General features: G+C 36.0%; 10 protein-coding genes and 2 long non-coding RNA genes across 20 annotated transcripts; 10 read left to right on the top strand and 2 right to left on the bottom strand.

Moving 5' to 3' along the window:
* Positions 1-65,984: 65,984 nt before the first annotated feature.
* LOC108319695 (uncharacterized) lies at positions 65,985-72,732 on the top strand. The gene is made up of 2 exons (XM_017550918.1): positions 65,985-66,165; positions 72,326-72,732. The coding sequence occupies exons 1-2, from the start codon at positions 65,985-65,987 to the stop codon at positions 72,730-72,732; spliced, it is 588 nt and encodes a 195-aa protein (XP_017406407.1).
* Positions 72,733-79,114: 6,382 nt separating this feature from the next.
* Positions 79,115-80,395, bottom strand: LOC108319694 (uncharacterized). The gene has a single exon (XM_017550917.1). It carries the CDS (start codon positions 80,393-80,395, stop codon positions 79,115-79,117), a length of 1,281 nt encoding a protein of 426 aa, XP_017406406.1.
* A 6,398-nt stretch (positions 80,396-86,793) lies between these two features.
* On the top strand, positions 86,794-88,708 carry LOC108319703 (protein BASIC PENTACYSTEINE2). 3 transcript variants are annotated; one of them, XM_017550928.2, is made up of 3 exons: positions 86,816-86,953; positions 87,135-87,316; positions 87,583-88,708. In XM_017550928.2, exon 3 carries the CDS (start codon positions 87,588-87,590, stop codon positions 88,425-88,427), a length of 840 nt encoding a protein of 279 aa, XP_017406417.1. In that variant the 5' UTR covers positions 86,816-86,953; positions 87,135-87,316; positions 87,583-87,587; the 3' UTR covers positions 88,428-88,708. The 3 variants fall into 3 exon arrangements, with proteins under 3 accessions (XP_017406415.1, XP_017406417.1, XP_017406416.1); XM_017550926.2 differs by lacking the exon at positions 87,135-87,316 and having other exon boundaries at positions 86,794-86,953; XM_017550927.2 differs by lacking the exon at positions 86,816-86,953 and having other exon boundaries at positions 86,960-87,316.
* An 18,629-nt stretch (positions 88,709-107,337) lies between these two features.
* Positions 107,338-142,222, top strand: LOC108319714 (protein SRG1). Its single transcript, XM_017550940.2, has 4 exons — positions 107,338-107,706; positions 107,886-108,136; positions 141,300-141,624; positions 141,801-142,222. The coding sequence occupies exons 1-4, from the start codon at positions 107,476-107,478 to the stop codon at positions 142,107-142,109; spliced, it is 1,116 nt and encodes a 371-aa protein (XP_017406429.1). The 5' UTR covers positions 107,338-107,475; the 3' UTR covers positions 142,110-142,222.
* Positions 142,223-158,974: 16,752 nt separating this feature from the next.
* LOC108319727 (IAA-alanine resistance protein 1) lies at positions 158,975-183,698 on the top strand. The gene is made up of 11 exons (XM_017550963.2): positions 158,975-159,593; positions 160,419-160,502; positions 160,618-160,667; positions 162,346-162,397; positions 170,005-170,118; positions 179,371-179,618; positions 179,891-180,025; positions 180,110-180,217; positions 181,908-182,009; positions 183,003-183,047; positions 183,128-183,698. Exons 1-11 carry the CDS (start codon positions 159,254-159,256, stop codon positions 183,281-183,283), a joined length of 1,434 nt encoding a protein of 477 aa, XP_017406452.1. The 5' UTR covers positions 158,975-159,253; the 3' UTR covers positions 183,284-183,698.
* A 351-nt stretch (positions 183,699-184,049) lies between these two features.
* Positions 184,050-186,293, bottom strand: LOC108319712 (uncharacterized). The gene is made up of 3 exons (XM_017550937.2): positions 186,104-186,293; positions 185,742-185,936; positions 184,050-184,538 (listed from the first exon to the last, which is right to left on the bottom strand). Exons 1-3 carry the CDS (start codon positions 186,134-186,136, stop codon positions 184,275-184,277), a joined length of 492 nt encoding a protein of 163 aa, XP_017406426.1. The 5' UTR covers positions 186,137-186,293; the 3' UTR covers positions 184,050-184,274.
* Positions 186,294-215,220: 28,927 nt separating this feature from the next.
* Positions 215,221-215,793, top strand: LOC108319692 (NDR1/HIN1-like protein 10). Its single transcript, XM_017550915.1, has one exon. The coding sequence runs from the start codon at positions 215,221-215,223 to the stop codon at positions 215,791-215,793; it is 573 nt and encodes a 190-aa protein (XP_017406404.1).
* A 15,013-nt stretch (positions 215,794-230,806) lies between these two features.
* On the top strand, positions 230,807-231,191 carry LOC128195553 (uncharacterized). Its single transcript, XR_008247203.1, has 3 exons — positions 230,807-230,856; positions 230,940-231,035; positions 231,123-231,191. It is a non-coding gene; the product is annotated as an uncharacterized LOC128195553 (long non-coding RNA).
* An 8,131-nt stretch (positions 231,192-239,322) lies between these two features.
* LOC108342587 (uncharacterized) lies at positions 239,323-241,779 on the top strand. 6 transcript variants are annotated; one of them, XR_008246461.1, is made up of 5 exons: positions 239,323-239,510; positions 239,770-239,809; positions 239,925-240,083; positions 240,356-240,479; positions 240,790-241,120. It is a non-coding gene; the product is annotated as an uncharacterized LOC108342587 (long non-coding RNA). The 6 variants fall into 6 exon arrangements; XR_008246464.1 differs by adding an exon at positions 241,338-241,779 and having other exon boundaries at positions 239,324-239,809; positions 240,790-240,969; XR_008246462.1 differs by adding an exon at positions 241,244-241,779 and having other exon boundaries at positions 239,324-239,809; positions 240,790-240,969.
* A 9,350-nt stretch (positions 241,780-251,129) lies between these two features.
* Positions 251,130-254,079, top strand: LOC108319691 (uncharacterized). 2 transcript variants are annotated; one of them, XM_052868597.1, is made up of 10 exons: positions 251,130-251,713; positions 251,798-251,923; positions 252,006-252,706; positions 252,780-252,861; positions 252,936-253,025; positions 253,115-253,237; positions 253,316-253,444; positions 253,536-253,639; positions 253,724-253,814; positions 253,887-254,079. In XM_052868597.1, exons 1-10 carry the CDS (start codon positions 251,168-251,170, stop codon positions 253,986-253,988), a joined length of 2,094 nt encoding a protein of 697 aa, XP_052724557.1. In that variant the 5' UTR covers positions 251,130-251,167; the 3' UTR covers positions 253,989-254,079. The 2 variants fall into 2 exon arrangements, with proteins under 2 accessions (XP_052724557.1, XP_052724561.1); XM_052868601.1 differs by lacking the exons at positions 253,536-253,639; positions 253,724-253,814; positions 253,887-254,079 and having other exon boundaries at positions 253,131-253,237; positions 253,316-253,447.
* Positions 254,080-258,367: 4,288 nt separating this feature from the next.
* On the top strand, positions 258,368-260,777 carry LOC128195037 (protein FAR-RED IMPAIRED RESPONSE 1-like). Its single transcript, XM_052871974.1, has 2 exons — positions 258,368-260,539; positions 260,625-260,777. The coding sequence occupies exons 1-2, from the start codon at positions 258,368-258,370 to the stop codon at positions 260,775-260,777; spliced, it is 2,325 nt and encodes a 774-aa protein (XP_052727934.1).
* Positions 260,778-266,924: 6,147 nt separating this feature from the next.
* Positions 266,925-267,986, top strand: LOC108318815 (putative clathrin assembly protein At1g25240). Its single transcript, XM_017556188.2, has one exon. It carries the CDS (start codon positions 267,021-267,023, stop codon positions 267,984-267,986), a length of 966 nt encoding a protein of 321 aa, XP_017411677.2. The 5' UTR covers positions 266,925-267,020.
* Positions 267,987-288,358: the final 20,372 nt, after the last annotated feature.

Genomic DNA, 288,358 nt, shown 5'->3' with positions numbered 1-288,358 from the left:
GACTTCTGTTAATCCAAGTAGAAAAAATGGGAAGAGGAGAAAGAAGCCTTACAAGTTTTTGGAAGGTGAAGAAGAAGGTGGTGTCAGTGGTGTTGATGATGTCGCCGACATCGAAAATGTAATGCGATGGCTTCTACCCAGAGAAGGATGCTCGAAGGTTGGTGTTGTTCCATGGCTGCCTCGCGTGGAAAGAGAAGCTGAAGAAGGGTGAAGGCGATCTTGCCATAGGTCCATGGCTGTCTTGGCAGGGAGGAATTTTTGGGTCTTTTGGATTGAGAATTATTTTATTAAAAAAAGGGGTTAGAAGTATATTTGTGCTGTGAATAAAAGTAGAAATCTGTTTAGGTGCGGAGGATAATTTATTAAGTTAATATATATATATATATATATATATATATATATATACATATATATACATATATACATATATATACATATATACATATATATACATATATACATATATATATATATATATATATATATATATAAGAAGGCGGGATTACGAGTTTATATATTATATAATATAGTTTTATATAATATATAAATTAAGAGAAAATATTAAATAAATGAATTAAGAGCAACGTTGTTTTTACAATATTTTGAATTGAATACTAATCATTTTATGCTGCAAACATTGACAAAAGCTTATGTGTAAAGAAAAGTAAAGGAGAGAATAAAAAGTTAACATTGTTTGTCAGTATTTAATGGAAAAGACTTGATGGAGTCAAATTTTACCAAGTGGGAATGCAATTGACACTTTTTTAAAAGGAGGGATCTAATTGACACAACGCACTAGAGTTGAGGACAAAATAAGCTATTAAGCCATTTTACCAATTCACCCTCTCTCTTGGTGTGAGAAATTGAGTTATTCTATTTTAACACTATTGCATGAAGCGTGGTCATATTTCTAACAAATGCAACATCAAACATTTTGGAATACCAAATGGAAAGTATGCATGGGTACAAATGGTTAAATGATGATTGTTTACATGTACTAACCCCAAGGACCCATATTGAGATTGGGGACCTAAAATTCTTACTTAACTTGTTTTGTACGAACCTACTAAGTCAAAGAAGTCATTGTGGTATCTTGACAGTGGTTGTTCAAGACACATGACCGGACAAGAAGAGGTTCATATCTTTTGAGAAGAAGAAGCAAAGATTTTTGACATATGGGGATAACAACAAAGGAAGAATTATTGGAACTGGATATATTGGAGGAGGAAACACCTTGACCATAAAAGATGTATTGTATGTCGAAGGGCTCAAACACAACCTCCTAAGCATAAGTCAATTATGTGACAAATGTCTCAAGGTAACATTTGAAAGTGATAAATGCACTATTTATTTTAAGAATTCTTCTCATATTGCTTTGCAAGGTGTTAGGCACAATAATATTTATTTGATTGACATTGAAAGTGCATCTAGTCATAGCATAACATGTTTAGTTGCAAAAGAGGAAAATCCTTGGCTATGGCATAAAAGAGCTGCACACATTCATATGCAAAATCTAAATAAATTTATTTTTAAGGATCTTGTGATTGGTTTGCCTAAGCTAAAATTTGAGAAAGACAAATTATGTTCTGCTTGTCAAAAAGGAAAACAAACAAAATCCTCTTTTTCATCCAAAAGCATGATTTCTACATCAAAACCTTTAGAACTTTTGCATATGGACTTGTTTGGTCCATCTAGAATTAAGAGTTTTGGTGGAAACTATTATGCACTTGTAATTGTTGACGATTACACTAGATTTACTTGGACATTCTTCTTGACTTTGAAAAGTGAAGCTTTTAAAGCATTCAAAACCTTTGCTAAACGTGTTCAAAATGAAAAGGATTTGAAAATCAAAACTTTGAGAAGTGATCATGGTGGTGAATTTAAAAATGAATCTTTTGAAAAGTTTTGTGATGAGTATGGAATAACTCATAATTTTTCTGGTCCTAGAACTCCCCAACAAAATGGGGTTGTTGAAACGAAAAATAGGTCTTTGGAAGAACTAGCTAGAACTCTTTTGAATGAGTCTAATGTACCTAAATACTTTTGGGCTGATGCAGTTAGTACTGTTTGTTATGTGGTGAATAGGATGCTTATTAGGCTTATTCTTAAGCTAACTCTTTATGAACTGTTTAAAGGAAGAAAACCAAATGTGTCACATTTAAGAATATTTGGATGTAAATGCTTTGTGTTGAATAATGGAAAAGATAACCTAGGAAAATTTGATGCTAAATCTGATGAAGCAATTTTCTTAGGATATTCATTAACTAGAAAAGTATATAGGGTATTCAATAGAAGGACTTTGATAATTGAGGAGTCAATGCATGTTGCTTTTGATGAAATTGTGGACCTTGAGGTAAACCCTTGTCGCAACCGGAATCGCGACGGGACGACGATCCAATAAAAAGATTATGTATTGAAAAGAGATTTTGGAGTCGCCACCATAGTTTATTCTGGAAAACTACGGAAAAACCATAAAATGATAAAGCATGGTCTGCGAAAATGAGATTCTATGTTCGGGAGTCGGTTACGTGTAGGGAAGGTATTAGCACCCTACAACGCCTGCCATAAGGCAGTACCTTTAATTAAATACACGAATATGATGTGGTTTTCAAAATGTTTAATTATCCCCTAAAATAAAACTCTAAAGAAACAAACAATATTTTTTTAGTTTTTTGGGCCCGACAAGGATTGACCTTGCTCCTACGTATTCTCATTTTGAATGAGAAATCAGGGTTCCGTAGTTCGTTTAGAAACTATTTGAGGAAATTGTTTGGAAATTGCTTGGAAACTTGTTATGGATAATTTGGATTTTTGGGAAAATGAGCCTGACAAGGACTGGCCTTGCTCCTACGTATCTCCACTTTTGGCGGAGAATCAAGGATCACGTAGTTCTGGCAAGGCGATATTGTTTGAAGTTTGAAAAATAGATGTTTTTTAGTTTTTGAAGATTTTATATTTTTTTTGGTATTTTTTATTTAGGAGAATGAAAAGGGTTTTAGCACAAGGATGATGCGTGCGATCACACATGTGCCTAAACCTTTAAAACATATTTTTGTAATTTTATTTAAAAGAGAGAAAAGGTTTTTAGCACAAGGACGATGCGTGCGATCACACATGTGCTTAAACCTTTGAAACGTATTTTTGACATTTTTTTTTTGAAGAAAGAGAAAAGGTTTTTGGCACAAGGACGATGCGTGCGATCACACATGTGCCTAAACCTTTAAAACATATTTTTGGGATTTTGAAGAAAGAGAAAAGGTTTTTGGCACAAGGACGATGCGTGCGATCACACATGTGCCTAAACCTTTAAAACATATTTTTGGGATTTTTAATTTTTTTATTTTGTATTTTTCTTTTTATCTTTAATTTTTATATATTTTTTTTATTTTTTTTAAGAAGAGAAATGAATTGAAATATCTATGACGTAAAATTGTGAAAAAAGCATAGGATAAAATTGTGGTGGAAAATAGGATAAATTTATAAAAAAAAATCAAAATGCATATAAATAGAATGAAAAGAAAATATGTACCTTGTTGAAGATTTGAATGATGAAAACCTTGCTTGTAATAAGTTGTGAGAAGAGATAGATTGATGGTGAAGAAGATGAATTTATAGTAGAAATGTGGTATGGGATTTTATATGTATAGAGAGATAGTAGAATGTGAGAGAAAAATAAAGTAGAGTTTTGGGATGGAGAGGTTTGGTGTGTGAGAGAAAGAAGATGGATATTATGTAAAAAAAATGTGTGTGTGAAGTGAAGAGAATGTAGGTATTTATAGAGTTAAGGATGAAGAAAGTTGATGAATAAAAATAATATAATAAGTTGGTGGAAAATTTAGATGAAATAAAATATAATAAAAAAAAGATGAATAGAAAAAGTTAATGTGGAAAATAAGTGAAAGAAATAATATAAAAAGTTTGTGGAAAAATTAGGTGAAATAAAATATAGTGAATAGTAAAAGTTAATGTGGAAAATAAGTAAAAGAAATAATATAAAAAGTTGGTGGAGAAATTAGGTGTGGAAATTAAGTGGAAGAAATAATATAAAAAGTTGGTGGAGAAATTAGGTGAAATAAAATATAGTAAATAGTAAAATTTAATGTGGAAAATAAGTGAAAGAAATAATATAAAAAGTGGGTGGAAAAATAAGGTGGAGAAAAATGAATAATAAAAAATGTTGATGGAGAAGATATAATTAAAAAATGTAAGTGGAATAATTAGAAAAGTTGATATATAAAATTAATATGGAAATGATGTGGAAAAAGTAAATGGAAAAGGTAGATGATGTTGAATGAGATGTGGAGGGTGATGTGGATGGTGATGTGGAGAGTGGGGTGTAATAAGAGAAAAGAGGTGATGAGGAAGTAAAAAAGTAAGAGATTATTTTGGGCCATTGGATTAAGTGTTTAAAAGAAAATTTGGGGGTGCAAAAAGTAAAATAAATAGTATTTTTCATTTTGGTTTTTTTATGTTTTTTTTTATTTATTTTTGTGATGAATTATATTTACCCGGACGAAATTGGGTATTGACAGCTGCCCCTCTTTACTTAGATTTTACTAGATAATATGAAAACATATTATCAGAGTAAAAGATAAGTAAAGATAGAAATATTAATTTCGTCCGTATTTCAAAATGAACGAGAAACAATAGGGAAATTTAAACAAAATGAACAAGATTGAGAGAATTGAGGTGCGTACACATTGCGGAGGGTGTAACAACCCTATGGATGAAGTGAAATGAGGTGTAACAACCTCGTGGAAGGGTGTACCAACCCTATGGAAGTGAATGATTTGTAATAACCTCGTGGAGGGTGTACCAACCCTATGGATGAAGTTGGTGAGGTGTAGAAACCTCGTGGAGGGTGTACCAACCCTATGGAAGTGAATGAGGTGTACCAACCTCGTGGAGGGTGTACCAACCCTATGGATGAAGTTGATGAGGTGTAGAAACCTCGTGGAGGGTGTACCAACCCTATGGAAGTGAATGAGGTGTACCAACCTCGTGGAGGGTGTACCAACCCTATGGATGAAGTGAATGAGGTGTACAAACCTCATGGAGGGTGTACCAACCCTATGGATAGTGAATGAGGTGTACAAACCTCGCGGAGGGTGTACCAACCCTATGGATGAAGTTGATGAGGTGTATAAACCTCGTGGAGGGTGTACCAACCCTATGGAAGTGAATGAGGTGCACAAACCTCGTGGAGGGTGTACCAACCCTATGGATGAAGTTGATGAGGTGTAGAAACCTCGTGGAGGGTGTACCAACCCTATGGAAGTAAATGAGGTGCACAAACCTCGTGGAGGGTGTACCAACCCTATGGATGAAGTTGATGAGCTGTAGAAACCTCGTGGAGGGTGTACCAACCCTATGGAAGTGAATGAGGTGTACAAACCTCGTGGAGGGTGTACCAACCCTATGGATGAAGTTGATGAGGTGTAGAAACCTCGTGGAGGGTGTACCAACCCTATGGAAGTGAATGAGGTGTACCAACCTCGTGGAGGGTGTACCAACCCTATGGATGAAGTTGATGAGGTGTAGAAACCTCGTGGAGGGTGTACCAACCCTATGGAAGTGAATGAGGTGTAATAACCTCGTGGAGGGTGTACCAACCCTATGGATGAAGTTGATGAGGTGTAGAAACCTCGTGGAGGGTGTACCAACCCTATGGAAGTGAATGAGGTGTACAAACCTCATGGAGGGTGTACAAACCCTATAGAAAGTGAATGAGGTGTACAAACCTCATGGAGGGTGTACCAACCCTATGGATAGTGAATGAGGTGTACAAACCTCGCGGAGGGTGTACCAACCCTATGGATGAAGTTGATGAGGTGTATAAACCTCGTGGAGGGTGTACCAACCCTATGGAAGTGAATGAGGTGCACAAACCTCGTGGAGGGTGTACCAACCCTATGGATGAAGTTGATGAGGTGTAGAAACCTCGTGGAGGGTGTACCAACCCTATGGAAGTGAATGAGGTGCACAAACCTCGTGGAGGGTGTACCAACCCTATGGATGAAGTTGATGAGGTGTAGAAACCTCGTGGAGGGTGTACCAACCCTATGGAAGTGAATGAGGTGTACCAACCTCGTGGAGGGTGTACCAACCCTATGGATGAAGTTGATGAGGTGTTGAAACCTCGTGGAGGGTGTACCAACCCTATGGAAGTGAATGAGGTGTAATAACCTCGTGGAGGGTGTACCAACCCTATGGATGAAGTTGATGAGGTGTAGAAACCTCGTGGAGGGTGTACCAACCCTATGGAAGTGAATGAGGTGTACAAACCTCATGGAGGGTGTACAAACCCTATAGAAAGTGAATGAGGTGTACAAACCTCATGGAGGGTGTACCAACCCTATGAATGAAGTTGATGAGGTGTATAAACCTCGTGGAGGGTGTACCAACCCTATGGATAAGTGAATGAGGTGTACAAACCTCATGGAGGGTGATCGTAACCCTGTAGAAGTGAATGATGAGCTTGATTGCTGGGCTCGACCATTGCCTTGCAAAGGGCCGAGACACCAATGACAGAAAGTAAAAATTTTTTTGATTGTTTTGAATTTGAAATTTGGATTTTGTTGAAATTTTGAGATGTTGAAATTTTTTTTTTTTGATTTTATTTCCTTGAGATAGAAATGAATGTCTATTTTTATTTTTAAAAACCCTTTTTTGTTTTTTTTTTTTAAATAATAACATGGTTGATGTAAATTTGGAAATTGCAGGAGAAAGCTTTGATGCATGTTGATTTTTTTTGTCTTTTTGAAAGAAGGAGAATTGATGAATATACATGGAAACAAATTCAAAGTTTTTTTTTTTTGAAAATATGTACATGATGTTGACTTTGATGATTTTTTTTTTGAAAGTTTTGAAATCAATAAACAAAGTGTTGCATTTTTGTACAAGTATTTGGATTTTGAAACCTCGATATGCAAAAGAAACATGGTTGATGTAAATTTTGAAATTTGGAGAAGAAAACTTTGATGCATGTTGAATTTTTTTGTCTTTTTGAAGAAAGAAGATTTGATGTAATTTTGAAATTGGAGGAGAAAACGTTGATGCAATTTGATGTTTTTTTTTTTTGAAGATTTGATGAACATTCATGAAAATGTGTACATGATGTTGACTCTTGATCCGTGATGGCAGATTATGAAACTATGACACTTTTTACTGAGTCAAGTTGTTTTTCTTTGAAATCATCCGGTCTATGAAGATTTAGACTTTCATCATTTTTTTTTTGGATGTCAAATTCTAAAGTTAAATGTTCAAAATGAAGCTTTTGTGCTGGATATTTCTTGGTGAAATACTAGCGTGTACATGCTTGATGTCAAGGGTTGGAAATATGTGGAAGGATTTGGAAGGTACCGGGTTGGCTACTTGGGCCTCTTACTCCTTAAAACAGTTACACATGCCAATGTAAGGTAGTAGATACTCAGAAGCTACTCCAGTTTGGGGCATGGTAAAAAGATAGGTATGGACAAATGTATCTGTGAATTGCGAGGGAATAAGTCATGAATCAGGGAGTGAGAATATCATGTGAGATTTACAAATTGCCCCAATTTTGGTGGTGATGGATTTATGAAGTTCGGGGCGAACCAAAATCATGGGAGGCCCAACAAGGGATGCCCTAGTCTTTGTATGAACTTTGAATATTCAGATGAAAGATTAACAAAGACGCCCAATATTTTGAATGGGTCAAAACACATGAAACTCACAAAGTTGTCCCTAGTTTTGGGTATGAGTCAATTAAGCGAGATTCAAAAAGAGGTTGCCCCCCACTTTGGGTTTACGAATGATACGATGGACTCAAAATCATACAAAGCCCCAAAGTGTCTGCCCCTGTTTTGAGGGTGGATCCATGAATTTCAGTATGGACAAATCTAAAAGGCTCAACAAGGGATGCCCCGGTCTTGGTACGAACTTTGAATATACAGATGAAACAAATGTGAGATTAACAAAGTCGTCCAATATAAAGTTGCCCAAAATTGCCCCCCTAGTTTGGGAATCGAGGGAAGAGTTTGAATGGGATTTTAATGTGTTCAGAAATTTGTGATGGGTATGGAAATGATTGGCTTGAAAAGATCAAACGGCTTGATTTTCCTTTGTATAATCTTGATTAATAGGGAGTTCCCTTCTTCCGAGGACATTTGTTTTTTTCATATATTTTTTTTTAACAACTCCATTGTTAGCCATTTTGTCTTGTCTCAAAATTAAGCTTTATGAAAGTTTAAGCAACCATTATTCAATCTGTGTGGACTTTTATTGGGCTTGTAATGTGGCTTGGGCTGAAGGGTATTGAAAGAAATGATATAAAGGCTCAAATAAATTTTTGTGGGTTATTTGAAACAAGAGTTACCATCTGCACCTTGTATCAGTCATTCGTCAACACTGTTGACTTTCTTTGCTAATTTGCAAATTTCACTCTTTGTTTGTCATCACTTTGTGATTCTTTCCGTTTTTACTTCAATTTTGAGGAATTCTCTTCATTTGATCACTAAGTGCGTTCCTTTGCAATTTGAGTTGACTTCTACTATGATGGTAACCCTTGTTTGGGTAAAATTTGAAAAGAAATTTCTTATTGGCTCAAATTTGGTATCAAAGGATATATTTTTGATTTTTTTTTTTTTGAAGAAAGATGGCCACACATCATTTCAAATTTTGATTGCTTTATTTTCAAAAGATTAATTAGGAGACAAAGCTAAATGATCCCAATAGGAGTCATTTTTTACTGCCCTTTTTTTTTTTTAACGGATTTCAGGATCTCCCAAATGAAAGCCAGTGGAGGTAATGGAAAATCTGCCCCAGTGTAAAACTTGGTGTTTATTATTTGGGCTCAAGAACATGATTGGGCCAATCTCTTGGTATAGCAAGGGCTGAAGGATGATGTTTCCAAGCAATGCACACACAGATATCTCTTAAGAATATGTGACTTAAACATTTGACTCCAGGAGATTATGACATCCATTACATTTTTTGAAATCTCATAAATTGGATAATTTGCATCGAAAACAAATGACTCAACTTTTGCGTATTTTTTGGTTTTATGCATGAAGAAAAGTAATATGAAATGAAAATGATGACTAGTTGAAAAACATATTTTCTTTTGTTTTTTTTTGTTTGTTTTTTTTTTAAAAAAATTGGGTTTTGCGGACCAGCCTAGAAATGGGACCTTGCGGGTCAGCATGGGAAATAGGCTTTGTGAGCCATTGGGGAAATTGGGATTTCTCGGCCAATGTGGAATCTGGGCCTTGCGGGTCATCATGGAAGCTGGGCTTTGCAAGCCAGTATGGGAAATGGGCTTTGAGAGTTATTGCGGAAATTGGGATTTCTCGGCAAATGTGGAATCTGGGCCTTGCGGGTCAGCATGTAAGCTGGGCTTTGCAAACCAGTATGGGAAATGGGCTTTGAGAGCTATTGCGGAAATTGGGATTTCTCAGCCAAAATTTGGAATCTGGGCCTTGCGGGTCAGCATGGAAGCTGGGCTTTGCAAACCAGTATGGGAAATGGGCTTTCTGGGCCAGTGTGGAATTTGGGATTTTTGGCCTTCGTGGAATCTGGGCCTTGCGGGTCAGTATGGAAACTGAGCTTTGCACACCAGTATGGGAAATGGGCTTTCTGGGCCAATGTGGAAATTGGGATTTTTGGCCTTTGTGGAATCTGGGCCTTGCGGGTCAGCATGGAAGCTGGGCTTTGCAAGCCAGTATGGGAAACGAGATTTGAGTGCTAAAATGACAACAAGGGCTTGGGAACCATTGCAGAAACTAGGCTTGGTGAGCGATGCAAAAATTGACACGAGTAAACTTGATTTAGAAAAACGTTTGAAAAATGTTTTTTTGTTTTATTCACTTTCGACACGGGAAAATCCAGATCGGATCGGACCCGAGGAGAAGTATCATAGAAGGAAGTTGGACTTACCAGGTACATTGACCCAATGGATCAGATGACCTGAGCCGTGCGAACTTGTCACAAGAAGATGACAAAGAAAACATTTTTTTTTTTTTGCATTCTCAAAATTTATGGAACAAGCTAAAAGAAATTCATTTTTTTTCATTTTTTTTTTGCTATGAGAGGATTTCACAAGATTTAAAGAAAAATTTGCAACACCACTAGACTCAATGGGCCCAACACTATTCTTCTTACAACCATGACAAAATCATCAGCCAAGAGTCTGAATTCCTTCATTTTTATTTTTTTGCACAAATACTTGTTCACATGAAAAGGAAAATTTGAATTCAAAACACAAAATCTACATAAACATGCATTTTTTACTTTTCAGAAATTCAGATGCACTGGTTCAGGAGAAACCACATATGACAAAGGGCCTAATGGGCTCAAAAACTGTTCATCTTTCATTCTGAGATTTTTTTGTTACAAATTCAAAGAAAATCACACAAGACAATTTGAACAAATGCACAAAACATCATTCAACAGCAAAAATGTGAAAACAAAATACCTTTGACATATTTTCAAAAGAAGTATACTCGAGAGAAAACCACGAAGGCCATTGGGCCTATTGGGCTCGAGCACTGTTCCTTTTTTTTCAATATTTTTGTTCTTAGATTTATTCAAAATGTAGAAGAATAAGGAATCAAATAAAATGGTGTGATGTAAAATTACAAACATGCCAAAATAATTCTTCACTCAAATTTATATTTCAGAAAGAATTGGGTTCAAAGAAGGCTAACATGGTAATGAGGCCCAATGAACCTGAAAAATGTCCTTTATCAAGCAAATGAAAAACAATTTCGAACACTTCAAATTTTACAACACTCCAATTATTATTTTTTTGGAAAAATTTCTATTTATCAAATTTTTTTGATTTTTTTTTTATTATTTTGTTTTAAAAAAACGGATCATCCAAGAAGTCTGGTATTGGGCCGGATCGACCCAACAAAACCCTACCCGTTTTCACATTTTCAAAATTTTATATATTTTTTTATTTTTGAATTTGAAATCAGGAAAACCGGGACTGTGACAACAGTTTCGGTACTGAGACCGGAACTGTTGTAACAGTGGAAACAACTTAGCTTTAAAAGCTCACTCCCTGTCATCTGAGGGCATTTCCTGACCGCTCGCTCTCTCTCTAAAACATTCCTCCGCTCTCCCTTCTCTCTAACTCTCCCTCTCTTGAGCTTCCGGATCCTACGAAGAGAATCTGCCTCTGTGCCTTCGAGAGTGTCGTAGCTCTGCGAGAAGCCTTTCTGCGTGCCTTCGCTTCCGGGTAAGTCCTCGAACCTCTAGATCTTCCTTTATTTCCCTTTTTTTTCTTTTCCTGTCTTTCTTTCCTCCTTCCCTTTCCTGCTTTTACTCTTTCCGTTCATCTTTTGTGCTTATTTCTTTCCGTTATGCTGTCCGATTATTCTTACTTTTCGACTTTCCTTTCCCTTATGCTCTTCTATTCTTTTTTATGCTTTCCGACCTTGCTATTTACTTTCATAGCACTTTATTTTTACTCCCTCTTTACTTTCCGCTTGTTATTTACTTCTGCTTCTTTATTCGCTTTCTTTATTTGCTTTCTTCTTCCTCTTTTATTTTTCTTTAAAAAAAAACCTAAGAACACACTGTCTTAACAAAGATAAGGGGTATATAGGCTGGAAACCAGACGCTAATCTCCCTTCGTTTGAAGGTATGACAGAGACAATCGGGTAGAACAACGCCACGTACCCCATAAAAACAGAAAACTTAAAAAGAGAATTATTTGAATGAACCGGACATGGACAAATGGACAAGGACAAAAGGACATAGATCCGTTTAGGACCCTTTTGCAAGGACCGTGAAACAGATCCAAGACCAGACACTGAAATAACAAAGACTGACCGGACAAAATAAACTAAAAGGAAACAAAAACGAATAAAGAAAACACTGAAAATACTTTTTTTTTTGTTTTATGCTTCTGTTATGCTTTTGTTCTTTTTACTTTTTATTATTTTTTTGTGTTTTTTTTTAGAAAACTTAGAGAAGAAGGATGAACGAGATGGAGATGGAGAGGTACACCAGTCAGCGGTGGAGACCTACTGACGATCAGGTCAAAATGATGACCAATATCTACAACCACGGGGTCACACATCCCAGCAGAGCCCAAGTCGTCGAGATTGCGTCTCGACTAAGGGTTTTCGCAGAAGCCACTGAATACAATGTGCACTGCTGGTTCAACAACCACGGCAATCGGATCAGGCGCTGGCAAGCGGAGATGGACCCTACTGGCACCCTCTTCTCGCAACTGCCGCTATACATGTATGGTAAGCATCCTAATTACCTCCATCTCTTTTTTTTTGAAAATTTCTCTCCTTCCTCTTATTATTGACAAAAATTTCTGTTTGTTTTTTTTTTTGGAAGAATACGACTGGGTGATCATGAGGGCGCCGAGGCTGCTGGACCTGTTCCCCGTTCCGATCATCATTGACGACGACAGGGACGGACGACAAATCGCTCCACCCATGCTTCTCACATTCCGCACCAGAGCTCCCTCGACGGAGCTCTCCCTTAGACCACCGCAACCAGCTCGGGAATTTTTTCGCTGATTTTTTTTTATTATTTTTTTTTGGTCTGTAATATTAACGATCAACATTGATCGAACCCTGAACATCTTTTATTTGCTTTTATTTTTGTTTTTTCTTTCTTTGTGTTTTTACTGTCAATGGTCGAATTTGGACGAATTCCATAATATGTACTTTTAATGTTTCCCTTATTATTATGTGTTTTTGTTATATTTTTGTTGTTTGAGATCTAACCCCTTTTTGTGCAGATTGTCATTCTACCGAACTCGAGAGGGTTGGCAAAAGACAATGACCTGAGAGATCTCCAAACGCTTTGTAAATTTTTTACTTTTTTGTAATTTTTGTTTTTCTGTTTCGGCCACATGAAGGCCTTTATTTGTAATAATCAGGACACTACAAAATTGAATATACTTATTATTTTTTCATGTACATGTTCATCAATTCACATATTCTGCAATTTCGAGTCATGGAACTCTTCTTAAAAGTTTCCCTTTTTTACTTGGTCCGAAAGAAAACCATTAAGTTATCGTTGAATTTGAAACAACATCTGAATAATCGTGTATAAAATCGTTCAAGATTTTAAGAATGATCCAACACTTTTGAGGTAAACAGACATGAACATGAATTTGCCCAATCTGGAAAAGTTTTATGCGTCGAGAGACTTAATCAAAATGAATCCTCATTAAGGCAAAGACACAACCGGAATGGGTGTAAATGGAAAATCAGATTTACACTTGACGACCATGAAAATGAAAAACACATGTTAAGCCAAAATAGGCTTAGACAGACAGAGGTTTAAAAACGAAAATCAGGCTAGACATGGCTGGATTAGAACACGGACACGATAACAAAAACTATTTGGACAATGTTTAGGCTTAGGCACAGATGATGGGCCGAACATGACAAAGTTTAGGTTAAGACAAGGAGATTAAGACTGACAGTGGATTACGATTTGGGCTTCAAGAGGATAAACAAAGTTTAAGACAAAAAAAAAATAGACAGAACAAAAACAAAACAAAAAAAAAGAGTTTCTGAACCAGTATGACAAATACATCGGATGACAAAGGAATATGGGGTACAAACAAAAAAATGCATCTGACACGATGAACAATCCACAAATTTGATGGACTCTCGAAAAGTGATGATCATTGAGAAAACAATCAAAAAATGGCCCGCAAGCAAATCTATTAACACCAATTTATTGAGAACACATTTTTTTCATCTCATCAGGGCAACTTATTACACATTTAAACATTTTCCTCTGAATTAAAACTTTAGAGAACAAACAACCAATCTATAATGTGCGCGAACTTTATTGAATTTGTGAGAAAAAAAATTGTTGACAAAACTTCATCTAAAATATGCTTCATTTTGAAAACATTTTCTTTCTTTATTCTTTTTTTTTTTGCAAATTTTATTTTTATTACATAAATTAGATGCAAAAATCATACTAATTTGAAATATTTTCTATTTTTATTATATTTTTTTTTTAAATTTGTTTTTTTATTTTTGACCCTAAACTGGATTACAAAAGATGATATAATTTCTAGTAGCAAAGGAATATATTTTCAATCATTTCAAAATATCATTATTTGTTTTCCAGATGGTTTAAAAAAAACAATATTCAGACGCGACTAATTTTCACAAATTATTTTAACAAAACTGGAACATTTTTTTAAAAAAAAAAAAAAAAAAAAAAAATCAGTACCAAAAGATGATACATTTTCACGAAACAAGTTCGCGCATAAACATAAATCATGGTTGTTTTATTTCTAAACGTCTTAAATTACAAGAAAAATTTACAAAACATTGCCCTTATTTTTATATTTTTTATTTACTTTTGTGAGAATTGCTTGCGATCATTTACGAATAAAACCCCTTATACGATGATTCTTCTTTTACGAACGAAAATGGGCGATGGATTAGTGGTCAAACGATGATCTTGAACATTTTTTATATCATGAAAGCCGGATGAACATTTCAAATCATTGATAAAATTGAATTGAACGATTGGACCAAAAATCTTTATTTTGCTTCAAAAGCATTTTTATTCGAATATATTTTTTTGTTTTCTTGAGAATTATTCCATGAACTCGATAACAAGATAAATGCGAAACAAAATACATATGAATCAGAACATGTACATTTTTATTGCTCTAAATTTTTTTACGTTTTTTTTTTTTTACACTTATTTGCTGTATACAAAGAAAAGATGAAAAAGAAATGACAAAACGATCTCCCTTTCGTGTCTTAATCGAAGGATGGTACTTAAGGTTCTAAGACTACATACATGCACTCACCAGGATGGTTTCCTAGTTCTTAAATCAAGGTCACCAGGGCTATGGCTCTTTTCAGTGTCTCTCCACAACAGTCAGAGTAATCAACTAGATGTGGAGACACAAATGAAGAGAACAGACTCTAGCTGGAGTTCTCACGATAGCCAGACAGGAAGTACATCCCAGAGTGACACCGCTACACAACTCCTCTATTTCTAAGTTACGCTCAGACCCGGGTATAGGGCCCCACTCATGATATGCATAATGTGTGTGGAGGGAGATTATAATGCAAAACAGTTACAAAAATAGACACAAATAAGCAGACATATCAAACATAGATAAGGAACAATTATTTCAAACATAAAGAAAAAGTAAAAATAACTCACATGCAATTATTCCAAATATTAAACATAGATAAAGACAAAGGGAATAAAAACACAAAGAAAAAACCACATCGAATTCGCTTATCTAATTAAATGGCCTGACTCTCATAAGTCCCCAGTGGAGTCGCCATCTGTCGCAACCGGAATCGCGACGGGACGACGATCCAATAAAAAGATTATGTATTGAAAAGAGATTTTGGAGTCGCCACCATAGTTTATTCTGGAAAACTACGGAAAAACCATAAAATGATAAAGCATGGTCTGCGAAAATGAGATTCTATGTTCGGGAGTCGGTTACGTGTAGGGAAGGTATTAGCACCCTACAACGCCTGCCATAAGGCAGTACCTTTAATTAAATACACGAATATGATGTGGTTTTCAAAATGTTTAATTATCCCCTAAAATAAAACTCTAAAGAAACAAACAATATTTTTTTAGTTTTTTGGGCCCGACAAGGATTGACCTTGCTCCTACGTATTCTCATTTTGAATGAGAAATCAGGGTTCCGTAGTTCGTTTAGAAACTATTTGAGGAAATTGTTTGGAAATTGCTTGGAAACTTGTTATGGATAATTTGGATTTTTGGGAAAATGAGCCTGACAAGGACTGGCCTTGCTCCTACGTATCTCCACTTTTGGCGGAGAATCAAGGATCACGTAGTTCTGGCAAGGCGATATTGTTTGAAGTTTGAAAAATAGATGTTTTTTAGTTTTTGAAGATTTTATATTTTTTTTGGTATTTTTTATTTAGGAGAATGAAAAGGGTTTTAGCACAAGGATGATGCGTGCGATCACACATGTGCCTAAACCTTTAAAACATATTTTTGTAATTTTATTTAAAAGAGAGAAAAGGTTTTTAGCACAAGGACGATGCGTGCGATCACACATGTGCTTAAACCTTTGAAACGTATTTTTGACATTTTTTTTTTGAAGAAAGAGAAAAGGTTTTTGGCACAAGGACGATGCGTGCGATCACACATGTGCCTAAACCTTTAAAACATATTTTTGGGATTTTGAAGAAAGAGAAAAGGTTTTTGGCACAAGGACGATGCGTGCGATCACACATGTGCCTAAACCTTTAAAACATATTTTTGGGATTTTTAATTTTTTTATTTTGTATTTTTCTTTTTATCTTTAATTTTTATATATTTTTTTTATTTTTTTTAAGAAGAGAGATGAATTGAAATATCTATGACGTAAAATTGTGAAAAAAGCATAGGATAAAATTGTGGTGGAAAATAGGATAAATTTATAAAAAAAAATCAAAATGCATATAAATAGAATGAAAAGAAAATATGTACCTTGTTGAAGATTTGAATGATGAAAACCTTGCTTGTAATAAGTTGTGAGAAGAGATAGATTGATGGTGAAGAAGATGAATTTATAGTAGAAATGTGGTATGGGATTTTATATGTATAGAGAGATAGTAGAATGTGAGAGAAAAATAAAGTAGAGTTTTGGGATGGAGAGGTTTGGTGTGTGAGAGAAAGAAGATGGATATTATGTAAAAAAAATGTGTGTGTGAAGTGAAGAGAATGTAGGTATTTATAGAGTTAAGGATGAAGAAAGTTGATGAATAAAAATAATATAATAAGTTGGTGGAAAATTTAGATGAAATAAAATATAATAAAAAAAAGATGAATAGAAAAAGTTAATGTGGAAAATAAGTGAAAGAAATAATATAAAAAGTTTGTGGAAAAATTAGGTGAAATAAAATATAGTGAATAGTAAAAGTTAATGTGGAAAATAAGTAAAAGAAATAATATAAAAAGTTGGTGGAGAAATTAGGTGTGGAAATTAAGTGGAAGAAATAATATAAAAAGTTGGTGGAGAAATTAGGTGAAATAAAATATAGTAAATAGTAAAATTTAATGTGGAAAATAAGTGAAAGAAATAATATAAAAAGTGGGTGGAAAAATAAGGTGGAGAAAAATGAATAATAAAAAATGTTGATGGAGAAGATATAATTAAAAAATGTAAGTGGAATAATTAGAAAAGTTGATATATAAAATTAATATGGAAATGATGTGGAAAAAGTAAATGGAAAAGGTAGATGATGTTGAATGAGATGTGGAGGGTGATGTGGATGGTGATGTGGAGAGTGGGGTGTAATAAGAGAAAAGAGGTGATGAGGAAGTAAAAAAGTAAGAGATTATTTTGGGCCATTGGATTAAGTGTTTAAAAGAAAATTTGGGGGTGCAAAAAGTAAAATAAATAGTATTTTTCATTTTGGTTTTTTTATGTTTTTTTTTTATTTATTTTTGTGATGAATTATATTTACCCGGACGAAATTGGGTATTGACAACCCTCTTGAGTCAAACAAACCTATTGCAGGTGATGAGGATTATTTAAGGGAAGCTCTTGAAGATATGTATTTAAATGAAAACAATCATAGGGAAACTCACAATCAAGAAGTTAATCCTAGAAGCTACCAAGAATCACGTGGCCTCTCCTTGGGCAACATCATTGGAGATATATCAAAAGGGGTAACTACTATGCAAAACCTCTATATTTTTTATCTAACTGTTGCTTTTGTGTCTCATAAATGGTGCATTGCAATGCAAGAACAACTATAAACCAATTTGAAAAGAATGATGTTTGGGAACTCATTCCTAGAAAAGAGTATTACCAAGTCATTGACACAAAGTGGGTATTCAGAAACAAGCTAGATGCAGATGGAAACATCACAAATAAAAAAGCAAGGTTGGTTGCAAAGGGTTATTGTCAAGAGGAAGGTATAGACTATGATGAAACATATGCCCTAGTAGCCAGGTTAGAAGCAATTAGATTATTACTTGCTTATGCATCTTTGGTAAAACTTAAATTGTATCAAATGGATGTAAAAAGTGCATTTTTGAATGGTTTTATAAAGAAGGAGGTGTATGTTAGTCAACCTCCTGGATTTGAAGATTTTAGATTTCCTGATCATGTGTATAAACTGAAAAAGGCATTGTATGGCCTTAAAGAGGCACCTAGGTCTTGGTATGAAAGACTTAGTACCTTCTTGATTGAAAATGATTTTTCTAGAGGAAAGGTTGATTCAACCTTATTCATTAAGAAAGTAGGAAACATATTTTTCTTGTACAAGTATACGTTGATGATATTATCTTTGGATCTATTGATGATTCTTTATGTAAGGGATTTGCAAACATAATGCAAGGTGAGTTTGAGATGTCTATGATGGGTGAACTAAATTTTATCTTAGGACTTCAAATAAAATAAATGGAAGGGGAAAGCATTGTCTCCCAAACCAAATATTGTAGAGAAGTACTTAAGAAATTTGGAATGGATACCTGTAAAGAAGCCAACACTCCTATGGCAACTTCTTGCTATTTAGATAAGGATGAATCTGGCAAGAGGTAAATCAAACAATGTTTAGAGGTATGATAGGATCTTTGTTATATCTTACTGCTAGTAGACCAGACATTATGCAGAATGTTTGTGTGTGTGCTAGGTACCAAGCAAATCCTAAAGTATCCCATTTGACTGCTGTTAAAAGAGTGTTAAAATATCTTAAAGGAACTACCTCTTTTGGACTTTGGTATCCTTCTGATGCAATGCCTATTTTAATAGGTTATTCTGATGCTGATTACAGGGGATGAAAAATATATAGGAAAAGTACTAGTGGTACATGCCATTTTCTATGCTTCTCTTTGGTGTCTTGGCACTCAAAGAAACAAGCGTGTGTAACTTTGTCTACAACAGAAGAAAGATATATTGTTGCAGGCAACTGTTGTGGATGAAACAACAATTGGAAGATTTTGATCTCTTCCTTGATCACATTCCTCTTAAATGTGACAACACTAGTGCTATAAACCTAACCAAGAATCCTAAAATGCATTCTAGAACTAAACATATAGAGATAAGACACCACTTCTTAAGGGACCATATCCAAAAGGGTGATTGCACAATAGAGTATATTGATAAATTACATCAATTAACATACATTTTCACCAAGGCATTACCTAAGGATAGGTTCTATGATCTTAGAAGAGAGTTAGGAGTAATAGATATGTCTTAGAATTAAGATTCATGACTTTTTCATGTTTTTTGTACTTCCAGAGTATTTAATCGATTATCATAGGGAAATAATTGATTATTCTGAGCTTTTAGAAAAGGGTTTGTTTCGCAAATAATTGATTATTACGAGGAATAATCGATTATCCTAACTCGCTTTTCAAATCTGAGTATTCATGAACAGATAATCGATTAACTTCATCAATAATCGATTATCATTGATTTTCTAGAAATTTATTTTTTGCCAGATAATCGATTATTATTAGTGATAATCAATTATCACACGACGAAGATTCAAAAATAGAGTTGTTGAAACGTTAAAAAATGGCTATAAACAGCCATAAACGGCTAGTTTCTCGAATCTCTCTATAAATACCCTTTCATAATCGATTAACAGCCTCTACATTGTCCCTAAAACCTTGCCAAACTCAAATTTTCACCAGATTTCCCTCTTGCTCTCATTACTATTCAGATATCCTCTTCTCTCATTTCTCTTGATTGTTATGGCTTATTCAAAAGACCTCGCAGAAGGACTGCTGGTGCTTCTTCATCCCAACCTCGAGCTCCTCGCCCTGCATCTATTGAAGGTTGAATCTCCAATCCAAAAAAGCAAGCAGAATTTTCACACTTTTGGCAAGAACGTCGTATACTGAAAGTCAAATTTATACGGTTGGACTTCTATAGATATTATGGTTTTCGATTCCCTAAGTTGTTTTGCACTCAAAATATCAGTCATTTAGTTGAACAAAAGGGATGCATCTATCCCGATCTGATTAGAATTTTCTATCACAATCTCAAGTATCATAATGGCATTGTGACAGCAACGACGAAAGGTGTCTGCATCATTCTTGATGATGATATATGGACCAGTTTCGTCGAGCTCTTAATATGGGCTGATGCTGTGAAGGTTCATTTCGGTGTTCCGAACTTCAACCGTCTTCTAGCACATCAATCATTTATGTGAAACCCTCAACAACAAATCAACCGTCGTCAGCTATTGGTTGAAGGATTCAAGGTAAAAGAGAGAATGATTCACTACTTGATTGTATGGATCTTGTGTCCTCATGCTACTAATCATGCTCAATGCTCTAAGCAAGATCTTCTGCTCTTGTATGGGATTTTAAATCACATTCATATCGATTGGCCTGCACTTATCACAGATACACTGCTAAAGGCTCAAAAATATGCTTCATACCATCTTCCATACGCTTTCTTCATCTCTAGGATTCTTGAATACAAAGGCGTGAGCGTAGATGGTGAACATACTCAAGCCATTCAATTAATCGACACTCAAATTGGAGAGACAACCTTTAAGCAAATGGGCTTTATTGCTCGTGGTCGCGTGCTTGTTCATAAGGATGATGAAGATGATGATATGGATGACCATATGGCAGAATTAGTAGGAGTTGCTGCTCCATCTCAAGCTGGACTTTCTACCATGCCTTCATGCTCCTCTCTCTCAATGGAAGAATACTTTGCAAATTTATACAAACAAATGAAGGACATGAGTTTTGCTCATCAAACCCGATTTGAGTAGATTATTGAAATGCAACAAAATCATCAAGAATATGTCTATGAAAGGCTTGAAGATTTTGATACTCTCTTAGGAAACATTGAGGAACGCCTCAATCTTCAACCTCCAGAACGTCCCCCTAGTCTTACCTTTTAGAGCTTTAATAATTGTCTTAAAATTTTATTATGTGTTGTTTTTTATCTTTTGAAGTGCATTCCAGTTTCCTTTGCATCAATGACACTATAGAATAAAATGTTAAGAGTTGGAAGGAGAGATTGAAGAAGAGGTCAGTCCGAACGATAGAAAGCTGTGAGGAATCAGGCAGAACGATGGAAAGCTCCAAGGAGTCGAACCAAACGATGGAAAGCAGTAAAGGCTTAAGCCGAACGGTGAAAAGTAGTAAGGAATCGAGCCGAACGACAAAAGGTAGTAAAGGCCAAGGCGTACGACAGAAGGCGGTGAGGGCTCGAGCCGAACAGTGGAAGGAGGTGAAGAACTAGAGCCAACTGGTTGAAGAGTTAAATATCCTAACAGTTCCAAAGTCTCGCAGATAATCGATTATTACTTAATAATCGATTATCACTGGTAGTTATAATATGTCGTTTCAGTTGCAGACCAGTAGGCTATATACATTCTCTTCCAAACCCTTCGAAATTATCTTTTGAGAATACAGTTTGTCTTAGGAAGTTCTCAAGTGATAATGTGCTCTTGTCAAGTCTTATGTATCGGAGAAGCTCGAGCTTAATGTGTCTAAGGTCGGAGCGGTTTTCTTCAAGTTGGCTGAGCAGTTTTACTTCCGGTTCGTTTGTCGAAGGAAGGATAGTTTTGTTTTTATCTGTATTTCATCTTATTGTAATCTGTGAACAATATTTTAGTGAAAAGGTTAATACTTATTTATAGTTATTAACGACTGGACGTAGAATTTTTTGATTCGAACCAGGATAAAAATCATTTGTGTGATTTTTCTACTCCATACACTCTTTATATTTTCTGCACATCAATTGTTCGATGATATTTTTGTAAGAAAATTAAAGGAACCAGTTTAATTGTCCGAACATGCTTTACGCTCTTTAACAATCGAATACGTTTTAACTCCGCTGCACAAAATCGGAACCGATTGTTCCAACAAAGATCTCAACAAAAAAATCAGATATTAAAGATATTGTTAAAATAGAATGGCTTAATTTTCAACACCAAGAGGGGGGTGAATTTGTGAAATACAAAAATAATGTTTTCTTTAAATCTTTTTCGCAAAGTGGATGCCTTTAAAAGCTTTCTTGAAACGTAAGGAAAAAGACTTTGTAGTGCAGCGGAATATAATCGAATGAGTAAAATACAAAGTCGACTGAATGTAACAGAGTAGGGATAGAAAGATCAAACACTGAGTTTTTATACTTGTTCGGCCAAGCCTACATCTAGTGTCCTTCCATCACAGGAAGCAAATGCACTATAATGATCAAGGTTTTTACAACAAGGCTTTTTTAAAGACCTCCACGTCAAAAAATAAAAACACCTCTTAACCCTCTAATGAAAATATAGGCATATATACAAACAAAAAGACCAGCAACAAGAATCCCCTCTTCTACTGTCTACACCCTTTGAGCAATCCTCAAAGTCCAGAACGTCGCACGTTCTCTTCCTATAGTCACAACAGGGAAACACCAATCCTCACAAGATTGAAAGAAAATGATCAGGAAATAAACGCCTCAAGTGTAGGTTGATCAAACAGTAAGATCACACAGATTCTTGCTCGTCAAGAAATCACTAAAGAATGAACACCACGGTCTTCTTGATGAATTCTTGGAGCTTTCACACGTTCTGCAAGAGATCGATAATCTAAAAGAAATCAATCAAATCGTTAGAATCACAAAAGTCTCCACAGAATTCAAATTCATGTCTATTTATAGATTTTCACAATTCTGACGTGCGTAAGTCGACTTAGCTGCTAATGTAATCGAATATCACAATTCAGTTAAAGCAGTTAACAGCAATCAATGCAATTAATTGAATGTACAATTAATGCAGTCGAATCACAATTAATGTTTGGTCAACATATTTAAAAATATAGTCATTGTAACATTTAATACAAGCATTAACAGGATTTCAAAACTGTAACAGACTTAGTCGAATGCAGGTTGCATGTAATCGACTATATAACATTTAAACAAAGTTTTGAAAAACTTTCACTTTGAAAATCTCACAGCACACTTTGAAAATGGTTTGTGCAAAGACACGAGTTTTAATCGACTTACTTCATAATTAAGTCGACTTAAAACTGTTGTTTTTCCACACAATTAAAAGATGAACATAATTGCTTGTGGTTTTCCTTTTACAAAACATCATACATGCATTCACCAATAAAATCAATTATATAGCATAGTGAAATGCAATGTATCAACTCAATCATGTTCTCAATGCTTTAAACACATTTACACAATGATTAAAACACATAACATGTAAGCAATAGAACATGTAACACATAAACACATAACAAAACATGTGTTATTAATTATGTTGTCATCATAAAAAACCAAAAGCTCTGGGATTGTAGGTTCAGCTAAACCAGTGCTCCCCTTATCAACAATCTCCCCATTTTTTTTATGATGCACAACCATGATTAATAAACAACCATGTTTGTACAAATCAGATCAGATTATCAATCAAAATGTATATCAGAGCAAATGATAATCAAATGTATTAGAGAAAATGTTGAAATATTCATATCAATTCAAATTAGAACATATCAAAAGCTCAAAATGAATATCAGAACATTCTCCCAACATTCTATGTCAGACCTCGGAAACGCACCCAAAAACCCCTCATGTCAGTCATTTAAAACGCACCCAAAACCCTCTGCGCGGACGCCAGGTGTCAGGCAACGAGGATTCTAAAATCAGATAGTGGAAGGAAGGTGTCGGCAGAAGAGCGGACGCTCGTTTGGACGTGGGAAGAAAATGATTGTTTCTAAAACTTCCGTCCCACTCTCCTCTGCATGCACCCTCCTTCCCAAACTTTGAACTTTTCATTTTCTCCCCCTTCTCACTAGAAACCCTATCTTCTCTCTAAGAAAACTCACCCTTCCTCTTCTCCGATCATCATTCAGGCACCGTAGGAGCATTTCCGGCGTCCCAAGCTTCTACTTAAACCGAACAGTTCTGGATTCTGAAAGTGGTAAGTTTCTCGTCTTTAGATGTTCGTTCGTATGAACATGCAAGCCAAGCTCTGGTTGCATGCGGTCACCTTATCTGAACCAATCTTGGTTTTCTGTAACTTGTTTTAGTTTGAAGAGTTTGGTTGAGCGTTGAGGGTAGAAGAAATCTTATTTTCGCGACCTGAGTTTTAGTCTGAAGGACGTACGTTCACACTAGAGGTAAGGGAAGCTTATTTAATTTAATTTTTATGCTGTTGAAATGTTTGAACGTTCGTTTAGTTGACTAAATGATTTTGATGCATGATGGTTGATATGATTGGATTGAAGGAACGTTCGTTGATTTTATGAGATGAAATGAAATATGGCTGAGTTGTGTTATAATGTATGAAATATATGAAACTTATATGATATGAATTGTATGAAGTATGAAAGTTGATTATGATAAGAATTTTATAAAGTTATGAAGTTATGAAGTTATAAGTTAAGAAAAATGAGTTGGAATGTAAATGGATTCTGTATATGAGATTTCACTATGATAAAGTACGTTCGTTACTGAACGGTCATTGACCGTTCGATTTTCCTAGTAAACCTAGTTGAAACGGGATTCTTTCATTTGGAGAGAATCCTAGTGTAGGACGAGCGCCTTCGTGTGGTAATACTATGCTTGAGCGTTCGGCCAAGCATAGTGGGGCCTGAGTCTAATGTGATAAACCTAATATATATATATATATATATATATATATATATATATATATATATATATATATATATATATATATATATATGTACTTGTATATTATTGTTGTTCGTAAACACCACTTCAATAGTAACTTAATATATTTACCAACCCTTTTATTATAAGTTTATTAGTGCTCGGTCTCACACCTAGCGCTCGTAAGGACTAATGCTCGGTCTTATACCAAGCGCTTGTACTCGTTCCTGGTATAATCAATCTTGATGAAATAACGTTCGTCCAAATTTCAGTAGCATATTCTTACCATGTTCGGTCATTAACTGGCATTCGGTTTCTGTATATGAATGATTCCAAATATGGTTATTTAACATTCTGACGTGTCTACATTCATTGGATCCGGTCTAGAGCCCCTATATTTGAATTATTGTTTGAGTATGAGTTTGAATTCACGAGAGTCAGTTCATTTAACTGATTCACAATGTAAATAACATTCGTCATATATGGTATATTATTGTACTCGAGATATTCTTAAATCTAAAAGTAATTCTCTTGGTCTTATTCCATTCTGGAACGAGAGATTTTATCGGTCTCATTTCTATCGTTTGTCCTCGTTATGAAGAGGGCGGAACGTTCGGTATTTTATGTATTTAAGAAGGATGATGAAAATGACACCTAAGTGAAAGGTTATAAAGGATGAAGAGTATATGAGATGAATGTAAGATTGTGGATTTGAACGAGCGTTCTGGGGAGGAACGACTCTTGGATGAATATTGGAATTGGTAAAGTATGAATGTGGAAATGCTTAGCTCGCGGTTCATCCTGATGTTCCGTGAGTACTCGTCCTCACGTAGAGGAGGGTAGATCATGTGTGGGAACGACAGGAGGTCCTAGTCCTTAGGGGTACTTTGGACGGAACAGATTAACCTCGGGTGGCAGCTGATGAGAATTCCAGTTACTACATCACCCGAGTGCACGAACGTCGTAGCTACACAGAATTCATACAGTCCGGACAGTCAGTCTAGTAGTAGGCCTTGTTTGTATTGTATATTGTAATGTACTTGATGTGTTTGAATTTGATAAACGTATGTTATTATTTGAATTAAATTACATAAGCTTACCCTGTGTTTCCTTGTGTTGTCTTGTCGTACGTCTGTCTTGTTATTGCAATGATCATTCATGTAGATGTGAGCAGATGGAAGCGCGCTACTGGAAGAGGCGCTGGAAGAAGAAAATTTGGAAGATGCGAACCTCGTAGAAGTTGAAGTGAAGGCCGAACAGTAGGACGTTCGGTTTGTAGATTAGTAGTTTAGTATGAAGTGACCATTCGGTCGCTTCCTTTCCTTTCTTGTTATCTGACCGATCGGTACTTTGACTTTTGTAAGCCGTTCGGTCATGTTTTCCCTTAATCTTGTACTGTTTGCTTTTGTAAACTCTATGTAAGGCCGTTCGGCCAAAACCGTACGCTTGATTAGTATAAGACTGAACTGGGTTATTATTAAATGTAATTAATTCTATTATATAGTTTTATTAGTGTATTTTTGGGATGTTACATTCTACCCCTTTGTGCATTAGCAAAAAAAGTATGCCTTATGATAACGATATGCTGAAAAACAGTTATTCAGAGATGCATCAGTAAATCATATTAATCAGATTCAATTTTAAAGTCAATACTGATCAAATTAAAACTAAAAATTTGATTTCATTAATTGTCCAAAAGATATTACAATCAAATAACCAAAAGATAATGGCTTATAAAGCCTACTACAACATAAACACTCAAACTTCAACATATAATCGACTACTCACTTAATCCAATCGATTAAAAGTCGTAAAAATTGATTTTCACAGAAAACAATCTCAATCAATCAATCAACAAACAATCAATCATCAAACAATCAATCATCAAAGAATCATTCAACCAAATATTATACATGATGCAATGTGAAAATGATTTTACCGCTTGTAGATACTCAAGAAATTTGATGTAATCATGTTAGCTCTTCCTTGAGTTGTGCGCTGCTACAACAACTACTACTCCTTTCCTCCACAACAGTTCAAAAGTTTTAACGCTGGTACCCATTTGAATTTGGGTCCTATCTTGTTAGTAGTAGGAAGTTGTTCCTTGGGAACCCATTTGTATTTTCCCTTTGGAACACCAACATTTCTAAAATAGTAGTTTCTTACTGTGTGACCGAGTGTGTTGCAGTAAAAGCATGCATTAGTAGTAGGTTTACTCAGATCAATAAATTTCTTTGAGTTTATCCTATTACTTTTAGCGTTATAACCAATACCTTGTCTGTAGATAACTCTTCCAGATTATCTCAGCGCAACATAAAGATTTTCTTTGCCTTGAGTGAATTTTTCCAATGTGTTGGTTAAGTACTCAATTTTCTCAACATGTAGAGGACAATTATCACACTCTTTCTGAACAGCTTGTACTTCGATCTTTACTATCTTTGCAGATTTCAGAGCTTCTTCAAGATCTTTTTCAAGCTTTTTATTATCCTGCACAAAATTATCAATTTTGTATTCATAATCTCTTCTATCAGATGATAATCGATTCACTTTGTACTGAAGTTGCATGGCCTCTACATGAATTTCCTAAAATGCATCCAGTAGCCTGTAGTACTTGACTTCTATTGGTTCATTTTCGAATTCACAATCACTATCATCGTCTGATTGTGCAGAGCCTGCCATGAAGCATAGATATGACTCCTCTTCAGCACTATTGTTATAATCACTTAAAGATTCTTCATCACTGTTTTCCCAAGCAATATAAGCTTTCCTCTGCTTTTTGTTCTTGTCCTAAGGATACTTGGAGAATTCTTTCTGCTTGTTCTTCAAGTCTGGACAGTCAGGCTTGATATGACCATCCTTTCCACATTCATAGCATTGACCAGCGTTGCTTCTTGAACTCTTCTTTCCTCCGCTTGAACAACCTGCATTGTTAGTTGCAAAATTTTTATTTTTCATGAATTTGCCAAATTTTTTTACCATCATATTCATCATTTCTTTTTCTGGTATATCTACATCTGATTCAGTTTCAGGTTCATGAATTTTTTTTGCTTTCTTGGTTATGGCTTTTAGAGCAATCAATTTCTTCTTCCTCCTTTAGCCTTCCAAGCTCCAATTCATGTTCTCCGAGTTTTCCAAACAATGTGGCCATGTTCATGCTGAATAAGTCTCTTGATTCAGAAATTGCAATAACTTTGGGTTGCTAGCTTCTATTCAGACTTTTCAATATCTTGATATTGATCTCTTCTTTGTCAAACACTTTTCCTAGAGCCATGAGGTGGTTGACTATATGGGTAAATCTTTTCTGCACCTCGTAGATAGTCTCACCAGCCTTCATTCTGAATAATTCATACTCTTGTATCAGCAAGTTCTTTCTAGCTCGTTTGACTTCTTCAATGCCTTCATGCGTGACCTTTAAAACGTCCAACATTTCCTTTGCTATCTTGCACTGTGAAATCCTGAAAAATTCATCCATAGTTAGTGCAGAAGCAATTACATTACGTGCTTTGACATCATGTTGTGCTCTACGGTTTTCATCTTGAGTCCACTTAGAAAAAAATTTCAAAACAATTTTTCCATTAACAACATGAGTTGGCTCAAATGCACCATTTAGTGTTCCATCCCAAACACCTTTATCCACGGATTCAAAAAAGATTTGCATCTGAATTTTCCAAAAAGAATATTTTTCACCAGCAAATAGAGGTGGTCTATAAGTTGATGCACCTTCTCCAAAGGTTTGAAAATGAAACAAACAACAGTATATGATCAATAAACAGAATAACCAAATTCCAAATCATGGAATTTATAACCCCTACTAAAATGGTAATCGATTGATCCACTGTTGTAATCGACTTCATTGCTTTCCATTTGAGTTTTATCTCCAATAGTTAATCTAGAAGCAATGTTCCTGCAAAACCTTTCAAGATCTTTCCAGATCAAGCATTTTAGAATTATTGTAATGCAACAAATATTCCAAATATAATTTGTGTGTGTAAATGTATGAGTGCAATGATAAATATTAAATTAATCAACTTCAAGCATCACACAATCGATTTTAATCAGATATAAACAGTTACTCAACTTAAAACCAACTCTGATTTCATTGATATGAAATATGATTACAATCAGATGATATCAAAACAAAATGGCATACAAAGCCATTTACAAAACAAGTACTAAAAACAAACAAAACATTAAACAAGCAAATTTAGATTTTCTTCTTCTTCTTTTTCAGATATGTCTCAAGGAGCATATCACTGTTACTTTCTTCAACAATATCCTCCTCTTCACTCTCATCAAGATTCATTTGGTTAGAATCATCAGGTTTACTTCCCTCTTCACCTAACTCATCTTCATTGTCATCCTCATCAGGAGTATTCAACTTGAGATACTCTTTTATTTCCAAGACATCATCTCTTGTAGCTTGGCACATAATTTTGATAGCTTTAATTTCCCTCAGAACTGTCCTCTCAAATTCAGAACGAGCTCTATACGGAATGGAAGACTGTTTTGTATCATCTTCATCTTCAGGAACTTCACTTTTAAAATGCCATCCCTCATATGTTTGCTGTAGACCCATCATGTGTAAAGCAACTTTGTTTATCAGACTAGTATGGTTATAAGATACACTTGATTCATCAATACAATTTATGCCAAAGTGGACAAGAATCTTTGATATAAACACACAATACGGTAGCTTTGTAGATTCAAGTCTTGTTACTTTCAACATGTTTTCAGAGATGGCAACAGATCAGTCAACTTGAATGTTATCTTTCAAAGCTTTCGGCAAAAGTAAGTCTTCAGTGGTAGCTTGAACGTGATTCCCTCCTCTAGGCAATAATATCCATGAAATAATGAACACCGCTAATCTATCATCCTTTTTCATACCCCTGGTCTTGTAATGAGAATAATCCTGAATATCATTAGGATTCCTTAGACAGTCTTGATAAACAAAGAATTTATGGAAGCCATCTATGCCTAAATGACATTTTTCTCCTTACATTTTTAGACTAGCAATATCAGTCTAGACCTCTTCAGTGAGCTTAATATCTATCCCTTTTACTCTGGAACAGAGTGTTCCGTAACTGATCTTCAGGTTATTGTAAAATACCTTCACAAGCTTCGGATACCAGGGATCCGCCATCTTGATAACAGTTGAAAAACTGTTATTTTCATGCTTAAAATTGATACTAAAAGCAACCTTTAGACTTAGAAACTAGCTTGAAATCATACTTTTATCCATATTTTCAGAAATAAGAGAGCTGGACATGTTTATGCTTGATTTCAGTGTTTTTGTGCAGGTTTTAAGGTGAATTTAGTGAAAGAAGTGAAGAATGAGAGAGAGAGAATCAGAAAAGGAATCAAAGAGTGAAAAAGGAGAAGCCGAAGGCACCGCTCAGCGGCATTTTACCGCTGAGCGGCACTCAAGAGGTTGCGGGAGGTCCGCTGAGGGGCAAAATGGCCGCTGAGGGGAGAAAACGAGACGCGCAATCACCGCTGAGCGGTATTTTACCGCTGAGCGGCACTTTAATGGGCTTGGGCTTGACTTTTTGTAATTTACGAATGGTATTTAAGCTTTAGGGTTTCCTAGGGTTAGGTATCTTTGGCAGAACGAAGGAAAACACTCTCTCTTCCACCCCTTTGAAGGAGGATCTTGGATGCTCAGGCTACCTCTTCACCTTTTCAGGGTTTATTCTTTCATACTTTCATTGTAATTCATCTAGGTTCACCATGAATATGGTGAACTAAACCTTGTATGTTTGTTGGGGAATCAATGTAATCTCTTGAAACTCTCATATATGGAATTTATGCTTGCATCTTTAAATTAAGACTTATGCTTTCTTTCATCATTAGTTAGGGTTTTTCCTCTTTGCTTAATGCTTGCATTGTTTAACTCATTCTAATGCATGATTATTGGTTTTGTCGATACGAACACGTACGGGGAAGTCTAGATCCGGGGAATTTCTCCCAATATTATATTGGTTGTCGTTAAGCTCCTGCACTTATGAACTAATCATTAGGAATGCTAGGAATTGTATGAACTCATGATTAGGGAGAAGCCATCTAGAATGGTACTTTAGAGAGTGGCATTAACAATGATGATTTGAATGTTGAATTCCTAAAATGTATGAGAGTGGATGAGATGAAATTGACCCCCAACAACATATTCATTCATATATTCCATTGAAAGTGTTTATCTTTTGTCTTTGCCATTGATCAAACTTCATGCATACATATTTAATTTTCGTCTTTTGCATATAAGATCTCAAATATTTCGTCTTTAAGTCTTAGTTAATCAAGAAACCACACAACTAAACTAGGCCGTGAGTCCTTTGGGAAGAACGATACTTGGTCTTACCAAGTTTATTACTTGAACGATTCGGTCATACTTGCCGATTGAAAAACAAGTTTGTGACATCATATTTTGGTGCTTACAAATTTGTCCATCAAGTTTTTGGCGCCGTTGCCGGGGACTCGTGGTTTAACTGGTTAATTTGTGTGATTATTGATTATCTTTGACTTTAATTTTGAATTTCTGTTTTTATTTTTCTGTTTTTATTTTATTTTATTTTATTTGATTAGGTTAGATTTGATTTTATTTTATTTGTTTAGATTTTATTTTATTTTATCTTTTAGATTAGGTTAGATTTTATTTTTTAGATTAGGTTTTATTTTATTCTATCTTATTTGATTCTATCTTCTAAATCTTTTTATCTTCTGAATATATATCTTCTTCTATATCTTTTTGTGCTAACAAATCTTTTCTAGGGTTTTGTTTTCTTGTGTATGCAGGAAGCAATTCGAACTAGGAGTAAGAAAACAACAGAACCACTTCTTGAAGGTCTAGAAGAGAGTAGAAGGAGGAGAAGAATCAGAACGTCTAGAGAACTTTTCCCTTCTCCAGAAACTCTCCTACAATCATCACCACAAGGTTCTGTCCATAGCACAAGAAGTATGGAGAATAACAATGCTAGAAGAACTCTTGCAGATTACACTAATATTGCTGGACCTCAGCACTTTAACAGCATAGCTAGACCTAGAGTCAATGGAGCCAATATGGAGGTCAAACCAGCACTAATTCAACTGGTGAAGAGTAATCAATTTAATGGGTTATCTCATGAAAGCCCATATGAGCACCTTACTACCTTTAACGAGATTTGCAACACAGTTAAGATTAATGGGGTGCCAGACGAAGCTATCAAACTTAGCTTGTTTCCTTTCTCATTGGGAGGCAATGCTAAGCTTTGGTTGAATTCTTTTCCAGAAGAAAGTTTCACAGAGTGGGAAGCAGTGGTCACAAAATTTTTAAACAAGTACTTCCCACAATCTAAGGTGACCAAAGGCAAGCAAGAGATTTCTTCATTCAAGCAAGGCATGGAAGAATCACTGGGGCATGCATGGGACAGGTATAAAAGCTTGTTACGTAAAACTCCCACCCATGGTTTTGAAGATCAAGAAGTAGTCCTAACTTTCCTTGGAGGGCTTGGTTCACAAACCAAGATGATGCTGGACGCCTCAGCAGGAGGCAATATTAAATGGAAGACTCTAGAGGAAGCAACTGAAATTATAGAAAACATGGCTACTAGTGACAATGAGCTGCACAGTGAGAGAGGAGCTCCTATGCAACAAAAAGGAGTTCTTCAATTACAAACACATGATGCCTTGCTAGCTCAGAATAAAATTCTAACTCAACAGCTGGAGACTCTGACTAAAACTTTGGCTCAATTACCTAAAGAGTTGAAATCTGCTGCACAGGTACAAACCCAGTTATGCGAATTATGTGGAGGTGATCATGTCAATGGTCAGTGTGCCTTTCCAGTGGAAGCCGTGGAGGATGTTAATTTCATGGCTAATCAATTTCCGTACCGTCAAGGGAATTATAATCAAGGGTGGAAATCACATCCGAGCATTGGCCAAGGACAAACTGGGCAAGCTAATCAATATAATAAGCAGCAGCAGCAACCAACCTTGTGGCAACAGTTATCTATGCTTAATGAAAGACAAACAAGGTTGGAAGAAACTCTTCAGCAATTCATACAGAAAACAGAATCTTCTCAAAAGAGCACTGAAGCTGCTATAAAGAATTGGGAGATTCAAATGGGTCAGATTACCAAGCAATTGGAAGAGAGGCCAAATAGAAATTTTGGGGCTAATACTGAGGTTAACCCCAGAGAAGAGTGCAAAGTGGTAAAGAGTGTGAATGAAGAGATAATTGAGTTAGAAGAAGGAGAAGCAGAAGAAAGAAAGAACATTTTTCCTTTTCCAACAAATCAAGAGAAACAAATGGACTTCACAGAGTTATTCAGAATGGTGGATAATGACGCACCTTGGGAACAAATTCTACAGAAAATTGCAGTTTACACAAAATCAGATGAAGGAACCTCTACAAAGAAGAGACGTAGAGATGTTGAGGAAGAAAAGTGTATAACTGTTAAGAAAGAGTCATTCCCTCCTAAAGCACCAGATCCAGGTAGTTTTTCTATCCCTTGTACTATAGGGAAGAAAAAGGTAAAGAAAGCTCTCCTTGATTTAGGTTCAAGTGTCAACTTGATACCTTATTCTTTACTGGAACAAATTGGCAATGTTAAAGTGAAACCTGTAAAGGTTAATCTAGTAATGGCTGATGGATCTTCAAAGGAGCCATGTGGGATTGCAGAAGACATTGTAGTTTGTGTTGGCAAACTTCAGTTCTTGGCAGACTTTGTGGTGATGAAAATGGAGACCGAGAGAATACCTATCATACTTGGAAGACCGTTTATGAAAACGGCCAGGGCCATCATAGATGTACATGAAGGTATAGTAGTGCTCCAGGACAGAGAGGAGAGAGTGGTGGTGGATGTCTTCAAAGATGAGACGCAAGCAAAGGAGGAAGAGGCTAGTTATAAAGCTGCATTTCGAGATGCACCCATGACTAGACATAAAGATGAAGATCTTGAGGTTTCAGGTAACCATTGTTTGTTGTTTCAGGTACCCAAGGAAGAGGAGATTGGAAGAGGAGATTGGAAGAGGAGAAGAAATTCCTAGAGACTGGAAGAAAAGAAGACTCCAACTTGGCACACCAGTAAGAATCAAGAACAAGTTGTGGGTTGTGAAGGGCTTTAAAGAGAAGGAGATGATAGAGATAGAGTCTCCATTTTCTAGAAGAATCAAGACAGTCCAAAGGAAGCATTTGAGAAGTTGGTGGAATGATTACATCAACTATAAAGAAGATGGAACTTGAACTTTATTGGGTCAAGCTAATGACGTTAAAAGAGCGCTTGCTGGGAGGCAACCCAGTGATTTGCAAACTTTTGATTTGGATTTTGGTTTTGTATTTTTTTTACTTTGTGGTCATTATCTTGTATATATTTTTTTGGATCCAGCATCTACTGAAGGATGCTAGGTGGTTAAGTATCTACTGAAGGATACTAGGTTTGAAACACCTACTGACGGGTGTTGGTGGATTTTGGGCCAGGCTCGTGACGTTAAACAAGCGCTACCTGAGAGGCAACCCAGTTGATTGATTGTTTTTGTTTGTTTATTTTAGTTAGGATTTGCATAAGCATTTTTAAACATTGAATTGCAGGGAACCCATGAGGGGCATGTAGGGAAGTCACGTAGGTTAAGAAAAGAAGGAGAGGAACACATCACGAAAGTGCCGCTGAGCGGTAACTTACCGCTGAGCGGTACTCTCGCAGATGGGCTTTAGTTCCCCTTAGCGGGACCTGAGCCCATTAGGGTATTCTTAAACCCTAAGCTGCGCATTTGCTCATACTTTCAGGCTCTTCTCTGCACACACACTCCTACATACCTTTTTCAAGGTTTTCCACATCTTTTCACTCTTCCCTCTTAAGAAAAATTTCTCTTCCACTCACTTTTTCACTAGTGTGCCATCAAAGTTTGGGGTTGGAAGAGAGCATTCTAGCTTGAAAGCATTCTCATTGCATCTAGCATCTCCACCCAAGTAAGTAAAATGCATTTTGTTCATTCTTGGGTTCTTGAATTTGAATGTAATTGTCAAAGCATGAATATTTAGGGGTTTTGATTTCTATGCATGATTTGATGATATATTTGATGTTTGAACCGATTAAACTGCATGATAATGAACTGGAAAACTGAAAATTGCATTTGGGTGGAGTTAGGACAGCTTTAAAATAGGTTTTTCAAAAATCTGCAGAGTTACCGCTGAGGGGTAATCTGCCGTTGAGCGGCACTCTGCCAGATTGGGTTTTTCTGAAATTTTGCGTGTTGGAATGTGGCACTGGTGGTGCTGAGGGGAAATTCTGGCCCTCAGCGGTGGTTTAGCTTCGAAAGGAGTTGTGTTCTGTGTTTTACTAATGATTAACATCATGTTCTGTGGTTTTGTTTGTGTTTTGAATGTAGGAATGGCATCTTCATCAGGAAAAAGATTGAAAACCATGGCAACCAAGAGAAAGGAAAAGGAACCAGAGCAACCCCATTCTGGCAGGTTCCTCTCTAGGAAACATGAGAAGCACTTTAGGGTGGTTCAGGACAGGAGACTTCTGATGGAGAGAAAGGTTGGAATGATACCAAACTTTGCTCCTCAATTTGGAGAGCAAGTGTTAGGGAATGATTGGGGAAAGCTAGCCACTTATCCTGCACTTGCCAACATAGCTGTGGTGAAGGAATTTTACGCCAATGCAAAGAAGATTGGTGATTATCCAGCTGAGAATTATTTGGGCTATGTCAGAGGCCATGCTATCAGGTATGATCCTGATTCTATCAACAACTTCCTGGATACTGTGTGGGCTGGTGAGCAATGTCAGTTTGCTCTTTGCATGGAGGAAGGTGCTGATTTTGAGGATGTGGAGAGAGTGTTGTGTATACCTGGAGGACACTTTCAAAGGAATAGATCTGGCTCAGTGGTTAACATTAGGAGGACAGATTTGAATCCTCTTGCAAAATATTGGATGGCATTTTCTCATGCCAACATTCAGCCATGTTCACATGTGTCAGATATTACTCTCAGCAGGGCACTATTCATCTACTACGCTATCAGAAATTTGAATGTTAATATTGGGCAGGTGATAGCTGATGAAATTAGTGTATGTGCTAACACCTCGAACAACAAAGCACCGCTAGGACATCCTTCTTTGATCACTCACCTTTGCAAGCTAGCTGGGGTGGACACTTCTGTTCCACCATTTGAGAGGCCAAGAAAATCTATTGATGAGGCTTATTATAGACAGTACTGTGGAGGTGAGGATGTAGCTCAGCCAGTTCCACCACGCCGGGGGCGTAGAGAGAGAGGGCCAGCACAGAGCCAGACATCTGCTGATACACATGAAGCAGAACCATTCCAGATGAGGGACATGTATATGTCTCTTATAGGTGCTCAGTTGCAGTCTATTCACAGAGGGCAGGTGGCCACTGCTGAGATGATAGTGGGGATGTATGATACACCTCCAGCCCACAGGTGGACTATGGATGAATTCCACAATGTAGTAGCTTGGCCAGAAGAACCAGTACATGGAGGAGGAGCTGGAGCAGCTGAAGCTTCAGCTAGAGATATGGAAGAAGATGAAGCTGAGGAGGAGGATGCATTTGATGATGATGAAAATGAGGAGGAAGAGGAAGATACAAAGGACAGCTCAGACTGATGAGGAGCTGAGATAGCATTTACTGATGAATGCTATCATATGATTATGCTTTTGCGGTTTAAGTTTTCTGAACTTATTTGTTTTTGTTTTTAGATTAGGTTTGATGTACTCTATTGAAAACCTGGTTTGTTATGATGGATTGCTATTAACTGTGATTGTGTGATAAGTACTGCTTGATGATGCTTATTGATTGATTGATGTTGAGATAGATGTGCACATTAAAATGCTTATACAGGTGATTCACAAGCTTTGTGAACAAATGCATGATATCATGATTGTGATTGTGAGATTAAGCAGGATGTGTATGTCAAATGTGAATGAGCTTATATGTGAGGTTTTGAGCTCCAGAGTTTTTGGTATGATTGAATGCTATTACTTTGAAAGCATGAATGATTTTGCCCAGGTTTTCTATGATTGAATCAATTGCTTGTTTTGCATCATGTGATCAAGGCCATTTGTCGGAACCCTTTTTATTGGCCAAATTCATAAAGTTAACATACTAAAAGAGAACACGTTGTGTTCTATCCTTTGAACCCTTAGCCTTGAACATACACTGAAAACCTTTGATTGAAAATCTTTACCTTGAGTTAAGTAGAAGATCTTGTATGGTATTGTTAAATGTTCAAGTTTGGGGTTGTTGGGAAAACATGAAAAGAAAAGCATTGAGCTAAGAGCTAAAAAGTAAGAATATGCAAAGAGAAAAGAAAAAGAAGTAAAGCTCAATGCAAATGCAAAGGTAAAAGAAAGTTGGGAATGAATAAGATGATTGTGTTGTTATGATTCTCTTAACTCAAGGATTTTGTGATCCAGAAAAACCAATTTTCTTGTTAGCCCAGCCACATTATAAGCCATTGAAAAGTCCTTGTGATGATGCATGCTTGTGAATGTTTTTGATTGTGGTAAAATGAAAGGCAAAGTTGATTCATGTGACATTGTGATATTAGAGTGAAGGAGTGAAACACTTTACCTCTTATACACTTGTGTGTTGAGTGAAACACTTTACCTAGTGAGGAAATATTCCATAAGCACATGAACATCCATGCTTAATTGATTGATCATTCATGAAAAATAACATTTGTTGGAATTTAAATGACTTTGTGAACACTAAAGCATGTGCACATCTTGAATGAAATCTTGGTCATAGGTTTGAGTGAAGTTGTTACTTATCTTGAAAAAGAGGATTTTTGAAGGAGTGAATCATCATATGAATTGGTTGAAGATGGAGTTACATCTTGTTTTGCTTGAGGACAAGCAAAGTTCTAAGTTTGGGGTTGTGATAACAGTTGAAAAACTGTTATTTTCATGCTTAAAATTGATACTAAAAGCAACCTTTAGACTTAGAAACTAGCTTGAAATCATACTTTTATCCATATTTTCAGAAATAAGAGAGCTGGACATGTTTATGCTTGATTTCAGTGTTTTTGTGCAGGTTTTAAGGTGAATTTAGTGAAAGAAGTGAAGAATGAGAGAGAGGGAATCAGAAAAGGAATCAAAGAGTGAAAAAGGAGAAGCCGAAGGCACCGCTCAGCGGCATTTTACCGCTGAGCGGCACTCAAGAGGTTGCGGGAGGTCCGCTGAGGGGCAAAATGGCCGCTGAGGGGAGAAAACGAGACGCACAATCACCGCTGAGCGGCACTTTAATGGGCTTGGGCTTGACTTTTTGTAATTTACGAATGGTATTTAAGCTTTAGGGTTTCCTAGGGTTAGGTATCTTTGGCAGAACGAAGGAAAACACTCTCTCTTCCACCCCTTTGAAGGAGGATCTTGGATGCTCAGGCTACCTCTTCACCTTTTCAGGGTTTATTCTTTCATACTTTCATTGTAATTCATCTAGGTTCACCATGAATATGGTGAACTAAACCTTGTATGTTTGTTGGGGAATCAATGTAATCTCTTGAAACTCTCATATATGGAATTTATGCTTGCATCTTTAAATTAAGACTTATGCTTTCTTTCATCATTAGTTAGGGTTTTTCCTCTTTGCTTAATGCTTGCATTGTTTAACTCATTCTAATGCATGATTATTGGTTTTGTCGATACGGACACGTACGGGGAAGTCTAGATCCGGGGAATTTCTCCCAATATTATATTGGTTGTCATTAAGCTCCTGCACTTATGAACTAATCATTAGGAATGCTAGGAATTGTATGAACTCGTGATTAGGGAGAAGCCATCTAGAATGGTACTTTAGAGAGTGGCATTAACAATGATGATTTGAATGTTGAATTCCTAAAATGTATGAGAGTGGATGAGATGAAATTGACCCCCAACAACATATTCATTCATATATTCCATTGAAAGTGTTTATCTTTTGTCTTTGCCATTGATCAAACTTCATGCATACATATTTAATTTTCGTCTTTTGCATATAAGATCTCAAATATTTCGTCTTTAAGTCTTAGTTAATCAAGAAACCACACAACTAAACTAGGCCGTGAGTCCTTTGGGAAGAACGATACTTGGTCTTACCAAGTTTATTACTTGAACGATTCGGTCATACTTGCCGATTGAAAAACAAGTTTGTGACATCATATTTTGGTGCTTACAAATTTGTCCATCACATCTCCACAAATTTCTTTAGTCCCTGACGTTTGATCTAGTTCTGGAATTCAAAGCCTTCATTCCTGAAAAAGCTTAGTTTTAAAAACTTATCCGTTACCAGACTATGCATTTTCCAACAGTCGAGAAACTTTAATTGCACTTCACCATCACTAATCCATCCATCAAGTTCTGAAGGAAGCTTCTTATTCTTCAGACCAATTGTCTTTACTCTTTTGCGTTGAGTAGAACTAGAAGCCATTTGCAAGAATGAATAATAGTGTTGATCACCGAGTGAAAGAGAGTGATGATTCAGATGTCGCTGAGAAAACTTAGTGAATGAACTACGGTGTGTTAGGTTTTTAATCAAGTCAAAATTTGATTTTGGAGGGAATAGTTTATGTTTAATTTCGCACCAAAAAGTTTCCTAATCGATTCAAATAAATTTTGAAGTTCAATTATTACAAACACAACTAAATCGATTTTATTATTTTCGAAGTAGACTACTGTATAACAAAGGTTTTCACAAAACAGAAACAATCATACAGTAACATAATCGACTATACATATAATTCAATCGATTAACATTCGTAAAATTGATTTTCACAGCAAACAATCTCAAACAATCAACCAGCAAACAATCAACCATCAAACAATCATTCAAGAATATAACATGCATGATGCAATGTAAAAATGATTGTTACCGCTTGTAGATACTCAAGAAATTTTATATCATCAAGTCAGCTCATTCTTGACTTCAGTACTGCCACAACAGCTACTACTCCTTTCCTGTACAACAGTTAAACGTTTTTTACGCTGATACCCATTTGAATTTGGGTCCTGTCTTGTTAGTAGCAGGATGATGTTCCTTGGGAATCCATTTGTATTTTCCCCTTGGAACACCAACATTTCTAATATAGAAGTTTCTAACTGTATGACCAAGTGTATTGCAATAAAAAAATGCATTAGTAGTAGGTTTACTATCAATGAATTTCTTTGAGTTTATCCTATTACTTTTGGCTTTGTAACCAATACCTTGTCCGTAGATAGCTCTTCCAGATGATCTCAGCACAACATCAAGATTTTCTTTACCTTTGGTGAATTTTTCCAATATGCTGGTTAAGTACTGAATTTTCTCAACGTGTAGAGAACAACTATCACACTCTTTCTCAATAATTTGTACATCAGTCTCTATTGTCTTTGTAGATTTGAGAGCTTCTTCAAGATCTTTCTCAAGCTTTTCATTGTCCTTCACAAGATTGTTAATCCTGTATTCATAATCTCTTATCTCGGATAATAATCGATTGACCTTGTACTGAAGTCGCATGGCCTCTTCATGAACTTCTTGAAATGCATCCAGTAGCATATGATACTTTACTTCTATTGGTTCATTTTCAAAGTCACCATCATTGTCATCATCAAATTGTGTCGAGCTAGCCATGAAGCATAGATTTGACTCTTCTTCGCGATCACAATCTTCATCATTGGAAGAATCTTTACCACTGTCTTCCCATGCAATATAGGCTTTCCTCTTTTTCCTGTTCTTACCCTGAGGATACTTGGAGGATTCTTTCTTCTTGTTCTTCAAGTCTGGACAGTCAGGCTTGATATGACCATCCTTTCCAAATTCATATCATTGAACAGCGTTGCTTCTTGAACTCTTTTTTCCTCCTCTTGAATAACCTACATTGTTAGTTGTAGAATTTGTATTCTTCATGAATCTGTTAAATTTTCTCACCATCATATTCATCATTTCCTTTTCTGGTACATTTGCATCTAATTCAGTTTCAGGTTCAAGGTTCTTTGTAGCTTTCTTACTTGTGGCCTTTAGAGCAATTGATTTTTTCTCTTCAATTTCTTCTTCCTCCTTTAGCCTTCGAAGCTCCAATTCATGTTCTCTGAGTTCTCCAAATAGCGTAGCCATGTTCATGCAGGTCAAGTCTCTTGATACGGATATTGCAGTGACATTCGGTTCCCAGCTTTTATTGAGGCTTTTCAGGATCTTTATGTTGATTTCTTCTTTATCAAACACTTTCCCGAGAGCCATGATGTGATTGATTATGTGTGTGAATCTCTTCTGTACTTCATAGATAGTCTCACTAGCTTTCATTCTGAACAGCTCTTACTCTTGTATAAGAGAGTTCTTTCATGCTTTTTCACTTCATCTGTTCCTTCATGCGTGACCTCAAGAACCTCCCACCTTTCCTTGGCAGTCTTGCATTGTGATATCCTAAAAAATTTATCCATTGTTAGCGCAGAAGAAATTACATTCCTAGCTTTAACATCATATTGTGCTCTACGGTTTTCATCCTGAGTCCACTCAGAAAAAATTTTCCAAACAGTTTTTCCATTCACAATTTGAGTGGGTACATATGGACCATTTAGAGTTGCATCCCAAACTCCTTTATCCACGGATTGAAGAAAGATTTGCATCCTTATTTTCCAAAAAGCATAGTTTTCTCCAACAAATAGTGGTGGTCTATTTTTGAATGCACCTTCACCAATTGTTTGAGAATTGAAAGCCATTTTCCAAGATCAGTCTATTGAATGAAAATCGTAATCGACTAGTTTTTCAAATATTTAATGAAAACCAACTCTGGTACCAATTTTTAAAAAAGAATGGCTCAATTTCTCACACCAAGAGGGGAGGTGAATTGGTGAAGTATAAAATTTAAAACTTTCAAAATCTTTTTCACCAAAACAGATGCCTTTATACTTTTCTTGAAACCCAAGTTAAAGGATTTTCAATGCAGCGGAAATTTAATCGAATGCGTAAAAAGTATAATCGATTAAATGTAACAGAGTAGGGATAAGAAAGATTAAACACTGAGTTTTGATACTGGTTCGGCCAAGCCTACATCTAGTGTCCTTCCAACCACAGGAAGTCAATGCACTATAATGATCAAGGTTTTTACAACAAGGTTTTTATAGAGACCTCACATTAAAAATATAAAACACCTCTCTAACCCTCTAATCAAAATATAGGCAGTATACAAACAGACTAGCAGCAAGAATCCCCTCTTTTGTAGTCCAACCGCTTGGAGGCACCCTCAAAGTCAGGAACGCAGCACGTCCTTCTTCCTGTAATCACAACAGGGAACTCAACCCAACTTTCAGCAGATTGTAGAACCTGATCTTGTAGTAGACACCTAAATGTGAAAATAGATCAGACTTTGAAAACTCAGCAATCTTGCTCTTCAAGAAATCACACATAGTTGATCACCACAGTCAAACTAGTTTCTTGGAGTTTTTTCTCTTTTTGTAAGTTTTGCACTTTTCTGCAAAAGAATATGAAAATGTTAGAATCACAAAGTCTCTTACAGAAATCAAATTTGTGTCAATATATAGATGAACTCGTATCAGACGCAACATAATCGACTTTGCTACTGATGTAGTCGAATACACTAATTAAGTTATAACAGATAGTAGCAGAAAGAGCACTTAATTGAATTCAAAATTAATGCAGTCGAATAGAATTTAATGCTTAGTCAACATATTTAAAAATATAGCCGTTGTAACAGTTATATCAAGCATTAACAGATTTCAAAACAGTAACAAACTTAATCGAATACATATCGCATGCAATCGATTATGCAACCGTGTTATGCAAAGTTTTGAAAACTTTTCTCTTTGAAAAACTCCCATAGCACACTTGAAAAAGTTTGTTCAAATACATGAGTTTTAATCGATTCACCCCATAATGTAATTGATTTCAAACTGTTGTTTTGCCACACATTTTCAAGTTCAACATTAGTGCTTGTGGTTTTTCATCCAAAAACATGTGTCATGCATTCATGCATAAAATCACATATATAACACAGTGAAATGCAATCACCAACACAACAATCAACACAATCATGTTCTCATATAATCATATAACATATAAGCATAGAACATATAACAAAAAATACACATGTGTTATTAATTATGTGTTGTCATCATCAAAAACTCAGATATTGCTAAGATTGTGGGTTCAACTAAACCAATGATCCCCCTATCAACAATCTCAACAAAGTGTTTGTAGAACATCCCCCTGGCTTTCAGGACTTTGAGTTCCCTAACCATGTATTCAAACTAAGGAAAGCTCTATATGGACTCAAACAGGCTCCAAGATCTTGGTATGATAGGTTGAGTGATTTTCTAATCAAGAAAGATTTCCAAATGGGTAAAGTTGACTCAACTCTTTTCATCAAAAATTCTGGGAAAGATCTATTACTTGTACAAATATATGTTGATGACAAAATATTTGGTTCTACTAATCCTCTTCTATGCAAGGAATTTTCAAAAACTATGCAGGAGGAGTTTGAAATGTCCATGATGGGAGAGTTGAATTATTTCCTTGTACTACAAGTCAAATAAGAAGAAGCTGGTATCTTCATAGATCAATCAAAATACTGCACTGATCATCTAAAGAAGTTCAAGATGATTGAATGGAAAGAAGCAACCACACCTATGGAAACCAACTGCTATCTTGACAAGGATGAGAAAGGTAAATATGTTGATAAAAATATGTACAAAGGTATGATTGGTTCTTTACTCTATCTTACTGTCGGACGTTTATAGGCCCTGAAATGTTTTCTTCACTATAAATCATTGGACGTCGGAGTGTGCATTGACAGACGTCTATAGACGTCGGGCAGTACATTAACCGACATCTACTGGGTGTTTTTTTTAAAAAAATTGATTTATTTTTGCAATAAAATCACACTTGAAAAACAAAAAATTATCCCAGAACAATATACTATAAGATATATATATATCTGTGTGTGTGTGTTTCATATAAAGAAAGTTCTACTTAATGTAAAAAACAATCCAATACCAAAACTATAAAAATATAAACTTAAACTAAACTAATGTTCAACAAGAAATATAAGTGATCCTAGCTCAATTTTTGTAGAAGATAAGTTGTCCACTCCTGCCTTATATGCCTAATTGTGTCCTCTGGTATAGGAGATGTACTCTTGAAGCGTTGCAAAATGAAGAAAGATTCATTATGGTTTCATATATGTTTAAAGATGAATTTTATTTGTAATGTATTCAAGGTATGCATCATTACCTCATTCCAGTCATCTGTAATGATAGCTCGAATGATGGTCTTAATCCAACACATGACATAGAAGCCACATTCCCATGAATCTAGCTGCTGGTTACTCTAAAATGACAAACTAAATAGTCAAGAATTTAGATCATTCAATAACATAGAAAATGAATTAGAACTATAAATGACTTACAACCTTTGGATACAAAATTTGAACTAGTTGACCTCGAGATTTACCAATAACTCTATTTAGATTAAAAACACAAAGTAAAATTAATATAATTATATTTATCATAAAATTTTAAGGTGAACATCAAATTCAAAGTCAGTAAGGGTGTAGAAACACTTACCCTTGAAGCATGGTTCTCAAGTCAGTTTTCATCTTCCTGTGCAGCGAACAAAACCATATAATTTTACATTGTTTGGGAATGATGACCATCAACTGCCAGTGCGACCTATCACGAATCACAAATATTTAGTTAACTAATTAAGTAAACTTTAATGAACTTTTACATATAACAACACCTACCCATCAATGTATGGCACAAGGTATACGTCTCTTTTTGACTCATCCATCCATATTTGCAAATAATGTTGTTTGCATTGAAGTGTGTTACCAGAAAGTTGAATGGTCTGAGGTTCAACAAATCCGTACATGGAAGACCGTCCTTGGTCCACAACGATTGTGTCCATGTACCTAAAACAACAAAGTTAAGTTGTTAGAAACTACGAATCTAAATAAAACTAATATGGAAGACAAAATTAACTATCGTACATGCACCACAGTTGAATGATAGAAATATTCAACATCCTGTCTCCCCCAATTACCTCCAATGCATCAATCAATGTGATATATAACTGACACATGGGGGGCAGACCAAATACTTTCAAATCCCAGTATAGTTCTAATGGTGCTCTCTTCAACCTGGGTAATCTTATCATTAGCTTTGATAGAGGATCACCCTCCGCTTCAGCCATGTCACCATCTTCATGTATGACTGTATCATGAATCGGCTGCTTCTGAGGACGTGTGAACTGAAGATAAGAACTTCAAAGTTATCAACAAATATTTTTAAATTTAACATAGAAATACCAATAACAAAGACATTATACCTATGGAGTAGCGATGTGTGACATGATCCACGCTATAGGCCAGACTATAATTGATCCTATGGCCTCCCTCACAAAATGAATTTTTGGAGTGGGTACAGACACCTGAGCCTGGAGATCCCGAACCTCGTCAATCGTCACACGCACGTGGTGGGGTAATATGGGAACACCATGAATAGTTTGCACTTCCTCAAGCACTCGTCCGACCACAATGCGTGGGGGATCCCCATCAACCAACAGCTCATATTGACCGCTATACTGACTAGGTTCTACAATAGAGCATGATCCTCTAGTGCTGACACGAGGTGGTGTGGGAGCTTCAGCGGGCCCCATGGTGCCCTGCGTCATGGAATGCAGCTTCTCTTCAAGTGGTCTTTGTATTTATTTTTGTTCTTGTAGTTGCTCCATGAATCGTTGCTCCATTGATCTCATGCTTTGGTTGAGTCTTTCCTCCCACTGAAGATCCATATGCCTCAGTGCCTCCTGACTCATTGATTGAGTTTTTTTTCTATGTAGGGCCAAAGTAGTCACGAAGACCAATCGCCCCAGGAATTCCACGTACACGTCCAAGGTGCTCGGGCTTTCCAATGGTCATTGTTAGAATGTTGTCCCTACCTTGGACAACAAATGTTGAGTCTACTGCTCAACCAACTCATCCTGCACATAAAAAAAAAAGTTACTTAGAAGAACATGCTATGATAAATACACAATCAAACAATGTTTAGAATTTCAACTTACAATACTTTGTGAGATAAAGGATGCTGAGGAAGATGTCATGTTCCCGTCACATTTAGTCCGAGCAGCCTTCCACATCTCCTACCTAGCAAGTGCAGGTGCTAGGTCCGGGGACTCAAGCCCCAAGGCATCCGCTCGAGACTTTCTAATTTTCTTTTCAAGTTTTGCATAACCACCTCGTGATAACAAGTGTGCTACATCGTTTAGCCTTTTCCTTTCTTGGGCGGTAACCTTTTACCCTGTGAAACCATGTATATTCATAAGTGAAAAATCATAAGAACTCAAGGAAAGACTTTGTAGATGTTAAGAAACATACCTTCCATTCCTCAAACTCTCTAGATGCACGAAATTGTATCCACTCGTCCTCTGTGAAGGTATAATGCTGACATGGATTTTCATGTTGTCTGTCTCCAAAGACATATAGTCGTGTTAGCCTTGTCTTGAAATCCCTCCACCTTATCGCTATATGCGATAACACTTTCTTTCAAATCTGTATTGTGTTTGGAATATCATGATGTTGTTGTTTCACTAGTACAAAAATAGCGTACAACGTCGAATATTTTGGGCCTTTCACGTCGAATTCAAGAACGACGTCATATCGGAAGACGTTAAATTGACGTTGAATTTAAAAAATTCGATATTAAATTTAACGTCGAATTTTATCAATAAACGACGTTAATCAATTTTTTTATTTTTTTAAATTAATTGTGATCCTTTTTTACAACTCTACGAGATTTAAAAAGCAGAAAAACAACAAATTTTAGTTTTTGGTATTTTGTAAAGCATGAACTATGAACGTGTATTATAGTATCAACAACAAACAACAATGACAAATAACAAACAAGTCTAATCAAACAACAAACAAGTTCAATCAAACAACAACAACAAACAAGTTCACCCAAACAATAACAACAAACAAGTTCAACAAAAAATAACAAGAAACAAGTTCAACAAATAAGTTCTTCAAAACGAAAACGAAAACAAAAACTAACCTTAGTTCATCAGAATAAAGTGTGGTCTCACGTGAGAGAGAAAGCAGAATGCGCTATGAAGGACAACAACACGAAAAAATCATACCTAAAGTAGTAAATTAACATGCATTTGTATCAAATGAAAGAAATATTACATGTGATGGTCGTCAAACTTCGTTCGAGAAAAGTTTGAGCAGAGAAGAGGGTCTCGCGCGCTAAGATAAAGTGAATGAATTTTCAATCTCCCGCTCAAATTTTTATTGAATTCACTAATTTTGATGTCTAACGTTGGGGCATTTGATGTTTTACATCATTTTACGTCGAATTACAATTTTAAACGATGTTTAATAATTGTATTTATTTACAAAAATGCCACCGGTCATTTTTAACGTTCACTATTGAGTGCTTCGACATTGAACGCGTGACGTTATACGTTGTTTTTTCACAAGTGTTTAAAACAAAAAACATGTTAATGACATAATAAGATAAAAGAAATAAGTATATCAAAATTCTTTTAAGTAAACATACCTGAATATCTTGCCATAAGAGGTTCTTTCCATGAAGGATAGAGACATGGCTTTTTGCTAACTTACCTAGATAACTCCTAAACCTATCAGCATTTGGCCCTGATGCCTAACCTGATATGGGGTCAATGTCAACATGTCTCCTCTGCCCATCAACGCGTCTGGATGTCACATCTGGCAATCGTGTGACGCCTCGACCATGTTTGGTCTGTCCTGATCCTGAGTCTGAGGCCGACATACCTGAAAAATATATACAAGGTTAGTAATAGTTCAAATATAATGAAACTACATATAAAGTCAGCACAAAAAATATCACAACCTATTAAGATATATTTTTCTCCCAGATCCCTTCATTGTGATCACTACAAATTGCCTGAATGTCATCAACAACGTCATCAACTGAGTCTTCAATGGGTCTTGATGCAAAAGATGTTGTCTCAAGTATATCAAGAGAATCTTCATCATCATATCCTTGCATGTTTTTTCCTTCTAAAACCACTGACCATTTTTTATTCGCTAGATCATTTACATAGAATATTTGTCTTGCTTGACTAGCCATGATAAATGGTTCATCAGTGTAATTCATCTTGTTCAAGTCTACCAATGTGAAACCAAAGTCATCTGTCATGACACCGGAATTTATATCAACCTATTTACACTTGAAAACTGGGACTCTAAAACTGACATAATCAACTTCCCATATTTCTTGTATTATTCCAAAATAACTCAGGATGCTGTGACTGGATTTTTGTCTTTAGAACTAGCAAAGTGCACAGCTTCAGCTTGTAATGTAATGACACTATTTTGAACTCTACTTTTGTCATCTTCTACCTTTGTCTGAAAAGAATTATTGTTTATATAGTACCCACTATATGTAATGACATCTGTTTTCGGCCCACAAGATAACCTCAATAAACTTTCAAAAACATGTGGAGTCGCATAAATCTTTTTCTTAAACCATTGTAAGAAGGTTTTGACATTTTCATTAAGATGCCATTTTTCACTCATTCTTTGGTGTGATGCCTTTATTTCATTAACGTGTTCAAAAATGTAAGGAATCACATCAACAGTGTTGTTTAAGATGTACAAATGAGCTTGGTCAACTTCTTTTCTACTAAAACTTTGAATTCTCATACCTCGAACACCCTTACCTTCACATTTTCCTTCATGTCTGCTCTTGGGAAGACCCACTGGTTCACAAGATGGCATATAACTTGAAAGAAATTCAATGACTTCTTCTGTAACGTATCGCTCTATGATTGAAGCTTCTGGTCGATACTGATTCTTGACATATCCCTTTAAGATCTTCATGTATCTTTCAACTGGGTACATCCACCTTAAGAAGACCGGCCCACATATTCGAATTTCTCTGACTAGATGAACAATCAAATGAACCATGATATCAAAAAAAGAAGATGGAAAATACATCTCCAATTCACATTGTAGTCTTATTCCTTCATTTTCCAATTGATCTAAACCTCGCGGGTCCACAATTTTCTTGCAAATGGCATTAAAGAACAAATTCAAACGTGTCAGAATACCCCTAACAGAAGGAGGTAATATGCCTCAAATAACAACTGGTAACAATTGTTGCATCAATACATGACAATCATGGGACTTTAAACCAACTCTTGCATAGAAACAAGGTTACTAATATTTGAAGAATAACCTTGTGGAACCTTCACACTTCTTAAACAGTTACAAAAACTATTTTTCTTTTATAGAAAGAGTGTGATAGGCTGAGGGCAGATAGGTGCGTCTTCCTATTATCTGTGTATGTAACTTAGATCGGATTCCCATGTCAGCCAAAACTTGTCGTGCTTTTATTCCGTCTTTGCTCTTCCCTTTCACGTTTAATAAAGTTCCGATGACACTGTCACAAACATTTTTTTCAACGTGCATCACATCAATACAATGTCTAACATCAAGTTTACACCAGTATGGAAGATTAAAAAATATTGATCGTTTCTTCCAAATGTTTTTTGCAAAGGAACTTTTATGATGTTTTCCAAACACAATGTCAATGTTTTTGACTTCGTTGTACACCTCTTCACCATTCCGGGGTCTGGACACAAGCTCATCCTCAGCACTTTCATTAAATGCTTTTTCCAATCTACGATAAGGGTGATTACGAGGAAGGGATTTTTTATGTCTTGTATATACCGTGTTCTGACCATGCTTCAATTGAAGGTAACTAGTGTTTTCTTCACATATGGGACATGCAAAATGACCTTTAACACTATAACCGCTCAAGTTTCCATACGCTGGGAAATTATTTATAGTGCAAAACAACATTGCACGCAAAAAGAACTGTTCCTCAACATGTGAATCAAACACTCCGACCACTTCTTCCCACAACAATTTCAAATCATCAATTAAAGGTTTTAAGTAAACATCAATGTCATTTCCAGGTTGTCTAGGACCTGATATCATCATGGACAACATCACATATTTTCTCTTCATGCACAACGAAGGAGAAAGATTGTATATCATCAACATAACTGGCCATGAACTGTGTTTGCTACTTAAGTTCCCATAAGGATTCATACCATCAGTTGCAAGTGCAAGTCTTAAGTTTCTTGGATCTGCACCAAATTCTGGAAATTTTTCGTCAATCTTCTTCCATTGTGGTGAATCAGCTGGGTGTCGAAGAAGATTATCGCACTTTCTTCCGAGAAAGTGTCATTTAAGGTTCTTTGCATCTTCTTTAACAAAGGACATGCATTTGAACCTAGGTATTATAGGAAAATACCACATCACCTTAGCAGGTGCACCATCATTACCTTCATCAGTAGTGTTTCTGTCAGATTTCTTTTTAAAATGGGATAAACCACATGTTGAACAATACTTTAGCAAAGGAAACTCCTTTATGTACAAAACACAATCATTAGGACAAGCATGTATCTTTTGATATTCAAGATCCACTAGACATAAGAAAAATTTTGCCTCGTAATTACGAATAAGTAGAGTATTATTTTCTGGAAGCATCTCCTTCAACAACTCCAACAACTCTGTGAAAATTTTATCGGTCCATCCATTCCTTGCTTTTAAACTAAACAACTTCAAAGTTGCAGACAGACGTGTAAAGTTCGAGCATCCTAGGAACAACGGTTGCTCTGAATCATTTATAAGATAATCATACAAATTAGCTCTTCCAAAATTATCTTCACCGACATCACGTATCATGTCCTCTAAATGATCACTCATCCATTCTTCCACATAATTCGTTCCTCGTGACGTGGTAGGCTGGTCAAGTACTTCTCCGTGCCAAGTCCAAACGGTATAAGTTCTCATTATGCCGAACATGAATAGATGGTCACGCACATTGCCTAAGTCTTGCCGTATTTGATTAAGACAACGAACACAAGGACAAAAATATGTCCCATTCACAGACCTAGCATTTTGTTCAACATATTGCAAGAACTCCGAAACACCCTTCTCATATTCTTCACTGATGCGACGTTCATTCATCCACCTTCGATCCATACTATGTTCGTAAAATCATTCATCAGTTTCAGTTTTTTAACTCTCACAAGGTTAGGCCCTACCCATTCAGAAAAATTATTTTTCAAAAATTGCTAAGATACATGCAAAGAAGTCTACATTATAAATTTGATAAGACTTCGGCAACATTTTGCATTGGTCTCCGAAATACACGAAATGAGAGTAGTCAAGGATGACCACAATCAAATATGCATCTGAAGAACAACACAAATACTGAACCGAAATTTTATCAATCTTATCCATAAACTCCAACGTACATGTTATAGAAAATTAAGAAAAATAATTTTCCCAAACTGCCTAATCGGACAATTCAAAATTTAATACAAATGATTAAAAGATTAATCGTTTGTGTTAAATTTCAAACAGGAACTCAGTTTCACTCAATGATTTGATACTTATAATCTAACATCCCAATTATAATAACACAACTATCACATGCATATTCAAACCAATAACACATGCATACTTAATCGTCAAAAACATGCATACGCAAAAGCCAATAACATGCATACACAAAAGCCAATAACATGCATACAAAAAAGTTATCAACAAACAAGCTAACCTTTTTGGCAGATTAAAAAAGCAATGCAGGGAAATGGAGTAACGCAGGCCCAAAAGCGTAGGCAAAAAAGAGTCAAAAGTGCCGCCCAAGCACAAGCCAGAAACTGCACCAAAACGTAACGAGAACGAATTTTAATCGATTCAAATGGAAGATATTTCACCAAAGAGTAATTTAATCAGAGTAAAAGTAAATTTAAACGGTCCAAAAGAGAGGAAACACACTTGCAAATGCAATGTCTCAGAGAGAAAACGCGGGGAAAATGATGAACAGTAAGCGTTACTCCTCGTGGGTTCGCGTTTGGCAAAATAAATGGCTCTAGACGTCGGTTGCTGGCGGGGTCCGCCGTCTATAATAGTATAGACGTCGGAGCCCTAACTAATATGACATCTTTCTGATTTAAAAATTCATATTCGCGGGGATTATAGGCGTTGGTTTAGAGGGGCCCCGACGTCTAGGTGAACGTTTCACCTACCCTGTCAGCCTTTTAGAAGTTGGTTAGGAGGGGCCTCGATGTCTATAATATTATAGACGTCGGTGCCCCTCCTAACGGACGTCTAGATGGCTAAAAAAATAACTTCTCACCTACCATGTCAGCCATATAGACGTCCGTCAAGAGGGGCACCGACGTCTATAATATTATAGACATCGGGGCCCCTCCTAACCAACGTCTATAAGTATTTTTTTTCAGCCATCTAGACGTCCTTTAGGAGGGGCCCTGACGTCTATAATATTATAGACGTCAGTGCCCCTCCTAACAGACGTCTATATGCCCACTTATTTACGAAAATGCCACCGGTCAAAAATTTACGTTGGTTGTTTGGGGGACCGACGTCTACGGAGTGACGTTAAAGGCTAATTTTGTACTAGTGATCACATTCTACAAATAGTCTGTAAGAAATTCTTATGATGTATCTCTTTAGGCACTTCTTTTACTGTTACTTGAAATCTTTTTTGCTAATGCCAAAATGGGAGAAGTAACTGGAAAAACAATTTCTGGTTGTGCATCATTAAAAAAGGGAGAGATTGTTGATAAAGGGAGCTATATGAAAGCTAAACCCATACGTGTTTTTGATGATGACAACAATACAAATGTTTTTATAGTTTCTCACACACATTTAGCAAAGCTGATGATTATATATTTGATTGTGCTTGAATTATTTGTTATGCATATTCATTGTGGTTGTACATGAATTTATATCTGTGGTATGCATATTCATTATTTTAAAATGATAAAACTCTATGCACATTGCATATCTGTATGAATTAATCGATTACAGTGTTTATGTAATATGTTTGATTCATTAGATATCAATATTTGCTTAATAGTGGTAAAACTGCAAGTTTTAACCGATTACATTATATGTATAATCGATTAAAACTCATGTCTTTGCCTATACTTGTTTACTAAGTGCATTAATGAGTTTTGGATTGAAAAAGTTTTCAAATTTTCTTAAGTGTTTTACTTAACCGATTACACTCTTTTCCTAATCGGTTAAAATGTGCATTAATTGAAAACTTGTTTTCTTGATAAGTCTTAACTACCTTAACGGTAATATTTTTAAATGTTTTGACTTACATTAATTACTTAATCGATTACATGCAATGCTTAATCTGTTAAATGTTTTAAATGTAATCCTGTTACAACAATATTAATTGCTTAACCGATTACATTAATAATGTAATCGATTAATTTACATTAGTATTGTCATTTCTATAAATAGGCACATAACTCTTTGCATGAAACAACTTTTTGAATCATAACTTTTATATCTAACAAAGTTTGTTGAGTTCTTAATTACAAGAGCTTTTGTTCTCCAAGAATCAAGAAGAAATTCATTTGGAAGAAATCAAATCAAGGATTCTTTAAGAAATTGTTGTGTTTATAGAAGATTGATCAAATCTGCACTTTTAGGTGTTCTACTGAAAGATCAGACCACTTTGCAATCTTGTGAGATATTGGTTTCCCTGTTACTGCTGGCCAGGAAGAGAACTTTGGAGTTCAAGTGATTTTGAGTGCGGTATCTAAACGGCTTTGCAGAAATATCACTATTCTTTTCTTGTGTTTACTATAGTAGATTTGGAGTTATAGAGGAGAGTACATTGAGAAGGTGGCTCTGTATTTCTTGTTGTAAAACGTGATCTATATAGTGGAAGCCTTTCAATCTCAGGTTGATTGAAAGAGGAACGAATATAGGCATTGAGGTTGAACCAGTATAAATTGTGGTGTTGTTTTCTCTATCCTTTATCTGTTTCATGTCATTACATTCTTTATTTGCTTGCATTCCAAGGAAAGATAAAAGATTTGGGAAAGGTTTTTTAAAGAACAATTTTTAATAATCAAAACCAATTCACCCATCCTCTTAGTTGAGAAACTAGGCCTATCTTTTTCTACACTTGTGAAGAACACCACATGAACACTAACTTTGTAAGCAAGGGAGGCATTTACAGTGGCCAACCCATTATAAACAACCTTATGAAGGAAGAATGACGAAAACATTACAAGAGTAGAGTTTGTAGAACTCCTTACACTCAATATCGTCCGAAACATGATTGATTTTTGTACTTGATGTATATTGGCAGTAGGAGAACAATGTAGGTAGATGTAAATGTAAATTTAAATGTATTGTAACAAATATTTTGAATGTTAATAAAGATGCATGTTCTTCCCTTTGTAATTGTTATTTTCATTTGAATTGTTGTTGGTCATCATTGTTGATCATTCATCAATTTTGATTTTATGAACAACTTTTATTCCATTTCAATGTCCTTGATAACCGAAATTTGCAAGGTCCATTATGGAGGAAAGACCCAATCTAGGTGTTTTAAGCAAGGTAGGTCAAGTCATGCAACACTTCTAACCAAAACATGCCCAGGTAATCGATTACAGAGTCCATCTAATCGATTATCAGGGGCTCAAAGCTTGTTTGTACAAAAAGTAACTAGTCACCTCCTAGTTGGGAGAACGACACTCCCTAGGGTCTTTTTGTGACATTAAGGGTGCCTTTTTGAATATTTTGCAATGGGTAACACATATTGGAAATGGTTGGTGGTGGGAAATGCTTCAAAATTGTAGCTTGTCAACTCCATTGTGGAGGAAAGACCCAAGGTGGGTTTTTTGAGCGAGGTAGGTCAAGTCCTCCAGCATTTCCAGTCAACACATGCCCTGGTAATCGATTACAGAGTCCTTGTAATCGATTACCAGGGGCTGAAAGCCTATTTGTATAGAAAGTTGTTAGTCACTCCCCAATTGGGAGAACATCACTCCCAGGGTCTATTTTTTTACATTAATAGTGTCTTTTTGAATATTTTGCAATGGATAACACGTCCTTGTGAGGGTTGACGGTTGGAAGTGTTGCAAAACAATAGTTTGCCAACTCCATTGTGGAAGAAAGACCTAATGTGAAAACATGCCCTAGTAATCGATTACAGAGTCCTTGTAATCGATTACTAGGGCCTCAAAGCCTGTTTGTACAGAAAGTTGTTGGTCACTCCCTAATTGGGAGAACATCACTCCTAGGGTCTTTTTTTTTACATTAATGGTGCCTTTTTGAATATTTTGCAATGGATAACACCTCCTTGTGAGGGTTGACGGTTGGAAGTGTTGCAAAACAATAGTTTGCCAACTCCATTGTGGAGGAATGACCCAATGTGGGTATTTTCAGCGTGCTAGGTCAAGTCCTACGGCATTTCCAGTCAACACATGTCCTGGTAATCGATTACAGAGTCCTTGTAATTGATAACCAAGGGCTCAAAGCCTATTAGTACAGAAAGTTGTTGGTCATTCCCCAACTAGGAGAACGTCACTCCCCAGGGTCATTTTTTTTACTGTATGGGTGTTATTTGGGGTCGTTTTACGTTATGTAGTCTATTTTGTTATATGGTTGAGTAATTTTATTCATACAATTTTGTATTTGCAACACTCAGTAAGACAGCAGCAAAATTAGTAGTTTTAATTTCATCGATAATCACGTTGCTTGTTGTCCGAGCTTTGTGATAATTCCTGCACCAACACGTTTCCAAAAAAAAATTCACTAAAGCAGCAAACTTAGTGTATCACAATTAAACCACTTGCAGCACCCTATGCAGCTCAGTTTGATAGTTACACGTTTCCATTTTCACCAATTCAAACATCACCTCAGCTTGAAGTTTCTACTTTCTTTGCCCACCACGGGCCTTGTGAATGGACCAACTTTGGGATTAATGGACCAGTCTCGGAATCAGGAACAAGTAAAAAATTCTGCAGCATCCAAATCTCACTACTCATGCAACTCTCACTGGAAACACACACAGCCATGTTGCCCTATAGGAATGGCAATTGTAGGTTCCACCAAAATTTGTTTGATGAACGCAAAAATTGGCCGTTGTGGTAGCTGGTCAACGATTTCTGTATTAAACACGGACTCCAACTTCCATCGCTTGAAACAACACACCTCATCAAGTTCAAGTTTATCTTGCACACTGCTTAGCCAATTGAGTATGCCAGCTTCTTGAAATCACTCACCATTCCAGCATGAAGGAACCAATTTTATCACCACTCAACACTTCTCAATCAACCAACAGATTTTAGTCATTCTATACGCTCATGTGCAGAAATTAAGTTTGTGTGCACCAGACCAAGCGAGACAAAACTGCACCAATTAGCTGCACAGAACTTCGGTTGCTTTAGAAAACTCCAGCAATATCACGTTCTATGCAGTTGTAGTCTTCTTATTATGTTATTTTCTTGCTTTTGTGTGTTAGTTTTTCTTTACACTCATTGTGGAGCACTTTTACACTTATTAACTCTCGTCGGGTTAAATTAATGTCCAGTGGCAATCTTAATTAAGGGAATGAAATGTGGTCTCCGAAGCGATTACTCATGAATAATAGCAAATCAAGTTATTACTATATGAGCTTGAACATAAATGCTATTATCAAAACAACTCAACATCATCAGAGCAATGTATGAAGTTACCTCAAGTTTGAGTGTCATACCAAATTATATTTAAAAAGATTTTCAAAGTTCTTTCATTCTCGCCAAAAAATCGTAATTCAAAGATATCATCCACCTACATCAAGTACTCTTTACTCGAATTTTGAACTTGGGATAGTTTGTGGAACTATTCATATGTATAGTGAATGTAACTTAGAGATCTTGTAAATAAATAATTATTAACAAGAAAATAAATAACCACTTAAAAATCAAGTCTAACAAGTGGACTATTATTTATTATATCTGGGTATGTCTAACATAATAAAATTTAATATGATCATATCATTGATCAAAAGATAAGACTACCAAAATCTATAGAAGAACACATTCATAAAAATACTTGGATGCATCTAAGAACCCCAAATTCTCTCACGTGAATGCATAAGGGACAAATTTGAAGTTCAATATATTTGTAACCAGGACGGACACATGGTATTACATAAATCATTCCCTGTTTAGTAACAATAATTCTTTAGTAGTTGTACTACTTAATATTCATCCACCATATATAGCCACAAACCCAATATATTGAGGAAGCTTCATGAATCTTGAATAGTCATATTCGATTATAATAATGATATGAAAACTTGTTTTTTTTTTCGTCATATTCTTTTAATTTTTCTTTTTTACATCTCTTTCTTGGTGGTTGTTTATGTAGGTGTCTACCAAACATTATGCATTTCAGTCACACACGTCTTCCGATAATTCCTTGAGCCATCATTGCTACCATCCCATTTGTTATTTACAAATCCATATAGGTCAACTTAGGCTTGAACACAATGTTCCCTCTCACGCACTTTAACAGCTAAATATTCAGTTTTACTCTGCAAAAAGAGAACACATAAGACTACGTATATAAAATAAATTAGTTTGAATATTCCAATGCTTATATTTGTTTAACTACTCGTGCAATGAAATGATTATAGACTGCAAAAAAATACTGTCCAAAATTGAAAAGGAAAGAAAACCAAGACCTGGGACCCAAACTTTGAGCAAAGGAATCTCACCATGGCTATTATTTTGCCTAGAAACGTTAGGGAATCTCAATAAGATTACCCTTTTACTCAGCATTTCGACAGTAGGACCCAACCACAACACATTTTCACGATGGCATGCTGCAGTAGCTTCATCCTTCAAAACCAAGATTACCATCGATTTTAAAATTGACATGTTTTCATCTTCTATCATTATCTCTCTTGGGAATCTAAATCATTAAAAATAAAAAGTTGAATAATATATAAAAAGAAAAGATTATGATTTTATTGTTTCAAGGTTTTGGATCACATTTGAATTTATTTTTATTGGCGTTGTCTTCCTAATTATCCCCGTTGAAAAAACCTATTACTCTTCATTTTACCTTTTCAATGCATTCCCGTGTTTCATATTCTGTGTTACATAGCTTTGAATCCTAGCAGCATAATATTACTTTTAGTTTGTAATAATTCTATCACCTAAACTTGTCCTACATAATTCAGTAGCCACTGTGGTTGGTTTGTTTGTGTTTTTATATCAAATGCGCATAGGATCCATCTCAGGCTCTGTCTGCACTTTCCATCATTCATGTTGACAACTAGTCTTTAGGAAAACATTATCTTTTCAAAAATTTGTGTAGGTTAATGAGCAGTATCATTGCAAACAACTTACATTTATATATTTAACTCTAGGGGTTTGATTAAGAGGCACATTTCCTAACTAATTTTTTTTTGGTTTCAAACCTTAGGCTGATACTTGTGTAATGAGTTATATTTAAGTTTGTCTATGTTCACTTTAACTAATCACCAATTTGCAATTGACTCATTGGGCAACCTTAGAATATTTAGGTGAGTGGCTAACTAGATTATGAGAAAGAGACTCTAAAAAGTAGAAAAGATTGTTCACCTATTCAAAGACTGGTCATTTGACCTTATTTGTGGATTTTAACGTGTACTAGCACATTGAGCCACATACCAAATATATGCATGAAAAAGTAAATCATTCATTAAGATGAGACACAAAACTAAACACTCAAATAATCCTGAAAAACAAATGGAAACAAATCTATGGGCTTGGCCCAATGTATAGAAGCAGAAGCCATTACATGCCCCTTTCTTTCTTACTCCACCCGTGGTTTTTTTATGCATCTTCACAGATTTTGGATTGGAAATATATAAATTGACTCGGTCAAATGTTTGATTTGCACAATTTACAAACAAATTTCACAAAACTGATTCTATAATCTATAAATGTATTTTAGATTATACAATCTACAATATATTTAGGATTAAATTTTTTTTTTTGTCATAAACTATTATAAAAAGTTATGATTTGTCAGTAAATTAAATTATAAAATATTTTATTCTTACAGAAAGTAATATAAATCATTTTTCAACCAATAATATGTTCAGGTTAAGTTATAGTCTACTATTATCTCTTTATCACATGGGAAAGATCCCACTTTTTGGGAGCGTAACTTTCATAAAATACAAACACTAAATACTTTATAATTTAATTTAAAAATAACTTTTTATAATTATCTGAGAACAAAAAATATATTTAATTCATATATATATATATATTCTGAATTATATTATTCATTTTTAAATTATATAATTTAAAATACAATCTTCAATATATTTTCAAATCAAAAAATATATATTCCATATTGTATAGTGCACATTATATTTTCAAATCTCAAAACATATTCTACATTGTAATGTTACACTTTCGTATTATGCAATTAAAAATATATTTTAAAATTATGAATTATATACTAAATAATACATTTCTAAACTATAGATAATTTAAAATATACATTTCTAAACATAGTATCTAATTTCTTTTATAAGGCATTAGGAAATATTTATATTCTTTCGTATTCTACAGGTTGTTCACATTATTATTTTTAGAAAATTTATATTCCTTATAATTAGTGGAGACAAACATATAAAAAAAATGTTTAAACTCTAAATCAATGTTTTCTACTATTTATTTAGTATCTTGTATTAGATTTAATTAGGGAATGATGCTTAATTGTTCAATATTTTCCCAGTTTTTGTATTTGGGTTTGATTTGACCACTAATTAAATTCTTATTTTAATAATTTGAATTATCTGAACTTAATTATTCTTGTTATTATTTTTATGACAATTTTTTGGAATCATAATTGGGACTTCAAGAGGGTTGTCACGTCATTTGTTTTTGTCCACATTAGCATTTAGTTTTATTTTGGTTGTGGTTTTGTTTTTTGGACCAGATTTGTATTTATGGGAAGACCTTTGCACATTGGGCCTAGTTTTGGTCATTTTTGGAAGAGACCCAAGTTGTGACTGACTTACTAACTTAGGGTTTTGTGCCCAAAGGGGGTAGACTCCTTCATTAAGCGCATACTCACGTTTCGGGGACTGGAACAAGGGAGGGGCCTCTCATTAGGCTTCATTTTGTATTTTCGCTTTCTACAACTTGAGTAAAAGTTCATTTTGGATTTGAATTTTGTTTTGCTCATCTTATTTCTACATTGTGGTTTGAATTTTGTTTGCAATCTCATCTTAGCATTTCGTTTCTAGTTTAAATTGTAATTTTCCACTTTCGTTTTGGTATTCATTCATGTTTTTTGTGGTGCTGTTTCGTTTTTGTGTTGTTGTTTGGTTTTGCACTTGCTTTTTATTATTGGTGTTGTGCTGATGTTTCGTTTGCCCTTTTTCTAGTTTTGTTTCTATTCATTTTTCACCTTTCTGCATCCATTTTTAGTTTCATATTTCCTCTCTGCATCTATTTTGAGTTGTTGAATTTAGTTTGGTTTTGTTTCTAGATTAATCTCACTATTCCAGTTCATATTGTGAATTTCGTATTGGTTATAAGATGATGATTTCGAATTGGTTTTGCTGTGTTAAACTAATTTTACTGGTAGCTTAATTTGTTTAGGTTGGTCATTAGTGTTGTTGCAATGTTTCCATGAGGTTTCTGAGTTGTTATTGTAATTGTTGTGCTGCCTAGTCTTGCATCATGTTTAATCAGTTTTGCACTTGCAATTAGGACACACTTAGTAGTCTAATTAGGTTTAATTCTTGCTTAGTCAATTAATTATGCATAATCAATTAATCATGTGTAATTCGTTTGCTTAATTCATTTTAAGGAAAACCCAATTGTTCTTCGCTTAGTTGGTTGATTGGTGTTGGATTAGGGTGAGAGCGGCATATAATTCATTGCTAATCAAGGATTGGAAGCATTATAACTGAACTAATGACCAGTATGTCCTTAATCAGTGTTTTAATTCGAGTCTTTGTTAGTAAAACTGTCCAAAATTACCCATCAACTACGTGTTTGACCTGTTGTCAAAACCACATTTGGTCCTTGAGATATGATCTAGGAGTCACTTCCTAGCATATACTGCACTTTAATTACATATTAATTTGATTCGGGTACGACCTCAATCAGTATGTCTTTGTTTTTTTCACAAATTTCAATTAGATTATCAAATTTTGCTCAATTGAGTCCTTTTTCTTAAATATGTAACAAATAGACCCAAATCCTTAATGTTATATAAATCATCAGCAGCAGTGCACAATAGACATTCTTATGTGAATTTTTTATGACATGGAATTCAATTTTCATTTGTGAAGGTATACCATATTGAAGGTGCAAGGAAGGAATTGAAGTAGAATTAGGGATTTGAATCATTTGTGAACGTTGATCGAAGGAGTAGGGAAGAAGATTTTAGTAGAAATTGTGTGTTCGTCGGTGATTGAAGGTTGTCAACAGTTAAGGTGAGTTTCATTCCGTGTGTGGTCATCGATTATTTTACTTTATTGAATATTTTGTTGTTGTTTTGGGATGAGAATGTTTTGTTGTTGAGGTAGAAATTGTTATTTCTTATGCATAGTCTTGTTTAATGAGATCAAGTTATTATCCTCTATTTCATTTTGAAATTTGTATAAGTTTTGAACCTCCATTTGGGTTTTTCGATGGTAGGGACCCTAATTTGCCCCTTATTTGGTTGTTTTGGTGGTAGGGACCATAATTTGTTTATTTTATTTTATTTTTTTGCATAATTTACAGGTGCAAAAATATATAGGATAAAATGTTTGAGAGTGTTTTGAAGTGGTTGTTCACCATAATGTACACTTTGTAAGTGATGTTGATGGGAAATTGCAATTTGCTGGGAAAACAACACATTGGTTGTGTGACCCGGATATGTGGAGATATTTTGATATTGTAAGTGGACTAAAAGACTTACGACATGTTGAAAGGAAGGAGTTGTGGTACTTTTTAGGAGGTGGGTCAGTGTTGGAAGATAGGTGATGGAAACCTAATTAGGCAAACCATTCAAAGGAGTACTAACTCATGCTAAGTCTAGGAAAGGGAAGTTGAAGAAGAACTTTTAAAGGCTCTTTCTTAATTTTCTTTCTCTATGTCTTAGAAGGATTCCTCTTTTAAAACTATATGTTTGTTTTGTTTTGTAGGATACAATAAAAGCACGAGTCATGGTCAACTAATCAGATTTGGGAAAAGCACTTCAAGGGATCAGCACCAGGGCCGCTCCAGCGCCCTCAAGTAGGGGGGGCTCCAGCTCAGATGCACCAAATGGACTTCCTGGCTCACATGCACTCCAGCGCCCTTAGACAGGGGGGGCTCCAGCGCCAGCGAAGCAGCCTGAAGCACGTTTTGGCAGCATTGTACATGTGACCCAACATGCTTCACGTAACCCAACTGACATGGCCTCCAAGCTCGTCTTTTACTTTGAATTTTGGAAGGAATTTAGCTCAAAATTGAGGCCCTTCTTCACCTATAAATAAGAGGGCCTCCCCTTTGTATTTTCTCACTTTTAAGCTTAGTGAAATGCTGCAGAAATTGTTTTCCAGCCCTATTGCTCTTGAGTCACTCCTTCTCTTCACTTTCTCTACCCTTTCCTCTAGCTTCCTTCCATAGTAGGAAGGCCTTCCGAGCTGAGAGGTCTCTACACACACTCCTTCCATTAAAAACACACCAAAACACTATTCATCTACTTCCATTTCGCTGCACTTTCATGGCTTGCTGTTTGGAGTTGCAACCTGCAAGTGCCAGGCCTGACAAGCTTCCATCAAGTAGTATCATGAGTTGTGGTCGTCCACGCATCCATAGCTAAGTTGTTCCTTTCATTTTCTACTCCATTCTCATTCCACATGTGTTGTTCTGCTGTCATCCTTTACCAGTTCACTGTTTCAGTCTTTTTATTTCTATTTTGTGTTTAATTTGTATTTCCACTCTCTGATTTCTTGTTTCCATTATGTGTTGATGTTTATCCTTCATTTTAAACGGTGAATGTTGTTTGTTTGAGTCATTTCCAGCTTAATTTCTTCAAATTTGTGTTGTCTTGGTCATGTGCAAGTGAATATTACACTTTTAATTTCTGTCACTGTTTTGGTATTCTTTTCTGCTGGTTTAATTTGTTTTTTCTTGAGTTCAAGTGCTAGACAAGCTATATATCTACCAATAAAGGCAATGAGAACTTTTTCTAGCCTTGGTGATACAAGTTGAAGCACTAGAAATCAATTCTGATTTCAATACTGTGTGAACTCTACTACAGGAAAATTTATTTCTGTTTCAATTCATGGATCTGTTTTCCGTTCGGTTTCTTTGATTCTCAAGCTTTTTACAACTTTTTTTGATATTATTGAAGGATGGTAAAGATGTGGCAGACCATAATAAGCAATGAAATGTAATATGCATAGCTTGGTTGCTCAAATTCCTTAGCATCTCATTGTTTCAGTTTTCATTTTTAGCTTTCACCGTGCTAAAATTCTTTGTTTGGTCTAATTCTAGTTTGGTCATGCTAAGCTTTTCAATTCTAGCTTAGATCACTGCATTCATACTTCTTTGAGTCAATTGTATTGTTGCTTTAGCCTTTTGTTTCTTTTAAAACTGACTTTGGTGGAAATTTGGTGCATTTTACTGCATAATTTGGTACAACAGAGGTGATGTTTTGAAATCTTCTGTTTATGTGTTGTTTAAGAGTTTGAGCAAGTTTAAATTGATGATTTAAAGTTTCTAGCACTGTTCATTTGGTCAAAACTAGGCCTATATCCAGATTTGCACTTTAAACCATCACTTTTTGGGTTAATTTGGAAGTGAACCAGTGAATTCACATTGCAATTTGTTTTCCAGTTGTTTTAATATTTAAACATCTTTAAAATGATGATACAAAGTTGTTTGATGCATCAATTGAACTATTGAATCACTTCCAATCAAAATTGGGTTTAAAACCACTATTTCAATCCACTTTTTCTGGTGCAGAATACACTTTCCAACCACTGTTTTGGTATTTCTTGTTCAAATTCATTTCTGGATTGTGGAAAAAGTTGGTTCAGTTTTTGAAAATGAAAATAAATGATCAAAAGAAGTAATATCAAGTGTTAAAAAGCTTAAAGAACCATGCAATCCAGTTTACAAGCCCTGAGAGTCAAAATCACAAAAATCTAGAGTTCATTGGGGCATTTCATCAAACACTTTTGAATTTATCAAATAATTTGCACCTATAATGAATTTTGTATTGTGATTTCAATTTTTCTTGCTTTCTTCATCTATTCTAGTGCCTTTGTTAGGTTCCTTTTGTGTGCTTGCTTTTATTTGTGTGTTGTTTCAATTGGTTTCCCTATTTTTTGCCTCAAAACTGTCCATTCCAGCCATTTTGTTTGCCAAAAATCTGGTGCAGTGTTCTAAAAACTGGTGCAGAATTTTAAAAATGTTTGGTGTGTTTTCTGGTGAATTTTGGAGCAGTTGTGACTTCTGATTGAGGGATCCAGAGGCAAAAACCTACACCTACTATGGTAGCCTTTTAGGAAGTGGTTAGGGGATTGAAATTGGATCAAGAAGGAGGACTTTACAGCAGCAAATTATCCTCTGTCCAGCAGCTGCAATTTTATGTTCCAGCAGCATTTCTAACCAGAAAAAGCTCCACTCACACACTTCTTTTTGAGTGGCACATTGGAACAGCCAAAGATTGAAGCATACACTTGTTTTAGGCATTATTTTGAGCTTGTTTGAACCTTCATATCGCGGAACCTTTGTAGTTTAAATTTCTTTTCGATTTTTGGCTAAGTGACTTGGGAAAATGCTCTTGAAGCAATTCCAAGATCACATTTGAACATTGTAATAGTGTAATTTCGTTTTCTTATTGTGAAAGTGTGTCAAGGGGCTCCAAGTGTCACTTGCACTTTCACTTAGGGTTGTCTAGCATTTACATTTTGCATCTTTATTGCTTTCTTTAAATTACTTGTTTGATTTTTTTTGTTTTTTGTTTTAAGTCTCCGTGGTATATAGGATTGCATAGCATCTAGATAAACCTTCTTTTGGTTTTTAGGAGCATTTCATTAACATTTGATAATATTTTGAAGAATTTCTACTAAGAAACTAAGGTAAAAGATAACTCTAAGGAAACTCTGGCTAGGAAGAACTTGGTTTCTAAGCTTGTCCAATTGTGACTCACCTCTTCTTCCTGGGAGCTACTTGGAAACATTTTTTACCTCTAGAATCTCTTTAGAAATCCTTCACCAAAAACAAAGAAAGATTGTGAAAACCTTTTCACTCATTAGTTTTGCAAGTTTTTGAAAACCTTGTGAAAACCATTTTTACATACTTGACAAGGATGAGTCAATCTAGTGTCCAAGGAAGTGTGAGACCTAAAAGTGGGAGCTTACAACTAAGAGAGGAATTTGAGCAAAAGTTTCAACAAAGGGACAAAGAGATCAGTGAGCTCAAGGATATGATTGGTCAACTTTTGATCAATAAGGACAAGGGTAAAAGGAAAGAAGGGTCTATACAAAGAAAAAGAGAATACCTTGAAGATACATCCTCTCCACTTAGTGAACCTGAGCATTATAGTAGTCATCACCATGATGACCACTATAAAATACCTCCTAGGAGAAATCATAGAGTGAGAGAACATCAGCCGAGGGAGCCCAAGATTGATCTTCCTCTTTTCCATGGAAAGGATGATGTGAAAGAATACTTAGAATGGGAGATGAAAGTTGAGCAATTGTTTGAGTGCCACCAAATAGATGATGAGAGGAGGATAACTATGGCCTCTTTAAGCTTTCAAGGCTATGCCTTATATTGTTGGACAGCCTTGGTCAAAGATTTGAGATTGAGAAACCTACCTTCCATTAGGTATTGGAATGAGTTGAGGTCTGCCTTAAGAAGAAGGCATGTGCCAGCATACTATGATAGGGAGTTAATGGACAAGCTTCATAAACTCCAACAAAGAAACATGAGTGTTGAGGAATAGAGGCAAAAGATGGAGTTACTCATGTTAAGATCTGGGATAAGAGAGGAACCAAGGATAACAATTGTTAGGTTCCAAAGTGGACTCAACTATGACATAAGAGATAAGGTAGAACTTTTACCTTATAATGATCTCAATGAGTTAGTCCAACTTTGTGTTAGAGTAGAGCAACAATTGAAGAGGAAAACTTCCTCTAAAAGAGACTACTTTGATTCTTCCTACCCTAGGAAAGAGTCCAAGAGGGAGGGTGAACCCTCCAAATCAAAAGAAGAGGGACCTAGGGAAAAGGTAAAGGAAAAATATTCCTCTAAAGAATCTTCTAAAAATGATAGGGTAAAAGAGACCAAGTGTTTTAGATGTGGTTACAAAGGGCACTATGCTTCTGAGTGTCCTAATAAAAGGTCTACTTATATCCTAGAACATCAAGATGAAGATGAAGATTCTTCTAGTGATTCAAATACTTCCATATCTGAGGAAGAAGCCTTACCTTGTGAAGGAGAGTTGTTATTGGTGAGAAGACTTATTGGAAGTCAACATATAGAACTAGAATAATCACAAAGGGAGAATATATTCCGCACAAGGTGCAAAGTTTTTGAAAACACTTGTTCATTAATTGTGGATAGTGGATCCTCTTGTAATTGTTGTAGTTCTAGGATGGTGGAAAAGTTGGCCTTAACTACTATTCCTCATCCCAAGCCTTACAAGCTTCAGTGGATAAAAGAGGATGAAGAAATAGTAGTCAAAACACAAGTAAACATACCTATCTCCATTGGAAACTATGAAGAAACAATTTTATGTAATGTTGTGCCAATGGATGCTGGGCATGTTCTACTAGGTAGGCCATGTCAATATGATCATAACTCCACTCATGATGGCTACACCAATAAGATAACTTTTCTCCACAAAGGAAGTAAAATAACTTTGATTCCTCTTACACCTCATCAAGTAAAAGAGGATGAAATAAAAATAAAAATGAAAATTGAAAAAGAAAGAAAAGAAAAAGAAAGGTTGGATAAAGAACCTTCTAAAGAAGAAAAGAGAAAGGAGAAGAAGGTATGCATGATTTTAAATTCTACATACAAAGGTAAATACCTTAAAACTTCTTCTCAAAAACATCACTTTGTTTCATTATATAATGAAGGGCAATGTTCAAAACAAAGTGAAAGGAAAAATAAAATAAAGGCCAAGGATAGTGCTAAGAAAAAAAATTTCAAAGATAAAAGGCCTTCACTCTGTATTCTTTTCTTTAGATGCATCTTTTTAATATTCATCTTTGCTATTTGTTGTAGATATATCTTTGATCCAAGAGGGAAGTACTAAACCAAAGTTGTGCTTCTTTACCTTTTCGATTTGAGGACAAGTCGTTCTTCAAGAGGAAGGGTATGATGGAAACCTAATTAGGCAAACCATCCAAAGGAGTACTAACTCATGCTAAGTCTAGGAAGGCTCCAGCTCAAATGCACCAGATGGACTTCCTGGCTCACGTTCGCTCCAGCACCCTTAGACAGGGGGGGCTCCAACGCCAGCGAAGCAGCCTGAAGCACGTTTTGGCAGCATTGTACATGTGACCCAACATGCTTCACATGGCCCAGCTGACTTAGCCTCCAAGCCCGTCTTTTATTTTGAATTTTGGAGGGAATTTAGCTCAGAAATGAGCCCCTTCTTCACCTATAAATAAGAGGGCCTCCCCTTTGTATTTTCTCACTTTTGAGCTTAGTGAAATGTTGCAGAAATTGTTTTCCAGCCCTATTGTTATTGAGTCACTTCTTCTCTTCACTTTCTCCAACCTTTCCTCTAGCTTCCTTCCATAGTAGGAAGGCCTTCTGAGTTGAGAGGTCTCTACACACACTCCTTCCATTAAAAACACTCCTTCCATTAAAAACACACCAAAACACCATTAAAAACACACCAAAACACCATTCTCTACAAGTTCCAGGCCTGACAAGCTTCCATCAATAGGTTGGGACTTTTGATTGATGAAAATGATGTTATGCATATTGTTAACATAACCATGCTAAACAGTGTAGTGCATCTATATGTCATACATAATGATGGAAACCCATTTAGGGCATTCCATTCAAAGGAGTACCAACTTAAGCTAAGGCTAAGAAAGGGAAGTTGGAGAAGGACTTTTATAAGCTCTTTCTTGATTTTCTTTCTCTAAGTCTTAGAAGGATTCTCTTTAATATGTTTATATGTGTTTCGTAGGGTCTAATAAAGCTAGGAGATCATGGATCAACTAGCCAAGAAGCTTGATAAATCAAGAAGCAAGGAAACATTAAGAATGGAGAAGCAAGCCAAATCTTCACTTGAAGAAATCTGGCGCCCAACGGATGAGGGTTTGAGCCTAGTGGTTGAAACTACAACAAACTTGTTGTCCACGTGTTGCTGCTAGCTTTTTGCCCACGTAGCCACTCGTATTTCTCCACCAAGTTGTTTGCTTATTGTCCACGTGGAGCTTCACGTTTATTCACCCTTGTACAGCTGGTATTACTAGAACGTTAGCTGACTGAAGGCGTGAACCAAGAGCTTTGTATTTTTCCTTTTAAATAGCTTGCTAGCCATTGTAAAAGAGACCTTTGATTTGAATGAAGAATTGGTTTCTGTTGATTCTTTCCAGAACATTCTTCTTGTTGAAGGTCACTGAGGGAGAGCTTGAGAGTTTCCTCTAGCCTCTCTCCCTAGCTAGGATTCCATTCTTAGCATTCCTCTACATCATCCGCATCATATTTCAGCACCAATACCTCTGCCTTCATTCCATTTTCTCCATCATCGTTTCATCAATTTCTTATCACCGAACCACTGTTCGATTCAACCTTCCTTTGTCTTAACCCTATCTTCATCACCGAATCATCCATTCTCCTTCAATCCAGCCACCGAAAACCGTTTGAAGAGTGGCTTCCATAGTTTATGCTTCCTCCAATCATCATCATCATTCTTCAATCCATTCAGCTGGATCCTTCTTCCATCAAGTGGTATCAAAGCTGTGGTCGTCCACGCATCCATAGTTAAGTTTTTTCCCTTCCATTTTCTACTGCATTTCTATTCCACATGTGTTGTTTTGTTGTTATTTTGTTCTAGTCCACTGTTTCATTTCCTATCATTAGAACAAAACAACTATAAGAAAGTATGGACCAAAATGTCAAACCTTGAGAGTCAACAATGCAAGCTTTTTACTATTAGAGTTGATCTCCCGGACAACATCATTTCTATATCGTTTAGTGCCTCTTTTTAGTCATCATACATGATTTACTTTGTTAGACACTTGGTGATACAAGTTGCTTGAATGTAAATGCATAAGTGTTTAACCTATATATTTCTTTATTGCATTAGACACTATCTATTTGGTTATAATTACTCTAATATTCATTATGTATATTTTTTTCCTAAAGATTCAGATAGACGATTTTAATCGTCAAGCATTTGTCTTTTGGCATATCCAATTGTTTAGACGCTTCTTTTATAAACAATATTGTTTGATAAACTTTAAAACATGGGTTTTTAGACAGTCTAGCTCCTTTTAGACGATTTTGTCTCAAGATAAAGTTGATCCAATGTCATAGGGAGAAAAAGGTTGAAAAGCTTCATCATTTATTGTTAGGTGTACTAAATATCATATAGTTAGGTTATGTACTTCTAGGATTGTAAGCGAAGCATGTGAGTTGTGGAATCAAAGATGGTATGGTGTTGAGAATGGTAAAAAATCACCAACTAGAGATTGACATGTTTAAGAGCATGCATGAGAAGAAAACTTTTTCCACCTTCATTTAAGAGAAATCAAGAGCTTAAACATGAGAATACACTCATATAAAAATCGCATACAACATCGAATATTTGGAGCTTTTAACGGCGAATTCGCAAACGGTGTCATATTAGGAGACGCTAAATTGACATCAAATTTAAAAAATTCGACGTTAACTTAACGTCGAATTTTGTTAATATACGACGTTAACTTAACGTCGAATTTTGTCAATATTCGACTTGTATCAATTTTTTTTTAATTAATTGTTATCCTTTTTCACAACTCCACGACACCTGAAAATAGAAAAACAACAAATTTCAGTTTTTGGTATTTTATAAAACAAGAACTATGAACGTGTAGTATGAAAAACAAACAACAATAACCAACAACAAACAAGTTCAATCAAACAATAACAACAAACAAGTTAAACAAATAAGTTCTTCAAAACGAAAACGAAAACTAACCTTCAAAAGGTGGGACCGTTGGAATAAATTTTCGTCACTAGTGACAAAGAAAGCAAAATGCGCCTATGAAGGACAAGAACACGAAAATAATCGATTAAGACAAACGAAAATCATACATAAAGTAATTAATTAACATGCACATGTATCAAATGAAAGAAAGTTTGTAAAGCGAATAAACCATACATGTGATAGTCGACAAACTTCATTCGAAAAAAGTTTGAGAAGAGAAGATGGTATCGCGCGCTAAGATAAAGTGAATGACTTTTCAATCTCAAGCTCAAATTTTTATTGAATAACCTTTTGATGTCTAACCCTTGAACATTCGACGTTTTATATCATTTTACGTCGAATTACAATTCTAAACGACGTTTAATAATTGCATTTATTTACAAAAATGTCACCGGTCATTTTTAACGTTGGATATTTAGTGGTTGGACGTTGAACGCGTGACGTTATACGTTGCTTTTGTACTAGTGATAGAGAACTCATGGAGAGAGGTAGAGAATTACTTATAAGTGAAAAGGAGTTCTTTCATGGAGAGAAGGAGTTTAAAGAGAAAGTTAGAAGCTCTTGAGGGATAAGGAGAGAAGAGAGATTGAAATAAGAAAAGAAGAGCAAATACAACTAGCTAGGCGAGCAAAAGAGAAGAAAGCGAAAGAGAAGGAAGCTCTAAGAGCTAGAGAAGAGGAAACTCTAAGAGTTAAAGTTGAAGAAGCTAGAAGACTTAGAGAGGATGAAACTATAATAGAAAGGGAGGAGAGAGAAAAGAAAGAGAAAGAAGAAAAAGAGAAAAGAGAAAGGGAGGAGAGTGAAAAGAAAGAGAAAGAAGAAATTAAGAGAAGAAAAAAATACAGGGAAGAAATCATATTTAAGGAGGAAGTGCTACTAAAAGCACCCCCCACTTCCACAATTATAACGAGTCAAAAATTTTAAAAGGAGTTTTTGAATCTTTTAATTCTTCTCATGTCATTAATGATTCTCATTTGTTGATTTCAACCTTTACTTTTGAAATTCTTTTAACTCCATTCTCACTTCTCATTGTTTTAAACTCCTTAATAGATTTTGAAAAATATCACTTTGTGTTGTTATTGCCTGACAAGTTACAAATAACTCAAAGTGGACAAAAACATTTTTATGAACTATGTCTTATTACTCTTAAAGGAAATCATTTAAAAAAAGTATTATTCTTTAATTCTTTACTTTAGATATGCCCTTACTTTGGTACAAAAATTTATTCAAATATTGTTGGATGGTTATTGTAAGTAGATCTTTGATCCAAGAAGAGATATAAAGCTAAATTTGTGGTTCCTTAGATATGTTTTTGATCAGAGGACAAATCGTCTTCAAGAGAGAAAGTATAATGGAAAGTCATCCAAGGATCTACAACATGGACCAATGGCAAGACCCAATCCTTTTTCTTGATTATAATTATATGATTAAGAGTAATATATTTTGTATAGGATTAGCCTTTTCTTTGTGTAAAAAGTCTTTTCTTAGCATATATTGATTTTGGAGTTGTAATTTGCGTTCTGTAAGAGTACAGTTTTGGTTTTACAAGATGACTTTTGAGTGACTAGGAAAACTAAGTAGTTTTTTGGGCTACCTTGGACCTTAAGTAATCTTAAAAAAATGCTTATGGGTCAAGACATCCTCTAAAGGAGCATCCATTTGAAACTAACTAAGAAGATTATTGAATTATTTAGTTTCAAAGGTACATGCACTACTCACTCTTGAGGAAGGTTCTTGAAACTTTTTAGTCGAAGGTTCTTTGTACCTTTTTTTTTGTATCTTTGAGACTTGGGTTAACTCCTTCATTTTATAAATAGGAGTGACACGAGCTTTGCAAAACAAACATGAAAATATATAGAGATATTCTATCAATTTTGCAGCTCTTTTATTCCAATTTCACTAAGATATATTATCTTTTTAACTTCTCCTCAACCTTCTCCTTGAGGGTTGATTCAACCTCCTTCAAGTCACACATCCAATCTTACTCTTGAAACATGTTCTCATTCATCATTTAAAGTTTCTCCTTCATCCAATCTCACTTTTTGCATCCCGATACATCATCTCCGTGGAAGCAAATTCAAGTTTTATGAAATGGATTTCCATTATTTGGTACCAAAGCTTGTTCCTTAAAATGCATCATGTTCCATCATTAGTGTCAACTTTATAGATCAGTTAAGAGTCTTTTGGTCATTTACCATCATTTAGTTTTCGAGCAAGCCACTTTTCAATAATGTATAAGAGTAGCTAGAGCAACTAGTGTCGTAGGCTTGTTCTTAGGTTAAACTTAAATTTTAGGGTTTTATTAATAATTTTGTTTAAATATTATTTTGTTAGTTTTTGAGTCTAGTAATATTTAGTTCGATTTTGATAGAGATAAAATAAGGATACGTAGTTATGATTTTCGGTTTATCTAGGTACAATATTATTTTATGATCGATTAAGCAGATTTTATTTTTAAGATAGTTGATATTTTATTTTCAGATTTTATTTTTATTCCCGTAATATTGTAAGTGTCACGACTTATTAAAGCCCTTCAATTATCAATGAATAACAAACTCAATTTTTGGAAAATATTTGAGTGTGTGTATCGTGAGATTTTCTTAACAGTGGTATCACAGCTTTATGCTCTGAGTACCGAGAGAGGATAGAGTCAAACACCGTGAGAGAAAAAGTGAGTGCTTATTTTTTTTGTGAGAGAGATGGAAAAAGTAGTCAATGGGATGAGTGTGCCACAATTGTCGAAAAATATCAATTACGACAATTGGTCTTTGCAAATGAAGGTTCTTCTTGGATCCCAAGATGTAGGGACATAGTGAAGGACAGGTACAATGAACCCGTGGATGATGAGCATCACATAGTGAACCAAATTACTACACTGAAAAAGACACGAGTGAAAGATATATCGGTTTTGTACTTTCTGTATAATGTAGTGGATGAATCTGGATTCGAGAAAATAGCTAATGCAAAGTCAACAAAAGAAGCATGGGAAATTTTGAAGGTGGCATACAAAGGAGATACCCGCATGAAGCAGGTCCGAGTACAAGCTATCAGAAGAGAGTTTGAACATATGGAGATGGATGAAAATGAGGGAGTTGCCGAGTTCATAGCTCGAGTGCAGAAGATGGCCAACCAACTCGGAATGAACGGAGAGAGGTTCCTCCTAACCGGGTTGCGGAAAAGATCTTGAGAAATTTGACAGATGATTTTGAAAGTATCGTGGTCACTATTGAAGAGACAAAGGATTTGTCAACTCTCACTGTGGAGGAGTTAGTTGGGTCATTAAAAGCTCACGAATTGAGGAAGAAAAAGAAAAAAAGAGAACTCAATGATCAAGAACTAAAGTTACAATTTGACTCGAATAAAACTCGGATTACTAAGAGTCGAGGTCCTCGCGGTAGATGACGAGGAAGTCGAGGACGAGGTGGACGTGGCCAAGATAATTTTGAGAATGATAATGAAGACCACACCGGTCAGCAAATTTGGTGTGATCGAGGACAAGGAAAAGGCCGAGGAGATCGGTCAGGAGTTGAGTGTTTTAAGTGTGACAAGTATGACCACTATGCAAACGAGTGTAGATCAAGCAAGTGCTACAATTAGGCAAGCCATATTGCAAGGCAGAGACAAAGGGGGAGACAAATCTCCTTACTGAAGATGCAGGACTACCTTTTAGATAACGAAGGATGCGATTGGCAGCTTGTTGGTGTAGGGTGCTAGGAACGGAGACAAATTGACTGAGATTGTTGACAAAAAAAAAATTATGTTGGGTCTGGTGCTAGTGAGATATATAAGGCGTCCGATGATTCTACGATAGGATGAGGCGTCTTCATCATTGAGGAGGTCTTCTTGACTAGTTAACCAAGAGGAATGTGTCATAGGGGTGGGCATAGGGGCACAATTAAGCATTCCAGCTTCTGTAAGGAGATCAAGGGTGTATTTTCATTGACTAAGGTCAATGCCAAAACTATTCCGACCGACTTCCAAACCAAGAAAGTAAGTAAGATTACCCAAATTTTTTATATGGAAGAGATTGTCAAGAAAAGTGGTGATGTGTTGTATCTCGATAGCGTTGTTTCCCGAAAGAACAATGTTTCAAAAAAAAAGAGTGATCAACATTGGAACGTATGTACTTATTTGATAAAAGAAAAGTAGAAAGTTTGTCATACCATTGTTGGCTAGCTTGTGTCAACCCGTATAGAGATCTTTGAAGTTCGTACACTTGATTTGGATTGTGAATAGGGAGGCCAGGAGGAGGTTGCATGTAAACTTCTTCATGTAAGTCACCATGCAATAAGGCATTGTTGACATCAAGTTGCTTTAAGATTCATTGGTTAGAGGCAGCAATGGCAAGGAGAAGGCGTAAAGTAGTTAATTTAGCAAGAGGGACAAAGGTTTCAAGGTAGTCAAGGCCTTCAAGCTGTGTAGCCCTTAGAAACAAGGTGGCCTTTGAATCTGTCAATTGACCCATCAAACTTGTGTTTTATTCTATATATCCAATGACATCCAATAACAGTTTTTCCTGGAGGAAGATCAACAATGATCCAAGTTTTATTGACTTCTAAAGCTTTGAGTTCATCATGCATGGCTTGGGTCCACTAAGGTATTTTAGACCCTTCCTTGTAAGTGTGAGGTTCAGTTATGGAGGAAATAAATAGAATGGTGTGCCTGAAATCAGAAGAAAGCTTGTTGTAAGAAATAAAATCAGTAATAGGATATCTAGTGATATTGTGAGTTTGAAAATCTGTGAGGTAAGCAAGAGGACATTTGGACCGGGTTGAACGTCTGATAATATCATTGTGTTCATGAACATTAGTGACATCATCACTAAAGGCAGTAGGAGGATCAGGATCAGCAGTTTGTTGGACGTCCATGTTGTCCTCATTAGTGTTGGTGACCGGATCATTAGGAGTTGGCACAAGAATAAGATTATTAGGAAAGTTAACATTATCATAATCATGATGATAATTGTGAGGAATAGGTAGAGAAAGAGAGTTAGAGTCATGAATATTATTGTGAGAGGAAGTATATGGAAAGAAATCTTCATGAAACAACGAGAAATATCTATCTTATGATTTTGTAAATTAAGAAACTGATAACCTTTTGTATGTTGTTTGAAGCCAAAAGAAACACCAGGAACAGCCCTTGCATCAAGTTTCTTCCTATTAGCAGCTAAGGTGGAGACATAACAGAGACAACTAAACACACGTAAAGCAGATATATCATAAAGTTTGCCATTTAAATTTTCATAAGGAGTAGCATTGTTAAGTAAAGGAGTAGGCATGCAATTTATTAGTAAGGTAGCATATTCAGCAGCAAAACACCAGAAAATAGTAGGTAAATTAGCTTGAAATAGGAGATAACGAGTGACATTCAACAAATGCTGGTGTTTTCGCTCAACAATACCATTTTGTTGTGGGGTTTCATTGCAAGTGGTTTATTGGTTAATACCTTTAAGAGAAAAGAAACTATGCATGGAAAACTCAATTCCATTATCAGTATGGATAGTTTTTATGGTGGTTGAGAACTGGTTTTCTATATTTGTAATAAAATCAGTGATGGTTTTTCTAACAACAGATTTATTAGGCATGGGTATCAACCAAGTATATCGGGAGAATTCATCCTCAATAGTCAAAAAATACCTAAAACCATGCATGGAAAGAATATTACAAGGGCCCCATATATCCACATGAATAATATCAAAAATATTCATTGTATTAGAGTTGTTATCATGAAAAAGGTAACTTTTTTTTGTTTAGCACGATGACAAGTATTACACATGTATGTAAGATGATGAACAATGAAAGGGTATTTAAGTTTAAGACTATGCAATCTGATATCAGAAGGATGTCCTAATCTTATATGCCATAGGCTAAGATCATTTACAGTATTGTTAGCAGAACAGACAGTAGGCATATTTGAAGAAAAATCTGAAACATATAGGCCACTAGTGAGTTTAACTATAGAAATCTTCTCTTTGGTCTGAATGTCTTGTATAGTACAGCCATGTAAAGAAAATGTCAGTTCACAATTATTAGAATAGATTAATTTAGATATTGAGATAAGGTTAAAAGAGAATTGTGAGACATAAAGAACATCAAAGAGTTAGATCTTATGGTTGAGGTTAATAGTTCAAGAGTACTCAGAATAGACAATAGTATCATTGGGTAAAGCAATTTGAATACGTTTAATTCTTTTATAAGAAGAAAAACTTTTTAAAGAAACACTTATATGGTCTGTAGCTCCTGAATCAAAAATCTATTTATTTTTAAAAGACTTAGAGGTAAGAGTAGGACTGATATTACCTAAAAAGTATTGGTTTGCTGAAACGGAACCGATGTGGTGAACTTGGGCCGAAGTAGAGGAGTCATTCAAATTGTGGCTTTTGAAGAGATTAGCCAGTATTTGAAATTGTTGTGGTGTAAGACAAATGGATTCAATATTGTCAGAATTATTGTCTTTGATATTTCCATTGTCTTCTTGAACAGAAGTATGGTGAATCTGAGCGCTCTTGTTGTAGAGTTTATGTCCTGGAGGAAACCCATGTGTTTTATAGTAGACTTCCATGGTATGACCACTTTGTTGCAATGAGTGCAGTGTCTTCTACTAGTCTGAATGTTTCTAGAACTTGTCTTGATTAGGAAAACCATTTTTTCGGTAACAGACTGCTTCATTATGCCTATAAATGCCACAATAACTGCAAGCGGTGGCATTATTAGAATTATTGTTATCTTGAATCTTGGCCACGCCAACCAGATTTCCAGAAGATAATTATCTTTCTTGTTGAGCCACTAAGGAGAAGACCTTGGTGATGTCCATAATAGGATCCAAAAGAAGAACTTGTGAAGTAAGATTGGCGAACTAATCATTAAGCTCACGTAAGAACTGCATAACTTGATCTTTCTGCTTTCTTTGTTTCAAAATTTTTAAGACTTGAGAATCACAATCAGGGTTACAGGTACAGACGGGTTCTGGCCGGAAATTTTCAATCTCATCGCAAAGAATGCGAAGTTTGGTAAAACATTCGGAAGTGGTGAGCTCACCTTGATGAAGGGTAGCGATATCATGTTGAAGGCTTGAAATGCGAGATAAGCTTCCTTGAGAGCACATGTTCTTTAGATCAATCCAGATTTATGAAGCCTTGTTCATCCATATGATACTTTGACAAATGTTCGTGGAAACAGAATGGACAAGCCACGACACAACCATGTTATTCCCTCGAATCCAGGCAGCGTGTTCGAGTTTATCGGTGTCAGGTGAACGAAGATTGCCAAGAACGAACTCAATCTTGTTTTTGGTGCTGAGAGCAATCAGCATTGAGCGACTCCAAGAATGATAGTTGGTATCGTCAAGAACAGGCGAGAAGCAGTGGCATGATTTTCACTAGGATGAATGTAGAGGTAACTATTGTCTTCTGCCATAGCAAAGAGAACAAGAGCAAGAGAAGGAGAAAGAAAGAAAAAGAAGTGGAAAAAGAAGAGGGTAAAGAAGCGCGCAACAGAGCGCTTCAAAGGAAGAGCTCTTAGACCATATTAGAATGGTATATGCAGTTGTTAAAGTGATCCACAATCAAGGTAAATACAATGTGATTCATGATGAAGAAGATGCAAAATATTGATGAAGAAGAAGAAAGGAAGAAGAGGATTAGAAATTTACTCGCAGAAAAAGAATGAACAGTGTATTGATGGAGGGAAAAACGCCTTTGTGTGTTTCGAGAATTACAAAGAAGAAGCAACAAAGAATGAAAAAGTTGATGTTCTCATAAAATAAACTAGAGATAATAAAAAAACTAAAGAAAGTGGGCCAACAAGCCCAATAAGACAACTTTCACCAGGATTATCACTCAAATCCCAGGAATTGACAACTCTGTTTTTAGCTGTTAACAATATTGCAGTTTTTCATGGAATTTGATATACACACCCTGCTAGACTGGGCTACTTTTGCTACAGCAGTGTGGGTTATATACATGATTCGTTTTAAATTGAGATCTAGTTACATGCACAAAAAATACAATTTTGCCTTTCACTTCAAAATTATAAGCCTCGCTTTTGTTTTACTCAACTTAAAAAGTTATATACTTGTGCATTACCTATTCTATTTTTGAAATTGAATGCAGACAATACCCTATGTTGTGTTACCCTTGTGTAATCATTCATCAACTTGACATAATTTATTAAACAGGAATTTCTGGGCATTTTGTGTATACCTTGAAGTTATGTCGGTATTGCCCCAGCTGTGGGTTATGCAGAACACAAAAAAGAATCAAATCGAGGAAGAGGACAAATTAAACATGTATATATATTTCTTTTTTAATATTTAAGTGTAAAGAGAACTATCAATATTTTGTATTTTTCTTTATACATGTATTGTAATTACCAATAAATGTATAGGTCAATCTTAAATTATCAATAAAAATATAAGTTGATTAATTTTGTTTCTAGTGATATAAGTTTTTATGTTTTTATATTTATCATTAAAAAAATGAAAATTTTATTAAATTATAAAATTAATTAAGAAATTATGAATGTAGGTAATTATAAATTATAAATGTAGATTATTAATTATATAAAAAATTATAAATTATGAAATTATAAATATACGTGGATACTACTATTTTATAAAATATTTCAATTACGACATTTATAATAAATGTAATTATAAACGTCATAAATATAATATGAATGGTGAGATTTCGAGTGTCACTATTTTTTATATATTTAATTTTTATTTAAAAGTTTACAATAATTTTAACTGTCAGCAATTTATTCTAGAAACTGTCACTACTTTATATAATGTAAACGATTGTTGTGATAATTCGCTTGAAACCGTCATATTATACTTTGTGGCATTATATAAAAATACTATGTAAACGATATATAGTTGTTTAAATCGCTATAAATATAAATTATTTGTCACATTATATAAAAATAATTGTTGGAATTTACATTATTATTTTTAGTGAAGTGTCTGTTGGGAAAATCTTACGATATACACACTTAAATAATTTTTTGAAATTGAGTCTTGTTATTCATTATAATTGAAGGGCTTTAAATACCCATAATACTTACAATATTACGAGGAATAAAAATAAAATATCAACTATCTTAAAAATAAAATCTTCTTAATCTATCATAAAATAATATTGTACCTAAATAAACCGAAAATCATAATTATGTGTCCCTGTTTTATCTCTATCAAATCAAACTAAATATTACTATACCCAAAAATTAATAAAATAAGATTTAAACAAAATTATTAATAAAACCCTAAAATTTAAGTTTATCTCAACAAACTCCCCCATAAACTTAAATTCTTCCTTCCTTCGTTCGACTTTCCATGTGCATCATCCTACTCCGGGTTTGCATCTTCTCTCCAAGATTTTCAGCTCCAATTCATACAACCGGTTCTTCTTTGCTTTTACCTGGGTTGTTAGACGACCATGCTTATCCTTTAAATATAGTACCTAATTTTTCATAAAAATTGAATTACCTTTTTCAATTATCTGACCCATGCTTAAAATATTGCTCTTCAACTCCGGAACATAATAAACATCCCTAATCTCTCCAACTCGTCCATTAATCTGTATGCCGAATTGTTCCACGCCCTTTCACGGCCACCTTGGAGTCATCTCCAAAAGACACAAATTTGGCCTCCACCTTGGTGAGTTCATAAAAAAAGTTCTCGTTCCCACACATATGATTGCTTGCTCCAGTATCTAGATACCATACCGAGTTGGTAGAAATCTCATCATCCTTCATCTCTTCTTCATCTTCTTCCCTATTTTTATCTAGTTCAATAACGCTAGATGCTTTCTCTTCCTTTTCAGGAGTCGTCTTCTTCAACTCCTCAAGCTCAACCCTCTGTTTATTCATAATTTCATTAGCTTCATCCAGAAGCCTCTCCATCCGCTGAATCTCTTCATCTTTTTGTTTGAGTTCTTTTTCCACATTTGTCGCACCTTTTACCGAGATCACTTCATCCAATATTGAGACGGAATTTTCCATGTCCACTATATCCGAGCTCTTTGCCAGCAATAGTTCTTCTACATCTTCTTCTACATCTTTAGTAACGAGATTCATCTCCCCCTTTGTCTCGGTCTTGCAATACTTTGCAATATGACCAAACTTGCCACAGTTGTAGCACTTTGTTGACCTACACTCGTTTGCAAAGTGGCCGTACTTGCCACACTTAAAACACTCCACTCTTGACTGATCTCCTCGACCTTGTCCTTGTCCTTGGTCATGCCAATTCTGTTGACCGGTTTGATCTTCATTATCATTACCTCGGCCACGTCCACCTCGTCCTCTGCCACCAGGACCTCGGCTCTGAGTAATCCGAGTTTTATTCGAGTCAAACTGTACCTGTAGTGCTTGGTCGTCGGGTTCAACTTGATCATCCCAACTCCTTCTCCTTTGTTCGTGGGCTTCTAATGACCCAGCAAGTTCATCCACTGTGAGAACCGACAAGTCCTTCGATTCTTCGATGGCGCACACGATACTTTCGAAATCTTTTGTAAGAGATCTCAAAATTTTTCCCACAACCCGGCTAGATGGCATTTGTTCTCCATTCCTACCGAGTTGGTTGGCCACCTTCTCCACCCGAGTTATGTACTTGGTTATATGCTCTTTGGGTTCCATCTTCAACTGTTCAGACTCTCCTATGAGAGCTTGTATTCGGACTTGTCTGACGCGGTTGTTACCTTTATATGCAACCTCCAATATCTCCCAGGCTTCCTTTGCTGATTTGGCATTCGCTATCTTTTCAAATCCCGACTCATCTACTGGATTGTAGATGAAATATAATGCCGACCCATCTCTTGCACGAGTTTTCTTCAATGTTGTCATCTGTGCCACCATCTAATGTTCATCCGCATCAGATTCAACGTACCTGTCTTCCACCATATCCCAAATGTCTTGGGATCTCAATAACGCCTTCATCTGTAGGCACCAATTATCATAATTGGTTTTTCTCGTCAATTTTGGCACACTCATACCATTGACAACCTTTGCCATCTCTCAAAAAATCAAGCACTCACTTTTTCTCTCAAGATGTTTAACTCTTTCCTCTCTCTCTCTTTTTTTCTCTCTCGGTACTCAGAGCATAAAGCTCTGATACCACTGTTGGGAAAATCTCACGATACACACACTCAAATAATTTCCTGAAATTGAGTCTTGTTATTCATTATAATTGAAGGGCTTTAAATAGCCATAACACTTACAATATTACGAGGAATAAAAATAAAATATCAACTATCTTAAAAATAAAATCTTCTTAATCTATCATAAAATAATATTGTACCTAGATAAACCGAAAATCATAATTACGTGTCCCTGTTTCATCTCTATCAAATCAAACTAAATATTACTATACCCAAAAATTAATAAAATAAGATTTAAACAAAATTATTAATAAAACCCTAAAATTTAAGTTTATCTCAACAGTGTCATTACATGTTTCACCATTATGATGTGGTTGTAATTTAAAATAGAGATTCAAATTAAATTAAAAATCTATTATACAACTTTTCTATCATATTTTTTTTGTTTCCTATATATTGCTAGCAAACTTAGTTTCACATTAATATCTTGAAGAAAGATTTCCAAAAGAATTTGTCTACAACCAAAAAGATTTTAAAGAACCAATTTAAAATTTCGTATTCATCAGTGATCTATCAATTATTTCTTATGGGGCAATTGTTAAGAAAAAAATGGTTATATGTGACATCAATTGTCCTACGGTGTAGGCTAAGTCTCAATTAAATTAAATTGTAACGCTTAGACTATTATGCTTTTAAGAACAAATAGTTGATCTCGACTAGCAACTATAACTTTGGGCAAAATAATAAGCACTTAATTGAATGATCATTACATGTGGTGGAGGTCATTCTTTTATAGACATCTTGAATGTGACTATCATAAACTTTAAAGTTGTTTCATATGTTATGAGCATTAGGTGAGAGTTAGAGCTTTTTTATTTAGGGTTTTCTAATTATGACAATGAAGCAATTAGGGTTTTCTAATTATGACATATGTTATGACAGTGAAACAATTACGGTTTTCTAATTTCACATGACAATGAAGCAATTAGGGTTTTCTGTTTTGGGTTTTTGATTTGTATGTTGTTGATGTTTCATGATGGTTCATGGTGGTTCTACGTTATATGTGCATGGAGGAGATGCAATTTTGTGGTGGTCTTCTTTGGTGACACTACGAAGCGTTGAACTCGTGATTTGAGATTTTCTACTTTGGAGAAGATGACAGATGGCATTGTGCGTGGTGAATGTAGTTAAGTTTCGTCACATTGGAAAGGGAGATTTGTGGTGGTGCGAACTGGCAATGCGATTTGGGATTGCATGTTCTAGATATGATTCACGATTTTTGGTGCTCACGATTTTGGGTGCTTGCGATTTTAGGTGCTTGCGATTTTGGGGTTTTGGTTTATTTTCCGATTTGGGGCTTTTTGCTGCAGGTTGCAATTTCGAACAATGGTGGCTTGTGGTGGCTCTGTGTTGCTATGTGGTGGTTGACGAAGATGGAAGGTGCAAGGATGACAAATTACTAGTGACGATGAAAGGAAATCATGGTGATCTAGTGGGAAGAGGTTGAAGATGATGAGGTGGAAAGAGACCATAGGTTGCCATGTCAGAAAAAACAGGCCTTGTCATTCACTGAGGCTCACGTGAACACTATGTCGTTATCGATTTAGACGTGTCAGAAAAAAATGACTAAATTTAACAAAATTACAAAAATTAAGACCATTTTGAACGTCGAAAAAAGTCAGTGACCAATTTAAAAAAAATTACAAAAATAGGAACCAAAATAATTATTAAGTCTTTATTTATTTTCCTTAAAGATAATTATTTAACATAAAGATTAATAATTAATATATGTGCTTTTGTGAAATTGTGTTTAGAAGATTCTTTCACATATAACATGTTCCTTTTAATGCATCAGGACTTTTATTCTCAGGAGCTAATATATAAGTAGACAAACATTAAATTTAAAAAATTGATATTTGAAAACAAATTTAAAAAATAAATTCTTCTTATTGTACTATTATTTGTACATTCCTTACAATTATTTTTCTTTGTATTATAAAAATTGGTATTTTTTTATTTCCAAATATATATACATTTAATAAAATACTAAAGATTGACATATGGGTACATTACATCAAACTTTAATTAATACATTAGAGATGTGAAAATTGTTTTCAATTCTTGTTTTTTTAAATGTATGTGAAATTTAACCTAGTTGATAAGAGTCCTTTAGTTACCATTTATTCTTAAGTTTTTTTATCATAATTTTATTAATTCTAATTATGTAAGTTAACAATTTGATCTTTCTAAATACTAAAATTTTATTCAACAATGTTTGAATTGTTTGGATGTTTGATTTATTTGTTGTCAAATTATATAGGTTGATACTTTAATTTTCATTTATTATTTTTAAAATAATAATGTTTGGCGAAATAGGTGATTAGATTCTTAATAATGCTTGTAATATTCCTTTATCACAACTACCTTTTTCTTGTATAAAGGGAGATATGGTCTCGATACAGATTGTTGAATAAGTTTATCTAGTTGGTCTAGAAGAGTGTAAAAATCATTTGCATAGACGTATTGTGTTAACAAAAGGGATAAATTTCTTATGCATTTAGATCTTTGTAAAAATATTTATATGCCCTAGAAACATTTGAATCAATGGAAAACAATTCCTCTTGACAAAGGGTTCTATGAATTTTCTTTTTTCTACACTTGAGGATATGAGAATAGTTTTAGTGATTGGTGTTTGAAATTTGTCCCCTAGAATCCTTCATGTTTTTGCTTGGACTAAAGATTTTGTTTTGACTTCTATGAATCTCATGAAAACCTAATGTTCAGTGCATATAAGTCTTAAAGTTTCTTTGCATGTATCTTGGTTGATGTTGATTTGTTATCTAATTTTCCTAATCAACTTTTGGTGGAAAGACCAAGATTTGCATTTATTATTGATGCGGAGTATGAGAAATTGTCTCTTTTTTGTTTAAATTGTAAAATGATTGGTCATGATCTATCTAATTATAATTTATGGTGGGGAGAAAAGAGTTGGAACAAGAATACAACAACTTGTTCATCCTAAGGTGGTTGGTGCCTAAGATGGGAATAAGGGCTCCTCTAAGTTTGGTTTTAGGGATTATGGAGGCTATTGTGTAACTTGTTTGTGGATCTTGCTTTGCCTATTGTGGAGCCTGTTTTAGGGTTCGTGGTGGAGTTTATGGTGGAACCTATGGTGCATGTTGTTCTTATGATGAACCCTATAATGGATCTTGTGGGGGAGCCTATGTTGGATATTATTGCCAAGTCACAACCTAAGACAAACTATGATAATGTTTGTGTTGTGTATGTATCTTCTATTGTTAAGAATCAAGATGTTTCTAATGGTGGTAGTGTACCAATAGATTCTGTTTTCTTGGCTGATATGCCTTCTTTGAAGGATGTTACTTCCATTGTTGTTGGAAGTCCCACATCGACTAGATATAAGGTCAATTTATAATATATAAGTGGGGTGCAAACCTCACCTTACAAGTCGGTTTTGTGGGATTGAGTTAGCTTAAAGTCCACTTCTTAATATGGTATTAGAGCCATGGTTAGAGCCTATCCTAGCGAGATCTATGTGGGCATTTTGTTCCACCCGTTGTCGGGCCACTATCGGACCACCCATTTATTCTACTCTCACGCTCGAGATGTCTATACCTCGGCGTGAATGGGGTGTGTTGGAAGTCTCACATTGACTAGAGATAAGGTCAATTTATAATATATAAGTGGGGTGCAAACCTCACCTTACAAGCCGGTTTTGTGGAGTTGAATTAGGCTTAAACTCACTTTCTAATATGGTATCAGAGGCATGGTTAGAGCCTATCCTAGTGAGTTCTATGTGGGCATTTTTGTTTTCACCCATTGTCGGGCTGCTATCGGACCACCCAATTTCTACTCTCACACTCGAGATGTTTATACCTCAACGTGAAGGAGGTGTGTTGGAAGTCCCACATCGACTAGAGATAAGGCCAAAATATAATATATAAGTGGGGTGCAAACCTCACCATACAAGCCGATTTTGTAGGGTTGAGTTAGGCTTAAACCCACTTTCTAATAATTGTCAATAGTTTGTGGAGTTTACAACATTTAGATTCATCTCATTGTAATTATGAATTAGTTCTTAACTTTTTTTGGTCTAAGGAAGCTCAGATTGTAGAAGAATTAAAAATAGCCTCTAAATGGGCTAATATGCTTGATGAGAAAGAATATTTTAATTTTGAGGAGGATGATGAGTCAATTTAAACTACAAGGAAGCTGGGTCGAGCTAGGTTAGAGAAAATTAATACTAAATCTTCCAAAACAAGGATTTCTAAAAAGTTATAATAAGTTTTAAAGTCCTTTTGTGGATTGTTAGCGAGTTTAATATGCTGAGGGATTTTATTGAGCTTTAGTTCTCTACTTGTGTTGCATTGATTTACCTTTTTCTATCTACATATTTCTTAATTTTTTCATCATAAGTATTGTTTTCCTATGTGTGGGATGTCTTTTTATCTTGAGCTTGGTGTGATCCTCTATGTTTTTCCGTTATGTTTTTCTTTACTTATTTTTTTATAAAATCTTTGTGTTATGCGATAATGATGCCTAACATGAGTTTCTTGACAAATAGGTTAACAGTTTAATTGTAAAGTCATAAAAAAAATCAAGTTATATACAAATATAAAATAAATTGAAAGAATAAAATATATTTAAGTGAATCAATTCACTAATTCAACCATTCATGAATCGAGTCGGATTATAAAATTTATGACTCATCAAAAAATTAATAAAGTTAAACTAACTTATTTTTAACCCAACTTATATAAAATATAAAAGTAAAAAATAATTATATTTTTATTCTTTGATCCTTGTGACATTTAAAACTAAATTTTTTTTGTATGATATGTGTTAATCCCTTTTCGCGTGTAAAAATGTATATGCAAGTTTTATCTCTCACATAGATAGTATGATTCATAACAAAATTGACAAAAATATCATAAAATAAAATTTGTGTAGCTATCTTATTTAAATAGTATTTCGTCAACAACAAAAACTATATTTAACAAAAATAGTATGTAATTTACTTCTCAAATAGGGAGATAAGAGGATCATTGAAAAAAAAAAGTGTTATATTTAAAAAAATGTGTTAAGAAATATACTGTTTTCTAAATACACATTTGCTATTTGTTCTTTTAGATTGTGACTATGTTCTTTCCTCGCAACCCTTACATTTCCCTTATTTTGCCATTGTTATTTCACACCTCTTATCTTTCTTGTGCATTTCTTTTTCCCTCTCAATTGTTCATGTAATTTTTTGTTTAGGGTTCTCCCCCATTTGTGTCCTACTAATTTTATTTGCCAGTTACTTTTCTTCTTAATTTGCTAAAAGTGTGTTTCAATTTTCAATATTATAATTTTTTTTATATTGATCTTTTGGCTAAGGTTTAAGATGACTAGTACGATCTATCTCGTTCATATTTTGTTATTGCTTGATTCCTATTTAGTTTATTTAATTTGATATTGATTAGAGTTATAGTTTACTTTTGGGCGTACTTTTCCGGAGACTTTTTTCTCTTGATTTTCTATAGTTGATTGCTGTTTTTCTTTTGTATTTGATTTCCCTTAGATATGTTTGTGGAAATGCCTCAACTAAATTCTATTAAATATAACAAAAACACTACTTTATTTTTTCTTTTACCTTTTTAGTTTGTTTTTCTCGTACGTGTGATTAAAAATGACTAAAAGAAACTGAGAATTTAGTGAAATATAAGTTAAAACGAAACATGTTTTGGTTTGTTTCTTTTTATGCTATAGTATGCTTTTTGATGAGTTGTAGAAAAATGGATTATCTTGTAATAAAACGATGATGATTCATCCATAAAAGGCATTGAGATTGACATGAGATAGAGAGTTAGACGTTGAATGGATTGAGACAATGTGGCACGAAGAAGGCAACTTCTAAACAAAGCCCAACATTGTTTTTCTCCAATTTATGTTGTCCACATCGCCTTTCTCCGAAATTTTAAAACCCTCTTTCTGTATGCGTGCTTACCGCACCTCCCAAAACTCAAAAGTAAGTTATATTCATAGGTATAAATGAATTTTGGACTTTCAAATTTCTATTAATATTAATATATTATTTATTTTATATTTCTTATTTAGAAGGGGGCGTGGCAAAGTATATTATATATGCCCATACATACCCTATTTTTTAGCACTCTTTCTCTCTCTCCATTCCTATTGCGACTCTCTTCTCTCTCCTCTCTCTTCGCCTTTCTCTTTCTCTCTCTTTCAGATTTCTGTCTCTCTCATCTTTCTCTCTCCGGAAGGGCAAACCCTAAAGACCGTTTGCACCCACCAAGTAAGTTTTCTCTCTCCTATCTCCTCTTTCTCTCTCTTTCTCTCTTTCTTTCCGCTTTCTCTCTCTCCCTCTCTTTCCTTAAAAATTTGAATATGGGTCCTCCTTCTACCGTTCAGTCTCTGCCTCAATATAAATCATTTGTTGTGTGAATTTGTTTTTCTTCGTCATTATTACAAGCCAGATCTGTTCCCAAATTTTGGAACCCTAAAATGGGAATTGGGGATCTTCAAGCCGCGCTCCTCTTTTTTGTGTGTTCTCTGTGGTTTATGGAAAAATGTAGAAATGATGATGGCGTTCGGATCGTGGGGTTTTCGTTTTGCGGCGATTAGATCGAGCAAGTTCCGATTTTTTAAAGCGGAAGCGGTAAATCTGGATTTGTTTGGGCCTGATTTGATTTTGGTGTTGGTAATCTAAGACGTTTTTGTTTTTGTTGAGTTTGGGATTTTGGGTTGCTGGTATTTTATTTTCTCGTTTTTGTATTAATTTGCATGCGTTGGAGTTTTATTCTTTTGTTATGCTTTTGGTTCATGGTATGTTGCCTTGTTTGAGATTGTAATGATGGGCATTGATAGAAGAAGCATGAGGCATGTTTTGAAACTTTATGATCCTTTGTTTCCTGTTGTGTGTAGTTGCCATGGATGATGATGTGTTGAACATGCCCAATTGGGGTTATTATGAACCCTTCAGAGGGGGACATCTTGGTCTGCAGCTCATGCCTGGTATGACTGATCGAGACACCAAGCCATATCTGCCTGCTCGTGATCCAGCTGTGTTAATGGGTGCTAATGGAACTTTTCACCCCAGAGATTGCGTTGTTTCCGAAGCACCAATGCCGTTGAACTATGTCAGAGATAATTGGACAAGCCAAAGGGAAAGGTATTTCAGTATGCAGCAGCCCACAAATCCTAATTATGCTGTTCTTCCTGAAACATCAGTAGCTCCCAACTTGCAAATTATACAACCACCCGATACATCCAGAGATGAGAAAGTGGATAGAATTGAAGAGTTAGTTGTCAAAAAGGAAGGTGGTCAGTCGAAGAAAAGGCAGACTAAGGGTGCTCTGACGACCCCAAAAGCTAAGAAACCTAGGAAGCCGAAGGATAATGGCAATGTTCCAGTTCAACGTGTGAAGCCCCCGAAGAAGACTATGGAGCTTGTAATTAATGGAATTGATATGGACATTTCTGGTCTGCCCATTCCAGTTTGTTCGTGTACCGGGAGTCCTCAGCAGTGTTATCGTTGGGGTTGTGGAGGTTGGCAATCGGCCTGTTGCACCACAAATGTGTCGATATATCCTTTGCCAATGAGCATGAAAAGGCGTGGTGCTAGGATAGCTGGGAGGAAAATGAGCCAAGGTGCCTTTAAAAAGGTTTTAGAGAAACTTGCGGCTGAAGGATATAATTTTGCTAACCCTATTGATCTGAAGACTCATTGGGCGAGACATGGCACCAACAAGTTTGTTACTATCAGGTAGGTAGGTGCTGCTCAGGGCCTGAGACACATGACAGTTGGTCTGTTTCACCTGTATATACACCTGTGTGGTCTTTCACACAGATGTTGAGTTATTTGTTATCCAAGAATTTTCTGTTGTGGTACTTCTACCTAAAATTTGGATATTCCAGTTCTTTTGTTCTTTTTCCCTCTTCAGCTTTTATGTGATAAGGGGCAACCATCTTATATGGCATCAACATTTATGTAGATGAGTTATAACTAGATAGACTAGTTTGGGATAATTCTCATTCACCTTTATTTAAATTTGTCAAGATTTTACAATGCTTTGAATTAACTTTTCCTATTCCTTTGGTTTATTGGTTTGTCAATTGCACATTGCCCTTGTTTGTTTGATTTAGCGCTTCAGTTTTTTTAGTTGTGTATGGTTCATTAACAATCCTATCTGTGGATGATATATGAAATGTGCTGCATTAGGTGCATAATCTTTCAATTGAGTTCTAGTAGGCCATGGTTTAACCTGACAATTCCTCGCAAGAGTCCTTCAGGGTTTTAGAGGTTGCACAATTGGGGGTAAGACCTACTTCTCTCCTATAATCACACCCTATATGATACGAATGTGACCTGGACTCATAGGATAGATATCAGTGGTATTGTTCATTGAATTAGAGGCATGGTGGGACTTAATTGAATGAAAAGGAGTTCCCCTGAATCTTTTTGAACTCTGTCTTTGTACAGAAGCCAACAAAATTTCGTCAGTTATTTTGACACCTCCAATGCCTTTAACAACATTTGGAAGGAAATACTCTTGTCTGTGTTATCTTGGGATGCTCGAGTCAAGCACTTGTTTTCCCTATGCCTGAAATTGTAGAATACTGCAACAATGAATTGGAATAAATGAATACAAGAATCATGATTAGATACTAGAGATGATCATTTTACTCTGAATAGAAGGCCAATCGCCTTATTTTAGTTAGCTCCTGTGAAACAGTAGTGGCATTTAGTCAGTTGTTACAGAATCAAAGTTATGAAGTTGTTCTACGTAGGTTGCCTTGTTAATACGAATAGGTTACTGTCACGTAGAAATAGTCAGAACCTGATGCCAATAGTTAGCGATGTTAATAGAAGTTTATTTTTCAAAATTATATTGCAAGTTTTTTTTTTTCCAAACTTCTGATGAATCATCATCTTCAACATTCTTTTATTTCACTGCTTAATGTCTTGAAACATTTCAATCCCTTCAAAGTGTTTGTTTTTACACGAGTTCGTTGGTTCGGTGTTACCTCGACAGGGAGTCCGTTATCAGGAAAACAAATTTGTGCCGCGAATTTAAAATAAGCAAACCTGTGTGGGTTTGTTTTATTGATAAATTCTTTTATGATTTTGTATTCTTTTGTCTTATGTATTACATCAATCAAAAAAAGGTTTCTTTAAAGAGATAAAGATGTAATATAGGGTTACTTTTACTTAAGGTCCATTTGCACGAAAAGTCACATGAAACATGGGATAAATACCAAAGGCAGTGGAAATTATAGTGCTAGAGAGGGGACTTCTTCAGAAACAAAAAGTAGAAAAAAGATGCATAGCATTTGTCTCATTAGAAAAAAGGTGAACCTATTTAAATTTCATGATTATGATTAAAATAAGAAATAAAGCATATATCTAATTGACTGTTTATGCAAAATTTCATAACTAACTTTGAAACTTGCGTTTAATTACTAAGCACGGATTTTATTTTGTTTAGTTCTTCCACCCATCAACATGATGGTTTACGGAGAAATAGTTTATACCCTTTAAGTATATATTATTTTGGGTCTATTTTAAATATGTTTATATGAAAAACCTTCGAGGAAATTTTCTTATTTAAGAACACATCTGAGAGTTAGAATTTGAACAAAATGAGGGGAGGATAAAAATTAAGTAAATGTTCACAAATTTGATTTACTAATCTTTTGTTGTTTTTTATAATTATAAATATTTTAATTTAGAAATAAAATATTTCTCATCGTTTTTCTTTCCCTGTTAAATCCACATCTTATGCGTAGAAAAGTTAATAATTTTTCTTTCCCTGTTAAATCCACATCTTATGCGTAGAAAAGTTAATAATATGCTTTCGGCGATAATTAAAACACACTAGTATTATGGTCTTGAAAGATTGCAAGAGAAATAAATTAAAAAAATGGTTAAATATGTTTTTCGTCCTTTAAGTATCACACGATTTTGTTTTTAGTCTTTACTCAAAACTTTGATAGTTTTTAGTCTTTATAGTTTTGAAACTCTGACTATTAGTCTTTCAAATTGGACGGTGTTAAATTTTAGTAGATGTGACAAACGACAATGCCACGTGAAATACCAGCTGCCCTCTTCACTCTCTGCCACGTTGGATGTTTAACTTTTGAAATGAGATTAAGTGATTGACACGTTCTTGATTGAAATCAGATTAACAATTAGGGTTCTTAATTGGGCAAAATAAATTTTTTCAATTGGGGAAAAGTAGTTTTACTCGAAGCATTGTACTCCAAGCATTGTACTCGAAACCTTTCACTTGAAGCATTCTATCCAGGTGGTCGTTGCGGTGGTCGTTCCGGTGCTCGTGAAAGAAACGGTGGGTGTGAAAGACAAGCGTAAAGGTAAGCTAAGCTATTATTTTTCTCTTTTGGTTATGGTTGTTCCAATTTGTGCGTAAAGCGTTGATGTCTGAATGTAGGTTTAGAAATGGTTTTCAACATTTGTTTGTATCACATGGGAAAGTTTGTTAGTAATAAGGGGCTACAGTATGTTGGAGGAAAGATACACGTGATCAAGGGACTTGATCCGGATCATTGGTCGTATTTTGAAACAGTTGGAATAGTTAAAGAATTTAAGTATGATGCAGACTTCAAACTATGGTGGAAGGGGTCCAAACAAAGTCTGATGAATAATGTGAGATTATTGAGTGATGACAGTGAAGCACTGTACTTGGCTAACTATGCAGAGGAAAATAAGGAAGAGGTAGAAATCTATGTTCAACATGTTCCTAGTGAGGCAGTGGAAGTTCACTTTCTTAGTTGTGGTACGGAGGAAGTGGTTTCCAAAGTGGGTGATGAAGAGGTTAATTTACATGAGGAAGAAGTGGCTGAGATTGTACAAGAGGGTGAAATGGGTCTGGAAGAGGGTGATGTTGTTGTAGAAGAGGGTGAGGAAGAGTGTGATGGTGGTGAGGAACATGAAGAGGTTGAAATGGGTGAGCAAGAAGAAGAGTTTGATGGTGGTCATGAACAACAAGAGGTTGAGATGGGTGAGGAAGAAGAAGATTGTGATGGTGTTGACGAACAGGAAGAGGTTGTAATGGGTGAGGAAGAAGAAGAGTTTGATGGTGGTCATGAACAGGAAGAGGTTGAAATGGGTGAGGAAGAAGAAGAGTGTGATGGTGGTGACGAACAAGAAGAGGTTGTAATGGGTAAGGAAGAAGAAGAGTGTGATGGTGATGATGAACATGAAGAGGTTCAAATGGGTGAGGAAGAAGAAGAGTTTGTCGGTGGTGATGAACATGATTATCTTCGTGAAGAAGAGGAAGGGGGGAATGTTGTTGAGGGAGAAGTAGAAGCTTCAGTTGAAGAATGTATGGATGACAGTGAAGAAGACAAAATGGCTAATGAAGATGATGGGTTTGGTGTTCAGAATGATACGGTGGACCAAGTTCGGAGAAACATTAATCCAGTTTTGGATAGATGGAATAAAATGAAAAAGAAGAAGAAATGTGTGACTAGAAGAGGCAATGTTGGGGAAGGTTCATTTATAATGAATGAAGAAGTTGAAGATCATGACATGAATGAAGAATACAACAGTGATGAATTAGATTCAAATGGTGATAGTGATGAGGATGTGAGGTTGAAAAGGGGGAACTTTAAAAAGTATAGAAAAGATGATATGAACAAGAACTTCATATTTGAATTGGGGATGGAGTTCTGTTCATTAAAGGAATTTAAAAATGCACTATTGGAGCATAGTGTATTAAATGGAAAAGAGGTTAAGTTTATGAAGAATGACCTTAACAGAGTAAGGGCAGTTTGTAAAAACAAATGTGGTTTTTTGATTATGGCTAGCAAGGTAGGAGGCAAGCAAACATTTAGGGTCAAAACCTTGGTTGGACGACACAGTTGTGGAAGGGTTTTTAGAAACAAAAGTGCAAATGTAAACTGGATTGCACAAGTATTAGTAGATATGTTTGTAAATGTGGCTAACATGACAGTCAACCAAATAATTGATGACATTAAGAAGTCATTCAGTGTTGGAATAACTGCTTGGAAAGTTGGAAAGGCCAAGCAAATTGCTTTGGATTCTTTGGTTGGTGATGGAGAACGACAATACGGTCATCTATATGATTATGTGGGTGAATTACTAAGAGTGAAGTCTGGAACCTTTAAAATTAAAGTCAATCAACCCCAACCAAGTTTGCCTCCAAGATTTAGGTCATTTTATATGTGTTTAAAGGGCATTAAGCAATGCTTCTTAGGAAGTTGCAGGCCCTTCATAGGGGTAGATGGTTGTCATCTGAAGACAACATATGGTGGTCAATTGTTGGTGGTAATGGGCAGAGACCCGAATGACCAATATTTCCCACTAGCTTTTGTTGTGGTTGAAAATGAATGCAAAGAAAGTTGGAGATGGTTTTTTACACTACTTCTGGATGATATTGGAGGCATTGATTGTCAATGTTGGGTTTTCATTTCTGATCAACAAAAGGTATTTTCATTTTAATGTTTTCCTATTTTTATTTCGTAGCAATGAAAGTATTTACTATTGACCAAGACCTTTTGTGATTTGCAGGGACTAATGACAGTTTTTGATGAGATCTTGGAAGGAGTGGAACATAGATTGTGCTTAAGGCACTTGTATAACAATTACAAGAAGAAGTTTGGTAGAGGAGTGCTTATTAGAGATCTTATGATGGGGGCTGCGAAGGCCACATTTAAACAGAATTGTCCAATGTTAACATTGATGCTTACAATTGGTTGCTAGCTATTCCAACTAAGTGTTGGTGTAAACATGCATTTAGTAGTTATCCTAGATGCGATGTCTTGTTAAATAATTTGTCTGAGTCATTTAATAGTGCAATTTTACTAGCTAGAGACAAACCTATCATAACTATGATGGAATGGATTAGAACTTACATTATGAGTAGGTTTGCAACACTTAGAGAAAAAGCAAAGACATATACAAGAGTTGTGATGCCTAAACCACGAAATAGGCTTGATAGGGAAGTTGAGAAGAGTGGAAATTAGATTCCAACTTGGGCAGGGGTTGCAAAATTTGAAGTCACTCACGGGTTTACAATGGATAAGTTAGTAGTTGACCTAAGTAACCATTCATGTAGTTGTTACTTTTGGGATTTGGTAGGAATACCTTGCAGGCACGCTGTGGCTGCCATAAATTACAAACTAGAAAACCCTGAAGACTATGTACATCCTTATTACAAGAGAGAGGCTTATGAGACTTGTTATGGCCCTGAAATTGTTCCAATCAATGGACAACAATTGTGGTCTACTTCTGAATCTGGTGCACTACTGCCTCCAATTTATAAAACACCCCCTGGGAGGCCTAAAAAACTAAGAAGAAGGGAGGCTGATGAATATGTGACTCATACAAAATTGTCAAAGAAGAATCTTGTTATGAAGTGTAGTAGCTGCAATGAATTTGGTCATAATGTAAGAACATGTAAAAGGGGAAGGAAAAAGGTACAAAATCACACTTTTACAACTTCACTTATTTACACATTCAAACTTATTTACACTATGGTAATTGCAATGTTGCTTACTTCCATTTACAGAACACAAGGGTCACTTCAAGTGTAGGAGGATCTGGCAGCACAAGGGCGACTTGTACAACTATCTTTGATTCTGCAAGGAATAATGTCTGCTTTTACTTTCTTATGCTGCCAACTGTTTTCTTTATTAACATACAACAAAAGACCAGTAACAATGAAATGTTAAAGGGAAAACAAATAAGTTATTTGGAGAATTTAGTCAAGTAGAATTTCGAGACAAACTCAACTACCTCATTTTATTCAACCATAATTCTTAATTACAATTCATCTTCAACAAAAACATAATACAAAAGAAAATTGTTAACGCCCATGACAAGACAAATAACAACAACATCATTTTCCCAACTTTCTTCTCTTGTTCTAATTTCCTTTTCAACTTGTCGTTCTTCTTCCTTAGATCCAATTCAAGTTTTTCATTTTCCAAACACATTTCAAGTTCTTCACGTTTTCTTTCAAAGCTTCCTTTAATTTCAGAAACTCCTTCATCATGCCATTCAAAGTAATTACAACTTGAATTACTCTGCAATCAAAACAACACAAGATTAATTCAAAATTCAGCACATGAAATGAAAGATTTAATCACTTACTGCCCAATTTCTACATCTATAAAACAATATTCCTTTGTTCTTCACAGTAGTTGCCTTCAAAAACAACAATGTTTCACCACAACCACACAATTTAGAAGGTAACCGTGAAGATGATCCACAACTTTGCGACTTTCCCGAACCAATTGAACTTCGCGTCCAACCATTTCCTCCACTCTCACCTTTCGTTTCACTACAACAAAGAAATTCCTTCATCAGCTTTCCTGCCCACCCAAACCATATATCCCCAATCCTTATGTTCACGCGAAGAAGTGCAAAACAAAACGTATCAACTTACCTCCTCAAGAACACAAACTCCAACCTTCAGATGTACCTCCTTAGCTTTCTTTGCCCCCAACTACAGTGACGAAGAAGAACCCAACTTCTTCAAATCTCATTTATAACAGATGACGAAGTGCTCTTGAACGAAATGCACACTTAACATACTTAATCTCATTTCAAAAGTTAACATCCAACGTGGCAGAGAATGAAGAGGGCAGCTGGTATTTCATGTGGCATCGCTGTTTACCACATCTACTAAAACTTAACACCGTCCAATTTGAAGGACTAATAGTCAAAGTTTCAAAACTATAAGGACTAAAACCATCAAAGTTGAATAGGGATTAAAAACAAAATCGTGTGATACTTAAGGGACGAAAAACATATTTAATAAAAAAAAAAGATACTTTCATCTATATTTATTAAATAAACTATCCTTTTGGTTGTGTTGTTGAGCTAAGAAATAGAAGAAAAAAAAATACTATTTATGAGACATGTAATTTTTATCAAATTTTAGTGGGTTTATAACGTTGGAGTCGAATTAGATAAATAAAACAAAGAACCCACTTTATAATCTAAATTTATGATCCATTAAGGAAATCGTTTGAAAATTAACCCCAAAGCTTTAGTAATTAAAATATTTCTAAAAGCATTTTACTAGTTTATGTGTTTTTCAATTATTGCTTTTCAAAAATCAAATCCACAAATTTTTAGTGGTTATTAGTATTGCCTTCATGCATTAGTAATTGTTACTCAATTCGGAATATGCTTAGTTATTCCCAATTTTAGTTAGTAAATAAGATGATAATGCTTAGTTGCACTATGATCAGATTGTTTCATGTAATAATAAAGAAACAACAGTAAATATTATAATTTGAATTTTTTTTTGTGCTGTATATTATATTCTATTACTTAATAGTATATATTAACCTTATTATTTATTTTATTGTAATATACAAAAAGAATTATACTATAATATTATAATTTTGTGATACATATCAAATACGATAAGTAACAAATACATAAAGAAAAGTAAAAAAAATTATATAGACACCTCTATATTACAAAGTATCAATTTGAGATATTTAATTTTTAGTTTTTTTTCTCATTATTTGTTTGAAATATTTCTCAAATTTCCATTTGTTTCAATTACGTATTTGTAAAATTGATTAAATTAGATCATTTCCGTTAGATTGATGTTAAAGTCTTGTCCCCGTATCAGTTTATAGCACTTTTAATTTTTATTTTGATTTCTTTTTTGTCATGTGTCATGTTATTGTTGTGTTTTTATTTTAATCCAACTTAATTACAACTTAGATATACATATTAAAATAATTTTTTAAAATATTCAACTTAATTTCAAATTTCCATTTGTTTCAATTACGTATTTTTATTTTAATCCAACTTAATTACAACTTAGATATACATATTAAAATAATTTTTTATAATTTATACTTCAAATAACTTTTCCTATGTACTGAAGTTAAATTAAAAAAAACACTTGTGTTAAACTTATAATTTTTTTTAAAATATTAAAAATATAAATGCAAAATAACACTTATAGTTTTTAAATTTTAAAACTTTAAAAAAATTTAAAAATATATTTTTCTTTATTAACTTATTTATAAATTTAATGGAACAAATACATTTACATGTGACAAATATGAAAATTTAAAAATTACAAGTGCCACTCTAACTTTTTAATATTATTAGAAAATTAAAAGTTTAAAATAGATATTTTTTTATTAAAATAAAAAATGTAACAAAAAATAATTTGAATATTTAAGTAATGTATTCGATGTGTAAATTCTAAAATATTATTTTAATATATATATATATATATATATATATATATATATATATATATATATATATATACTAATTTTGTTTCATTTTGAAATTAAACAAAATTATTTTATTTTAAAAATATTTAGGACTCAATCGAGTCAAAATTTCAAATACGTGGACAAAATTGAATAAAAGGCACTGTCATGAGACACTAACACTAACATATGACACTAAACTATTATTGAATTGTCATGTAGCATTTAACTGACACTAACACTAACATATGACACTAAACTATTATTAAATTGTCATGTGGCACTGAACTGCCATGTAGCACTAAGATTACCACATGGTATGTCATTGTTATGTGACATGAAATTATCTGACACGTTGAAAAAAGAATAAAAAATAAAAGAAAGTAAAAATTAAAAAGCTTTAATACCTAATTTTGTCCCTAGTTTGGTTGACAAATTTCAATTTAATCCCTCATTAGAAAAGTGTTTGAAATAGGTCCTTACTTGTAAATTTGTGAGTCAAATTAGTCCCTTCCGTTAAATATAATCAAACGGAGTTAATGGGATGATGATGTGGCAGTAGTTAGTGGTGACGTGTAAAAATACAATTGTATGCATGCTTATGTGTTGGTTAATTAGAGTTAATTAGAGAAGAAAGAGTTTTGGTTTATAGGCCCAAAGCTCCTTCAGATTAGAAACTAGGGTTTCTTCTTTTGTTCTCTCTTGGGACAAAGTTTAGAGTCTCTTCTTTACTTCCAACCATGGCAGCCCTGCCTTCCATCAGCCCAACACCACCGCGCATCCCACTAGCCGGCCAAAATTGTCGCCGGCGACACCGATCGTTGCTAGAGTCACCGCTGACCACCGCGCCAACCTCTCCTCTCCTGCCTCTCTTCGTGCACGAGAGAAGTACTCTCGCCTCTCCGCGCTGCGCCCTCACCACCGTGCCTCCCACCATTCTCCGCTGCCAGTGTCGTCACCGACAGCGCTTGTTGCGGCCTGGGGAACCATCAGAGTTCCCCTTTCTTTTCTTCCAAACGTTAGGGTTTCTCTCCTCCTTTTCAACTCTGCAACGCTCACCAGGAGCGATGGAGGTGCCACTGTGGTCCGCTCCTGTCGGGTTCATCACCAGTCCTTTTCACTCTCTACGGCGCACTGCCATTTGAGACTAAGCCCCTAGTCGTTGCCCATATCTCCATCGAGCTTGGTTGGGGTTTCTCTTGTTCTCAAATTCCAAGGCATCATGGCATGGTTGGCTATGCCACTAGCTTCTTCTCCGAGTCCTCCCAAGAAAACGGTGTCACCGTCATTCATTTTGCGCTTGTTGGGGACTCGAACGACGCCATTTTGGAGCGCCATTTTGGAGCGCGTCAAATCTCGAGGATCGGTGATCAAGGTCGGGGTTGACGCAGAGAAGTAACCGTTGGGTGCCCCATTTCATACAGGGCAACGAGAAGTTGTGCAGTGGCTTCGATCTTTCGGGTCCCGTGGCCATCGACGAAACGATGATCACACTAAAGAAAAAACTGAACTTTTTTATTCCTCTGTGTGTCTGTGAAGTTTTATGGGGTTCTTTTTTGTGTGTGGTGTGTTTCAAGCTGTTTTTTGGGAGGCTTGAGGAAGGATTGAATGGTGGGGTTGAATTTTAATTGAATTTGCAGAAAGAATGAAGGTTTGAATGATTTGAGAATTGAGGATTGAAGATGGAGAATGAGTTGGTTGGGATTGTTAATCTGTTTTTGGTGTGTTATGTTTTTGGTTCAAAGTAGGGGAAATAGGAGAAAAGTATGATAAGAAGGATGGGAATGAACATTAGTGAAAAGGTGTTGGTAGTAGCTGTGAGTGGCAAGATGGTTATGGCGATGGTTGAATATGAGTTGTTGTCTTGACTAAGAATGGAGAAATTGATTTTAAAAAACCCAATTTCTTAATAAAACTCTTTCTTCTCTAATTAACCAATACGTAACCACGCACACAATTATACTTTCACACGTAACCACTAACTATTGTCGTATCATCATCTCATTAATTCCGTTTGGTTATATTTAATGGAAGGGACTAATTTGACTCACAAATTTACAAGTAAGGACCCATTTCAAACACTTTTTTAACAAGGGACAAAATTGAGATTTGCCAACCAAACTAGGACAAAATTGAGTATTAAACCAATTAAAAACTACGAATTAATATGTGGCATGCACAAACACATTGTTAACAGTAATATTATGAATAATACCTAATTAGATCATCTTTATAAATATAAAGACTTAATTGAACCAAATAAAAATTAAGGATTTAATCGGATATTCCAAACGAATAAGAGAACTAAACGTGATTTTATCCTTTATTTTTTCTATTTTTCTTTTTCATATAATTATCATATTGTTCTTATAGGGTTAAATATATCTTGTGAAGACTCTAAAAGAAATTTCAACACTTCAATCCTTCGACTCCAAAGGTACTCATCTTCTTTCGAGGTACTCGTTTTTCTTAAGCCAAGTAAAGGTTGTGCCAATAGAAGACACTCTTGAGCTCAAGTCAGCCAAGTGCGTCAACAAGTAATAATTGCGATAATTAATGAACATAATTAACATACCTCGTAGATTGTTCTATTTATACTACTATTAATGGCCCATGACTTGAATGGGCCTAGGCCACATGACGCAATTACCTGTTAGTCTCAAATTATTATAGCTGATTGTAGATAATATAATTAGTGTAATGTCATCCTGGTCGAATAGGTAGGGACCAAATATAAGTCAACTTAGTAGGCTGACATGTACTTAGCTAGGGGAAACTCTTGCTAAGTCTGAGGGTAACCTTGTAATATATAGTACACCATCCCCTAGGCTTTAATATGGTACATGTTAAAGATTTGCAAAGAGCTTCGTGGTGTTACATATCAATAGTCAGTCTTCAGTCCTTGGCTTGTCGATCACAATGTCGATACTCGATTCTCATCTTATTTCTTTGGCTATGTAGCCCTATAGGTGTAATAGTCCCTAGCCTCTAGAAACACACTAGTGCAAAATTAGGCTTTAATGTCACCCCGTAGACGTCAGACCACAAAATAACCAATGTAAATTATTGACCGGTGGAATTTTCATAAATAAGTGGGCATATAGACGTCTGTTAGGAGGGTCCCAACGTCTATAATATTATTTAATGTCACCCCTCCTAACAGATGTCTATATGTCTGACAGGTAGGTGAAAAGTAACTTTTTTCCGCCTTAGAGACGTCCGATCCCGCCACCCTGACATCTATATTCGATTATAGACGTCGGTGCTCCACCTAACGGACGTGTGTATGTCTGAGAGGTGGATGAAAAGTTATTTTCTTCCGCCGTACAAACGTCGGATCCCGCCATCCGACGTCTAAATGGCCTGACAAGGTAGCTGAAAAGTTGTTTTGGACATCATATTAGTGAGGGCCCCGACGTCTAGGCTAGAATAGACGTCGGTTCACTTGGGGAGCCGACGTCTAGTTTGCTGCTAATCAGACATCAAACCTATAGTTACGAGCACTTCCTCGTCTTCCTTCTCGCCTTTTCTCTCCGTGGCATTGATTTTTCAGGTGCGTTTTTGTCTCTTTTGAACTGTTTAAACGTTCTTTTATTTCGATTATATTAGTCTTTGGTCGATTATCTTTCATTTGAACCGATTAAAATGAGTTTTTCTTGTGTTTTGGTGTAGTTTTTCTCGTGTCTTTGGGTAGTGTAGTACCGTATTCTCCCGTTGCTAGTTTCCTCGTAAGAAAAGCTTGCGTCTTTTGGATGTCTTATAGCGTTTCAACCCAAAATCGAACTTCGGTCCTTGCCTAGTTCTTGTCACCGTTCGTTTTCATTGGCGATTTTAATGGAACTAAGCAAGGACCCAGATTCGATTTTCGGTTGAAATGCCATAAGAGATCCAAAAGACGCAACCTTTTCTATGACGAAACTAGCAAAGGAAGAAGGTGCTATTACGCTACCCAAAGACACGAGCTGCAATAGACGTCGGTTAATGCAATGTCCGACATCTATAGAGCCCTTTAGACGTCGGATCATGCAGTAACTGACGTCTATAAAGACGTCGAACCTTTTAACGTCACCCACAAAGACGTTGATTCTAGAGCTGACGTTAAAAGGCCAAAATAACAGACGTTAAATGCCCTTTCTGCACTAGTGACATAACGACAAAAAAGTTGTAATGATGAAGTTTCAGATCTAACGTGATAAGGGAGATGAAGAGGTGTTAGATTGATGTGTTGTATAGGAAATAAAGTGATGCTGAGAATGTAACGCCCCGGCAACTCACAGGGACCGTTGACTGCCCCCACAGATCACCACCAGGCTTTCCAGTGTGCTTTGTCCTCACTCGCACACTTTCCGGGAAAACTTCCCAGAAGGTCACCCATCCCAGAATTACTCCAAGCTAAGCACGCTTAACTACGGAGTTCTTATGAGTCAGGCTACCGAAAAGCAAATGCATTTTGGTGATATGAGTAGTCAAATCAATTCCTTTAAGCTATTCTTCAACTGTATAGTCCCATACCTATACAGTCTCCAGATCCCTCTCATTCCGGTGTATGTTCGATTCATCCATGTACCCCTTCCACCCGAAGCTGCCAGGAGCCGCTCCTTGTCTGTGCCCCCTGCACCATGCTTCTTGCACCGGCGTCACTCCCCGCCCTCGTCTCCGTGCCCGGGTGTCACATGCCCACCAGCTTCCGCTCTGGTTCGTCCTCGAACCACACCGTACTGGGAGAGGCTAGGCTCTGATACCATCAGTAACGCCCCGGCAACTCACAGGGACCGTTGACTGCCCCCACAGATCACCACCAGGCTTTCCAGTGTGCTTTGTCCTCACTCGTACACTTTCCGGGAAAACTTCCCAGAAGGTCACCCATCCCAGAATTACTCCAAGCTAAGCACGCTTAACTACGGAGTTCTTATGAGTCAGGCTACCGAAAAGCAAATGCATTTTGGTGATATGAGTAGTCAAATCAATTCCTTTAAGCTATCCTTCAACTGTATAGTCCCATACCTATACAGTCTCCAGATCCCTCTCATTCCGGTGTATGTTCGATTCATCCATGTACCCCTTCCACCCGAAGCTGCCAGGAGCCGCTCCTTGTCTGTGCCCCCTGCACCATGCTTCTTGCACCGGCGTCACTCCCCGCCCTCGTCTCCGTGCCCGGGTGTCACAGAGAAGATGTAGAGTTAACACCCTTGGCCTTCAGATCTAGGGAGATCCAATGGTTGAGGATAAGGGTGTAAAGGTGAAAGGTCACGAATATATGCTATAAATAGGAGGTCCATTTGCCTCAATTAGGCACCAAATTCTTGAGAAATTTACTCTATTGTCGATATCATTGTGAGAGAAGTTCGTCTTGTAACTGTTAACTATTAAAAGGTATGTGGCATAGTAGGTCAAATATGGATTTCAGGGAGGAGTTAGATAATAGTAGTAGTCGAACCTTAATGACCTTTGATGTGTCGTCATTAATGGCTAAGGGGGTGGTGATGGAGACAACTATTGATAAAAGGAAGACCCTACCGAGAATGGGCTATAATATAATTGAGAGGGTGAATGTTATAGATAACGTTTTCCATGACCGAGAGGGGTATGTGAAGGAGTTTTTCTATGTGTATATGTGTTTATTCCTATAACTCCACGTCTAACTACCATTTGACGAGTTAACAATAGGTGTCCTCTGTCTTTTAACTATTGCGCCAACACAATTCCATCCAAACAGATGATGTATTCTTAAAGTGTTTAGATTAGTATGCCAGACCATTTTCTTATTGTCATCATGTGAATGCTTCCTTCATTTTTATCTTACTCGAGCAAGAGATTTGATTACTTAGTTGTCTTTGGTGAGTAGGTTGGGCATTTATGTTCTTGATGCATACTCCAACTCATTTAAGAAGCTTAAGAATGACTTCTTTAGGGTGGTAGAAAACTCGGCTGGGTGATTATACTTTTGTGATGTAAACGGCAAGCCGAATTTTCCATTTTATTGGGCAAACAACCATTTGGGGTATAAGTAGTGGTCGAAGGAAATTTTGTCCAAAGAGGATTATTGGAATCCTAGGGAAGCTTCCTTGCAAAATACCTACGAATAAAATTATTCAGGTTTATTTGTCCTTTCAGCCAATTACTAAACTATACGATAAATGTAAAATAGCATGCAACTTGAATATTTTTAAGCAAATCTGAAATTTTTTTGGGCGTTTATAGATTACATTGCCCAACACATTTCCAAGATGGGGACAGATGAGGATATGTTCCACAAACTAAGCAATCAAATGGTTGAGGAAGCAAAAAAGGACAGGGATACATAAGTTCCCAACCTAAGGAGACTAGTGGTGGAGACACATCAACCTTAGAGCGAAATAAAGAGGACTACACCTCCAAAGTTGTGGGAAACTAGTAGGATAGAAAAAAAGTGAGGGTCAAGTTCTTTGTACAAGGTGGAACTTTGAGTTATGGGGTAAGGCTTTTGAGTTGGGTGGTTTAGAGAGCCTTTTCTTTAATATGCGCAAGGACGTGACAATCAGTTTGAGGGAAGATGAATTAAAGGTGATTGAGATGGCACTCTTCTATGTGCTCTTTTGGAATTCCAAAGTCTACCACTAGTACTCAGTCATAGGGTAACTAATTTTCTACTCAAAGAAATGGTTAAAGAGAAGACCAAGATGGTCGAGGACCTAGTCAATCTGTAACAAATATATGAGATTGACAAGCTTGTGTGGGCTGAAGATAAGAAGTCTCTTGTCCTTCATAGGCACATTCTACTTTCTCTGTCACTAGTAACCCACCTTTTGAAGGTTAGTTTTCGTTTTCGTTTTGAAGAACTTATGTGTTGAACTTGTTTGTTGTTGTTTGATTGAACTTGTTTGTTGTTGTTGTTTGATTGAAATTGTTTGTTGTTGTTTATTGTTGCTTGTTGTTGATACTACGTTCATAGTTCTTGCTTTATAAAATACCAAAAACTGAAATTTGTTGTTTTTCTATTTTTTAGGTCTCGTAAAGTTATAAAAAAGGATCACAATTAATTAAAAAAAACAAAACAAAAAATGATTAACGTCATATATTGACAAAATTTGACGTTAGTTTAACGTCATATATTGACAAAAATCAACGTTAGTTTAACCTCGAATTTTTTGAATTCGACGTGAATTTAATGTTTCCAAATATAACATTGTTCGTGAATTCGCCGTCAAAAGCCCAAAATATTCGACGTTGTACGTGATTTTTGTACTAGTGAATCTTTCCATGAATTATTCAAATTGATTAGTATTTGGTGAAATCTTGAGTAATTATATTATTGATTTGTATGTGTAGTTGTACCTGGTTAGTTATGGATTGGAAGATTAGTTATATGACCTAGTCTATACTAGAGATTAAATTATAGTTGAGCATGACTGAGTTTGAAATCATTAGTTGAGTTAATTCATGAACTGTAAATCAGTTTATGTAAGTTTGGATGTGTATATGATATGTATTCTTGCCATAACTATAAATCCAAGTTTCATTTACTTTCTTCTCCTATGGCTTTGGTAAGTCGGGTCGGAGCTGGACACTACTCTGGTAAGTAGGACTACTTTGATAAGTAGGGATGAGTCTAATCGGACACTGCTTTGGCAAGCAGAACACTGCTTTGGTAAGCAAGACACTACTTTGGTAAGAAAGACTGCTTTGATAAGTAGGGATAATGACTCAATTTGAACTTTGCTTTGGTAAGCAGGACTGCTTTGCTAAGCAGGAATAATGACTCGAACAAAATTGCTTTGGTAAGTAGAATTTGTATGACGGTAGGTTACGAAAGAATGATACAACTGGTACGAGATTGAAATTCATAAATGATGTTGTTTAATCGAGTTATGTGACTGAGTATGATTATGATGTATGCTTTACTGTGTTTTGATTAGCACATCCTTGCTTGTTTGTGCATGTGACTGTGATGATAGCATAATTTGTGGTGTTATACGGGAGCAGACAATATTATAGATGAATTGGCATATGGTTCTGGACTTGCATAGAAGATGAGAAACATGCGGGGAAAAGAGCCTTGGTAAATTTTCTAAAGAATTTTATGTTTGAATTTCTGAATTTGTGTGAAATTTTATTTTCAAAGGACTTGTGTTGTAATAAAGAATCTAGTATTTTGTTGGAGTTGAAATTTATCTTTAAAAAAAATTAGATGAATGTTTTATGGAACATAAATCGTAATGCCCAATTCGGGGTGTTACACTAGTGGAGGCTGCTTCCTTGGTTGGTACGCCTTCTTTGGAGAATGTCATTATCATAAATAGTTTACACTAGTAAAAAATTGGGTTTTTACAACGCACATTATGCCACGGCTCACTAGAAACCGCAGCATAATGGTGCGCGGTGGTAGTTTTGTAAATAAATCGAAGAAATATGCCGCGGTTCAGAGGGGAACCGCGACATATACGCCAGTCAACCATCCCCTTTGACGCCACGTCTGAAAAAAAAATTAAATAACAGCCTATATGTCGCGGTTCTCTGGAAAACCGCGGCATATACCCCTGTCAATTTATTGCAGGGGCTGACTGAGTTAGAGAATTTCAGAAGTTACAAGGGTATATGCCGCGGTTCTCAGTGTAACCGCAACCTATTCTCCTACCTGAAATAAATTTAAAATGAATTTGAAATATTTAGAGGAATATACCGCGGTTGCCCTCTGAACCGCGGCATATAGTTTAAAAATAATTTAAAAAATGCCATCTTATACCGCGGTTGCCGCCGAACCGCGGCATATAGTTTAAAAATAATTTCAAAAATGCCATCTTATACCGCGGTTAAGTAGTGAACCGCGGTAGATTCCCCAGTCAGAGTTAAAAAATAAAACTTTGGAACAGTATCGTCTTGTTCGCGCAGACGCTCGCTGGACTTCGAGTTTTCTTCTCCCGCCGACCACCCATCTCAGTTCCCTCGTTTCTTCACCGTTTAAACTCAAAATTGTTCGGTCATTTCCCATTTTTGACGATAAGAAACAGTTTTAGCCGATCAAAATCGTTTGAAACGCCTGTCATTCCTCTCCGTTGCCATTCCCCTTTGTTGCACCAAGCTTTTTCGCCGCCCCTGTTCCAGGTATTTATGCCCTTTTGCATTCTTAACATGATTTCTTCATTGGTGGTAACTTTAACAAATTTTGATAACTTTAACAAATTTTGATTTTTTCCCAAATGTTGAATTCATATACACTAATTAATATGAATTGTCTTTTGCAGAGATTCAAGACACTACTATATGCAGGTCTGTTTTTGTGGTAGTGGATATCACAAAAACAGACCTGCAATTTTAAAAAACTGCAGGGGAATATGCCGCGGTTGTAACCCCAACCGCGGCATATAGTGGACAATTTTTTTTTTTTTAAAAAGGATTTAGGCAGCGGTTCTTTGGACAACCACGGCATATTCCGCAACCTATATACCGCGGTCATAACCGCGGCCTAAAGTCTCTGACTTACTACCGCGGCTGAATATGCCGCGGTTCGTAAACCGCGACGTATAGTGAAAAATAACCGCGGTAAAAGCCCCTCGCTGCACTAGTGTTGTAAGCATTACAACATCTAGATTCACCTCCTAATAGTCCTGAGGCAATTCCTAATGTTTTAACATGTAAGAAAGATCATTTTGCAAAGGAATTGAAATTAGTTTCTAAATTGACTACTTTGCTTGATGAGAGGGAATATTCTATTACTAAAAAGGATGATGAGCTAGTTTAAACTTAAAAAAATCTAGTAAAGGTAGGCCAAAGAAAGTTAATACTAAATCTTCCAAAGTAAGAATTTCTAAAAAGTTGTAAAGGCCGTTTTTTAAAAAGTGAAAAGGTTACCCAGTGATAAATCTCTTAATATGCTCAAGAATTTCCATTCATGTATTTACTTAGCTCTTTCTTTATAATAGGTTTTTCTTGTTTATGTGTAATATGTAATTTTATCATGGAGTTTGTATGATCCTTCATGGTTTTATGTTTGTTAAATAAATGTTATGACAACTATGTGTAACATAAGTTTTATTTGGATAAAAATATAGAAATTAAAAAAGTTTCAGATAAAAAAAAAATTCTAAAATCGTTTTATAGTTGATAAATTTAAAACTATTTAATCCTTAAAATAATAGTTATTCAACAATGTTCAAATATTATATATAAGGAGTAGTTGATATAAAGTTAATTAAAAGTGCGGAAAATATAATTTAAACAATGAAATATATTTGTCAAACATATTTTCGTTTTCACAACAAGTTATTCAATTGAAGTTTCCTTAAGACACATCCATGGCTCGCAGCATATTAAGGATATGCATATGAACAACAAGATACATACAAAGAAACTTGTCGGCACCCTTGTTTAGATTATTTTCGAAATTTCAGAACATGCTAGTATTTGGCCTGCTTAAAATTTAGTTTAAAATTCCTAGGGTTGCCGTCACACAAACTTAGACAAGGAGATAAAAAAAAATTAAGATATATATTTTGTAAACTTGAGCAATTCTGATTTCAAATGGTGTTCTAAAGGCCTTCCTTCCTGTGTCAAGCAACCTAAGAAAACAACCCAAACATCCATCTTGAACTGTGTGCTCTGCTGATGGATTCAACTTCTCTTACAGTGCCCTTTGTCCAAGAAATTGCAAAGGAGGCGTTGACGAGTGTTCCAGAGCGTTATGTTCGTCCACTTCATGAACGTCCAACATTATCTACCACCACACCTTTACCCCAAGTTCCCGTCATTGACCTAAGCAAATTGTTCTCGCAAGATCTCAAGGAACCTGAGCTGGAAAACCTGCACTGTGCCGCCAAAGAGTGGGGTTTCTTTCAGGTCAAATTGGTGCAATGAATTATCCAGATTAAAGAGTTTTGATTAATTATCTGTTCATAGTCCTAGCTCGTATTCATACAGTAGAATCGATTACTACATGTCCTGATTGTTCCACAAATAAACGTACACTTTTTATTAACATGTTGATTATGAAGTGATGAATTACTATTAACGTGCAGTTAATTAATCACGGAGTGAGCAGTTCGTTGGTGGAGAAAGTGAAGAGAGGTGCTCTTGAATTCTTTAATCTTCCAATGGAAGAGAAAAAAATGTTTGCACAGAGAGAAGGAGAAGGTGTGGAGGGATATGGTCAGGCCTTTGTTGTTTCTGAGGAGCAGAAATTAGAATGGGCAGATATGTTTTTCATGCTCACCTTGCCACCACAATTGAGGAAACCCTACTTATTCCCCAACATACCCTTACCATTCAGGTTCCATTCTCTCTCTCTGTTCATTATTATGCTCTCTTCTTTTATATCTTTGGAAATATGATTTAAAATCAGTAACTTAGTGCAGAAACAGTTATTAAGGATCTGAATTTATAATGTGTTTACATTAATGTTCTTACATCTCTAATCAAAGAATAAACGAAGTTCAACTTCAAATCCGAAAATTTGTATTCTGTCTACGCCAAGTTCTAGTTTTCATCAGATAAACGTAAGGTTTAAGAGGCGAAACCTTGACGTTGAAGGAAACATTATAAATGTTAACATTAGTTTGAACAAACGAGTTTGTTTCATATTATTTAGTTTTTACTGAGTCTGATCACCTGTCATAGACGGTCGAATGCAGAGACATCTATTGTATTATAAACCATATCTGTATTTTAAACTAACGGAATTAATGTAAAATAAAGTGTCACACGTCATACTTGTTTAGATTGACTTTTAACCTGATTTATGTAATTATTGCTTACTATATATAACAACACGACTGGTTGCCGATCATGACTGGTTGCTTGAGGTTCAATCATGATGAGAGAAAATAATTTGTTTTTTTCTCTCTAACATAAAGGAATTTGAATTTAAATTCATTGTAAGTTTGTTAATAATATAATGGAATCACATTAATTTTTTTTAGGGAAAATGAAATAATTTAAAAATGGTAGAGATGAAGATAAAAAAAAATCTTATAATTACTAGTGCACGACTTTGGCACTAGTTTTTGTTAGTCATCATACTTTGATTTTACAACCGTAGTTTAGACTGTGATTCCTAAGACTATATTTTAAGAATAGGCTTCGGTTGGTAAGACAATCGAAGCATAAAACGATTAAAAAAAACAAAGTTTTCAAAAACAAGAACAAGAGTAAAAGTAAGAATGAGTGATGTCAAGACCAATTACACAAACACGAATCAACAATCAGAACAACAACAATGTTGTAGCATCCCAAATGCAACAAATCAAGATCAACATGAACTTGCAATGATGCAACGTCCCAATACAAAAAGATGACAATGACTACCAAAGCGTAGCATGGACACCAAAATGAGAAGAAAAATCGCATTATGAGCAAGAAGAGAAAAATAAAAACAAATGAAAGAGATAAACGATAAACGAAAAGGAAGATAAACGATAATGAAGACAAAAATGAACATCAATGAATACTATAATGGAGGAAAACACGAAATTCAGTGACGGAGGAGAAAAATGAAGTAATGCTATGCAACATGACCTTTAGCGAGTTGTAAAAATTCACAAATTTATCCTACATAGATAAGTCTAGACTTCAATTTAACTTATAACTGAAAGCCTCTAATTTGACATCTATTAAAGGCTTTTAAAAATGTGGTGACATTTTGGAAAATATTTGCATAACTATGGCTTCAATTCTTTAAAGAACTAAAGCCTATACTTGTGAAAATATTTTAAAATAATGTCACTGCATCATTATAAACTATGACTCTTTAAATAACTGAAGCCTATACTCATGCAATAAGGGTATAGGTTTCGGTTATCCAAAAACTATTGTTTATAGTTATGTGAATATTTTCAAATATACCATCACATTATTATATAGGCTTTGTTTTTCTTAGAAGCATAGCATATTAGGTGACATCAAATAGTATGTTTGCACTAGTATGATAAAATAGATAGTATGGGTTGAGTAAGGAAAGTGTTATCTTTAAAAGAAAAAATGTCTCTATTACGTGAGTGATTAAGTGACTATGTACTCCTCTCCCAACAAAAACTCATTAGATGAATCTAGTAAAATTTTCAAATCTTACAAACACCAAAGTCTTAAATAAGAAAAATAAGGAAAGGACTAAAATGTTTTTTTTATGTTTCTTTATATTTTTTTTAAATTGTGAACATTTAGATGATCGAACTTTATGTGCCAAATCCAATTTGATTTGTTCAAGATAGTGGTTGCATAACATTGTCTTTCAACTTGATGCTCTTTCATATGAAAAGTTTTGTTCTTTGACAAGAGAGACTTTAATATCAATTTGTGTCTTGAGTCATAAACTTTCAACAATTCATCCTTCATGGTAACCGAGAAGTTTCTCAAGTAGTTATCTTATATTTAGCAATTACACTTCATGAAAATAATGTATAGGACACTCTTAATAATTGCTACCTTTTTTCCATCTTTTTTCATCACAATATTTCCTCCACTTGCTGCTATTATGGTGTTATCATTAGCCAACCTCACTTTGCTTTATTTGCTGGTATCAAGATTGGTAAGCCAGTTCTTGTGTCCAGTCATGTGATTAGAGCAACAAGTGTTGAAGAACTAGTTTTTAGAGACAATATCATCCTGTGTTGTTACCATGAGCAACACAAGTTTAGGTTTAAACCCTTTAGTTGTCCCTATTTATGTGGGTTTTTCCCAGTTTGATCCATGTTCTTTTAAAATTCCCAATTGAGTCCTAAAAAGTGTTAATTTGAATCGATTGAGCCCCTGCCGTTAAATTTACTTGACGGAGTTAAATTTTTGCTGAGATCGGAGTTGACGTGTCCAATATTTTTAAACTAGCATTCTTTATGCTGCATACGTGGAATATATAATTAAAAAGATATTCTAAAAATTAAAACCCAAATTAGGGTTCCAAGCCACACTCTCGACCCGCGCTTGTTCGAGTCGGATCTTAGCGGCGAACTTTCCCGAGGCCACTGGCAGACTCCTCTATAGTGCTTCTTTTCCAGCTGGTTCTCCGATTTCCCAAATTGGATCCACTCGGCCTTTTTGCAGAGAACGTTTCCGATTTAATTGAAGCCTCTCCCTCCCAACATCGTACCATCTCTGTTGCGCTGCATAAACATTTGATAACAACACAAAATCCCCACAATGGATTTGCTCACTTTCTTTCAAAACGCTCTTCACAATCCTACTCTTCTTCAACCGATCACTCGCAAAATTGAGTCCATGGATTTGCTGGTTTATAACAAGAAAAGGCGATTACCTCCTCGGCTTGATGACCGTGACCACGTTGCTGGAAACACCTTTGTTGAATGTTTTGGAACAGAATTTGGAAATGTTTCTCATCATGAATTCTTCGAAGCAGCTAAAACCTTCTACGCATTATTCGAAAGAAGCAAGAAAGAAGCAAGCGCATCTGAATCAAAACCGCTAAAACCTTCTACGCATTATTCGAATCTTTCTAGGCACAATCTTCGAAGTTCAAACTACGGTAACAGAAACGTTTCGGGTGGGATCGAAACATACGCAAAGCAGTACCTGGAAATTGTCTCTTCGTTCTTCTTCTGACCATCCTTCTGAACCTTGTCTCTGATTAGGTGCAACGCGGACACGATTCCTTTGATGTCACTACAGATTTGCACAATAGGTTAAACTTTTAGATTCCGAAAATTAAATAAATGAAAGACAAAAGCAAAGAAGACGAACTCTGAGAGATCAAAATCCAAATCGAGATCGAAATTATCATTTGTTGATCGGTTGCTCTTATCGGTTTTTGTGGGTTCGGATTTGGATGCCCGCTTCCTTGACCTGGATTTAGTTGCAAACATTGCAAACGCACGTTGTTTTGACACCAAAGGCTCAATGTCCGCCCACAAAGTAAATGCTTATGTTGCTGATGAAGATGAAGGGCACGGTACCATGACAAGGCCTGCATCGGTTCTAGGCTTTGGGCCAGGACTCAGAGAACGGCGTTCCAGTCGTTGGTGGAAGGGGTCTGGATTCGCCGGAAAATTTGGCCTGCGAAGGAGAGGTCGCCGGGGGAGATGGAGTAGAGCTCGAGGAGCTTTTTGACTGGGAAGGGTGGAATTGGAATTTTCCGGTTGTTATGAGATGCACTTGGAGATGCTTCATGCTAAACATGCCACGTTTCAACTCTCAGTATGACACGTGTTCAATAATTGACACATCAACCTCCCACCTGTGCAAAGACTTAACTCTATTAAGTAAATTTAACGGCAGAGGCTCAATTGATTCAAATTAACACTTTTTAGGACTCAATTGGGAATTTTAAAAGAACGGGGATCAAACTGGGAAAAACCCACATAAATAGGGACAACTAAAGGGTTTAAACCCATAAGTTTATCATCAGTTTCATCCACATAAGCATCATTATTTGACTCTTTTGTTTTCTTCCCTTTGCCATGCCAACAATCAGCTCCATAATGCCCTAGTTTCTCACAGTTAAAGCATTGAATCTTCTTCCTCTCTTGATTCCTCTTTCCACTTCTTCCACCTTCCACGTGATGAAGCAGTCTTCTTAGAGACTTTTGCTTGCAAAACTTGTTCTTCAACTATTCTGTCATAATGTCTTGATAACAACTTCAACTCGTGTGCCTGCAACGGTCCTTGGAGCTCTTCTATCTTCATCTTTTCAATATCCTGGGACTCTTTTATTGCAACAACGATGTGGTCAAACTAGAGAATAATGTCCGCATTTCTCTATCCTATTTTATTCTGCCAGAATTATTGATCAAGCATGGACAACAACTCATACCGGCTTATGAAAGACTATGACTTCACTTTCTTGGTCTTCTCAGCATCTTCATATGCTCTTTGTATAATATCCCAAGCCTCCTTTGTTGTTTGGGCTTTGAAAATCTTCTCAAAGTTGATAAGATCCACATATTGATGAAGTAAACAACGTTCCATGAAGTCTCTTTTCTTTGGTTGTCGAATTCTCCTTTTCCTTTTCACCAATACATTTTTTCATTGTTTCAAGAACTTCTTGATAAACAAGAATGACATCCATTCTAATCACCCAATGGTCATAACTTTTTCAATCCAAAATTAGGAAAGTGGACAAGAAATTTCCTCTTCCATTCAAAGCGATGACTACCATATAAGGTCTCAAATCTTGATACCATTTGTTGGAAGAAAGTAGATAAGTAGAAGAAATAGAGAAATGTAAAAATTAAATCCTTATCTTATTTCATATTGTATTCAAAAATCTATTTATATTTGACAGACTTTATTCACTAATGTAGAAAAACCTTTTTATACTTGTTAAAAATGGGCTTTTATACCAATTTTGGAACTGGTATAGAAGTACGATGTATAGAAAGTATTGATCTTTTATACCGGTTATAGAACTGATATAGAAAATGTCACTTTTTATACTAGTTAAATGTACAACTGGTATAGAAAATTTCTCACAAGCAAAAATTATCGAACCTCTTTCTTGTTTCGTCGGAGAAGGAAATTTTGAAGGTCTGCTACCACGAAACACCACTACTTAACTTGCATTGCCAAAACACATAAGCATCCCTTCTGCAGATTGCACAAACCATGACAACCCCAGATCGCATCTCCATCGCAACGCATATCAGACTTCCAAGATGCAAAGCCATACGTAGTTACAAATCATGTCTCTCTCCATTACAAATCTAAAACTGCGAGTAACCATGAATACCACTACGTGCATCACTTAAGAAAGAAAAACTAGAACATAAAAGTTTCATATTTAAATAGTTTTGACGATGACGAGGACGAACGATGGTCAAGCATGGCAGAAAGAAGGGGAAAAACAATCGTCGATAATGATGTCGTTAGGTCAACATTGGTGAAAGTGAAGCTAAAGCGACAATAGGGATGGGGTTGATCTGGTATGCAACCAAACCGATGTCTCTTATGGAGCTAGGGTTCCATTTCATGGCTAGAAGTGAAAGGGAGAAGAGAGAACATTTTGGACTAAAAGTAAAAAATCTCTGTAAGTGATGATTTGAAAACCCCTTTTTATACTAGTTATAATTAAAACCAATATACATAGTTTTTTTATTTATTATAAAAATTAATATAAATTTTTTTATTACAAAAATGTTATTACCTCTACTTTTTTATATATGTTATACCTATAATCGGTATAAAAAATATTATTTTATTTACCGTTATTACATCACTTTTTATATATGATGAATTATAATATAGAAAGTTGGTATAAAAAGTATTTTTATTATTGAGAAGAAAACAAACATAACATAACAAATTACATGATACTTAGATTAATTCTAACAAGTATTACGTTAAAGTGACCTCATTCACAAAGTTAGTTATACAAAATACATTAACAGCTAGCATTGTGATTTTTATTGTAGAATTTAAACAATCCGTGAGAGAGTAAAGGCTTAGATTGTAATATAAAATTCATTTTATGTACTCTTATTTTTTTTCTTCTTTCTTATTATTGGTTATATATGAAATTCATTGTTTGAAATGTTTTTTTATTCATACTTTATAGCACTAGTACAAAAATCGCATACAACGTCGAATATTTTGGGCTTTTAACGACGAATTCGTGAACGATGTCATATCAGGATACGTTAAATTGAGGTCGATTTTTAAATTCGACGTTAAATTAATGTCGAATTTTGTCAATATATGACGTTAACTTAAAGTCGAATTTTTTCAATATTCGATGTTAATGAATTTTTTTTTATTTTTTTTAATTGATTGTGATCCTTTTTAACAACTCTACGAGATCTGAAAAGCAGGAAAACAACAAATTTCAAGTTTTTGGTATTTTATAAAGCATGAACTTTGATCAACAACAAACAACAATAAACAACAACAAACAAGTTCAATCAAACAACAACAAACAAGTTCAATCAAACAACAACAAACAAGTTCAACCAAACAACAACGACAAACAAGTTCAACCAAACAACAAGCATAAACAAGTTAAAAAAAACAATAAAGAAGTTCAACAAATAAGTTCTTCAAAACGAAAACGAAAACTAACCTTCTAAAGGTGGGTTCATCGGAATAAAGTGTCGTCACCCGTGAGAGAGAAAGCAGAATGCGTCTATGAAGGACAAGAACACGAAAATAATCGGTTAAAACAAACGAAAATCATACATAAAGTAGTTAATTAACATGCATTTGTATCAAATGAAAGAAAGATTACCTATGATGGTCGTCAAACTTCGTTCGAGAAAAGTTTGAGAAGAGAAGATGATCTCGCGCGCTAAGATAAAGTGAATGAATTTTCAATCTCCCGCTCAAATTTTTATTGAATTCACTAACCTTTTAACGTCTAACGCTAGGATATTCGACGTTTTATATTCTTTTACGTCGAATTACAATTATAAACGACGTTTAATAATTACATTTATTTACAAAAATGTCACCGGTCATTTTTAACGTTGGTTATTTAGTGGTTCGACGTTAAACGCATGACGTTATATGTTGTTTTTGGTAGGTCAATTTATCCATAAATTCACAACAAACATAATTATTAACTTAAGAATATTTTTAATGTGAAAATAGAGTTCTATACTAATGAATTTCTCCGTTACAATAAATGAGTATTAAAAATATTTGGTGCTAAAAAAAGTTAGGATTTGGATTTATAAGTTGATTATATTTTTGTCGTGTATGGTTGGAAGTTGGAGTATATCACTTTCATACCATTTTTGTCATAATAACTTTGGGTCGCTTTGAATTAATTTAATACAACTCACCTAATAGTTTTTCATAAACATTTTGTTCATATTTGTTTCTTTATCACATTTCTTATCCTATCTAATTTCTCTTTTTTTTTATCTTTCACTTTGCTGTTAAAAATTATTGTGCAAAATTCCCGTTGAACGTACCAGAACCTTAATTAATTATGGTAGCTATATGTTCGGTATTCCTAATTTATTTTGTTTTTCTCCTTCCAAAAATACTTTTGTATGGAAATTAACTACTTTAAATTACTAATTAAATTATGGAATATGAACTCGTGAACTGTGTTACTAAAATCAGTTCCGTCACAAACCGTTTGGTCAATTAATTGATGACGGAACTATTAGATCAATAATTAATAATTGATCCAATTGATTTGACATTATATTAAAAATATGTTATACATACCACTTGGTAAATACAATTCAAAGGCTAAAAGATTACAGTTTTATTATAAATTTTATATTATTTTATTTTTTTAATTTCATTAATAATTTAGATAATTAAATATGTAATTAATATTTTTTATTATATTTTATTAATTTTCATATGTATCTTTAAAATTAAAATTAAAATTAATATAATTAATTTTAAAATAATCATTAAATTTCAATTTACAAAACAAAAATATTCATTTAATGTTAATTAAGGTTACTTTAATATTAATTATATATTAATATTAAGTATCTTTTTAATACGCATATAAAAATTATGAACAATCACATATTTAATTATTTTAATCATTGATATATTTTAAATAATTAAATTAAATTAAAACTTTTATTAATATTTTAATTCGTTTATTATATTAAAATCAATATATTACTTAATGTAATAAATAAACTATTTACCTGAATTAAAAATATCGTGGTAATAAAATAATTAATGTGTACGAATATGTAACATCCAAAAATAAGTCTAAAACTATATAATAGAATAATAACATTTAATAATATACAGATCAGTTTTACACTATATAAGAACGTACGGTCTCGGCTGAACGGCCTTACAAGGTAGTAAAAAGAAATTAAAAGATGTACAGAGGTACAATTTTGACCGAACGGGTTACAAAAGAAAAATAGCGAACGGTCAATCAAAATCAAAAGGAAAAGGTGATCAGACAACCACCTTACTATAAACTACTACTGACCGAACGTCCTACTGTTCGGCCTTAACTTCAACCTCGACAAGATTCTCTTCCTCCAGCGTCTCTTCCAACAGTACGTCTCCTTCTACTCACATCCACACGGATGATCATTGCAATGACAAGACGAACGTACAAAACAAGACAAGACAGGAAACACAGGGTAAGCTTATATAATTTAATTCATGCATAAACATACATTTCAAACAATCAAACACACAAGATAAATTCAACATACGTATCATACAAAACCTATTACTAGACTGATTGTCCGGACTGTATGAAATCTGTGTAGTTACAGGCGTTCGTACACCCGGGTGATGTAGTAACTGGAATGTCCTCATCAGCTGCCACCAGAGGTTAGTCCTATCTGTCCAAAGTACCCCTAAGGACTAGGACCTCCTGTCGTTCCCACACATGACCTACCCTCCTCTACGTGAAGACGAGTACTCACGGAACATTAGGATGAACAGCCAGCTTAGCATACCCACAGTCATACTTTACCAATTCCAATATTCATACATGAGTCGTTCCTTCCCGAAACACTCGTCCAAAATCAACATATTTCCATCCATATCATATTCTCTTTTATTTCATTAATAATCATCTCATTTAAATATTTCACCCAAAAGTCCGTTCGGATACAATTTACCGAACGTTCAACCCTGACTCAGAACGAGACCGAACAATTGGAGCTAGACCGAGCGGTCTCCAGTTCCAGAATGGATTTAGACCAAGAGGTTTACTATCGGTTTGAGAAAGAACCCGAGTACAATCATACATCACGAGAAACGAATAGAACGAACGTAAATTACAAAATGAGCCAATTAGATGAACTGACTCTTAAGAGCTCCAACCAAACACCTAAATAACCTTACTCAGTACTAAGGCTCTAGGTCGGAACCAATGGACACAGACACTTCAAGATATTCAAAGAATAGTACGTAGAGGAATTCCCATGAAGAAACCGAACGCTTATGAAAACTTAGATTATTTAGGTTTAGTATCAAGAAATACAAATGCGAGTTAAAGACTGAACACTATAGTGAGCGAACCCTAGTGGGCTTGAACGAACGCTCTTATTATGAAGTTTAGCTTAAGGAGCTAGAAGGAGTACCTGATGTAAGACCAAACACTTGCTTAGGACGAACACTTGGTATAATACCTAGTGCTACTAAACCTTAAAGAGAGGGTCTTGATAAATATACCAAAATACTATTGAAGTAGTGTTTAAGAATAACTAAAATATACAAATACATATATACATATATATACTTAAGCTTATCACGGAATATCAAGACACAGCTATGCTTTGGCCGAACGCTCAAATATAGTATTACAACACGCAGACACTCGCCCTCAACTAGGATTCTTCCCAAATGAAAGAATTCAATTCTAATCAAGTTCACTCAGAAAACCGAACGGTCAAAGACTGTTCAGTAACGAACATACACTATCTTAGGGGAATTTCATATTCAGAATTCATATAGATTCAAACTCATTTCTTAACATATAACTTCATAACTTTACACATTCATATCATAATCACTTTCATATTTCATACCATCCAAACATAGAGATTTCATATATTTCATGCATCATAACATAACTCAATCATTTTTCATATTAAATCATCTAGTCAACAAACGTTCATACAACACATAATCATGTAAATTAAATTAATAAGCTTCCCTTACCTCTAAGCGTGAACGAACGTCCTAGATGCAGAATTAAGGTTCACTTAACTGAATTTCCTTCTACCCTTACGTTCAAAAATCCTTCAAACTAAATCAAACAATAGAATACCCACAATGGCTCAGACAAGACGAAACCATGCAACCAGAACTTGGTGTGCATGTACCAGATAACGAACGCTTAACGAGAAGAAGAACTTACCAGTTCAGAACCCGAAACCGTTCGGTTAAATCTGAAGCTCTGGACGCCGGTAGTGTTTCTACGGTGCCTAAACAGTGATCGGAGAAGAGAAAGGGTGAGTTTTGGTAGAGAGAAGGGAGAGCTTTTGGAGAGAAGGAGGAGAATTTGAGAAAATCAGAGTTTGGAGAAAAAGATGCATGTAGAGAGTGTGATGTAATTTTCTAAAAACTCAGTTTTGCTTAAAACGGACGTCCGCTCCTCTACTGACACCTGCATTCCACTATCTAATTTCTGACTCCCTTCAGCTTGACACCTAGCGTCCGTTCAGAGGGGTTTTGGGTGCGTTTTAATGGTTCTGACATTCGCCCTAACTACAAAAATTTTCGTCCTCGAAAATTAAGACTTACCCGAAAACAGATGGGGATACAAGTCCCTCATGGCATCTTCCACTTCCCACGTTGAGTCACCAGTCTTCTCGTCCCACACCACTCTCACCAATTTGATGGCTTTCCTCTTGTAGTACTTGGTGCGGCTGTCTACAACACGAACTGGTTACATCTCCAGCATGCGGTCTTGACGAAGACGAACGTCCTCTAACTCTAGTTTATGAGAAAGGTCGGCTATGTACTTCCGAAGTTGAGAAACGTGGAAGACTGAATGAAGATTGGACAGTTGAGGAGGCAAGGACAACTCGTACGCAACTGGTCCAATTCTCCTTAAGATTTGGTAAGGTCCAACGAACTTGGGAGACAACTTCTTGGGACGAATGGCTCTACCTACTCCAGTGGTTGGATTCAGTCTAAGGAAAACATGGTCTCCTCTAGCGAACTCCAAAGGCCTTCTTCTCTTGTTAGCGTAGGACTTCTGTCTGCTCCGTGATGTCTTCAACCTCTCTTGAATCAATTTCACCGTCTCGGTCGTCTGCTGAATAAGCTCAGGTTCAGTCAACACCTTTTCCCCTTCTTGGAACCAACAAAGTGGCGTTCGGCACTTCCTCCCGTAGAGAGCTTCAAATGGAGCCATTCCGATGCTGGACTGAAAGCTGTTGTTGTAGGTGAATTCCACTAGTGGTAAGACTTCATCCAATACACCCACATGATCTAGGACGCACGTCCTCAGCAAGTCTTCAAGCGTCTGGATGGTCCTCTCAGATTGACCGTCCGTCCGAGGATGATAAGCTGAACTCATTTGGAGTTTGCTACCAAGCTCGCTTTGAAGGGATTACCAAAACCGAGATGTAAACCTTGTGTCTCGGTCAAAGATGATGCTAGAAGGCACTCCATGCAAACGAATGATCTCGTTGATGTAGAGTTGTGCAAGCTTTGTCATGGACATCTTCAAATTAACGGCTAAGAAGTGTGCGCTCTTCGTCAGCCGATCCACTATCACCCAGATGGAGTCGTGATTCTTGACCGTACGGGGTAAGTGGGTCACGAAATCCATCGAGATGCTGTCCCACTTCCATTCAGGAATCTCCAACTGCTGTAGTAGACCGCCCGGTCTCTGATGCTCAGTCTTTGCTTGTTGACAGGTTAAACTTGATGCCACAAACCGAGCGACATCACTCTTCATTCCTGGCCACCAGAAAAACTTCCTGAGGTCTTGATACATCTTATTCATGCCAGGATGCATACTAAGACGACTCTGATGCCTTTTCTCAAGTATAATCCTTTTTAGCTCACAATCGTTGGGAACGCACGTCCTGTCTCTATATCTAAGAAGACCATCCGTTCCAGTATTGAAGTACTTTGCTTGGTTTGTACCGAGCGCGCTAAAAATCTTCTTCAGGTCTTCATCCGCCGATTGCTTCTCTCTAATTCGGTCAAAGACGTTACTAGATATTCTAAGGTTACAGCATCTGATACTGTTCGGTTCTAAGTCGAACTGCAACCTTAGATCTCTAAAACTCTCCACCAAGTTTAATTCTTTTACCATCATGGACGAGACATGAACTACCTTTTTACTCAAAGCGTCCGCTACAACGTTCGCCTTCCCTGGATGGTAGAGTAGTTCGAAGTCATAGTCCTTCAAGAACTCAAGCCACCTCCTCTGCCTCATATTCAACTCCTTCTGATCAAAGAGGTACTTGAGACTCTTGTGATCACTAAAGACTTGGAATGTAGACCCATACAAGTAGTGCCTCCAAATCTTCAATGCGAAGACCATTGCTGCCAACTCCAAGTCGTGCGTAGGATAGTTCTTCTCGTGTATCTTCAGTTTTTGAGAAGCGTACGCGACCGCCCTTCTTTCTTGCATAAGCACACAGCCCAAACCTTGATGAGAAGCATCACAATATACTTCGAACGGTTTGGCCGTGTTAGGAATAACCAAGACTGGAGCGCTTGTCAACTTTTGCTTCAGTTCTTGGAAACTAGCTTCACACCGATCGGTCCACGCGAATGGGTGATCTTTTCTAGTCAGCTGAGTCAACGGAGCTACTATCTTAGAGAATCCTTCAATAAAGCGCCTATAGTAGCTGGCAAGCCCCACGAAACTTCAAACTTCAGTGATCGAACGCGGACTCTCCCATTCCAACACCGCTCGTACCTTGGCCGGATCCACTGAGATACCCTCAGCAGAGACTACGTGCCCCAAGAACTGTACGTTCTTCATCCAAAACTCACACTTGGATAACTTGGCATACAACTCCTTCTCCCTCAAGACGCCCAACACCATCCTCAAGTGTTCTTCATCCTCTTCACAGCTCTTGGAGTAGATGAGGATATCATCAATGAAGACGACCACGAACTTGTCTAGGAACGGTCTAAAAATGCGATTCATGTAGTCCATGAATATCGCTGGTGCGTTAGTGACACCGAACGGCATCACTACATACTCGTAGTGTCCGTAACGAGACCTGAAGGCTGTCTTCTGAACGTCCCCTTCCTTAACCCGAATTTGATGATAACCGGACCTCAAATCAATCTTCGAGAATATTGTAGCACCGTGTAGTTGATCCAACAGATCGTCAATCCTAGGCAGGGGATACTTGTTCTTGATGGTCAGCTTGTTCAACTGCTTGTAGTCAATACAAAGCCGAGAGCTGCCATCGTTCTTCTTCACTAAGAGAACAGGGGCTCCGCAAGCTGATGCGCTCGGCCTGATGAATTTCTTGTCCATTAAATCTTCAATCTGCTTCTTGAGCTCAGCCAACTCTGCTGGAGACATTCTGTGTGGGGCAATGGATACTGGGCCGGCTCCTGACACTAAGTCGATTGAAAATTCCACTTCTCTTGGAGGAGGTAATCTTGGAACTTCATCAGAAAATATGTCCATGAACTCTCTGATTACCGAACGGTTATCCTTTCGTTCATCTTACACCGAACGTCCATAATGTTCGTCCTCAATGGCTTCTAGATATCACAACACAAAGAAGCAGCTGGCACCCTCCATGATATCTTGTCTTATTTGGCCGAGCGTTACCGAAAACTCTTCTTCTTCTTCATCAGGGAATACTAGTCTCTTCTCTCCACAATCTATAAGAATGTGATTGGCATTCAACCAATCCATCCCTAGAATCACCTCCAAACCTTGAAGAGGTAAGCAAATGAGGTTAACTTTAAATCTATGCCCCTTAACTTCTATAGGACATCTGACGCAAGCCGTAGAGGTCCTAACCTCACCAGCCGCTGGGGTTGACACCACCAAGTCGAACTACATCTCGCTCTCAACTAAACCCAGTTTCTCAACGTACGCCTTCGAGATGACGGAATGTGTTGCCCCTGAGTCATACAACACACAGCAAGATTTACCATACAACAAGCAATCACCGAATATGAGGTTACTTGAGCTTGCTGCTTCCGCGCCCGTTATAGCATATACGCGTCCAACCGCTTGTGCTCGTCCACCCCTTCCTTGTTGAACTCTCCCAGCATTTGGTGGTCTCATTACCGCTCGTCCTCCCATGTTACACTCGCTCTCCAAATGTTTGTTTCTCCTACAGCGAGTACAATATTTGCCTCCCACCAATTGAGGACATGACGATCGGTAGTGGGGTCCCCCACACTCAAAACAACTCACGGTCCCTTGCTGTCCAGACCGTCCTACAACAACCACTGACTGAGCCTGGGACCCACTAACATTTGGAGTCAGCGCTGGACGAGCGTAAGACGTCCTACTCCGATTTAGATTACTTCTAGACAAAACCGGTCCCCTGACCGATTGTTGTTGTTTCTTCTGTTGTTCCACTTCTGCCACATTCTTCTCTAAAACCTTGGCTCTCTTAACCATAGTAGGAAAATATGACTGGACTTGAGCTTATTCAGCAGACGACCGAGACGGTGAAATTGATTCAAGAGAGGTTGAAGACGTCACGAAGCAGACAGAAGTCCTACGCTGACAAGAGAAGAAGGCCTCTGGAGTTCGCTGCAGGAGACCATGTTTTCCTTAGACTGAATCCAACCACTGGAGTAGGCAGAGCCATTCGTCCCAAGAAGTTGTCTCCCAAGTTCGTTGGACCTTACCAAATCTTAAGGAGAATTGGACCAGTTGCGTACGAGTTGTCCTTGCCTCCTCAACTATCCAATCTTCATCCAGTCTTCCACGTTTCTCAACTTCGGAAGTACATAGCCGACCCTTCTCATATACTAGAGTTAGAGGACGTTCGTCTTCGTCAAGACCGCACGCTGGAGATGTAACCAGTTCGTGTTGTAGACAGCCGCACCAAGTACTACAAGAGGAAAGCCATCAAATTGGTGAGAGTGGTGTGGGACGAGAAGACTGGCGACTCTACGTGGGAAGTGGAAGATGCATGAAGTCTTAATTTTCGAGGACGAAAATTTTTTTAGTTAGGGGGAATGTCAGAACCATTAAATTGCACCCAAAACCCCTCTGAACGGACGCCAGGTGTCAAGTTGAAGGGAGTCAGAAATCAGATAGTGGAATGCAGGTGTTAGTAGAGGAGCGGACGTCCGTTTTAACCAAACTAAGTTTTTGGAAAATTACGTCACACTCTTTGCATGTATCTTCTTCTCCAAACTATGATTTTCTCAAATTCTCCTCCTTCTCTCTAAAAGCTCTCCCTTTTCTCTACCAAAACTCACCCTTTCTCTTCTCCGATCACTGTTCAAGCACCGTAGAAACACTAACGGCATCCAGAGCTTCAGATTGAATCGAACGGTTTCGGGTTCTGAACTGGTAAGTTCTTCTTCTCGTTAACCGTTCGTTATCTGGTACATGCACACCAAGTTCTGGTTGCATGGTTTCGTTTTGTTTGAGCCATTGTGGGTTTTCTGTTGTTTGATTTAGTTTGAAGGATTTTTGAACGTAAGGGTAGAAGGAAATTCAGTTAGGCGAACCTTAATTCTGCGTCTAGGACGTTCGTTCACGCTTAGAGGTAAGGGAAGCTTATTAATTTAATTTACATGATTATGTGTTGTATGAACGTTCGTTGACTAGATGATTTGATATGAAAAATGATTGAGTTATGTTATGATGCATGAAATATATGAAATCTCTATGTTTGGATGGTATGAAATATGAAAGTGATTATGATATGAATGTGTAAAGTTATGAAGTTATATGTTAAGAAATGAGTTTGAATCTATATGAATTCTGAATATGAAATTCCCCTAAGATAGTGTATGTTCGTTACTGAACAGTCTTTGACCGTTCGGTTTTCTGAGTGAACTTGATTAGAATTGGATTCTTTCATTTGGGAAGAATCCTAGTTGAACGCGAGTGTCTTCGTGTTGGAATACTATGTTTGAGCGTTCGGCCAAAGCATAGTTGTGTCTAGATATTCCGTGATAAGCTTAAGTATATATATGTATATATGTATTTGTACATTTTAGTTATTCTTAAACACTACTTCAATAGTATTTTGGTATATTTATCAAGACCCTCTCTTTAAGGTTTAGTAGCACTAGGTATTATACCAAGTGTTCGTCCTAAGCAAGTGTTTGGTCTTACACCAGGTACTCGTTCTAGCTCCTTAAGCTAAACTTCATAATAAGAGCGTTCGTTCAAGCCCACTAGGGTTCGCTCACTATAGTGTTCAGTCTTTAACTCGCATTCGTATTTCTTGATACTAAACCTAAATAATCTAAGTTTTCATAAGCGTTCGGTTTCTTCATGGGAATTCCTCTACGTACTATTCTTTGAATATCTTGAAGTGTCTGTGTCCATTGGTTCCGGCCTAGAGCCTTAGTACTGAGCAAGGTTATTTAGGTGTTCGGTTGGAGCTCTTAAGAGTCAGTTCATCTAATTAGCTCATTTTGTAATTTACGTTCGTTCTATTCGTTTCTCGTGATGTATGATTGTACTCGGTTTCTTTCTCAAACCGATAGTAAACCTCTTGGTCTAAATCCATTCTGGAACTGGAGACCTCTCGGTCTAGCTTCAATTGTTTGGTCTCGTTCGAAGTCAGGTTTGAACGTTCGGTAAATTGTATCCGAACGGATTTTTGGGTGAAATATTTAAGTGAGATGATTATTAATGAAATAAAAGAGAATATGATATGGATGGAAATATGTTGATTTTGAACGAGCGTTCCGGGGAGGAACGACTCATGTATGAATATTGGAATTGGTAAAGTATGACTGTGGGTATGCTAAGCTGGCTGTTCATCCTGATGTTCCGTGAGTACTCGTCTTCACGTAGAGGAGGGTAGGTCGTGTGTGGGAACGGCAGGAGATCCTAGTCCTTAGGGGTACTTTGGACAGATAGGACTAACCTCGGGTGGTAGCTGATGAGGACATTCTAGTTACTACATCACCCGGGTGCACAAACGCCTGTAGCTACATAGATTTCATACAGTCCGGACAGTCAGTCTAGTAATAGGTTTTGTATGATACGTATGTTGAATTTATCTTGTGTGTTTGATTGTTTGAAATGTATGTTTATGCATGAATTAAATTATATAAGCTTACCTTGTGTTTCCTGTCTTGTCTTGTTTTGTACGTTCGTCTTGTCGAGGTTGAAGTTAAGGCCGAACAGTAGGACGTTCGGTCAGTAGTAGTTTATAGTAAGGTGGTTGGCCGATCACCTTTCCCTTTTGATTTTGATTGATCGTTCGCTATTTTTCTTTTGTAACCTGTTCGGTTAAAATTGTACCTCTGTACATCTTTTAATTTCTTTTTACTATCTTGTAAGGTCGTTCGGCCGAGACCGTACGTTCTTATATAGTGTAAAACTGATCTGTATATTATTAAATGTGCACTACAAGAAAAAAGTGTATTACATACAGCAAAAATCCGTATATAAGACCCAAAATCCGTATATAATACGTGTTTATATACAGATTACATACGGGCAAAAATCCGTATATAATACTGTCGTAGCTAGGTTTATATACGGATATTATATACGAATTTATGCATGTTGGAATTTTGATTGATGGAATGCAGCTGCCACATTTTCTAACACACACGGCCACTTCCAAAAAGAGCACTAGCATTAAAAATGAATTTGGAAGCTCACATGGGCTGTACGGAAAGTGAGAAAGAATATGGATTGTGCAGCAAGCACACGACACTTCATATACTCAATAAAAAATATATATAGAAGTGGAGGTGCATCACGTGAATGATGGGCATTCATTTGTTTTTTTAATTCAAAAGTGCACATGGGAGGAGACAAAAACACACGGCTGAAAACAATAAGTGGAGGACCCTTTGTGACATGGAAAGCACTATATTATTGGAGAAATGAGAGACTTGATACGTGAAAGAAGAAGGGGGCAGTGTGGAATTAATGGAAAGGAAATGACCTTTTTTCTTGGCTGAAATAAAATACATGATGACAAGGAAGCCATCCATATATAGGACAGACCAAGGAAGAAAGTGGAGAGCACATAGTTAATTGGCAGGCAGCTCCACCCCACATTCACACGCACAAAAATGCTGGATGGTCTGAAGAGTTCACGGCCCCTTGTCCAACCACTTTTGAACACATACATCTTCCATTTTGAAGAAGCACACAACAAGTCCAAGAGCTCACACGATTCAGCATCCACACAAAAGAAAGGGAGAGGCCGTAAGACAGCAGCATCCAGCACATAGACAAGTAATGTTTTGCTTCAAATGTTACAGGGAAATTAGAAGAAAGATAACATCTTCTTTTAAGCATGTAAGTTTCTTTGTTTGCTGTTGATGTTGAAAACAATGTTGCATCACCATCAACACTATCGACAGGTTCTGCTGGAATTACTTTGAAGAAAACTCATTCATGGAGGGAAATTGAAAACCGAACTACATTTCATACAAAACCGAGCAAGACAGGAAATTAAAAACACCTTTTTGTGGTTCCTTCGGCCTTCGCAGCACAAAGTTCTATGTCTCAGCTTAAACCGCAACACAGCAGCCTCAATCGATGCCTCGTCAAAACCAACTACGTCTTCCCAGACGAACCAAAAATGGGGCAATGAAAATCAAATCAACACAGATTAGGGTTCAATTTTAAAGATTTCTAACCATTACAAATTACCATAAACATGAACGAACAGAAGAATCGCTTACCAGATTTAGGGCTCTAGAGAAGAATGATTTACAGTTGCAGAGAAGAGACGATCCACAGGGGAGGTGACTGAAGGTTTGAGACGAATGTTCGACACGAGAGCTGACTGAAGGTTGGAGAGGAGAGGTGAATGAATGGTTGATGAAGGATTGATGAAAATGACTCCACGGAGAAGAGGGTTTGAGAGCAAGAGAGTTCGAGAGAGAGAACAAAGTTCTAGGGTTCGAGAAAGTGGGGAAAATGCTTCTTCAGAGTGTGATATGCAGCTACAGCATCCAATTAATCAGAAAAAAAAATTTTAAAAATAATTTCCCACATCTGTATATAATATCCGCAGTTAACAACTTTGTTCTGACTGCATACGGATACTACGGATTATATACGGATATATCTCAGGATAATTTTCCCACCACCACGCGCAAACTTTATATACAGAATTTATATACGGAAAATTCTGTATATAAATATTCGTATATAATATCCGTATATAAAGCCTTTTCTGGAATCCGTACATAATTTTCGTATATAATGCCTCATTTATATACGGATTAACATCCGTATATAATTTTCCGTATGTAATTTCATTATTTCTTGTAGTGGTGATTATTCTATTATATAGTTTTGGACTGTATTTTTGGGATGTTACATTAGTGGTATCAGAGCAGTTTTGTTCCTTAAAGAACACTGTAGGTTATGAGTACACTATGTTTTTGCTGTGTGCTTAACATTCGTTTGATGAGTATTTTAAACTCCTTGAACTTAACTAATGATTGCTTTCTCTGCTTCTCAGAGAACTAATGGCACCGAGACCTCCTCCTCAACCTACCGAACGTGATGCATCCGACAACACCAGACTGTTAGAATCAGTAATAGAAGCTCTACAGCAGTAGAACGCTGCCTTGGTGCAGCAGAGCACGGCCGCTTTACAGAGTTTGGAAGTCGCGCGTGCCAACTCTCAAGCGACCCAACGACAGCTGATGGAGATCATAGCATCCACTAGGAATACAGTTGGAGCGTTCCCTTCCAACGCTACCCATCAGACCGAGTGGAGCTAAGAGAGTTTTCTCCAACATCACCCTGAAATATTCAATGGAAAATGCCTTCCTGACGAGGCCGACCAGTGGTTACGGGATATGGAAAGAATCTACAATGCCAAGAAGTGTCCGGACGACAATCGATTGGCATTCACGGAGTATCTGCTGACTGGAGAGGCTAGTCATTGGTGGTCTAGCATGAAGATGATTCTGGCGGACGCCCAAATTCCCATCTCATGGGAAGTATTCAGAAGCAAGTTTTATGAAGAATACTTCCCAGATAGCGTTCGTTTCTCCAAGGAAGTAGAGTTTCTTCAACTGGTGCAAGGCGGGATGTCCATCTCGGAGTATACCAGCAAGTTCAAACACTTGGTTCGTTTCAACACCATGGCTACGAGCGAGGAGTGGCAGTGAAGAAGTTTGAGAATGGGCTGAGAAGTGATTTGAAGTTGTTGATTTCCAGCTTGTGCATCAAGTCTTTTCCTACTATGGTTGAGAGAGCCAAGGTTTTAGAGAAGAATGTGGCAGAAGTGGAACAATAGAAGAAACAACAACAATCGATCAGGGGACCGGTTTTGTCTAGAAGCAATCTGAATCGGAGTAGGACACCTTACGCTCGTCCAACGCCGACTCCAAATGCTAGTGGGTCCCAAGCTTAGTTAGTGGTTGCTGTAGGACGATCTGGACAGCAAGGGACCGTGAGTTGTTTTTAGTGTGGGGGACCCCACTACCGATCGTCATGTCCTCAATTGGTGGGAGGCAAATATTGTACTCGCTGTAGGAGGAACGGACATTTGGAGAGCGAGTGTAACATGGGAGGACGAGCGGTAATGAGACCACCAAATGATGGGAGAGTTCAACAAGGAAGGGGTGGACGAGCACAAGCGGTTGGACGCGTATATGATATAACGGGCGCGGAAGCAACAAGCTCAGGTAACCTCATATTCGGTGATTGCTTGCTGTATGGTAAATCTTGTTGTGTGTTGTATGACTCGAGGCCAACACATTCCTTCATCTCGAAGGCGTGCGTTGAGAAAGTGGGTTTAGCTCAGAGCGAGATGTAGTTCGACTTGGTGGTGTCAACCCCAACGGCTGGTGAGGTTAGGGCGTCTACGGTTTGCGTCAGATGTCCTATAGAAGTTGAGGGGCGTAGATTTAAAGTTAACCTCATTTGTTTACCTCTTCAAGGTTTGGAGGTGATTCTAGGGATGGATTGGTTGAATGAGAATCACATTCTTATAGATTGTGGAGAGAAGAGACTAGTATTCCCTGATGAAGAAGAAGAAGAGTTTTCGGTAACGCTCGGCCAAATAAGACAACATATCATGGAGGGTGCCAGCTACTTCTTAGTGTTGTCATATCTAGAAGCCACTGAGGACGAACGTTATGGACGTTCAGTGCAAGATGAACGAAAGGATAATCGTTCGGTCATCAGAGAGTTCATGGACGTATTTCCTGATGAAGTTCCAGGATTACCTCCTCCAAGACAAGTGGAATTTTCAATCGACTAAGTGTCAGGAGCCGGCCCAATATCCATTGCCCCGTACAGAATGTCTCCAGCAGAGTTGGCTGAGCTCAAGCAGCAGATTGAAGATTTAATGGATAAGAAATTCATCAGGCCGAGCCCATCACCTTGGGGAGCGCCTGTTCTCTTAGTGAAGAAAAAGGATGACAGCTCTCGGCTTTGTATTGACTACAGACAGTTGAACAAGCTCACCATCAAGAACAAGTATCCCCTGCCTAGGATTGACGATCTGTTGGATCAACTACACGGTGCTACAATATTCTCGAAGATTGATTTGAGGTCCGGTTATCATCAAATTCGGGTTAAGGAAGGGGACGTTAAGAAGACAACCTTCAAGTCTCGTTACGGACACTACGAGTATGTAGTGATGTCGTTCGTTGTCACTAACACACCAGTGATATTCATGGACTACATGAATCGCATTTTTAGACCGTTCCTGGACAAGTTAGTGGTCGTCTTCATTGATGATATCCTCATCTACTCCAAGAGCTGTGAAGAGGATGAAGAACACTTGAGGATGGTGTTGGGCGTCTTGAGGGAGAAGGAGTTGTACGCCAAGTTATCCAAGTGTGAGTTTTGGATGAAGAACGTACAGTTCTTGGGGCAGGTAGTCTCTGCTGAGGGTATCTCAGTGGATCCGGCCAAGGTACGAGCGGTGTTGGAATGGGAGAGTCCGCGTTCGGTCACTGAAGTTCGAAGTTTCGTGGGGCTTGCGGGCTACTATAGGCGCTTTATTGAAGGATTCTTTAAGATAGTAGCTCCATTGACTCCGCTGACCAGAAAAGATCACCCGTTCGCGTGGACCGATCGGTGTGAAGTTAGTTTCCAAGAACTGAAGCAGAAGTTGACGAGCGCTCCAGTCTTGGTTATTCCTGACATAGCCAAAGCGTTCAAAGTATATTGTGATGCTTCTCATCAAGGTTTGGGCTGTGTGCTTATGCAAGAAAGAAGGGCGGTCGCGTACGCTTCTCGACAACTGAAGATACACGAGAAGAACTATCCTACGCACGACTTGGAGTTGGCAGCAGTGGTCTTCGCATTGAAGATTTGGAGGCAGTAGTTGTATGGATCTACATTGCAAGTCTTCAGTGATCACAAGAGTCTCAAGTACCTCTTTGATCAGAAGGAGTTGAATATGAGGTAGAGGAGGTGGCTTGAGTTCTTGAAGGACTATGACTTCGAACTACTCTACCATCCAGCGAAGGCGAACGTTGTAGCGGACGCTTTGAGCAGAAAGGTAGTTCATGTCTCATCCATGATGGTCAAAGAATTCAACTTGGTGGAGAGTTTTGGAGATCTAAGGTTGCAGTTCGACTTAGAACCGAACAGTATCAGATGCTGTAACCTTAGAATATCCAGTAACGTCTTTGACCGAATAAGAGAGAAGCAATCGGCGGATGAAGACCTGAAGAAGATTTTGAGCGCGCTCGGTACAGACGAAGCAAAGTACTTCAATACTGGAATGAACGGTCTCCTTAGATACAGAGACAGGACGTGCGTTCCCAACGATGGTGAGCCAAAGAGGATTATACTTGAGGAAGGGCATCAGAGTCGTCTTAGTATGCATCATGCAGACTAAGATGTATCAAGACCTCAGGAAGTCTTTCTGGTCGCCGGGAATGAAGAGTGATGTCGCTCGGTTTGTGGCATCATGTTTAACTTGTCAACGAGCAAAGGCTGAGCATTAGAGACCAGGCGGTCTACTACAGCAGTTGGAGATTCCTGAATGGAAGTAGGACAGCATCTCGATGGATTTCGTGACCCACTTACCCCGTACGGTCAAGAATCACGACTCCATCTGGGTGATAGTGGATCGGCTGACGAAGAGCGCACACTTCTTAGTCGTTAATTTGAAGATGTCCATGACGAAGCTTGCATAACTCTACATCAACGAGATCATTCGTTTGCATGGAGTGCCTTCTAGCATCATCTCTGACCGAGACACAAGGTTTACATCTCGGTTTTGGTAATCCCTGCAAAGCGAGCTTGGTAGCAAACTCCAAATGAGTTCAGCTTATCATTCTCGAACGGACGGTCAATCTGAGAGGACCATCCAGACGCTTGAAGACTTGCTGAGGACGTGCGTCCTAGATCATGTGGGCGTATGGGATGAAATCTTACCACTAGTGGAATTCACCTACAACAACAGCTTTCAGTCCAGCATCGGAATGGCTCCATTTGAAGCTCTCTACGGGAGGAAGTGCTAAACGCCACTTTGTTGGTTCCAAGAAGGGGAAATGGTATTGACTAGACCTGAGCTTATTCAGCAGATGACCGAGACGGTGAAATTGATTCAAGAGAGGTTGAAAACATCACAGAGCAGACAGAAGTCCTACGCTGACAAGAGAAGAAGGCCTTTGGAGTTCGCTGCAGGAGACCATGTTTTCCTTAGACTGAATCCAACCACTGGAGCAGGCAGAGCCATTCGTCCCAAGAAGTTGTATCCTAAGTTCGTTGGACCTTACCAAATCTTAAGGAGAATTGGACCAGTTGCGTACGAGTTGTCCTTGCCTCCTCAACTGTCCAATCTTCATCCAGTCTTCCACGTTTCTAAACTTCGGAAGTACATAGCCGACCCTTCTCATATACTCGAATTAGAGGACGTTCGTCTTCGTCAAGACCGCACGCTGGAGATGCAACCAGTTCGTGTTGTAGACAGCAGCACCAAGTACTACAAGAGGAAAGCCATCAAATTGGTGAGAGTGGTGTGGGACGAGAAGACTGACGACTCTACGTGGGAAGTGGAAGATGCCATGAGGGACTTGTATCCCCATCTGTTTTCGGGTAAGTCTTAATTTTCGAGGACGAAAATTTTTATAGTTAGGGGGAATGTCAGAACCATTAAAACGCAACCAAAACCCCTCTAAACGGATGCCAGGTGTCAAGCTGAAGGGAGTTAGAAATGAGATAGTGGAATGCAGGTGTCAGCAGAGGAGCGGACCTCCGTTTTAATCAAAACTGAGTTTTTGGAAAATTACGTCACACTTTCTGCATGCATCTTCTTCTCAAAACTCTGATTTTCTCAAATTCTCCTCCTTCTCTCTAAAATCTCTCCCTTCTCTCTAACAAAACTCACCCTTTCTCTTCTCCGAACACTGTTCAGGCACCGTAGAAACACTACCGGCGTCCAGGGCTTCAGATTGAACCGAACGGTTTCGGGTTCTAAACTGGTAAGTTCTTCTTCTCGTTAATCGTTCGTTATCTGGTACACTCACACCAAGTTCTGGTTGCATGGTTTCGTCTTGTCTGAGCCATTGTGGGTTTTCTGTTGTTTGATTTAGGTTGAAGGATTTTTGAACATAAGGGTAGAAGGAAATTCAGTTAGGCGAACCTTAATTCTGCGTCTAGGACGTTCATTCACACTTAGACGTAAGGGAAGCTTATTAATTTAATTTAGTTCTTTTGATTTTTGTACAGCACATAATCATGTAAATTAAATTAATAAGCTTCCCTTACCTCTAAGCGTGAACGAACGTCCTAGACGCAGAATTAAGGTTCGCCTAACTGAATTTCCTTCTACCCTTACGTTCAAAAATCCTTCAAACTAAATCAAACAACAGAAAACCCACAATGGCTTAGACAAGACGAAACCATGCAACCAGAACTTGGTGTGCATGTACCAGATAACGAACGGTTAACGAGAAGAAGAACTTACCAGTTCAGAACCCGAAACCGTTCGGTTAAATCTGAAGCTCTGGATACCGGTAGTGTTTCTACGGTGCCTGAACAGTGATCGGAGAAGAGAAAGGGTGAGTTTTGGTAGAGAGAAGGGAGAGCTTTTATAGTGAAGGAGGAGAATTTAAGAAAATCAGAGTTTTGAGAAGAAGATGCATGCAGAGAGTGTGACGTAATTTTCCAAAAACTCAGTTTTGCTTAAAACGGACGTCCGCTCCTCTGCCGACACCTGTATTCCACTATCTGATTTCTGACTCCCTTCAGCTTGACACCTGGCGTCCGTTCAAAGGGGTTTTGGGTGCGTCTTAAGGGTTCTGACATTTCCCCTAACTACAAAAATTTTCGTCCTCAAAAATTAAGACTTACCCGAAAACAGATGGGGATACAAGTCCCTCATGGCATCTTCCACTTCCCACGTAGAGTCGCCAGTCTTCTCGTCCCACACCACTCTCACCAATTTGATGGCTTTCCTCTTGTAGTACTTGGTGCGGGTGTCTACAACACGAACTGGTTTCATCTCCAGCGTGCGGTCTTGACGAAGACGAACGTCCTCTAACTCTAGTATATGAGAAGGGTCGGCTATGTACTTCCGAAGTTGAGAAATGTGGAAGATTGGATGAAGATTGGACAGTTGAGGAGGCAAGGACAACTCGTACGCAACTGGTCCAATTCTCCTTAAGATTTGGTAAGGTCCAACGAACTTGGGAGACAACTTCTTGGGACGAATGGCTCTGCCTACTCCAGTGGTTGGATTCAGTCTAAGGAAAATATGGTCTCCTGCAGCGAACTCCAAAGGCCTTCTTCTCTTGTCAACGTACGACTTCTGTCTGCTCTGTGACGTCTTCAACCTCTCTTGAATCAATTTCACCGTCTCGGTCGTCTGCTGAATAAGCTCAGATCCAGTCAACACCTTTTCCCCTTCTTGGAACCAACAAAGTGACGTTCGGCACTTCCTCCCGTAGAGAGCTTCAAATGGAGCCATTCCGATGCTGGACTGAAAGTTGTTGTTGTAGGTGAATTCCACTAGTGGTAAGACTTTTTCCTGTATGCCCACGTGATCTAGGACGCACGTCCTCAACAAGTCTTCAAGCGTCTGGATGGTCCTCTCAGATTGACCGTCCGTCTGAGGATGATAAGCTGAACTCATTTTGAGTTTGCTACCAAGCTCGCTTTGCAGGGATTACCAAAACCGAGATGTAAACCTTGTGTCTCGGTCAGAGATGATGCTAGAAGGCACTCCATGCAAATGAACGATCTCGTTGATGTAGAGTTGTGCAAGCTTCATCATGGACATCTTCAAATTAACGGCTAAGAAGTGTGCGCTCTTCGTCAGCCGATCCACTATCACCCAGATGAAGTCGTGATTCTTGACCGTACGGGGTAAGTGGGTCACGAAATCCATCGAGATGCTGTCCCACTTCCATTCAGGAATCTCCAACTACTGTAGTAGACCGCCCGGTCTCTGATGCTCAGCCTTTGCTTGTTGACAGGTTAAACATGATGCCACAAACCGAGCGACATCACTCTTCATTCCTGGCGACCAGAAAAACTTCCTGAGGTCTTGATACATCTTAGTCATGCCATGATGCATACTAAGACGACTCTGATGCCCTCCCTCAAGTATAATCTTCTTTAGCTCACCATCGTTGGGAACGCACGTCCTGTCTCTGTATCTAAGGAGACCGTTCGTTCCAGTATTGAAGTACTTTGCTTGGTCTGTACCGAGCGCGCTCAAAATCTTCTTCAGGTCTTCATCCGCCGATTGCTTCTCTCTGATTCGGTCAAAGACGTTAATGGATATTCTAAGGTTACAGCATCTGATACTGTTCGGTTCTAAGTCGAACTACAACCTTAGATCTCTAAAACTCTCCACCAAGTTTAATTCTTTGACCATCATGGATGAGACATGAACTACCTTTCTGCTCAAAGCGTCCGCTACAACGTTCGCCTTCCCTGGATGGTAGAGTACTTCGAAGTCATTGTCCTTCAAGAACTCAAGCCACCTCCTCTACCTCATATTCAACTCCTTCTGATCAAAGAGGTACTTGATACTCTTGTGATCACTGAAGACTTGGAATGTAGATCCATACAACTAGTGCCTCCAAATCTTCAATGTGAAGACCACTGCTGCCAACTCCAAGTCCTGCGTAGGATAGCTCTTCTCGTGTATCTTCAGTTGTCGAGAAGCGAACGCGACCGCCCTTCTTTCTTGCATAAGCACACAGCCCAAACCTTGATGAGAAGCATCAAAATATACTTCGAACGGTTTGGCCGTGTCAGGAATAACCAAGACTGGAGCGCTCGTCAACTTCTGCTTTAGTACTTGGAAACTAGCTTCACACCGATCGGTCCACGCGAACGGGTGATCTTTTCTGGTCAGCTGAGTCCACGGAGCTACTATCTTAGAGAATCCTTCAATAAAGCGCCTATAGTTGCCCGCAAGCCCCACGAAACTTCGGACTTCAGTGACCGAACGCGGACTCTCCCATTCCAACATCGCTCATACCTTGGCTGGATCCACTGAGATACCCTCAGCAGAGACTACGTGCCCCAAGAACTGTACGTTCTTCATCCAAAACTCACACTTGGATAACTTGGCGTACAACTCCTTCTCCCTCAAGACGCCCAGCATCATCCTCAAGTGTTCTTCATGCTCTTCACAGCTCTTGGAGTAGATGAGGATATCATCAATGAAGACGACCACGAACTTGTCCAGGAACGGTCTAAAAATGCGATTCATGTAGTCCATGAATATCGCTGGTGCGTTAGTGACACCGAATGGCATCACTACATACTCGTAGTGTCCGTAACGAGACCTGAAGGCTGTCTTTTGAACGTCCCCTTCCTTAACTCGAATTTGATGATAACCGGACCTCAAATCAATCTTCGAGAATATTGTAGCACCGTGTAGTTGATCCAACAGATCGTCAATCCTAGGCAGGGGATACTTGTTCTTGATAGTCAGCTTGTTCAACTGTCTGTAGTCAATACAAAGCTGAGAGCTGTCATCCTTCTTTTTCACTAAGAGAACAGGCGCTCCCCAAGGTGATGCGCTCGGCCTGATGAATTTCATATCCATTAAATCTTCAATCTGCTTCTTGAGCTCAGCCAACTCTGCTGGAGACATTCTGTACGGGGCAATGGATACTGGGCCGGCTCTTGACACTAAGTCGATTGAAAATTCCACTTCTCTTGGAGGAGGTAATCCTGGAACTTCATCAGGAAATACGTCCATGAACTCTCTGATGACCGAACGGTTATCCTTTCGTTCATCTTGCGTCGAACATCCATAACGTTCGTCCTCAGTGGCTTCTAGATATGACAACACTATGAAGCAGCTGGCACCCTCCATGATATCTTGTCTTATTCAGTCGAGCGTTACAGAAAACTCTTCTTCTTTTTCATCAGGGAATACTAGTCTCTTCTCTCCACAATCTATAAGAATGTGATTGGCATTCAACCAATCCATCCCTAGAATCACCTCCAAACCTTGAAGAGGTTAACTTTAAATCTACGCCCCTCAACTTCTATAGGACATCTGACGCAAACCGTAGACGTCCTAACCTCACCAGCCGCTGGGGTTGACACCACCAAGTCGAACTACATCTCGCTCTCAGCTAAACCCAGTTTCTCAACGCACGCCTTCGAGATGAAGGAATGTGTTGCCCCCGAGTCATACAACACACAACAAGATTTACCATACAGCAAGCAATCACCGAATATGAGGTTACCTGAGCTTGCTGCTTCCGCGCCCGTTATAGCATATACGCGTCCAACCGCTTGTGCTTGTCCACCCCTTCCTTGTTGAACTCTCCCAGCATTTGGTGGTCTCATTACCGCTAGTCCTCCCATGTTACACTCGCTCTCCAAATTTTCGTTCCTCCTACAGCGAGTACAATATTTGCCTCCCACCAATTGAGGACATGACGATCGGTAGTGGGGTCCCCCACACTAAAAACAACTCACGGTCCCTTGTTGTCCAGACCGTCCTACAGCAACCACTGACTGAGCTTGGGACCCACTAGCATTTGGAGTCGGCGCTGGATGAGCGTAAGGCGTCCTACTCCGATTCAGATTGCTTCTAGACAAAACCGGTCCCCTGACCGATTGTTGTTGTTTCTTCTGCTGTTCCACTTCAGCCACATTCTTCTCTTAAACCTTGGCTCTCTCAACCATAGTAGGAAAAGACTTGATGCACAAGCTGGAAAACAACAACTTCAAATCACTTCTCAGCCCATTCTCAAACTTCCTGCACTGTCACTCCTCGCTCGTAGCCATGGTGTTGAAACGAACCAAGTGTTTGAACTTGCTGGTATACTCCGAGACGGACATCCCGCCTTGCACCAGTTGAAGAAACTCTACTTCCTTGGCAAAACGAACGCTATCTGGGAAGTATTCTTCATAAAACTTGCTTCTGAATACTTCCCATGAGATGGGAATTTGGGCGTCCGTCGGAATCATCTTCATGTTAGTCCACCAATGACTAGCCTCTCCAATCAGCAGATACTCCGTGAATTCCAATCGATTGTCGTCCGAACACCTCTTGGCATTGTAGATTCTTTCCATATCTCGTAACCACTGGTCGGCCTCGTCAGGAAGGCATTTTCCATTGAATTTAGCAGGGTGATGTTGGAGAAAACTCTCTAAGCTCCACTCGGTCTGATGGGTAGCGTTGGAAGTGGACGCTCCAACTGTATTCCTAGTGGTTGCTATGATCTCCAAAAGCTGTCGTTGGGTCGCTTCAGAGTTGGCACGCGCGGCTTCCAAACTCTGAAAAGCGGCCGTGTTCTGCTGCACCAAGGCAGCGTTCTGCTGCTGTAGAGCTTCTATTACTGATTCTAACAGTCTAGTGTTGTCGGATGCATCACGTTCGGTAGGTTGAGAAGGAGGTCTCGGTGCCATTAGTTCTCTGAGAAGTAGAGAAAGCAATCATTAGTTAAGTTCAAGGAGTTTAAAATACTCATCAAACGAACGTTAAGCACACAGCAAAAACATAGTGTACTCATAACCTACAGTGTTTTTAAGGAACAAAACTACTCTGATACCACTAATGTAACATCTCAAAAATACAGTCCAAAACTATATAATAGAATAATCACATTTAATAATATACAGATCAGTTTTACACTATATAAGAACGTACGGTCTCGGCTGAACGGCCTTACAAGGTAGTAAAAAGAAATTAAAAGATGTACAGAGGTACAGAGGTACAATTTTGACCGAACGGGTTACAAAAGAAAAATAGCAAACGGTCAATCAAAATCAAAAGGGAAAGGTGATCGGACAACCACCTTACTATAAACTACTACTGACTGAACGTCCTATTGTTCGACCTTAACTTCAACCTCGACAAGATTCTCTTCCTCCAGCGTCTCTTCCAACAGTACGTCTCCTTCTGCTCACATCCACACGGATGATCATTGCAATGACAAGACGAACGTACAAAACAAGACAAGACAAGAAACACAGGGTAAGCTTATATAATTTAATTCATGCATAAACATACATTTCAAACAATCAAACACACAAGATAAATTCAACATACGTATCATACAAAACCTATTACTAGACTGACTGTCCGGACTGTATGAAATCTGTGTAGCTACAGGCGTTCGTGCACCCGGGTGATGTAGTAACTGGAATGTCCTCATTAGCTGCCACCCGAGGTTAGTCCTATCTGTCCAAAGTACCCTAAGGACTAGGATCTCCTGCCGTTCCCACACACGACCTACCCTCCTCCACGTGAAGACGAGTACTCACGGAACATCAGGATGAACAGCCAACTTAGCATACCCACAGTCATACTTTACCAATTCCAATATTCATACATGAGTCGTTCCTCCCCGGAACACTCGTCCAAAATCAACATATTTCCATCCATATCATATTCTCTTTTATTTCATTAATAATCATCTCACTTAAATATTTCACCCAAAAATCCGTTCGGATACAATTTACCGAACGTTCAACCCTGGCTCAGAACGAGACCGAACAATTGGAGCTAGACCGAGAGGTCTCCAGTTCCAGAATAGATTTAGACCAAGAGGTTTACTATCGGTTTGAGAAAGAAACCGAGTACAATCATACATCACGAGAAACGAATAGAACGAACATAAATTACAAAATGAGCCAATTAGATGAACTGACTCTTAAGAGCTCCAACCGAACACCTAAATAACCTTGCTCAGTACTAAGGCTCTAGGCCGGAACCAATGGACACAGACACTTCAAGATATTCAAAGAATAGTACGTAGAGGAATTCCCATGAAGAAACTGAACGCTTATGAAAACTTAGATTATTTAGGTTTAGTATTAAGAAATACGAATGCAAGTTAAAGACTGAACACTATAGTGAGCGAACCCTAGTGGGCTTGAACGAACGCTCTTATTATGAAGTTTAGCTTAAAGATCTAGAACGAGTACCTGGTGTAAGACCAAACACTTGCTTAGGACGAACACTTGGTATAATACCTAGTGCTACTAAACCTTAAAGACAGGGTCTTGATAAATATACCAAAATACTATTGAAGAGTAGTGTTTAAGAATAACTAAAATATACAAATGCATATATACATATATATACTTAAGCTTATCACGGAATATCAAGACATAACTATGCTTTGGCCGAACGCTCAAACATAGTATTACAACACGAAGACACTCGCCCTCAACTAGGATTCTTCCCAAATGAAAGAATCCAATTCTAATCAAGTTCACTCAGAAAATCGAACGGTCAAAGACTGTTCAGTAACGAACATACACTATCTTAGGGGAATTTCATATTCAGAATTCATATAGATTCAAACTCATTTCTTAACATATAACTTGATAACTTTTCACATTCATATCATAATCACTTTCATATTTCATACCATCCAAACATAGAGATTTCATATATTTCATGCATCATAACATAACTCAATCATTTTTCATATCAAATCATCTAGTCAACGAACGTTCATACAACACATAATCATGTAAATTAAATTAATAAGCTTCCCTTACCTCTAAGCGTGAACGAACGTCCTAGACACAGAATTAAGGTTCGCCTAACTGAATTTCCTTCTACCCTTACGTTCAAAAATCCTTCAAACTAAATCAAACAACAGAAAACCCACAATGGCTCAAACAAGACGAAACCATGCAACCAGAACTTGGTGTGCATGTACCAGATAACGAACGGTTAACGAGAAGAAGAACTTACCAGTTCAGAACCCGAAACCGTTCGGTTCAATCTGAAGCTCTGGACGCCGGTAGTGTTTCTACGGTGCCTGAACAGTGATCGGAGAAGAGAAAGGGTGAGTTTTGGTAGAGAGAAGGGAGAGCTTTTAGAGAGAAGGAGGAGAATTTGAGAAAATCAGAGTTTTGAGAAGAAGATGCATGTAGAGAGTGTGACGTAATTTTCCAAAAACTCAGTTTTGCTTAAAACGGACGTCCGCTCCTCTGCTGACACCTGCATTCCACTATCTGATTTCTGACTCCCTTCAGCTTGACACATGGCGTCCGTTCAGAAGGGTTTTGGGTGCGTTTTAATGGTTCTGAGAAAATCTATAAATAAAAAATGAATATGATGCAACTTCATAAAATAAAATAGCTAGAAATATATATATATTCAAAAGTAAAAAGAAAGAAAAATAACAAATTGAATCAGGTAAATGGGATCATAAAATTTTAAATGATCTAGATAAATGAATTTCAATTTGCATAACCAATCAGATCATCAATTTGATCTGATATATCTAGTTTTGATACATCAGTCAAACTTGTCTCAACGTATGAACCTAATTATTTAATTTTTCTAATCGAATAGAACAAAAGTGTCCAAGTACATTCAGTGCCAACAAAAAAAACACCAAATGAAAGTGACAGAGTCAACTCTACTGCATCACAATAGAAAACTGATAGGGCAAACCAAAAACTAGAGACCAAATGAATTTGACTAAGTTATTTAGTAGTTTGAATAATGGCGTTGCAATTTACTCCGTTGAACATGTTTTTTGTGTGGGTGATTTGAATGCAGAGATGATTTAGAGAGGTATTGTAGCGAGTTGAAAAAGCTTGCCATAAAAATCATTGACATAATGGGAAGTGCCCTGAGTGTGGAGAGAAAGGAAATTAGAGAGTTGTTTGGTGATGGAGTTCAATCAATGAGGATGAATTACTATCCGCCATGTCCCCAACCAGAGCTAGTTATGGGACTGAATCCGCATTCTGATGGTGGAGGTCTTACTATCCTTCTCCAAGCCAATGAAATGGAAGGTCTTCAGATCAACAAAGATGGACTGTGGATCCCTGTAAAACCCCTCCCCAATTCTTTCATCATCAACGTTGGAGACATGATTGAGGTATTTAACTAATTCACCCCCAAATTTATTAATTTTTAATGATTCATTGATTATTTCTCATAATTCAACAAACCCTATTAGCATTTAACAAAAGGAAGCTAATTAAATGAATCTTTTAATAACTAAGGTTTTGCAAAGATGTTTGATCGTTACCTTAACGAAGCAATTGTGTGTAGATAATGACAAATGGGATTTATCGAAGCATCGAGCACCGAGCAACAGTGAACTTAGAGAAGGAAAGACTTTCCATAGCTGCATTTTACAACCCCAGCATGGAAGTAACTATAGGTCCAGCACCAAGCCTTGTTACTCCCAAAACACCAGCAGTTTTCAGGTCAATTAAAGTAACCGAATACTACAGGGGATACCTCTCCAAAGAACTCAAAGGGAGATCACACCTTGATAGCATGAGGCTCCAAAACAACGATTACAGAAACTCTTCAAACTGCTGTGATCCCAACCAGATACATTCTACAAACATATGAACCTTCTGCTGCATGCCTATTTCTTGAGTTTCTGCTTTACAATACTTTTTCAGTTTCCCCTGTGAAACTAAGACGCCACGAATTTGGTGATTTTTTTCTCAATAAAAAGTCATTGCAACTAATTAAGTTTCGTGTGTGTTTAATAATTAATAAAATATAGCTGATGTCATCAAATTAATGCTATTTTATTATAATAATTTCAATTTCAGTATTATCAAAATCAAATCAATAGTAAAAATATTAGTTAAGAAAAAATTAATTCTAAATCATTTTTCAACTAATTGATTTCTAACAAATTAATTATTATAAAAATTATACAAAAAATTTAGTCAAATAAATAAAATTAATATAAGAAGATAAAAATAAACAAAATAAGTAAAACATTAATTAACAAAATAGTAAATGAAAGCAAGAAATAAAATTAGAAAAAAATAAAAAATTGGTTAATTTCATTGTCTTTTTAGAGCTTATAATTGGTTATTTAAAGATTATTGATCAATTAATTTGTCTTAAATTTTTAAATTAATCAATATAAATTCTCAATTAATTTATAAAAGTTTTCACTATTAATCAAATACACTATCAATTAAAATCAAAATATTTGTAGATTAATTATAGTTAATTTAATTAAAGAACATCATCAATTAAGTATTACTTTGTCTGATCATGTATATTCTTTTATCTCTTGTATCAACTAAAAAACTAATTAATCAAAGTGCATTATTGATTAATTTTTGTTAAAATTTTTATCTTTGATATCAATTATTGGGCAAAACTCATTCAATCACATAGTTTCCAAATTTAATCAAAGTATATTATTAATTAAAATTGAAAATTATTAGACTCATATAAATGATATCTTATGTAGATTTAACATCGTCCTAACTTGCTATAATGTAAAATTCATTACTTTTACTTGATTATAAAAGGCTTAATATAATTTATGGTCTCAATTTTTGTCAGTTTTGTTCGAAATGGTCCTAATTTTTTTTATGTTCAATGTAGTTCTAAAGATTGTAATTTGTGTTCAATTTAGTCCTTTTTGCAAACACCGTTTAAATTGTTAATGGCCAAATGTCCAACTGTGCAATCAGTGACACATCACCCTTGACACGTCATCATCATCTCCTACCTCCAGAAACCCTAATTTCCCCCTACATAGAAACCCTAGCTACCAACCCTAATCGTCGCCGCCACGCTCACGGCCAGCCACCATCTTCGCACCTCCATCGTCACACATTTCGAAACCCTAACCAGATGGTCGCGTCGTTGTTCCAAATGCTCCGACACAAGCATCGTGAAACCGAATCGTGAGTTCCTCGCACCTTTGAGCAACGTCGTGAAGCTTCTTCATTCTCCACCAGCTACCACCAACCTGAAACACAGAAGATCAAAACCCACAGAACCAAAAATCTCCTTCAAACCAGAAGCGCAATTCGCGCTGCAACGGTGAAAAGCCACCAACATCATCATCAACCTCTCGTGAGAAAAATCCAAATCGCTAACGCAAACCCAAATCGCACCAACACCTCTCTGCAAGCTTCTCCACCGCGCCTTCTTCATTCACCTGCAGGATAAAAACCTAGAAGCAAACCAACTATCACGAAGTTCACCATATCCGCCGTGAAGGAGAAACCTTATTCTCGCGTGACGGCAATCGACCAAGCTTTTTCCCAATCTGCCGATGCAAATCGGAAACCCTAATTTTTGGGTGAAGAAAGGGGTTGCCACATGTCAAGCCCTCATTGGCATGACCATCCTTAGTCAACTCTAGTCCTAGCCACGTTAGCTAATAAGTGCCATATAATTCACTGATTGGTGATGTGTCGTTAACGATTTAAACAACGTATGCAAAAAGGACTAAATTGAACACAAATTATGATATTTAGGACTACATTGAACGTTAAAAAAAATTATGATCATTTCGAACAAAGCTAACAAAAATTAGAACCATAAGTGGTATTAAGCCATTATAAAAAAAACATAGATAAAAAAAAATCACAAAAATTAAAAAAAAAAAGCAAATCTATTCATTTAACCCTAGAATACAATTAAGAAATCACAGCATAATCAATTTCAAATGCTTAACACTCTATGAAATGTAAATTTAACATAAAAAAAAGAGGTGGTGAAAAACACAAAAGATGGTGGAGAGGACGAAATTAGGTTTCCAAAAGGTTCCTAAGCCCCTTAATATGTTTCCTTAGGTCTCTTCATATAAAAATTAGACTAGGTTCTATTTTTGACTCTTTTGTTGTTGTAATCTTGTTTCTAATAATGTATTCTCCTTCAATTATCTTCTGAATAATCCAATATCTTCAAGATATATTTGGTTGTTGTGAAAGTCTAAAAATATTTAAGAAGATCTTTGCTAGATTCAAAAAAAATTGAAAACTATTATCTTTTAATATTTACTAATATAGTTAAATAAAGTAATTATTTAAAAATATCAAATAAAATATCTAAAAGTATATTTTTCCCAAATTATCTTTAATCATAAAAATTTATCAATTATTGCAACTTTTGTTGTAGAAAAAAAATAGCTAAGGTCCAATTTTTGTTGTTTATTTCTTATTCTGGACTTAGCCATATTTGTTTACTTTTTCATGTTTTTCTTGTCTTTTTTATGCAATGTTTGACTTGAATTTTTATGATTTTGATTATTTTCTATTCTTGGATTTATTTTTAAGGTGTTATGAGATTTTCACCAATTTATTTTCACATCTTTATGAATTCAACTTAATTGTAGTTATATCAACACACATCAAAAATTTCAAAGAACATTTATACAACTAAAAGATTATCTATAACATATTTTTGTATTTCATACTCAAGAAACCCAATTATAAAAAAAATCTTAATTAAATTTTTCTAAAAACACAAACACCAATCCAAAATTAAAGGTTAAATATAAACATAAATATGCACTCATCAATTATCGACTTCAATTTTCCAAAAAATAAAACAAATATAAATTAAACCAAATAATGTAAGAGTCGGAAAAATTCAATGTAATTGTAATAAAAAGGATTACGTGTTTTGTTACATGTTTCTTTATATATAAGAAAGTCTATGCTTTCACTTATGTAGCTTGGTTTCTTTATATATAAGAAAGTTTATGTTTTCACTATATGTAGCTTGGTTAGTAAGAGTTCCTTATTGCACTAATAATCACGTTTTCAATCTCTACTGAATTTTAGTATTTATTGATGGGAGGTACGAATATACTTATATGTTTGTGACGCATGATATGATCATATAAATCTTGATATTTTGATGGTTGATATGTTTGGTTTGCAAATTAAAGTACAGAGATTTGAACCTAGGCCAGCATACCTTGCATTGTTTTATTTCCTTTTTTAAGGGCTGCCACGTAATTGTTTTTAGTTTAGTTAAGCATGGTTGATTTAAAAATAATGAAGACTGATAGCACGTCCGGGGGGAATCAATTTCTATAACTGATTTTTTTTTCTTCTTTTTTAAGAGTAAGAGAGTTTTTAGTAAAGGAGGTTTCGTGGGGGCAGGTAGGGGCAAGTGTTTTTAAGTTTTAGGTAGGGTTAGAAACGGAAAAAACCTTGTTGCTATTGTGAGTAAAGGAGAATCGTGTGCACTGGATTGTTCCTTGATAGAGTGAGAAAAGAGAGCGTAACAGATGCCGTCTAGGAAGAGCTTTGGGCTGTGTGCCTGTGGAATCATGTTGGAGTCATGCTAGCTTCTGGTTTACAAGGTAGGGGAGCTGACCTTTTGCCCTTGATTCTGCGATATTGTCATACTTTGTTATGGTCTTCAGTATGTTTCTATGTCCACTTTCCTTGCTGATTAGTCCATACCTGCAGTAGGTTGTAATGAATAGCTTTATGAGCATATGATATTCCTTGGTGTATACAATTGTTCTCGGCAGAATTTGAATGCAGGTGCAGTGGCCAGGTATGTGAATTACGTGTGTAGTGTAAGATTTTTACTCTTCTCTCAGTGCATTGTAAGGTTGTGGTGACTGATATGACTAAGTAGTCATATGTTTTTGTTATTTTGGCATGAATCATTCACCATATGAGCTGCCAAGTTGTGTATATGAGTTTGGACAACAGACCGTGCGCTTTCGATTAGGTTTCTCTTGACGAAAGCCGAACTGGATAAATAGCAAGTCTTGATCTTGTGGTTATGGTTGGTAGGGGTTATCAAGATAGTAGATGAAATGTGCAGGGTAAAAACATTCAAGATATTTGCAATACAAATCAATGATGAAGAAGCACGAAAAGTCATACCTTGAGAGAAGAACATGTAATCTAACCCTAAGCACAGTTAAACGAACAACACATAGAGAAAGAGACGACACGCACAGTGAAACGAAAAGCATAGAGAGAAAGAGATGGAGTGCACGAGAGAAGAATCCAGAACATATGTTTATTATTGAAAAGTGAATTGTGTAGTTACAGTAAGACGAAAAGAGGGAAAATAAAAAGGGGAAAAAAGGATGGGTTGGGCCGCAAGGCTAAAGGCCCAATAACTAACATTATCATCCACTCAAGCTGGGAGTAGATGTCGGTTATTCCCAGCTTGGAATGAAAATACTTAAAAATTGCAGGAGCAAGTGGTTTAGTGAAGAGGTCGGCAGCTTGTTCAGTGATAGAAATGGGGAGCGGTTTGAGGAGGCCAGTGTTGAGTTTGTCCCTAACAATGTGACACTCTATTTCAATGTGTTTGGTGCGTTCATGGAAGACTTGATTAGAGGCAATCTGGATAGCGGAGCGATTGTCACAGTTGACTATATAGCAGGTTGAGTGGTGATAATACGAAGATCTTGAAGAATGTAGGTCAACCATTGTAGTTCACAAGTGACAGCAGCTAGAGCCCGATATTCAGCTTCTGAAGAGCTCCTGGAAACGGTTTGCTACTTTTTGGATTTACAAGAAATGATGGAATTGTCGTAATAGATGAACTAACCAGTGATAGATTTTCTGGATTCGGGACATGTTGCCCAGTCAGAATCACTATAGGCTTTGAGTTGATTGGTGTTGTTGCTTTGGAGGAGGGTTCCATTGTCAAGACTTCCCTTGAGGTATCTAAGAATGCGGTGAGCAGCTTGTTATGTAGTGTGGTAGGAGAGGAAACAAATTGGCTGAGGTTATTAATAGAGAAAGTGAAGTCGGGTCTGGTATTTGTGAGATATATATGAAGCGGCCAATGAGTCTTCGGTAGGAGGAGGCATCTTCATCATTAAGGAGGTCGCCTTGACTAGTAAGACGTGAAGAATGTGCAATAGGAGTGGGCATAGGGGCGCAATGGAGCATTACAGCTTCTGTAAGGAGGTCAAAGGTGTACTTGCATTGGCTGAGGTGGATTTCAGAACTGTTCTGAGCAACTTCCAACCCGAGAAAGTAGGTGAGATCACCCAAGTTTTTGATGTGAAAAAGGCTATCAAGGGAAGTAGTGATATGTTGTATCTTAGTGGCGTTACCCGCAAGAACATTGTCATCAACGTAGATTAAGATGGAAGTGGTGTAGCAAGTATCATGTTTCAAGAAAAGGAAATTATCAACATTAGATCTAGTATAATTGTTAAATAGAAGAAAAGTGGAAAGTTTGTCATACCAATGTCGTCCAACTTATTTGAGCCCATATAAAGATCTTTGAAGTTTGCACACCTGATTGGGTTGTGATGGGTGAAGCCAGGAGGAAGTTGCATACAAACTTCTTCATGTAGGTCACCATGAAGAAAAGCATTGTTGATATCAAGTTGTTTGAGAATCTAGTGGTTAGAGGCAGCAATGGCGAGAAGAAGACGAAGAGTAGTTAATTTAGCAATAGGAGCAAAAGTCTCGAGGTAGTCTAATCCTTCAAGTTGGGTGTAACCCTTAGCTACAAGGCGAGCTTTAAAATAGTCAATAGATCCATCAAACTTGTGTTTGATTTTGTATATCCAGCGGCATCCAATAACAGTTTTGCCAAGAGGAAGGTCAGTGATGGTCTAGGTCACTAGTGCAAAAACATCGTATAACGTCACGTGTTCAACGTCCAACCACTGAATAACCAACGTTAAAAATGACCGGTGACATTTTTCTAAATCAATGCAATTATTAAACGTCGTTTAGAATTGTAATTCGACGTCAATCTATTATATTGGGTAAATTTTGTGAAAATGCTTGGCGTGAAGGTGAAAATGTATTTATGTACGACGTCGAATTCCCTAGAATTAAATGTCAAAAGGATATAAAACGTCGAATGTACCAGCATTAGATGTTAAAAAGTTAGTGAATTCAATAAAAATTTGAGCGGGAAAATTCAATCATTTTATCTTAGCGCACGATACCCTCTTTTCTACTCAAACTTGTTTAGAACGAAGTTTGACGACCATCACATGTAATCTTTCTTTCATTTGTTACAAATGCATGTTAATTAACTACTTTATGTATGATTTTCGTTTATTTTGACAGATTATTTTCATGTTCTTGTCCTTCCACTAGTACAAAAATCGCGTGCAACGTCGAATATTTTGGGTTTTTAACTGTGAATTTGCGAACGACGTCATATCAGGAGACGTTAAATTTACATCAAATTTAAAAAATTTGACGTTAAAATAACGTCGAACTTTGTTAATATACGACGTTAACTTAACCTCGAATTTTGTCAATATTTGACGTTAATAAAAAAATTAATTAATTTTGATCCTTTTTTACAACTCTACGAGACCTGAAAAGCATAAAAACAACAAATTTCAGTGTTTGGTATTTTATAAAACATGAACTATGAACATGTAGTGTAGCATCAATATCAAACAATAATAACCAACAACAAAGAAGTTCAATCAAACAACAACAACAAACAAGTTCAACTAAACAATAACAACAAAAAAGTTCAACAAAAAAACAACAAACAAGTTCAAAAGGTGGATTCGTCGGAATAAAGTTTCGTCACAGTGAGAGAGAAAGCAAAATGCGCTTATGAAGGACAAGAGCACGAAAATAATCGATTAAAACAAACAAAAATCATACATAAAATAATTAACTAACATGCATTTGTATCAAATGAAAGAAAGATTACATGTGATGCTCGTCAAACTTCGTTCGAGAAAAATTTGAGAAGAGAAGAGGATATCGCGCGCTAAGATAAAGTGAATGAATTTTCAATCTCCCGCTCAAATTTTTATTGAATTCACTAACCTTTTGAAGTAGAATTTAAAAGCCATTCAACGTTTTATATCTTTTACGTCGAATTACAATTCTAAACGACGTTTAATAATTGCATTTATTTACAAAAATGTCACCGCTCATTTTTAACGTTGGTTATTCAATGGTTGGACGTTGAACATGTGACGTTATATGCTGTTTTTGTACTAGTGTTCATAGGCGCATTCTGCTTTTTCTCTTACTGGTGGCAACACTTTATTTCGACGAACCCACCTTTTGAAGGTTAGTTTTCATTTTCGTTTTGAAGAACTTATATGTTGAACTTGTTTGTTGTTTTCTTTTGTTGAACTTGTTTGTTATTGTTTGGTTTAACCAGTTTGTTGTTGTTGTTTGATTGAACTTGTTTTTTGTTTGTTATTGTTGTTTGTTGTTGATACTACACTACACGTTCATAGTTCATGCTTATAAAAAATTGCACTTTGTTGTTTTTATGTTTTTCAGGTCTCGTAGAGTTGTAAAAAATGATCACAATTAATTGAAAAAAATATAAAAAATTATTAACGTTTAATATTGACAAAATTCGACGTTAATTTGCTTAACGTCAAATTGTTCTATGTTCGACTTCAATTTAATGTCTCCCGATATGACGTCGACTTCGAATTCGACGTGAAAGGCCGAAAAACAACGACATTATATGGTGTTTTTGTACTAGTGGGTGTTGTTGTTTGCTAAGGCTTTGAGTTCATCTTGCATAGCTTGAGTCCACTAAGGTATTTTAGATGCTTCCTTGTAGGTGCGAGGTTCAGTGGTAGATGAAATAGAGAGGATGGTGTGCCTGAAATCAGAGGATAACTTGTCATAAGGAAGAAAATTAGTAATGGGATATCTAGTAATGTTATTAGTTTGAAAATATGTAAGATATGTAGGAGGACGTTTGGGCCTAATGGAACACCTAATAGTGTCAACATGCTCATTTATATTGGATACATCATCGTTGAATGTTTTAGCTACGGGAGGTTCAGCAATGTTTGTGATGCTTGTGGTGTCATTGGTACTAGGGAAAATATCACTAGCAACATTAGTATCAGTGGCAGTAGGCACAAAAACATTATTACTAGGAAAATTAATATCATCATAATTATGACTATAATTTTGAGGAATAGGCAAAAAAAAGAGTTAGAACCAGAATTATTGAAAGAGTAAGAAGTATAAGGAAAACAATTTTCATGAAACAGCACATTGCGAGATATATCAATCTTATGGTTTTGTAAGTTAAGGAACTGACAACCTTTGGTGTTCTGTTGGAAACCTAGGAAAATGCCAGGAACAACCCTTGCATCAAATATTTTTTCTATGAGCAGTCAAAGTGCTAATATAGCATAAACAGCCAAAGCAGAACAAAAATATCATACAGTTTCCCATATAATTTTTCATGTGGAGTAGCATCATTAAGTAAGGGGGTAGGCATCTAATTGATCAATAAAGTAGCATGTTCAGCAGCAAAACACCAAAAAATAGTAGGCAAATTAACTTGAAACAAGAAGGAGCGAGTGACATTTAACAAATGTTGGTGTTTACGCTCAACTATGCCATTTTGTTGAGGGGTTTCATTATAAGTGGTTTGATGGTTAATACCTTTAAGGGATAAAAAATTATGCATAGCAAATTCAATACAATTATCAGTACGAAATGGTTTTTATAGTAGTAGAAAATTGGTTTTCTTTGTTTCTTATAAAATCAGTGATAATTTTTCTAACAACAGATTTGTCAATCATAGGTATTAGCCAAGTGTAACGAGAAAAGTCATCAACAATAGTGAGAAAATATTTGAATCCATGCATAGAAAGAATGTTGCAGGGCCTCATATATAAATGTGAATAAGATCAAATATTTTCATAGTTTTAGAGGTACTATTAAAGAAAGGTAAATTTCTTTGTTTAGCACGATGGCAAGCATCACATATGTATGTGGAATTATGAACAATGAAAGGATATTTAAGTTTCAAAGAATTCAATCTAATGTCAGAAGGATGTCCTAATCTAAGATGCCATAGGCTAGTTTTGTTTACAACATTGTTGGCAAAATTTGCAGTAGCACTAGTGCAGAAAAGACCTTTAACGTCACCCTTTAGACATCTGACCCTCGAATATCCAACGTAAAAAATGACCGGTGGCATTTTTCATAAATAAAACAACTATTTAGACGTCGGCTATGGAGGGGCCCGACGACTAAATACTCATATACATCGGCTTCTCCGAATAGACGCCAAAACTAAACGAAAAAGTTAATAAAAAATAATTTTTTATTTTATTTAGACGTCTGTTAATTTGGGGGAACCGACGTCTAAATTTCGGCATTAACGCGAGACAGCCGTTACGCGCACTCATTGTTCATCATCTTCGTCGTGTTTTCTCTCTACGGGTTACGCTTTTCAGGTTCGTTTTCTCACTTTTACACCATTTTAAATTAATTTTACTCCGATTATATCACTCTTTGATGCATTATCTTTCATTTGAACAGATTAAAATGTGTTTTCATTGGGTTTTGGTGCAGTTATTCTCGTGTCCTTGGGTGGCGTTCTTTGGCGGTAATTTCTTGCGTTTTGTACTCCTCTAATTCCCTCCACTACGTTTTTATAACCATCCAATAAAAAAAATGTAAAATACATTCTCTTCAACTAAAATATAAAGTTGTAAACTCGAATCACCATGAGTCAGGAGCAACCTCAGAGACGTTTGACCTGTATGGATTGGACGTCTATATAAACGTCTGACCTATATAGGTCCGACGTCTATATAGATGTCTGACCTATATAGGTCTGACATCTATAGAGACGTCTGACCTAAAGGGTCCGACGTCTCATTAACGTCACCCATATAGACGTCGGACAGAGATCATACGTTAAAAGCCCAAAATAACAGACGTCTAAAGTTCTTTCTACACTAGTGGCAGTAAGTATGTTTAAAGAAAAGTCTAAAATGTACAAGCCACTAGTGAGTTTAGCTATAAAAATCTTCTCTCTGGTTTGAATGTCCTGTATAGTACAACCATGAAAGGAAAAGGTTAATTCATAGTTATTAAAAGAAATCAACTGAGATATAGAGATAAGATTAAAAGAGAATTGCGGGACATAAAGGAGATTCAAAAGGTGAATCTTATTGTTAAGAATAATAGATCCAGAATACTCAAAATGAACAATATTACCATTAGGTAAAGCAATTGGAATAGGTTTGATTCTTTTATAGGATGAAAAGTTTCGTAAAGAAATACTTATATGATCTATTGCTCCAGAATCAAGAATCCAATTGTTTTTAGTATATTTGGAAGTAAGAGTGAGACTGATATTACCTAGAAAAGGTTGGTTGGCCGAAGCAGATCCAATGTGATGGATTTGAGCAGAAGTAGAGGCACAATTCAGATTCTGGATTTTCAAGAGCTCTACAACAACTTGAAATTGTTGAGGTGTGAGGCATATGTCATCAGCACTATCAGAATTGTTATCTTTGACATTCGCATTGTCTTCTTGAACAGACGTATGGTGAATCTGGGCATGCTTTATTATAGAGCTTATGTCTTGGAGGATAGTTGTGCTTCTTATAACAAACCTCAACCGTATGACCGCTTTTATTGCAATGAGTGCAATGTTTTTTGCCAGTTGGTGTGCTTTTGAATCCTTTGTCTTGATTAGGGAAGCCATTCTTGCTGTAGCAAACAACTTCACTATGCCCATACTTTCCACAATAATTACAAACGGTGGAAGAGGTGGAAGTGGCGCAAGCGATGGCAGTACCAGTGTCCCGAGTCTTGACCGCAGCAATCATATTTCAACTGGACAGTTGTCTTTCTTGTTGTGCCACCAAAGAAAAAACTTTAGTGATGTCCGGAATAGGGTCCAAGAGAAGCACGTGCGAGGTAACATTAGTAAATTGATCATTTAGTCCTCGTAAAAATTGCATAACTGGGTCTTCTTGCTTCCTTTGTTTCACAACAGTCAGGACTTGACAACCACACTCGGGTTTACAGGTGCAAAGGGGTTCTAGACAGAAATTTTCGATCTCATCCCAAAGAACGTAAAGTTTAGTGAAATACTTAGAACTGGTAAGGTCACCTTGATGAAGGGTTGCAATGTCAAGTTGAAGGCTAGAAATGCGAGAGAGACTTCCTTGAGAAAATCTGTTATTTAGATCATTCCAGATCTTCGAGGCTTTGTTTATCTATATGATGCTTTGTCTGATGGACATGGAAACAAAGTGGACGATCCATGAGACAACCATATTATTTCCATGATTCTAAGCGATATGCTCCGACTTGTCTTTGTCACGAGGACGAACATTCCTAAGGACGAACTCGATCTTGTTTTTGGCGCTAAGAGTAGTTAACATGGAGCGACTCCAAGAATGATAATTTGTACCATCGAGAACCGGTGAAACAAGAGCAGCAGTTGGGTTTTCGCCGGGATGAAGGTACAAGTAGTTGTGGATGAAACTTTCTTCTGCCATGACTAAAGCGAGAACCAGAAAGAAAGAAAAAACCATAAGAAAGGGAGAAGAGAAAGCAAAGTTACGCAACAGAGCTCTTCAAAAGAAGAGCTCTGATACCTCTTCAAAAGAAGAGCTCTGATACCATATCAAGATAGTAGATAAAATGTTCAGAGTAAAGAACATTCAAGATATTTGCAATACAAATCAATGAAGAAAGAAGCACGAAATGTCATACCTTGAGGAGAAGAACCTGTAATCTAACCCTAAGCACAATGAAACGAACAACACATAGAGAAAGAGATGACGCGCACTGTGAAACGAAAAGCACAGAAAGAAAGAGATGGAGTGCACAAGAGAAGAATCCAGAACAGATGTTTATTATTGAAAAGTGAATTGTGTAATTACAGTAAGACGAAAAGAAGGAAAATAAAAAGGGGAAAGAAGGATGGGCTGGGCCATAACTAACATTATCACGGGTGTTGGTATTAGTTTTGAGAGAACATGCTCTTTAATTGAATATCAATAAAAACCGTGTTGTATGAGTTAGGTTATGACCATTGGCAGTTTGGATTTTAAATGGGGTACATGATTTTCTGGTGCAACCAAGAGTAAGTAGAGTCTAAGTTTGATTCATGAATTTATTATGGAAACATTGAGAAGGCTGCAACATGATCTCTTGAAAACAGCACCTTGAAGGAATGTTTTCTCTATGCATTGTTTTTCTTTCTAGAAAATAAATTAGCACAGTAGCAAGCTTTGTAAGATTTTTTTTTTCTAAAAATAATGTAGTGCAGTTATATATATATATATATTGTTTTTATATAATTAGGTGGTCATACAGATTTGGACTGGCGGTATTTTCTTTTCATTGGATGCATTGATGATTTTAGTATCATTAGTACATGGTGTAAATGACGTTGGAAAATTCCTAGTGACTTCTAATATATATATATATATATATATATATATATATATATATATATATATGTGTGTGTGTGTGTGAAAACTTTTGGTCAAATTAATTGCCATGCACCATGCATCTATTGGTTATACGATGGTTTTAATTCTGGTTGGGCCAATGGAATTGGGTTTGAAAGATTTACAATGCTTAACTTTATAGCAGTACTAGTGTATAGCTTAGAAATTGATTTAGAAGTTGGTAATGCTGGAAAATATGGTCAATGTTTGAAGGGGTTTTCTTCAATCATTTCACCACACCTCCAAATTTTTACACAATACCTAAATTATCGCTATTTAAGACACTTTTAATATTTTAAAAAACGAAAAGAAAGAATGGTCAAAGATTCTTTAAAAACAGCTTTGTCAGTTAAGTAAATTTTTGGCGCATTAGATATTTCTCTCGGATCTCATTCTCTCTATTCTCGCTTCCATTTGCTTCCTCTCCTTGCATTCTCTGGTTCCTAGCGCACACGAGCACACATGCAACTTTGTTTGGTATTGTTTGGTATTGTTTGTGCAGCCACACAGCCACTTTCGTCCTCTTCGTTCGTCCATTGAGCTTCCCAAAGGTTGGTAGTCAAGCGTATTTCTTGCGCATGAAATCTGATATTTCTCTCTTGAATCGGATCTCATTCTCTCTTTCGATCCTCGCTTGCTTTTTCTGTCTTCCTGCAGTCTCTGCTTTTAGGCACACATAAACAGCTTCTTGTTCGTGGAGGTTGAAGTTGGTTTTGTTCATGTTTAGTCATTTTCATCTTTTTCTTTCGTCCATTGTCATTGTCCAAAAGTTGATGCATTCGTTTTTTTCATTTTTATAGCATGTTGTAATTATTATAGTAGATTGTAGAGTTAGGATTTAGATATTAGAAGTTGTTATACACGAGTTTTAATGATTGATATGCGGTCTATCAGTTTTGCTGTATCAGACGTCAAAAAATCGATTCAGCCTCTATCGAACGTGGATATCTAATATAAGCTGAATCCGTTTTCAATATTCGATTTAGCACATTCTTCATTTTTTAGTTATTTAATGTTTTATAAACTTGCTGTTTAGATTTTTTATTATTATAAAATATTTTATTTTATAAATTTTAAATTTTTTTATCTTAATTATTTTTATGGTTAATAATATTTAATTATTTCATAGACATATTCTTTTTAATAAATAATTATTTATATTTTGATTAAATTTTGTTGTTCTTAATTATTTTATATTTCTTTTATAGTTTTTCATTTTTATTTTAATTAAATTGTTATATTTTAATTAATTAATTATTTATATAAATATTTGAATTAATTTTATTTATTTTGAATGAAATAATTTAGTTTGTAAATATTTAATATTTATTTTTAACTTTTATAATTTTATAGAATGTAAAGTTTTTTAATTGTAATAATATATTAATGAATTAATTAAATTGATTAAATTTTTTTGTTTTCAATTATTTAATGTTTTATTTGTTTTATAGTTTTTTTTATTTTTCTTAATATGAGAATTCATTCCATAAGAATATTCATCCATTTAGATTAAATCACCTATAACAAAATAAAAAACTAATATAATAAATTCAACATTTATAATTAAATTATAAAATCATAAATTAATACAATAAGTTATACATTTATAAACTTTTAAAAAAACACTAAAATAATAATACTTAAAACTACCTAAAAAGTTATTTAAATTTTTTATATGAATTTGAAATACCAAACTTTTTTAATAAATTAAAAAATTCATACAATTTATTTTATACAAAAAATTAACAAAATAAAAAACTAATACAATAAATTAAACATTTATAATTAAATTATAAAATCATAAACTAATACAATAAATTATACATTTCTAAATAATATAATAAACTTAAAAATAATTTAAATAATTATAAATATACATTTTCTATATATAAAAATTAAACATTTAAAATGATTTTTTTATATTAACAAAATTAAATAATTATAACAAAACACTGGTTTTAGTAATTAACTATTTACTCTATATATACACTATTATAATTACTAAGAATAAATAAATATCTTTATATATATATATAGATATAGATATATAAATTTTTAGTCAACTTTCTGTTATATATTAAAATATTGCCTCTCATCTACATTTATATGTCAAGAAACAAGAACAAAAAATTAATAAATTACTTATTTTAAAATAAAATAATTTACATTATAAACAAACATATTCAAAATATATATTAGTAAACAGTCTTTAGAATTAAGTTAACGGTTTTATTTAATTTTTTATAAAACAAACCTTTTAATATTAAATGTTGTTATGGTTAATTAATTATTGGGACAATAAAAAAGAAACAAATAACGTAAACATGCATCGGATATAAAAAAATAAACACATAATGCATCAAATGTGAAAATCTGAAAGGGAAAAGTATCGGATTTTGATATCTGATTATAGGATATCAATAGAATATGTAGATATGATATTTTTTCTTTTAGATTTTCATATATCCAATACATACATTTTCATATAAATTTTTATTTTTATTAAATTTAATAAATTCATACAAATTAGTTTTTAATATTAAAAATTATCTAATTAAACATTTATAAATTTATACAAATTCATACAAAAATTTAAAATTTATAAATTAATACGATATTTTAAAAAAAAACTAATTAAATATTTTAAAAAACTTGTAAAAACGTGAATCAGATATGAACATCTGAAAATTGCAACATTAATAATGTTGAAATCTGATTCTTCCTTCATCATATATTGAAATACGATGTTGTGATATTTCATATTTTTATATCCGATTCATATTTTTCTCCAACAACAATGTGAAGTACTAACACAACATCATCACCTGCTGCCTCCAACCTCCACGTCTCTAAGTTACCTCCAAGCTGCCTCAAATAACCTCAACAAAAATTCTCTCAAAACACAACAAAGGAGAATGAAGAAGAAATGAAATGGAGTGTGCATAACTTAAAGAGATGAAATGGGGTGCAATTTTAAGAATCTGTTATCAAGATTCAATCAACCTAGCACGTGAGCCTACAACAAAAAATTCTTTGTTGGCCCCACATACATAACTAAAAAAACATATACTTTAACACATAATAATCTTTAAGTGAAAACAATCTTTGCATTTTAGCTTTGGGCAATTTGTTTGATTTTATCTAGAGAGTAAACTATCTTTTATTTAGTTCCTTAATGATATATTGATCACTTTATTTGTAAAAATGACCTAGTCCAAAGTTGTTGTTTCAAACAATACCTAATGTTTAGGTAAGAGTAACTATTGATCAAAAATAACAATGTTAATGAAAATGCTTTTATGTTCAAAGAATATTTAGTTTGCTTCTTAAAGTGTGAGTTTGTATAATAAAACTTAATCAAGTTGAGATTAGATGTAGTTTCGTCTATTAATGAACCAATGAAAAATCTAAAGCATAAATCATCATCTTTCTTTCACTATTTAAATTACATATTAAAGAAAATGATTTCTTTTTACAAGGTTTGTGAAAATATATTTAATAGTAAAAGTAAAAGTTATATAAAAACTGTGTTTGATTAATCATCGATCTTTACAACCTCTTCTTTTTATGACATCAAAATTTAAATTTCCTAAACATTATGAAATTTTTAATACATATTTCAATTATCCTTTCTTTCATATTTAACCAGTTTTGAATTGTTTATAATTATATTTGGTATAAGAGCATATTATGTTGCATGTACCATAAATAAGACTAAGCGAAAACAAAGAAGCAATTTTATGAATTTGTAGTTGATATATAATTATTAGTACGATCATATGTAGTTAATATTCTTAATACGAAGAGACATATGATACTATCGTATGACTAGTCATACGTTACATTAGATGGACCATACTTTTATTTACTTAGACTCACATACTTTAAAATCATATAAGAATCATAAACTGAATTACGTGGCAAAAAGAAATAGACAAGTCAGTTAATGTTTTACAATTTTTAAGATAAAAAATACTGATTTACCTATTTTACCCATATGAAAGTATAAATTATGTTCTAAAAATACCATTTAAATCTTTTAGAAGGTAACTTGTAACAAATAGCAAATGCACAAGACAGTAAAAAATAAGAAAAATATTTTTTAACGACTTTTTTTACCAAGTTTACATAACGGTGTAAACGTAATAGTGTGTGATTAGTTTATTTTAAATATTTTTTTAAAAATAAATTTATGCAGAACAGTAAATAATAACACAAATTTTATTGTAAAAAAAAATTGTTATAAAAAGTTGTTAGAAAATAAATAAAGACAGGGGCAGTCTACGGTGCACCGATGCCATGTTGCCCCTGCAGGCTCAACCTGAAAAGGGAAGGGAAGGTAACCTGAAATTAATGCTTAAAATTTTGAAGAGAAAAAGAAAATGTTAGATTGGTAGCACACACTCTAAATATGGATGTCGTAACGTTCGGAATCATAGTGGGCATTATAATCCTTTTCTTAGTCATTGTTTGCTTCATCACAATCGAAGGCACTTGCAAGTCCCGCTCCTAATTCAACTCTATACTTACTTTCTCTTCTTCAATTCTTTCCGATTCCATGGCATTGGGTAAGAAGAGTGTGGATTATTTGGCATTCCTTTTCCTCTGTTTGGCTCTTCTATCGTGTTTGGATCTGGGAATGGCGCATCAGTCTCATTCCCATTCCCATTCTGGTTTCTGTGGATCCGATGCCCATCATCACTGTGAAGAGCACCACCATCATGACCATCACCATCACCATCACCATGACCATCACCATGCGCATGACCATAAGGACAAGATTGATGGCAGGTCCAAGCTTCCCGAAGAGTTAGCAGAGGAGGAGGATATGAAGCTATACGGCTTCGGCTTTCCGCATGAACATGACCATCACGATACTTCAGAACTATCGGGTTTGGGTATGTTTACGGATTTTCACTCACGTCTTTCTCACCCTTCCGTTGTTTTTTTTCTTTTGTGTTTTCTACTGTGCGATAAGCCCTATTTGATGATTTCAACATTCGTAATTTCGAATGCACTCGTGTGAAGTAGGTCGGTGTGACTATTTGATTGCCAGATTAAGAGAATTAGATCTGTAGAAGCTTTGAGGGGAGATGTTGTCCTAGGTGATGTAGCTTTTACGTGCAGAGTGTGTAGAGGGTTTATAGACTGATGTAGAATGCTTTGTTGTCATTGTAGTGTTGAAATGATGAAGCCTGTGCTTAGTGTAACTTAGGATAATTTTTTTAATTAAAATGATGCAATTGGGATTCAACAAATGTACCGCAGATACTTAAATAACATGTATAAAAGTCACCAAGTTAATTTCTTTGGCGGTAGATATTTCCCTACGAAACTTTGATATTTCCCTACGAAACTTTGGTTATTCAGTGAGAAATGACTTTATGGGATGAGGAACTACTAGCTGACCTCCAATTAGTGGAAAACTGTCTGTTTATCTCAGTTCTGTTATAGCAGATCGTTATGGTTTCACTTGTCCGACTGAAGTGCAATTGGATCAGTTCAACTTGAGACACATACACTTTTTCAATACACATTGAAGTTGAATGCTCCTCTCCTCCATTAGATTGTGCATAGTTCTGTCAATTACAAGCAGCCTTCTTTTAGCTAACTTTTCATCTCAGTAACAGGAAAAGAAAGTCCCATTCATGGTTTTCTGGAAGGTTGGATATTCAGATTGTTTCGAATTTGATGTTTATGTAGTTCATTTGTTTTTGTTGTAGGCCTATGGTTGAATGCATTGGGCTGTTCATTTCTGGTGAGCATGGCTTCTCTTACATGCCTCATTGTCCTTCCTGTAATTTTTGGTAAGGAGATTTTTTATTTTTCATTTGGTACAAGTATAAATTATTTATTTCTCAATATGAAAGGCTTATGTACAGTAAACAAAGCTGAATGGTCTGAATCATTCATCTATTTCAGTACAAGGGAAACCATCAAAGGCTGTTGTTGATTCATTGGCTTTATTTGGGGTCAGGTTTCTTCTACCTCTTTCTTTGGTTTCACTATCTTGAGTTCTCTTTTATTACTTTTCTTTCACTATGTTTATCAATTCTCTTCAGTTAAGTGTCTACTGTCTACTTTTTAAATTGATTGAAACTGGATCAGATCTAAGAAAGAAAAAACTGTATACGATGTATATTTATACTTCTAACTGAAGTCAGTATCAGCAATTCAGGTTAACAAAAAACAAATGACAATCTATGGAAAGAAATAAAGATAGCTACTAGCCAATCAATCAAGGGACCTTAATATCTCCAATTCTCTCTACATAGTTCTTTCATTGAGCATACAAAAGGGTTGACAAGCTTTGACTAGCTGGATCTGCCTTTCTTTGACTGTCACTGAACAAACAAAATGGCTGACAAGCTTCAATTTTACTATAAGAGGATAACTAGTTAGCTTGATCTGTGCTACTTTTCCTTTTCTTTTCTGATTGCTGTTTGTTTCTTATTTTATCTATTAAAGTAGTCCCAAAAAGTTGTCATTATTCTAGAAAGCTCCTTTAAGTTGTGCCCAGTGAAAATTATTTTCCTGAATTCTGCATTGACACTATTCATTATGTTATTTCTGTGATCGATATGACTGGAGCTGGAACTTTGAATCCTGGTTACTTCACCACATGAAACTAGGACTGTAATTGGGTTATTGATGGCAAGCCGAAACTGAAATCACAAAAAGGAACATAGAACATAAGAAATATGGCAATACTGTATTATTGGATCAAAAGGCAGAAGGGAAAGTGCAGGAAAAAAATTCCTCTTTGTAGCGCAAAGCTTCTAAAGAGAGCTATTTCTCTCCATCCATAACCAACTCCAAATAAAGGACTGGATGCCTCTCTCTCCTCGCATTCCCTAACATAACCTTTCCAACTATTTGGTCCCACATACAATGTGTGCATCAGTCTCCCTAGCCAGGTCATCATTACCTCACTCTCTCATTCCTCCTTACATTCTCCAAATAATGGGCTCATTAGCAATTTGAGGAAAAAATACCAGTCTTTGGGCTTCTAGCAATTATGAACCATTTGCTTTTTTCTTCCTTTTCCCAACAATGACAATGATTACTTGTTTCCAAAGCAAATATCTAATAATTATGTTTGCATTAAGTGCATCCAGCCCAAATTTATTCTATAAGAAACAAATCTAATCATCCTCAAGTATTCTCCATAACGTTTACATTCCTATTTCACTTAGTTCATTAATTCTTATATACATGCCTACTATTTTAAAGGACATCTTAGTGTGTGTTTTCTGTGTTTACTGCACATCTTTCTCTCATGTGTTGTTGATGACATTTCATCTATTGTACTCTTCGTTCTAAATGCATGATATGTGGTTGGTTTGATGTAGTTTTATGTATATTTAAAAATTGGAATTTCTTATTTCATGCTATAGCACATCTCATGGTTTTTGTGTTTAAATTCTTGAAAAAATCGCTAATGGCATTTTTTTTTGTTTCTGGTTATCTTTGGTATTATTCTTCCTTATTTCCTTGTCATGATATTGTATACTTTTATATGGTTTGGAAATTGTGAGTGCCAGCACAATGCTAACTAGGAAAAGTTACTAAATTACCTTCTGTCAATAACTTTGTTAAATATTTTTTTTTTCTGCTTCATTTCATTGTCATTGACCATGTCTTTTGCAGGCAGGAGCTATGTTGGGGGATGCATTTCTTCACCAATTACCACATGCTTTTGGTATGAAACGCTTCAAAACCTGTTTTCTGTACGAGTTTTTGTATTTGTTGATTGGTTTTGTGTAATAAACAGGGGATCATTAGGAAAAGAATATTCTAAAAAATCTCTTTAGTAATTAGGAAACAATAACCTTAGAATCTTCACATTCATTTCACTAGATTTTATTTCCTTTTTCAATAGAATGTGATTATTACAAATAGAGTTGAGAATGTAATTAGCATGATTGTTATTAATATTATATTTCTTTATTCCCTCATTATTCAAGCTGGTAGCAAAACTCCTAATCTTGGGGTGTTTGTTTCTGCTGCCTCAGTTGCTGCCATGTCTGCCATTGTCCTTAAAGATGTACTTCATGTTCCAAATCTTTCTAATAACCTTCTGGCAGTTCAAAACTTATGAGTGAAACTGTTTTAGAACCTTCTTTCTCTTGTTCTCACAATGTTTTTCAAGATTTTGCCATGAATAGGACGATTGAAATTGCCAAGGAAAGTAGGGTTATATTGTCTTAAGAACTTGGATACCAAGGATAATATCAACAGACAAATGACTTTCTTGTGTCTCCAATCTTGCATTATTTTTTAGTCCTCTCAAATCTGGCTTCTCCTTCGAAGTCTAAGACATCCATCGTTATGTTGCTTTATTTTCCAAAGAGTTTGTTGAGTCATTCATGTATGTCAATTTGCAAAGCATCATTGAGCCTCATATCCTCATAGTAATACAAAAAGATCCCTTTGATTTGGTTCATTATGTTGTATGGGGGTTTTGCATAAAATTCTATAATATTTAGCGTGAAATAGTTTGCCACTTTTATTGATAATTATACTTGTGCCACATGGATTTTTCTCATGAAAGAAAATTTTGAAGTTTTTGTTATATTTGTAAATTATTTTGCATGATAAACACAATTTGGAAAGTCAAGTAAATGTTTACATTCTAATAATGGAGGGAATATGTAACCCATGACGTATTTAAATTCCTTTTCGAAACATTGTTTATGAGTTCACATGTGTATGCACCACAACAAAATGACATTGCTGACTTTTGAAACCTTTTCTTTCAAATGTTTATCCCTAAATATAATTGGGGACTGGTTTTCCTCACTATTGTCTAAATTATCAGCCAATTATCGTCTCATGTTCTAGGTGGACTTAGTCCTATTAAATATATTTTTTCTTTCTTGGCCATATGTTCCTTTTCTATCTAGGCTCCACCGAAGGGCTTTTCGGTGTGTTACATTTGTCCATGTTCGGAATGAGTTTTATGGGAAATTAGATGAGTTGCTTAATGTATGTTCATTGGTTATACCTCTAATAGAAAGGGATATTGTTGTTACATTCTTAAAGTAGAAAGCTTTTTATGTCTATTATCGTCACTTTTCATGAAATCAAACCTTTTTACATGCATCCTCAGCTTCAATGGGAGACTTCTACAAATGCCAAGTCTTCTTGAGTTGTCCTTTATCCCTTTGGCACAAGAACTATTCTATACTGATGCTACTCTTGGTACACTTGGTACATCTCTTGACATATCTCACATGCACTCTTCTGATGCTACTCTTGATAAGGGTAACTTTGTTCCTAAGTGAGATGGGATAGAATGTTAGATGAGATAGAAACAACCTAACTTGATCCAAGGACAACTCCAATCGTCTGAGTCAAGGGTAAGTGTTTATACTTTTGTTGCTTTAGAACCTTTTGAAGATTCCTTAAAAAATAATTGTGAAATTAGCCAAGATAGAAAGATAGTAGGATGTGGACATATTTATAATGTAAAGTACAGATTTGAGGGCTCATTGAATTTTTAGGAAAGCGAGGTTAGTTGTTAAGAGGTATGTCGAACCTATGATGTTGATTATGAGGATCATTCTCTTATTTGTAGCTTATTTTGGTTGAGAGTTGCAATGATTTGATGTAAAAATTGATTTCTTGCATAAACATCTAAAGGAAGAAGTTTACATGGAAATTCCTCTAGTTTTTGGATCTATTGAAGAAGGGAATAAAGTGTGCAAGTTAACGAAAACTTTGCAGAACTGTAGGAGTCACCTTATGCTTGGTTTGATAAACTTACTCAAGCTATGATCCCCTATGGTAATCAACAAAGTCAAGATAACCTTACCCAATTCATCAAACATTTCTTAGAAGGAAAACTTACTCTACTCTTGGTCTATGTGGATGACATGATTTTGCAAGTAAGATTGATTGCAAGGCCCCTAGAGTTCCCACATAACAAAATCATATAATTAAAAGTGATGACGATAGTTATACAATGAATGAGGGCCAACCTCAAGGAGTCGTGTGGAAGCTTGTTTAGTTAGCCCACACCAGACCTAACATTCTTATGTTGTGAGTGTAGTTTGTGAGTTCATGCATGACCCAAGGGAGCGACATTCATACACTGTGAACATAATTTGGTAGGTTCAGGGGGAAGTATATGTTAGAAGGAATGAGGGTAACAGACAATTATAATTGTCTGTGAGGTGTGTTGTTCTAAACAGACTATTATATATAGTCTATACAAGGGTTATTTTCCGTAGTTTTTTTGGAGAAAATTGTAAGTGAAAGGAAGGGAGAGACAAGTTGTTAGGAATAAAATAGGAGAGAAGTAAAGGCCAAACGGTAAGAGGAGAGAAGTAACGGCCGAACGGGTAAGAGGAGAGAAGTAAGGGCCGAACGGTAAGAGGAGAGAAGTAAGGGCTGAACAGTAACTAAACGGAGAGGAGAAGAAAGGCTGAGGAGAAGAAAGGCTGAGGAGAACTAGACCAAACGGTATTAACCGTTAAAGGCCGAACTGTTGTTTTAGTAGGAAGGAGCGCGGGAGTGAGATATTATAATGCGACACTATAAATAGTCTTCCTTGATTTCTGTTCATTAGGTCATTTCATTTTGAGTATAGATTGGGCATATTTGCCAGTGGAGGAAGATAGGCTTCCTTGGGGGGAAATTACACTTGTAATTTTCTATACATTACAGAATCAATAATACATACATACATAATTTATTTTTTGTTGTTCTAGTGTTTGAGTGAGAAGAGAGCATAAATTTAGGTTACTCGCATAAAGTAACCTAACACAACTCCTCTCGATAGACTGGGCATATTTACCAGTCGAGGGGGGTTTCAAGAACCCCAAGGGCGGCCGTCTGAGAGGAAAATAGACCATCGAATCACATTGAAGGAAGATGGACTTCAAATTCAAATTAACTCAATGCAGTTTGTGCGTGCAATGGAGGTGCTGTACACGAAACTCCATGACAAGTACAACGAAGTCAAGACTAAGAAACTATCTGATTTGGAACACCTTAACGAAGAACAACAACTTAAATTCATCAACTGCTTGTCCGCTGCAGAAGAGGTAATAGAGCACTTGAAGACCGAGAAGGAAGAGCTTCTTGGACAAGTCAATGATTTGAAAGTTGAGCTCGCTTCGCTAAAGGCTGCCAAAGACAACTAGTTAGCGGACTATCAGATGCTTTTGAGGAAGGAAAGCCACAAAAATGAAACTCTTTCTGAAGAAGTAGAGAAATTATAGCAGCGTTGCCAAAAAGGAGCATATCATGATTTGAATAATAGCAGAAGGATCGTAGCTGTAGATGACCAATTTAAGGCTAAGTCTAACAGATCATATGTAAGAACGACTACAAAACGTATAAGACAAAATGCTTTGAAGGACGACGCAAGGTTTATATGTTTTGAAAATGATCAAGTTAATTCTGTTGAGAGAGAGTCCATGCACACTGCCTGCAAGGAGACATCATCTGGTACGCTGTTGGAGCGGTAGCAAGGCTAATGTTTTATCACACCTTGATTTACAGTAAACTGGCCATGGGGACTGGCTTATTCCAGTTCTTTTTGAATATGCACTGGGAATGAAATTTTTCACTTACTGTCAAACTGAACGGATTTGCCTTTCTGCAATACATCTATCAAGTGGCTACTCCTTCAATTTGTCATGGATTTGCAAAGTCCTTCAAAAGTGCTACAACCAAGGAACCAGCAGCAGTAAGGGGAGGAGATACCCAAGTCTTAATACCATGGCAGCAAGGTGGATTGGAGGATGTCACCTGGGAAGAGGAGCATTAAGTCAAATAACAGTTCCCTGACTTCAACCTTGAGGACAAGGTTGATTTTGAGGGGCGGAGTAATGTTAGGAATAAAATAGGAGAGAAGTAAAAGCTGAACGGTAAGAGGAGAGAAGTAACGGCCGAACGGGTAAGAGGAGAGAAGTAACGGCTGAACGGTAAGAGGAGAGAAGTAAGGGCTGAACGGTAGCTAAACAGAGAGGAGAAGAAAGGCTGAGGAGAACTAGACCGAACAGTATTAACCGTTAAAGGCCGAAAGGTTGTTTCAGTAGGAAGGAGCGCGGGAGTGAGATATTATAATGCGACACTATAAATAGTCTTGCTTGATTTCTGTTCATTAGGTTATTTCATTTTGAGTATAGATTGGGCATATTTGCCAGTGGAGGAAGATAGGCTTCCTTGGGGGGAAATTACACTTGTAATTTTCTATACATTACAGAATCAATAATACATACATACATAATTTCTTTTTTGTTGTTCTAGTGTTTGAGTGAGAAGAGAGCATAAATTTAGGTTACTCGCATAAAGTAACCTAACACAACTCCTCTCGAAAGACCTGGGTTTTGTGTGTGTACCAGTCACTAGATACAGACCAAGCTGTCTGGTTTTCATAAGAAGATTATCCAAGAACCTCTCTTGGAGTTCTTTACAGTGTTAATAAAATCTGGGTACCTATCATATTCCTTCAATATTTGAAGACAAGTCCAGGAAAGGGATTATTGTTAAAGAGGAGTGGACAATTATATGGAGCTATATAATGATGCAAATTATACAATGTATACTACATATATGAGGTCTACTTTACGATATTGAATGTTCTTGGGGGAAACTTCGTGATTCAAGGAAGGCTAAATTTGAGCCATGACACATGGGGTATGTGAATTATTGTGGTTGAAAATTATTTGAATGATCTTAAAGTGAAAAGTGAAGAACGTATGAGTCTCTATTGTTACAATAAATACGTTATTTGCATGCTTACACTCCAATTCAACATGATAGGACTAAGCACATAAAGATAGACTTAGACTTCATTAAAGAAAAATTGGATAATGGCCTTACCATTAGTTCTTAAGTCCCATTTGGGATTCAGCTATGAGATATGTTTACAAAGGGTTACCATGAAACGGTTTCATAATCTCACATGCGAACTGGTGAGGAGAAAATATTCTGTTGAGTTACAAGGATATATTAAATTATTACAAGTGTAGTGTTGTAAGATATTAGAAATCACTGTAATCATTAGTCTAGGGGATAGAGTTCTCTGTATAGATCCTCTTGTATTAACCCTTTACAATCAAGATCTTTTTTCCCCTCATATAATTAACCCTTTTCAAGTCGTCTAATAGATGATAATACTTCCATCTCGGTTCATTTCTGTTGGATGTTCTTGAATTTCCTCTTTTAGTTGCTATTGGGATTGCTTGTTTGAAAATAAATATGCACAAGCCTGATGGAAAATAAATGTGACTATTTGGGTTGCTTAATAGTTATTGAGTATAAAAGAAGAAAAAAAATGTGGGAGTGGTAGCCATAAGGCAAAAATTAGTCTATGATTTCAAGTAATCTCGTCATGCTTGGTTTGGAAAATTAGTCTCATTGTTCAAACTTTTGGAATGAAAAACAGTGAGGCACATTATCCAATTTTTTACTGTCATACTTTGTTCGGAAAATGTGTTTACTTAATTCTCTATGTTGATGACATAATTATAATAGGAAATGGTGTTACTAGAATGTCACAACTAAAGGAACACTTATGTCATCACTTTTGGATTAAAAGTCTCATAATTTTTAGGCATTGAAGGGGCTCAAGCAAAGGGAGGCATTGTAGTTTCTCAAAGGAAAGATGCTTTAGATATCTTGGAAGAAACAAGCATGACTAGATGTAGACCAATAGATAACCTCATGGGTCCAAATATAAAATTAATGGCAAATCAAGGTAAACCTCTCTCAACCTTTAGAGATATAGAAGACCAGTTAGGAAACTTATTTATCACACTATTACAAGACCTAATCTATCTTTTGCTTTGGGTGTTGTTAGTTAAAAGATCCTTGTATTGATCATTGAAATGCTATCACCCACATCTTAAGATACCTTAGAAAGGTTCCAAGACAAGGTCTGTTTTATGCAGATAAAGGGAATACCCAAATTTTTGGGTATTGTGATGCTGATTGGGTGGAACCTCTTATGGATAGACACTCCACTAGAAGGTATTGTGTTCTCACTGGAGGAAATATTGTTTCATGGAAAAGCAAGAAATAAAATGTGGTTTTCTGATCTAGTGCTGAACCTATATATAGGACAATGACATCTCTCACTCATGAACTTGTATAGGCGAAACAATTTCTTCAAGAATTAAAATTGTGAGATCCAACAAATGAAGATGTATTGTGATAAGTTCCTGAACTGGGAACCTAAGCAAAGACTCTCTCACTCACCAAGAAGACACAAGAAAGAGAAAAAACTGAATATTATTTCCAGTAAGAGTGTCTGTACAGAAAGAATTCAGAGGCTTAACCCTCTTCACAGGTCATAACCTGTCTACAATCAATGTACTCAAAAACTACCGTCTAACTATCCAATCAATCTATTTATAAAATTCCTCTGTCTTCTATCCTAATCCCCTTTCCCATTATATCCAAATACCCTATATCCTAACATATTGTGTTAACCAAGTTTTTCTCCACATTGCTTCCAATCCAGTGTTTCATGAGGGAACTAAACACAAAACTTGATTCTCATTTTTTCCATAAAACGTTGTCCAAGGAAATTTGTATTGAGTGTTTCAGATCCAATGATCAACTTGTAGATGTTAACAAAATCCTAGATTGAATTTATTTGTTCTAAGCTTTGTGCTTATAATTACCTAGATATAGCCTTTTTCTTGTACTTATGGGTGTTGTTGATGTAATTTTCTTCTATAAATGACAAATATTAGTTGAGAGATAATAAATCTCTTAGATTCTTTTTTACATTATTTTAAGTCTTAAGTGCTTGTATGATGTGATGACATTCATGTTCATAAGTTCTGTATTGTCCTTTGTATTTGTGGATGTGTTTGATACATTAAAGTATAATACAAGGAGAATATTACAAAACAAATACCTAAGTTACAAGACAACTTTTTGTACATTTCATTATTTGGTGTTACTAATGTAATGTAATTTATTTAATGTGGTGAACATTAGTTGATAAATATTATTTGTGCTTGTTTTGAGTAAGATAAATTTCTCCATTTTAAATGTTTCAGAAGAAAAGGGGTTAAGGATGTAAGATATTGGGTGTTGTTTACTTTACATAATTTATTGTGCACTTGACTTTCGAAGCAAGTTTTTATTTTATGATTTGCATAGAGATGCCCATGCTTGTAGCTTTGTAGGTTGATTTAATTCCTTTCAATTATTGTGTTTTTTCTTCCTGTTTTTTTTAAGGATATCTTATCCTTTACCTAATTCTTCTGTCCCTTTCTCTTTGTAATATTTTTTGTGTAAAATATTATTATTCTTCGACATGATATGATTCTTTTACTGTAGGTGGAGAACACTCTCATTCCCATGATAACCATGAAGATCATCACCATGATGTTAGTCTTGGACATGGTCATTCACATTCTTTGGCCGATCTCTCGATAGGATTATCTATCCTTGGTTAGTAGTGATATGCTTGATGTTCTTATCGATCACGTTGATTATTATTCACTTTAAATTATTGGTCTTCTTTTGCTTTGACAAATTAGTTAGGCAATGTAGTCAAAATTGAGATCTTACTTAAGATTGGAAATGAAAGTATGGATTCTAAATTGGTGATTGTAACATGGATAGTAAGATCCTAGAAAATTTATGAAATCCATATATGCACACACTATATCGTTATATCTCACTTGAAATTGGTATTTGAACTTTAATTCAACATGACAAACAAAAAACAATTTGATAAACATAAAACACTAAGTCAATAGATGTAAATGCCCCATCTTAGTTATGTAAGAGTGACGCCTTCCTAGTTACAAAACCGATAGCTCCATCCTATTTCCAAATGGGAATACTATTCTAGTAGCAAAACAATAATCCATCTAAGGCAAATAATCTTGCAAGTTAAAATCATAATTGCAAGTGACCTTCAACTCATTTCTTCGTAATTCCATCCACTTCATTCAACTCAATATTCTCTAAACCATGTTTGTCTATAGTTTCACCCTCCTCAACTTGGTACTAGAGCTCAATTTTCATCCAAATCCATGCTGTCTACTTCCAAACCTAACACATGCTCATCTTCCATAATCCTTTCATCATTGGATGGAAAATCATCAATGTTATTTTGAACTTGTTGTTTGCTTCTTTTTTTGCAAGTTTTGAATTACCCTTCAGAAACAACATCATTTATTGATAAGCAAGTAGTAAACTAGTAATTTTATTCTAGAATTAAATTTAACTTACCATCTCAAAGGAAGATCAAACACCCTGACATCCGAAGGAACTACATGTTAAGTTCAATACATGAATGACAAATTTTGGGAGTTCTAGAGCTCATCACTATAAAACCACCACCCATCTACTAGAGTCTATAAATTAATTGACTTATTAACCAAGGGACAACAAATGTATATAGCTGGATTTTTGAAATCATCAATTTGAACATCAATCAAAGTATTTTCATTTTCATTCTTCACCATCCTTATTATATATTTCTTTAGACCTTGTTTCGATTCCAAATTAGCTTTAAATCAAGAACATTAGTTGCTTTGATGGTTAAGGAAATAGCCTGCATCGAGTAAAAGCCTATGAAACTAAGCTATATTACATTGAGTTAGTTTTCTGTTTTCATTTTAAATCACCCAACATTTGACCAACAATTTTGTTGTTTGCCACATTATCTGTCACAAAATGACCAACATTGTATTCCCCCTCCTCTTGAATGATGCTATCGATCTACTCAAGTTTTTTCAATTGCTTTGGATATTGCAGATGCATCTATGAACTTTAAAAACATAATTCCCTTTGAATGGTTCACTAGGATGTTTATTATTGTCTTTCTTTTCTTATAAGTCCCGCTATCAATCATAATTGTGCTTCCTATTTTTCTGAGTCATCCCTATGTGCTTAAAAAGTAAGTGATGTATTTTTCACTTCGTCCTTCAAATATTTGACTCTAATCACATGACAGAATGGAGTTTTAAATTCAAGGCCATGCTAGAAAACCAAATATTGAATTCTTCACCCTTTGCCACATTGAAAGGACTTGAAAGGATTAATATGAAAGAAAGAAGATTTTTATTCAAATTGATTCCTTTGAAACAGTACATAGTCTCTATATATAGAGACCTCTAACCCTAAAGTAATATATCTGCAGATCTCTAGAATCTTCTAACAACTTCTAATAACTTCTATTAGCTTATAGTAATACATTTAATATTCTATTAACTTCTGTAATGCATTTAATATCTTACTTACAACACTACCCCTCAAGATGGTGATATGATACCTATCATTCCCAACTTGCATGTGTGGTCATGAAATTGCTCAATGGAAAGACTTTTGTAAAAAAATCAGGTGGCTAAAGCCTAGATGGGACATAGGAAGTAGTGATAAGGCCACTATCCACCTTGACTCTATCGATATCCCATGGAGATCATAACTTGAGTAAGTTGAACCAAACCAAGCATGTGGTGACTGCATGAGTCCATACAACACTTTCTTCAACCTACATACTTTATTCCCTTCACTAATAGGCGTAAAAGCTGGGGGAATTTCCATGCAAACCTCTTCCTCAATTATCCATGCAAGAAAGCATTTTTTACATTAAATTGTTATAATTCCCAACCCAAATAACTTGCAAATGAGAGAATGATACTAACTATATTCGTGTTTTCCATTGGAGAAAATGTCTGAGTAAATCCTTTAGCAACTAAGCTTACATTGTAACATTCTAGTGTGCCATTAGATTTATACTTTACATTGTAACATTAGAGGAGTTGGCTCTTACTCGAAAAAGGCACTATAGCTATTCCTCTCAGAAGGCCATGAGGACTGCTACATCAAACACTAGTTCCATGCTTGCAAGGAACATTGGTCCCGATCGCATGAGGTACGTAACTCCCACACTGTTAGGTTTCTTGGGAACAAGAAACCAGATTTTTAGATTCAGTAAAGAAATAAGCACTCAAATCCTACTGCACAATGTATTTAACACTCTAATTCTGAAAAACATAATACAAGAAAACTTCCAACAGCTTCCAAGGGAAGAAATTCCCTTCTACACACGACAAGCCCTGTTCTGAAACAAAATACACTCCACCCACAGAACTAGAACACCTCCCTCCTTAAAAGACAAAAACTGCCTAACTACTAATTAAAACTTCCCCTAACTGTTGTTTAAACTCCTCCTAACTACCCCTAACCACTTCATACTAACTTCTATGTTTTATTTTTTCCAAACTATCTAACAATTGTGTACAAACAGTCAAATACATTACATATCCTATCATTACTCGCCGCCACAAAATAACCTTGTCCTCAAGGTTGTAGTCTAGAAACTGGTCCTTAATAGTTGCGACCAATTCCAATGTGACTGCCTCAAGGCTTCCTTTTGGCCATTGGATTAATCCTTGAATCTGCAAAGATCTAACTTTGACAACATAATCTTTTCCAAATAGATGCTTAATAAACAATCTGACTCGGCTTCCAAAATCAATAAGTTTATTACTGGAGTTTGCTAGCAATCGATTTCCATAACAGATAAGTAACCCAAGACAAAAGGGAGATTGTCCAACTTTATTATCCTTCTTGCATAGGGCCTGCCACTTTGTCAAGAAATACTCCCCCAACTGGTTTTCTGATGTTGGGTTTACTAGAGACACCAATATCTTGAATTCTTGGATGACTTTTTCCCCCCTCCCTGTCCTTGTTACTGCTGCCATTTTCTCACATAAAATTTCCACACTCCTATCTGTGTTACTGCTGCCAAAGTCTCCAATAACATGTTTCCCTTGTTCCCTTCAACTATCCTTAGTTTAAGTGTTGCAAGATCTTCCCAAGAAAGGTTATGAGATTTCTGTTGCTAGGTATTGAACCCCTTGACTGCATTTTTCCCCAAGTTATTGATGGTTAGGTGTACTTCTACTGCTCCTGTGATGTTCTGGACTTCAAAAACATTTTCTGTCCCAACACCAACTACCTTTGAACCATCTACACTCAAAACAGCCTCATCTTTTACTTTACTCCTAGAAGTAATGGTTACAATGTTCCCACCACATTCAGCCTTCTTTCCTTTGTCTTCACCCTCCTTCACTGTTTTGACATATTCACCAAGACCTACCACACTATCCCCACTAAAACCAGCAACTTTTGCAACTTCATTCTAAGAAGCAAGAGTCACAACATTCCCATCACAGTCTTGGTCTCCACCTTCCTCTTCACTGATATCCTTTTCTCTTCTTCCCACTCTATCTCCATTCACAGAACCTCTACTTCCATCTGTCTCTCTTTCCATGTTCTTGAGTCTTTGCAAGATATCCTTCATCATATCTTCGAACCTTTGAAAGTTGGCCCTAGTTTCCTCTCTATTCTCCTCAAAAGCTCTCTCTAATGCACTCACTCTACTTTCCATGGTGTTTGATTGATCCGACAGGTCGGACCAAATTGTTAGGTTTCTTGGGAACAAGAAACCAGATTTTCAGATTCAGTAAAGAAATAAGCACTCAAATCTTACTGCACAATGTATTTAACACTCTAATTCTGAAAAACATAATACAAGAAAACATCCAACAGCTTCCAAGGGAAGAAATTCCCTTCTACACAGGACAAGCCCTATTTTGAAACAAAATACACTCCACCCACAGAACTAGAACACCCTCCTCCTTAAAAGACAAAAACTGCCTAACTACTAATTAAAACTTCCCCTAACTGCTGTTTAACTCCTCCTAACTACCCCTAACCACTTCATACTAACTTCTATGTTTTATTTTTTCCAAACTATCTAACAATTGTCTACAAACAGTCAAATACATTACATATCCTATCACACACACACACAAGGAATGCCACTTCAAAACACGATTTTGACTACCTTGTAATTAAGTATATATTTTATCTTTATTCAAATAACTAATAGTTTTTGTTTGAGTATAAGAAATTTTCTTGTAGCCTTTTGAATGGGTGGTTGTGTTTGGAATTCTCACATCGACCAAATATGAGGTCAATTTACAATATATATAAGTAGGTGCAAACCTCACCTTAAAAGTCGGTTTTGTGAGGTTAAGTTAGGCTTAAAATCTATTGCATAATATGGTATCACAGCCATGGGTTAAAGCCTATCCTAGCAAAATTTGTTATTTGTTAGGTATATTGTTCTACCCACTATTGGGCCGCTATCGAACCACTCATTACGTTCGAGATGTATATGCCTCGATGTGAGGGAGGTGTCTTGGAAGTCCTACATCAACTAGAGATAAAACCAATTTACAATATATAAGTGGATGCAAACTTCATCTTACAAGCCGGTCTTTTGAGATTTAATTAGGCTTAAAGTCCACTTCTTAACATATGTGTTTGGAACCAAGAATTGAAAAGGGAAAGAAAAGAAAGTCTATATTGGATAGGATTAAAAAATTTAAGTAATAGGAGAGCACTATCTTCTCTAAGGGTTTCTCTTTCGCAAAGGATGTTTCCTTTCACAAAAAGCCAATGCTTAATTTATAATAACAACTCTCCCCTATTTACCATAGTATCCTCCTATTTATAGATATGATGGGCCTGACCTTGATATCCCTCTAAATGTTAACTATTATAGTTCCCTTTATTCTATATGCTAAAAATACCACTCCCTCATAATCAACCTTGCTATCAAAGTTGTAAACTAGGAATAATTTTCTCCAATACAGTAGGATTTGAAAATAGTTGTCTTCTCCAAGATCCCACTATTAGAAGCAAAATTATGCCGCTATTTTTTCATGAGCCACCATGCTGCAGCACAGTTATTGCAAAAGATTTGCAAGCTTTCCCAAACACACTAGGAGCAAGAGTAGCTTAGTTGTGAATAAGGTGCAAGTCAGTGAAAACAGGATCTACAAAAACTTGAGCAATGCCTCATGAAGTATGGTTTGGACCCATAGCATTACTAAGCATTAGGCTTATGAGAAATAAAGAAGATTGGGAGAAAATATCCCTTATGTGTTTAGACTACACATAGGGTAGTTTATTTATATTGTAAGATATGGGCCAATGCCCTTAATACATAATAGACTAAGCCCAAATAACAGAAACACACATCTTAACATCTAACACTCCCCCTCAAGCTGGAGCATATAAATCATATGTTCCAAGCTTGTTACAAAGATAATCAATTCTAGGTCCTCGTAAGGACTTAGTGAATATGTCTGCTAACTGGTTGCTTGAGTTAACAAACTCAGTCTTGATATCTCCGGATATGATTTTTTCTCGAATGAAATGGCAATCAACTTCAATGTGTTTGGTTCTCTCATGGAAGACAGGATTAGAGCTAATATGGAGAGCAGCTTGATTATCACATATAAGTATCATGTGAGTGACATCTCCAAATTTCAATTCACTAAGCAATTGTTTAAGCCACACAAGCTCGCAAGTAGCTGATGCCATAGCTCTATATTCTGCTTCTGCACTCGACCTTGCCACAACACTTTGCTTCTTACTTTTCCAAGATATCAAGTTGCTACCAATAGAGACACAATATCCAGAAGTAGACCTCCTATCAGAAGGGGAACCAGCCCAATCAGCATTTGAATAGCAAACGATCTTTGTATCGTTGTTAGGGTCATATAGCAAACCTTTTCCAGGTGATCTTTTAATATACTTCAGTATACGAACAACTGCATCCCAATGGTCTTCACATGGGGAGTTTAGAAATTGACTCACCACACTAACTGCGAAGGAAATGTCAGGACGCGTTACAGTAAGATAGTTTAATTTACCAACTAGTCTTCTGTACCGTTCAGGATCTGAGAAAGGCTCCCCCTGATTTGGTAGGAGTTTGATGTTAGGGTCCATAGGTGTCTCAACAGATTTACAGTTCATTAACTTTGTTTCCTCCAAGATGTCTAACGCATACTTCCTCTGAGATATGACAATACCATCATTGGATTGTGCTACTTCAATACCCAAAAAGTACCGGAGTTTGCCAAGATCTTTGGTTTGAAAATGATGACAAAGGTGTTGTTTCATCTGAGAGATGCCAAGATAGTCGCTTCCTGTGAGAACAATATCATCGACATACACTATTAAATAGATACATCCAGCACTCGAGTGGCGATAGAACACTGAATGATCCGCTTCACTGCGAGACATACCAAATTGTTGAACAACACAACTGAATTTACCAAACCATGCCCGAGGAGACTGTTTTAGGCCATACAAGGATTTGCGAAGACGACATACCAATCCAGATGACTCCCCCTGAGCAACAAAGCCAGGCGGTTGCTCCATATAAATTTCTTCCTGCAAATCACCATTGAGAAAAGCATTTTTGACATCAAGTTGGTAAAGAGGCCATTGTCGAAGAGCGGCCATGGCAATGAAAAGGCGAACAGAGGTCATTTTTGCCACTGGAGAAAAAGTATCACCATAATCCAAACCAAAAATCTGTGTGTAGCCTTTGGCAACCAGTCGAGCTTTCAAACGATCAATTGTGCCATCAGGACCAACCTTGATAGCATACACCCACCTGCAACCAACAACAGACTTTCCAGATGGTAATTGGACAAGCTCCCAAGTTCCACTTTCCTGTAAAGCACTTAATTCATCCATCATAGCTTGACGCCAACCAGGATGAGTTAAGGCATCACCCACAGATTTGGGAATTGACACAGAAGAAATGGATGAGAGACAAGTATAAAAAGATGGAGATAATCTGTGGTAATTAAGAACAGTATAATGGGGGGAAGGGTTACGGGTAGAGCGTATACCTTTACGGAGGGCAATAGGCAAGTCAGACTCAGTTGCTGGAGCCGGAGGAGACACATGAGGCGGCACCGGAAGTGAGTCATGAGGGAGACAATTACGGCGACTATAAACCTGAAGGGGTGGAGGTGAAGGATGATCCTGTGGTGAATGAGAGTCTAAAGAAGGAGAAGACAAAATGGGTGGAGCATCACCAGGAGGATCACAGATAAGAGGAATATCAACAGTAACAGGGAGAGGTACAGAACTAGAAGATAGATGTGAAAAGTAAAAAGAAGACTCATCAAAAGTGACATCAGCAGAGATAAAATGACGATTGAGGGAAGGGGAAAAACACTTATAGCCCTTTTGTGACCGTGGAAATCCTAAGAAGACACATTTGTGAGACCTAGGAGATAACTTATCAAGACCAGGACTAAAATCATGAACAAAACATGTAGACCCAAAAACTCGAAGAGGTAATGGATGTAGAGAGTCTTGAGGAAATAAGATAGAATGAGGGATTTTGTTATCTAGGACGGAAGATGACATGCGGTTGATAAGATAACATGCTGTGAGAACTGCATCACCCCAAAAACGTGAGGGTACTTGATCATGAATAAGAAGTGTACGAGTTGTTTCAATAAGGTGTCTATTCTTACGCTCAGCCACCCCATTTTGTTGAGGGGTATAAGCACATGAGGTTTGGTGAAGAATGCCATGAGAAGCCATAAACTGTTTAAACGGTTGAGAAAGGTATTCACGGCCATTATCACTACGTAAATTTCGAATAGACACCCCAAACTGTGTTTTTATTTCATTGAAAAAAGATTGAAAAATAGAAAACAACTCAGAACGATTCTTCATTAAAAACAACCAAGTACATCTGGAATAGTCATCAATAAAGGTAACAAAATACTGAAAACCTAAAATGGACTTAACACGACTAGGTCCCCAAATGTCAGAATGAACCAAAGAAAAGGGGGACGACGCCCGTTGTGAGACACTACGAGGAAAGGAACTACGAGTATGCTTCCCTAACTGTATTAAGGGCCTTGGCCCAGATCTTACATTATAAATAAACTACCCTATGTGTATGCAAAATACACAAGGGAGATTTCTCCCAATCTTCTCCATTATTCACAGAAGCTATGGAGGTGCAGATCGTTCAAGCTTCAAGTAGTGGATGTCCAGGGAGCTTCAACCAATGCATATACACTGTAGCTTTCCAACAATGGAGGTGTGCCTTTGGGCAATGGAGGTGCACAAGCTGTAGGCGCGGAAGTGTATGAGATGCAGCGGCTAGGTTTACATGGAGATAGGTTTTGGGATTTTCTTATTAGAATTTTTAATAATTTTTAAATAAAGGGTATTTAGGTCATTTTTCTTTGAGCTATGGGGTGCAGGGAGAAAATATGGGGGTGCAGGAAGAAACAGCCACTCTACTAATGGGAGGTCTGTTGCTAACAGAAAGCATAAAAACAAACAACTTTCATAGCTGTGAGGAAAAGGGTGGGGAATTCAAGGTTGAATTTCTGCTCAAAGCTATGCGTGTAACGGTTAGGAACCCAGTATTGAAAAGAGAGAGAAGAGTAATATTCTTTATTGTATAGATGGAAAAGAACACAAAAATAGTAAAGCACTCTCTCCTTCAAGGGTTTCCCCTTCAAAAAGAGTTAAAAGCTCAATCTACAAAATTATCCCCAAAAAGTGCCCAGCATACTAGGACCCCCCAACTATATAAAGGAAACCTCACTCACCCTAACAACCTAATTAACAGATTAACAGCTACTTCTTAATATGTTTCCTCCTATCATACACATTATATCTTATTAGTAGCTGTGATTGATCACCATTACATGTGTCTTCATATTATTCTCTTTATTTTCTTTCATCTATATATTTCTAGTTATTTATAGTGTTAAAAAATTAGGGTTATCTGATGGGTTCTCTAAGAACCACTTTTTTTACAATGTTTTATGGTTCTTGCAGCTGGAATTGTACTCTTTCTTCTTGTGGAGAAGGTAGTGAGGTATGTTGAAGAAAACTCGGGAGAAGCTAATTCATGGTCACATGGACACCATCACCATAACCACAATAGCAAGAAAAAATTGAAAGACGATAACTTTTCTAATGATGCAAAGGAAGACAGATTGCTAGATGAGAGAAAAGATGATCCAGTGTCATCTGACGCTTTAAAGGGAGATAATCCTTCTGAATCTGAAACCTTGCTCAGAAAGGTAAGATGAGCAATGGAACATCACTTCGGCTGACTGAGGTTGGCATGCTCCATTGGTTTGGTTTGAAGCATTTTGATGTTTTACCCTTCAGAGGTTTGACCAGTTGGGCTGGCAATGCAATTAAAAAAGGGAATATGATAATAAATATGCAAAACATGAACAGCTATAGTTTGTTTACTCTCGTATAATTCTGTATTACACATTTAGCTTGAATGGAATATTGGAGGGAATGGGGAAAATTTCATCTAATAGTTGACATACTTGTATCACAGAGAATCGGAAGCAAGGTGACCAAAAGTAGTGTTGATAGCTCCTCAGATGATATAAAATCTTCAAATGTTATAGAACCAGTTAGATTACCAACAAACCTTGTGTTTGGTTATCTCAATCTTTTCTCAGATGGAGTGGTAAGCTATATTGTGATATTTTATTGGCTGTAAAATGAAGAAAAGCTTTCAAGTGTATTTATGCAAAATATGTTAATATTGCAGCATAATTTCACAGATGGAATGGCTTTAGGAAGTGCATTCTTGCTTTATGGATCTGTTGGTGGCTGGTCTAGAACCCTGTTTTTGCTGGCACATGAGCTTCCTCAAGAGGTTCAAAATCATCTTTGTTCTGTCACATGTTCACTATTATGCTATCTGCAGAATATTTTCATCTCATTTTTTAGGCATAACTTCAAATTGTAATGTGCAGTTTCCTGAAGGCCTGAAAGTTTTGTTTTTGTTTATGGAGTTTATTTTTCTTATGGCCTAATATTGGCTAGAAGTGATTAATTCTTTTTATTACTCGATTTTAATAAGAAAAATTTAGCTCTAATATGCTAAAACCTGCAAGATGTTGTCAAAATAGCCAAAACGCATGATTTACATGATGGCACTGAATTAAATTATATTGTTTTTATAATCTTCACTGTTTTGTATAACAAGAACAAGTTACTATAAAATTTCGTGAAAAATGTTATACAGATTCACCTGGAGATATACATGCACATATGTATGCATAAATATACATTGCCTGTTTATATTCAGATTTGAAATGTATGTCTAATTAAAAAAAAAAAATTCTTACCTATAATCCTTGTCACTATTCATCTGCTTACTTTTATGAAATATATGTCTATGTCGTTTGACCTGCTGTGCATTGTTAATGCACATTCGATACTATTTAGTTCCATGTTATGATTCTGTTTCTTATATGATTTTCTTAAACTGGTGTTTACTTGAATCTTGTACATTTTTAAGCAATGGTGACATTCTAGTTTCTCGGGAGTCTTCAAACTGTTTGAAGCTATGAACAAGTGCAAGAGCTAATAGGTGCATGTATAAACTGTGAGGAATATTCATACTAATTGGAAAAAAAAACAATTGGCGATACCAGATGCATTATTCATTGTTGTTTTGCAATTCTGTTTGGAGTTCCACATTATTGTTAAATAATTATTAGTCTCTAGCTTTTCTAGTTTATCTCTTTAAAGCAGTTACAAGTCTCGAAATAACTCCAATGTTTATTAGCTCTTCATTCTTGATCTGATGTTGACTCAATTTTATTCACTCTGTTCATGTCAGCTTCTTGTTTTGTCTACTTATTTTATCCCTGTGATCCATTTTGTGGAGAACAAGAAGATTCTTCATATAATTTCAATTTAAATGTTTTATCTTGAGCGTTGAACACTTACTGGTGCTGTCAGCTTTCTTAAGATAAAATATGAAGCTGGCTAAATATCAAGGAGATGCACTAAATATTGCACACCCTTGCTGGGCATTCCAAAGGCATATTTTAATGGTGCTCGTATATGTGTACTGCTTAACTTTTGGCCACAGAAAAAAGCATTTGTGATGCGTTATTTATTCTGTGAACTTCGAACTGTAGCATTTTTATTCCTCTTGTTTGTGGCACTCAATGCACGCATAATTTGGGTGAAATGTTTTAAAGCTTCTAGGGTTCTCTTCAGAAATTAAAAAACTTGAAAGAAGTGTATTTTATAAAAGATATTTTATCTTGATTTGAGTTTTATTAAAGTAGATAAAAAAATAGTTGCTTTTTATCCTGCGAATAGTTGAATATTTTCCTTGCTTTGCCGGCCAGCTTCCTCCACTATAAAGGATCAATTTTTACATGGATTAGCTGGCCTAATGCTTGCTATTTCTACTCAGATCATTCTGGCAGCTACTCAGATCATTTGCTGTTTTGGTTTTATTTATTGTTCATATCTACATTTCATTGGTTTGAGATCTTACTTTTGCCACCCAAAAGTTTTATGCTTTTACTTTCTTTCACATACAGATTGGTGATTTTGGCATTCTCATTAGATCTGGTTTCAGCATACCAAAAGCTTTGTTCTTCAACTTTCTGTCAGCACTTGTAGCACTTGCGGGGACTGCATTGGTGAGTGTTGTCTTCGTCAATATTTTACATGAGTGAATTATTTTTGTGGATCCTCAAACAGCTTTTCCACACAATTATCGTTGATTTCTTTTTGTTGTAATTAAGACTTACTACAGATCATATAGTGTGTACTGAATTGGTGATTAGAAGAGCATAGAAGTAAATAAGCACAGGAGAAAAAAAGGATTGGCAACTTACATATTTCTGAAATAAAAAGTTCTATTTATTTTTCTTACTAAATTAAAATGAGCTAAAATTGAATAGAGAGATTCATCATGCCTAAGATTTATGTTCAGTAACGTCACAATTGTCGAACTTTTATGTACTATAATTCTTCTGAAATTGTGCGGTTGAGGAATTTGCTGATTGAGTTAGGTCTTGGACAATTATCAGTATCTCATCTATTGATGGAAGTCCCACATCGATTAGAGATAAGGCCAATTCATACTTTATAAGGGGGTGCAAACCTCACCCTACAAGCCAGTTTTGTGGGGTTGAGTTAAACTTAAAGTCCACTTCTAACATGGTATATACCATGTTGAGTACAAACAAAGTCCCATATCGGATAAAATATGAAATACACATGGGTTTATATACATATAAGATACATCTCTTATCTTACTAATGGGGTGACATGGATATGCGTGTATATTAATCCCACACAACGTCTGGTATCAGAGCCCATGGTTCAGGTTTGGTGATCGGAAAAAAAAAATCTTACTAATGGGGTGACATATGGATATGCGTGTATATTAATCCTACACAACCTCGGCGTGAGGGGGTGTGTTGGAAGTCTCACATCGACTAGAGATAAGGCCAATTCATACTTTATAAGTGGGTTTCACCCTACAAGCCTACAAGCTGGTTTTGTGGAGTTGAGTTAGGCTTAAAGTTCACTTCTAACATCTACCATACATTTAAATCCGCAGTTCCCGTTGTTTTTATCCACAATGAACATAGAATGAAATAGAAAAACCGCTGTTCTTGGTGCAGGCGCTGCTGTGGGGTAAAGATCCTGGACAGTCATCTGTAATTGAGGCAAGGAATGTCTAGTAACGTATTTGCAGGTTGATTCAAATTTCATTGATTTTAGCAATAACTTGTCTCGCTTTTCACAGGGATTTACAGCAGGTGGATTTATATACATCGCAATTGCCGGAGTACTTGCAGAAATGAATAGCAATGGGAATACAAAATTAAGAAGTACAGTTGTCCAAATAATCTCACTGACAATGGGCATGGCTGTTGCCCTAGGTATTTCTCTTATAGAATGAACGAAATGTTCTCACTTTAGGACTTTCACCTCTTCATTCCTGATGTGCCAATTATTTTTAAAAAAATATGACCGAGCTACAAATATTTTCTTTATATTTTGCTTTATGCTAAACGGTGAAGCCAGAAAAAAAGGCTTGTAAGGAAGGCGAACTGAGAAAATGATGCATCAATCAGATGGTCAGGCTTTAACACCAAATGATTCCTTACTCCCTAACATAGTGTAAACTTTGTACAGTAGATGTACTTTTCTACCGTCATTAATACTAACCTATCACAAGCCGTTTGTGTTTGTCAAACTGTATCTTGTGACATTTTTCTTCCTTTTGAGCTGTATAGCAGTCAAAATGCTTTCCTCTTTCCGATGCACATAAGATGAAGACACTAATTGTGTCTGATTGATATTGTACCATTTTCCATCCTTGTCTTTATATTTTTGGTTTATGCTGTCTTTTGACTTTATTCTCTTTCAACGGAAATAGAGCCTGCACGCCTTATTTTGGACAAGGGTGGTTGATCTTATATAAAGTTCACTGCACATTATGATGGGTAGTAGGTACGTAGGTATTGTGAATTTTTAAGCAAAACACTTGATTTGTAGTTATTGACGTGGACAATTTTCTTTAGAAATACCAGTAGTATAACACTCTTTCAACAGATCTGTTACAAATCACAGAATTGTGTATGTTTCATTCATGATTTAATGAATTTCATTTTCGATTTCGTAGTCTTCAACAAATTTTAACTGGTAAGAGAATTAGGAAGAACTGGACGAGGAATTGTATGATATGCATATTTGCAAACGCTGAAGTATAAAAATATCTGGATTTAGTAGAAAACACGAGGTACATTTTTTTCACGACCCACACAAGATGAATACTTGGGATCTGGCTTCTCCAACGCTTTTCCTCTGGCTCTATTGAATCTTACTCAGCTTATAACCAAAATGCATCCCTAGTTTCATGGAGTGTTGTGATAGAATTTATTTCTCTGTTAAGACTCAAACTTGTCCACCTGTTGCAGCACCTGAAAGATGGTAATATTCTGGGATGGTAGGGGAGGGAGAGGTGGCATTCTCATTAATGGAGTCATCACAAGATCTCCACCCCCGTTTGTGAGGTTATGATGCCTCTTTCGTACTCCTCGAGCTGGAGGTTCTGCGTCCATGGAGGTTGTTCTTTCCCCATCTCCAACGACCCTTATCTCTGCTCTCTTCTTTAAGCTTTCTGCAAACCTCTTTTCATGCATCCTTTCATCCTACAAAAGTCACATTTATGTCAGTTTCTTTCCTCAACTTCGATTGCACTTCAAATATTGAAGTATTCCTCTTACACTGCGTTTCCTGGGGGCCTTTGGAACAATCAGTGAAACCAAACATAAAAAATAAAATATTCTGGTTGTTATCTTCCTTTTTTAACCTTTCCTACAGAAACCAGTAATTAGATTCATCCCGAATACATGTAGTTTTCATTAACTTCAATTATTTATTGTTTGCAGAATAATTCTGGAAGTTTCTATTTTATCTTCCTGTGAAAGTTTACTAAGTAACATTAAATTTTTTTTTATATTTAAAGTAATAACTAAATGTATTTTTTTATTTAATACTGTCTTATATTATATTTTTGAGAGAGGATACAACAAGAAAATATACAACCTTTCTCTAACTAGAATCAACCTCAATAAATCTTTTACAATTGACATGGATATCTAGAAACTAAAATTGAGTGATGTTGTATAATACATTCTTACTGATGTCTTACGTCCCCAAATATATTAAATGAAAAATAAGTACATATATTTAACTATCTTGAGAAAATCAATATTAAAAATGTTTTAGGAAAATTGAAATTTATTTGATAAAGGTCAAATACCTTTGACGAACATCTTGCATGAGAAATACATTGACTGCATATAAGATTTTTCTCCTTTCTTTATTTTTTTATTATTTTTGTTTCAAAGCAAACACATGACTAGATTAGAGATACATTATGAGAAATATCTGCACGTACTGAGGTTCAATTAAGATACAAAGTTATTTTCTTTCAAAAGCTTCTAGCTTCCTGTTATTGTCTTCGCCGTACTAAACCCTAAAAAGACATTCTCCACATCTGTATGCTGTAATTCAGAGCTAGAAAGAGAAGCTCAGAAGCTAGTCTAGTATATACGTCTTCCAAATATTGCAGGCCAAAAAATTATGTTTAGTATATCAAATTCTTGCGATATATATAAGGTATATAAGGTACATCTCCAGAAACTTTACATGTCGGTCCCTTTGCAAGCAAAAGACTACTACGAGCACAAAACTATAAGACAAGTGAGGAAATGAGGAATCACCATGGGCTCAAAACAAACATAAAAGCGAAGCTGCATTGTTTTTCGTTACCATGCAAAATCCCTGTTTGTCATGCCATCATATGATAATAAGTAGAAAACTAAAGAACAGAAAACAAATATGCTTACATTAATAACGGAAGACTCGGGCATTGGGCATTTCACGGGACGATCTTCATCTGGTGGCTCCATAGGGTGTTCAACAGGGAAAAAATCAGTGCTTTTATCAACCCCTTGAAGATGATGCACTTCCATGATGATACTGTTTTGTTGTGTTGTTGCACTAGCTTCATCTATCAAGCGAAACTCGCTCTCCTTTTGGTCCTAATATTTAGAAAATTGTTTTTCGTGAGCACCACATGCTGAGTGTCACAAGAACATGGAAGAAGAAAGGAAAAAACAGCTAAGATTCTTCACCATTAACACATTCTCCAAATACCATTTTATGAGGGAATAGGTTGGAGAGAGAAAGAAGGTTTAAGAGCACTTACAAAATGATCCCCAAATGAAAATCCCATCAACATACGAGCTCATGCCAGAAGCTGAGAAAATGTTGGTTTGTCTGTCCGTTGTGTGTGTTTGTGTCTGTGAGAGCGAGAGAAAGAGAAAAAGATAGGAAAAGAGAAAGACAGCATAAAAAGGTGTAATAGAGCAGGATGAAAGAGAGAGAGAGAGAGAGAGAGGTGGCAATGTGGGATCACCTTGTACAGTTGAAGGGAAGAAAGATTCCCATTGGGATTTTGCTACTGCTTTTAAAATTTTAATCTTTCGCTTTCTTTTATTTTTATTTTATTTTTTAATTTTTATATGGGTCCTTGTCTCTTGGCGAATCAGAGGCATTGCTTTTCTTTTCTGCTTTGCTGCTTTTTAAGAAGAGTAGCAGTGTAGTTGGGTTGAAAATGTTGGATTCTCAAATTCTCTCTCTATCCCACACACTTTCTGCTTTACTTGGATATTGCAAGAAGCAAATAACCTACAGATTTTATGCTTGCTGCTAAGTTACATTACACCCATCGTAAAGAGCAAAATCAAAGCTTAGAAAATGAGATGTGGAGAAAGAGAAAGCGAGAGCCGAAAGCATAAATATCGCGTCATTGCCATCACTTTAGTCTTCACACTTTTGAAGTAGCCGTTCGTTTATTTCGATGCATGTAACATTCGTAAAGTAGCAGTACGTATCCAGTAACAGTTTCAATATATCTCAAACTTCAACTTATTAAGTTGTATTCCTTTGAACATGTATAATATTAAATAAAAGGCTTAATTGTTGGGTGGTCCCCACTGAGTATGGTGACATGGCAAAATGCATAGAGTAAAAATATGTAAATATACTGTGCAATAGTGTTTAATGAAACTTTCGATCTTCACTTCAACCTTCTTTACTCTTAAAGAAAACCTGATTTTGCACTTTCACTTTGTCGTTAATGAAATCTTCAATTTCTCTTCTCATCTTTGTTGTTGAAATACCTCATTGGTAAAGTTCATTGACTATAATTTTTTATCTGTAAATCCTAATTCCAAATTTTCACACCAAAAGCCTAAAATAGACACACACAATCATATATATTCAACACCAATGCACCTTCAATCTTTAATGGAACCGACTTCACTATCAAAGAAAGCTTGATTTTGCATTTTCCCTACGCCTTGCACTTTCCCTACGCCGTCAATGAAATCCTCAATTTCACTTTCTTTTCTTTATTGATGGAATCCCAATTTGTAAACGTTCATTGACTAATTATTTTTAAAAATCCTAATCCCAAATTTTCACATCAGAAAGCCCAAAATAGAGACACACAATCATATATATTCAACACCAACGCACCTTCGATCTTCAATGGAACCCACTTTACTGTCAAAGGAATCTTGATTTTCCACTTTCCCTTTGCCGTCAATGAAATCCTCAATTTCGCTTATTTTTTTGCTATTGGAATCCCCAATTTGTAAACGTTTCACTGACTAAAGTAATTCTGCTGGTAAATATAATTTTTTTTGGGTTTTAAAACTTTAATTATTCTAGAATTTTATCGATGAATTTAAATTTATTGATAAAATCGTCAGTAATACAAAATTCAATACCAACTAATTTTTTCGTCGATGAATTTGTTGGTATTACATACCTTAAAATTTGTCGATATAGTCTGTGAGTAATTTAAAATTTTTGTTATTGACAGTTTGTCCGTAGGTAAAAAGAACAACAAAATTTTTATCTAAATTTTCGCATAATATACTCCAAAGAGCAAAGAACTGAAACCCAATCTTGAAACAATCAAATCAAAGTCCAAGAGATTATTCTCAAGTTGATACCCGCCAATCAATATTAAAGTCCTTGGCTTCTCACCACCATTCACAACCTGAGACAAACCACCTCATCGCTCTCACTCATCATTGAGTTTGCTCCAAAAATCCTTCAATTTTTCTTTTGGGTTTGTAGAACAAGCTTAAGTTGTGCCATACCAACGAGCTGAGGCAGATGACATTAAGGTCACGATGAAACCCCAATCCTTGATTCCAACACTAAACAAAAACTCTCACGCGAAACTAAATATGAAGGTGCAAATTAAGATGAAACTGAAGAGGACATCGTCAGAATTTGGGGATTAAGGGAGACGAGGGCTCGAATACCCCTCTGGTGGGTTCTCCACACGTGATGCTCGGGAGAGATGCGTTCTCCACTAGAGATCAAGGACGAAACTAAATGGACAAGAAGTAAAGCCTAGTCCCCTTGGGTATGTGATGTCCATGTAGAAGAGGTGGAAAAGGAGAAAGATAAACAAAATGGAAATATAAAAGGAAGAAGATGAACCAGATCACAGTTATTACCAACGAACTTTATTGATAAATTTTTCTGTCAATAATTACTAATGAATTTTTTTTGTTTGATTTTTTTCTGTTCCGTTGGTAAAATTTACCGATGATAATTTTACTAACGAATTTTTTGTTGTTGGTAGGCCTTTGTAATTTTGATTTATCAACGAATTTTAAGTATTACTGAAAAATTTTGACCGTTAATAATATCAATATTTCTTATAGTGGAAGCATGAAAGAATACATCACTTTAACCGTATGATAAAAATAAAATGCAATTTGATATATATTTTATGAGGATGTCTTACCTACTGTATATGTTCAAGAAGTTGCATATATTTAAAAATATATTAGGGGTGTCCAATTTTTTTTTAAATATATATAAATTTGAAAGGGTTAAATATATAAAATTTAATAAAATTAAAAAAAATACTTTTATTTATATACTATGTTCTGTTCATGAAAAGAAAATATAGAGATGGGTAAAGCCATGTAACTAACAATGACGTTCAATAATTATATTTCAAAATATGATTTATTATCAAACTATATTTTCAACATATACTATGTCACCAACTCTACCATCACATGTTAACATTAGACCCTAATGTAGGTGTTTCATTATGTTAAAATAGAATGGCTAAATTTCCCACACCAAGAGGAGGGTGAATTGGTGAAATGTAAAAACCAAAAGCTTTTAAAAATTTTTCCCCAAAAAAGGATGCCTTTATACTTTTCTTGAATTGAAAGGTAAAAGATTTTCAATGTAGCGGAAACATAATCGAATAAGTACAAAAAGTAATTGATTGAATAAAAGAGAGTAGGGATCATAAAATTCAAACACTGCGTTTTTATACTGGTTCGGCCAACCTGCCTACATCTAGTGTCCTTCCAACCATGGGAAGCAAATGCACTATAATGATCAAGGTTTTTACAACAAGGTTTCTACAGAAGACCTCACGTCAAAAATGTAAAACACTTCTCTAACCCTCTAATCAAAATATAGGCAATACACAACAAGACCAACATCAAGAATCCTCTCTCCTACCGTCTAACCCCTTTGAGGCACCCTTAAAGTCAAGAGCACACACGTTCTTCTTCCTGTAGTCACAATAGGGAACTCAAACCAATCTTCAAGAGATTGCAGAATCTGATCACGCAGTAACACCCAAATGTGCATATTTGATTAGTCTTTGAAACACAACAATCATGCTCTTCAAGAAATCACAAGTTGTTGATCACCACGGTCAATCTTGTTTCTTGGAGCTTTTCCTCTCTTTCTATAAGATCACAACTTTCTATAAATGATATGAAAATTGTTAGAATCACAAAAAATCTTCACAGAATTCAAATTTGCGTCAATTTATAGTATAACACATATCAGACACATTTTAGTGGATTGAGCTACTAACGTAATCGAATATAACAATCAGTTATAACAGAATTAGCAACAGTCAAACAAATAATGAAATGTACAATTAATGCAATCGACCATCATTTAATGCTTGGTCAATATATTTAAAAATATGACCGTTATGTTAGTTGTAACAAGCATTTAACAGATTTTCAAAACATCAATAACTTATTCGAATTAGAGTGCATGCATTCGATTAAGTGAAATCTTTTTGCACAGTTTTGAAAACTTTTCTCTTTGATAAAACTCACAGCTCACTTCAAAAGAGTTTGTGCAAACACACGAGTTTTAATCGATTCACCCCATATTGTAATCGACTTAAAACTATTGTTTTGCCACACATTTAAAGTTCAACCATAATGCTTATGATTTTCCTTTTCCAAAAACATATGTTATGCATACACATAAAATCACATATTTCACACAGTGATATGCAATGAACAACACAAACATGTTCTCAGATATGCTTTAAAAGATTTAACACATTTAGGAAAAGCATATTACATATAAACATAGAACATGTAACACAAATACACGTGTGTTATTAATTATGTGTTGCAATCATAAAAAACTCAAATATCACTGAGATTGTGGGTTAAGCTAAACTTGTGCTCCCCCTATCAAAAATCTCAACACATTATATGTACTACATTACTCACAAACACAAGAGCTTGAACAAAGACATTTTTATTAGACACTCAAATTATCTTCTTGAATATCTGCTTTTAACCATAATGATCTTATCCTTAATTGGTATTACCAACATCTAAGTTTCATTCTTATGCAAAGACTTTATGCCTTTATGCATGATCATATTCTCAAATGTTTCCTTTATCAAAAGCAACTTCCACATGATGTAGATGATTTATATGACTCTACCTCGTTCATTGCAACTAACATGTACAAGGATGCCATTAAAATTATTTAATCTTTCAAATAAAGGTTTGATTATTAGATTAATTTTGCATTGTCACCATATGATTAGGTGCCTTGTTTGTATTCACCACATGTGTATTAGACAACTCCTTCAAAAAGAACCCCACATGTTCCTAGTATCTAATTTACTTTTCAGCCATGTTTACGAGTGACTCCTCGAATTCCCATTGAGATAGAAAAAAACTTCATAGAAAATAATGTCATTACTAATTATCACCATTCTCTTAAAAAGGGATGAGTCCATGACTCCTCATTATAGTATAGAGGACCTTCCTAGAAGGATTACTAGGATTATGATAAGAATGGAGACCTTTAATCCATTATCTCTTTCTTTATTTAGCATTTGTTTATTAATTTTGTCTTTATTTTGTTGACTTGATTTGAGTTGAGTTGTTTACTCTTTTGTGATGTGATCATAGATAGGACAAATGATGAAGAGAATAAAAGGATGCCAAGAAGTATGACTAAAGGAAATCATCTCATTTCTTGGCTCCTCTACACCTTTGTGCAAAAAGAGTAGAGTAGGTTTCATGGCTTGTATTTTGGCCTTTAGTAATATAAGTTGTTTCTTTCTTTGTTACCTTATCTTTTGTAAGAAGCTTATATATCCTTCTTTCCTTTAAAGTGCAACCAATGTGGGACTTCACATAACTTGGACTAAAAAGAAGAAGAATAATAGATAAGTATTCACTTTATTGCTTGTAACGCAAGTCACCTCTTGTATAACTTTAGTTTTAATCTTTAGGCTAGTTAGGTAGCTTATATACCTTTAGGATGATGTAAAATTAAGAGATGTAGGACCTAAAACTTGTCTTGGATGTTAATTTTCAAATTTAAGGTCTCTAAGTCCCACATCCCTTAGTTTACTCATCCCACTTTTTCTCCTACACCTATATAAGCAACCTAAGGCCTCCTTTGTAACATACACCTTTCATTGAATAAATATAAGAGTGATTTGCATTAAATTGCATTTCTTCTTTGAGATAGAATTTATCTCTTAGTATGATTTTGGGTCTTATTTTGTGAAAAACAAGTGACGATCCTCCTTGCACTTATTTTGGATAATTCTAAGTGGCATGACTTCAATTTCCTAAGTTTCCTTTCCTTTTCTCTCTTTCCTTTTCTGTCTTTTAATTCCATTTATGTTCTTGTTTGTTTAGTTTTTAGTTTCCTTTCTATTTAGGCATGTTATTCCTTATCATTTTGTATTTGTTTTGTAGGTATGACTAGGACTACCTTGAAGGAGCATAACACTCATATGAAGAGGAGGATGGGTTTGACCTTGGACCCAAACAAGTGGGTCACATTTTATGGATAACATGGGGCATGGTTGACCTTCTTTCTGTAAGATTAAGGGCACATGTTGCCTTGAAGAGCAAGGAGGTCACACCTACTACACCTAAGGAGTCTCCTTTGAGATGACCTAGTTTCTAGAAGCATATTTTTTTTCCTTTAGTGTCCTTATGTTTGTGTTTTGAAAAGAGGCCCTTTCCATCACCTATTAAAGGAGGTCTCTTAAACTTATAAAAGGGTTGAATATTTGAAGCTTCTACACTTATATTTGACCATTTGTGAAAGCTATGTTATGAGTGTCCTCTTCCCTTAGCCTTATCTTGAGTCTAGAACTCAAGTGGCAATAACACCCACTTATTTTGGGTTTAGTGAGCCTTGTGCCCACTCAAGTGGTATGCCATCATCTTAACTCCCTCTCTCAAGTCTTTCATCTTTTACTCCATTTTTGCTTCTCTTTCAGTTCATATTATGCTTACTATATCCAACCACTATGCTTTCCTTCCATTTAAGTTTCTAGTTTTGTGTAATTGAATTTCTCTTCTTCTTCTTCAATCTTTGGATGTGAACCTTCACATCTAGATAACCTTAGTTATCTTAATGTTCAGTGGGAATCTTCCTTGCCTTTTTCTTCATCATTAACACCATATATCTTAAGAACTAAAATGAGTCTTCATGAGAAGGTGACTAAACTCTAAAACCTATCACTTCATCTCTATTGTCAACAAGAATCTTTTTTAGACAAGATCGTGTAGAGAGACTAGATTGTGTAACAATTCAAGTTTTGAAGTTTAACATATAAAACTTAACAAAATATCCTTTAGTGAGCAAAACATCTAAGAGAAGTATATACTAGAACATATTTGTTAAACGTAATCAAGATAAACAATGACATGACAATTATATAAAGATTAAAATGTATTTGAAAAAAGTGCATCTAAGACGAGGAAGTAATAAACGTTGAACATTTTACCAATTGAGATACTAATTTCAAAAGTACAGACGCTAAACGATTGTACTATGAATTATGCCTAAACGCTCTCAAATTTCATTGTATTGAATTTATCCTCTCTCTTAGAGTTATTTGAATTCGTACTTGTACTCAAAATACTTGTTGCGTTTATACTCAAAATACTTATTTGAATTCTCGTAAGTGAACTAAAACACTTGTATTGTTTAACTTAGTTGAGTTAAACATTCTACACAAGTTGTTTAGGATTGATACCAGGAGTGGTTAAACTAAGACTAGTCAAGTTGACTAAGAGAACTAGAAGTGGTTGATAATACTTGTATACTAAGAATGTGTTGTACTTGTTGTAATATTTTTAAAGATTAGTCGAACCCATTAATAGGTCTTAAGGAAGAACTAGATGTAGCTCAGGTTGAATGAGTTAGTATAAAAATACTTGTGTTATTGCTTCTCTTGTTTAAACACAAGTGTCTAACAACTATTGCAGTTTATCTAACACTCACAATTGTGATTAAACACTATTTTTTGTGAAAAGAATTTGAAACACTATTCAACCCCCTCCCCCCTTTTCTAGTGTTTCCCTGTATTTCAGTAAGTAGATCACTCAAACATTCTTAATACTAAGTAATCCACCTGCTTAATCATACCTTAATTAGTGTTTTAAACTCTACGATGTTGGCAGAAGAAGAAGGTGATGAAGATCATTTTTCAAGATTAAATTTTGATGATGATAAAAGAAAGTCAAAGAACTTAAAGTGACGACAAAAAGATATTGATAGAGTTATATTTTGTTTATGTATTTGATTGAACCTTTGTAATAAGTCATATATTACTGAATAAATTATTTGTAGGACTTAGCTTAAAGAGTCATATAACAACATAAAGATTGCTTAGGAAATATTTTATTTATCCAAAACTCTATGATAATTGATTATCACTAATGATCACCAATTATCTCATTGAAATAAAGTTTTTCAAAAGAGTCTCTATGATAATCAATTATATCTACTAGTAATCAATTATCATAGCGAAAAAATGTTTTTAGAAAAGTTTTTGTGAGAATCTATTATCTTTTTAAATATTCGATTATCAACGATAAGTGTGACTTGAATATTCATATTCTTGACCTATTTTCAAATAAGAAGTCTATATATTTTATTCAAACATTTAAGGTTGTGTCTAGTAAGAAATTCCCTGTTTGTGAAAATGGGCTTTCAAAATGGTTGGACAAAATCAAACCTTTTCCAAGGGCACTTCTATTAACTAACCTCCATTTTTTGCAAGTGAAAATTATCCCTTTTGAAAAGTTAGAATGCAAAATTTTCTAGAATATGTTGATAGGAGTGTTTGGGATGGAATAATTAATGGTCCATTTTTTCCTACAATAATTATGAATGATGTGCATGAATCAAAGCCGTTTTCCTCAATGGACTACTGATGAAAATAGAAGGGCACAATATGATATTAGAGCTAGAAATATTATATCATATACTTTAACCCTTGATGAGTTTTATAGGATATTTATTTGTACAATGCATTACAGATGTATGATTATTACGTTTCAACCGAGTTATTCATTTCCACCTCTTAGAAAGAAAAGAACTTAAATCAAAACACTTAGCATGGCGATACATTTATACAAAACTTCTAATGTAATAGCGATAATGGATTTGTTTATGTCTTTTGCTAAATCTTTTTCATAGCTTGATAGAGAATTTGATAAGCCAATGATTTTTTTTTTCTATTTTAGAATACGATTAACCAACATGTTAACTAATCTATTACAATATGTGAAGTGTGCTACGAAGAATTCCTTAAACCAAGAGTACGAGATGTTTCGAATGTCGCAAGGCAAAACTATCTATGATATACAAAAGTGTTTCACACACATTGATAATTATCTCATATGTTTAGGTAAAACTTTTGATATGGATGAACTTAACATCAAAATTTTAAAATCTTTAAATAAGACATGACAACCATAGGTCACGACAATTATTGAATCTCAAAATCTTGCAACGATGTCTATGGTGACTCTCTTTGATAAGTTGAGTGAGCATGAACTTGAACTTGGGTGCTTAAATGAAGAAGATGACCAAGGAATGAAAAAGAACATAACTTTCAAAATTGAGATTGTAAAATTAAGTCTCATGATTAAACAATTCAACAAGTTCATTAAATCCAAACGTATAGGACAATTTAGAAGTGACAAGAAGGAGAATTAAGGATCTTCAAATTTTAAATGCTACGGTTGATGAGAAACTGATCATGTAAAGGCAAATTGCCTAAATGCCAAAAGGTGTGAAGAAAAGAAAAGAAGTAAGTTCTACAAAAAGAAGAAGGCCTATGTTTCTTGGGAAGAAAATGATTCAAGTTCATCTAACTCAGGTGACTTAGATGGAAGCAATGTACGTGTTTGCAGTGATAATGAAAATTATGATGAACTATATAATGCTTTCCAAGAATTATTTCATGAATTTGAAAATATGTTATATAGTAAATTAAAATTAGAATATAAAGGCTTGCAATTATAGAGGAAGCTAGAAATGTATCTGTTGAGTGTGTATATTGTAAAAGCCATTTGTTTAACATTAACATTATTGATAAATTACTTGAAGATACAACTAAATATAAAAATATTGAAAAACCTACATTTAAGAATAAGGCTTAAAATAAAAAAAAGTTGTTACATGTTTCAATTTCATGAAATTGGGTCATACTTCAAACAAGTGTAACATTAAAAATTGTGGTGTTTGAACTGGAAAATATGTATGGGTACCTATAATTAAATGATTTTTACTTTTCACTAACCCTAAGGAGACAAAAAAAATGTTGAGGATCTAAAAGGACTTGTTTTTTTTTAGAAATCTTAAAAATCTAAAAAGTCTATGTGGTATCTTAAAATACATGATTGGAGATAAGAAGAAATTTGTAAATTTCAAAGAATGGAACAATGCTTTGATACGTTGCCTAGATTTTCTTAACTCAACTGAGTTCAACAAGTGTTTTAATTCTCATTAGAATTGCAATCAAAGATTGCTTACAACAGTAAGCAAATATTACAATGAAGCTTGAGAGTGTTGCATCACTTCTTTTCTTCTCAAATATTATCTTTTTGTTGAGCTCTTCTACGTATGATGAATATTTTTGTTGTATGATATCCTCTTTTTTCTTCTTTTGAGAATTCTTCTATTTAAAGGCTCTTGGATAAATATCTGTTAGACAAAAAAGCTTTTAGCTTTGATATTTGTGTCTTCTCTTTCTTCGTGTACAACAGTCGTTGGTTAAAGTCAACTTGTCAGAGCAGTGTATGAAATAACAGTTTTAGCTCATGGTATCGTCTGGGCTGATGTAAACGTTTTTTGTGATATTGCTTTTAAGAGCTTTTATCAGGTTATGTTTTTATGCTTTTGGTTTAAGCTTTAAGAATGTTTTGTCAAATATATAGTCTTGACACTTTTTATGTTTTTTGAGAGTCCAATTGAATACCTTTGGGTACAATATAGCTTCCGTGTTTAGCATAACTCTCTCAGACATTTTTGACTTACTAGTCGTTAACATTGTGTTTGGGTGTTTTGACTTAGGTATTTTTGTGTTTTCTACAATCCTTAGTGTTTTCTACAATCCTAAGTATTTTCTAAAAACTCTTCTGTTGTTTGGAATTTCAAACCTAATGCTTATGGTTCTATGTATGGTATTTTTAAATTTTGTTTTGTTTAATATTATTTGGTTAAACTTTAAAACATGAGAGAGTTTACACGTGTAGACCATTTTGTCTTAACAATCTCCCTTTTTTTTATGTTCAACAAATACAAATCTAAACGATATGATCTTTCTTAGTTTAGCACATAGTTTTAGATTTTTATGGTTCTTTAGTTGTTATAAATGTTTTATGTTGTTTTATGGTTTTTATCTTGTGCATGCAGATTCATTAATACAAAAATCGCGTAAAACGTTGAATATTTTGGACTTTTAACGGCGAATTCGCGAATGACGTCATATCAAGAGATGTTAAATTGACATCGAATTTAAAAAATTCGACGTTAAATTAATATTGAATTTTGTCAATATACGACGTTAACTTAACGTCAAATTATGTTAATATACGACGTTAATAAATTTTTTTTTGTTTTTTTAATTAATTGTGATCCTTTTTTACAGCTCTACGAGACCTGAAAAGTAGAAAAACAATAAATTTCAGTTTTTGATATTTTATAAAGCAAGAACTATGAACGTAGTATCATCAACAAACAATAATAACCAACAACAAACAAGTTCAATCAAACAACAACACCAAAGAAGTTCAACCAAACAACAACAAACAAGTTCAACAAAAAAAACAAGAAACAAGTTCAACACATAAGTTCTTCAAAACGAAAAGGAAAACTATTTTTCAAAAGGTGGATTCGTCGGAGTAAAGTGTCGTCACCGATGACAAAGAAAGAAGAATGCGCCTATGAAGAACAAAAGCACAAAAATAATCGATCAAAACAAACGAAAATCATACATAAAATGCATTTGTATCAAATGAAAGAAAGATTACATGTGATGGTCGTCAAACTTCAATCGAGAAAAGTTTGAGAAGAGAAGAGGGTGTTGCGCGCTAAGATAAAGTGAATGAATTTTCAATCTCCTGCTCAAATTTTTTATTGAATTCACTAACCTTTTGACGTCTAATGCTGGGGCATTCGACGTTTTATATCCTTTTATGTCGAATTACAATTCTAAACGACGTTTAATATTTGCATTTATTTACAAAAATGCCACCGGTCATTTTTAACGTTGGCTATTCAGTGGTTGGACGTTAAACACGTGACGTTATACGCTATTTTTTTACTAGTGATTAGTGGTTACAGTCGAAAATATATAGCAACAATTAAATAAAACATGTTTAAACAATAAGAGCAAAAGGATATAAGTAGTTGTTAGAACGACTAAAACAATTAAAAGGAACAAACATTTCATAAGCATATTACATGAATTTAAATATGGACTCATAAGAAAAACTTTTAAGAATCTAGAGACTACCCCTAATTTTGTGCTATGATATTCTTTTCTATCTTCTGGTGTATCCCCTAAGTACATGCTCCTAGATGCTGATGCATCTACTCTCTTTCTCTCCCTTATTTGATAAACATCGAAAGAGAAGGAGGGAAAGGACATTATAGCCCGACAAAGAGAGGAAGCCTTCATAGTCCACATAAGATATTATAACAATGGAATAATATGATGATGAGAGTGAAGGAGAATGAGGGAGCTTAAACGGGTCATGAAAGGAAAACAAAAGAAGAGTTGAAGAATAGGGAGAAGGTCAATGCGATAAAAGTGGAAATATAAGGTAAGGTGGGGTTCGGTTGTGAGGAAGGTAGGTTAGGTTGAAGAACTACTTGTGTAAGGCAAGTAATTTCTGAACACAAGAGTAGGAAGGGATGTTGGATTATCATATTCATCTTGGTTCGCTATTAGGATGAGATGATGATGACGGTCTAGAGGTTTGGAAGAAGGCTTCATTGGTTTGGAATGTTGAGAGTTTGAGAGCTTAGAGATTTGGGAGACCATGAGGGTGAGAAAGAAGGAGAGTTTAGGGTTTTCGAAAGACTGTGTTGCGAATGAGAAGAGTGGAGTCGATTTAAATAGAGAGAAAAAGTTAGTTGTGGGCGATTGGTTTATCTCGTCCCTTTAATAATAGATTTTGAAAAGAGATGTTGTATCTCTTAAAGATCAAGAAATTTCGAAATGGAGTGTAGGGTGCAGCAGATAAGAACGAGAAGAGTGGTAAAGTCAGAAGTTTTGTCATTTCGAGGAAAATAGAAGAGAAAGAATTGATGTTAGGAGTGATGACTTGATTAACACACAAAAAAAGATATTGGGAAAATTAGAAAGAGAAGGGTTGAGGCTTTGGAAATCCTATACAACTTCTAGAGACGGGCTTAGTATTTAGATACAACCTAATGCATGGATGCAGGTGTCTTAAAGATGATTTGTCTTAGACGTTGCAGTGTATGACGTCATACAAACTATGTGTCTTAGACGTTTGACTCTCTAGACACTATATGAACACAATTGACATGTTGAATCAAATTCATTCAATGATTCTCAAACCAATAAGGGTGATTAGAAGATTAACTCTATCTTCAACTAATGTGAAGATGTCAACATGCTGATCTTCTGTGTTTACATATTGTAAATCCACAATACCCTTGTTAACATGATCACGTATGAAGTGATGTTTGACCTCAATATTCTTAGCACGTGAATGCAATGTAGGATTCTTAGATAAGCTAATTATAAGATTGCTATTATAGTAGATAGGAATCTTACCTTCAAAGTGGTTGTAATCTTCTAATTGATTCCTGATCCATAGAAGTTGTGAGAAGAAGTGGGCGACATATATGTATTCAACTTCTACTGTTGACATTCGTATTATGCTTCTTTCTTAGCCACGATACTAGGTTTCCTCCAATGAAGTGGTAGCCTCCACTTGTGCTTTTACACTCAACTTTATCTAGCGTAATCAACATCACTATATCCTTCAAGCTTGAAGCTTTCGCTTCCTTTATAGCATAGTCCGAGATTGACTGACTGAAATCTTGCACAAAGGCAAACATGGAACATTATTGTTAGAAATAAAGAGGCTTGTTTCTCAACACTAAGAGGGGGTGCATTGGTGATTTATAAAAATGAATGTTTTTCAAATCTTTTTGCAAAGTTAGAATGATCTTTAAAACTTTCTTGCAATGAAAGTAAACGCATATGCAGATTAAAGTAAAAGATATAGGGAAAGAAGAACAAACACAAGGTTTTTATTCTGGTTCGTCCTCAATGCCTACATCCACTCACCCTTCCAATCAACCTTAGATTGAAGGATATTTCACTAGAATGATTTGAGAATTACACCAAAGGTTTTATAGTGAACACACTCTCATAATGTAAACACCTTTCCCACTCACAATCAGATATGGAAATGAAAACACCTGCCCACACACAACCACACGTTCTGTTTGTAAAAACCCTTTGAGAATCCTCTCTCAAAGTCCAAGAGCTCCTCACTCTTGTTCCTGTCGCACACGACCAGGGACACATCACAATCAACAAGTGCATAAACCTTTTCTGATCACAACAATTACACCTCAGCAGTGCGAATCTAATAAGCTAATTAAGTTCTCAACAATCCTCTCAAGAATCCTTCAAGTTTCTTCACAATCTTCACTTCTTAATTCTTGGAGCGTATGTGTAATCTGTACAAACTTTCCCAGATCAAAGATGTCAGATATGAAAGTGTACAATTGATCAAAAGTCTTTTTGAAACACAAGTAATGCGTCAATTTATAGTTTTCATCATATTAGACACAAAGTAATCGATTATGTTAGTAATGTAATCAGTTACATTAAAATCAGGTGTAACAGAATTACAACTAACACAACTCTTAATTGAATGCACAATTAATGTAATCGATTTACATTTAATGCTAGTCAAACATATTTAAAAATATGACCCTTATAACAGTTATGACTAAGCTGAAATTTTTTTTCAAAAGATAACAAACTTAATTGATTACATAACTTGTGTAATCAATTAAGCTAAACACTTAAACAGATTTTTGAAAACTCTTTCTCTTCAAAAACTCATGACAACACATTTGAAAAAAGATCTATGCAAAGACACGAGTTTTAATCGATTTAACACCTAATGTAATCCATTCAAACTTGTTGTTTTTCCACAGTTCAAAACATAAGCTGTCTGAGGAACTTAATTGATTACAACAATATTGTAATCGATTATGCCATACAAATTTGCTTACTGCTTGTGGTTTTCATCACACATAATATACAGTATGCATACAAAGATATAAACACATCATAAGTAGTAGTATGCAGAACCAACAATATGTCAATATATGCATTTATCAATAATAAGCATTTATATATCCATATATTATTCCATCATACAGAAACATATTTCTTTAGTGTCATGACAACATCTGTGTTGTTACAGTCAATGTGTTGTCATCATAAAAAACAAACACATCAGGGAGTGGGTTCAACACTCATATTGCTCCCTCTATCAACAACAATTATGACTTAGCGACGGTTAGAGAGGTGTTTTATATTTTTGACATGAGGTCTCTATAAAAACCTTGTTGTAAAAACCTTGATCTTTAAATCGGCTTCTTGTGGTTGGAAGGACACTCGATTTAGGCTTGGCCGAACCAGTATAAAAACTCAGCGTTGATCTTTCTTATCCCTACTCTGTTATATTCAATCCATTATACTTTACACACATTCGATTAAATTTCCGCTGCATTGAAAATCTTTTAACTTGCGTTTCAAGAAAAGTATAAAGGCATCTCTTTTGGTGAAAAAGATTTTGAAAGTTTTAAATTTTATACTTCACCAATTCAGCGCCCCCCCGCCGCCCCCCCATCCCCCCTCTTGGTGTGAGAAATTGAGTCATTCTATTTTAACAAACCTATATTGAAAAACTTTTCTGAGTGGAATGAAGAGGAAAGTAGAAAAGCTCCATGTGATATAAAAGTTAGAAATGTTATCTCTTCTGCACTTACCATTGATGAGTTTTTCAGGGTGTCAACATGCAAAAGTGCCAAGGAAATGTAGGAACCGGGATAAAAACCTTGTGTTTGTTCTTGTTTCCTTATCTCTTTTACTTTCATTGCATACGCGTATTACTTAGATTACAAGAAAGGTTAAAGATCATTCTAAGTTTGCAAAAGGATTTAAAAAGCATTTTGTTTTTATTGATCACTGTAACATCCCAAAAATACAGCAATAAACTATATAATAGAATAATTACATTTAATAATATTTCAGTTCAGTCTTTCACTAAGAAAAACGTACGGTTCTGGCCGAACGGCCTTACAGAAAGAGTTACAAATTTGAACTGTACAATGGTACAAAACTAACCGAACGGTTTACAAAATAATGTACCGAACGGTCATACATAACAAAAAGGGGAAGGTGATCGAATGACCACCTTACTACAAAAACTAAACTACTGACCGAACGTTCTACCGTTCGGTCTTAACTTCAACCTCGACCAAATTTTCTTCTTCCAGCGCATCTTCCAACAGCTCGTCTCCTTCTGCTCACATCCACACGGATGATCATTGCAACGACAAGACGAACGTACAAAACAAGATAAGACAGGAAACACAGGGTAAGCTTATGTAATTTAAATCATGCATAAACATACATTTCAATAAATCAATCAAACAAGATAATTCATAGTTCGTTCATACAAAGCCTAATACTAGACTGACCGTCCGGACTGTATGAAATCTGTGTAGCTACAAGCGTTCATGCACCCGGGTGATGTAGTAACTGGAATACTCTCATCAGCTGCCACCCGAGGTTAGTCCTATATGTCCAAAGTACCCCTAAGGACTAGGACCTCCTGCCGTTCCCACACATGATCTACCCTCCTCTATGTAAAGACGAGTACTCACGGAACATCAGGATGAACATCCAGCTTAGCATACCCACAGTCATACTTTACCAATTCCAATATTCATACATGAGTCGTTCCTCCCCGGAACGCTCGTCCATAATCCACAACATTTCCATATCACATTTTCTTCATCTTTCATTAATAAATATCTCATTTAACCATCTCGTACAAAGATTTATAAGGATTCCAATTAACGAACGTTCAACCCGAACTCAGAACGAGACCGCGATATCTCAAATTTCAGAATAGATTAAGGCCAAGGGGTTGATATCGGGTTGAAAAATATAACGAGTACAATCATATATTCCGAGAACCGAAAGGAACGAACGTCAATTACAACAATGAGCCAATTAGATGAACTGACTCTTGAGAACTCCAATTGAACATCAAAAAGACCAGACCAAGTACGAAGACTCCAAAATGAAACCAATGGATAAGGTTACTTCAAGACATTACAAACTAATACTTAGAATGATTCACATGAAGAAACCGAACACTTGTAAATACTTAGTTTAATTGAGTTTAGTATCAAAAATCCAAATGCCAGTCAAAGACTGAACACTATAGTGAGCGAACCCTAGAGGGCTTGAACGAACGCTCGTATTAGAAAGTTTAGCTTAAGAAGATAGAACGAGAGCCTGGTGTAAGACCACACACTTGCGTAGGACGAACACTTGGTATGAGACCAAATGCTACTAAATTTAAAGAGAATAGGCTTGATAATTATACCTAGATACTACTGGGATAGTGTTTAAGAATAACTGTGATATACAATTACATATATATATATATATATATATATATATATATAGGTTTAATGTCTCCGTAGGTCCCTATTTTGGTCATGAATTTCAAATAGGTCCTCTTTCTTTTCGGCGTATCAATTGAGTCCTTGTTTTTGTAAAATTGAATCAACTACAGGCCTGCCGTTAAATTGGACAAACGGCCGTTACAGTATTGGTTACGTGGCATGGTCAGTGCAGTTACTAATCAGACGTGGCATTTAAAAGCAATTTTGTATTAAATAAAGAAGAAGGAACAAAAGTATAATCAGATTTGGGTAAGGGTATAGTAGGAAAAAAGAAAAAATTAAAGGGCAAGACGTTTTAATTGAGGAATGCAACTAAGATTGGGGAAACAAATTGGGGGTTTTTATTATTAGGGTTCGCGTGAGGGAAGAAAAATCACGATCTTTGTTCGAGCTGAAGCGGTAGAGTGCATGCAGGGGTTCGTGTCTCGGTAGGTCAGGTGTGGGTCCTTTTGTTGTTGGAAGCAAGAAGCTGAAGCACGTGGTGAGTGGAGGTTAATCTCAAGGAAGGTCAGTGTTTGTGCTTTATTGTCTTTGTTTTTATTGAATCGAAACTACAATATTCGGTGGTGGTCCCCCATTGATGTATGGTTTGGTCTCTGGTTTTGATTGCATTTCGGTGGTCCCCCATGTATGTTTAAAGTTATTTGACTTTGTTTGAGTGAGTATGTTTAAAGTTATTTGATCTCTGTGCCTGTTTTAATTTTTTTGTCGTCATATGTTTTCATAATAGGTCTGTAGATATATTTATGTTGTGTTGTGCATAATGGAGGACGCTATTGTGTGTGTTTTCCACCATGGAGGAAAGTTCATTAATGATAGTACCCTAAAGTATGAAGGGGAGACAACAACTTTGTCCTTTGACCCTGACATGTGGAGTTTTTTTGTGGATGTCAGTGTAGTGAAAAGTTTAGGATATGAGAATTTTAAAGATTTATGGTACTGTGTAGGAGGGGGTTTAGTGTTGGAAAATAGGTTGGAACAATTGATTGATGACAGAGGTGCCATGCATATGGCTAACTTAGCTAGGCTTAATGGTGAAGTTCATTTATAATTGTCCATGTAGTTTCTGATCCCGAAGTCATTCATATGCTTGAAGACATTACTAATGATGAAGGAGAAGTTGAAGGTAATGGTACAGTACAAAAAAATGGTGAAGAAGATGGTGATTCTGTTCAAGTAAATGGTGAAGGTATGGTGACTTACAAGAGGTGAATGTTCGTGAAGAAGATGGTGACGGTGTTGAAGTAAATGGTGTAGTTGATGGTGACTTAGAAGAGGTGAACGAGGGTGAAGAGGATGGTGGTGCTGTTGAAGTAGAGGTTGAAGGTCATGGTCACGTACAAGAGTTGCATGAGGTTGAAGAAGAGCAAGAGTTGAATGTGTGTGAAGGAGTTGTGGAGGATGAAGTTTATCTTTGTAGTTGGAGTACATCTACTGAAGAAGGTGATGTACATGGAAATAATGAGTGCTTAGAGGGCCTAATAGATGTGAGTGTTGAATGTGATATAGATGGTGATGTAGATGGTCATGTGGAAGTAGAAGTAGAAGTAGAAAGTCTTTATGACAGTGATGATGACCGTGATAATGTCAGTGTTGAATGTCATGATCATGACGATAGAGGATTGTCAGATTTGGAGTGGAAATCTGAGGAATTACTTAGTGCAACAGATAGTGATGAAGAGGTTAATGACAGTGAAGGTTATGGGAGGTTTGGTATTTTTTTGTATGCCAAAAAGTATGGTAGACTTTACATGGGAAGTTGGGACTTTTTTTGCAGAAAAGCAAGATATTTTAGATGCTCTAAAAAGGTATGCCTTGGAAAATGGGAGGAATATAAAGTTTGTAAAAAATGACAAAAGAAGATTGAGGATGAAGTGCTTTGGTGCAAAAGGAGAATGCCCATGGACCATATACTTTGGTTATATGGAGGCTGTAAAATCATGGCAGCTGAGAACTAAAAAAGACATTCATACATGCAGCAGGGAGTTCAACCTGAAGTTAGTTGACGCCAAGTGGTTGAGCAAAAAGTTGGTGAAAACAGTTAAGGAAAATCCTAAGATGAAGGGTGTTGATATTCGTGAAAAAGTTCAAAGGAAGTGGAACATAGGTATATCAAGGTGTATGGCTTATAGAGCCAAAGCTATTGCTTCTAATCAAATTGATGGGTCCTTTAATGAACAATATAAGAGGATATATGATTATGCGCATGAGTTGTTGGAAAGAAATCCAGGATCTACAGTTAAGGTCCTTGTTGAGAATAATGAGGGTGAGTTAATTTTCAACAGATTTTACTGTTGTCTGAAGGCATGCAAAGACAGTTTTGTCTACTATAGGTCAATAATTGGATTAGATGGAGCCTTTTTGAAAGGGAAGTATGGTGGTGAGCTGTTGACGGCTGTTAGGAGGGATGAAAATGATCAAATGTTGCCCATTGCATATGCGGTGGTAGAAGTGGAAAACAAAGATTCATGGACGTGGTTTTTGAATCTTTTGATTGATGATCTTGGTGGTGGAGAAGTATGTTCTTCAATTACTTTTGTCTCCGACCAACAAAAGGTAATAATCATATTTAAATTGCTTCTTTCGTATATTGGTTCATTAATTTGATATGCTGATAAATGTTTTGTTTTATGTTAACACCACAGGGTCCACTACCAGCCATACAACAGTTACTCCTAGGTGTTGACTAGAGATTTTGTGTCAGACACTTATATTCAAACTTTAGGAAAAAGTTTCCTGGTAAAAATTTGAAACAGCTGATGTGGAGGGCAGCTACTGCCACTCATCCACAAAACTGGGAAAGGGAGATGAGAAACATTAAAGATATAAATGAAGATGCATTCAAGCATTTGATTGCCATCCCTCCAAGGTTGACAATTTGTATTAATTATTTTTGCCCTTTCTATATTATTTTATGTTTGTCCATATTAGTTGCAGTTTTAACATGTGTATATATCATATGTTGTAGATATTGGTCAAGGTCCAGATTCAGTCCAACACCAAAATGTGACACATTGGTCAACAATATGAGTGAGGCTTTCAACAGTGTCCTGGTTCACACCAGGACTAAACCAATCATAACAATGCTGGAAGAAATTAGGGTATACATAATGCAAAGATGGGCAAAAAACAGGTCTAAGATACAATCATTTTCAGGACCAATTTGTCCAAAGATCCAGGCCAGATTTACAAAGGAATCTCAATCAACCAAGAACTAGATACCTAGGTAACTTTCTTCATAACTTCATAAATGTTTATTCATTCCTTGGTAAATTTTATGTTATTTAAATGTGTTGTTTAATTTTTTTTTTTATTTCTTTATAACTGGTCAGCACACAAACTCTTTGAAGTAAGACACGTCTCCCAGAGTGGAGAAAAATTTGTTGTAAACATAGACGAGTTCTCATGCTCGTGCAGGAGATGGAGCATCACAGGAATTCCATGTTGTCACTCCCTAGCCGCAATGAAGTTTCTTAATATTGATGGCCAGCAGTTCATTCCGGCTTGCTTTCTAAAGTCCACCTATGAAGAAATCTATGCATCAATCGTATATTCCATCAACGGAAACAACATGTGGGACCTAACACCATATCCGGATGTCATGCCTCCTAGGAAAAAGGTTATGCCTGGAAGACCTAAAAGGAAAAGAAGACTGGAGCAGTGGGAGATCAGAAAGGATGATTCACGAGTGAGCAAGGGTGGTTTGCGGAAGAGATGCGGGCTATGTAGGGAGGTTGGGCACAACAGGAGTCGTTGCCCCAAAGCAACCCAAGAACCAATCATGCCATCATCATAGTTATCTGAAGTGTGTATGAATGACAAGGAAGCTCAACTATAGATGTGTGTATAAATGACAATGATGTCAAGTTTAAGGATCTTATTATGTAATAGTCTAAGGAACAATGTTTATGGTTTTACTGCTATGTAATTTAATGAATGACAATGATGCCAACTATGTATGGTTTTGGATGTATTACAATGTTTTGGATGTATTACAATGACCAGGAACTATTTTGTCAATGACCATGAACTGTTTTGGATGTATTACAATGTTTTGGATATATTAGAATTTCCTTCTTTGACGTCTTATATAGAAGTGAGGCTGAACGGTATCGATCGTAAAGGTCGAACGTTGGAAGGCAGGGAGCACATGTTCGGGGCTGGAAAGTGTACAAGAGAAGAAGGTGTAGGAGGGAGAGAGATGGGGACCGAACGGTTGAAGGTGGGGAGCTATGTGACCGAACGGTAGAGGGAGGACGACCAGACCGAACGGTCGGGAACAGGGAGGTAGTTGGACGAGCGATATAGGAGGGTGGACGACCAGACCGAACGGTCTTTAGCAAGGAGGTAGTTGGACGAGCGGTAGACGAGGGAGGACGACCAAACTGAACGCTCGGGAACAGGGAGCTAGTTGGACGAGCGATAGACGGGGTAGGACGACCCGACCGAGCCTTAAAACCAAAAGGCCTGTAACATTGCTGTGAATAAAATAAACATTAAACAATTTTCAAAAGGCCTTAAAACCTGCTACATTAAACCAAAACCTCAATTTATTATGTTTATCACTTCAGTAACACAACTTCATTCCTTCACATCGTCATATACATAAACAGTTCCATCCTAAGAAACCGAAAAACCCTGCTAATTTCTTCCTAAGAAAACGATCAACACTACTACATTATGGATTTATAATCCATATTGAAATTACAATAATATTAAGTAAAAAAATAAAAATAACCAATCCTGTCAACACCTTCATCCATTTCTCCACAACCTTGACAGATTTAATCAAATCACTCATCATCTTCGTTCCACCTCCCATTTCTCCTGTCTTTGACAAACACTCATGCTTTTCTTCCCACTTCACATTCGTATAGCTTTTCTCATTACCGTCTTCACAACACCATTTGAAGAAATTGCAACCACCTTCATGTCCAGTCTGTGAAAAAAATAACAATTAAAACGACTTTCTACTCAAACAAAACACTACTTCTCCACGTTCTTACCTTGTACTTAGGGCAGCTCCAGAATTTCTTCCCTCTGTTCTTAGCAGTTCTAGCTGTTCTTACCACTGTTTTCTCTCCACACAGGCAAAGGGGTGATACACCATCAATCGTAGATACTCCACCACCACGAAAAACGACATCAGAGTTTTGATTCCGCCACCCATTGCATGTCGAAGATGAACAAGAATGCGACTTCTGCACTTCATTATCCATCACTTCGAATCGAAGAAAGAACGCGCACCCTCCCACTTCCAACTACATAATCTTCACCCATGAACACCGGCGCTTCGAATCGAAGAAAGAATGAGATTTTTTCCCTCATGCGAACCCTAATAATAAGAACCCCCAATTTGTTTCCCAATCTCAGTTGCATTTCTCAATTAAAGGGGGCTGCCCTTCAAGTTTTTCAATTTTCCTAGTATGCCCTTACCCAAAAGTGAATATACATCTGTGTATACCAATTATTTAATACAAAAATCGTTTTAAATGCGACATCTGATTATTAACTGCACTGACCATGCCACGTAACCAATACTGTAACAGCCATTTGTCCAATTTAACGGCAGGCCTGTAATTGATTCAATTTTACAAAAACAAGGACTCAATTGATACGCCGAAAAGAAAGAGGACCTATTTGAAATTCATGACCAAAATAGGGACCTACGGAGACATTAAACCATATATATATATATATATATATATATATATATATATATATATATATATATATATATATATATATATATATATATATATAAATACTTAAATTTGTAACAGAATACCAAGACACAACTATACTTGGCCGAACGCTCAATCATGGTATTTCGAAATGCAGACGCTCGTCCTCAACTAGGATTCTTCCCAAATGAAAGAATCCACTACTAACCAAATTCACTAGAAAACCGAACGATCAAGGACCGTTCAGTAACGAACGTACACTTACTTAGGGGAATTTCATACCAGAATCATTTATATTCCAACTCATTTCTTAACATATAGTTTCATAACTTTATACATTCATATCAGAAATCAATTTGCATACTTCATACAATCCATAACATAGTAAATAATCATATTCATACTTTATATACATTCAACCACTCAACACATGCATTCATTATCAACGAACGTACAACTAACATACAATTAAATTAAATAAGCTTCCCTTACCTCTAGCGTGAACGATCGTCCTAGAGATAGAATGAGGTTTGTCTGACTACAATTCTTCTACCCTCAACGCTCAATCAACTCTTCAAACCAAAACAAACAACAGACCAACTGGTTCAGAATGAGACTATGAACTCATGCAACCAGAAGTTGGTTTGCATGTGCCAGGGAACGAACGACTAAAGGAGAAGAAGAACTTATCAGTTCAGAACTCGAAACCGATCGGTTCAAACTGAAGCTCTTAACGCCGGAAGAACTTCTACGGTGCCTGAATGATGATCGGAGAAGAGAAAGAGTGAGTTTTGGTAGAGAGAAGGGAGAGCTTTTAGAGAGAAGGAGAAGAATTTGAGAAACTCAGAGTTTGGAGAAGAAGATGCATGCAGAGAGTGTGACATGATTTTCCAAAAACTCAGTTTTGCTTAAAACGAACGTCCGCTCCTCTGTTGACACCTGCATTCCACTATCTGATTTTTGACTTCCCTCAACTTGACACCTGACGTCCGTACAGAGGGTTTTTGGGTGCGTTTTTAATGGTTCTGACAATCACCAATTTATCCTCTCTTGGTGTTGAGAAACAAGACTCTTCGTTTATTCATGATTTCTTTTATTATGACAATAAATATATTTTCATTATATAGTAGTAATTAACGAGAGAGAACAATGGCAATGGCTATTCCCACTATTTTGCAATTTTTTATTGTATAATGTATAGAATATAATATGAATCCTTCGATATTTCAAAAAAAGATATATTTAATATTTTTAATTATAATATTTTATTTTAAAGAATATTTTATCCTTTTTTATAAAGATATTAAATTTCTTACAATCGGATCCATATAATAATTTTTTCATAATCATAAGTTTTTTAAATTGGTCTCGTAAAACTTTTGGCTCTTTCCTGTGTCTAGGTCTTAAGTAATTTTAATATCAATTAAAAATAGATAAATTTCATGATACTTTTTGTTTTTTTAATAAATTTTAATTGAGATAGAGAACTTTTTCAATTTATCTCTAATGCACGTAGTTTAGGATCTGGTTGCATTTTTCTGTGACCTAATATTTAAAATTCGATAACTTCATATTTTTCTTTAATCTTACTTGTTTGGATGCAGTACAAGTTTGGGCGCCTAACATATTTGTCATGTCTTACAATTTCAATGATTAAGTGTTGTTGATTTAGATTCTTGTTAATGACGTTTTCCAAAGAAAGACGACGTTAAGCTTTGGATTGACGTTAAATAAAAGAGAAAGAAATACATCAAACCCGATAAAAGTTGCCTGTCGTAGCTTTGTTACGCCGCAGGTTGGGGCTTTTGCGCAAAAGTAAGATGATAGCATCATCTCACCCAGCAAAAGTCATGTCAATATTCTTTTAACATTTAACCAAATCCTATATACTGCTCATGGGATTATCATATAGATGTTTATTTCTCAGCATATATATAGACATATATATATATATATAACAGAAAAAAAGTTAAATAAATAAAATGTTACACTTGAAAATATAAAATAATTAATTAGATTAAAATAATTATTAATATGCGAATATAAATATTTAAGAAATAAAGTATATAAAATCATTAAAATATGATAAAATGAAATAATTTCAGTGTTATAAATTGTTGTTCTAGTAAAAGAAATGGACTCGAGGTTTACTAACTTTTTAATGGAAAGATATATGGAAAAGTTTAGATAGCAGAGCACATATAGAAAAAATTAATGTAAAAAAATTATAAGTAGACCAATCAATTTGGTCAAGTAATTGGTCCGAAGGTAAAATTAAAAAAAATCTATAGGATTAAAAATTTTATAGAGTTAAAATAGAAACAAAAGTTTCATAGGTTAAGTTCAACCTATAGGTTAAGTTCAACAAAGTAGTATGTGTGACTCAATCTCAATTTAAGATAAGTCATGTAGATCATTCGGGTTAGATCTAGGTCAAGTCATGGTTGAGTTCATATTTTGCTAAGTTAAATTGCATTCGCATTGGACATAGTTAAGTTAGGTCAACATTTGGCCAAGTTGTGTTAGACAAAAAATAAAGTGGATTTGAGTTCGGCCTATATAGGATTAAGTTGAGTTGTATGCATCTCAAGTCAAGACGAGTCAGAAGCACCTCAAACCGAGTTGAGTAGGATCCACTAAAACCTAATCAAGTCAAGTTAGTCCTTTGTTGGGCCTTTGGTCCATACTAGGCCAAGTGGAGTGTGACTCATGTTTGATCGAGTCAAGTTAAGCCCACAATGTGTCCACGTCATGATGAGTCAAGTCAGGACCAAGTAAAGAGTTATGTCGATTCTTCCAGGCCGACAAACGTGACGAGTCATTCTTAGTTGAAGGATGAGTCAAGTAAGTCCATGTTAAATGTCAAGTCGAGTTGGATCATTTCAAAGGTAAAGCCAAGTTATCCCAGGTAAACAAATCAAGTTGAGTTGACCTAGGTTCAATGGTAGTGCTAAGTCATCTCATGACTAGGGTGGAGCTTACTGATGTAATCGTGCCCGACATAGTCTTTATTTTGTATTTTTACCTTTCATAGGTTAGCTTGTAAGGAGCATGGGTTACTATAAATACCCAGCTTCTCTATTGTAATTGGTACTTTTGAGCTTAATGAGAATTTAATTTTCTGACCTTCAGAAATAATTCTCTCTTGAAAGTCACATGCTAGAGAGTCCAAAGACTCCCTCTAGCCACCTTCCAAGCACCTTCGTCATTCTCTCATTTCTCCACGTTAACCATTGTGCTTCTCACTCATCCTCCACGCTGACTCTCCACTGCCACTCTCGTGCACGCGTCAGCTCCTTGTTACATCTCCGCTCCAACGCATCAACACATTCTTCATTCCCTCACGCCTTAGCCACAACTTCATTTCCATTTTCTCCGAAGCTCTCTTCACCACTTCATCACGGTAAGCCTCTTTCACTCACATAATCACCTCGTCACTCACATTCTCTTCTCAGATTTGCATTTTCTCTTTCCTCATATCCTGAACACATCAAAACCTAGCGTTTCTTCATCATTTTGTATTTTCCTGCCATTCTCACCGTTTGTTTTCGATTCCCACCGATTAAACCTCCATTTGCACCGTTTAAACGCTTTTGAACCGATCAATCTTGCGTTTGAACCGTTTAATCGGTCCAATTTGAGTTTTCCCTCTTTTCTAGGGTTCGTTCATGATTTTAGGGTTTTCTGCAATCGAATTCGATTCTCTCAGTTTCCTTCGAGTCAGCTCTCAATATAGAGCTTCATCTACATTCCGCTGCATATTTCTTCGTCGGAGAAGCTTCGAGGAGGTCTGGTTCGTGCTCGTACAACTTCTATCGTCATCTTCTCGGGCGTTCGTCCATCACTTACTCAAACTAAGACCAAGTTGAGTCGGTCCACACCTAAGTTAAGTTGAGTCTTTCCTATTTCAAGCCCCATGTCAAGCTGAGTTAGTCCTAGTCCATGGTCGAGTCGAGTTGTCATTGGCCCAAGTCAAGTTGATTTGGCTAAGCCCATGTTTACTCAATTTAACTTTCCTCGAGGTTGAGGTGATACATACCAAACCAAAGACAAGCCAGTTGAACTAGACCTAGGTTGACATGAGTTTGCCATGGTCTCAGTCAAGCCGAGTTGTCCCGAGTCCAAGTCAAGTTGAGCTAACCCGAGTCCAAGTCAAGCTGAGTCGACCCAAGTCTAAGGTAAGACAAGTCGACCCAAGTTCAAGTCAAGCTGAGTTGGACAAAACCCTAGTCAAGCCAAGTTAGCACAAGACAAAGGTTATGCCAAGTCGGATTGTGCCCATGTGTAGTCAAATTGGCTCTGTCCATGTCTAACATACCTAATAGTCAAGTCTATTAGGTTTATTTGATTGGATTTAGTCTAATTTGTTAGAATCGTGCAACAAAATAATAAAATCAAGAGGGGAGGATGAATTGGTTTCTTAATAAAACTATACTTAAAAGAAAAAAAGTCCTATTTTATAAATTGACTTTACAATTAAAATGTATTCCTTTTAAATAATAATAAGAAAAATAAAGAGTATAGGGAAAGAGACATTTACACAAGTAATTTTACACTAGTTTGGATCAAAAGACTCTTCGTCCAGTTGTTAATCTCTCTAAAGAGGGGTCAACTCAAACACTAAAAATAAATTGAGATTACAAATAGAAGTAACAATTTAGAATAGAAAGCACCTCTCTTGAAGCCACGAGATGAAAGACATCTCAAAATCCACAAGGGACGAACACCTCCATTGAGTCCCACAAAACATTTTGAATCACACAAGAGATGAAGAAACTATTTCCTTGAATCCACAAGTACTGAACTCTTCCTTTGAATCATACACTAGTGCAATCAGGGGAAACGACATCGGTTATTTTCACCCATAGACAGCGGTTCTTGAACCGAGGCATATACAGGCGAGGTAAAAAGTCCACAACTTTATACCTCGGTTGTGAACCGAGGCAAAAAAGAAGAGATTTCGCCTTGGTTCAAAGGGAACCGATGCAGTAGATTTTTCATTTCTTTATTTTTTTTCCAGGACTTTATGCCTCGGTTCCCTCTGAACCGAGGCAGTATAGTATACCATCCAATAGTATTCGTGCATCACATCTTGAAACCCTTGACAAAATTTCAAAGTGAAAGTGAAAAAGAAATTAAAGCATCAGATGCAGGAGCCGTAACAGTGTCCTTGTTGCAAGTGTAGACTAAAAACAATTTCACTGAAATGCAAGTGCAGACCGTAACAATGTCTTTGTTGTATTTAGGTGCTGCAACCTTCATAAGAGATTAGACAAATTTTGAAACCATGAAGGGACATTCAATCAAACTCTAAACGTTCAACTTTAAAGTTACCCAGGTTTATTGAAGAACTACCACCTAAAGTATGAGTCAAAATACACCCATATGATCAGAAACCTAACTGAAAGGAAAAATAACAACTAGCTAGAACAAGGAAAACTTCACTATACATTCTAATCAACTTTTCTATTTTATGTCAAGGATAAAAGCTAAATACAGTATAGCTGAAGCTACACTGGTTGAAACCTTCTTTGTTCAATTATCATCCCAATGCATATCTAATTAAAAAAGAAGAAAGTCCAAATTTCAGGGCAAGCTGTAGCTTCTTTAACATGTATTATCATGATATATGGTAATAAAAGAATGCTAAAGTCAAAAAGAAAAACAAAACTTAAACATCAAATCAACGGGTATGAAGGCAACAATACCACTTGGTCAGAGAAGTCATAAAAAATCCTCAAAATACAGTCTCCTCAAGGAATGGAGCAAGAACACATGTGATGCCCACCAAGCACACAGTACTACAACAAAATAAACACAATCAATCACTCACTTAAGAATCCAGGACACAGAACAAAGGGTTACTCTTTTCAATAGATTCCATTCATTAGCAGAGAAACATCACAATTGACTTCAAGCATGTTGACACAAAAAGGAAACTTGTTCTTGGACTCCATAAATACAAGGTATAAAGATAAGATTAAGCTCTCCAAGTATTCCACAACCATAATCGGCAAAAAGAGAAAAACTAAAAAACAATGACACCAACTTTCCCACAATTTCGCAGCATCCAAAGCAAAAGCAACTTCAATATAATCCATCTAACAAAGAGCAATTATAGTGACTATCATAAAGAGACCAAATTGAAAAACCCCTTTTTCAATTTACACACATGTAACTTTCTTCTATCACAAAAAGAGCACTTCATATTATCCCTTATCATTCCAGCATGGCAGATAAGCAACCCCAACTAAACAGTGCGTATTACGGCCCCACGATTCCTCCGGCGGAGGCGCTACGTCCCCGCCGCCACATAAATTGCTGTTGCTGTCTCTTCAGCATCTGCTGGAAGATTCTCCTCGCACTCATAATCTTCCTCGTCATCGTATTCATCATCTTCTACGCCATGCTCCAGCCACACGCGTTTAAGCTGCACGTCTCCGTCGCCACACTCACGCAGTTCAATTACACCTCCAGCGACAACACGCTCTGTTACAACCTCGTCCTCAACTTCACGGCAAGGAACCCCAACAAGAAGCTAGACTTCTACTACGAGAGCGTGGAGAGCCACATATCATACAACGATGTCACGTTCGCGTCGACGGAGTTGTTGACGTTGCGTGACTCGTTCCGGCAACGCAGGCAGAGCACGAACCTCCTGAACGGCGTTTACAGGGGGAATTACAAGACAGTGTTGGATCAGGATCAAGTGAAGACCTTGGAAGAAGATGAGAAAAAGAGGGTTTTTCATTTCTCTGTGAGACTCCACTTTGTCGCTTACTCTAGTGGAGAATGCGAGTAGTGGTGGAGAACGTATGCGAGTAGCGACCACGGCGAGAGAGGCGCGACGAACGTGGCGGTGGAGACACGACGAGGGAGGCACGAGCGATGGTGGAGACTGAGCAGTAGTGGTGGAGAGCAAAGTGCACACGAAGAAGAAAACAGTTCGATAGAAACTGTTAAAAAACCTAGAAAGAGCTCCTACTTCGGTTCTTTGTGAACCCGATGCGAATATGTTTTATATGCCTCGGTTTCACCGGCAACCCTGACCAAAAAGGTTTGATATGAAAGGTCAGAATTAAGTCATATAGGGAGAGTTATACGCCTCGGGTGGTTATTTAATTGATGTAATAGAGTTGTTATGCCTCGGTTTCTCTTGAATCCAGGCCTATAAGTTCGCTAAAATTGCAAAAGGCCCACCGCGTTTTCATATGCTTCGATTTTCTACAAACCGAGGCATATTAGCCGCATTAGTATCCCAATTTTGCACTAGTGATATAAAGGATGAATAACCTTTCCTAGCAACAACAACAACACTCAATCACACAAAACCTACTTGGTGAAAGTTATCGTTCTACCTACACTAGGTTTTTCAAAGCCTTTCCATAAAGAGTTCTCAAATACTTAAACTTCTCTAACTTGTGTATTTACAAATGAAAGTCTATCATTTTACGTATAGAAGTCGTTTTAAAAATTAGGTCAAGAAATTGAAGAGTCAAGTCACAACAGTTGATGATAATCGATTATTAGAAGTAATAATCTATTATTATAGAAACTTTTGAGAAAACATTTTTTCGCTGTGAAAATCGATTTCTAGTAATGAGAATCGATTATCACAAAGACTCTTATGAAAATTTTGATTTTAATTGGATAATCGATTATTATGACATAACTTTTATGAAAAATTAAAAACTCTCTCAGTGCTCTACTACTTGGGTTCTGCATTTTGACTCTTGGCCTACTAATTTAACTATTTTAAATAAGATACACAAATTACAAGACTTCAAAAACTAAAGTTTGTATCTCTTAAATCCAAGCATTCTTTAAGTCTTCAAAACTTTTCCATGAGTCATCATCATCAAAACTCTTTATTGAAGCAAAATGTCCATCTTTTTTTGTTGACAATCTCCCCCTTTTTTATGATGATAACAAAGTTTTGAAGACTTGTGATATGTCATGTTTTAAATATAAAAACTTAAGAGAAAAGAGTAGTTAATCTAGAAGAGAGATAAATAAATTTTCTCCTTTTTTTTTAAATAAAAGGTTCTACCAAATATCAATATAATCATATATCTCCCCTTTAAAGAGGTACAATTTATCACAAGATATCAACACAAATATATCTCTTTTTTTTATCATAATAAAAAAAAGATCTCATGATTAAAGAGCTCCCCCTAAATCACATAAAATGGAACTCCTCCTTAATTTGCCCATTCATACAATACCAAATTTTGGAACACCCAGATAGACTTTCTTAGTTTTGAAATCACATGCAAGTCATTAAGATAAAAGTTTGGTCTACGAAAAAAACTTATCTAAGTCCTTTGGGGTTAGCGACATGTTACTTAATTATTGGAACCCAAACATATCTTACATTTGGAACATGAACATGTTTTGTTCTACATTTATTTGTAATGTTCTCCTTTTTCATATAGTAAAAACATATTATACAATCAACATTCCTAGAATAAGACTTACCTTTTTCTAGCCATATCCTACATGGTCTTTTATTCTTATTCTGAGGAGCTTGCTTATTTTTATGAAAATCATTTTTCTTAAATAATTTCTTTTCAACATTGTCAACTTTTGAAGCATTTGGAATTGATCTTTCAAGATTAGAAATCTTCAATTCATGCTCCATAAAACATTCACACTCAACAAAAACATTTCTACTGTCCTCTAAAATTGAAACTTTCCTTTTCAAAATTTCTTCTTCTTTCAAAGATTTTCCAAAATTCTTTTGCAAGGCTTTATATTTTGATTTCGATTTTCTTTGTGCATGTTTTAATTTTTCAGGTTCAACATACAACTCTTAAAAAGCACAAAGTAATTCATCATAATTATTCTACTATCTAACAAATGTTGGCTTTTTCATCTAAACCACTAAAGCTTGATGAGGAGCTTGAATCGGTCTCCTACCATTTCTTTTTCTTGAAGAACATTCTACCTTTCATCTCTTCACTCTTCTTAACAATTGGACAGTCTGCTTTAAGGTGTCCCAATTCTCCACACCCGTAACACTTCAATTTTGAATAACCTTGCATATTCTTTTTTATGATTTTTGTGTTGTCCTTCCTCTTCATAAACTTTGAGAAAATTTTCATCATTAAATCCATATTTTCATTTTTTTTTCTTTTTTTCTTCCTCTTCGTCATTAAGTCTCCTCAACTCGAACTCATGTGTTGATAGGGGGAGCATAGTGTTAGCTAAACCCAATCCCTGTGATGTTGGTTTTTTATGATCACGACACATTGTTAATAAAAACATATGTGTGAGTACTGTGTGATATATAAGTTGAATGTGTACATGCTTACTGTGTAATATGCACATATTGTGTTTATCACATTTGTTGAACATATTATATTGATTGATGCATACTATTGTGTTTATGAAGGGATTATATTTGTGTATGCACAATACATGTTTTGATGATATGAAAACCACAAGCACAAAAGCATATCTACATGACTAAATCGATTACAGTGGAATGATAATCAATTAAGGTCATCAGATAGCATGACTCAATTTCTCACACAAAGAGGGGGGGGGGTGAATTGGTCAAATATAAAAATAAAATCTTTTTCACAAAAATGATGCCTTGATACTTTTCTTGAATCACAAGGTAAAATATTTTCAATGCAGCGGAAATTTAATCGAAAGAATGCAGAATGTAATCGATTGAATAAAGAGAGTAGGGATGAGAAAATTCAAACACTGTGTTTTTATACTAGTTCGGCCAAGCCTACATCCAGTGTCCTTCCAACCATAGGAAGCCAATGCATTATAATGATCAAGATTTTTACAACAAGACTTTTATAGCAACCTCACGTTAAAAATATAAAACACCTCTCTAACCCTCTAATCAAAATATATGCAATACACAACAAGACGAGCAGCAAGAATCCCCTCTTCTGATGTCTAAACCCTTTGAGACACTCTCAAAGTCAAGAACGTCACACGCTCTTCTTCCTATCATCACACCAGGGAACTTCAAACCAATCTTCAAAAGATTTTAGAATTTGATCTCTCAATAACACCTAAATGTGCAAGTTGATCAACCTTTGAAAAACACAACAATCTTGCTCTTCAAGAAATCACAAGTAGATGATCACCACGGTTACTCTTGTTTCTTGGAGCTTCTCTTTACTTTCTGTAAGATCACAACTTTCTGTAAAATATATGAAAATGTTAGAATCACAAAAGTTCTCACAGAAATCAAATTTGTGTCAATTTATAGAATAACTCATCTTAGACGCATTTTAATCCAGTTAACTACTAATGCATTCGAATATAACAATTCTATTATAATAGTTAGCAGTAGTCATGACAAATAATTGAATGCACAATTAATGCAGTCGACTAACATTTAATGCTTGGCCAACACATTCAAAAATATGACTGTTAGACATTTATGTCAAGCATTTACATAATTTCAAAATAATAACTAACTTAATCGGATACAGTACGCATGCAATCGATTATTCAAGAGTGTTAAACATAGTTTTGAAAAACTTTCTCTTTGAAAAGTCTCACAACACACTTGAAAAAGGTTTGTGCAAACACATGAGTTTTAATCGATTCACCCCATAATAAAGTCGACTTAAAACTATTGTTTTGCCACACATTTAAAGTTTAACGTAAGTGCTTGTGGTTTTCCTTTTCAACATCATATCTCATGCATTCACGCATAAACACATTTGTAACACAGTGAAATGCAATGAACAACACAAATATGCTCCCATATATGTGATGGAAGAGCGCTCTGAGAAGAACTCCAAAGACGCAATTTAACTCCTTGGAAGCTTCCTCCGACAAGTAATACACAGCGGAAGGTTGACGAACGTCAAGATCGAGAGAGAATATAAGAAAACCTAAGTGAGACAACCTCGCGGAAACCCTAGACACTATTGGTAGAGAGAAACCGAGAGAGAATCGGACCAAATCTGAGAAGGAACTCAGAGAACCAAAACCTAGATTGACAGAACCCTAGAAAGGGGAAGAAGCTAAAAAAGAACTGATTAATCAGTTCAAACCAAAGATTGAACGGCGTATAATGAAGATCAAATGGATTAAAGGTGTTTAATCGGTGGAAAATGGATTTTAATTGGTGAAATCGAAGAGAAATGGTAAAAGAAAAGAAGAACCCTAGGTTTTGATGTTCTATGATGATGAAGCGGCAAAGATATGAAACTTACAGAAAAGATGAAAACCTGAAGATGTGGCTTGCGAGATGGAGAAATGCTCTCGCGAGAGAGAATGTGGAGAATGGTGTGAATGACTCTTCGTGGAAAGAAATGTTGAATGATGTGGATGAAATGCGCTTACGCGTGCACGTGGCTGCAACTGATGCACTGAGCAGTTGAAGATGTGGCTGTTGAAGGAGAGGTAGCGTGGAGGGGAGAAAAACAAAAAGGGAAATGGAGAAAATGAAAATGGAGGTAGTGTGCCCGAAGGTGGCTAGAGGAAGTCCTTGGACTCTCTAGCCTTGACTCTCAAGGGAGAATTGTTTTTGGTTTCAAAAAAATCAATTCTCATTAATCTCAAAAGTGTCAAATACAAAACAGGAGCTGGGTATTTATAGTAACTCATGCTCCTTGCAAGCTGATACACATATACAATAAAATGTAAAATTACAAAAGGAAAACATTGAGGAAGGTATGTCAAGCAAGATTGCATCAATATGCTTAAACAAATTTAACACAGTGATCAAAAGCATATAACATGTAAATATGGAACATGTACACAAAATATACATGTTTTATTAATTATGTGTTGTCATCATCAAAAACTCAGATATTACTAAGATTGTGGGTTAAGCTAAACCTTTGCTCCCCCTATCAACAATCTCAACAGTTTTGAACTGTGGCAAAACAACTAGTTTTGAATCGATTACATTAGTTGGTGAATCTATTAAAACTCGTGTGTTTGCATATATCTTTTGCAAAATGTGCTGTGATGTGTTTTGGAAAGAAAAATTTTCAAAAATATTCTAAGTGTTAAAGCTTAATCGATTACATGAATTGTGTATTCAATTAAGTCTGTTAAGATTTGAAAACTTCTTTCATATTGTCATAACTGCTATAACGGTCATATTTTTAAATATGTTTGACCAGCATTTACCAGAAATCGATTGTATTAATTGCGTATTCAATTAAGGAGCCAAACTGGTTGTAATTCTGTTACACCTATTTAATGTAACCGATTACGTAAGTTGGCTAATCGATTTCATAGCGTCAAGATTGACAAAAACTATATATTAACGTATTGATTGATTTTCTGTAAGACAATTGAGAATTACACTTTCATATCTGATTGATATTTGTTTGAGAAGTTTTACAAAGTGATAAAAAGCTCCAAGAATCAAGAAATAAAGTGGTTTACAAATCTTGAAGAATTCTTGAGTAGCAAATGTAACTGAATTACAGAGACTGATCGTTCTGCACAATTGAGGTTCTTTCTGTGTGATTAGGAGAAGAAGACTCACAATCTTTGATTTGCGGTTCCCTGTGCGTGCGGCCAGGAAGAAAGAGCGGGAAGTTCTTTGTACTTTGAGAGGTGTCTCAAAGGGGTGACTGCAGGAGAGGATTGTTCTTATTGCAGGGTCTTGTTATATTAGATTAGTGAGTTAGAGAGGTGATTTACATTTTGACAGATTGGTCGCTGTAAAGCCTTGTTGTAAAAAGTCATATCTTTATAGTGCAATTGGGTTTCAATCTAAGGTTGATTGAAAGGACATTGGATGTAGGCATTGAGGCCGAACTAGTATAAAAACTAAGTTTGATTTTCTTATCCCTATCTCTTTACGTAATTGATTACGTACTGTTATTAACTGATTATGCATATTGTTACATTGCACGCACATTGCTTACGGCACAAGAAAGCTTTCAAGAACACACTAGTACAAAAACAACATATAACGTCACACGTTCAACGTCCAACCATTGAAAAGCCAACGTTAAAAATGACCGGTGGCATTTTTGTAAATAAATACAATTATTAGATGTCGTTTAGAACTATAATTCGACGTCAATTTGTTATAAAACATCGAATATTGAGATGTTCAACGTCCTATTGGATAAATTTTGCAAAAATGTTTGGCCCGAAGGTGAAAATATACTTACGTATGACGTCGAATGCCCTAGCGTTAGACGTCAAAATGTTAGTGAATTCAATAAAAATTTGAGTGGGAGATTAAAAATTCATTCACTTTATCTTAGCGCGCGAGACCCTTTTCTCTACTCAAACATTTTTCGAATGAAGTTTGACGACCATCACATGTAATCTTTCCTTCATTTGATACAAACGCAGGTTAATTAACTACTTTAGGTATGATTCTCGTTTGTTTTGACCGACTATTTTTGTGTTTTTGTCCTTCATAGGTGCATTCTGCTTTCTCTCTCACGGGTGACAACACTTTAGTATGACGAACCCACCTATTGAAGGTTAGTTTTCGTTTTTGTTTTGAAGAACTTATTTATTAAACTTGTTTCTTGTTGTTGTTTGATTGAACTTGTTTGTTGTGGTTGTTTGATTGAACTTGTTTATTGTTATTTGGTTAAACTTGTTTGTTGTTGATACTACACTACACGTTCATAGTTCGTACTTTATAAAATACAAAAACTGAAATTTGTTGTTTTTCTGTTTTCAGGTCTTCGTAGAGTTGTAAAAAAGTATCACAAAGGATCACAATTAATTAAAAAAAATAAAAAAATTGATTACCGTCATATATTAACAAAATTCGACGTTAATTAAGGTAACGTCAAATTTTTAAATTCGACATCAATTTACCGTCTCTGGATATGACGTCGGCCTTAATTTCAACGTGAAAGGCCAAAAAATACTGACGTTATACAGTGTTTTTGTACTAGTGACAATATCATTTGCGAAAAAGATTTCAAAAGTGAACATTTTTATAAAACACCAATTCACCCCCCCCCCCCCTCTTAGTGTTTAGAAACAAAGCTCAATTTTAACATCATGTTCTCTAAATTTCCTAAGAGAGAAGCCATGGCACATATTTATAAGATTTTTTGACTCCATTATTGCGGCGACCTTTGGTTGTCAAGACCTGCTCAAGGATTTCCAAATTTTATATTAAGTTCATCAATATCAAAATTTTTACTTAACCCAGAGAGATGATTAACAATGTGAATGAATCACTTTTGCACCTCGTAGATGATTTCCCCTTATTGTATTCAAAATATTTCATATTCTTGTACTAACGAGTTCTTCCTAGCACGTTTTACATCATTTGTTCCTTCATGGGTTACCTTTAAAATTTCACACATTTCCAGAGTACTAGAGCTAAAAAATATCCTATAAAACTCGTCAATTGTTAAAGTAGATGAAATTATATTTATAGGTCTAACATTATATTGAGTCCTTCTATTTTCTTTTGTAGTCCATTATGAAAAGGGCTTAGGTTCCTACACACTATAGTAGGAATAAAACACCATTTATAATAGTATCCCAAATACCTTTATCAACAAACTCTAAAAATATTTACATTCTTACTTTTCTAAAAGGATATTTCCCCAGCCAATAAAGGGGGTCTATTAAGTGAAGCACCCTATTTTTGAAAAAAATTGAATAACTATGAAAGCCAGTTGTAATCCCAATTGTTAGAATTGTGCAACAAAATAATCTCATTTCAATAAAACCAAAGGGGGTGGCTAAATTAGTTGGTTAATAAAAGTGTACTTTTAAAAAATATTCCCTTTTTATAAATTGAATTTACAATTAAAATTGATTTCTTTTATATAATAACAAGAAAAATAAAGAGTATAGGGAAAAAGAGAGTTGCATAAATAATTTTATACTAGTTCAGATCAAAAGATCCTAGATGATGACTTAGGTCCAACCAATGGACCTATCACTAGGAGTATTACTAAGAAGATTCAAGAAGGATGTGAGGATGCTATTGTTAAGACAAAAATCGTCTAGAGAAAATATTATTTTAGCAACCCAAGTTTGAAAGTTTAACAAACAACATCAAACGAAATATCACTACAAGAATGATTGAGATTACCGGCGGTCATAAGTCGTCGGTCAAGCCTTCGGTAATTACCGAAGGCTCTAGGCCTTCGGTAAATCCGTCGGTAAATGTCGCGACCTGGTTCATCTTCTTCCTCTTCCTTCGTCGCTGTGTCAATTTGTTTTTTCATTTACACGAACTCCGCCACCAAAACGGCATCACGCGAGTAACAAACTAGTTTCCAAAGTATCAAACAACCAATTTATTTTCAATAGTTAAAATCATAGGGAATCATGGAGAGTTTTTCTGCAATTCTCAGATTTGTAAGAGAAATGTTCCTAATCATAAAAATGTGGTGGAGAGAACGGTGGTAGAGGACAGCGGTGGTGGAGGACAGCGGTGGTGGAGGGCAGCGGCGGGAGGGCAGCGACGGTGGAGAGCAATGGCGGTGGAAAGCAGCGGTGGTGGAGAGCAGCGGTGGTGGAGAGCAGCGGTGGTGGAGGGCAGCGGCGGGGGAGGGCAGCGGCGGTGGAGAGCAGTGACGGTGGAGAGCAACGATAGGAAGAAGTATTAGACTGAGATAGAGAGAAATGAGAGGAGAAATGAGTGTTTGCCACATATATTGGCACTGGATACGAAGCTGGTCTCGAAAAATTCCGCTTTTTTACCGACAGTCAGAGGCCTTCGGTAAATCAGTCGGTAATGTCGTCCAGCGAAATAATGGGCGGGAAAATTCCCGCTCTTTTTATCGACGGCCAAAAGCCTTCGGTAAATCCGTCGGTAATGTGCATGTCACTTACCGATGGCCTTACCGAAGGGTTTTGACCGTCGGTAAAAAAGATAAAAAACATCGTCGGTAATTCCGTCGGAAATTAAGATATATCGACGGATATTGATCCGTCGGTAATATTAATATTTTTTGTAGTGTTACTATGTAGGAAAAACTGTTTGAAACAAGTAGCGTCTAGCAAAGAAACATCTTATAACATCTGAAGCCAAGAGTTGAAGTAATGCTTTCTAGACCAAACTCTTGAATGGATTAGAAAATCACAAACAATGCCTAAGAACAAGTGTCTCTCATTGAAATCTCTAAATAGACTCTATAGGCAAAGTAAGCTAGCTTCTTTAGGAAACAAAATTCTATCTCTTATATGACACTAAGATTAAAAGAAATTTTTTCATTTCATATATTGTTATATCAAGCAAAACATTCTATAAAAAATATCATCTCATAAGCGACCACCAAATGCTTTAAACTTGAGAAAGCATCTCATGCTTATAACTTCAGATGAACACATATTTGTCTTCCCAAACGATGCATTTATTAGTGAAATGACAAATGATAAAATGTCTTGAACACGTGATAGATGAACACACGTTTGTCTTTCGTACTTGTATACTCTGTTTCTTGATATATGTGTAGATCAATAAAGCAGAAATATATGATTAGAGTAACGACACCCAAGAAAAAGACGTTGTGAGAGAAGAAGAACATTCTAAGAATGTTTCCTTGAAGTCACTTGTTCTATCACATCGTTGGTAATTCCTTTTGGCTTTACTAATACTGCAAGCACTTTCATGAGACTTATGAATCATGTCTTAAGGGACTACAATGGAAAATTTATTGTAGTTTATTTGATGACATGTATAGTCAAAGTTTGTAAGACCATGAAAAACATTTAAGGGTTGTCCTCTCCATTCTCAAGGTTAATCAATTATTTGCAAACGTTGAAAAATGCACCTTTTGTGTAGATAATGTCATCTTTCTTGGTTTTGTTGTCAATAAAAATCAGGTTCATGTTGGCCCTCAGAAAATAAAGGCCATCCAAAATTGGCCCTCCCTAAAGAATGTAGAAGTTAGGCGTTTTGATGGCCTAGCAAGTTTTTATAGAAGATTTGTTCCAAACTTCTTTAGTCTTGCTTCACTACTCAATGAGTTTTTGAAAAAGGATGTTACATTCCATTGGGGATAAACGAAACAAAAATCATTTGACCTTTTCAAGGAAAAACTTACCCAAGCAGCCATTCTAGCTTTACAAAATTTTGCTAAAACCTTTGAACTAGAATGTGATGCTTCAGGTTTAAACATAGGTGTTGTGTTCTTACAAGAAGGTCACCCCATTGCGTATTTTAGTGAAAAACTTCATGGGAGTACTTGTAATTATCCCAACTATGACAAGGAACTCTATGCTCTTGTGAGGCTCTTCAAACTTGGGAGCATTACGTTGTTTCCAAGGAGTTCATCATTCATAATGATTATGAATCACTAAAATACTTGAAGAGTCAACATAAGTTGCAAAAAAGGCATGTCAAATGTTGTAGTTTCTAGAACAATTCTCCTATGTTATCAAATACAAGAAAGGGAAATCTAATACTATGGTTGATGCTTTGTCAAGAAGAAATAACTTGTTAGCCACAGTAGGAGCCCAAATTTTTGGCTTTAATAACATAACAAAATTGTATGCTCAAGATATTGAGTTTTCCACTATTAAGAAGAATGTTTGCATAAGTCCCTATGAGGTTTCTATGTGAGAGATGGGTACCCTTTTAAAGAAGGCAAAATATGTATTCCCCAAGGATCACATAGAAAAATCCTTGTTAAAGAAATGCACAAGGGAGGTTTGATGAGGCATTATAGGGTAGATAAAACCCTAGGTATGCTAAAAGAAAATTTTGTTTGTCCCCACAAGAGGAAATATGTCTAAAGACATTGCTATAGATGCATTACTTGTTTAGAATCTAAACTAGAGCAATGCCTTATGGACTCTACACTCCCTTGCCTATTGCTCCAACCCCTTGGGAGGAAAATAACATGGATTTTGTCTTAGGGCTCCCAAAGACTACAAAGGGTTTTGATTCTATCTTTGTAGTAGTGGATCATTTTAGTAAAATGGCTCATTTTATACCATGCACAAAGTAGATGATGCAAGCAATATTGCTAAATTATTCTTTAGAGATGTGGTAAAACTTCACGAGCTACCTCGCACTATCATTTTGCATGGAGATACAAAATTTCTTAGTCACATTTGGAGGACCTTATGGTCTAGATTAGGGACTAAGCTATCTTTTTCTACTACTTGTCATCACTAGTGCAAAATTGGCTTTTAACGTCCCCCCATAGACGTCTGTCCACAAAAACCCCAACGTATATAATTGACCGGTGGCATATTCATAAATAAGTGAAACTCGAGACGTCCGTCCTTGGTCGAGTCGGACGTTTATAATATTATAGACGTCCGTGGGAGGGGGACAGACGTCTACTAAGCTGAACATGTCAGCCCTTAAACGTCCGTCTTGGGGCGAGCCGGACGTCTATATTATTATAAACGTCCGTGTGAGGGGGACGGACGTCTAATAGGCTGAACAACTGAACATTTCAAGTCCCCATGTCAGCCCTTAAACGTCCGTCCTTGGTCGAGACGGACGTTTATAATATTATAGACGTCCTAGGAAGGGGGACGAACGTCTAATAGGCTTAACAACTGAACATTTCAAGTCCCCATGTCAGCCCTTAAACGTCCGTCCTAGGTCGAGACGGACGTTTATAATATTATAGACGTCCATGGGAGGGGGACAGACGTCTACTAGGCTGAACAACTGAACGTTTCAACTCCCCATGTTAGCTCTTAAACGTCCGTCCTGGGTCGAGACGGACGTCTATAATATTATGAACGTCCATGTGAGGGGGACAGACGTCTACTAGGCTGAACAATTGAACGTTTCAAGTCCCCATGTCAGCCCTTAAACGTCCGTCCTTGGTCGAGACGGCCGTTTATAATATTATAAACGTCCGGCCCCCCATATCGGACGTTTAAGGTGCTAACAGGGTGGTTGGAGATTTAATTGTCTTCAGCCCCTTAAACGTCCGATATGGGGGGCCAGACGTATATAATATTATAGACGTCAGGGCCCTCCGAGGATGGACGTTTAAGGGCTGACATGGGGAATTGAAACGTCCAGTTGTTCAGCCTAGTAGACGTCTGTCCCCCTTACACGGACGTTTATAATATTATAGACGTGTGGGCCCTCCCAGGATGGACGTCTAAAACCACCCGCAAATATCATTTTTAAATCCCCAAAGACGTCATATTAGTGATGAACCGGACGTCTATAATATTATAGACGTCCGTGCCCTAGAGTACCGGACGTCTAACTGTATTAATATTGGATACGCGAACCTATGAGTAGTTAAAATTGGAAACGCGAAACACTGTTCATCGTCTTCCCCCGCGAACGCTGCTGCGCCATTGATTTTCCAGGTGAGTTTTCTCTCTTTTGGACCGTTTAAATTGACTTTCAATCCGATTACATTGCTCTCTGATGAAATACCTTTGATTTGAACCGATTAAAAATCGTTTTCGGTCCGTTTTTTTGCAGTCTCTTGCGTGTTCTTGGGCGGCTTCTTTGATTGTTTTTGGGCTGCGTTTTAGGTCGTTCCCTTCTCGATTTCCCTACCTTTCATTTCGAATCTACTTTTCAGGTTAGCTTGTTGGTTGAAAATTTTTTGTATGCATGTAATTGGGTTTTGTGTATGCATGTTTTTTACTCTAAAGTGTGCATGTGTTATTGGCTTTTGAATATATGTGTATTAGTTGTGTTATTATAAGTATCAAATCATTGAGTGACACTTAGTTCCTGTTTGAAATTTAACACAAACGATTAATCTTTTAATCGTTTGTGTTAAATTTTGAATTTTCCGATTGGACAGTTTGAGAAAATTAATTTTCATAATTTGCAATAACGTGTCAATTGGAGTTTATGGATAAGATTGATAAAATTTCGGTTCAGTACTTGTGTTGTTCTCCGGATGCATATTTGATTGTGGTCATCGTTGACTACTCTCATTTCATGTATTTCGGAGACCAATGCGAAATGCTGCCGAAATCTTATCAATTTTATGATGTAGACTTCAATGCACGTGTTTGAGCAAATTATGAAAATTAATTTTTTTGAATGGGTAGGGCCTAACCTTGTGAGAGTTAAAACACTTGAACTGATGATTTTACGAACATAGTATGGATCGAAGCTGGACGAACGAACGTCGCATCAGTGAAGAATATGAGAAGGGTGCAAAACTGGAGAAGAAACTGAGAAAGTCTAGAGCGGATGCTTTGGGACTTGAGTCGCCGGACCTAGCACCTGCACCTGCTAGGTACGAGCTGTGGAAGGCTGCTCGGACTAAATCTGATGGGAACATGACATCTTCCTCAACTGCCTTGATCTCACAGAGAATTGTAAGTTCAAATTATAAGCAGTTCTTTGATTGTGTATCTATCACAACATGTCTTCTAACTTGGTTTTTTTATGTGCAGGATGAGTTGGTTAAGCAGCAGACTCAGGGCACATTTGCTGGCCAAGGTAGGGACGACATTCTAACAACGGCCATTGGAAGGCCCGAGCACCCAGGACGTGTACGTGGAGTTCCTGGGGCGATTGGTCTTCGTGACTACTTTGGCCCTACACAGAAAACCCCCCAATCAATGAGTCAGGAGACATTGAGGCAGATGGATCTTTAGTGGGAGGAAAGACTCAACCAAAGCATGAGATTAATGGAGCAACGATTCATGGAGCAGCTACAAGAACAAAAACAAATACAAAGAGCGCTTGAAGAAAAGCTGCATTCCATGACGCAAGGCAACATGGGGGCCGATGACACTCCCACACCACCTCGTGTCAGCACTAGAGGATCATGCTCTGCTGTAGACCCCACTCAGTATAGCGGTCAATATGAGTTGTTGGTTGATGGGGATCCCCCACGCATTGTGGCTGTCGGACGAGTGCTTGAGGGAAGGCAGACCATTCATGGTGTTGCCATATTACCCCAGCACGTGCGTGTGACCATTGACGAGGTTTGGGATCCCCAGGCTCAGGTGCCTGTACCCACTCCAGAAATTAACTTTGTGGGGGAGGCCATAGGATCATTTATTGCCTGGCCTAGACATTGATCATGTCCCACATCGCTACTCCATATGTATAATTAACTTAGTATTTCTATGTTTATTCTACAAATAATTGTTGATAACGCTTTGACGTAAATTCTAATCTTCAGTTCACACGTCCTCAAAAGCAGCCGATTCATGATACAGTCATACATGAAGATGATGACATGGCTGAAGCGGAGGATGATCCTCTATCAAAGCTAATGACAAAATTACCTAGGTTGAAGAAAGCACCATTAGAACTATACTGGGATTTGAGAGTATTTGGTCTTCCCCCACATGTGCCAGTTTATATCACATTATCTGATGCATTGGAGATGATTGGGGGAGACCGGATGTTGAATATTTCCATCATTCAGCTGTGGTGCATGTAAGATAGTCAATTTGGTCTTTCATATTACTTTTATTTACATTGTTATAGTTTCTAACAACTTAACTTTGTTGTTTTAGGTACATGGACACAATCGTTGTAGACCAAGGTCGGTCTTCCATATACGGATTTGTTGAACCTCAGACCATTCAACCGTCTGGTAACACACTTCAAAACAGACAACATTATTTGCGAACATGGATGGATGAGTCAAAAAGAGACGTATACCTTGTGCCATACATTGAGGGGTAGGTGTTGTTATATGTGGTCAGTTTATTATTATAGTTTCCTTAATTAGTTGAATAACTATTTGTCCTTCCTGATAGGTCGCACTAGCAGCTGATGGTCATCATTCCCAAACAATGTAAAATTATATGGTTTTGTTCATTGCACAGGAGGATGAAAAATGACTTGAGAACCATGCTTCAAGGGTAAGTGTTTCTCCAAAAATGACTTTGAATTTGATGTTCACCTTCAACTTTTATGATAAATATAGTCATATTAATTATACTTTGTGTTTTCAATCTGTACAGAGTTATTGGTAAATCTCGTGGTCAACTGGTTCAAATTTTGTATCCAAAGGTTGTAAGTCATTTATAGTTTCTAATTGATTTTCTATGTTATTGAATGATCTAAATTCTTAACTATTTAGTTTGTCATTTTAGTGTAACCAGCAGCTAGATTCATGGGAATGTGGCTTCTATGTGATGTGTTGGATTAAGACCATCATTCGAGCTGTCATTACAGATGACTGGAATGAGGTAATGATGTATACCTTCAATACATTACAAATCAAATTCATCTTCAACATATATGAAACCATAATGAATCTTTCTTGAATTTTGCAGCGCTTCAAGAGTACATCGCCTATTCCAGAGGACACAATTAAACAGATAAGGCAGGAGTGGACCGCTTATCTTCTATCAAGATGGAGTTAGGAATAGTTTTATTTCTTGTTGAACATTGTTTAGTTTTAGTTTAAGTTTTATGTTGATAGTTTTGGTAGTGGATTGAACTCCACATTAAATAGAACTTTGTTTATATGAAACGCATATTTATATTATTGCAAAATTGTTCTAGGACATTTTTCTGCTTTTCAGGTGTGGTTTTATTGAAAAAATAAATCAATTTTTAAAAAGAAAATGCCCAGTAGACGTCTGTTAGTGCACAGTCGGACGTCTATAGACGTCCGGCAGTGCACAAATAGACGCCCAACCCCCAACCCGCCAGCCCCTACCACTAACAATTCAGCCACGTAGACGTCCGGGGGCGAGGCGTCAGACGTCTATATGGACGTCCGAGGGTTCACAACGGACGTCTATATAGACGTCCGGGATGACACAACGGACGTCTAGATAGACGTCCGGCCTGACACAACGGACGTCTACATAGACGTCACCCACAAAGACGTCGGGGGAACGTCGGACGTCAAAAGGCCCAAAGAACGGACCTCTAAAGCCCTTTCTGCACTAGTGCATGCTCAAATACTTGTCATGCTCAAACGAATGAACAAACTAAAGTAGTAAATAAATCTCTATCCACCTTGTTGAGAGTAGTCTTGAAGGGAAACAACAAGTCTTGGGATGAGTTTCTTCCTTATGTGGAGTTTGCATACAATTAAGTAGTTCATAGGACTACTAAAATATTTGCTTTTGAAGCTGCCTATGGTTTCAATCCTCTTATACCCATGGATTTAATACTTATTCCTTATTCATTTGATTTTGTTCACCAAGAAGAAGAAGAGGTGTCTAAATCTAAATTTATAAGAGAATTACATGAGAGGGTTAGGAGCCAAATTCAACAACAAAATGAGGGATACACAAGATATAACAATAAGGGGAAGAAAGAAATGATCTTTAATGAAGGAGACTTAGTTTGACTTCATCTTAGAAAAGAAAAATTTCCAACTCAAAGGAAGTTTAAACTAAGTCCTAGAAGAGATGGCCCTTTTAAGGTCATTAGGGAGGTTAATAACAATGCTTATCAATCAGACCTTCCTAAAGAGTATGACGTCCATTCTAATTTTAATGTTGTTAACCTTCGACCTTTTGTGGGGATTTGCAAGTGATGAAGACTCTATGGATTTGAGGATAAATCCTTCTTAAAAGGGAGGAGATGATGACTTGGGTCCAAGCCCATATTCAACACAAGGGCCCATTACTCGTGGAATGGCCAAGAAGATCCAACAAGACCTTGAAGATACCTCAAAGGAAGCCTAAGCCTTTTATGATCATTTTTAGTGGCAACTCATAGAACAGCAAGGAGGCCCATCTTCCACCATTTCTGCCCATGGAGAAGGCTAGCAAAGGAAGAACCAAGGAGGCCCATTCGGATTACGCCTAGGGAAAACCCTTAGGCGCCTAATGTAGCACACAAGTTCTTTCATTTTCAAATCAAGTGTATTTTATGCTATTTGTTTTCAGCATGTGTTTCATGCCTAGACTATGTGACATCTAATCCCCATGATGTGGTTGATGATCAGTCTAGCCTCATGCTCGAGCAAGGGTGATTGAATTCCCTATAAATTCAACACTCATCCTTTGTATTTTTCACTTTTGGATATTCAAAAAATGTTGTTGAACTTCTTCCAGCCTCTAAACCCAAGAGTGCTCTGCCTTGCTTCTCCCTTTATACCCTTCTAGCTTCCTTCCAATGATGGAGGGTCACTTGAGCTAGAGCCATACTCCCTTAATCACTTCACACCACCTTTCACCATAAACTTTCATATTGCCTTGAATGTTCACCTTGCTTGCTTTTTCTTAGCTTATTATGTCATGGCTCAATCTACATCTGGATTGGGTCATCAATATACATCCATCATCTCTTTCACGTTAGGCGTTTTGCATTCCAGCTTTCGTGTTCTGTAGTTCTCATTGTTCTCATCGTCATTGGTGGGTTGTGTTGGTGTCGGGAGCGGCAGTAGGCTCATCATCTTGTGAAGGTTTGGATTTTGATGGTGGTTCCTTTGGTCTTGTGAGCTCCACTATCGTACGTCATCGAAGTTTGTGTCTTCATCGAGGAAACAAAATAGATTTGCACTCGCCAAAACCTTCGTTGGCCACTCTTCACAGCTTCGCCTGAGCTTGAACTCGCCTCCAACTCGCATTTGCATTGGAGCTCATGCCATAAGCTTTTGTTGCTGGCATGAATTTTGATGGATGCATTATTTGAGTTTCTTGTGTGTGGCCTTGGTTCTAGTTTATAAAATAAAAGTATAATACATTGATTATGGTTTCACGATAAATTTTTGGTATTAGACTATGAGTATAGTTGAAGAAGAAGATAAATTGTGGAAGTGATGAAGAACGCAAAAAGAAAATGGAAAGAAGAAGATAAAGAGATGAGGAAGAAGGTGAACCAGATTGTAGAATTATTGACATATATAATATTTTATTGATAAATGTTTTCTACTAAACTATTATTGATGAATTTCAATCCATCAGAAAAAATTCATTATCGACAAATTTTTTACGTTTTCGACAATATCTGTTTTTCTTATAACGTGGAGAATAACGAAACTTGTATGAATATGTGATCACATATATGAGATAGAGTGTTTATTATTGTTTGATTTAAGTATTGAGTATTGACACATATATTATAACAAACATAAACTAGGATATCAAGTGATGAAAAGCTGAGAGAGTATGCACTTGACATTTGTAGGTGTGTGTAGATTGTATTGCACTTACCCCTAATCCTTGTTTTTAGAATCGCTTGTAAATCTAAGTTTTGTGTTGTTTTTAGAATCGCTTGTAAATCTAAGTTTTGTGCATTTGGTCATATGTTCTGTGATAGGACTTACTTAATATATCTTTCGAAATAAATAAGTTAATATTTTGTGTGTTAAATATCTTGATGTAATATGGTGGTTGAATGTTAGTTTTGAATGAACGTGAATTTCTCATTAAAATATATCTTTTTATATTTTTTTAAGATAAAAATTTGTTATAATAATTTTCTTTTACGTGTAGTTTTGGAATATTTATAAATTGTTAATAAAGTTATTTCTTTTATATATAATTATCTTATTAACATATATATTTTTAATAGTTTTTTTGTTATAGTGTGACTATAACTATATTATGTATACGAGTAGATATAAATATATATACAGAAATCATGTTTAGACAGAAACAAATAGAAATTTTATTTTGACTTGACTTTTGTAAATATTAATATTTATATATAATTTGTATAGGTTTAAGCTGTATTAAAATAAATATTATATATTCTATACATATCTTATCTTTTATTGAATTATGTTATATGTTTAATTTTGTTTAGAAGTGTTACATTTCTTAAAGTGCGCTGGACCTAAATTTTAATATAAATAATAAAGTATAAGTATATTTTATTAATTTATAAATTAATAAGCGGTTAACTTTTGTCCGAATATTATCTTAAGTGCAGTATTTCCTTTAGTATTTTTGTGACAAGAATCAATTTCATCATAAATGTTTCCTATTATAGCAATATTATCTTGTGTAGGGGATATATATAATTTAAACGAAAAGAACAAGAAAATTTATAAAATTACCAATAATTAAATTCAAATTAATCATATATTAAACATGTGAAAATTATTTGAGCATATAGAATTTTGTTTGTGTAGTACATTAAGTCCAAAAGGCAACAAAAATTTGGAAGGCACAACGAGAAAGATGGATAGTGTAGCCGTACTGAAATTTCCAGAGAAAGATAAAAAGTATAAGGTGGTATGATTGAGGTGAAATTTCATGACGGATTAAGATGATTCAAATAAATAATATATAAGGAAAAATATTTATAAATTTATTGTTAGGTAATATTAAGTTTTTATGAGTTGATTTATGATTTATATAATTATAAATTTCTTTTATTAGATGTTACTTTTTATTATGTATATATTTCAAGAACCTAACAATTAATCTGACGGATTATTTAACAAGATATATTGAAAACATACTATATAGATAAGATATAAGTCTAAAAGATTGATATAGAGAATTTTAAAATAAGTAAATTTATTAGTCTTTTTGTTATATGATATTTAATTTATTTTTATCTTTAAAATTTAATTCAGACTTAAATTTAATATAAAGTAGTAATTTCATATAAAAAGCATATAAGCAAGGAAGTCGTAAATAAAAGACTAAAAGGAATTTATCATGTGTGGGAGAGTTGTATGTAAAGACTAGGTTACTGTATTATGATAAAAATAATAAAATTGTTAATGATAAAAAGTATTATAAAAATGAATAAATAATTATTTTTGGTATTTATTTTTTGTAACCAAATGACTTCCATTCCATGTTAATTTTTGTATTGTAGTTCCTTTTGTTCACTCCTTTGAGTTCCTTTCTATGTATGAAACGTATCGAAAGGAAGAAAGCAGCTGTGTTAGAAAACAAAATGTGACTGAAAAGATGGAGAGTTGTTAGTGCAGAAGGAGGGACCAGCCTCTTTATGTCAAACAATCAGATTCTACAACGACTCTTCTAAACCCCATATCTTCTTCCTCCACTTCGATACTATTTAAAGACCCCAAAATAACAATTTATGACCCCAATTCATTACCTAAGGCCAACTTCAAGAAATAATAATAACAATATCTGTGTTTCTGAAAAGATGAATTATCTTCAACACGACTGACCCAATAAACGAAAAGGCTATTTTCGGGGAATTTTGGATATGAGGGTAGTCCTAGGACCACCCTACGTACCCTTCACATAATTTCTAGTCCAAATTCAAATCATGCATAAACAGTGTTATTTTGAATCCTAACAAAACATTCTATAATTCCTCTGTAACAATGAATCTGCTTTCTCTTTTTAGCTCAATGAATCATGTCAATGACTTAATTTCAATTGAAATATATACCAAAGGTCACTCACTGAATAAAGTTATCCTATAAATCATTTAAACAAACTTGTATAAAAACTATATTGTTTGGAAAGTTTCTAATTAATTTTTTTTTTAAAATAAAATAAAGACCTAATACAGTAATCACAAAAATTAAATCTAAATTATAAGAAAAATAATTAAAAGTCTTAAACATTGTAACTATATCTCTAACCCCTTCAAATATAATGCATTTCTTCCTTACACTTAAATAAATCACTAAATACTTATAAGATAAAAGGCTAACATAATTATCATTGCATCCTTATTATCTACCTTGAGGTCTATGTCCTAAAAATTCATCAAGATCGGATTGAGTTTTTCAAGACACTACTTCATTGATACACTCTCCTTCATAGATAGCCCAAACAATCTTTTTAACAAAAAGTTTGTTGCAAATGGACACTGTCATTAACAATTTCTCCAATTTCAATAATGTTCCTGAGATCTTCTCCTTATAAGTCATAGAGCACCTCATCGGAGAGAGAGAAAAGAATAATCACATGAGTTTTTTTTCCTCCAAGTGCTTCAAAGCATGCCTCTTTATGTGTTTTGTGTTGCTGGAAAGTGAAATTCAAATCTCTTGATTCTTGAACAAAACATTCATCTTGATTCTCAAGGTTAAAACAACTTTCCATTGATTTTTTCAATTTTTGGAAGTGATGATACTTATCTTTCTTCTCAATTTGTTGTGCAATGACTCACAAATTAAGCACAAGAAAGAAACAATGCAATAATGGTCATGAATCACACTCGAAAGAGATAGAAAAAAGAAAAGAAAAACAAGCGTCACTATTGTATTTCTGTATATCCATTAATTGGCATAGACAACTTTTACAAAGGACAAGACAAGGGAGTTACAAGTATTTAAGGAGATCCTAACTAACTTAAGAGAAAACAAGTAAAGGTAACTAGTTCACGATACAATTTACATACACTACTGCACATTTTAACCTAATAAATACTCTATTAGACTCCCTATGATATTAGACATACTATCTTAAATTAATCAACACAGAAAAATACTTCTAATTCATGAAAATTTTACCATACGTTTTGTGAATATGCACATCTTGTGCACACAACTAGGCCTTTTTTTTCCTCTCGACCCCGGGTGTCCATATGTGCATATCGCTAGTTCAAGAAGTAAATCTTTACCGTTTCGGTAAAAAAATTGATTGTCTTTTATTAAATATATAAAAATGAAGGACTCTCTTAATCTTAAGTGAAGTAGAGAGTACTAAGATCAAAATAGTTCCTTAGTCGTGGGAGTTAGCATTTTATTTATAGACAAATAGGTTACAATTTTTTTTATTCTCCATAACTGGAAAATAGTATAGTTACAAGGATAATAACAAAAGATAAAGATTACAAAGATAATAATAGAAGATAAAGAAATACAAAGATAGCAGTTAATACAATTTAAACTAAATATAGGACAAAATTAATTAGGTCCAATTCCTAGGCCCACAAACTTTAGGTTGGCTTTTAGATGCATGTCTACTCTAACAAGTTGACTTATCCAACGATTGTTGCACAAAGAAAGAAAAAGCACAAGAATCAAGGCAGACGCTTAATCTAATGGAAATTTATTCAAGGAACCTTTAAATAGAAGAGCTTTCGAAAGAAAAATAGAGAGGATAACAACGAAAAAAGCTTACAACGAAAAATCTATCCTTAGAAGCGTTCAAAAGAGAAGAAAAGAAAGAGCTAAAAAAAATATATCTGAGCAGAAAAAGAGAGGAAGAGAAAAAAGAAGAGAAGAAAAAAGATACTATCAAGCTTCATTGTTATATTGCTTACTGATTATAAGAAAGAGAGAAAGAGAAAAGAGAGAAACATCTAGGAGTGTTTAGACTACTTTGTATTGTAATCATATCCTCTTTGTGAGAGTAATAGTCTGAACGAATTGTAAGCAATCGTTGATTACAATTCTTGAGAGAATTCAAGGAAATCTAAGCAAGGTTGTTTAATACCAGGAGTGATGCGAACACTCCAACGAAATATTGGTAGGGTTGCTTAGTACTAGGAGTGGTACTAATACTCAGAGATCAAAAGTGATACGAATACTCAGAGCAAGAGTGGCGCGAATACTCAGTTGTAATATTTTGGAGATTATAATGGAACCCTTTAAGGAGGAGACTGGACGTAACTCAGTTGGAGCGAACTAGTATAAAAATAACTATGCATTTATCTCTTCTCTTACCTAAACACTTCTCTTCTAAAAACTTGTAGTTGTGTTTTTATTTCCAAATACAAAAACCTTCCAAACTAAACAATTACCCTTCAATTAAGAAGGTTCTTATAAAACTCAGCAGTATACATTCTTAGTAGCACGTAAAAAGTAACAATCATTTATAACTTTTATTAGGTTCAGCATTTAAGCTTTCATAAGAAATTTTCAAGCTTAATTATGTGCTATATCAGAAGGGTTGCGAGAAGAATTTTTTCATTAACAGTATTCACTCCCTCTTGCCCCCCTCTTCCCCCTCCTCTTCTAGTGTTTTTCAGGTACTTCAGTTACAAGTTTGCTCCCAAAATAAGCGGTATTGTATAGCCAAAACCTTTTCAGCTTAAACGTTAGGGTTGTAGACTGTCAAAGGGATTCTACAAGGTCTATGGCCTCGATTGACTACAGAAAGTAACTACAATAAACCAACACAATGAAAGTAACTACAATAACTAACAAACTAAATCTAAACAAATTTGAATCAATAAAAGAAAACTAAGAAAATAAATAATAACTAAAAACAACAAAACAATATAAATTTCACTCCTAAAACCATAAACAATGCATTAAACCATAACAAGCACAACCCTTATTACCTAAAGGCTAAAGCTACAACTAGAATTTATACATTATCACTAGTAAAAAAAGGGGATTTGAAAGCGCCACATACGCATCGGTTTAAGCACACCCGAAGCGTATAAAAACGCGGTGGCAGAAGCGTAAATAATGCTACCCTATATGCCTCGGTTGCCCAAAACCCGATGCCTAAAGCGAGATACTAACTCGGTTCTAAGCAGAACCGAGACATATGTCTCTGCCTCAAACCTGCCACCTATCCTGCCATCACCTGCCACGCGCTACTAACTCGGTTCTAACGAGAACCGAGGCATAAACACTAGTAAAAAAACAATGTTTTAACGCCTTATACGCCTCGGTTCAGTTTGAACCGAAGCCTATACACTCTACTGTTTCTCTTATTTACGAAACTGAAGCATAACCCTCTCCGACAAAGTCCTATTGCTTTACGACCGAAGCCCACCCAAACTCATCTCATTTCTCTCAATTCTTCACATTCTTTCTTGGGAGAACTTCATTTCTCTTCAACCACATCTCGCACCTCAAGGTATTTCTTCTTCTTCTCCGAATCATCATCGTCTTCGTTACCTTGCGCGTCTCCTCCAACCCCAAACCTCATACTCTGTTAGGGCTTCTCTTCCATTTCGCCTTTTCCTTTGTTTTCACCGATTAAAATCCATTTTCCAACTTTTCCATCGATTAAACACCATTCTACCGATTGATTCTTCGATTAGCGCCATTCTCACCGTTCAATCTCCATTTCACACCGATTAATCGGTTCATTTTATGTTTTCCCCCTTTTCTAGGGTTCCAACGGTCCATCATTTCACACCGACACCGTACACTGTACGTTCATGTTTGCTTTTGCATTGAGTGATCTGAAATCATGTTGAGATACTAGTTAACATATTTAATGGTTATGGTTAGGCTACATATTTAATGTTTTGTTGTGAAATTTCAGAGAGAACTGCAATGAGAGGATGGAGCAATTACTAAAAACATGTTTCTACAGAGTTTAGAATTTATTCAATAAATTCTAACTATCAGAAAAAAAAAATGTGTTCCAGTGGTTCTAGAGCTCGTCCTCAAGAAATTGTCAGTTGAAGGTCAAGCATAGCTGGTAGGTGATCACGTTTCTTATATATCTTGTAAAAACTGTTTTTTGATGTATTCTGAAATGTAGGACAACTTCTCCTAGTCTGAATTGGGCATCTGAATCTTCTCTTGTACTCTTTTTACAATCTATATATATATATATATATATATATATATATATGTGTGTGTGTGTGTGTGTGTGTGCGCGCGCTACTGCTGCTGAGTGTTGAGATTACACTTATTCAAATATTCAACACTTCTTAATTGAATTTTTTCATCCCTTCCTCTTTTTGAAAGATAAGAAGTCATGCACAGAAGTATTTCATGAAAGTTCAGAAGAATGGAACAAGTGAACATGTACCTCTCCCTCGACCCAAAAGAAAAGCTGCTCATCCATACCCACAAAAGGCTTCTAAAAATGGTTAGTGTGACCAACTTCATTCCAAGTATATGTACCTTAGGTCTTGTTTGAATAAACTTTCATCAAAAACTTATAGAAGAAAAAAATATAAAAAATAAATGAATTAAGTTTCATCCATAAATTAAAATTAACTTTTGGGAGAAGTTGAATGAGGTAGTTTTTAAGTACGTAAGTTGATTTTAACTATGAAAGAAGTTTGATTTATTTTGTATTTTTATTTTCGTCTATTGTGAGTGCTTGATGGGAAATATATCCAAACAGGGTCATAATCAATGCATGAATAAGTATTTTATTGTCTTCATTTTATCAGCTCTCACTACATCCAAAGTTACAAGGCCTTTGCAATCTTCATATGCTTTGTCGGAATCATCATTCATTTACAGGCCAAACTCGTCATCTGTGCTTAGAACTGCAGTTAGCAGTGTGCCATTGCCATCTTGGAGTTATAATCTTACGCCACAAGTTGGTATTCTTCCTAAAGTGATAAAAGGTGTTCTTTAGCCTGAACTATATTTTTTAAATATTAATTTATGTCTGTACATATCTTTTTTACTAGTAGTGAAGCTAGTTAGTTATAATTACTAATGAAGTATATTTATTTTTTATTCCGAAATCCATAGAATTCAATGATTTAAATGCAACTGCATGTTTATATTTATATATAGTTAGTTATATATAGAATTTAAAGTATATTTATTTTTTCTTCTATGTATCAACTTATGTTGACGCTTCTAATTTTTTAGCTCTTTTTCAACATTTGGTAGCTTGGTGCTTGAGCAAAATCTAAAAGGACATGTTAAGTGGTGTCCATTGTTGAAACAGACTCAGTCCTTATTTGTCTAACCTTTCTATCAAAAGGGTATCATTGTTGGCTCTGATGGAGAGGAGGAAACATCTGGGGTTGATGATTAAAGTTTGCCAACAAAACCAGTTTCTTCCTAAATGAAGAGGAATGCTCTTCATGGAATGAGTGTGCCTGAATTTTGCAAGTTGATTGAAAAGATTGAATTTCTTCATGAGTCTTTGTGTAAAAATATTCAGGACTCAATTCAAATGTTAGAGGTCTGCAGCCTATGGATTAAAAAAGGAGTTGAAGATAGGTAGCTATTAGTGAATTCTATGAATTTATTTAATGTCAAATTTTGATTACCTTATGAGTTGTAAAATAATATTCTCGGGGACTCCTATTTATGAGTTGTTTTGAACATGAGTTGTAAAATAACTTTTTGTTACATGTAGTAAATGTGGTTGGTGCCATGGAATTGAATTTAGCATAATTTAATTTACAATTATATTTTCATTTGTATTGTTGAATGCTGCTTGGGAATAAAATATTAATTCTAATATTTTTATAACGTGGGATGTTACTAGCATTTTACAGCATGATGATATTTGAAAAAAAAAACTTCTTCTACTGCCTCGGTTGACCAGCAACCGAGGCCAAAAGTCTCGTAAAAAAGGAAAGTGAAATAAGAAACACCCTCTACTACCTCGGTTGAATTTGAACCGAGGCAAAAGTATATATTTTTATGCTTCGGTTCATAACCGAGGCAAAAAGTGGTAGACTTTTTGCCTCGCCTGTATATACCTCGGTTGCAGAACCGGTGCAAATAGGTAAAATTAATCGCGGTCATTTCTCTTTATTGTACTAGTGTATCAAAACATAAACTTGGAACTATTATTTGAATTTTTACATTGTCAAAGAATTTATACATTTTTCTTTTGTCTAGAATTTATTTGGTGATTTTGATTACCACAGAAAATAAAAAACCTAAAAACATTCAAATATAAATTCATAATTCATAACAATATAGATATTAGGTTTAAATGTTAACCCTTTTTAACGAAGAAAATGAAGAGGCATTGGACGATGAAGCCAAATGAGAGGACAAGACCACACAATGACGACAACACCACACCACAACACCACACCAACAACCCTCATGAACGACATTCAACAAACACTGGTGAACGCCTAAACATCATTATGATTGCAGCGGTAACAAACATGAAAAATGACAAGAAGGAGAAGGAATTTGGAAACGACGAGAACGAGGAGAGCGAACGAGGAAAAACGAGAACACAAACTCACTTTAGAGCTCGAACTGATCAATATAGAGGTAATTGACGGGAGACACAAAAGTTGTGAAGAAAAATTAAACATACTATACTAGTTGAAGTGACAAAATGGTATAAAAGGTCATTTTATATATTGGTTATATGTCCAACCATTATAGAAAAACTTTGTAATTTATTGCAATTTTGTCATCATGTCACTTTCTATATCAGTTATAAGTTCAACCGTTATAAAAAGATTTTGTAATTTATTTTGGTTTTGTTAGCGCGCCACTTTCTATATTAGTCGGATGTAGAAGTGACATAGAAAGTCTTATAGTATTTACAAATATGTCACCACACCACTTTTTATATCAGGTGGATTATAACTGGTATAAAATGTCGCTATAAAACATATATTTAGTGTTATTATGAAAAAAAAATAAGTACATATATAGATGGAGAAAATTAAACTAATGCAACACTAGTAAAGTCCTCGACATGTTAAGAGATTTATATCATTAACTCCCAATTCTAGAAATCCTTAGTTTAGAAGATTTAGCATTAACTTTCGTTTTTAGAAATCCTCAACATGTCACATTATTGAACTCAAAATTAGAATTTACCCTCTCATCAAACATATTAGTCACTAGTGCAATGAAGGGAAATGGCACCGGTTAGATTTGCTTATAGGCAACGGTTCTACAACCGAGGCATACGCAGGCGAGGCAATATGTCTTCCCCTTTTGACCTCGGGTCTGAACCGAGGCATATTTAATTGCGATACGGCCTCGGTTGCTTCGTACCCGAAGCAGTAAACTTTTATTTTTTATTTTATTTTTTTTGCAGGACATACGGCCTCAGTTCCCCCTGAACCGAGGCATAAAGCCACCCTCTACTGCCTCGTTTCGAGCCATAACCGAAGCAGTAGACTCGTTTGCAGGACATACTGCCTCGGTTCCCCCAGAACCGAGGCATAAAGCCACCCTCTACTGCCTCGTTTCGAGCCATAACCGAAGCAGTAGACTCGTTTGCAGGACATACTGCCTCAGTTCCCCCAGAACCGAGGCATAAAGCCACCCTCTACTGCCTCGTTTCGAGCCATAACCGAAGCAGTAGACCTCGTTTCTACCTCGGGTATGACCTTAACCGAGGCATATTCCCTTGTTTTTTTTTTAAAAAATGAGGTCTGTTTCTGCTACATTCCCCACTACAGAAACAGACCTGCATATATATTTACAGCCAGAACAGTCCAGAAAAATCCATAAACGTCAATTTTGAATGAAAATTATAATAAAACATAAATGCATTAAATATAATCATAAATCAACTTCTTAGAATCATAAATCAACCAATGTAATCATAAATCAAGTTTGAAGGATAAATGAATGTAATGTACAAAGTTAAACTAATAATAATGTAGAAAAACATAAATCAACTTAGAAACATAAACTTAGAACTTACTATATCCTAATATCTACTAAATACTATTATATAAATGAATTACATATTTAGCCAGTGTTTTCCTCACAAGTTGAAGTGACTTCTCTGGAATTGGAGCAGTCCTATGGAATCTCTGCATAAAACACAATGATTTCAATTAGTGTATATGAAATCTAAACTCTACAGAAAATAAAATTCAAACCTAAATATTACCGTTTCCCATCCAGTAGTGTAATGTGCACGAATAATGGTCATCATCCAAAACATGACGTAGTAACCACATTCATATGACCCCGTTTGTCTATTACACTACAATATATCATCATAATTATAAAATGTTAAATAACATCATTTGAATGGAACCAAATGTAACAAAGTATGGACTAAAATACCAAACCTTAAGGGCAACCCATGCAAGCTTTTTAGCTGTAGCAGTAGATCTCCCAGATAACATCATGTGTGTTGCAAGCGAACTATTAAAAAAAATGGCTTTAGCATACATTTATACAACAAAGAAAGTTGAAACCTTGAGGTTCTTACCAATCTACTATATGTCTAAGAGGGCTGGGCGGAGACTTTTGCAATGAACAAAACCAGACAGCAGTGTTCTCCGGTATGGAGATCACAAGTAGCTGCCAATGACACCTGAAATTGGTAATAACTTCATTGTCATATACTGAAATTAATAAATGAAACTTTAAAGTTAACAAACTTCACTTACCCATGTATATAAGGGAGAAAATATATCTCCTTCCCCATTCCAAAGCAGGTGGTGATGTATGTTTGGATATCATCAAATTTATTTCTTTCATGAGTCATAGAGGGGTCAATGAACCCATATACATCGTTGAACCCCTTCTTGTTACTAACATCAAACATATACCTAAAATGAAGAAATAATCTTATATAAGTAACTTGATAAAAAATAATTATATAAAAAAGTTCGCATAAACTTACATCATCCACAACTGAATGAGTGTAATATTAATTTCTTCTCTCCCCGACGCAAGCTCCCTAACATCTTGATGATGCAAGTACAATGGGATCTGAGCTTCTCTTCCAAATGTAGTAGAATCCCAGTGTACATTCATCGGCACATCTGAAATGATTTTAGCAAGCTCGTCTAACGCACCAAGAGGGTCATCCTCAGATAAATGAGTCTTCTTTGGGGGAGGACTTCCCTCTTGACCTATCTGCTGTTAAATGCAAAAATGGTTATGTTATAACGTCAATTAGAAGTAAATATTAAAATTGAAAAGTATATAGTACGAGTGTTTACCGGGGGATCAGATACATCACCAACCAAATGTCTAGGCTAGGCGACAAAGGACTTAAATGCTTCTTCCACAGTGAAGAACTCATCTAGAGGCACAGGAAGAACAACATCCGCTATGACAACTTCATCCACCGTGACCTTGAACTCATCTTCTGAAAGTTGTACACCATGCACTACAGTGGCTGTCTCATAAACTGTACCACGAGCCACTAGCATGGTCCCAGTATCAGAAAGAATATATAACTGACATGGACGAGTTTCATCCATGTCGTCCCCTGGGGCACCGGCAGCTGAACAACTTCCTTTACCGCTTCTACCTGTCAAATTAAATGTTAGGTTATGCAAAAAGTAAATTAGTAACCAAAAAATGAATAAGTTTACCTGTAGGGGGCACAACATGTTCCGCTACAGGAGATGGCGGAGGACGATTGCCATAATCCTCATATCGTTGTTGGAACTGGCGCGCAACCATTTCAGCAACTTCATCATACAACTCTGCTCGAACCTTCTTTGTGATCTCCTGCGTCATCTCTTTTCTTATTTCCTTCTTCATCTTTTCGTATGAATATGGACGCGAGGAAGACCCAAAAAATTGTCGTATGCCTATGCCAGTCCCAACACCATGCACCCGTCCTGGGTGCTCAGGTCGTCCAATAGCTGTGGCAAGAATATCTTGGCGACCTTCTTGTGTGAATTGACCTTGGGAGCTCTGCTCAACCAAGGAGTCCTGTCACATAACAAAAGTTCAAAATCATTTGAAAGATCTATGTAATATCTATAACAAAATTAATGTAAAAATATAAGAAATGACATACAATTCTTTCAGATATTTCTCTGGCACACTCGGAAGTGTAGGAGCCTGATGGTCTTATATGGGCTAAATTCCACATCTCGTGCCGAGATGGTGGTGAAGGAGGAGGAGGAGGGTCACCACCATCAGAAAGTGGAAGTCTACTATCTGACTTCTGCTTCATTATTTTTTCTTGAAGCTTCCTATATCCACCACGAGACAATAGGTATGGATTTTTATTTTGAGCGCTTAGTCCCTGTGCTTTTGACCTTTTTTCCTGTGACAAAATGAAACAATTGTCATGGTAGTTTATTATGAATGATGAATTGAATGATTTTACTGCACTTACTTGCCACGCCTCGGATGAACGAAGCTCTACAAACTGACGCCATGTATCTTCGTCAATTGCTGAATATTTGGAACATGGATTTTCATTACTTTTTGGTCCAAATATATATCTAGACGTTAATTTGGTCTTAAACCCTCGAAATCTTTCTGCAATTGCAGATAAACACTTATTCCTTAAGCTCTCGACGTTTGGCATATCAAATGTTATCTGCAACAAAGAAAGTAATAATCTTATATCAATACAGATTTATCAATATAATGAATATAGAATTTGGAGCAATATTGCTTAACTTACTAATAGATCTTGCCAGATGAGATTCCGATCAGCCTCAGAAACATGGTCAAAGGATGGAGTAAGTATAGATATACGATCACGTGCTAGTACTCCAAGGTAAGACCTAAATACATCTGCATTTGGGCCAGATGCAACTCTAGTGGCCACGTCAATAATGACAGGTGTCCTCTCACCTGCGTTTCTTCTACCCCTCTCTCGTACTCAGTGCTGATACGTGGTAAATTAATCCACCCTCTATCCGTACGCATGTTTACTGAAATTGTTTACACAATTTCAATAATCTTGAATGATCACTTTGATCGTGTTTGTATTCAAGGTGTGACCCTATCCCATTCAAGAAGATTCACTTTTTTTAGTTTATTAAACATATCAATTTTAAACAACATATCTTAAATTTCACGAAATTTTGCCAGCATTTCGCATTGGTCTTCAGGTTACACGAAATGAAAGTGATTATAAATCACAATCAAATATGCACCCGAAGATCAATACAAAATACAACTGCAAAATTTCATGAAATTTAAGACATGTATATTAAAATTGATATCTTATAATAAACTATGAAAAAAGTTATTACTCTTCTTAAACTGTCCAACCGGACAATTCAAGATTCAATACTTATAAATTATTATTACTATCTCCTTTCTATTCATTTTTAAAAAGTACATTTGTTCAGAAAAAAATGGAGATATTAAATAATTTTTGTATTCAATCTCAAACGGGAATCTAAGGCTAATTCAAAACGAGAATATATCCAAACAAACAAATAATTACATATGCAACATACATCAAGTAAAAGGAAGCAAAGGACTATTAAAATCACCACAGAAAAATATCAATCAAATATATATATATATATATATATATATATATATATATATATATATATATACACACGTGTTGGCCTAAAGTCAAGTGCTTCATGACTCAAAACACAAGTTGTGGCCGGCATCTAGGTCAAGTGAACCTAATAACTTGGGTTTCTCTACTATCTTTTTATTTTAATTCTTCCAAAAGTAATTGATAAGTTTTTAGAATATTTTTTAGAATGGACTTTATTATTCAATTAAAGAATTAAATAAGTAAATTTATTATTTCAATTTATTATTGTCTCAAGATTAAGTTTGTTTAGATGTTTTCAATTTTCGTGTTAGCTTTTTAGTTGAAGTTAGAGATGTTTACTTTTTAACTCAATTACCATTATAGTTAAGATATTTTGGGTTATGAGTTGAATCTCAAGCATGGACTAACAAATGTATACATCTTTTTCCATTAGAATTCCACTAAACTGGTATCATGTCAAACCATTAGAATTCCACTAAACACCTTTTACAATTTGAGCAAAATCTAAGCTACCAAAGTCATGATTTTCTTCCAATTAACTCGTGCATTGGGACCTTTTCTTGTTTGTCTCGGATCACACACGCATACACACTGTTACAACATACACTTACATCATCGTTTCCTATTCATTCCAACACTCTTACAGCAGATAACAACAATTTCAGATTGGGAAGCTTATAACGAATCCAAGCAAAAAGCAACAAGCAACAATCAGACATTCCTTTCTTCGTTCAAACGAATATCAATCGCCACAGACAAATTCTATGAAAAGGCTTTTAAAAACTTACCGTGGCAGCAAAGGACAACAGTAAAGGCAGCAAAGCGGCAGCGGACCGACGGTGGAGCGGCGGGAACGATGGCGGAAGCAGCGCTTGGAAAGAACTCCTGTAGTTCGTGCAAGAAATAGCCACCCGACTTGGACAACGCTTCGCCGGAGACAATGGAGGCACGACGGCACGACGGTGGACGCACGGAGAAGACAACAATGGCGCCTTGGTGGTGGAGGCTCGCCCAGAAACGATGGTCGCAACGGAGAAGAGAAAGCACAGGGAGGTGTTGAAGAAGAACCGTAAACCCTTCTGTTTTACGGTAAAAATCAAACCAATACTGCCTCGGTTTTACGAATAACCGAGGCCTAAACAGCTTAAATAAATTTCAAAATGAACTTATAAGCTTCGGGTGGCATCCAAACAGAGGTAGTAGATGCTTTCGGCCTCGGTCCGGGGAAACCCGAAGCAATATATGTGGAAAAAATGAATGACACAGACATTTGTCAGATGAAAAGTCTGAACATGCAGACGTTTACGCCTCGGTTTACTGCTGTAACCGAGGTCAGATCGGCTTTAGGCATCGGTTCTGTGTGGACCCGAGGTGATATCTCCTTCACAAAAGACAGTCAGTCTGACTACGTGCAGAGGGTGGTTAATGGCAGATTGGTTTATGCCTCGGGTGGGTGAGCAACCGAGGTCATAGTCGTTTTGGGCACCGGTTTGTGGGGGAGCCGAGGCGATAGTTCCTTGACGGGACGTTAGTCAATCTGACTGGTTGAGTGACAGAGGGGTTTATGCCACGGGTGGCCCAGTGAACCGAGGTAGTATCTGTTTTAGGCACCAGTTCCCCAACAACCGAAGCATATACGTTCCCTTTAATTACCAAAAAGCCACCGCGTTTTATTATGCTTCGGTTTTTGGAAAACCGAGGCATATTGGGCGCCTTTAAAAGTTGTTTTTTTACTAGTGAGTCCATTTAGAGGCTATGTTCAATTCCTTTGCAAATGATCTTGCTTAGATGTAACAAAAGTAGAAACTACCTCAAAACTACAATGAACTGAATCTAAATATTGTAAACTCTACAAACTATCAATGATGGGATTGACATCTTGCAAAGAAGGCATATTAGCCAATGAATCAAAATCCACCAACAAACCACCATAAGTAAAGATTTTTAAATTCTTAACCATAAAATCCATGCACAACACAAACATTGTCATGATTTCACTCAGACTGTGATTAAGAAACTGACAATACCACTAGAGGATTGTCCTACAATAGGATGAAGCATAGGCTCTTCTACATGACCCATATCCACCACAGGAACTCACGATCTACCACAAATTCCACCATAGACTCTACGACGGACTACACACACTTTATAATTTAAATTTGTCTATTCTTATTATCTTATTTAGTAAATGATACTTTTTGTTTTTATATTCATTTAAAATGTTCATTTTAAATTTTTTTCAATACTTTGAAAGATGATTGCTTATAAATGCATATTCAATACACTAAGATGGTTAATTATATATTGAAAACTTGAATGCATATTTACCATATTAACTTAAAAAATTATTTCAAATTATAGCCTACATTTCTAATTTAATACTATAATACTTAAAAAATAAATAATTGTAGCATGTCATCTAATCAATTCGCTTTCTCGTTTTTAATATGCAGCTTTATTATTTACTTTAATGAAATAAATTTTACGATTGTCATTAGACCAAAATTAAAAAACATATTTTCAATCTTTTTCATCAATATAATTAATCACAATTAAATACATTATTTGTACACACAACTTGTATTTGAAAACCAAATTTTTTTTGAAAATTAATTATTACTAAAATATATCTTAAAACTTGTTTCATTTATTTAAATTTATTTATTAATTTTAAAATACTTATTACTGTTAAGAAAATATATATACTGTTAAGAAAAAAAAAATATATATATATATATATATATATATATTCCTACATAAATTAATTATTTTTGCAAGATATTACAATAAACATTATTGCATCGTAAACATTGAATAACACGCTTTGTTAGCCGGAAAATTTCCCTCACTAAAGAAAGGAAAATGTTATTCCAACAACGCTTTTTTAACACAGTTTTGACAACGGCACGTGGCGTGTGTGCATTGGCTCAGTAATTTGAAAAGAAACCAGAGAAAGGGTTACGGTCATAGGGGTATTTTGGGTTTTCCAGATTAAATTTTAAAGATTTGGGTTTGGCGGTTTAGGGTGCGAAAGACGTTCGTTCAAGCCTTCCTTCTTCTCGTTCGTTCAAGCCTTCTCTCTCGTCCGTCTTCTCTCTCGCTGTGTCGTCCGTCTTCTCGTACGTTCAAGCCTTCGTTCTCTTTCCGTCTTCGAAGCTTGCATCCTCGGTTTCGTTCTCTCCTCCTTCTTCAAAACGTGCGTTGAAACCTTGGAGGATCTCTGTGGCTTTGTGTTCCATCTTTACCCTACCCACAGCGTTGAACCCTTCCATCCTTTGTGTGGGTCTGTCGTGGGTCTGTCGTCCACAGAGAAACCCTTACATTTTAGTGTAAGTAAAAATGGGCTAGCCCTGACATTGTGTTTTACACTGTGTTTTTGGTTTTCATTAAGTTGAATGATATAACTGAGTGTGGAATGTTATCTTGTTAGGGCCGTTGCAATGGAAGGGAAAAAAGCAAGTGTAAGAAAAAAATTAAATTTTGTGTTTATATATTATTTAATTATCTTACGGATTGTAGTTAGTAATAAATTTTTATGATTTTTTTTGTAGTGGCGACTTCTTATCTCGATGGATTCATCGATCATTATTGAAATGAATCATTTACTCCGACAGTGTCATGTGGATCGGATTAGGATGACACCATTTATGTGGTGTTTGAATATTAATAACCCTGTGGAGGTGAATTTAAAATTATTGAAGGTTATGGTTTGCAGGTGGGTTGGAAATGATAACAGTTTTAGAGTTAGTCAAAAGTTGGTGCCCTTTAGAGTTGTTGATGTGTTGATGAGCTTAGGTTTAGAAATAGGTGGTTTAGAGATTCCCTTTGATGAAGTAGTTGGTGGATTGGTTGGTCAAATGTTCAAATCAAAAACCATCAGTTTGAAGGACTTGACGGACATGTTTAATGTCATTGTTGATGATAAAAACATTGATGTTGATGTAGTGTGTCGGTTATATATATTAGTTTGTTTGGTTGTTTTCTATTTCCCTAGGAAATCAAGGCATGTTTGTAACATGCCTTTTGGAGTGTTAGATGACTTAGACCGTTTGTGTCTATATGATTGGTGCACCGGTGTACATAAACATATTGTAGAGAATTTAAATAAATGTAAGAAGAAAATTATGGGAGCAGGTATCCCCCAGTCAGTCACTCTCAGTGGCAATGTGGCAGTGTTGCAGGTAATATGATATGTAGTTGACTATTTTGATGTAGTGCAGAACATTGTGAATTATGTTTGATGAAATAATTTTATGATATTTTAGGCTTGGGCGGTTGAGAGACTTTCTTTGCATGGTCATCCTTCGCACCGGTTTTTCCCGCGCATAATGAGGTGGTTCCCGTTTAAATCAAGGACCGAAAAAATTGAACATATTTTTATGACCGGAGATGTAAGTGTTTTGTTTTTCGTTATTTTGTATGTTAAAATCGATTGTCTATTTTGTCTGAATTTGTTGTGTGGTATTGGTGCAGTTAAAAATGGAGTGGTATGTACGAAATGAAGATCGTCATAGGCCGGAAATCCGTGCAGCTTTCAACATGGATGACGGAGGAATGAGTGAAGGATCCTTGGGTGAAGGATCCAAGGTTGACAAAGATGATGATGATGACGAAAGCTCTGATGACGGGGCATGGGAAGCAGGTGCAGAGGAGAGATTAAGGAAAAACAATGAAGATATAAGAGCATTGAATGCCAAGATTGGAGTTCTGGCTAGGGAGTTATTTGAAATTTATCAAACTCTAATCTTTCATGAAGCAGATGCATGTGGCACTGATGAAGAGGTTGGGGGTGGAGTTGATGAAGGACATGGAGTTGGAGGTGAGGAGAAGGCTGAAGTTGGGGGAGACGAAGAGGTTGAAGTTGGGGAAGACGAAGAGGCTGAAGTTGGGGAAGACGAAGAGGCTGAAGTTCGTCCCGATTGTGGCTTCGAAGAAGAAGGTGATGGAAATGAAGTTGATGACCCCCTAGGTGCACATACTGAAGTAAGAGGGGATGATGAAACTGTTGGTAACATTAATTTTATTGAAATAGATGATGATGCTGATGAAGAAGAACGGGAGGTCGTGCCATTGGCTATACCCCCATTGCGCAGTTTTGTTGGTGATCCAAGCACTAGTGTTGATGTAAACCAATTGTATACAGCAGTCAGCATCAGAGAGATGAACGTACACAGGTATATGGTATGAATTGTAGTTGTGGTTGAGGAATATGTATTGTTTGTGATTGACTAATATTTGTATGTTTAGGGTTGTAAGCGAGATAATTGGCCAAAGCTTGAGCACGACTTCAATTTACACTTTGGCCCCAATGAAATACGTTGATAACATGGTTAGTATTGTCACATTTGGTTGTGTTTCATGTTTTAGTTTATTTTAGTAATGTGAAAATTTTTTATTGTGTAGGTGGTGTTATTTGCTTGTACGGTCTTTATGTACTTTGAGAAAAGGTTGTGCGGTGTTGTTAAGAGGATTCATTTTAGTCCGTTATACTCGGTAAATAAAATTTGATATTGTATCATATTTATGATTGAAGAAAGTATTTTTGATCGATTTTTTATTGATGATTTTGAAATTGTCCACAGCACCATATTCTTACAGATTATAGGAAACGTCCACAGAATCGCCATGTATTCACGCTTCATAACTATAACACTTATTTGCGTTCCGATCATTTTGGACTTGAAGAATTACCCAAGGCGGACTTTGTGAGTAACCTTGAATTTGCAAATCTTGTCGACTTTTGGTTGTAAATGTGTTACTGAAGTTGTTTATATTTTTTGTAGTTGTTTCTGCCATTTGTCCACGATGATCATTGGTGGTGTTATTCAGTGAAATTGAGGTCAATGGAGATTTTTGTGATTGATTCATTGGGGAAGGGGATCAGAGACCGCAAAAGGATAGACACAGCCGTTGTAAGATTCGACATCTTTCATTGTTGATTACCGTGTGATTATGACATAACCCTGCATTGTTTAAGTATTTATTGTATTTGTTAACTGGTAGGCTGAAAATATGGCACGGTTTTTTTGCATCCTGATAAATATACCGGAAGGTAGTATTGGTCCTTTGACAGTTAAACAAGCAAATATCCCATCCCAACCAAACTTGTAAGTTTCTTGAACTGTACTGCCGGATTATATTGTGATGTATATGGGCAAAAGTAATCTGATGTTGTGGGTATATTATTTCAGACATGATTGTGGAGTAATAATGTTGAAAGCAATGGAAATCTGGGATGGAGATGAAAAATACAACGGGAAAAGCATGCCTGAATATACAACTGTAAGTTGGAACTGTGTGTTTGATAATATTCTTGTATGTCCTGGTTTCTAATGTGGAAAATGTTGGTTTCAGGAGGAGCTGCTTGGGATTAGAAAGAAATATGTGTGTGACTGGATCCTGGACAACGAGAACATTAGAAGAATGGAAGCCCTACAGCTATACGGCATTGTCTAGGATTGCTAAGAAATTATCAAATTTTGACATGTATAAGATGTTCAAATATGTACCTAATGTTATTTGACAATTTTGACATGTATAAGATGTTCAAATATGTACCTAATGTTATTTGACAATGTACAATATGTGTTTGTAATAAGATTAGTGTTTGGATTTCGAAATGAATTGTTTTTACTTTGCGTTTGTGTTTGTTATAATGACAAAATTAGTGATTGAAAAATGAACGCAACATTATAATAAAAATTTGAAAAGTACGAGACCATTTTCACTAAAATTAATGGTAATTAATGGGAAGGATTTGATCAAGTTCTGAGTGGGGAGATGGGTGTTGGTGATTGATGTCAACGCAAGAAGCGTGGAGTGACCCGTGATGAGTAGGGGGACGAAGTAGTGCAGGGAATGAGTGAGAGTGCTGTAAAAATGGACCTGGTAATCGTTTACAGCACCCTAGTAAACGATTACCCGAGAGAAAATGCCCATTTGTACAGAAAGTCCAACACAGGTACTCAGTCAGGTGAACATGGGTCACCATTGGAAAAAAACTTAGTTTTAGGCACTTCTGCACCTGTCTTAGGCTGGTGCAAGTGTTCCAGTAGTGGGAGAGGGTGGCTGGTGATGTGATGTGATTCCAAGGAGGGTGGGGAGACCCCTCATGAGTTGGAGGAGCAACCTGTGCAGGCAATGACTGAGAGTGGTGAAAAAAGGGCCTGGTAATCGTTTACAGCACCCCTGTAAACGATTACCCGAGAGAAAAATGGATTCTGTACAGAAAGTCCAACACAGGTACTCAGTCAGGTGAACAGGGGTCACCATTGGAAAAAAAAATGAGTTTTAGGCACTTCTGCACCTGTCTGAGGCTGGTTCAGGTGTTCCAGTGGTGGGAAAGGGTGGCTGGTGATGTGATGTGAGTCCAAGGAGGGTGGGGAGGACCCTCATGAGTTGGAGGAGCAACCTGTGCAGGGAATGAGTGAGAGTGCTGTAAAAATGGGCCTGGTAATCGTTTACAGCACCCCAGTAAACGATTACCCGAGAGAAAATGAACATTTGTACAGAAAGTCCAACACAGGTACTCAGTCAGGTGAACATGGGTCACCATTGGAAAAAAACTTAGTTTTAGGCACTTTTGCACCTGTCTTAGGCTGGTGCAGGTGTTCTAGTGGTGGGAGAGGGTGGCTGGTGATGTGATGTGAGTCCAAGGAGGGTGGGGAGACCCCTCATGAGTTGGAGGAGCAACCTGTGCAGGGAATGACTGAGAGTGGTGAAAAAAGGGCCTAGTAATCGTTTACAGCACCCCTGTAAACGATTACCCGAGAGAAAAATGGATTCTGTACAGAAAGTCCAACACAGGTACTCAGTCAGGTGAACAAGGGTCACCATTGGAAGAAAAAGTGAGTTTTAGGCACTTCTGCACCTGTCTGAGGCTGGTGCAGGTGTTCCCGTGGTGGGAGAGGGTGGCTGGTGATGTGATGTGAGTCCAAGGAGGTGGGAAGGCCCCTCATTAGTTGGAGGAGCAACCTGTGCAGGGAATGAGTGAGAGTGCTGTAAAAATGGGCCTGGTAATCGTTTACAGCACCCCAGTAAACGATTACCCGAGAGAAAATGCCCATTTGTACAAAAAGTCCAACACAGGTACTCAGTCAGGTGAACATGGGTCACCATTTGAAAAAAAAGTGAGTTTTAGGCACTTCTGCACCTGTCTTAGGCTGGTGCAGGTGTTCCAGTGGTGGGGGAAGGTGGCTGGTGATGTTATGTGAGTCCAAGGAGGGTGGGGAGACCCCTCATGAGTTGGAGGAGCAACCTGTGCAGGGAATGAGTGAGAGTGCTGTAAAAATGGGCCTGGTAATCGTTTACAGCACCCCTGTAAACGATTACCCGAGAGAAAATGCCCATTTGTACAGAAAGTCCAACACAGGTACTCAGTCAGGTGAACATGGGTCACCATTGGAAAAAAACTTAGTTTTAGGCACTTCTACACCTCTCTGAGGCTAGTGCAGGTGTTCCAGTGGTGGGAGAGGGTGGCTGGTGTTGTGATGTGAGTCCAAGGAGGGTGGGGAGACCCCTCATGAGTTGGGGGAGCAAACTGTGCAGGGAATGAGTGAGAGTGCTGTAAAAATGGGCCTGGTAATCGTTTACAGCACCCCTGTAAACGATTACCCGAGAGAAAATGCCAATTTGTACAGAAAGTCCAACACAGGAACTCAGTCAGGTGAACATGGGTCACCATTGGAAAAAAAAGTGAGTTTTAGGCACTTCTGCACTTGTCTGAGGCTGGTGCAGGTGTTCCAGTGGTGGGAGAGGGTGGCTGGTGATGTGATGTGAGTCCAAGGAGGGTGGGGTGACCCTTCATGAGTTGGGGGAGCAAGCAGTGCAATGAATGATTGAGAGTGGTGAAAAAAGGACCTAGTAATCGTTTACAGCACCCTTGTAAACGATTACCCGAGAGAAATAGCCAATTTGTACAGAAAGTCCAACACAGGTACTCAATCAGGTGAACATGGGTCACCATTTGGAAAAAAACTTAGTTTTAGGCACCATTTTGTATGACATAAATAAATTCATTATAACACACCATTGATAGAGATTCAGGTTCACAACATACACAACAAAATGATACATTGTACGTTTCAAATATTATAGTTATCCATGAAATACTTATAATGGTGTTCGTATAAAATTACTGTTATCCTAAACCCACTATTGGTTGTCTGCTTGATTGGACGTTGATGGTTGGTCAGATGGACAGACAAATTTGCGGAGGATGTCATCCACATTGAGTTCCTTCTCTACCCACATAGTAAGTCGAATGACAGGTTTTGGTGTCTCCTTAACAAGGTCAATTGTAGGAGGACAAACTTCAGCTGTAAATACCTTCACTATAGAGCGATGCGTAATATTGAGGTAGTGGTTTTGCCTAAATGCAGTGAAGGGGTGGACCTAAATGTACAAACGGAATTTGTAAGAAGAAGAACACTTAAATACCAATAAAATAATTATGGTAGTTAAGTACAAATTTGATGGCTTACAAGATTGAGTATGATAACGGAACCAACTGCGATATTTGCTGCAATTTCAGGATCTTCAAGACCTTTCTTGTGCAAGGAAGCCTTCATCGTGGCAGTTGGGTCCTTAAGAGTCAACTGCATATCTCCCAACCCATTGGGCTTGCACTCTTTCAATATGCAAACCACCAATGGAAGGACCTCAGCTGATTTTGCCTCTTGGAGGGAGTTAACGTTCTCGAATTTTCCATCCTTTACGAGACCTATGATAAAAAAATATGAAAACAAATTACAAGTAGTAAAGGTAATAATGTTCATGGAAGCTTGTATGAGATTCAGTGTACCGTGGTGTTCAATAAACATCTGTGCCCATTTCCAAGCATTGGAGTTGAAATCTCGTTCATAGGTTGCGTCAGCAACATCACGAGCAAATTCTTGTGTCGATTTCGGTTGTTCTGTTCCCGTTCTATTCATGAAAGCTGCTTGGATGTTACCTGCAGGACCAGGAATAAGCGTTGCGGAAGCATCGCATTTTTTCAAAAACGATTCAAGGACATCATCATCATAAACAAGGTCTTCCCATGCATCCATGATTATGCAGAAATTTCCTGTCCACATAAAAATTGTAGGTTAAGGACGATACATCAGTAGGATGATTAAAGAAGTCACTCACAACTAAACAATGGTAAACGGGTTACTGTCACCTGATTCAAGCCTACAGAATTGGTTTCTCCCCGAAATTGAAATACAAGTACGTGAAGGATGAAATTATATGAAATCAATGTAACCAAAAAAATATTAATATTATATCTATTTCCATTAACTTAACTTATTCAAATCAAGTTACATTAATTGTGGGGAGATAGTCTGATTTGATGGGTAGCCTTTAAAAGTGAAAAGCATTGATTGGGGGTTAGGAGAGAGAAACTTTATGCTGACAACCATCAATGCATGCTTTCACAGGATAACCAAATACGTGTATGACAAGGCAAAAATATGACCTTTGGCGGGAATACACAGCTGCGTCAACAACCAACGTTAGAATCCAACGTTCACACTTATTTCCATTGACCAAGCACTTCCAAACAACTTACCCGGGTGTTCATTAAAGAGAAGGGCGAAAACGAAGTTCGGAGGGTTGGTGAGAAGCACATAAGGATCATTTATGGTGGACTTAAATGTAGAAGATGAGGTTGGTTAGGACCACTGAGCTTCATTAAAGGGCACAGCATTTTTCACCAGGGTACGTTTTAATAAGTTCTTCGAAAATATTTTATTTTCATTATTTTGGTAGTTGCCAGTGGTCATAGTGGTAAGTGTGATGAGTGAATATAATTTGCTTTATCTCTAAAGGTGGGTTTAATGTCAACGCACACAATGGATGGGGATCAAGGGAATGACTATAATGACAATGTTGATGAGCCCAATGAAAGTTTATTGGAGATTGACCCAACAGTGCATATGTGTTTTGACTCAATGGTTGAAGCAAAAACTTTTTACACAAACTACGCCATTAGACGTGGGTTTTCCGTGCGGACTAGAACTTCTAAAAAAGATAAAGACAACAACGTCTACTACCTCAGAATAGTTTGTTCAAGGGAGGGAAAATATGTGTCTTCGGTCAAACCAGTGGTAAAAACACTTCCAAGTCAAATTAACCAATGTCCTGCTGGGATAACCATTGCAAAGAAGGAGGACAAGTGGTTTATAAGGACCGTTGTTCTGGACCACAACCATGATCTTTGTCCAAATAACTCCAAACTATTTGCAGCCAATAGAAAGTTAAGCATGCATGCAAAACACACGTTGCAGGTGAACCACGATGCTGGAGTTAGGTTAAATAAGAGTTACCTTAGCATTGTGAACGATGCAGGGGGATATGAAAACATGGACTTTGTGGAGCGGGACGCTCGAAACTACATTGGTCAACACAGAAGATCTTTATGTAAGGATGGTGATGGTCAGGCACTCCTACGTCACTTTTCCTCAATGAAAGATAGAAATAACGAGTTCTTCTATGACATTGCTCTGGATGAAGGGAATAAAATCTGTAGTGTGTTTTGGGCTGATGCAAGAAGTCGTGCTGCATGTGAAGAATTCGGTGATGTTGTTTCCTTTGACACCACTTACTTAACAAATAAGTACGACATGCCATTTGCACCTTTTGTTGGAGTTAACCATCATGGACACTCGATTTTACTTGGTTGTGGATTGTTGTCTTCGGAAGACACTGCCTCATTTGTCTGGTTGTTCCAATGTTGGCTAAGATGCATGCGTAATAAGACTCCCCAAGGTATTATTACTGACCAATGCAGAGCAATGGCCAACGCTATTGAAGAAGTGTTTCCTCATACGAGGCACAGGTGGTGTTTATTACACATCCTTAAGAAGTTTCCTGAAAAATTGCACGGGTATAGAAATAATCCCATTATCAAAACCGAACTACATGCGCTTATATATGATTGTGTTTGTCCAACAGAATTTGAAAATGGTTGGAAGGAACTACTTACCAAACATGGATTGGAGGAAAATGAATGGCTATGTAATTTGTACGAAGAGAGACATAAATGGGTCCCGTGTTACTTGAAAAAAGATTTTTGGGCAGGCATGTCTACGACTCAGAGAAGTGAGGGAATGAATGCCTTTTTTGATGGATTTATCAACTCTACAACAACACTTCAACAATTTGTGGTCCAATACGACAATGCACTTAGGGTAAAGGCGCAGAAGGAAATAGAAGCCGACTTCTCCTCCATGAACACGACTATTGCATGTGGTTCTCAGTCGCCAATTGAGAGACAATTTCAAATGGAATACACACATGCAAAGTTTGAGGAGGTTCAAACTGAATTCCGTTCAAGGATGAATTGTTTCATCAAAGACACCTTAAAGGAGGACTTGTGGAACACTTACACTGTAAAAGAGGAACGAATGTGGGAGGGTAATCGTGTACCGGATAAATTTTACAAAGTTCAATTTGATCCCATCACACAGACAACCAGTTGCTCTTGCCACCTCTTTCAGTTTAGAGGAATTATATGTCGCCATTCCCTGTTGGTATTTGGCCAAGAAGATGTTTACAGTGTTCCCTCACAATACATTTTGAGGCGCTGGAGCAAAAACATTCGAAGAAGACACACACTAATAACAGCATCGTATAGTAATTCGACAAATGAACCACGGATGCAAAGATACAAACTGTTGTGCAAACGTTTTTATGAAATTGCTGAAGTTGCATGTGAGTCTGAGGAAGCTAGTACTGAATTGGAAAAAGAACTTAATTGTTTGGGTACAAAATTTGGGTTCAGTTCTTCCATGACAAATAACATCATCAGTGATGCAGGCCAACTAAGATACGATACTGGTGCATGCACGGCAATACCACTTAGTCCAATTGGAACATCTGATGTCCTTGTACACAGTCCTGCAACTGTTAAGCGAAAAGGACGTCCACGCACAAATAGGTTGAAGTCCATTGTTGAGAAAAGAACCAAAAGAAGAAAGTCAACTTCATTCACAAACACTTCAACACCACCCACCGAACAATGCGTGAGTCATTATTTACGGTCAAAATATTTATTAAATACTTTTTAGTCCATCAATTATGTTTAACTTAGTAGTTGTGTTGTTTCAGGGCGAAAGACCAAGTAATGTTGCTGAATGTGATCACCCTCAACATTTTGAAGCGGACACTATCCAACTATCACAAGATACCGAAATGGGTCATTTTGGATTTATGTCGTTGTTGTCAGCTGTACATAACAATTTCGATAACAACATCAACTGATATATACAAGTTGTTTGCTGCTTATTTTGTTACTTTTTTCTGTTTTTGTAAGTTAAAATGGTCATCTATGAAATTCCTTTAATGAATGTATCTAATGCATATGACCACACCAGTTTTTTTATTGTAATCGATTACGAGGCTCTGGTAATCGATTACGAGGCTATTGTAATCGATTACGACGCTGTGGTAATCGATTACTGTGTTCAGTTAATTAAACCAAATTATCCCACTGCATAACGTGTATAACTTGCAATCGTGTTCATAACCGCCCAAAACACATCCTTCCTCAAATTCGTTTCGAAAACCTCTCTTCTCTCAGTGCAAAACCCTAAACGAAATAGAATGGCTGATCGTGGAACGAAGAAACAAAAGGCATCTTCTTCCATTGGTGGACGTCGCCGTTGGCGGAGTCCAACCCCATCACCATCGTCATCCCCTCCAACGGCTACCAATGATCTCTTCTCGTCAGATGAGCAACAGGAGAAATATGCCCAACATTTCGTAAATCAGGAAATTTTGGAGAGTAAGTTTGTAGAGGACGAATACTTTGAAGGAAAAAATTTTCAATTCTATGACATATTACACGAAGCTGGGCTGACTGAATATGTGTGTTTAAGAAGACATTACCACCCACAATTAGTCAGAGTGTTCTATAGCAACATGTCAATATCGGATACTGGGGTTATTCGAAGCGAAGTTAGAGGTGTAAAAATTAGGGTCAGCCCTAATCTTTTTCAACAACTGACTAATCTCCCATCTGATGGTGTTTGTTACGAAGGCAAAGTTGTAGATGAGTGGAAAGAACAATACGATTCTGTCACTGCAAGGCAACTAGTGTGTAGAGATGATGCAGCCATACAATCTAGAATACTAGCGGGGCACATGAAGGTTCAACCAAGGATACTTCATTACGTTCTCACTAGAGTATTAATTCCTCGTGCAACCAATATTGGTCAGGCATCCGAAGAGGATATTATGCTGCTATGGGCATTTTTCAATTCCATTCACATTAACTGGGGACATCTTATTAGATATAAGATGAAAAGAGCATTAAGGGAGAACGCAAAGTTGCCGTATCCACATTTGATAACCATCTTCATGGAACACTTTGAAGTGCCTAATGAAAGTTATCTCATTTCAGAACTGAAGTTGAAGAAAAGAATTGGTTGTGAAGTTGTAGCATCATTTGGTTATATGCAAAATGATGAAGGAGAATGGGTTCCCAAAGGCAACGCCCCCCATCCCCCCTTACAAGAAGGTCAACATAATCAAGGAGAAGATGATGAACAAGGCAGTTCATCTACAACACTAGATAATGTCATCAACCGCATAGAACAACTTCAAACCTTTGTTGGAACTAGATTTGATGCCTTTGAAACTCGATTTGATGCCCTTGAAACAAGATTTGGAAACATGGACATGGTCATCACTACAAGGTTTGATGCGTTGCAATCGCGCGTTGGGAACATTGAAGAACAACTGCAACACTTGCCAAGTGCTTCTGGAAACAATCCTCAGACTTAAAATTGCTTGTTTAGGCTTTATTTACTGCATTTTAAAGAACTATGTACTCTAGTTCCTGCTTTGATCATTTGAAGTATTTAATTAAATGAAGTTGTTTAGTTTCAAAATGGTTCCTCAATTCTCGACATTTATTATGTAATGTTCAATTTATGATACACTTAATACCATGGCAGTTGTGAGTAAAACACCAATGCCACTAACCAATACCACTTAATAACACTGCAGTTGTCTGTAAAACTAAAACTCACTTTTTTTTCCAATGGTGACCCATGTTCACCTGACTGAGTACCTGTGTTGGACTTTCTGTACAAATTGGCATTTTCTCTCGGGTAATCGTTTACAGGGGTGTTGTAAACGATTACCAGGCCCATTTTTACAGCACTCTCACTCATTCCCTGCACAGTTTGCTCCCCCAACTCATGAGGGGTCTCCCCACCCTCCTTGGACTCACATCACATCACCAGCCACCCTCTCCCACCATTGGAACACCTGCACCAGCCTAAGACAGGTGCAGAAGTGCCTAAAACTCACTTTTTTTTCCAATGGTGACCCATGTTCACCTGACTGAGTACCTGTGTTGGACTTTCTGTACAAATTGGCTATTTCTCTCAGGTAATCGTTTACAAGGGTGCTGTAAACGATTACCAGGCCCATTTTTACAGCACTCTCACTCATTCCATGCACAGCTTGCTCCCCCAACTCATGAGGGGTCTCCCCACCCTCCTTGGACTCACATCACATCACCAGCCACCCTCTCCCACCACTGGAACACCTGCACCAGCCTCAGACAGGTGTAGAAGTGCCTAAAACTAACTTTTTTTTACAATGGTGACCATGTTCACCTGACTGAGTACCTGTGTTGGACTTTCTGTACAAATTCCCATTTTCTCTCGGGTAATCGTTTACAGGGGTCCTGTAAACGATTACTAGACCCTTTTTTCAGCACTCTCACTCATTCCTTGCACAGCTTGCTCCCCCAACTCATGAGGGGTCTCCCCACCCTCCTTGGACTCACATCACATCACCAGCCACCCTCTTCCACCACTGGAACACCTGCACCAGCCTAAGACTGGTGCAGAAGTACCTAAAACTCACTTTTTTTTCCAATGGTGACCCATGTTCACCTGACTAAGTACCTGTGTTGGACTTTCTATACAAATTGGCTATTTCTCTCGGGTAATCGTTTACAAGGGTGCTGTAAACGATTACCAGGCCCTTTTTTCAGCACTCTCAGTCATTCATTGCACAGGTTGCTCCCCCAACTCATGAGGGGTCACCCCACCCTCCTTGGACTCACATCACATCACCAGCCACCCTCTTCCACCACTGGAACACCTGCACCAGCCTAAGACAGGTGCAGAAGTGCCTAAAACTCACTTTTTTTTCCAATGGTGACCCATGTTCACCTGACTGAGTACCTGTGTTGGACTTTCTGTACAAATTGGCTATTTCTCTCAGGTAATCGTTTACAAGGGTGCTGTAAACGATTACCAGGCCCTTTTTTCAGCACTCTCAGTCATTCATTGCACAGCTTGCTCCCCCAACTCATGAGGGGTCACCCCACCCTCCTTGGACTCACATCACATCACCAGCCACCCTCTCCCACCACTGGAACACCAGCACCAGCCTCACACAGGTGCAGAAGTGCCTAAAACTCACTTTTTTTTCCAATGGTGACCCATGTTCACCTGACTGAGTACCTGTGTTGGACTTTCTGTACAAATTGGCTATTTCTCTCGGGTAATCGTTTACAGGGGTCCTGTAAACGATTACCAGGCCCATTTTTACAGCACTCTCACTCATTCCCTGCACAGGTTGCTCCTCCAACTCATGAGGGGTCTCCCCACCCTCCTTGGACTCACATCACATCACATGTTACTCAAAATGACCTCTCAAACACCAACAACTCATAATAACAATGGTATTGAATAGATAAAATATGACACCAATTCAAACCAAAACTCAAATTTTATTTCATTGAACTAAATCGGATACATTAAACATTGTTTTCTTAATCTATTTACAATGATTACAATTTTCATTACTTTCCAAATAACATTTTCAATCAACTAAATACACAGATCACTCATTTTTTATTCTAAGCACTACGGTCCCGGTGTATGGAGTCCTAAGTGCTCTTCCCTTGTAACGCCTTCGTGATCCAACCCTAACATACGTCTTCAAAGGTTGTTCATTTCCGTCAATGTCAGATGGTTCTGTACGAGGCACACTTTGTCCAACGTCATCTTTATTTTGCCTTCTTGCCTTCTCTTCAGCCAATTGTGCCTCCAAAGTTGCAACCCTCCTTTTAAGTTCTTCAATTAGAAATTCTTGTTCCTCTAAAGCACGCATAAAATTTTCTTTGCGAATTCTTTTTTGATTCTTCTTTCCTCTTGGTTTAGCATCCTTTCTTTTAGGTGTTGGTCTGTATTCCTCCTTATCCTTCGTTGAAGGACCACCATAAACGTCGTCAACAACCTGAAATTTAACAACACATTACAGATTACACAAATTTTGTCAATATATGAAAACATAACAAAACTTTCGATAACAAACAACTTACCAAACCTGTCTCCATACACCGTTTAACGAACTTTTCTCCAACACTTATATTCATCCAATGCAATATTCGTGGAAATTTATCAATAGGACCTTTTGGTGGAACAAAGAGCTCATAAAACCATACCTAAGACAAATAAATCATCTTAACTTGTAACAAACTTAATTCAAAAAACAATTTAAGTAATTACATCAAATACTATTAATTACCTGCAGCATGTACACACAACCATCGACGTAAACGTTTGAAATACCTTTGCCTTTCTTCAAGCCTTCTGAAGCTTTGCACAAACTATGTAACAGAAAACGATAAACTACACTACCCCAACAATAACTACCCAAAACACTTAAGTTGTCAACAAGATTAAACATTACGGGAAACACTTTCCCGCTACGTTTTGGAAATAAAATCTCACTTATCCCTACCACGAGGTAAAGGCTACAAAAATGAGAACAAGGGATCTTTTTCTTGTGTTTTCGCATTAGAATTTTGTATATTGAATTCAATTCCTTTGTTCCTTTGCCTATGTATTTCACACATTCAGTATTGCCCAGCTCTTCCTTTAAGTTAATATTTGCACCATCTATACTCAATCCCAACCCTAAATAAATATCATTTTCATTTATATTGAAAACTTTATTCCCAACTAAAAAACCACTACTACAGTCCTCCCACTTACCCAATAACTCACTCAGTATATTTCTACCTAGTTTAACATTGACATTGACATCTAAAAACCACGCAAATGGAGTCGTCACAATCAATGATCGATGCTCCTCTGTCAAGCGTTCGTTCAAAGTACATATATACTTTGTCGAAAAAGAGTGACGAACACTCAACTGCATAAACCAAAATCAAATCATCAAAACAACGAAACCCAATAACCCAAGCACCACAACACAACGATACGAACCCCAAACATTAACCGAAATCAAATAAGCATGCTACGAGATGCCCAAACTGAATAACCAAGCTACGACATGGAATGGAAAACCACTTACCTTCGTCGGCGGACAATCGTCACCGGAACTTGCCATTCCGCACGATAACAGGAGACGAAACTAGCCGAAGACAAAACCATGCAAATGGAACGAAGAACACGAAACGCGACCTTCGACCTCTCAAGAGAACGGACCTTCGTTTGAAATGGAACAGAGAAAGGGAAAGGGGTATTTTAGGTTTTACACTGAAAATAATGGTTACGGTCATAGGTTTTGAAAAAAAAAATTATTTAAACGAACCAATCAGGTGACGACACGTGGCGTTGTCAAAATAGTGTTAAAAAATCGTTGTTGGAATATCGCGGTCCCTAAAGAAAGTATACTTAAACTTCACCAAATATTTGTGGTTGGAGAGAAGCCGGCAACATCGTACACATTGACAAAAGCAACGTAATGACGACATGCAGGTAGACTCTTGCATGGTGAGGGGACAAACAAGAATGACCAACATACCTTCTGGCACCAGTTCACATTGCAGAATTAAGTAAAGGAAAATCCATATCGTGGGGCCCCAAAAAAACTCTTGATCCCTTTCATTTAGCCAACTCACTTCCAAGAAGCATTTCCAAACGTGGCAACTCAGCCAAACACAAGTTTAAGGTAACAACTTTGACGGATTCCAACACATGAAGACCAAAAATACGCCATGATGCCAGGTGGATGCGTTGTAGAAAACTAAAACAGATGAAACCTTTTGCGTTTGCGTTGTTGTCTCCATCATCCAATCTTACGTCCCAACCAAATAGAATTCTCAGAACATACAAAATCTTGCAAACCAAAAGAAAAATTTAATAGAAGTTTTCCCTTGAGAAAGAAGGGAAGGTTGAAGGTGGTGAAGAGATAAACATCCTCACCACCATCTCCCTAACCTTTATTTATACATCAATCTATCACCTTTGTTTCAAATATATTTACAAGCATTAAGAAAAGGAAATGAGGGTGTGGGAGAGAGCCGCTGGAGCCATAAAAGACAAGAACAGCATATGGGTTGCAAAGTTCGCGCGAAAGAGTGAGTTCCACAACCCTGATTTAGAAGCTGTGGTGATCAAGGCTACAAGCCATGATGATCAATACATAGATTCTAAGAACGTGCAGAAAGTGTTCCATTGGTTACGAACCTCACCCTCGTACCTGAAACCTATTGTGTGGTCTCTCTCCATGCGCATGCAGAAGACTCGAAGCTGGGTGGTCGCGCTGAAAGGCTTGATGCTCATACATGGCATTTTCTGCTGTGACATCCAGATGGTGCAACGGATGGGGAGGTTACCCTTTGACCTCTCAAACTTTTCTGATGCCCATTTGAGCACCGAGAAGGCTTGGGATTTCAACGATTTCATTCGTGCTTATTTTGCGTATTTGGATCAAAGATCGGCGTTCGTATCCTCCGAGGTTAAAAAGCTAAAGAAGAATAAAAAGGAGAAGGAGGTGGAGGAGACGTTGATGGAAGAGCTTGAGGGTTTGCAAAAGTTGCAAGGGTTGGTTGATATGCTTCTTCAGATCAGGCCTCGGAACGAGAACATGAATGTTGGTTTGGTTCTTGAAGCCATGGACTGTGTTATAGTTGAGGTTTTCGGTGTGTATAGTAAGTTTTGCAACAAGATTGCCAAGGTTTTGTTGAGGATATATGAAATGGGTGGGAGGATGGAAGCGAGTATTGGCCTCAAGGTTCTTCAGAAAGCATCGATTCAAAGGGAGGAGTTGTCTTCGTTCCTTGAGTTTTGCAAGGATATTGGTGTCCTCAATGCCTCTCAGTGCCCCCAAATTGAAAGAATTTCTCAGGAGGATATTCAAGATCTTGAGAAAATAATCAATGGTGCCTCTTCCAACAAGAAGGGTGGTGTTGCGGCAAATGATGAGGACAAAGCCATTGTGGTAAGAGATTGTTCTGCCATTGCACCTGTTTCACACCAGAAGGAGTCAGAGAAGGGTTTGATGACCATCATCACTCACCAATGGGAGGTTTTTGATAATGATGATAATGTGATGTTTGGTGGTAAAGGAATGCACACTGTCTCTGGTGAAAAGGATATTCGCAACACAACCAATCCTTTTGAGGAATCATATCACATTGTGCCTTATGTTTCTGCTCACAATCAACCTCTTCCTGATCTAATTAGTTTTTAGCATTATAGAACCGATGTTTACGTGTTGTTCACTTTTTTTCAGTTTACTAGATTCATTGTGCCATGTGTATATTATTCTTCTGGGGTAAAGGAAAATGTGGGAAAATGAAATCCAAAGGGGTAATGTTCTTCTTATTCATTCTCTTCTCCATAACTGCGGAAGAACTTGTGAATCAGCCCTTCTTCTGCATTAGAAAATAATTCATGACATATACTTCTGTTTTATTGTTGTTGAAAATATGATAATTAGATATTGAAATTGCAGAATATTTTGCCGTCATCTATTTTTATTTTTCTGCCCATGATAGATGTTAACTGTAACGTCCCGGCAACTCACAAGGACCATCGACTACTCCCACAGATCACCACCAAGCTTTCCAGTGTGTTTTGTCCTCACTCGCACACTTTCCGGAAAAACTTTCCGGAAGGTCACCCATTCCAGAATTACTCCAAGCTAAGCACGCTTAACTATGGAGTTCTTATAAGTCAGGCTACCGAAAAGCAAATGCATTTGGTGATATGAGTAGTCAAATCAATCCCTTTAAGCTATCCTTCAACTGTATAGTCCCATACCTATACAGTCTCCAGATCCCTCTCATTCCGGTGTATGCTCGATTCGTCCATGTGCCCCTTCCACTGGAAGCCTGCCAGGAGCCGCTCATTGTCAGTGCTCCTCGCACTTCGTGCTCCCTGCACCGGCATCACTCCCCGCCCTCGTCAATGCCCGGATGTAACATGCCCACCAACTTCCGCTTGGTTCGTCCTCGAACCACACTGTACTGGGAGAGACTAGGCTCTGATACCATCTGTGACATCCCAATATTATACTTCATGCAGGTATAAAAATTAAGACGTCAACATAGATGATAATAGAAAACAGTTAGAATAATAAAATAGCAAATAAGGTTCTAAGAAATTAAAATTTAGGGATTACAGTAATCCGGAATGTAGAAGAAATTTTAAAACATGGAATACTAAAGTACTTCAAAATACAAGAACTGGAATTGTTCAGATACATGGAAAGCTATGGAATTCCTAGAGAGACTAAGAAGTTGCTTCCTCATTCCCCTCCAGGACATTCTCCACTGAGGCCTCATTCTCCTCTGCTCACATCCAAGTGGATGATCATTGCAAAAGAAAATACATACAAGAAATAACTCACACCAAATAATTTCAGAAATACAACCTAAGCATGTTAATTTCTAGACTTGACTCGTCCGGACTTTAAAATGATAGTTGGGCTATGGCGAGTCTTGCACCCGTGGTGACTTATGGAAGTTGGGTTCCCCACCCTGCCACACTCACGAGGTTAGTCCGTTCCACGCCTTGAGGCATACTGGGAGCCCCCAAGACTAAGGACCTCCTGCTACTCCTCACCACATGATTCAACCTCTCTAAGTGAGTATGATTGATCATTGGAGCGTCAGAATGACTCCCAAGGCTGAGCCCCTACTTTTCATTTTAAAACACTAAGAATCTCACCAAGAGATTCTACATTTGAAACTACCATAAGCAACTATGAAATCATGTTTCAGTCTTTCCATATTCACACACCTTTGAATTATAATCAAACCACATATTTAAGTCTTAAATAACAAATCATATATAACAGAACATGCTCCACAACCAATTTCAATCATCTCTAATAGACGATATTGTCATGTTATTACCAAACAGTAATATATACCAAACAGTAAGATAAAAATTATGGATTATATGTAAAAATAATAATAGCATCATCTCTGAAAACTAAAACAATTTTATCACTGCAAATTTAATATATTGAATGAAATAATAAAAAAAAAAAAAAACAGCTTGCGTCTTATTCTTTTGTTAGATTCATAAAAATATAATATATATATATATATATATATATATATATATATATATATATATTACGTAACTATAAATATTTATATTTATAATATTAAACTAATATATATATATATATATATATATAATCTATATATTAATAATATAATATAATATCATACGTATTATCTCTAAATAACTTACAATGTTCCCTTAATTATAAACTGCTTGCTAAATTTTTCATTACCACAAAATACTTGTTCTCCACTTCACATCGCTATCCAATTGGTCACCGGAGAGGGTTCAGATGTCTGAACGCATCAGACTCACCTTCGGCACTAGCACATATGACTAGTCACAACTGACTAGACCAGGCCAAGGCTGCTCTATGAATAGGGATGTGCCAACTCAGGTTTTTAAGTCCCCTCTATCCTACCAACAAAGAAAGGCTCTCAACCAATTTTAATTAATTTATTTAAGTAACCTAAACTAATCTGTTGTGCTCTAAACCTCAATTGCCAATTTTTTTTTATTTTTTTTATATATAATTCCTCTCACGGTAATCTAAAACAATGTTTGTATACCTACTTACTACCCATATCAATGCCATTACAGAATCTTACTCCAAACCCTCAAACCAGAACAATTTCAGCCAACCAACTCATTCGAAACAGATTAAAATAATCATATCACAACATGCACAATTCCACAGTTTCAATTATAACACCCAATACAATAAAAGTTATAACACAGTTTCACAAGAGTACACCAGTTCAATTCAAACCATCCTATATACTAAAAATTCAAAATACCGTACAAAATCGCACGACAGTCCAAAATTCCACATGCATACATTTACAAATCAGATTCAAGCAATAAATTCAAAGAAAAATAATTAGCTCCCCTCACCTGTTGGGTTGCTCAACGCAGTTCACAGATGCTCTAACAGTACCCCCTACACCGTGCAAAACTGTACAGAACCTATAAATCACCAAATAGGTGCTAGACTTTAGCTCTTTGAGTCGGAATAAACCGAGAATGAAAGACAAAATCACACAGGGCATAGGAAATCAGAAAATGGTACAACCTAGGACAAGAACAGTGAAGGGAAAGAGGGAAAATCTACTTACCCGCTGGAACGCAAAACCAATCGGATGGTTTCGTAGCTCTTGACTCCAGGAACAAGAAAACACCACCAAATTAGGATTCAATCGGTGGAAATGGCTGGAAACCTAGAGAGAAGTCAGAGCACTTGAGTTAGGGCAAGGTTTCTATTCTAGAGAGAGAGAGGAATCTGTGAAATGAAATCTGGCTTGCAAGGAAAGAGTCCCTCCCAAGGTTCAAGTGTCCTTGGGTCAATGGGCCTGGCTTGTCAAATTAGGGCCTAATGGCTTTATAAAATCTTCAGACCATTACATTAACTAACTTGTTAATTTGATCAATTTAAACTCGACACATGTTGATCATGAACCTAACACCAAATTATTTTTTGTTTTAGGATTTTCTGAATGTGATAGATATTCTTGGGCTGGTTACCAATAATTAGGTAACAAGATGGCTGGGATATAATCAAGATTCATCTAAGTACGATTAAGATAAAGATCCTAATTAACAATGCGTAAAAGTGTCTTTGAGTCACTCTTCTCATATTAAGAAACCTGACGAAGATACATTAGCAAAGAAGAGAGCATATCATACAAGTAAAGAAAACATTTCTTAGGGGAAGAAAATTTGAAGAGCTGATCTTGTGAGATCATTTCAACCTTTTGTGACCCTTATAAGAATATTTGGCATTCGTCCTGGAATTGAGTTGAATTTCCCAAACCACGTGGCGGTCACGAGCGGCACAACCTTAATCTCAAAATACATAGAGAATCGAAGTGGAACAACAATCAATGGACTGGATCCTGTCTACCACAGCTCTGCTCATATTTCATCGAAAATAGGACGATTTTTATGCATCCTTCGAACATTGCTAGCATCCCATAAATTATGGCTACGCAATAAAGGACTGTATCTTGAAGACAAGATATAGGACTTATGAAAGTTAGTCACCTATAAAGGTTTGTGTGGAAAGATAACAACCAGTGTAATTGGATTAAAAGAGTTATCCAATTATGATATGTTGGCAAGTGTACTAAGTCATTTATACTAAGGTCGAATGGGAGTTATTGTATCCATAGGAATTTAACAAGCATATTGATAGTTTTTTTTTCTGGGTTTTTTATTTAGAAAATATTGATAGTAGTATATATTATATATATTATAGGCTAGTCTAGGTACTTAAACAAATCATTCATAGTTTTGGGAGTGTCATTTAAATGTAACTTTATGTCAATTCCTCACAGCTAGAACCTAAGATTATTAAACTTAAATAAGATCTCTTAGTGACTGCTTACATGAATAACTTGCATTATGAGGGGAGGTTTTCAATCCTTCAACTTTTCTCCAATTATCATTAAATCTTTCTTTTTATTTCCAAACCTTTATCTTGAAAAATTTGCCATTTCATCCTTCCAAATGTTAAAATTTTCAACATGCGACAACTCACAACATAAGACAAAAATAAAAGATTTTATGAAGTAAGGCTTCTTGATTTCATTAGAAGTAAAAACAAAAATATGAGGAAGCCTTCTTCTAAAAATATTTTTTTATATATCTTCTTGGTGAAAATAAAACTAATTCCAAATATAGTTGATGCTAATTGCAGAAAAATATTTGATCCAAAAAGGGTGAATATGGATCTCAAAAGAAACAAAGTCATCCCAAGATGGCTTGCTCCTAAGAATGTGAGGAGCTTCTTCCATAATAAAACCAGATATCTTCATAATAAATGCAACCAACAAGATTTAAGAACAAATCCTTCTCAAAAGGGAGGGAATGATGACTTAGGGTCCAAGCCTTGGACATATGAATAGGATAATAATTCAACAAAGATCATAAAAACTCATCAACAAAGACCATGGAGACCTAAAACGAACAAGGAAGATCAAAATCATCCCATTAAGGTCATCCAAGGTCATCGAACGCAAGCTAGAGCTCGCCAAGCCAGTTGAGGACCTCACTTAATAGAGGCAACATCTTGCTCAGTGTTAGAAACTTCAGCTACATCATATGTGCTTTCCTGCTAAACTCGTGCCTAGCGTAGAACCTAGCTCGTTCAGCGTTGATGTCCTACACTTACATCACATTTCTACTTTGTGTTCCACGTCCTTGCTCACAGTTTCCACACCTTGTACATGTAGGTGACACCTATCATTTGACCCTTGTGCCAAGGCTGATGATCAGCCAAGTATAGGCACTCTTTAGAGCATTTGTTTCATCTTTAAATACCATGCTCATAGCTTATAGTTGGCACTTTAGAGATTAAGGAAAAGATACTTTCTTAAGATCACTCCAGCGCATTTTCTCTTCTTGAAAGTCACCCTGAGAGAGTATGAGAGTTTCCTCTAGCCCCATAAAGAATGAAAATCCAAAGTCTATGTGAAATATTTTTGCAAAGTTTGAAAATAATAAAATAAATTGATGAAAAATAGAAAACGACATTTTTTTTTAAAATCTATAAGGAATATCTAGCTTTTTCAGTTGCTAGAGCCTTGGAATTTTTTTCTACCCTAAATAGATATATAATATTGCCAAATCTGCCAACCGGAGCAAAAGTTATGGTCGTTTAAAGATCTACCACAATTCACTTTCCAAATAATTTTTAAACTTCACACAAACCTAAAATAAGGGATCCTAGGGTTTTCCCAGAAATAGGGGTTTTAAGGAGTGATAAAAAAAACTTCCAACAAAAAACATTAACCATAGCTATCAAAACCAAAAATCATAAGTTAATAGTCAATATACACCACTATTTACTATAACATTATTTACTTGTGATGGCTTTTGTTTATACTTCATAAAATTTGAAAGTTTTGGATATATGAAATGCCAAAACTTGGTTACATTTGCTGATTTTCTGCTTTTTAGGTTTGGTAAAGATGTAAAAATGGATCATTATTTATTAAAAAAATTAAGGAGTTGATTGGCATTAGAAAATGGCAAATAAAGACGTTGATTAACGTTAGAAAATGGTCATTTCTAACGTCAACTAATGTTGGAAAATGGTAATTTCCGACGTCAATTAACATAAAAAACTGGCCATTTCTAACGTCATCCAATGTCTTTTTTTGCTTCCAACGTGAATGAACGTCTCTCACTATGATGTCGATGTTTTTCCAGACGTTAAAGGTCAAAAATAACAAACGTCAAAGTCATTTTTTGTGTTAGTGCATCTTTGGAAGTGGAACATCTAGTTTGAAGGGAACATATCTTTGAATGACTCAACAAGTGATGGTGCAAGAGAGTGAGACATTGGAGAAGAAAGCAAAAGAAAATAGCAAAGGAGAGGAGTGAAGCGAAATACATGGAGAGGACTTTGTTTGGTGTATTTGTTATTTCTTTCTTTTAATGATGTTTATATGCCACTTGATTACGTGTTTTGTGGGAGCCTTTGGTGTTCTCACATATCGTAATTAGAACCTTAATAAAGTAATAAAAGCGCTTAGATGATGAGTGTGTCTTAGAGGTGTATAAGTGTTGACAAGTTTCACTATATATCATGTGCTTTGTGTTGATTCCATGAAAAGATGTAGGTTTTGTATATATTCATCATAAATAGACATAATTTTCTCTATGTGGATTACTTTGTAAGAAAATGGAAGATTGGAGAAGAATATAGAGTTGCTACCAAGAGTCTATCGCACAACTACCCCTCGCCAAACGAGATGAATAGAAACTCGTCCAGCGAGAAAGCCACGTGACCCAAGGAGTGGAGCAATCCATCTTGTAAGATAAGCTATCTTAGAGTTGAAGAAAAAAAGGTTTTTTTTGTATAGGAATGTGATTGAGACTCAAGACTCGGGCTAAGGCACTTCTAGGGCTCAAAGACTCCATCTTCCTTCATCCATTCCACCATTTCAATCCCTTATTGTGTTTTAAATGTATAGGAGTAACTAAACTTTATTTCATTAGGATTGGATGTAATGTACCTAAACTCCTTAAAGTTTTTTCCATGCAATAGAATTCTTTCATTGCTCTTGTGTTCTATCTTTATTATTCATGTACATGATTGAATATCTATGCTTTTTGGGTAGTGTCTAATCATTGAAAATTGTTTTTGAACCTAGACATGGATAAAACAAGCAAGAGGTTTGACTCTAGACATAAACCAATGCTCTTGGTCATTCTATACATTGTTTCTTAATGCAAATCTTGTACTTGAATATCTAAGGGATTAGTAATTTTACATAAAAATTTAAAACTTATCTCTAACCCTTTGTTCACTTGAATGGATTTGGGGGAGAGTGATTGAGGGGATTTGAAGGTAAATTTTTTTTTTTTGTTTATTTGAGTGGATTTGGAGGTAAGTGAGAGTGGATTTGGAAGTAAAGTTTGTGAGAATTAGTGTAGGATTTGATTGATGTAACATATTAAAAAAATTTACTTCCAAATCCACTCTTACTTACCTCCAAATCCACTCTTACTTACCTCCAAATCCACTCAAATAAACAACAACAAAATTTACTTTCTAATCCTCTCAAATTTCCTCAATCATTCTCTCCAAATCCATTCAAGTGAACAAAGCCTAAGTGATTAGGCCTTGTATGCTTATGATGTGAATGCTTGAGTATGTTAGAGATATATTGGGTAGATGATTGCATAGAGTTTGGGACATAAAATTCAATCCTAATAAGTATTTGCTTCAATCATTTTATTAAGCAATGTTTATATCCATTCATTGCTTAAATTATTAAGTAATCATAATTAGTTAAACATACTTTTTTTCAATTACTTAATTTGATTTAGTATATTTGTCAAAGTTAACATATGCATTTAATTATAGGATGAAGAATTGCACTGAGTTGTTCAGAAATTTCTTTTGTTTAAATGATTTATCATAAACCTTGATATGATGATATTTTTCTTTCATATCTTACTCTTTATGTTGTATATGTGATGACATGCAATAAATACATTGAATACACGTGCTAACGCAAAAGTATGTATAGAACAAAATAAAAGCAAGACCTTGATAACAGTTGAAAAACTGTTATTTTCATGCTTAAAATTGATACTAAAAGCAACCTTTAGACTTAAAAACTAGCTTGAAATCATGCTTTTATCTTTATTTTCAGAAATAAGAGAGCTGGACAGGTTTATGCTTGATTTCAGTGTTTTTGTGCAGGTTTTAAGGTGAATTTAACGAAAGAAGTGAAGAATAAGAGAGATGGAATCAGAAAAGGAATCAAAGAGTGCAAAAAGAGAAGATGAAGGCACCGCTCAGCGGCACTTTACCGCTGAGCGGCACTCAAGAGCTCACGGGAGGACCGCTGAGGGGCAAAATGGCCGCTGAGGGGAAGAAGTGAGACGCGCACTCACCGCTGAGCGGTACTTTACCGCTGAGCGGCACACTTATGGGCTTGGGCTTTTGATTCTTTGTAATTTTAGAATAGTATATAAGCTTTAGGACGTCCTAGGGTTTGTATCTTTAGCAGAACGGAGGCAAACACTCTCTCTTTCACTTCTTTGAAGGAGGATCTTGGATGCTCAGGCTATCTCTTCACCTTTTTAGGGTTTATTCTTTCATACTTTCATTGTAATTCATCTAGGTTCACCATGAATATGGTGAACTAAACCTTGTATGTTTGTTGGGGAATCAATGTAATCTCTTGAAGCTCTCATATATGGAATTTATGCTTGCATCTTAATCTAAGATTTATGCTTTCTTTCATCATTAGTTAGGGTTTTTCCTCTTTGCTTAATGCTTGCATAGTTTAACTCATTCAACGCATGATCATTGGTTTTGTCGATACGGGCACGTACGGGGAAGTCTAGATCCGGGGAATTTCTCCCAATATTATATTGGTTGTCGTTAAGCTCCTGCACTTATGAACTAATCATTAGGAATGCTAGGAATTATATGAACTCGTGATTAGGGAGAAGCCATCTAGAATGGTACTTTAGAGAGTGGCATTAACAATGATGATTTGAATGTTGAATTCCTAAAATGTATGAGAGTGGATGAGATGAAATTGACCCCCAACAACATATTGATTCATATCTTTCATTGAAGTGTTTATCTTTTGTCTTTGCCATTGATCAAACTTCATGCATACATATTTAAATTTCGTCTTTTGCATATAAAATCCAAATATTTCGTCTTTAAGTCTTAGTTAATCAAGAAACCACACAACTAAACTAGGCCGTGAGTCCTTTGGGAAGAACGATACTTGGTCTTACCAAGTTTATTACTTGAACGATTTGGTCATACTTGCCGATTGAAAAACAAGTTTGTGACATCATATTTTGGTGCTTACAAATTTGTCCATCAAGTTTTTGGCGCCACTGCCGGGGACTCGTGGTTTAACTGGTTAATTTGTGTGATTATTGATTATCTTTGACTTTAATTTTGAATTTCTGTTTTTATTTTTCTGTTTTTATTTTATTTTATCTTATTTATCTTTTTAGATTAGATTAGATTTTATTTTTATTTGATTAGATTTTATTTTATTTTATTTTATCTTTTAGATTAGGTTAGATTTTATTTTTTTTAGATTAGGTTTTATTTTATTCTATCTTATTTGATTCTATCTTCTAAATCTTTTTATCTTCTGAATATATATCTTCTTCTATATCTTTTTGTGCTAACAAATCTTTTCTAGGGTTTTGTTTTCTTGTGTATGCAGGAAGCAATTCGAACTAGGAGTAAGAAAACAACAGAACCACTTCTTGAAGGTCTAGAAGAGAGTAGAAGGAGGAGAAGAATCAGAACGTCCAGAGAACTTTTCCCTTCTCCAGAAACTCTCCTACAATCATCACCACAAGGTTCTGTTCATAGCACAGGAAGTATGGAGAACAACAATGCTAGAAGAACTCTTGCAGATTACACTAATATTGCTGGACCTCAGCACTTTAACAGCATAGCTAGACCTAGAGTCAATGCAGCCAATATGGAGGTCAAACCAGCACTAATTCAACTGGTGAAGAGTAATCAATTTAATGGGTTATCTCATGAAAACCCATATGAGCACCTTACTACCTTTAATGAGATTTGCAACACATTCAAGATTAATGGGGTGCCAGACGAAGCTATCAAACTTAGCTTGTTTCCTTTCTCATTGGGAGGCAATGCTAAGCTTTGGTTGAATTCTTTTCCAGAAGAAAGTTTCACAGAGTGGGAAGCAGTGGTCACAAAATTTTTAAACAAATACTTCCCACAATCTAAGGTGACCAAAGGCAAGCAAGAGATTTCGTCATTCAAGCAGGGCATGGAAGAATCACTGGGGCATGCATGGGACAGGTATAAAAGCTTGTTACGTAAAACTCCCACGCATGGTTTTGAAGATCAAGAAATAGTCTTAACTTTCCTTGGAGGGCTTGGTTCACAAACCAAGATGATGCTGGATGCCTCAGCAGGAGGCAATATTAAATGGAAGACTCCAGAGGAAGCAACTGAAATTATAGAAAACATGGCTACTAGTGACAATGAGCTGCACAGTGAGAGAGGAGCTCCTATGCAACAAAAAGGAGTTCTTCAATTACAAACACACGATGCCTTGCTAGCTCAGAATAAAATTCTAACTCAACAGCTGGAGACTCTGACTAAAACTTTGGCTCAATTACCTAAAAAGTTGAAATCTGCTGCACAGGTACAAACCCAGTTGTGCGAATTATGTGGAGGTGATCATGTCAATGGTCAGTGTGCTTTTCCAGTGGAAGCCGTGGAGGATGTTAATTTCATGGCTAATCAATTTCCATACCGTCAAGGGAATTATAATCAAGGGTGGAAACCACATCCAAGCATTGGCCAAGGACAAACTGGGCAAGCTAATCAATATAATAAGCAGCAGCAGCAACCAACCTTGTGGCAACAGTTATCTATGCTTAATGAAAGACAAACAAGGTTGGAAGAAACTCTTCAGCAATTCATACAGAAAACAGAATCTTCTCAAAAGAGCACTGAAGCTGCTATAAAGAATTGGGAGATTCAAATGGGTCAGATTACCAAGCAATTGGAAGAGAGGCCAAATAGAAATTTTGGGGCTAATACTGAGGTTAACCCCAGAGAAGAGTGCAAAGTGGTAAAGAGAGTGAATGAAGAGATAATTGAGTTAGAAGAAGGAGAAACAGAAGAAAGAAGAGAAGTAGAAAGAAAGAACACTTTTCCTTTTCCAACAAATCAAGAGAAACAAATGGACTTCACAGAGTTATTCAGAATGGTGGATAATGACGCACCTTGGGAACAAATTCTACAGAAAATTGCAGTTTACACAAAATCAGATGAAGGAACTTCTACAAAGAAGAGACGTAGAGATGTTGAGGAAGAAAAGTGTATAACTGTTAAGAAAGAGTCATTCCCTCCTAAAGCACCAGATCCAGGTAGTTTTTCTATCCCTTGTACTATAGGGAAGAAAAAGGTAAAGAAAGCTCTCCTTGATTTAGGTTCAAGTGTTAACTTGATACCTTATTCTTTACTGGAGCAAATTGGCAATGTTAAAGTGAAACCTGTAAAGGTTAATCTAGTAATGGCCGATGGATCTTCAAAGGAGCCATGTGGGATTGCAGAGGACATTATAGTTTGTGTTGGCAAACTTCAGTTTTTAGCAGACTTTGTGGTGATGAAAATGGAGACCGAGAAGATACCTATCATACTTGGAAGACCGTTTATGAAAACGGCCAGGGCCATCATAGATGTACATGAAGGTATAGTAGTGCTTCAGGACAGAGAGGAGAGAGTGGTGGTGGATGTCTTCAAAGATGAAACGCAAGCAAAGGAGGAAGAGGCTAGTTATAAAGCTGCATTTCGGGATGCACCCATGACTAGACATAAAGATGAAGATCTTGAGGTTTCAGGTAACCATTGTTTATTATTTCAGGTACCCAAGGAAGAGGAGATTGGAAGAGGAGAAGAAATTCCTAGAGACTGGAAGAAAAGAAGACTCCAACTTGGCATACCAGTAAGAATCAAGAACAAGTTGTGGGTTGTGAAGGGCTTTAAAGAGAAGGAGATGATAGAGATAGAGTCTCCATATTCTAGAAGAACCAAGACAGTCCAAAGGAAGCAGTTGAGAAGTTGGTGGAATGATTACATCAACTATAAAGAAGATGGAACTTGAACTTTATTGGGTCAAGCTAATGACGTTAAAAGAGCGCTTGCTGGGAGGCAACCCAGTGATTTGCAAACTTTTGATTTGGATTTTGGTTTTGTAATTTTTACTTTGTGGTCATTATCTTGTAAATATTTTGTTGGATCCAGACTGAAGGATGCTAGGTGGTTAAGTATCTACTGAAGGATACTAGGTTTGAAACACCTACTGATGGGTGTTGGTGGATTTTGGGTCAGGCTCGTGACGTTAAACAAGCGCTACCTGGGAGGCAACCCAGTTGATTGATTGTTTCTGTTTGTTTATTTTAGTTAGGATTTGCATAAGCATTTTTAACATTGAATTGCAGGGAACCCATGAGGGGCATGTAGGGAAGACACGTAGGTTAAGAAAAGAAGGAGAGGAGCACATCACGAAAGTGCCGCTGAGCGGTATTTTACCGCTGAGCGGTACTCTCGCAGATTGGGCTTTAGTTCCCCTTAGCGGGACCCGAGCCCATTAGGGTATTTTAAACCCTAAGCTGCGCAAAGTCTTATACTTTTTGGCTTTTCTCTGCACAAACACTTCCACACATCTTCTCTTAGGTTTTCCACATCTTTTCCCTCTTACCTCTCAAGAAAAAATTCTCTTCCACTCACTTTTTCATTAGTGTGCTATCAAAGTTTGGGGTTGGAAGAGAGCATTCTAGCTTGGAAGCATTCTCATTGCATCTAGCATCTCCACCCAAGTAAGTAAAATGCATTTTGTTCATTCTAGGGTTCTTGAATTTGAATGTGATTGTCAAAGCATGAATATTTAGGGGTTTTGATTTCTATGCATGATTTGATGATATATTTAATGTTTGAACCGATTAAACTGCATGATCATGAACTGGAAAACTGAAAATTGCATTTGGGTGGAGTTAGGAAAGCTTTAAAATAGGTTTTTCAAAAATCTGCAGAGTTACCGCTGAGGGGTAATCTGCCGCTGAGCGGCACTCTGCCAGATTTGATTTTTCTGAAATTTTGCGTGTTGGAATGTGGCACTGGTGGCGCTGAGGGGAAATTCTGGCCCTCAGCGGTGGTTTAGCTTCGAAAGGAGTTGTGTTCTGTGTTTTACTAATGATTAACATCATGTTCTGTGGTTTTGTTTGTGTTTTGAATGTAGGAATGGCATCTTCATCAGGAAAAAGATTGAAAACCATGGCAACCAAGAGAAAGGAAAAGGAACCAGAGCAACCCCATTCTGGCAGGTTCCTCTCTAGGAAACATGAGAAGCACTTTAGGGTGGTACAGGACAGGAGACTTCTGATGGAGAGAAAGGTTGGAATGATACCTAACTTTGCTCCTCAATTTGGAGAGCAAGTGTTAGGGAATGATTGGGGAAAGCTAGCCACTTATCCTGCACCTGCCAACATAGCTGTGGTGAAGGAATTTTACGCCAATGCAAAGAAGATTGGTGATTATCCAGCTGAGAATTATTTGGGCTATGTCAGAGGTCATGTTATCAGGTATGATCCTGATTCTATCAACAACTTCCTGGATACTGTGTGGGCTGGTGAGCAATGTCAGTTTGCTCTTTGCATGGAGGAAGGTGCTGATTTTGAGGATGTGGAGAGAGTGTTGTGTATACCTGGAGGACACTTCCAAAGGAATAGATCTGGCTTAGTGGTTAACATTAGGAGGACAGATTTGAATCCTCTTGCAAAATATTGGATGGCATTTTCTCATGCCAACATTCAGTCATGTTCACATGTGTCAGATATTACTCTCAACATGGCACTATTCATCTACTGTGCTATCAGAAATTTGAATGTTAATATTGGGCAGGTGATAGCTGATGAAATTAGTGTATGTGCTAACACCTCAAACAACAAAGCACCACTAGGACATCCTTCTTTGATCACTCACCTTTGCAAGCTAGCTGGGGTGGACACTTCTGTTCCACCATTTGAGAGGCCAAGAAAAGCTATTGATGAGGCTTATTATAGACAGTACTGTGGAGGTGAGGATGTAGCTCAGCCAGTTCCACCACGTCGGGCTCGTAGAGAGAGAGGGCCAGCACAGAGCCAGACATCTGCTGATACACATGAAGCAGAGCCATTCCAGATGAGGGACATGTATATGTCTCTTATAGGTGCTCAGTTGCAGTCCATTCACAGAGGACAGGTGGCCACTGCTGAGATGATAGTGGGGATGTATGATACACCTCCAGCCCACAGGTGGACTATGGATGAATTCCACAATGTAGTAGCTTGGCCAGAAGAACCAGTACATGGAGGAGGAGCTGGAGCAGCTGAAGCTTCAGCTAGAGATATGAAAGAAGATGAAGCTGAGGAGGAGGATGCATTTGATGATGATGAAGATGAGGAGGAAGAGGAAGATACAGAGGACAGCTCAGACTGATAAGGAGCTGAGATAGCATTTACTGATGAATGCTATCATATGATTATGCTTTTATGGTTTAAGTTTTCTGAACTTATTTGTTTTTGTTTTTAGATTAGGGTTTGATGTACTCTATTGAAAACCTGGTTTGTTATGATGGTTTGCTATTAACTGTGATTGTGTGATAAGTACTGCTTGATGATGCTTATTGATTGATGTTGAGATAGATGTGCACATTAAAATGCTTATACAGGTGATTCACAAGCTTTGTGAACAAATGCATGATATTATGATTGTGATTGTGAGATTAAGCAGGATGTGTATGTCAAATGTGAATGAGCTTATATGTGAGGTTTTGAGCTCCAGAGTTTTTGGTATGATTGAATGCTATTACTTTGAAAGCATGAATGATTTTGCCCAGGTTTTCTATGATTGAATCAATTGCTTGTTTTGCATCATGTGATCAAGGCCATTTGTTGGAACCCTTTTTATTGGCCAAATTCATAAAGTTAGCCTACTAAAAGAAAACACGTTGTGTTCTATCCTTTGAACCTTTAGCCTTGAACATACACTGAAAACCTTTGATTGAAAATCTTTACCTTGAGTTAAGTAGAAGATCTTGTATGGTATTGTTAAATGTTCAAGTTTGGGGTTGTTGGGAAAACATGAAAAGAAAAGCATTGAGCTAAGAGCTAAAAAGTAAGAATATGCAAAGAGAAAAGAAAAAGAAGTAAAGCTCAATGCAAGTGCAAAGGCAAAAGAAAGTTGGGAATGAATAAGATGATTGTGTTATTATGATTCTCTTAACTCAAGGATTTTGTGATCCAGAAAAACCAATTTTCTTGTTAGCCCAGCCACATTATAAGCCATTGAAAAGTCCTTGTGATGATGGATGCTTGTGAATGTTTTTGATTGTGGTAAAATGAAAGGCAAAGTTGATTCATGTGACATTGTGATAGTGGAGTGAATGAGTGAAACACTTTACCTCTTATACACTTGTGTGTTGAGTGAAACACTTTACCTAGTGAGGAAATATTCCATAAACACATGAACATCCATGCTTAATTGATTGATCATTCATGAAAAATAGCATTTGTTGGAATTTAAATGACTTTGTGAATACTAAAGCATGTGCACATCATGATTGAACTCTTAGTCATAAGTTTGAGTGAAGTTGGTACTTATCTTGAGAAAAGGATTTTGAATGAGTGAACCATCATATGAATTGGTTGGAGATGGAGTTACATTTTGTTTGCTTGAGGACAAGCAAAGTTCTAAGTTTGGGATTGTGATAACAGTTGAAAAACTGTTATTTTCATGCTTAAAATTGATACTAAAAGCAACCTTTAGACTTAAAAACTAGCTTGAAATCATGCTTTTATCTTTATTTTCAGAAATAAGAGAGCTGGACAGGTTTATGCTTGATTTCAGTGTTTTTGTGCAGGTTTTAAGGTGAATTTAACGAAAGAAGTGAAGAATAAGAGAGATGGAATCAGAAAAGGAATCAAAGAGTGCAAAAAGAGAAGATGAAGGCACCGCTCAACGGCACTTTACCGCTGAGCGGCACTCAAGAGCTCACGGGAGGACCGCTGAGGGGCAAAATGGCTGCTGAGGGGAAGAAGTGAGACGCGCACTCACCGCTGAGCGGTACTTTACCGCTGAGCGGCACACTTATGGGCTTGGGCTTTTGATTCTTTGTAATTTTAGAATAGTATATAAGCTTTAGGACGTCCTAGGGTTTGTATCTTTGGCAGAACGGAGGCAAACACTCTCTCTTTCACCCCTTTGAAGGAGGATCTTGGATGCTCAGGCTACCTCTTCACCTTTTTAGGGTTTATTCTTTCATACTTTCATTGTAATTCATCTAGGTTCACCATGAATATGGTGAACTAAACCTTGTATGTTTGTTGGGGAATCAATGTAATCTCTTGAAGCTCTCATATATGGAATTTATGCTTGCATCTTAATCTAAGATTTATGCTTTCTTTCATCATTAGTTAGGGTTTTTCCTCTTTGCTTAATGCTTGCATAGTTTAACTCATTCAATGCATGATCATTGGTTTTGTCGATACGGGCACGTACGGGGAAGTCTAGATCCGGGGAATTTCTCCCAATATTATATTGGTTGTCGTTAAGCTCCTGCACTTATGAACTAATCATTAGGAATGCTAGGAATTGTATGAACTCGTGATTAGGGAGAAGCCATCTAGAATGGTACTTTAGAGAGTGGCATTAACAATGATGATTTGAATGTTGAATTCCTAAAATGTATGAGAGTGGATGAGATGAAATTGACCCCCAACAACATATTGATTCATATCTTTCATTGAAGTGTTTATCTTTTGTCTTTGCCATTGATCAAACTTCATGCATACATATTTAAATTTCGTCTTTTGCATATAAAATCCAAATATTTCGTCTTTAAGTCTTAGTTAATCAAGAAACCACACAACTAAACTAGGCCGTGAGTCCTTTGGGAAGAACGATACTTGGTCTTACCAAGTTTATTACTTGAACGATTCGGTCATACTTGCCGATTGAAAAACAAGTTTGTGACATCATATTTTGGTGCTTACAAATTTGTCCATCAGACCTTAATATATTTTATTTCTTATATATGTTTATATTTTTAAGGTTTAATGTCTCGGTAGGTCCTTATTTTCGTCCAGAATCTCAAATATATCTATTTTTTTTTCGGTGTATCAATTGGGTCCTTGTTTTTGTAAAATGAAGCAATTAGGGGCTTTCCGTCAAATTGAGAAGACGTCGTTAAGGAGACAGTTACATGGCATGCTAACAGTGTCTTTTTAAATTATGTGGCATTAAAAACGTGTGTGAAGTATATTTTTTTTAATTTTTGAATTAAAAAATGGAGTGCAAAGAGGGAAAATAAAATTTAAATAAAGGCAAAGTGGTCATATCGTTTCATAGAACACATGGAAAGGTCCAAAAGCACTGCCAGCACCAAACATTGCTCCTCGAATGTCATCCTTCATCTTCTTTGGTAACCAAATCACGCTTCCATGGCAGCCACTATAGACAGAGCTGCAAATTGTAGGAACCCAATCGCGAGTTCGCCCAACATTTTCACCACTGTGAGACAAAATCAGAACCTGGGAAAATTCCCAAATCAAAAACCAGAAAAAAGATGTATGTGAACTGATGCAAAATTGACAAAAAAAGTTGAATCTGTGAAAATTCCTAAATCAACCACCATTGTGAAGCATCTTCACCTGACCACCTCGTCAATGTCGTCGCAGAGACCATGCAAACACACCAGCGCCTCTTTGCGAGCTACTCGCTAGGCCGCCACCAATCGTGATTCGATCTCCACTGTCTTCGCAACCTGAAACGCAGAAAAACCAGAAACATCAGAGGAACCCTAAAATGCAGAAAAAATCCCCAAATTAGCGAACCCTAGTCGCGCAAGCACGATCGAGACTCAGGTGGTGAAACTCAAGAGCGTGATTTCCTTCGTTTTCCACCATCATCGCGAGAGATAATTAGAATCGTGAAGCACCTGCAAAAATCAAAACGCAACCACATGCGAAATTTTTCTCTCGCGCACAGAGATCTCCATGGCAATTGGCAGCAGCACACTTCGCAGCGCAGGCAGAGGAGGCAGAAGCAAGCCTTCCAAATCCCAATTCTGAAAGCCTAATTTGGGTGAGAAAGGGGTTTCCACGTGGCAAGCCCCCATTGGATACTTAATTTAATTTGATTTCCCAACTTTACCCTTACTTATATTATATTTCCACTATGTAAACTTTATTTTTTAATTCAAAAATAAAATAAATACAATTGAGACACGTTTTTAATGCCACATCATTTAAAAAGACACTGTTAGCATGTCACGTAACACCCTTCTTAATAGCATCTTCTTAATTTGACGGAAAGTCCCTATTTGATTCAATTTTACAAAAATAAGGACCCAATTGAGACGCCAAAAAAGAAAGGGACCTATTTGAGATTCTGGACGAAAATAAGGACCTACCAAAATGTTAAACCTATTTTTAATTGTAATACTCTATATTGAATCCATCGTGTTATGGTTTGTACTTCTTTTTTTTGTATTACATAATGTTTGCTTCGTCCATATGGAAATTTCCATTCTCTCCTTGAACCAATCATACATTAAAGGTTAGAAATAATTAATTGTTACTAAATTTTTTCAAGCATATCATTATATACTTTATAAACTATTTTATTATTTTCTTTTACTTTTTGCAATTTATGTATTTTAAACACTTTATATCTTTTTTATATTTTTCCTATTTTGAGTAATATCTTGATCTATAAAGATGATTACAAACATTTAATTTATAAAAATTTAACACTTAAATTCATATAAAAAAAAATCTACATTTGAAGATTAAATAACTCTAAAAAACAATTGTCTCCTTTCTTAAATATTTATAAAATTATGGATGTAAATTAATAGAGTAAACATTAAAAAAATTAATAACAAATTAGAAATTTATTTGAAATTGTTTATTTTACCGGTAAAACAAAGAATTAAGATTGAAAAACGTTGCCAACTTACGATATGTTTTGAGTTTCGATGAATTTGTAAAGGATAAAATATAGACCCATTATTATAGGACAAGCTTGATTTGTGAGTTGCAGCCTCCAATTCAACAAAGTATTCATGAGTCTTTCGTCATTGATGACCATATACATGATCATGAGTTGGAAAATCGCTTTCTTGGATACTTTTATTACCACGTTATTTGCCTGCACACAAAATTTTCTTATATCAATGCATGCTTTATAATTCTAAATGGATATATAAGCACGTGTAACTTCTGTTGCGTTTATTCATTTTAAAAGGTTCAGATAATATTCATTTTATCTTTGTACATTTTTTTGTTTATTTTCTATTTATTTAAGATCCAAGTTTTTTTATAAATTTAGATATTTCTATTATTAAAAAATTTCATTTGATTGTGTATTTAAATTCTTTTGAATTTTTCAATTAAGTCTTTATAATTTAATTTTGTTATTAATTGAGGTGAGGTAGTTGGTAGTTTACATTGTTTTAAGTGTTTTCGTGTCAAAACATTATTTAATTAAGTTGTAAGTTTATCATTGAAAATTTTTATATTTTTTTAATTAAATCGATAGTTTCAATTGAGATAAGGCGGTCATTTAATTTTTCAATCTCAAGCAAAATACCACAAACTTAGATAATAAAAATACAAAGTTCTAAAACTTTAAATATCTTTACCAAATATCATAGTTTCATTTTATAAATTAAATACTAAAATAAAAATCAAATCGACCGTGTTAAGATTATTAGAGTTCTAGAAATTCGGTTTTTTATTGTCAAAGTTTGTGGTATGCAAAAAAAGTCAAATTATTGCACCTTGCCAATAAAAACTCAATTAAAAAGTATAAATATTTTGATACCTCTATAGAATAACAAACTTTTTTAATATTACAAATACTCAAACTTATGGAAAAGTTAATTTAATCAAGTCAGTTATTTTTTTTTTGCATGTGAATACAAAAATGATAACCATATTACTTCAATTAATAGAACAATAAACGAAAAAAATTAATTTAAAAATGTAAAAATTCTAGATACTCAAGAATATGAAAATTTTATTAGTTTATTAAAAAACATACCTAAATTTTTTAAGAACTTTAAACTAATTACACTTCACATATTTATTTTAATTTTTTTATGGGATAACTTAAAAAATTGTGAGTGAAAATTCAATATAACTTATAAAGTTTAAATTTATTTAAAATTCATGTAATTCAAGGGACTATTTTATGTTAATAGAAAGTTGTTTTAATGTTATATTTAAGTATTAACATCTTTAAAGGTAAATTATTTTTCGAATACGACAAAAAGCCCAGAATACATCGTATTCAGTATGAAACAAATATAAACAATAGGCAAACTAATATGGTATTAGAATCATCTACGCCAAATGTTTTATGGAAGTCGAAACAATAGTCAAAAGAGAGACAAAAAAAAAAAGGCACCCCAACCATCAATAATACAACTCAATGAAATGTGGTCCTTGTCTTCAAAATCTGCA

This window comes from Vigna angularis, chromosome 1, assembly GCF_016808095.1.
Source record: "Vigna angularis cultivar LongXiaoDou No.4 chromosome 1, ASM1680809v1, whole genome shotgun sequence".
Taxonomy (NCBI): domain Eukaryota; kingdom Viridiplantae; phylum Streptophyta; class Magnoliopsida; order Fabales; family Fabaceae; genus Vigna; species Vigna angularis.
The sequence above is the reverse complement of the archived record's forward strand: the minus strand, read 5'-3'. Positions and strand labels throughout refer to the sequence as shown.

Bases quoted from the DNA above. Each gene is read 5' to 3' on its own strand.
- LOC108319695 (XM_017550918.1), top strand. From the start codon at position 65,985: ATGGTGGAAAAGTTGGCCTTAACTACTATTCCTCATCCCAAGCCTTAC. The intron at 66,166-72,325 runs GTAGGCCATGTC...TTGCAAATGAAG, and splicing joins TGCTGGGCATGTTCTACTAG to GTTCTTCTTGGATCCCAAGA.
- LOC108319694 (XM_017550917.1), bottom strand. From the start codon at position 80,395: ATGGTGGCACAGATGACAACATTGAAGAAAACTCGTGCAAGAGATGGG.
- LOC108319703 (XM_017550926.2), top strand. From the start codon at position 87,588: ATGGATGATGATGTGTTGAACATGCCCAATTGGGGTTATTATGAACCC.
- LOC108319714 (XM_017550940.2), top strand. From the start codon at position 107,476: ATGGATTCAACTTCTCTTACAGTGCCCTTTGTCCAAGAAATTGCAAAG. The intron at 108,137-141,299 runs GTTCCATTCTCT...ATTTGAATGCAG, and splicing joins AACATACCCTTACCATTCAG to AGATGATTTAGAGAGGTATT. The intron at 141,625-141,800 runs GTATTTAACTAA...AATTGTGTGTAG, and splicing joins ACGTTGGAGACATGATTGAG to ATAATGACAAATGGGATTTA.
- LOC108319727 (XM_017550963.2), top strand. From the start codon at position 159,254: ATGGCATTGGGTAAGAAGAGTGTGGATTATTTGGCATTCCTTTTCCTC. The intron at 159,594-160,418 runs GTATGTTTACGG...TTTTTGTTGTAG, and splicing joins TTCAGAACTATCGGGTTTGG to GCCTATGGTTGAATGCATTG. The intron at 180,026-180,109 runs GTAAGCTATATT...TTAATATTGCAG, and splicing joins ATCTTTTCTCAGATGGAGTG to CATAATTTCACAGATGGAAT.
- LOC108319712 (XM_017550937.2), bottom strand. From the start codon at position 186,136: ATGTTGATGGGATTTTCATTTGGGGATCATTTT. The intron at 185,937-186,103 runs GTAAGTGCTCTT...TCTAAATATTAG, and splicing joins TTTCATTTGGGGATCATTTT to GACCAAAAGGAGAGCGAGTT. The intron at 184,539-185,741 runs GTAAGCATATTT...TGACTTTTGTAG, and splicing joins CCGAGTCTTCCGTTATTAAT to GATGAAAGGATGCATGAAAA.
- LOC108319692 (XM_017550915.1), top strand. From the start codon at position 215,221: ATGGCAGATAAGCAACCCCAACTAAACAGTGCGTATTACGGCCCCACG.
- LOC108319691 (XM_052868597.1), top strand. From the start codon at position 251,168: ATGACACCATTTATGTGGTGTTTGAATATTAATAACCCTGTGGAGGTG. The intron at 251,714-251,797 runs GTAATATGATAT...ATGATATTTTAG, and splicing joins GCAATGTGGCAGTGTTGCAG to GCTTGGGCGGTTGAGAGACT. The intron at 252,707-252,779 runs GTATATGGTATG...TTGTATGTTTAG, and splicing joins AGAGAGATGAACGTACACAG to GGTTGTAAGCGAGATAATTG.
- LOC128195037 (XM_052871974.1), top strand. From the start codon at position 258,368: ATGGATGGGGATCAAGGGAATGACTATAATGACAATGTTGATGAGCCC. The intron at 260,540-260,624 runs GTGAGTCATTAT...GTGTTGTTTCAG, and splicing joins CACCACCCACCGAACAATGC to GGCGAAAGACCAAGTAATGT.
- LOC108318815 (XM_017556188.2), top strand. From the start codon at position 267,021: ATGCGCATGCAGAAGACTCGAAGCTGGGTGGTCGCGCTGAAAGGCTTG.